This window comes from Phascolarctos cinereus, unplaced genomic scaffold (genome assembly GCF_003287225.1).
Source record: "Phascolarctos cinereus isolate Bilbo 61053 unplaced genomic scaffold, phaCin_HiC Scaffold_9;HRSCAF=440, whole genome shotgun sequence".
Lineage (NCBI taxonomy): Eukaryota > Metazoa > Chordata > Mammalia > Diprotodontia > Phascolarctidae > Phascolarctos > Phascolarctos cinereus.
In genome coordinates this window covers 5,037,694-5,326,051 of record NW_027556402.1, presented here as the reverse complement: position 1 = coordinate 5,326,051, position 288,358 = coordinate 5,037,694, and the positions used below count along the sequence as shown (strand labels likewise).

General features: G+C 42.2%; 2 protein-coding genes and 1 pseudogene across 6 annotated transcripts; all 3 read right to left on the bottom strand.

Annotated features, from left to right (window-relative positions):
- Nucleotides 1–25,911: 25,911 nt before the first annotated feature.
- LOC110223007 (receptor-binding cancer antigen expressed on SiSo cells pseudogene) lies at nt 25,912–32,387 on the bottom strand (annotated as a pseudogene).
- A 20,873-nt stretch (nt 32,388–53,260) lies between these two features.
- NRG1 (neuregulin 1) lies at nt 53,261–277,558 on the bottom strand. 5 transcript variants are annotated; one of them, XM_078148157.1, is made up of 12 exons: nt 276,777–277,558; nt 241,362–241,539; nt 239,383–239,504; nt 227,877–227,927; nt 222,477–222,527; nt 101,444–101,573; nt 82,207–82,274; nt 70,305–70,407; nt 67,170–67,296; nt 64,624–64,754; nt 61,904–62,110; nt 53,261–57,807 (listed from the first exon to the last, which is right to left on the bottom strand). In XM_078148157.1, exons 1-12 carry the CDS (start codon nt 276,862–276,864, stop codon nt 57,141–57,143), a joined length of 1,923 nt encoding a protein of 640 aa, XP_078004283.1. In that variant the 5' UTR covers nt 276,865–277,558; the 3' UTR covers nt 53,261–57,140. The 5 variants fall into 5 exon arrangements, with proteins under 5 accessions (XP_078004283.1, XP_078004284.1, XP_020863980.1 ...); XM_078148158.1 differs by lacking the exon at nt 82,207–82,274 and adding an exon at nt 81,584–81,642; XM_021008321.2 differs by lacking the exons at nt 222,477–222,527; nt 227,877–227,927; nt 239,383–239,504; nt 241,362–241,539; nt 276,777–277,558 and adding an exon at nt 188,090–188,833.
- On the bottom strand, nt 188,971–189,483 carry LOC144455136 (uncharacterized). Its single transcript, XM_078148160.1, has one exon. It carries the CDS (start codon nt 189,340–189,342, stop codon nt 189,121–189,123), a length of 222 nt encoding a protein of 73 aa, XP_078004286.1. The 5' UTR covers nt 189,343–189,483; the 3' UTR covers nt 188,971–189,120.
- Nucleotides 277,559–288,358: the final 10,800 nt, after the last annotated feature.

The window sequence follows — 288,358 nt, the reverse complement described above, 5'->3', positions numbered from 1 at the left end:
GTGTTAAGATAATGTAAAAATGATGAAAAATAGAAGAAAATCTAAGGTACATACTATCAAGAAGGCAAATTATTTGGGGAACAGATCAAGGGAAGACTATTTAAGAATCATAAGACTCTCTGAAAACTATGCATGACCTAAAAAGGCCTGGATACCATGTTTCATGAACTCATAAATGATAATTGCCTGGATATTTTTGTTTTAGAATTAGAATGCAAAGTGAAATAAAAAGGATCCATAGGTCACCTCCTAAAAGAAACCCCAAAACAACTCTCAAATAAATTTCAGAGGGAAATTCCACAGTTTTCAGGTTAAAAATGCTACAAACAACAAGAAAGAAGTATTCAAGAGCCAAAGACAACCCAGTTATAATCACACAAGACTTGGTAGCAATCACTTAAAGAAATGAAAATCTTGGAATGCAATGTTACCAAAGGCAAAGCAAAACAAAATAAAACAAAAAACCTTCTATTCAAGATTAACTTACTTTCAAAGATCGATTATAATTCTACAGAGAAAAAAAAGCAATGGGCTAAAGCATTCTTAAAATAAAGCATTATACATTCATGATACAAAGACTAGAGTTGATTAGAAATTTTGAAATACACTCAGAGGAATCAACAAAATTAGGGAGTTGGACTACATGGTCTCTAAATTTCATTACCTCTCGATCTATGTTCTTATGATCTTTCCAGCAGAGTTAGCCCAGACAGCTGCAATCTCTAGAAAATTATAAAGAAACTCAATTTGATGTGCACTACTAATTGAATAAAGAATTTCTTTGTTACCAAGCTAGATTCCAAGGCTAAGTTCTTGACAATTCAGGAGTGAATAAAAAGGAAGAAGGAGGTGGCAACCATGATTTTTGGATTAAAATGAGGGAGTATACCATTAATAGAATACCTAAATGAAATACTTGGAACTCAGCAGCTGCTTAATGGACATTAGTTGACTTTGATGAAATCAGCTTTGGAGAGTTTGAATGATTTTAGGTCTGGAAGATTCAGTTTTGATGGAGATCTTTAAGAAGAGATTGAACATTCACTCAGCAAGGGTTACAGTAACACAAGATTTTGTAAAGATAACCTACTCTGCAGTGGAATGTAAAGTTAAAGACATTGTGGCGGCAGGGAAGCTTCCAAGCTTTACCAGAAAAGTCATAGAAAAGAAAGGAAGGAGTACAGATGTCCTGAGCTAATTCAATTACACACCAAGAGGGGACATAAGCAACAGGTAGTGGTATTGGCTCCTTTGTTTCTGTTGTGGACAGGTATACTGCCCGGTTCAGCACTACAGCCAGGGCTACTCTGGCACATGGAAGCCAGTATGGAGGCAGTATGAATGAACCCAGAGGAGAATGAGCTGAGAACTCTTATCTAATCTCTCAGCAATCATTAAATGCCTATTGTGTTCCTGTAACTGTCAGTCATTAGGGAAATAAATACTAATAAGGAAGGAGTCTCTCTGGTCAAAGAAGTTACATTTTATTGAGGGAAATAACATTTATATATGTAAGCATATACTACACACACACACACACACACACACACACACACACACTAAATACAAGATTTTTTTTAGTAGAGGACACTAAGAACTGAGAGATGAGGAAAGGCTTCATGTGCAAGGTAATGCTTGAAACTAAAGTTTAAAGTAACCAAGGAATTCTAAGACCAAAAGGTCAGGAAGAAGTGCATTCCAGGCATGAGAGATAGGCTGTACAAATGCTTGGAAGTGAAATATAGAGTGTTGTGTGTGAAAAACAAGAAACCCAGTCTGGCTGGAACACAGAGCGTAACAAGAAACGCAATGCAGAATAATGTTGAAAAGATGGATTGAAGGCAGCTTGTAAAAGACTTTAAGAACCAAGCAGTTTTTTAAAATCAAAGTTTACACTTGATCCTTAAGGTAGTGAAAGCCACTGGAGCAGAGACAATGTAAGGCAAAAAATGACCATCTAAGGTAAGTATTCTTAACCTGAGATTATAAACCTTAAAAAAAATTCAATAACTTTATTTCAATATAATTGGCATATTTTCTAATCATATGTACATTGTTATGCTTTTAAAATATTATTCTGAGAAGGATTCCACAGGCTTCATTAAACTGAAAAAGGGTTCCATGACACAAATGAGTTTAAGCATTCCTGATCTAAGCAGAACATAGACAAAGTAAAGAAGCAAACATGGGGAAACCAGATGCCCCGTCATGCTCATCCTCACAGTAATTAGAGACATAGAGCAATATAGATATAGTTAGAAATAGATATAGGCATATATGTATAGAGTTACACAATAAGCAGACCTATGTTATGTACACACATGCACATATATGTGTATGTAAATATATGTGTACATGTTAGTGCATTTACTTATGTGTGTGAGTGTATAGATCCTTGCTTTTTAGTGGTGTGGTAACCTGGAAGAGAGTATACATGAAGATGCCTTTTCTTGTCATTTTATCTGCCCTGATATTCAATTTCCACTTTGTCCTCTGACTGTATGGCTGGTAAACATACAGACATGGGTGGAAATTATGAGTTGTCTGTTGTTGTTATTGTGTGGGTGTTGATACACAGAACAATTCAAACCTGCAGTATTTTTGACTGCTGTAAGCCCAGATGTAATAAGGGGGATGAGTGGGTCCTAATCTTTGTTTTCTCCCTTCCTCCTTTCCACTCTCCTTACTCCTTTCTTTCCTCCCTGTCTCTCTCTCCCCTCTGTCTCCCTCTCTCTCTCCTTTCTTCCCTTCCTTTCTATTTTCTCTTCTTCTTTCCTCCCTTCCTCCTCATCCTTCCATCCTTCCTTTCCTCCTTCCTTTTTTCCCTTGTTCCTTCCTTCCCCCTTCCCCTCCATCCCTCCCTCTTTTCCCTTCCTCCTCACTTCCTTTCCTCCCACCCACCTTCTTGCTTTCTTCCTCCTTTCCTCTCTCCTTCCTTCTTTCCTTTCTTCTTTCCCTCCCTCCTTCCTTCCTTTCCTCTTCCTTTTCTTGATCCCTCTCTCCCTCTTGTTGAATTAGAAAACTTCCACATTTTTAGTCCCTTTACTCTAATGATGCATTACACTCTAGCATCAAAGAATTATAGAATTCAAGTTATACTAGACCTCATTTTATATGTGCCCAGACTTGCTGAGTAACTTGCCCAAAGTCAAAACAGGTAGCAAATAGCAGAATGAGGATGTGAACCCAAGTCTTCTGACTCCAAATTCAATGTTCTTTCTATTACATGATTGTGTTGATTATTCTTGGAACTCACTGATGTTTCTCTTTGTCCTTCACTGAAGAAAAGGTGATCTTTAAACAAACAAATCTAATTTCCAAGAGTACATCTTATTGGAATGGGAGAGGATAGGCACAGATGTGTCTACAGAATGTTGGCCTCACGATTCATTTCTAAAACAACTTTCCCCAGAACCTGAAGATACCTCTGGGTCTGTGCCTGACTTCTTCTCATTCTATACATCTGTAGATATATTGTATTTAGCCCAACCCTAAGTACCTATAGCTCTTTCTTAATCATCTCCAGAGAAAAATGTAGATGTTTTCCTTGGTAGTTTACTATATTGTAACTGTTGAGATCAGAGTTCTTTCTAATAGCTATCTTAAACCATGCTGACAATTTGGGTTATGTTATGTTTTGTATATATGTGTGTGTGTGTGTGTGTATATATATATATATATATATATGTGGTTATGTTTGGGTTATGTTATATGTGCGTGTGTAAATATGAGTGTGTTTATATAATATATGCACTGTGTATATATGTACTTCTACATAGGTGTTTTCAAGTTGTTTCCTTCATTAGACTGTGAACTCATTGAGAGTTAGGACTTCTCCTCTTCCTCCTCCTCCACCTCCTCCTTTTTTTCTCCTCTTCTTTCTTCTTCTTCTTTCTTCTTCTTCTTCTTCTCCTTCTTCTTCTTTCTTCTTCTTCTTCTTCTTCTCTCCTCCTCCTCCTCCTCCTCCTCTTCTTCTTCTTCTTCTTCTTCTTCTTCTTCTTCTCCTCCTCCTCCTCCTCCTCCTCTCTTCTTCATCCCAGAGCTTACCGTATAGCTTGATAGAAAACCTTAGCACATTATTAAATGTCTGACACATAGCAGGCGTTTAATAATGCTTCTTGACTGATTGGCTGCTCACAGACTAGCTTCTCCTTCCTACTCTAGCATATAATCAGAACCTAGAGGACATCAGGACAATGTAATAGTTCTTGGTGCATTACCTTTCCATAGAACAGCATGAGAATCGAGGGCGCACATTCAAATGACTTTCTCTGGTGGATTTTCTCTCATGCCTCTGTCCAGGTTTCCAGTTCCTTTTAAATGCCACAATCTTAAAGCATTCCCTAAGTAAGGAACAGAAGATTTATTCATTGAGCATTAGACAGCCAATCCCTGCCCTTTCCCAACACCTCACTCCTTTAGGCACAGTACTTCCATTAAGTCTTATCTCAGGCATCCTCAATCATGACCAATCTTCCAATGTGATCACATTGTACAAGGCACTAGCAGCTGCCTCCAAGCCCATTCCAGATGAATATCATGTCCACCTCCAGTCAGGTCAATGACTTGGTGAAGGGAGGAGAGAGGGTAGCAATGAATGCCCTTTCACTCTTTCCCCTTCTTACCCTTTGTCCTCCTTCTTGTCCAGTCCTGTCTATTCTCCCTCTGTGATATCTCTACAATTAGCCTCCTCCTCTCCCGTTCACACTTGCTCTCTCCTAATGCAAATCCTCAGCATCCCTTTCCTAGCAACCTCCCAACTGTTCTCTTTGCCTCCAGTATCTCCTGTCATTTGCCAATTGTATGCACAGTTGGGAAATAAGCCTCTTAATGTGCAGGTTGGCCCGTGTCACTCCCTTGCTCAAAAATCATCAGTGGCTCTGTGTTATCTCTAGGATAAAATAAAACTCCCAACTTTACATTTGAGACCCTCCAGTTCCTCCTCTGTGCATTCAGATAGCGATCCACCTTCCATCCATGCCTGAAAACCACACTCCTCTCAACTGTACCTATTAATATATTTCTCCTCCTTCTGGAATTAACTTGAAGTACCACCTACTCCATGAAGCCTGGATTGATTCCTTTCTATGTTTCTTGTTTTAAAATAAATTTTCATTGACATCTTTTGTTTTGTAGGCCACCAGACTTTCTCCTTGTATCTTACCCTCTTCTCCCCTGTCTCTTCCCAAAGATCTATTCCATATAACAAATAATATTTTAAAAGAAAAAATAAAAGAAAAATATAAAATCAAGTGATATATCAAAAAAATGCATGCAAAGGAATATATAAATATACATGATTATGAAAACAAGAAAAAATCAAATATTTACTCTTCATCGGAAAATATATGCAATGTTGTACACCCGCAGACCTCCACCTCTGCACCTTTTCAGATTTCCTGTATTCCTTTGCTTGCATCTCTCATCTATTCTTCTTATATTATGTAGCTGTGGGATCACTGTCTTCCTTGGAAGACTAGAAACTTCTTGAAGGCAACTGGGTCACTTTTTTACCTTCATCCCATCCAAAAGAAAAAACACAGCATGTAGCCCTTGGAGTACTGGTCGTTTCACTGTCTGTCTGAAATGTTTTCTGTGAATTAAGTTTATTGCCCTGGGGATACTTGGGGATGTTTACATTACAGTGATTAACAGCTGGACCTATAGAAGCTTTTCAAGATTTTTCCCAAACAAAAGCACAGACAACCCCAAAATTTATAAATGTGTTTATTTCTTTAAGGATTGTCTATAGTTTTACAGAAATTTATTTTTTTAAATAAATCCATTATCAGAACTTGCATCGTGTAGGTGCTTCCTAAAGGTCTTCTAGTTATTTAGACTCTTAGCTCTCATGCCCTTAAACTGAAGTAGCATCTCCTTCTTCCTCTCATCCCCTAACATTCACAGTGACATTACTTTTATAGACTCTTTAAAGAAGTGGAAAGTGCTGCTTTTACACCTACTTTATCATGCAGGAAACAACGTGAATCTCAGAACCTTGGGAGATAGATAGCAGAAGGAGGGGGAAGAGGGAAGGAAGCATGGCCCAGCTTCATGGAATGTATGCTATGCTAAATAGCTGAGACTTAATGAAATTTTTCCTGACCACAGGGCAGCTTGCTTCTTTATTATGTTAAATGCATTTAGCAGAAACAGGGTCCAACTGCTTGTGTCTTTTTATGGCAAGGAAATCATTGGGGATTTATTTTCTAAGTCAGGTGAACACTATTTACAATACAACCATCACCATCCAGATATAGCTTTGTGTCACGTAGCCAAGAATATAACTAGTTGGAGTTCCCAAAGTATATTTCTGTTAATGAACCTGAAAGTGAACCAAGGTTGTAGTGGCTTCTCCCATGTGGTTATTAATGTTATTTTTAAGGGCAGAATTAGTGACTTACTTTCTGCTCCACGCGGTTCGCCCTACTAATTGATATCGATACAAACACACACATTAATGCCCTCTGATGTGAAGCTATAACAACATAGAGCCAGTGACTTTGTCAGCAAGGCTTGTTGTCTAAAATAATACAGATAATTAGCAGAACTAATTATGTTAATCTGAACAACAATTGTCCCATGTAAATCTAGCATGCATCTATTTTGAAACTCATGGATTTGCTGGGTGGGCGCACAGTGACCTTTGGAAAATGAAGAGGCTACATTTCTGATGCAAGAGCAGATGAATGCTTCATGCATCACAACAGTTGAGTTTCATTTTCATATAGCAATGAGCTGAATAGGAATGAGTCTGACTAAGAATAATTGTCCTGTTGCTATTGATCTCATAGCAGGAACCTTTCTCCTATTGATTCCCTCCCTGTGTCCTACTTCCCCCCCCCCAATTTCCCTTAGAAGACAATGGAGAAAATGTCTGATTTTTAGGATGTGAAGTAACAGTCTAGATTACCAAATGCAATGGACAGACTCATCAATGTCCTCAAGAATCCAGCACTTTTTCTAAGAAAGGGATTCTCTAACATTTTTCCTAAATATAATCTGATCAGATGAAGAGCAAATACTTGGTTTTTCTTATTTCCTAATTTTATGTGTGTGTATACAGAAATATATATGTATGTATATATTCTTCTGGATGAAGTTTCCTTGTCCACCATTGTCATCTGCAAATAGAGAGTTTTTTTCCTCTTTGCCAATGTTTTAGCTTTGATTTTGATCTTTTCTTATTGTTACAGATTTTTAAATTATGATTTTTGCTTTTACATCTTGATATTTCCCAAGTACCTCTTCCAGATTGAATCTGTCCTTGTGACAGAGGAAAACAATTAAGTGAAGACATCTGATAAAGAGAGTATAAATGCAATTAGGTTTTGCCATAGAGTTTGCATTGATAATATGGTTTGTATCATTTCAATGACTACAATATTCTCTACTGATAGCCCCTCCATCACCACTAGTCCTCCAGCATTTGATCTTTAAAAACCTGCACTCATCCCATCATTTCAGCTACCTATCTTTCCTTTTTTTCACATTTATTTTATTTTTAATTTATGGAATAAAATAATCATTTCCATAACCTAGTATAATAAAAAGATAATTGCACATGAAACTGCAAATCTATTATATACAACTTACTATTCCTTTTAAATATATCATAAAGTTATTGTGTAAATTTCTTTTTTTTCTTCCCTTCTCCTCTCCCCCCCCACCAGAGACAGCTACCATTAGACACAAATAGATATATAATATGTAAAAGTATTCCATACATACTTCTATTTATCAGTTCTTTCTCTGATGCAGATAGTGTCTTTCTTCATATGTCCTTTGTAGTTAATTTGGATATTTATAATAGTCAAAATGACTTAGTCACTCAAAATCATTCTTAAAGTGATATTGTTATTACTGTATACAGTGTTCTCTTGGTTCTGCTCATTTCGCTCTTCATTTTCATGCAAGTCTTTCCATGCCTTTCTAAGATCATTGAGCACCTCATTCCTTCCAGCACAGCAGTATTCCGTCACAATCATACACCACAGCTTGTTCAGCCATTCCCCATTGATGGGCATCCCTGCAATTCCAGTTCTTTGTGGTACCTATATTTCCATAATTCTCTTTCCCTTTCAGGAAGACTCCTTGAGAAGGCCAGCTATGCTGGATGACCTCACTTCTTTGTCTCTCACTCTCCTTGACTACTCTCTGCAATCTGATTTCTAAATAGGCCTGCTAAGATTCGTTCAAAATTCTTCAAAATTAACATTGATTTCTTAAATGCTAATGCAATGGCCTTTTCTACTCCTCATTCTTCTTGACTTCTCTATAGCATTTGGCACCACTGATCATTTTATTGTCTTAGAGTAAACATTCGCCCCTCTCTGAGGCTCACTGTCCTCTCTCAGTTTTCTTGTGTCCCACCATTTCTAAGTTTCCTTCTCTAGATCTTCATCTGTGTCATGCTCACTAATTTGGAATCTCTCCCAAGGCTTTGTCCGGGCTCACTTATCTTTTCATTCATTCTATTTTCAATTCTTTTCCCCATAATTCTAATTTCTTTTCCATTTTTCACTATAGCACTGCAATATCATTTATAAAAAGACACTTGCTTCATCTATTTTGGGAATTCTAGTTGAACTTGTGTCCAAGCTATGTTTTATCTTGAGGCTGTGCTTATAGATATTTTTGAGTCATTCTTTTCTTCCGAGTTTGTATCTTGGGAGTCTTTGCTGCCATGATAGCTGTTTATGGTGGGATTCTTTTCTTTTCTTTTTGCTCATTTTTTCCCAGTCAACTTCCTGACTCTGAGTTAGAAGTGGGCTCTGTGAACTTCTGAGGGAAATGTCAGGTTTGAATTTGTACCAGGCAAGAAGACCTAAGGAGAGTCTCAGAAGATCTCATTTAAGGAAAGGACATTGTACCTCCTAGGTTTCTGTTTCCCTAGACATTTTTATATAAACACAATTCTCCTGTGTGTGGAGTGGTTTAAGCAGGGCAAGAGAAGGGTTGATTTAGCAGTCAGTATTTCAGCAAGTACTTTCAGATCTATAATGTCCCTTCTTTACAACAATCCTAAGAAGTATACAGTAGAAGTATAATTGTTGTTCAGTTGTTTTATTCCTGCTTGACTCTATGCGACCCCCATTTGGGGTTTTCTTGGCCCTCATTGGAATGGCTCACCATTTCCTTCTCCAGCTCATTTTACAGATGAGGAAACTGAGGCAAACAGGGTGAAGTGATTTTTCCAGGGTCACACAGCTAGTAAATGTCTGAAATTGTATCAGAATTCAGGCCTTCCTGACTCCAGGCCCAGCACTTTGCCCACTGCACCACCTGGGTATTCCAGTGTAAGTATACAAATAAATGATTTAAACCTGGAGCCTCAGCTTCCTTATCTATAAATGAAGGGACTGAATTGGATAATAGCTAACATTTATATAGCACATGCATGTGTCAGGCACTGTTCTAAGGGCTTTATAATTATTATCTCATTTGATTCTCACAACTACCCTGGGAGTTAGGTGCTATTATTACCCCCCCCCATTTTACAAATGAGGAAACTAAGGTGAATAGGGGTGAGGTGACTTGCCCAAGGTCACACAACTAGTAAATGTCTGAGGCTAGATACGAATTCAGGTCTTCCTGACCCTAGGCCTAGTTCTCTAATTAAACGACCTTGGAAAGGGGACATGACTCAGCCACTGACATGCAGGTAGTCAGTTCCAGAGCCAAGCTTCAGATCCCAATTATTTCAGTCCAAAACCAAGGCTCATTCTGCATGCCACATGGCTGCATAAGGGCCTTTTCTAATGCTAATATTCCATGGACAGTAAGCAGGAGGGTGTAATGGAGAAGCCTGGATTGGGGGTAGGTGAGCCTTGCCTCCAGTCCTGGCTGTTCTCCTTATTAATTCTGGGACGTAGAGGAAGGTATTTCACTTTTCATGGCGCCAGCTGTCCAATGCCCCAGTTTGATCCACCTGTTGCTCCTACCAGTGATCCCCCTCTTGCCCTCTACTGTCAAGAGAGTTGCCCTGACTTTCAGTGAGACTCATCTTCCTGAGTTCAAATCCAGCCTCAGATACTTACTAGCTGTGTGACTCTGGGCAAGTCACTCACACCTGATCACCTCAGTTCCTCATCTGTGAAAATGACTGGGAGAAGAACATGGCAAACCATTCCAGTATCTTTGCCAAGAAAACCCCAAATGGAGTTCCAAAGAGTTGGACGTGGCTGAGCATCCTTTTTTCTTTCTCTTCAGAGAGCGGAAAGTTGTATCTTTAGTGCATCAGTACAAGCTGTCCCTATGCCTAGAATGCAATCCTTTTGCATTTCTGTACTTTGAATTTCTAATTTTCATTCAATACCCAGCTTCAGGTGCCACTTCCTACAGGCAGTACTTCCTGATTCGCATAGTTCTTAGTGATATGTCCCTCCTAAACCTTCATTAGATCACTTGGTGTAAATGTCCTTTGGTTCTGTCACTCCCTTTCACGGGTTGTATTCACACTCATCTGTCTTCACGACCTCTGCATTCCTCCCCATCCTCACTCCTGCCAGTAGAATGTAAGCTCTTTAAGGGCAGAAACTTTTGCTGTTCTCTTCATACCTCTCAGCACTGAGCTCAGAGCCCATGTGTAGCTACCACTTAATATATGATTATTGACTTTGACCGAATGATAGAGAAATATGACTTGGAGAGCAAAGCCAGGTCAGTTCTCCAATAAGGGAAATCACAGGATTGGGGAGAAAAGCATGGATGCTTTTCTTGGCAGGAGTGCTGAGGAGCCAGAGTGAAATCAGGAAGCTGCTACTGCTGCTACCTCACATCTACCAGTAGTTCACTCTCAATCTCCATTCCCTGCCCCACCCAACAAACACAAAAATTCAATGTCTAGACAGTTACATGGATCCCATGCAGGAACTGGAGTTAGGGGAAGAATAATAAGTTACATTTCACAAAACGCTTTCCTTGCCATATCCTGATTAAGTCTATAATTAAAGTATTATTCTCTCTGTTCCTTGATGGGGAAAGTGAGGCTCAGAAAAGGTAAGTGACTTGCCCATGAGCACACAGCTAGCAAGTGTCCAAACTGGAACTTAAACTCCATTTTTTTTTCTGGCTATGATTTCTATGCTGCTTTCCCCAGTTTCCCACAGCATATGTCTACAGGATCCTAGGAATCCCATGGCATCTCAAGGTTGAAAGGGACCACAGAGACCAATTAGTCCAACCTGTCACTAAACAAGGATCCCCTCTACAATATTCCCAAACTGTGGTGATCCAGCCTTTGCTTGCAGATATCAGGAGATGGGGGATCTAGTGTCTCCAGAGGAAGCCCTTTAGACTTTGGGATAGCTCTAATTCTGTGGAATTGAGCAACCTTAAATTGACTTTCTTCTAACTCCTACACCTAACTCCAAGTGCCGCCATTGTTTCCCAATAGGACAAGTTTGAGCTACTTTTCATACGTTGATCCATTAAATACACATCTCTATAAGTGAATCTTAGCACATTAAACAACAGCACAAGGACCCTAGGATCATACTCCAGTTACGTAATTTTCAAGAATGGGAACTAAAGCCCAGATTGGAGCAGGGCTTGGCTCAATAGGACCTTGCTGGTTAGTGGCAGATTCAGAACTGGGCCCAGTCTGCCCTCTCATGCTGTCTCCCTCATGATTTTAAGAGAAGAGTTGAAAAAATTACTCTAAGAAATATCCAGGTGGCATCAGTGTAATACTTGGACAGGTTGGCACACCCTTGGTTTCAGGATTATTACATAAAGACCACCACAGGCAGGACCTTTGCTCCAAAACAAGCCAAAGGATTGTGCCTTGCATCGTAAACATTGCCCACCTGCTCCTGATTCCAGCCTAGCTCACCCAAGGCTCATCATCCGATATCCAAATACAATTACGAGCTATTCTTTTGTTCACTCAGAACTGTTTTCAGCTAATGTTAAAAAGAACACATCCCATTTGCTTCAATAAAAGAGTTGCAAGTATTCCAAGACCTTGTGTTAATGTCTTCAGATGGGTGTTATGAGAAGCTCAGCACTCCCAGAGCCGTCATAATTTAGTACAAAGAGGAGAAGAACATTCCTGCCTGGAAATGGGCTCTGGCCTGCTGCCCACTCCCCAGAGATGGAGTGGAACCATTCTGCCAATGCACTGCTCTCAGCCATTTGAATACTTTGATACCTGGGTGGCTCCTTAATCTCATCCGTGTAGGTGATCTCACAAATGTTGCAGACGTCAAATCATCCACTTCTTCTCATCCTGTGTGATCCATGCCCATGTAAGCATCTAAGTGGCACAGTGGTCATAACAAGAGGCATGGAGTTGGAAAGATCTGAATTCAAATCCATACTTACTAGCTTACCAACTGCTTGACCCTAAATAACTCATCTACCTGCTGTCTTCCTCAGTTTCTTCATCTCTTAAGTGGGGACAACAATAGCATCTACCTTCCAATGTTGTTGTGACAACAAAACAAGATATTTGTAATGTAATTTGCACACCTTAAAGTGCTACAGAAATTTGGTGATGATGATACTACCAGCACTACCACCACTACTTCTACTACTAGCACTAGCACTAGCACTACTACTACCATTTCTACTACCAGCATTACTCCTACTACCAGTACTACTACTTCTGCTACTAGCATGACTATTCATATTACTAGTACCAGCACTACTCCTACTACTAATTCATATACTGCTTACTATGAGCCAGGCATTGTGCCAAGCACTTCACAACTAGTATCTCATTTGATCCTCACAAGATCCCTGGCATATAGCTGCTATTATTATGTACTGTTAAGCAATGCTGCCAAACCTCCCTTATTGGCTCACTCTCCCACTGTCCACAGTGGCTCTTCCAAACCTTTTCATCCCACCTCAGACCTCCAATGGCTCCCATTCCCCCCACTCTCTCAGCTGAGAAACTTGTCTCATATTTTACAGAAAAATATTGAGGCCATTCACCATGAGTTTCCTCTTCTCCCTTCTTCCTCATCTCCTATCACTCAGAAGCTTCCTATCCCCTCTTCCTTGTTCACCTCCATCTCACATGATGAAATGGACTTGCTCCTTACCAAGTCTAACCCCTCTACTTGTTGGAGCAATCTCATTCCATCCCATCTCCTCCAACAGATTGCCCCCTCTGCCATCCACACTCTTTTGTTTATTTCCTCTCTCCTAGTCTGCTGTCTCCTTCCCTACTGCCTACAAACTTGTCTATGCCTTCCCCACCCTGAAAAAACCCTCACTTGATCCTTCTATCCATGCTTTTATCCTATTGCTCTTCTGTCCTTCATATATAAACAACAGCAACAAAACACAAACCCCGAAGGTCTGCAATAGCTGCCTCCTCTTTGTCTCCTTTCACTCTCTTCCGAACTCCTTATGCTTTGGTTTCTGGCTTTCTCATTCCACCAAAGCTGCTCTCTCCAAAGTGACTAATGATCTCTCGGTTGCTAAACCCAGCGGCCATTTATCTTTATTCTCCTTGATCTCTCCATAGCCTTTGACGTCGTTGATTACTCTCTCCTTGCTATTCTCTCTCTTCTCTCCAGGTTTTCAGGATGCCACTGTCTCCTGGTTCTTCTCTTTTGTGACTACTCCTTCTCCATCTCCTTTACTGGATCCTCATCCAGCTCATGCTCTGTAACAGTAGCTTTCCCTCAGGTTTTGGTTCATTCAGTGATCGCATCAACTCCTATAGATTTAATGACCATCACTATGCTGATGATTTCCACATCTACCTATCCTCTCCCAACTTCTCCACTGACCTCCAATCTCACATCTCCGACTGCCTTTCAGAAATCTCAAACTGGATGTCCAGTAGACATGTCCAACTCCACACATCCAAATCTGAAGTCATCATCTTTCCACCTAAAATCTCTCTACCCTTGTACCTTCCTTTTTACTATTAGGGGCAAGACTATCCTCCCAGCCCCTCAGGCTTATGAACTAGAAGTCATCCTGTACTCCTAATTATCTCTCACTCCCCATATCCAGCCAGTTTCCAAGGCCTGTCAATTTAACCTTTGCAACATCTCTCAAATACACCCCCTTCTCTCCTCGGACACTGCCACTGCCACCTCTAATCCAGGCCCTCATTACCTTACATCTGCCTACTGGCAGTTCTGCCTCCTTCAAGTGTCTCGCCACTCCAATCCACCCTCCATACAGCCACCAAAGTGATTTTTCTAAAGTAAAGGTCCAATCATACGTGACCCTGCTCAATAAACTTGGGTAACTCCCTATTGCCTCCAAGATCAAATATGAAATGCTCTCTTTGGCATTCAAAGTCCTGTGTCACTTAGCCCCCTCCTGCCTGTCCAATCCTCTTACACTTCACTTCCCCAAATGTACACTTTTATCCAGTGAGACTGGCCTTCTGGCTGTTTTGTAAACAAGACACTCTCTATCTGGGCATTTTCACTAGAGACCCCCCTCTGGCATGCTCTCCCTCCTCCACTCCACCTCCTGACCTCCCTGGCTTCATTTAAATTCCAACTAAAATCTCCCCTTCTACCAGAAGTCTTCCCATTCCCCCTTAATTTTAGTGCCTTATCTCTTTTTATCCTTCATAGAACTTGCTTTGTATAATTTTTTTGCATCTTGTCTCCTTCATTAGATTATAAAGCCTGGAGGGCAGGCACTGTCTTTTGTCTCTTTTTGTATCTTCAGTGCTGGGACAATTAACTCTTTTGTCTTATGTAGTTTTCATTCACGATTTCTTGGAATTTAGCTCTGGAAAACCAGGCTTTGATAAAGCTCATTGGGATTCAAATGGAGCAACTTGACTATGCCTTTAAACCCAAATCACTCTGGCTCTCATGGATTGGCCAGTAATAGGTCCCAGCCCAAGCCTCACCTGCTAATTGCTTGGGTTCTGATGGCTCAGAGGCAGTGTAAATAGCAATTATTTCTCTTCTGGCCAGAAACTTGATGGTCTTCCCCTCACAGAATGATCCTTTTGGGAAGGCAAACCAGGCCATCTTTTGCCTCAATTCTTACCTAGTCTTTAACCACTGAATAGATGTTGCTTCCGACAAACTTTGACGTGGGTCAGATCTGAGCTTAAAAAGGCCATGGTCTCCCACTACCTCGGGGGCCATGACCTGTGTCTCAACCTATGTCCTGACCTATGTCTTGCCACTGGACTCTGATGACTCTGGAGGAGACAGTGAGGCTGCTGGCTTTGCACAGCCCTTAAATCCAACCCACATGCAAGTCAAGACATCACTCTTCCAATGTAACAGCAACAACCATCCTCAGTGCTTAGCACAGTGCCTGCCACATAGGTGCTTGATGAATGTTTATTAATTGCGTGATCCTTGTTTTACAGATGAAGAAACTGAAGCAAAAAGAGGCTAAGTGACTTTTCCAGGAGTACACAGCCAGTAAGTGCTTGAAGCTGGATTGGAATTCAGGTCTTCCTGACTCCAGGCCCCATGTGCTATCCACTGTGTCATCTTGCTGCCCCTAAAATTTTCACCTGAAATTTTCAGTCTTCTGTGGCTTAGTTTTTGCTTTCGTTTGTCACGATCCATAGCCATTTAGTAGGCTTAGAAGGTATTGATATCATGTGACCCGCATGAGAATTGTCAGTTGCTTTCTACAAACCTCTTGGACTCCAAGTCTTGAAATAAAGGAATTTTGCCCAGGCAGAGTAATCACACCTGATTTCACTAGAAAAAAAAAGACAGAAACATCTGATTCCTGTCACTTACAATCTGTGTGAATTGTGCAATCCATTATGAATTGAGATGGGAGCACTGTAATTCTTAGAGTTCTCACTTTGCATTCCTCTCCCAATACCACCTAAATCCATGTAGTTATCACAAACCGTCTTAGAGGTTTGTGGCTGGGGGTGCAGCTCCACCAATTCCTCATGACATTGGTTCTGCCTCAAGGGTATGCCAGCTTCTACTTGAGGAATCATGGGTCTCCTGGAAAAAAAAGAAACGTAAGGAAAACAAAACCAAAAAAAACCTGAGTACTATAATGTAGGAAAAATAAGAGAAAATAATTCAGAAATTTTGAGTATAAACACAAAGAAAGTCCACAGATCTCTTTCATAAAAACATTAACATTACCTACACCTCAGTCTCCAAGGTATATGATGTCTAAATATTTTAAATCCCTTTTAATCTCTATTTTTGCTTCACCTATACTGCATAATATACCCTCTCCCAAAGAACAATTCCTTAAAACAAAAATTAAATGGAAGCAGTGAATTGAGAAAAAAAAAGTCAAAAGAAAATTATCTGACAAAGTTCTTCTATCTAGAACATATATGGAATTGATACAAATATATAAGAACAATAGTCATTCCCCAATAGAATTATTGCCTCCATTCTAATTTTAGTCGCATTGCTTTTACTTGTGAAAAAGCTTTTAAAAGCTTATGGAATTAACATTTTCCATGTTATCATTTCTGATGCTCCCTAGACGTGCTTCGTTCAATGACTCTCTCCATCCCTAGTTGTGAAAGCTTTTACTTTCCTTTGTCCTCTACTTTGTTTAGGCTGTGCTCTTTCACATTTAGGTCATCTGTTCAGTTGATGCTTACCGTGATGTATGGTGTGAAATATTGGTTTTAATCTGGTTTCTGCCACACTGCTGACCAGTTAGCTAGAGTTAATAACAGAGGTTTCACCTAGTGCTGCTGTAACACATATAAGTGTTGTAATACCATAATCTCTAAGAACAAAATTCCAGAAAAAGAAATATTTAAGTGCAAAGAAGGTGGGCTGGTTATATAATAAGAGCCAGGGGTAACAGACAGACAATCCTGCTATCCCATAATGTTAAGAGACATAAGGATAGACTTCATCACGTTTGGGAGACAACCTGTGGCATACTGATGAGAGGACGTGGACAAGAGCCACATCGGGAAAGGGAGTGTGAATCGGCTGCAATTCATGCCGCTTCGGGAAGCGCTCACACCATTGACATTATATCCATCGAAGTAATTGAAGTGTCATGAATTCATAATGTAGTATATTTGGGGAGGTGGAGGTTAAGGAAATACTCATTTCAAACGCATCTTCCCTCGTTTTCCAAAACACTTTCCCCAGCTTATCTCCTCTGAAAAGAAATGGCTTTTGAGATATGTGCTGCAGTGATTGAATCACAGCCTCCCTTCTACCTTAGGAAGGCAAAGCAAGCTTTCTTCCCAAACCGGACAACCCAGAGCCAGATAGTAAATCAAGGCCTTCCCAGAAACCTCTGCTGCTGACTGCCATGGTAGTCCGTACAATATCTTCCACAATCCAAGGTCCATCATGGATTTTATAAGGGATGTTATGCCTCAGACATGCAGAAAATAATCCTCTGGGTCTGAGTCAACAACTATAATGATACAGTTCAATGAGTCACAATTAGGGATTGGCTTCCATCCTGGAAATCATGTGCCCCCTGTGGAAATTTCTAAAGGTTAGCAAGAAGCCAAAGCTGCTTCCCTATTTTCTTTAAGTCCCACCTTTGAAAAGAAGCCCTCCCCAGTCCCCTTTATGCTAGTGATAGCCCCAATTGTTATCCCCAATGTGGCTTGTACATAGCTTATTTGTGGATACTATTGTCGTTCAGTCATCTCAGTTGGATCTGCTGTGACACGGTTTGGGATTTTCTTGGCAAAGATTCTGGAGTGGCTTGCCGTTTCCTTCTCCAGCTCATTTTACAGATGAGGAAACTGAGGCAAACAGGATTAGTGATTTGCCCAGGGTCACATGGCTAGCAAGTGTCTGAGGTCAGATTTCAAGTCAGGTCTTCCTGACTCCAGACCTGGAGTTCCACCTGCCGTGCAACCTAGCTGCCCTTTGTTCATACATAGTTATTTGCACATTTTCTCCCCATCGTCCTGTGAACTCTGTGAAAGCAGGGCCTGGTTTTGCCTTTCTTTGTATCCCCAACACTTATTCCCAGCACATGGTAGGTGCTTAACAAATGCTTATTGACTCATTTCTAATTGTCATTTAACCCCTTATCCAAGTTTGGAACATGAATGTGTACAAAAGTGGGTGTGCTATCATTGGAAGAAGGGGGTAGAGTTAGCCAATATGCCTCTCCACAATCACATACAGGAGCTAGGAAAATCAAGCAGCTCCAGGGATATTGGGAGAGTTTGCTTTTAGTACAAGTGGTTTATTCCTTCTCTCCTTCACGATAAAGTCACGAGCTTTTAATAGGCACTTTCTGTGATTGCCATCTTGATCATGTTTGCTGCCAAATGCCCCCAGATGAGCCTGTGGATAGTGGACTCTTGGGGGAGATTTAAGAGAATCCTCATACTCAAATTGTTAAAGCTTTCCCAGGATGATTGGATAATAAATGTCACTCTTCTAAATCATGCCATGTACTCAATTGCCAGCATCCTCCTTCAGGTTTCATCTGTATTTGTTTTTTTGTTTTCTAATACCCTAGCAATAAGGAATGAGAAAGAAAGGTTGTTATCTCTCTAAGGGCTACATACCTGTATTTGGGTACATTGCAGAACTATAGTCTGTAGATAAAACTAAGCAAAAGGCCCAGCTTGGTATGTGGAGTTTAGGTTGCATTAAGAGAGGTGTAACTTCCCAGAATACGGAGGTTGTAGTCCTGCTCTCCTATGCCTGGTAACTCTAAATCTGGCGTATCATTCAAGCAGCAAAGATTAAGAAGGACACTGATATGCTGGAGAGCAGCCAGAAGAGGGGAACAGGAATGGTAAAGGCCTAACATTCCATGTCAGATGGTGGTGCCTTAAAGGAACTCTAGATATGTAACCAGGGAAAGTGATGAGTTAGCCAGCATGTGATTTATATCTTCAAGTATTTGAGGGGCCATCCTCTAGAGGAGGGATCAGATTTGCTCCTATTGGACTTCTGAGGGCAAAACTAGGGGCAAAGGAAAGCAGTTGCAAAAAGACAGATTTATGTTTGATGTCAGGGGAAAAACATTTCAGCAATTAAAGCTGTCCAGAAGAGGAATTTGGAGCTAGTTGGTGACTTTCCCTAACTGGAAACTTCCTAGCAGAGGCTAACTGACCACTTGGCTTGTCAATTACATCATAATGGGTGTTTCTTTTGGCTCCATCCTCTGGGTCCATTCAATGTCTGCAATTCTGTTATTTTGTGATACATGAATAGTTCCAGATTAGAGACGTACTCTGACTCACTCCTCTGAACTTTCATTCTTTCATTTGTTTTCTGAGCACATCAAGATCAGCTCGATGCCTGTTAACTCATGAAACAGCTAGTCTCTTCAAGGAGCAGAGGCTTCTATTGCTGTAAATACCACCTGGGATTAGGGGCCTCCTTTTCCCAAATCATGTGGGTTGTGAATTCAAGGTCTTTCTAAGAATGATACAACTTCTTGAATGTCTTTCTGTTTTATGTAAATAGTATTTTATTTCCCCCCCAATTACATGTAAAGGTAGTTTTCAACATTAATTTTTATAAGATTTTGAGTTTCAATTTTTCTCCTCCCCTCTCTCCCCTCTCCCCTCCCAAAGATGGTAAGCAATCTTATATAGGTTATCATACCTGTGCAATCATGTTAAACATATTTCCACATTAATCATGTTGTGAAAGAAGAAACAGAACAAAAAGGGAAAACTGTGAGAAACAAAACCAAAGAATGTGAAAATAGTATTTTTCAATCTGCATTCAGACTCCATCAGTTCTCTAGATGTGGATAATGTTTTCCAGCATGAGTCTTTTAGAATTGTTTTAGATCATTGCATTGCTGAGAAGAGCCAAGTCTATCAAAGTTTATCACTGCACAATGTTGCTATTACTGTGTATCACATTCTCCTGGTTCTGCTCACTTCACTCAGCATCAGTTCACATAAGCCTTTCCAAGTTTTCTGAAATCCATCTGCTCATCATTTCTTATAGCGCAATAGTACTTCATTACCTCCATATACCACAATGTATTCAGTCATTTCCCATTTGATGGGCATTGAATGTCTTTCTTAAACAGACTGAGGACTTACTGTTTGAAAATCTTTTCACTTGTAATTAACAATGAAATTGGAGTAGCTTTGGTGTTGGCTTTTGAAAGAATAAAGGACATTATCTGGTGGTCTCTTGGCAAGGAGGTTAGTACTGTAGATGGCTTATCCAAGCCTGTTGTCTGGACTCAATCAATCAGTGCCTTTAATTAAACAACTCTTCTTTCCTGACTCCACTTGCTTTCAAACTGTCCAATGACAAAAGGAGCCAATATTAAGAATGTATTTGAAAAGAAATAAGCACAGCCTAAAACTGTTTTCCTTCGACATTAGTGTGTATCTATGTTGAGATTTAAGGATGATGATTCTGAATCAAGTTTCTGCCTCAGTAAAGGGAGTCAATCAACAGCAACTGCTGAAGTGTTTCTTTGTGCTAAATACTGTAAGGTAATGCTACATTCACTGATGCTCATTATATTGGCAGATCGTGATGTTACAGCTGCCAAAGCTGGTAGGGAACTGAGGTACTGTACTGTGATGCGAAATAGTCCAACATATTGATTTAGAATGGGTTTAGAGCTCAGTTTTGATACTTACTAGCTGTGTTGTCTGCGGCTCTCTCTGGACTACAGTTCCCTCATCTGTAAAATGAAAGACTTCAATTAGATGATCTTCATGTCCCTTTCATGTCTATATTCTGACAGTCCTACCTTATCTAGGGTATCACAATACCTAGTCCCTGGTACCCAATAGGTGCTCACTAAATGTTTGTTGAATTAACAAGAAAACTCATCAATATACCAGAAGAATTATCTTCCAGCCTTTCTGTCAGAAGTTCCTAACGTTTCTGTGTGTGTAATGGACCCCTTTGACAATTCTCGGAAACCTATAGACTTCTCAGTCAGCCAATCAACAAACATTTATGAAACACCTTTTATGTGTCAGCTACTCGACTGAGTCCTATGGATACAAAGACAAAAACAAACAAACCCCCCACAAAACACCAAACCTAGTCCATGCCCTCAAGGAGCTTACAGTCAAATGGAGGAGATAACCCGAAAACATGTCTGCACAAACAAGATCTTCGCGGGACACATAGAAGCGACAGATTTATTCTCAGAATAATATTTTAATGTATAAAATAAAGTCCATTAGATTTAAAAAGAAATGAATAATACAGTTATATAAATCCAGCTATATCTCAATATTTACATGTCTCACTTCTCTATCATCTATTTGTTTGCATAGCTCTGTTTCTATGTATCTAATTATATATGTATGTAGACATATGTATCTACCCATCCATCTCTCTCCTTCCCTCTCTTACTCTCCCTATCTATCTACCTATTTATATACTATCACCATCCTCTCTATCCATCCATCCATTTATCTATATACTAACATCTATCCACCTATATTATAATCTGTCATCCATCTTTGTATAGCAAGTTCATGGACCCCCGGTCTATGAAGAAACTGGGCAAACCTCTATGAACTGATAACGAACAATGTGGGCAGAACTAGGTGAACAATTCATATAATGACAAAAATATTATAGGGGAAAAGTAGTGGAAGACTTTGGAATCTAGCCAATGCCATAATAAAGCAGGAGTCCAGAGGACTGAAGATAAAGCATGCAACTCACCTCTTGCCTGACAGGTAAGGAACTGACAATGTTCCAGAGAGACAGATTTTCCAACATGCTCAACGTGGGAATTGGCTTTTTTGGACTATGCAGGTTTATTATAAGTGGCTTGGTGTTTGTTTTTATTTATCTGTCTATCTATGATCTGTTTAATTTTAATGGGGTGTAGTGGAAGGGATAGATTTTTTAAAAATTTTTAAAAAAACAATTCAAAGAACTCCTGCTCTATTGGATAGCTTCCAGTGATAGACAGCTCATTACCTCTCAAGGCAGCATACTACTTTTGGAAGGCTTCAATCAGACGGAAGTTTTTCTTCCAATCAAGCTGAAACCTGCCACTCTCTGATTTCCATCCATTCTTCCAATAAAGCTGAAACCTGCCACTCTCTGATATCCATCCATTGTTCTGAGCTGACTCTGCTTCTCTGGAACTTGCAGACTTTGTTCCAATTTCTTCCTTCTGGGGCCAATCAAAACAGGTTTAATCCTTCATTGACAGGCTAGCCCTTACAATACTTGAATTCTGATATTCTATCTGCCTGTTATGTCTTCTCTTTTCTAGGCTAAACATTCCAGTTTCTTCAAATTTTTGAGTAGTCAGACCATCTTGACCACTCTTCTTTGGGCATGCTCCAGCTTCCTAAAAAATATAGCACCAAGGACTGGATACAATGTGCCAGACGTAGGCAGACCAAGACTGAGGGCAATAAAGATGGTCACTCATGTGATTCTGAACAGTGAACTTGTTAGTGCTAAGATCACATGATATGATTTGGCTGTTGTATAACTTTTCATCCACGAGTCTCTCCCCAATGTCTCATCAAGGCATTGGAGTGACCCTAGGTTCTTGAAGGCCAATGTCAAATGAGCTCCAGCAAATTCTATCATGTAGAGAGGATTCAAGTGGAGTGTTGGTTGTAAAATCACCCTGTTGTATGAGGATGGATAAGTACAAAGAAACTAATGGCCAAAAGGTGGGCCAGTGGATGATGAATTCTTTGGTCCTTGTGGACCTGTATCACTACTTGCGTCATTTTGGTTTCCATAGTCACTGTCTTTAATTGGAAAAAAAGGGAATGGAGGGTACTAAGCATAAATTAATTGGTTAATTTACACCACATCTAATAACTAACTGTTGTCAAATCAACAAGCATTAATTAAGCACCTACTATATTCCAAGCACTGTTAAGCACTAGGGACATAAAAAAGGACAAAAAATCTCCAATATCTGCCATCAAAGATCTCACAATCTAGGAAGGGAGACAACATGAAAACTACTAGGTACAAACTAGATAGGAACAGGATAAATTGAAGATAATCTTAGAGAAGTTGGCATTAGCACAACTGTAGGTGATAAGAGCTCATGGTCCAGTGACCAATAAACTGTTTTACTATTGAAATAACTGAAGGAGTTGCAGCTAAGTGAGTGGATTCTCCTTGGGAAAAAAAAAACAAGGAGAAGACATATTTGCTTTCATTGTGTACCCAAAGGTAAGAAGAAATGTCACTCCATGGGAAAGTTGGTCATCTCATCTTGCAGTACTTCTGATGAATTCAAGGGGACAAAAACATAACATAAAGTTAATTGTGATTAAATCAACTACCCCAATCTCTACCAACCCACACCCCTAATCTCTGATCTTTATAAAATGTTTTACATGTCTATTAACATAATCCTTCATGAAAATGTGAAAAAGGAGGAGGCAAATTGTTATGAACAATTCTCTACAATAATCCTTATTATAATCATACAATTGACTATAGGTTGCAAAGAATGCTACTGTGGAGTATTATGCAACAAATATATTGTTGGGAAAGTAGGAGATTCACTAAAGGTGGGAGAGGTTTAACAGATGAATAGTCTGAATGCTGCCCTAAAACTCTAGAATGAGTATGCCCAGCTTTATGGCAAAGTCTCTTGTACAGGACCACATAAGAAAATGAAGAATCACATAGGAATACATTGTGTGCATGTGTCATAATCTGTACCAAAGGAGGAAATAACCTCCACTGATCAGATTATAGATTAGTTAAAATATTGAAATATATCACTCTGGGAGCCTGCAGTCCGATGAAGTCCTTGATGTATATCAAAGATTGTGTAACCACTCCTATTGATCTTCTCCCAACACTACCTTTGAAACTGATTTTTTGAATCCAAATGTTACTTTTCTCTTCCTTCCTTCCTTCCTTGCCTTTTTTCTCTCCTTTCCTTCCCCTTCCTTTCTTCTTCTTTCTTTCTTTCTTTCTTCCTTCTTTCCTTCCTTCCTTCCTTCCTTTCTTTCTTTCTTTCTTTCTTTCTTTCTTTCTTTCTTTCTTTCTTTCTTTCCTTCCTTTCTTCTTCTTCTTCTTCTTCTTCTTCTTCTTCTTCTTCTTCTTCTTCTCTTCTCTTCTTCTTCTCCTTCTTCTCTTCTCCTCCTCCTTCTCCTCCTCCTTCTCCTCCCTTTCCTCCCCCTCTTCCTCCTCCTCCTCTTCCTCCTCCTCCTCCTCCTCCTTCTTCTTCTCCTTCTTCTCCTCCTCCTTCTTCTCCTCCTCCTCCTCCTCCTCCTCCTCCTCCATTTCCTTCTCTGATATCCTTGATGTGGGTATATCTCAGTAACTCTTTGCAACTTAAAATCTTCAGTAGGGAAGGAAGGAATGAAGGAGGGAGGGAGGGAGAGAGAGAGGAAAGATACAAGCACATTAAAAGTCTATTATGTGACAGGCACTGCAGTGAGTACTTTACCAATATTATTTCATTTGATCCTCACAACAATCTTGAAATATAGATGCTGTCATTATCATCCCCATTTTACATATGAGGAAGTTGAGGCAGACAGGAGTTAAGTGGCTGGCCTAAGGTAACATAGCTAGTAAATATTTTAGGCAGTATTTGCAATCAGGTCTTTTCGGTTACAGAATAAGCATTGTACTTCCGAGAGATTAGTTGACTTGTATCAGAGGCCGGGCTCAATCCAGTCTTTTTGATTCCAAGAATCTACCACACCAGCGCTTCTCAAGTTTTTTCATTCTGAGTACACTTTTGCACTCTTAAAAATTATTGAGTGCTGCCCACCCTGAAGAGATTTCGTTTATGTAGATTATATCTATTGATATAGTTTTTGACTTTGTGGAGCCCCTGAAAGGGTCTCAAAGATCTTGAGAGCTTCCCAAATGATACTTTGAGAACCTGTGCACTACACCATGCTGTGCCCCTCTTCTCTTTTTTCTCCTTCTTCCTTCCTTTCTTCCCTCCCTCCCTCTGCTTCTTTGTCTCTGTCTGTCTCTCTCACTCTGATTTTTGTTGTTCTATCCTGTCAAGAGCTCTTAAAATCCTAACCATCATTCAGTGTATTGGCTGTCCCTCCAAGATTTGTCTTGGTTGAACATTTGATAATTTGAAATGATTTGATTAGTGACCTAATTTCTTGATCATAATTTCTACTTTACTCTAAGATATAAACCAATTTACCACTTCTTGAAAATTCAATTTACATCAACTTAAGTGGCTAAAATATCAGCTAACTATGCCAATTTAGTTCACCCCCAAATATGAGAAGTATAAATTGGATTGATGCAGAGAATGGTTTTTTTTTGCTTCTGATCTAATATATGTATGTGGGAAATTTTCATCAAGAAAAGCAATATTCTTGAGTATATAGAGTGATGTTAAAAGCTGCTCAAGTGTATCTAAGGCTAGGGTAAGTGGCGTCTGAGGATAACTTGGCTCAGATCTAGGTGTGAAGTAAAAGATCTCTTAATGATGTTAATAGCAACCTATTAGTTTTGTTTAATGTAATATTATGGGTGTGTATATGTATGATAAGCATGTGTGTATGTATGAATGTATAAATATATGAAAGCATTGTCCATGGTTTCCAAAAGCATAGAAAGACTTATCAACTGATACCAATTGGATTAAGGAAGTAGACAGAATCAGGAAAAAAAATCATCAACTATGATTACAATGTTTTTCTTTTTTTTCTTTAAAATTATTTGTTTCATTTTTTTGCATACATTAAAGGAAAGCATAATAGACAGCAGAGTAGGTTCTCCCACCAGCAAATTCTTTACACCCAATTTTTTCCAAGCTAGAAATACGAACTTGAAGAGGTACTGGTATATCCCAATTGCAATTATTTCTCTGCAGTGATCAACTTTCTTATATGTTTGGAAGATATTGAAGGAAAATATTGTCTTATAAGTCTTTTCATTTTGTTTAAGTCCCATCTACTAGCAGTTCAAGTGGCGATGAGAGAATCCTGACATCCTGGATGGCCTGATCAAGCAGCTCATCTGTATTCTAAAAATACTCTTGAACCTATATAGATGAGGCTTATGTTGAGGAGCTCAAAATCCTTCAGATGGAAGTGTCAAACATCTGTTATGACAGTTTCACACCAATTTTGTTCTGTTCTTCCTTCATTAGTCATTGTGCTTCCTTTTCCATTTTCTTCCTTTGTTGTTCTGCTGCTCTCTTTTCTCTGTTGGCTATTTTCTGCTGTCTCAGGACTTCCTCTGCCTGCCAGGTTGCATCTTCTTCTTCTTCCCACACATTTGTATTCGCCTGCCAGGTATCCAAATCACCTAATTCAGGAGACTGGTGAATAAAAGGAATATCTTGTATAGCTGCTAATCTACTAGAGAAACCTGTAGTACCATCTGGGATGCCAAAATTTAATGCTTCTCTCTTGTTAATAATAATTTTCTGTGTTTTCCTTATAGTTGGTGCCATGTCTTTAAAATAGTCAGGTTCCAACTGTTCCATTGTATTTTGCTATGCCGTCCCATTTCCATTCCCTCCTTCACCCTTGTAGGTGCACTTGTAGGTGCATCTTCATCCCAGGAGCTCCAGACTTCAACTTCTGACTGCTTAGGAACTGGCAAATAATTTGATCTCCACTTAATCCATACTATTCTTATCCATATAACATCATACTCTTTTATTTTGATTTAAATGTAGGTAGGTGACTGACCAAAGTAATTTTATTACAAGAAAAAAAATGCTAAAAATGGTTAAAGATGAAAAAGCCTGCTTTCCTCTTCCAAAACCAAATAATGAGGAAGAAAATTAAATACCTCATGAATTCTAAGAGCATACAACACAGATAATTCATTCCAGGAGGGGCATCACAGCAAAAAAAAAAGTCATATTTCATTCCAAAAAGTCAGATAATTTTCCCCCCTATTAGGCACATATGAAGCATTGATAATATGAAACTTTCTGCACAAAACCCATTATACACACTGCATATATTGTTGGACTTCAATAAAGCTCAAAATGACAATACTGAGTGTGTATATTCATTTATCTCCCTTGAATTCATTCTGTGCTCTCTTCCCCAAGATGCAGATGCCAGGTCTATGACGTTCCCCTGACTAACCTCTCTATTAGCTGTGACAAGAGAGAAGCAGTGACAGGGGAGCCCACTGTGCCCAATGGGGCACTAAACAGCCAGTGTCAGGGGTAGTTGCTTTTCTTTCCTAGTGCTCATGAAACAACAACTGTCAAGCATTTACAAAGTGCCAGTGATGTTCCAGGCGCTGTGCTAGGCCCTGGAGAAAGGACAAACTGAATCGGCATCTGCTTTCAAGCAAGTGTCCAATGTAAGCCTTGCCTTTAATAATGCCTTTAATGATTTAAAAAAAAAACAATCTCTGCAAAATCTTACTCTGATAGCTCAGTATTTGGAGATGGTCCCAGATTACAGAATGAAGCCAGCAGGGTATAATCTCACTAGTGGCAACAAGCTGGGATGATTAATTCTGGTCCACAGATGGTGCCTGCACTCATCTAGGCTGGGCTCATCTAGGTGGATAAAGAGTTTTGGACCTGTGTCCAGAAGACATGAGTTCACATGCTGCCCAAAATATTTACTAGCTGTTTAACCCTGGGCAATTCACTTACCTGCTATCTGCCTCAGTTTCCTCATCTGTAAACTGGGAAGAAGAAGAAGAATGAGATAATATTTTTAAAGCACTTTGCATACTTGACCACTTTAAAAACCAAATGGGAAATTCCTTGATAATGAGAAGCTATGATGAAAAAAAAGGGTCTTGTCCCTTGTGGCTTTCTTCTTCTTTTTCACTGACTGTGGCAATGTGCCTGAAAAGGGCACAGAGGATGATAGGAATAAGAATAGTATTTATATGTTGTAGCTGCTCAGTTGTTTCAGGCTTGTCTTACTCTTTGTGACCCCATTTGGGGTTGTCTTGGCAAACATAATCCAATTTATTTTACAGATGAGGAAACTGAGGAGAACAGGGGTAAGTGACTTACCTAGGCTCATACAGCCAGTAAGTGTCTGAGGCCAAATTGGAGCTCAGGAAGATGAGTGTTCCTGATTCCAAGGCCAGTATTTATGTACAAAGTGCTTTAAGGTTTACAAAGCACTTCATCAAAGTATATCATTTGATTCTCACAACCCTGGGAGGTAGGCACTATTATTATTCCCATTTTACAGATGAGGAAATTGAGGCAAACAAAGGATAATTGACTTGCCCAGAGTCACAGAGCTAGTAAGTTATCTGAGGCTAGATTTGAACTCAGGTCTTCCTGACTTCAAGTCCAGTGCTCTATATAGGCTGTGCCTCCTAGTTGCCTTATCAAAGCACATGGAATTCAAGATAGCTTCAACCATTCATTAACTGCTGCTCTTTAAAGGTGAGACTTCTGTGCAATGGTGACTGTATTTCTTCCACATGCTATTAGAGGAAATGAACTATGCCAACATTTATGGACAGTCTTACTATAAATGAAACCAGAAAACAAATAAAAGTTAAGTGGCCAATGACTAGAAGATGGCTCATGGCTTGTGTTTCTTTATCAGCACTTATTATGAATACTACAAGGGGGGATGGCCAAGGATCTTACAAATGATGCTTTTACTGCCAGGAAGCCCTCTTCCACGTGACAATGCTCCAATAACTGGGTGACACAATCATGTCTGATGATGAAACACATCTTCCACCTCTAGACAGAGAGGTGTTGGGTTAGAGATGTAGAATGAAACATACATGTTTATGCTCAGACTATATATTGAAATATTTTCCTTGACTATGCATATTTCTTGAAATGGAGAGCTCTGTTTTAAAGAGGAGTGGGTTAGTCAGGGGTGTGTGTGTGGGGGAGAGAGAGAGAGAGAGAGAGAGAGAGAGAGAGAGAGAAGAGGGAGAGAGAGAGAGAGAGAAGAAGAGAAAGAGAAGAAAGAGAAGGAGAAAAGAGAAGAGAAGAGAAGAGAAAGAGAAGAGAAGAAGAGAGAGAAGAGAAGAGAAGAGAAGAGAAGAGAAGAGAAGAAGAGAAAGAAGAAGAGAGGAAGATGAGAAGAGAGAGAAGAGAGAGGAAGGGAGGAAGAGGAGAAGAGGGAGAGACAAGAGAAAAGAGAGGAGGGGAGGGGAGGAGAGAGGAAAAGAGATGAGAGAGAAAGAGAGAGAGGAGAGAGGAGGGGAGGAGAAGGAGATGAATGAGAGAAGAGGAGAGGAGAGAGAGAGAGAGGAGAGAGAGAGAGAGAGAGAGAGAGAGAGAGAGAGAGAGAGAAGAGGGGAGGAGAGGAGAGGAGAGAGGAGAGTGAGAGAGAGAGAAGAGAGAAGAGGGAGAGAGAAGACACAGAGAGAGATGGGGGGGGAGAAAGAGGAGAGAGAGAGAGAGAGAGAGAGAGAGAGAGAGAGAGAGAGAGAGAGAGAGAGAGAGGAGAGAGGAAGGGAGGAGAGAGATGAGAGAGAAAGAGAGAGAAGAGAGAAGAGAGGGGAGAGAAGACAGAGAGAGATGGAGAGAAAGAGAGAGAGAAACAGAGAAGCAGTAGGTAATGAGAGACTGATCATGTCCTCTCTGTCATTCAAAGGGAGTGAAATCAAGGATACAAGTGGAGGATCTTTAATAGGGAGATGAAAAGCAGACAGTGGCTGTCCCCCAAGGCAATGCTCTCCCTCTTCACCTCCCCAGCACTTAGCACAGTGCCTGACACAGAGCAAGTGCTTAATAAATTCATGAGGATGATAATGATATAGGGTATGAGGCCTCTTTTCTCAGGAAAGTAGGAAATGAAATCATTTGTTGACAGAAATGATGGAATGCATCTAGATTTTAGGAGGAAAGAAGAGTTTGGACCATCCCCACTACTTTATTGCTTCTGTTTCTGTTGCTACTACTATTATTCCTAGACATATATACACATAGAACTCAGGTGGAGTGTGTATGAAGCAGTATTCATTATACCCTAAGATAGCTCATTTTTATATAATATATTTCATATAGCTCTATTTTTAGAAGGGTTGTTGTTTTTGTTACCCATGTCTAAATTTCTGTCTTCAACTTCTATTTATCCTAATTATTTCCTGGAACAAGGTATAGAAAATTGAGTCTTTCTTCCATTTGACAGGCTTTGAGATATTTTAAAAGAGCTATCGCATATGTGTACAGGTGCATATATATGTGTGTGTATAATCTCCGATGTAAATCTTCTCTAGCTAAAACATCATCAGTTCCTTCCATCGACCCTCATTTTCTTTGAGCTCATGGCCCTCCCCCTTCTGATCACTTTCCTCTGGCTGACCTCTAGCATGTCAGTGCCCCACCTAAATGATGACCCTCAGAACTGAACACAACTCTCTGAATATGTTCTGGCTTGGAAAGATGGCTGGGGAACTTATCATATTCTTTAGTACTGTGACCGTCAATGTAGCCAAAATCCAAGGTTAGCTTTCCTCATGATCACTTATTAAGCTTGCAGTCCATGAAAATCCCTGAATCTTTTTCTTCTTCTTTTGGACAGATGACTGCCTGATTATGTGCCTCAACTAGCTTGTATTTGTACCATGTTTTTTAAAAACCTAAGTGCAAAGCTTCATACTTACCCTTATCAATTTTCATCCTTACAAGATCTGTTTCCTTCTCCACTGCCATATGAATCTGTAGGAGATCTTAGGGATCTTAGCTTGATTCCACTGTATGATTTCCTCCCTGTTTGCCTTGTTATCCTGAAACAATTGAATATGTTGCTATATGATTTCTGGTTTCTGCCTGGTCTATTGGGAGAATTCCCTGGTTGGGGTTTGAGCTGAGTATTACCCACCGTTGAGCCTAAGACGCGATGTAATTTCAAAGTTGAGTGAGATACCTGTTACACACAGGCAGTCTGCCTAATAGATAAATGGGTTTTAATAAGTCAAAGAAATATAAACAATGATTGAATGACTGGAAAATTGATAGAGTCTCAACCCCAGAGAGGAAATGGCTCATTGCTGTAATTAGAGAAGCCCTGCCAAGACACGAGGACCAGTGAAAGGTACTGGGAGCAATCAGTCTGCCACATCAGCAGTATGCAAGAGTGACTCTCACTGGAGCATTGAAGAAGGAGAAAGGGCTATTACAGGGAAATGTGGTATTTCTTACCCTAGCTAACATCGCTGCGTATCATTGCTTCAGCTTATTCCAAGAGGGTAAAAGAGACTCAGGAGAGCTCCAGGGTTTGGGAATGGTGCACCATAATTGTGTGAGGTTGTTATGAAAGATTCCCATCTCTGTGTCTCTCCTTTACATAATTTGTTAGGGAGGAAGCAATCAGGGGACAGTGTGGGTTCACCTGTGCTCCTTCCCTGGGCATCCTAGACCACAGCATGTGGAGCTCAGAAGAATCTACCGCTTCGACTCTCCGGTCCTCATGTGATAGCCAGTGTTGATATAATGCTTTAAGATTTAGAAAGCTCCTTACATGCACTAATTATCTTATTTGATCCTCCCAACAAACATTCATGGCTGCTGCTTTTCTTATCCCTATATTACTTATGGGGAAACTCATACTGAGAAAGTTTAAATGACTTCATAAAACACACAACTAAAAAGTATCTGAGGCAGCATTTGAACTCATATTCCTGACCCCAGGTCCACTGCGCTGATCACTGAGCCACACCATCATTCTGACGGTATGATCCACCAGTAAGGAACCATTTTAGCGAACCTTAGGCCTTCTGATTCAAGCTCCCCCATTGTTTCCATCACAGCATATTGCCTACTTATGTCCTTTGACAGTGCTTTGAATTTCCCCATTTAATGGGGGTTGGTATTGCTGTAAGATTTAGTGGTAGCCCTGGCTGCATTCCTTAAATGACAATAATCTGAGATACTTGTCTGCCTTCATAAGCTGAAGGGTATGTTTGAGAGCAGATGGAACCAAATAATACCTGTGATCCTTCTTGCATTATACCCTTTAGCAACTTTAAGACTAATACCTCTGCAACATTCCCCACTCCCTGCTCTGAATTTAGTGTCTTTATGGGTAAGTGAAAGGGCGGGCTGCCATCATCTGTCCACTATTGAGGATCTTATTATTAATAAAATCCAAACCGTAAAATTCTTTCACAATCAGTTCTTCCCCCACTAGGCAAATTTTAGGGTTCTTAACAGAAATGTAAACCTATGGTGTATTTCATTCTTTAGTACCCCACATGAGTCATTGGTATCCATTGGCTTCCTCCTGTGCACAACAGGAGTGAATCATAGCTCACTTATAACCAGCCAGAGCTTAAAAGATGAAAAAAAATCAGGAAATACTGAAAACTTTAAGAAAATCACATAGAAAGTATATGTTATAGGGACTGTGGAGGGAGCTACACCTTTATTGTTCTTATGCATTTCCCTAGGGAGAAACCCCTGCAAGCTCCATCTTCCCTTCCAGCCTTCCCTAACCAGTGACCCCCCCACACACACACACACAGAGCATCATTTCCACAGAAGCATAGATGGCCATTGGAGCCAAACCTGTACCACCCAGAATATAATCTATCCCCACTGGCCATTGCTGCTACTTCTTGCTGAAGCATACCTGAACGCCTCTTGGGATGGCCACTGTTCTCACTGTTCATCTTGGAACTGATGCTGTACCTTGTGTGCAGTTCCTAAAGGCATAACAACCTTCCTCTGGAATCATCACAGTGCTTCTTCCTGTGGAGAAGATAGGCCAATAGAAGGTTGTGCTACCCAATAGGAGGAAAAGGTTGTGGGATCAAAATGATTTGCCCTGCCTAATTCCTAAGGTGTTAGAGAGCGAGAAGAGAGAGTGAGGCAACTTTCCACTTCACACTTTCTACTGCAAACCTTTCTAGATAGTGACACCTGCCACTTATACCATCAGCTGCAAGATGGGCTTGTCACATGGCAAGGGCACATGATACTTCCCTGGATCCTCTTATTTCAGTAGGAATTGAGGAAAGACTCCAGTATTTTGGGTATGTTTTTTCTTGTCAAAATTTTATGATTGGTCATGGACAAGATGCCATGGATGGCTAGGCGTGGATGGTTTGTGATTCATAGGAGAAATTTTTAAAATTTTAAATAAATGTTTAAATAACGAATTTTTAAAAATAGATCTAGCATCACTTCCAGGTACATATAAATGTTATTACTCTATAGTTCTTTTTCTTCGATTTATTCTTCCCTTAAGTATTAGAACAATATTTGTCTCATCAAAGGAGTTGGTTAGAATGTTTTTTTAATTAATTCTAGGCCTAATTTGCATAGTTATAACTCGTTCTTTAAATATTTGGTAGCTTTCACCTCTGAGTCTTTTTCCCTCATGATAGTTCAAACCGAGAGCTAGTGAAATTGCATTTTCTAAGACCATAATGCCTCACAGATGACCTGTCTTAATTGATCCTCATGTGAGTCACACTTTCTAAAAACATTTTTTAAAACTCCACTGCTCTTTCTTTTATGAACTGATACTGCTCATAAATGTCCACCGTTGGGCGCAGGTGCGCACTGGATCTTTGCAGGTTCCCAGATTGAAACCAGCCCCACCTGATGCTCTGCTCTTTGGATACTCAAAGAATAGACAGGCTTTATGACCAAGTGCCTCCTTATCAGTTTATAGGTAAGTAAAAGTCCCTTAAAATGGGACTAAGGCAACAGTTAGACAGGGTGAGAGGCAGGAGGGAAGGAAGGGAAAAAAAGACAGTGGTGACTTAGTAATTATAGATCACTTATTTTAATTTTGAGGATTAGGAATTCACTAACACAAAAATTCTGTGACACTCTTTTTCTAGTACAAATAGTATACAGTCTGTGGAAGAATGGGCTGAATCATAGAGATATATGTGGCAAAGGCATATCTCACAGCTCCTGGAAGGCCTTTGGCTGTAATTCTCAATACATCGTCCTTATACATGCGGCATCATCTCCACAGATTCAATTATTATCTCTATGGCTGTTTATAAAGCTGACCTTCAGTGTCTCATCATCAGCTACCATTTGGATGTCTTGAACTGAAGTATGCATAGATTTCTCAGCTTTACCACTAACGGCAACTACATGGCCCAGTGGGTAAAACTTATAGTTGAGAAGACTTGGATTGGAATGTTGCTTCAGATACATTTTTAGTTGTGAGACTCTAGACAAGTGAAAACTTCTCTAAGCCCATTTTTCTTATCTATAAAATGAAGATAGTGATAACACCTGCCTTACAGGGTTGTTATGAGAAGCAAATGAGATAACATGTGTATAACATGTGCAAATCTGAAAGTTACATTTGTACTTACATTTCATATATATATATGTATGTATGTATGCTATTTATTGTTGTTGTTATTGGTGGTAGTGGTAGTAATATTAGTAGCAGTATTTTCAAAACAGAACTTGTTATCTTTCCCCCAAACCATCCCCTCTTCTCAAATCTCCAAATGCCACTGAGGGCACCTGCCTTCTTCCACTTGCCCTGGCTCAAAACCTCAGTGTTATCCTTTACTCATCACACATACTGCCCCCCTAACCTATCCATCACTACGTTTTAGCATTCCCATCTTCTCAAAATCTCTTGTATATGTTCTTTTCTCTCCATGCACAAAGACACTACCCTAGTACATGCCCTCTTGCCTCATGCCTGGACTATTGCAGTATTCTGAAGGTTGATTTCCTGCCACAAGTCTCTCCCCACTCGAGTCCATCCTCCACATAGCTACCAAAGTGATTTCCCTAAAGTGCAGGTCTGCCCATGCTCAATAACTCCTGTGGCTCCACATTATCTTTAGAATCAAGTACAAAATGCTCCATTTGGCTTTTAAAGCTCTTTACAACCTGGCCAATTCCTGCCATTCTCATCTTCTTAAACTTCTTATTCACAATCCCCTCCACCTAAGGTCGGGAACACTGACTTTCTTCCCATTCTTGCACATAACATTCAGTCTCCTGACTCCATCTCTGCACTGTTTTGCTGGCTTTGCCCTGTGCCTTGAAGACTCTTTGCCCTCATCCCACCTTCTGGCTTCCATAGCTTCTTTCCACACTCAGTGCTAATCTCACCTTCTGCAAAAGGTCTTTCCCAGTCTTACTCTCCTGTCTGAGGTTACCTCCCATTTACACATTGTACACTTATATGTACTGGGTTGTTTGCTTGTTTTCTCCCCCATTAAGAGGTGAGCTCCTTGAGATTGGGCTTAAGTTTCTGCCTTCCTTTACATCCTGCTTAGTAGCATCATGCCTGACACAAAGTATGATAGCAGAAGATAGAAGGTGTGCTGGTCAATGGGGTCACAAAGAATCAGACACAGCTGAACCACAAAAGGTTCTTAATACTTTTCAACTGATTAAGAAACCTTCAAGCAATTTCTCATTCAATTGTTTTCCTTGAATTTTTTGACCTCTTAATTATAAGAAAGGCACAAATTTAGGGTTAGAGTTATGAAGACAGCAAAGTAGTAGCATCTGTCTTCAAGAAGGTCATGTTCTCTTGGGGGGGTTATAATACAGGTGCAAATAAACAAACACAAAGGAATCTGAACATTCCAAAACCAGTCACTTCAAAGAGCAGAAGGCACCAATCATCAGCTAACAAGAGGCACCTTATGATGGGAAGAACACAGGACTGGAAATCAGAGCATCTGAGCTAAGTAGCAAAGAGACAGAAGTGAAGAGGAAGTGCATTATAAGTATACAAGACATTCTTGTGGAGGCATGAAAGTGAAAAATAAAAGCTAAGTTTGGGAAACAGCAAATTGACCAATTGGGGTTGAATCCAGAGATTGACAAGGAGTGTAAAATTTGTCAGAAAATGTAGTCCAAATCTATCAAATTGCTTACCATCTCAGGGAGGGGGACGATGTGAGAAGGAAGGAGAAAATTTGGAACTCAAAAAAATTTTTTTAAGTAAATGTTTAAAATTGTCTTTCTATGTAATTGGAAAAAATAAAATAACTTTAAAAAGGTTTAAAAATCTTAAGTGTATACTGTGGTAAGACTGTGGGGGGACTTTAAATGCCATGCTTGAATTTGTATTTTACATGTAGGAAGCCCCAGAACCTTCTTGCAAAGGATGCTGATGGTCAGAACTGGTTTTTACGTAGATTACTTTGGTAGTATCATGAAAGGCAGACAGGGGATAGATAAGAAGCAGAGAGTCCAAATAGAAGGCTATTTTAATAGTGTAAGACAAGAGGACTTGAATGAGAGTGATGGCTGAGTGGAGTGAAGAGCCCACAGGCAAGATATATTGCGAAAGTAGATTGACAAGAGAATCCACTGGGGGGGAGAGAATGACTATCATTCAGCAGCAGAGACATGATTTGAGCACAAGTATTCTAACTGAAAATCCAATGCTTTTTCCATTGCACAATACAGTGTGCTACCTACAGTCTAATCTCAGACTAGCTTTGAAATTCAGTCTTAAAGAGGAACCTTGGAAGAGCCTTCCTTGGGAGATAAGCAGTCACTTAGCCCTTTCTTTCAGACCTCCAGTGAGGAGGAACCCAGCATCATGCGTGTTTCAGGGAGGATCGATATTCAGATACAGGTTTGTCCAGGTATCCTCTGAAAGTCCTTCTAACTTAGAGTCTGTAATTCAATGATACTTCATTTTGCTATTGAGAAAATAGGCTACAGCAAGCATAATGACTTACTCAAGGTCCCACAGCTAGCAGTGTGAGAGCCCAGACTGGAAGCCTGATCTCCCAACTCCTAATTCATGTTTCATGGTCCAACAGTCCCCATGAAGGATCCAAAGTTTAGGAGATAGTCTCCAATTATAAGCCAAATAAACCTGTGCAGAAATAAGGGAGTCCTGTTGACTGAGCTGCCTAACTTCCTCAAAGAGTGAGATGTAGATGGGGGATTGCAAGGATCCCTTCTTTTTTTGCATTCAGTCTTCTTCAGGGACAGCTATCTAAGCTCATCACAAAGCTAGCCATGGATTTCTTGATTACTTAAATCAGATAATCAATCTTTGGTAGATAGAGAATGTCTGATTTTCATCTTCACCCTGAGAACCCATGATTCCATTGGTGAGCTCTGGCTGTATGGAAGGAACTGTTGTTCTAGAGGCCGAGATAAATAAATTTTGGTCCAAATTGTGAGTTTGTTATTGAAGGGAATGTTGCATGAAGAATTACCACTCCAGACTGGTACTCACTTGGCAAGTTAGAGAGTTGCCTGAGGCACTGAGAGATTAAGTGCATTGCTGGTGATTTTACAGCCAATATGTGACTGAGGGGAATCTGAACCCAAGTCTTCCTGACTTCAGAGCTAGCCCTCTAGCTTTCTCACCACATTGCCTCTCAAAATAAATAATAAAATTGTATGTAGAGTAAGTCGTGTGTGAGACTGGGGAAATGAGCCCCCAAATTAGTGATATTATAAAACAAAGCTAATGCTCATCATTTAGCCTAATTGACTGTCCATTGAATACCCAATAGGAGCAGTCAGATTCATTTTCCACTACAGTAGAGAATAACGAATTTCAGTGCTGAAAATATGGGAATAACACACAGGTTTATTGGCTGAATTTATAATCTCAACAAATGGTGCATGACATAAAACAATCCACTGGAGGGATATCTCCTAGGCATGTCATCATTTTGCTATCATTCAGCCTGAGCCATGGTGGCAAATTCCAAACAAGATGAAACTGAAATCGGGAAATATGATCACTAGGATGTAGCACCGATTGCCTTGTTAACAACATAGCGCTCATTTTCCCAGCCAAGCAAGATTCATGCAACAGTTCTTCTGTTTTCATCATCTTTTATAGATTAATGACATGAAAACAGAATGTTATGGCACTTTGGGGGCCCTCATGCTATACCTGGATCTGGAACTAAGAAAAATGTGGAGTGGAAAAGTTTGTTTTTAATGACCTTTCATGGCTCTTGCAATGCACTCCTTCTCTCTTCTTCTTTAGTCTTCCTCGCCTGCTTGCTAAGTGCCCAGAGGCTGCAGGCAAGTGCCCAGTTTCTCCTGTCTTCCTTAGGCGATGCCCTACGCTCCCAATCTTCCTGAACCACCCACTGCTACCAATTGGAAATCTTTCCTCTATTGCATTCTCCTTGGGGGGCATTGTCACCCTTTCTACCTTCCTCCCCCCTGACATAGGTCAGACCCTTCACCCTCTACAGATACATTTCTACATTTTACCTTGAGCTCATTTTGTTCCCTGTTCCACTCTCTTTAGTAAGTCAACAAGTATTTATGAAGCCCCTACTATGTACTAACCACTGGGAACACAAAGAAAGACTAGAAATAAAATTTCAAAAAGAAAACAACCAGTCTCTGCTTTCAAGGAGCTTGCAGTTTAATTGATGAGAACGTGACAACATGTGAACAACTGTACACAAATGAGATACAAGTGGATAAATCAGGAGGCGATCTGCGAATGGAGGTGGGAAGATGAAGGCAAACTTGAAAGGTTTCTTGCCGAAGTCCAAACTTCAGCGGAGACTTGAAGGAAGACAGGGAAGCAAGGCTACGAAGATGAGGAGACAGAGAGTTCCCGGCCCTTTGGGCCAGTGATTCTTAACGTTATTATTGTCATCGATCCTTTTAGCCGTCTGATGAAGTCTTTGGATCGCTTCTCAAAATCGTGTTTTTAAATGAATAGAATAAGATACACAGGAAAAAAGAAACCAGAGGAAACCAAGGATTTGTGCAAATCAAAATGTAATTTTTTTTCAAACTCAAGTTCATGGACTCTCTGACCTCTGTCACCCACGTACCCCGAGTTAAGATGTCCTGCTTAAGGGGAATCAATCACGGTCTCAGACAAGCAAAAATAAAATTAGACCTAATTGAAAGAGACAATCAGGGAAACTACATTTTGCTAAAAGGTACCATAAAATGTTTCTTTCCCTTTTCTTCTTATGTATTTAAGTTTTAGTATTTAAGTCTAAAATTTTAAAAAAGATTAAAAAATAAAATAAAAGGTACCATAGACAGTGAAGTAATATGAAAAATAATCACATCAAGTCTTTCTGATAAAGGCCTTATTTCTCAAATGTACTGGGAACTGTCAAATTTATCAAAATAAGAGTCATTCCCCAATTGATAAATGGGCAAAGGACACGAACAGGCAGTTTTCAGAAGAAATCAAAACTACAGTCAGATGCAAAAAATGCTCTAAATCACTATTGATTAGAGATGCAAATTAAAACAACTCCCAGGGACCACCTCACACCTATCAGAAATGACAAGTGCTGGAAGTGATGAGGGGAAACAGGTACATTAATGAACCGTTGGTAGAGTAGTGAGTTGGGTCAACCTTTCTGGACTTCCAGGAACTGTGAGATCTGTCTTTGCCACATATACTCCCTATGAACGAGCCCATTCTCCCATGGACTCTATACTCTATGTATGAGATGAAGAAGGTCACAGAAGAGTGGCAATACAGATACAAGGCACTCACTAGCTGTGTGACCCTGGGCAAATCACTGAATCTCTCAGCCTCAATTTCCTCATCTCAAAAATGGGGATAATAACAACACCTACCTCTCAGGGTTGTGAGGATAAAATGAGATATTTGTAAATAACTTTGCAAACCTTGATGTGGTAGATAAATGCTAGCTGTTATTATCATTGTTATATTTTTCAATGTTAGGTAGGTGGAGGTACCTAGTATAAAAGAACCATCATTTATATGACACTGTATAGAATGCAAAGTACTTTACAGTCATTATTTCTCTTAAGTATCATGATAACCTTTGTGAGGTAGTACCACGATGCCTGTTTCACAAAAGAAGAAATTGAGGCATGAAGAGGTGAAGCCACATGGCCAGTGTTGCCCAGTGAGCTCAGGTCTTTGTGGCTCCTAGGCCACATCACACTGACTCTTTGGCAGAATCAGCGTTGAACTGGAGCTCTGTGCTTGGAGCCAGTGTCAGAACTTAGAATCCAACCTGGGTCTTCTACTTCTGTGAGCCTAGACAATTCCCTTCTTCTCTCTGAGCCTCAGTTTCCTTGTCTGTGAAATGAAAACAATAGTATTCATACCACCTACAAGACAGTTCTGATGTCAACCAAGTGCTTGGGAAACATGGGAGGGCTGTCACCTTGGCCCTTTCTCTCTGCCACCTCTTCTGTTGCTTCTAGCCTTGTGTTCCAAGGCCTGCTTTGACAAGATGGGATTAGACATTGCAACATTCCACTTCCGTGTGGCTGTGCCTTGACAACCTCTGCAGTCCTCCTGACATTCTGCTCATTCATCTAGCTAACAGGACTGGGTAGACCTCCACAAGACGGCTTCTGTAGCTGCTTCCCTGGGGCTGCTGAGTTGTACTCTAATATGTGACTGTCTCCCATTCTCCATTTTGGAAGTAAACAACGCCTGCCTCCATTTCTTTGAAGGGGTTGCAACAATAATCGCAGCAGCAGTGACAATTAACATCTCTATAGCACATTGAGATTTGCAAAGCAAATTCCAAGCATTAACTCATTGGAACCTCTCAATAACATGGAAGGTAGGTCCTAATATCCCATTTTACAGATCAGGAAATAGTGGTTAAATGACTTGGTCAGGGTCACACTTGAAGTGTCTTAGGCTGGATTGGAACTACAGTCTTCTTGACTCCAAACTCAGTGCTCTAGCCACTGTACCACCCAGCTCTCTACATTCATGTCTCGAGAGCTGACTATGTGCAAAGCCACACGTAGGATGTGTACAAATAGGAAATGCTTTGGGGGCAGGTGCTGTTATTAGCATGAGGTGACTCAACAGCTGTCAAAAAAATTAAAAAAAAGAATTGACGCAAGGTCCCCACGAGTCTTCTCTCTACGCATGGCTCCTTGTGGACCAAGGCCACGCCTCATTGTATATACTGGTGTCGCAAGCTTGAGTTTGGGGCCTCAGTCATGGTCCTCAAGAGTCAGCCGAAGGTGCACCATGACCTATAATGCAGACCACCATTGCTCTTGGGTAAATCCTTAAGGGTTTTTGAAAAAATGTTCATTCTATATTGCACGCATTTATGGGATTATTTTTGTTGGTTGGTGCATAATAAGTTTGTAATAACGAAGGAGCTCGGAGCGCCCCATTTACCCAGATTCCAGCCAGGTGTTTCCTCAGTCATCTTACCGCATCACATTTCCTGTATGTCCCCGCACAGATCCTTTTTTCTTTCTAGCTAATTTTGCCTGGGGTGGCAGAGTCGGAGGGTGAACCCAGCTCCAGTGTCCTATTCAGATCTGGTGATGGAAGGATTCTAATGAAGTAAAGCAGAGAGAAAGGAGAGAAGAGCTGTGCCATCCATGACCTTTGGAATCTGTGAAACCGGGGATTGCCTGCCAGGCAGCAACTTTCTGCAAATGGAGATTACTTCTCCTAGTCCAGAGACAGAAATAAAAATGGAAAAATGGAAACTCTCCTGCGTTTCCAGTGGGAGAAGAGAAGGGCAATCCTTAGCTACAGACTAGAGAGGAAAACAAAGCCAGAGAACAGGAAGAAGGTGAATTTGACAAGTCACAGTGACCCTGAAATCTGAAAGAGTTTGTGCTACATGGATTGAGCTTTTGTTTACATGTTGGATTTTGACTGTTTTTCTCAACTGGAGGAGGGGGGAGAAAACAGTGAGTTGAACTTCATTCCAGTAGCCTTGTGCATTTTGTGAGCAAAAGGGGAGACGGAAGGAACTTGGGCCTGAATCTAGCCTTCCTAGGAAATCATCTCCCCTGTTTGGTTGCCCCACAGGGGCTGTTGGGAGCAGGGCTGGACTGCACCCACCATTTGGCCAAGCTCAGAAGGTTCACTCTTTTCCACTTCATGCACTCTGGGCACTTTGCCACCAAATGAAGAAACACCTATCTATCCTGATTGCAGTGAAATGCTACCTAGAACAGCATGGAATAAAACCAGTATTAAGCACCCATGGCCTAGACATCCATCTGTCCTTTATTGGCAGAGAGATTACAAGAAATTTCAAGTCAGTGTGCTCTCCCTCCTCCAATTCCTTCATGGTTACTTATTTTTATTTACTAAATCCACTCTCTGACTTCATGAAGGAATTTCCCTGAGGATAAATGCATTTGTCCATCTCCTTTCTGTATTTCTACCCCCAGTACCTCACATACATACTAGCGGCACACACACACATTACCTTGAGCTGTATAATATTAAGATTTGAAATAAAATGGGGGAGTCATTTTCTTGGAAGTGGACTCAGCTGTGATAGAATCTGAGTCAGACAGCTGGGGATTCAATCCCAACACATCCACTCAAGGTGGGGGGGGAGGGGAGGTGGACTCTGGCCAATGTACTTCCTCTTTCCGGGGCCTCATTTTCTTCATCTGTCTAATGAAGCGGGTTAATGATATCAGTGGTCTCCAACTCATACGTTGGGTCAAGTCAAGTCAATGGGCCTTTATTAAGTGCTCATTGTGAGTCAGGTGCTGTAGGCAGTTTTCAGGTTCTCAGAATACAAATACAAACAAGAAAGAGGAGGGTGGGGAAGTACCTATGGGAGATAAAAGAAGTCAGGAAATTCTGGAGAAGAATCTGGAGAGGAATGGAGGAATAAACATGGCTAGCTGTGCACTTCCTTACATTGGAGGTGTCAGGAAGAGCTGATCAACCAGAGGAAGGGACTGAAGGGACAGAGGCATCTATCTTCCAGAGAAGGCTGTTTTGGTATGGTGGAGAAAGAAATGTGACTAATCCAGAGTGAGGTGCAGAGAGGAATGCTTATAAATAAAGGAATGATTGGGACTATAGAATTATTGAAAGGGATCTGTGAATCTATGTGCAAATCTGCATCAGCAAACATGCTTTCTCTAGACTGAATAGATGCCTCACACATTGAAAATTATTTTGTTATAATTATTTTCTGAATGTATATGGATACTCATAATTCATAAAAACACAAATGCACTTAATAATGCTATTTAACCCATAGAAGCTGTTAGCCAACGTATTTTTTTCCACCAAGAGATGCTAATTATATAGCTTTTGCCTCTTGGACATGCATGAATGACTTTTGCTTTAAACATGGTCCTCCTACTCGAAATGTTGGGGGTCACTGGACCCAAGATCCCCAAAGTCCCATCTGTCTCTGAATCCAATGGCTTATACTTTACTAATGGCTCCAGAAAGCTGAGCCACAGCCCTTCTAAAATGCAGGGGTCACTTTAGTCTGCCAAAGTGAGCTATAGTTCATTGTATTGACCACTTTCAACAGCCAAGATTGGAGCTGCATATAATTGTGGGTGAGAATGGCATGTGGTGCAGGCCATTCTTTCCTGCCAGGCTACATGGGGCCATCCTCACCCCAGAGAAAGCAGGGACAGCAAGATCTGGCCTTTACCAGCAATGTCACGATGTCATGTGTGACAGGGTGACAATGACATGCCCATGTGGTCAGAGTTTTAGAGGTCAACCACATTCCATTATCTCTGCCTTTGATCTGGGTTTGCAGGCTATACGCAATCTCTTCAACTAGAAATAGATTTTGCAATATTAGCCATTCTTACATCTTACCCAGTGAGGCTTAAACAGCTACATGGTTGCAGTTTTTAAACGTCCAGCTAAGCAAATAACTGGGCCAGCCTTGAATGACTTGGCATAATCACTGGGCTAAAAGAGAGCTTCATCTTGTAAATGGATAATTTGGCAGAGATCTGACGTTCCTGCCTAGCCAACAAGTCTTAGAGCTTGAAATGCTGCTGATGCTCCTTGCGTGCTATTCATCACAGTTCAACCCTCTTTGAAAGGAGACAGCCTAGAAAATCTGAACCTACAGTCCAGATTCAATTCAATTGAATGCAGCTTGTGTTTATTATGGAAGTCCTCTGTGCAAAGCCCTTCTGGTAGGCAATGAGGCTACAAGGATAGAAAGAGGAGACCACACCTGTCCTCAGGGAGGTTCTATTATAGGAAGCATCCAGCCCTAGAAGAGCCACAGAATCATGTTTCACTCAGTACTTCATGCACCTCCTGTATAAGCCACTGACTTCCCCTGGGGACCTTGACAAGAGAGTGAGGGTGCAGAATTTTATTAGTATGCTGGTCAATAATTTTAATCTTTCTTTTCAAATCTGAATTAATGAAAAGTATAGTCCTGAGAGCTCCATTTCCTAGCCTTGCACAAAAGTGAGTCTGAAAGGAGTGTAATCATAATAACTGATTTTTATGTGACATTAGGATCTACAAATGTACTCATTTGGTCCTCACAGGGGCTCTGGGAGGGATGTGCTGCAGCTATCCTTCACACTACTTTACCAAGGACTACTGCTCATATAAAGGCTTATAGAAAGTGTAACTCATTCATAGCCACCTGCCTACTAAACATGGAAGTGAGGGAGATGGAGGGGGTGAGGGATGAGGGGGTGATAATTACACTCCAAATCCATTCAGCTTTACTCTACACCATGTTGCCTCTCCGTGTAGTCTAGGAAATCTAGGTTGAGAAAATAAGAGTGTAACTAAACAATGAGGGATTAATGAAAACTTATCAAATTGGACAGAGAGTTTAAAAATGTATTTAAATCAAGAGTTCTTAACCTAGGGGCCATAGACCTCTCCCCCCACCCAGATTTCAAATAGATGAATAGATTTCAAAGTGTCTTATGGACTTTGAAGAGGAAAAAATGACACCTCTATTTTCAGTAAACTCTAAATAAAATTTAGTAATCACTAAATTTAAACAAATTAACTAATAATTAAATATATGGGTGTATATATCCAATTAAGAATATATAAGGGGTGTGTGTGTGTGTGTGTGTGTGTGTGTGTGTGTGTGTGTGTTGAGAAGAGGTCTGTGTGTTTCACCAGAATGCTAAATGGGTCCATGACAGAAAGAAGATTCAGAGGCCCTGCCTTAGAGATTTGTTCAATGTGAGTCATCTTTAATTTATTATGAGATATGAAGTCACTTTAATAGAGCTTCATTTTTATCCAACTCCCAGCACAGTTTTTAACCCATGGTGGGTGCTTAATTAATGCTTGTTGAATTAAATTCGATTTCTTATAGAACCAAAGGATCTCAAAGGAAGAAGGGCAGTCATGGGGAATCTGGTCCAAATTACACCTGACCAGGTATCCTGTCCCTGGCAAACAGTCAGCTGGTCTCCATTTCCCATATTCCGCCCACTTTCCTTTAAAAAACAAACCTATAACATCTGCACATAACTTCTCCTCTAGGACCTCTCCTATTCCTCACAATGTTTCAAGTCACTGACAGTGGTTCAGTAGTCACATCTGCAACACTACTGCCCATTGTAATTTAAAACATAATGAATAGGTGAGGAAAGCGTCCGATCCTCTCAGCCATGACAGCCTGCTAGCCAATGTATGGTCACTTTAGGTGTGTAATGGAGGCATTCCTGGGCAGAAAGTAAGACACATTGGGTTGGAATTCTGTCACACCACTAATTAGCTAAGAGACCTTGATCAAGTCACTTAACTCTTTCATTGTACTCTTGTTGCTTGGCATATAGTAGGTGCTTAACCAATATCTACTGACTAACAGTCCCTCTAAGCTTCAGTTTTCTTAAAGGAAAAATGGGGAACTTGCTGGCCACCTGCTTAGTGCAGAAGGCTGTTAGCAGGGCATTATGAACATTGTGATACAAATTGGAAAGTCAGACTTCTAAGGGTGAACCTCTCAAAGGCTAAGTTTGAAAACCCAATACTGTATCACACCCAAGATCAGAGAAAACCTTTTCCACTATGGCTTTTTGCCCTGCCTTATTAGCATAATTAGATGGAGCTTGGAATACTGAGTGAATCTGCAGACAGGGAAAAGATTCTGAGAGGGATGGGTCACACTCTGCATTGCAGAATCTGCATGAAGAATGATCGCAGTGGGGAAGAGAGATGGACAAGAGGCAGCTCCGAGGAGAGGTGGGTGAATGGCAGAGAGGAGCAGACAGACCAAGATGAGAAGAAGGACACAGAGAGAAAGAGAGAGGCAGAAAGAGAAAGAGAAATCACTACCAAGCAGGCAGCATGTGATGGGGAGGCCAGCTGAGAGAAATCTCAATGTACTTTTGCCATCAGGTGAGATGTTATTGAAACTAACTTCAGATGTAAAACTAAAAATGAATCATGGTAATTATTACACAAAGGATCCAAAATACTTTCTTTGTTTCTTTGGAGTCAGGCAAGTGAGCTAACCAGGCCCAGCATGAATTTGGCTTATCTAACTTGAACTGAAGTAAGGCAATCCTTTTATTTTTTCCTTAATTGATTCTGTATTTCACCTCCTCCCCATCAGATGTTTTTCTCAAACTCTCTCAAGCCTCTCCTCTGTCCCTGAAGACCTCACTTTATACTTCACTGAGAAAATGGAAGCCGTTGGCTGTCTCTCTTCTCCATTTCTCTATACTTCACAATCTTTTTTAAATTTTATCCCAAATTCCTCTGACTTTTCAAGCCCTTCACCACCTTCCCTATCATTCCAGCCTCATCATACATTACTCTTCATCCTGGACTTGATGGTTCAGATTTGATCTTGCTCCCACATGAAGCTCCACCTCCTGTTTTCTTTTTTTTTGGGGGGGAGGCTAGGCAATGGAGTTAAGTGACCTGCCCAGGGTCACACAGCTAATAAATGTTATGTGTCTGAGGTCAAATTTGAACTCAGGTCTTCCTGAATCCAGGGCCAGTGCTTTATCCACTGCGACATCTAGCTGCCCCTACCTCCTGTTTTCATTCTCTTGCCTTTTCATATTCCTGAAATGAGTGGTATGCTGGAGTCAGCTCATCCTTGTGTTTAAGAGAGTTAATCATTCAATTTTCAGTGTGAGCACTGACACCTTGGAAATCAGCAAACCCTACAAATTAGGGCTTGATTTATTGTTCTGTTGGTTATCTAGACTTAAAGTTATGGAGAAAATGTGAATAATTTAAAATAATTTAAAGAGTGTATTGTGGCTATGCATTCCCCCCCAGAGAACCAGATGTTAAACATTTGCCAGCACACTCCTGCTCATAACAGAATCCCATACATCATCTGAGTCTGAGCCCAAAGGTCATCTTCTTCAGGAAGACCATCTTGACCCCCCCACACACACCAAGTGTGAGTCTCCTCTCTCCCCAAGCTAATTAGCATTTATTTTGTATTTATTCTGTAAATATTATACATGTCTATGTTGTCTTTTCTTTTTGCTGGAATAGAAACTTTATGAGGGCAGGATCTATTTCCTTTTTTTTCCCATCGTATTCCCAGTACCTGGCATATACTAGGCAATTATGCTCAGTTATTGTTTAAGTCATTGTCCACTTTTGGAGAGAGAAATGATTCTATTGAAGCTGATGGGCTGAGAAGAATAGAACCATTATTGAGTATCCAATAAATCAAGATGCCTAACTTACCCATGATACGTTGGAAAGACCTTTGGGATTTGGCCAACTTGAGCTCTCTAGTCGAATCTCTGCCACTTGCCGGCTGGATGACCTTGGGCAGATCACTTCACCTCTCTGCGACTTGCCTTCCTTTCTATAAAATGGGGAGAATATCATCTATATGGGTAGTTACACTTTTAAAAATTAAGGGAAATCCTGGCCATGATTTTATTCCAAAATTTGAGAGATTGAAGAGTGAAAGATTCTTCAGACCAGACTGAAATATGATGGATTAAATTATCAGTCAAGAAGCATTTATTAAGCATCTCCTACGTGTTAAACACTCTGCTAAGTACGAGGGATACAAAAAGAGGCAAAAGGCAGTGTCTCTGTGTCCAAAAGGCAATAAACTATGAAAAACCTTTGATCCAGCAATACCACTGCTAGGTTTATATCCCCATGTAAAAAGAGATAATAAAAAAGGAAAAGGACCTCTCTATACAAAAATATTTATAGCAGTACTTTTTGTGGTGGCAAAGAATTACAAATTGAGGGTATGACCATCAGTTGGGGAACAGCTAAACAAGTTGTGGTATATGAATGTAACGGAATACTATTATACTATAAGAAATGATGAGCAGGCAGATGTCAGAAAAACCTGGAAAGACTTACATGCACTGATTCAGAGTGAAGTAAGCAGAACCAGGAGAACATTGTATACAGTATCAGCAATACTGTGTGATGATTAATTATAATCAGCTAGCTCTTTCCAGCAATACAACGATCCAGGATAATTCCAAAGGACTCATGATAAAAATACTATTTACATCCAAAGAAAAAACTGATGGAGTCTGAATGCAGATCAAAGCATACTATTTTCACTTTATTTTTTATGTTTTTTTCCCTTTTATTCTGTTTCTTCTTTCACAGCATGACTAATATGGAAATGTTTTATGTAATATATAATATATATATATATATATAATAATATATATATATATATATAATATATATATATATATATATATATATATATATATATATATATATACCTATATCAAATTGCTTCCTGTCTTGGAGAGAAGGGAGAGGAAGGAGGGAGAAAAATTGGAACTCAAAGTTTATATTAAAAAATGAATGCTAAAAATTGTCTTTACATGTAATTGGAAAAATACTATTTTTTGAAAAAAGACAATTCATGCCCTCAAGGAGCTCACAGTCTAGTGGTGGAAACTCCAATCAAACAAATATGTATAAACAAGCTATATACAAGATGCACAGGAAGAAAAGGCTCTTTGGGTTCTGCCGTCTAATATATTTAGAAAGTGATAAGCAGGCTTTTGAAACTGTCACTCTGCCTTCAGACAGGGGTTGTTAGACTGAGGTCCGAAGAACCATAAGGTATCTGTGGAGAGATTTGGGGGCGGGGTCCATGGACTTGTATGGGAAAAAGTTAGATCTTTGTTTTTGCTTAACTTTAACTGAAATACAGCATTCCTTTCAATTACTTTAAGGCATCATTCAGAGAAGGAGTCCATAGGCTTCACAACACTGTTGAAGGGGTCTATAACATAAAAAAGATTAAGAACCCCTGATCTAAACTATTAGGTATCTCTATTATTCTTGAGGGCAAAACAATTACAGAGCTGGAGTGAGGGGTCTGACATCTGGAATCTCTCTGGCTTAGCCTGTGGGGCTGGCATCAGAAAGGGCTTCCTTTCTTCTTTAATTCCTGCCCTCCAAGCCTAGCTGTCAGGGCCGCTGTAACTAGGCTGGGAGCCAGAGCCTCTCTACCATTGTTTCTCCTGGCCCTACTGGTATTGGGTGACTGTACTGATAGGAAATGGAGATCTGTGAAGTGATCAAAGGGTCAAGCCATTTCATACACTATCAGTATTCAGGAATCTATGGAGACCCCCTACACTAGGTCTTCATTCTGCTTGTACCCGTATGATAAGTGACTAACCATTTTGGGAGAGGCAGAGGATCTATGGGACTCCACAGGAATTCATGAATCATGGCCTGGAGTCTGAGCTTTCATCCATAAGGACAGGATTAGGCTTCCAATGCTAGCTTGAAAAGATGTGCCATGGGAGAGGAGGGGCTGTTTGCTTCCCATCAAAGGCAGTCTGGCACAGTGAGGAGAGAGCCGGGTGTGCAGGCAGGAGCCACCTGGGTGTGAATCTTGTCTATAACACTTGCTTACCCCAAGCAAGGCAAGGCAATTTGCTCTTCTGTCTCCTCATACACAAAATGAGAATTGTTTTCCCAACCTAGTCTCAAATGATTGTTGTAAGAAAAGCATTCAAGAAATGGGAGTTATTCTTAGGAAAAGCCAGCTTCTCTTAGTGACCATTTAGAGAATCATTAGCCTTGAGACCTATAAGAGACCACTGAGTTCACCTAGGCCAACTGCCTCATATTATTACAGATGAGGAATCATAGCCTAAGAGAGTATAAGGGTCTTAGCAATTAGACAGTGCTACCAAGTGGGTAGAGTGTTGGGCTGTGAGTCAGGAAGGTCTGAATGCCAATCCTACTTCAGACATTTACTACCCTGGTCAAGTCCCTTAAAATCTCAGCCTCATCTGTGGAATGCACATAACTTCCCGGGGTTACTGTGGAGATCAAATGAACCAATCTGTGCAAAGTGCTTTGCAAACCTTTAAGTGTAATAGAAATTCATTATGTAATCCATTTATATTGCATTTATAAAGCCTTTTGTCCAAGTCTGTCTATATCATTCCCAGACTTCTCCAAAACCCCTTCTGTCTCCTGCCAGTTCTACCTCTTGGGAATGAGGAGTTAGATAAGCTAATTACATTATTGGTGACCATAGGAATGAGACGCGTTGAGTGATAGAAGATTGTGGCCTTTTGAGGTTATTTCCCCCAATTATGCCAGTATGTGCCTTTTCAGTCTTGTCCAACTCTTTGTAACTCCATTTGGGGTTAATTGAAAGATACTGGAGTGGTTTGCCATTTCCTTCTCCAGATCATTTTACAGATGAGGAAACTGAGGCAAACAGGGTGAAGTGACTTGCCCAGGGTCAAACAGCTAGTAAGTATCTGAGGCCAGGTTTGAATTCATAAAAATGAGTCTTCCTGATTCCAGGTCTGGCATTCTATCCACTTTGCCATCTAGCTTCCCCTTTAGATATTTAGAACTGTAGTGTATGCATTGGGACCACCCTTCACCAGTCCTCCTTGAAGTCCATCATCAGAATCAAGGAGATTTTAACCTTATCTCATGCTCTCACTGTGCTCCAAACACTTCAATCTCCAGTCCTGCATCCACACCCATCTCCTTTTTGCATTGCACACCTCCCTCCCTACCCTCTGCCCCAACAAAGGGTGTGCCTTTATGCTTTTGGCCAAGCTGTCCCTAGTACTTAGACTGCCTCCATCCTTCCAATCAGTTCCAGTCAATCGTTGTTCAGTCGCGTCCAATTCTGTGAGCCCATTTGGGATTTTCTTGGCAGAGATACTGGAGTGGTTTGTCATTTCCTTCTCCAGCTCATTTGACAGTTGAGGAAACTGAGGCAAACAGAGTTAAGTGACTTGCCCAGGGCCACATGGCTACTAAGTGTCTGAGGCCAGATTTGAACTCAGAAAGACATTCTTCCTGACTACAGGTCTGGACCACCTAGCTGCCTATTCACCAACTTTATTCATTAGAGCTCAGCTCATATATCTCTTTTCCTCAGATACCACCCTTTATCCTCCAGAGATCAGCAATCACCTTGGCCCTTCAGACCTCATGCAATGCTCTGATTTAGTGTGCACATGACCTGAAATGCTAGGTGTGGCAGCTCTTTCTTTGGGGGGGGTGGCACATCTCATCTCCCCACTTTCTGTTAGTTCCATGAGGGCAAGAACTGGCTTTAATATAGTGCTACATCTCCCCAATTACCCAGCCCAGGGCTCTGCACAAAGTATGTAGAGCATACACATGGAGACAGATTTAGGAATCAATGAGTTCCCATTTAAACTTTAGGAAAAACTACAAGGTCAATGGGAATCTACATGTATACCTGTCTACTCCTCCCCACCTCTTCTTATGCAAGTAAGGCCAAATGGCCTTGCCACCAGTGATCAGGGCATCTGGGTAAAAGTACATTGGGGGCCTAAAGTCAGTCCATAATTGGTGCTGTTTTCCATCTCCCTGGATGTCATTGTACCTGTGGGCATAGCCCAGAATGGTGATGCTTCATTTCTCTTGGTGTTTCCACCCACCCTCATCCCTTAAAACAAAATGCTGACAGAGACAACATAGATATGAAATGGTTTGGGAAGTGGGGAAACAAAGGGAGACAAGGCAGCTTTCTCCCAAACCTGCCCTTCAGCTTTTCAGATGGAAGCTCCCAAGCCTATTGGAGCCCAGTTGCACTCAGGTTTGTACAGCTAAATTGAAACTCTGGAAATATTGGTGGGCTCCCTAGTAATTCCCATAGATGTGTATATCTTTGGGGTTTATCGGGAGGAAGAATTCAACCAGGCATCCCTTCCAACTCATGTTCTTAAGGCTCATCTGGTGAGGTCAGAGCCTTAAAGGCCAGAAGATATATACACTATGGAATAGTGAGGAAACCATGTGAATTAGAATCCTACTCTAATTACCACCTGTGTGACCATGGGCAAGCTAGAATTCTTCTCTGGGTCTTGGTTTCACCATCCTCATCCTCATTTTCATCTGTACTCATACAGTGCTTTAAGGTTTGCAAAGTACTTTCTAAATATTGTCTCATTTAATTCTTACTATTATTATCCCCATTTTACAGGTGGGGAAACTAACTTTTTTTTAGTATTAGAAAATTTTCCATTTAAAATTTTCTTGCCCTGTAGGATTTAGCTGGGAAATATTCAATTATTTCTGAGTGACCTCCCTCAAATTTGAATTTTTATTTTGGTTACAAGGGTAGTTTTATATGCATAGAACCCTCCCCTCCCCTTATCCTCTTACCTATCCCCTTTCTCCTGAGCGGTTTAGATGTGCTAACACAATTTCTTGCCCATAGTAGGCTCTAGTCAAGTGGAAATGAATCCAATCTGGTCTCTCTGATCTTAACCTAGATTAAGCATGGATTAGATTTAGCTTCTTATATCTCTTGAATCTTCTGCTACTTTAATGAGTTTCCATTTCTAGGTGACCTTCTGGTTTTACAAAAACATTTGCTATGCAATATCTTGTGAGGGAGACAGGGTGAATGTTTTCATCTCCATTTAATGGATAAATACATGGAAGCTCAGGGAGACCAAGTGACTCACCTATGGTCACACAGCTAGTGTCAAGGGATTCAAGCCAGGCATCCAAGCAGTTGGCCCCATACTCTTTCTCCTATATCACGTGACTTCTAGTAATCTGCATGAGCTTCTTTTAGAGGAAGTCTAATTGGAGGGGATCATGATTTGTGGTCATTTGGGTCCTTTTCTCCTAACAATTGAATTTGGCTTTGGCATGCATGACTCAGTGCCACAGATCCCCACTTCAGTTTCTATGAACCTGATGAAGTGTCCTGCTGGCAGCACAGGACGTGCATCCGCCTTTTCTTTAGACCATTAGGAGCAGTGGCATCATTTCCTGAAGTGATAACCATAGTCTTCTTGGCTGCAAGAAGTTTAAAGATCACTCCATCCAATTCCCTCATTTATAAGGGAAGAGACTGAACCCACCCCCAGGGGATGAGGTACTTGTCTAAGGTCACACAGACAAGTATCAGAGGGTGAGAACCCTCAAAGCCTCAGAAGTTAAATCCAATGCTCTTTCAATCAAACTATTCTCTCTCTCTCTCTCTCTCTCTCTCTCTCTCTCTCTCTCTCTCTCTCTCTCTCTCTCTCTCTCTCTCTCTCTCTCTCTCCCTCCTCCCCTCCTTTTTCTCCTCTCTCACTCTCTCTAATTCAGTAATGCCTGGCTCCCTCTTTGAGGAGGTTCTAGACTTCTAATCATAACTAAACAAAGTTGAGAACTATGAATAATGTAAGGTAGGTGTTAGACAATGAAAAAAACAGGATAAGAAAATCAGGGGAAAAGAAAACATATGTCATCAAAGGGCACTTCCAGATATTTAGATGAGGTTGTCCAAGGTACTGGTCTCCTGGCCTGGTGTTGTAGTGTCTAAATTCAACCCCATATTTGCGATGAGTCTCACTTTATTACAGAAGCTGACTCAGGGACAATGAAATAAATCAACACTTCCTGATGGCCTCGTAATTGGGATAATCACTTCTTTAGTTTATCAGTACCTCTAGGCCTTCAAATGTGCATTCTTCAAACACTTTCCATTACAGATACATTCTTTCTCCTGAACAATAAATTACTCTTTTAAAAAAAGAAAAAAATATATATGGAAATAAAAGGATACATTACAATTTAAAAGAAAAGATAAAACAATGAAACACATTTTTGACATTCATCTCACAAATCATAGGAAAATGACTCTCTCTAGATGCTAGATTATTGAATATAAATATTAAAGGTCAGGATTATTTACAATGTGACAGGAAATTGAGAGAGTACAAACAGACTTTAACTCAGGAGGCTAGTGAATGATTGAAGGAAACGTCTCAGTAATGTACAATATGTATTTACAAAAGAATATAGACTAGGCATTGTGATATGTGCCCATTGTAGTTTGTCTGCATTTTGCCGCAGCATTCCAAAGGTCTTTGCACAAGGGAAATCCATGTGGCTGCTGGAACCCCACTGGTACCCAGGGGCTAAAACCAGATTTTGCTTCTGTCACCTCTTGACCACAGGCCACAAGGGGAAATGATGTCCCTGAGCAGGCCCTCTTGGGCATGCTCCACATAGTAGGGAGGAAGACGAGAAAGAGATGCCATTCCATTTATGGGGAACACATTCACACACAGCCCTGGCAAAGCTGGCCATTAGGTTGAGAAAGCACATAGCAATGCTTTTTAACAAACCACATCTGGGAGCAGGAGCAAGGGACATAAAATGGGAGTCTAACTGAAAGGGGGTTTTGCATATACCACATTCCATTGCATACCCATGTGGTCTACTGTGTGCAGAGCATACAGTAGATGTGTAATAAGTGTTTTTATTGATTGATCAATCCCTGATGGGATTGGTACAGTTACAATAAATTCCCAAGGAGCAAGTTTTATTGAGGTCCCATGCAAATGGCATTGACACAGAGTATGGGGATAGGTGATGCAAGCCAGAGATGCTGGTCCTTTCTCCCCTTGCAGATGGTTGCTGCACTGAGTTTGTCGTAAGAGAAAAGAAAGAGTAAAACAGCAACTGAGCATCACAGGGCCACCCTGATGACCCTGGGGGTGACCTCCATGCTTGCAGCAGGATCAATCACCTTGCCCTTTTCAAGAGATTGTCTGTAATCCTGGTGACAGAAGACATCAATTAGCCATGGACTTAATAGGCCACTTCAGGTTAGGATGCTGATATTTCACTGTCTTCATATTCTAGGCAGTTTGGCAATTTGGGAGCCCTGATGTTATCCTCGGAAGGAGAACTAAATGGACTTTAGCCTGGGTTTACTGGCTGGTATATCCAGGGCACAAGCATTAGTATGATCACAATGATCTAGGGCTCTGATGCAGCCTATTAAGGTCTAAGGTAGTATTAGGAAATCCATCACCGGAATGGGCAGAACGTTTGCCAGATCCTGCCAAGGCATCACTGAAGGAGTTAGGGGTGGTAATCTTTAGGGTTCACCTTTTTTTTTTCTATCAAAATCTTTCATCTTTTCAAGGTCCAATGACCTCAGTGCAGCTGAATCGGTATGTCCAAGAAAACATGATGATGGGCAAACCAACAGAGATGCTGTTGAGCAAAGAGAAAGTGGGATGCAGAAAGCAAAGGAGAGAAGATTCTAGCAGTTGGGGCTGATTTTAAGACCCGGCTGTCTGCCATCTCCTTAGCTTGGCAAAAGCTCCACAATACCTTAATGACATGGTAAGTTGCTACCTGAGCTGCTTTTCTGGGTAATTCTGTGCTCAGCCTTCTTTCCCCACCCAAAATATACAACCAAAGCACTTATATTTTCTTTCTTTCCATCTCAGCCCCTTGTGTCACTCTGTATTTGTTTTATTGGTTTGGGTGAGTACACAAATCTAATTCACCTCCAAATAAAAATCTCATCATGTATATTTCCTGACCATAGCAGTTGACTCTTCTCCTGGGGGTCCTTGCTGGCTTTAGGCTGAAGTTTTCTCCACAATACTCGGAAGCCACTAACAATTTCCCTGATGTGGCCCTACTCTAAGTAAGGCTCCCTTTAAATGCAGAGGGGATCTGTGAGCTTGGATTAGCCCCAAAAGGTGTAGAACAAGGCACATGGATATTTGTGATCCCACTTGTCTCCCTGAAATGAACATTTATTCAGAATAATACCTACAGCCATTCTTTTGTTGACACCCCAGGAGCTCATGCGAAACTGAGCCCCATCTGAGGGTCTGCTTTATGCCAAGGGTATGAGGAATGAAGAAACTAGATGGAGGTGGTAAGAGGAATTCATGGTCTATATGCAAAGGACCTAGGGTCTAGCTGGGGGCTTATATTGAAAGGTGCTGCATTCTCAACACCAGAACAACTTCAGTGATAAGCCACCACCTGTGCAAATGTTACATGCACATTTGCAGATTCTTGACAAAAATCAACATGCATAATTGGGGGCTGGCTCAATCCAATGTTTGTTAGAGAAAATGAGGGGGGGGTAATGACAAGAGAGCTAGCAGCAAAATTGTTTACCATTTCATTCAAATTATGCTTTTTCTTAGCTTAGCATCACTCCTTCTCTTGTATTTTCTATAAATACATCTTAACCTCTTGAGCAAGGGAATATCCTCAAATATGTCGCCACATAGGTCATATTTCATCACTTCATCCTCCATATCACTTAGACATCATGCTAGAACCTATTATTTGTTTAGGACTTTCTATTCTTTAGTGCCTCCCCTTTAAGCTGAGAAGCTATCACCAATCCTCAATTCCAGGTCAAAAATGATTGTACTTTCATTGTTTAGGGTTTGGTTTTGGACTGAGTGCTACTTCATTCCCCCAGAAACTGAGAGCAAGTGTAAGCAAGCATTCTTATCAAGAGTTGAGTTCATTTTAATGACAAGAGCCATTGCTTTCTGTGGGAAGGAAGGAAGATGGCAGGCAGGCAGGAAACAAGGAAGGGAGGAAGGGAGGAAGAAGGAAGGAAGGAAGGAAGGAAGGAAGGAAGGAAGGAAGGAAGGAAGGAAGGAAGGAAGGAAGGAAGGAAGGAAGGAAGGAAAAAAGGAAGGAAGGAAAAAAGGAAGGAAGGGAAGGAAGGAAGGAAGGGAAGGAAGGAAGGAAGGAAGGAAGGAAGGAAGGAAGGAAGGAAGGAAGGAAGGAAGGAAGGAAGGAAGGAAGGAAGGAAGGAAGGAAGGAAAGAAGGGATAGGTCTCAGTAAGAATAACTTTCCTTCTAAATAATAATAACGTTCATTTGTTAATGTTTTAAATTATAAGATTCTTTCCTGCCTTTGAATGTGACTTGATGCAGTTTTCTCCTATAATTCTTAGTAGCATGCTGCTGGACCTACTATTATTTCCATGCTCAATGAAACAAGCCTTTGGTCAACAAAGTAGACATAACTCATTGTAAAGTCTGATAGCAAAGAAAACTTCCTACCAAAGGAGGATGGTACCTAGACTGGTGAACCAACATAAGTCTTACTCACTTGGGCTCTGACTATAAGCCAAGGGAGGAACAGTGATAAGTCTTACGGATCCTACATCCATTCAACATGATGATATAATGTACAAGAAGCCAGGAAAACTGACCATGGGAAATTTTGCAGAAATACTGTGGAACAGCAATCACTGTAACTGGACAAACTTGCTCTCAACATAACAACAGAACATAAAGGCACCATTGATATCTTTCTCATTTTTAAATACTGTAAAAAATTGCTACATATGGCACATAACACATTTTTACATACATAGATTTAATTTATAAAAGTTTTTCCTGTTTTCTATTTGCAGAACTGCTAAAATAAAATAAATTGTTTAATTTAGGGTGGAATACTTCGTTATATAAAATAAAGTTTTATACGTGACTCTATGTGTTTATTTCGGTTTTATACAGCGATAGGGTCTTGATTAGCCATTACACTGGACAGCCTGGCCTGGAATTCCTCCGGAGTGGAATAGCGGCTGGTTGGGTTAGTCCTACTGTCAGCCAGGCGGAAGGCAGGGGCTGACTCTAAGCCAGCGGCCAGCGGCGTCTGTATACTCAGGAAAGGGGTATTTTCGCCTATTCTTTCGTCTTCTGTTTCACTTTCCGAGTTACTGCTCTCAGAGCTTGTGTCGCTGTCCAACCTGTTAGAAATATGGCCATCGGGCTTTGTTCTTTTTGTCCGCCGGCTGTTGACGGGTTTCTTTGTGGGCTCTTGCGCTGGCTCATACTCCTGGGTGGTCTCATACTCCTGGGTAGTCTCATACTCCTCATCCTCCACGATCCTTAAAGGGCTAGGGGGGAGGCTATTGCTCTCATGGACCGGGTTGTGGTGAAAAGAGTTGAATTGTTGGGGGTGGTGATCATATTTCTTCTCGCGAAAGCGCGGAGGTGTCACCAGGAGCAGAGGTCGCTCTTCTTCCACAAAGGGGCTGACTGCCACAGACGGCATGGACACTGTCAAGCTTGATATGGGTGGAGAAATTTCAGAAGGAGGTGTCTTAGGGGAGCTTGGCATGTAGAATTCTACGGGTGACATGCGAGCCGGGGTAGTCATTGCTGATACATATCTGTAAGAGCACACACACACAAAAGTCCAATAAATACACAGGGAATACGTGCAGACAGAAGGGTTTGGGGGAAACTTGGGAAATGGGGCTTTTGAACATTAGCTACTTAGCCTGAGGAGCAATTCTATTGCAGTTTTTCAAACATCAGGATTACAGGTGTGGTGCCCCTGGGGTACGTCATTAGATAGAGTGGAGGCTATTCTCCCCATTTACAAGGAATGAATTCTACACTCAAATCCACTTCTATTTACTTATCTGGATACACAATGTATCCCCCAATGCCTCTGTCTCCCTAGCATTTAGCATAGATTTGTACATAATCCAGTGCTTAATAAATGGTTATCGAGTTCAATTACAGTCAAAGTAAATGGGTCTAAACACTCAGCAAAATCTTTCAAATTTTATATTGAAACAATTTTAAATTGGGAAAGGAGACGTTTTTTCCAATGGGCGTGGTCTCAGTATGCCATTCTGAGAGACAAGCCTTATAAGGAACTAGAGAAGAAGCTATAGGATGAGTTCCTGAGAATTAGGTCTACTGACATTTGGATCAGTGTGTCTCATGTCTACTCATTTCAGCTATGAAGTTCTGCCTTCCGGCAAAGGCTTGTATCAAATGAGACGATTTGTAAAGTGCTTTGCAAAAAACTTAAAGTACCATATAAATGCTAGTTATCATTAGGCATTATTGTTAAATGCCTTGTACAAAAAGAAGGACAACATAGTCCAGCTTCAACAAGGGGAAGTTTGTAGGCCACTCTGATATGATCATAGATTGAAAGTTGGAAAAGACCTTAGAAGCGAGCAGGTCCAAACTACTCCTTTTACAAGTGAGGATATTTGGGTGCATAGAGGTGAACTAGGCTCCCCCAAACAGGAAGCGGCTGAGGTAGGATATCTATTTCAACTCTATTCTGCATTACAGCTCCACATATTTGCACTTGAGGCAAGATGATACAATTGTGCCCTTCCTTGGGAGAGTCTTGGAATAGTAGATGCAAATTTTCTTTTCCTGTCAGTTTTGTGTATTTAAAGAGAACTCCTCTCCTCTCTCACCCTTGTTATAGCTCTGTCCAAGGCAGGGAGAATTCCACTGGTTTTTCCTATTGCATTGATTGAGGTTAAACCTATCCATCATCTATTGCCAAATGGTGACCACATGGTGCAAAGGGAGTTTTTCTTTCATTCCCACATCGAAGAGGATCTTTGTAGCTTGCACTAGAAGACTTGAGCTCAGTCATTAGAAAGGGTAATCAAAGATCATTGGGGAATGTCTTAGCTGTTCACCTGAGCCTTCATACCAATGTCTGTGGGGAAGCCTGCAAAACCAAAAGGTGTGATCACATGTAGACAGAAGAAAGAGTCCTGGTTCCTTCCTACATGGCATATGTTAATTCAGATGGAGGCTGATATGAGACTGAATGGCAGTATCTAAGCTCAGAACATGGGCCATCAAGTGAAGTACTTAAAAACTAAAGCTGCAGATTTCTGACCTTTTAGGATAGTAACATGGAAATCCATTATATGGAAGCTACTCCAAACTCTGCCTGTCTTTAAAACAACTTTAGGTCACTAGCAAAGTTCTGGTTGAAAACACATCCTGATAAATAACATGAGAAGCCATGCTAGTTACGTAACCAGTATAAGGGAAAGACTTCATTTAGACAAGAAGTATGACATCATGTGAGTGGGGGGTGGTAGCAAAAAAGAGGAGCATGTGTTCAATGTAGATCCAAGGACCCTGAGCCCAGGAAATAGGAAGGGCAGTGAGAAGAATGAACATGTTACTGCAACTATTAGCCTCCATGTTGGGAGGGGGGATCATTTGAAGGAATGGCTCAGTGAAAGGTATTTCTGAAACTGCTACCTTGAAAATGAGATCAGAAAGGATAGAGAGTAGATCACTTTGGGGAAAGTTAGAGCCCACAAAAGGGTAGAACATGGAAGCTCTGAGGTCAGTGGCTAGCATTAGATAAAAATTATCCTTTCAGCCATGATAAGCATTTGAGAAAATCTGTAGCTCTGTTGAAGGTAAAAGCTCATCTTGGGGAAAAGACCAGAAACCAATGTAGGAAAAATAAATATCTTGTGGGTTCAATCTGGTCTGAAGACCCAGAACAAGCAAATATATGTAGTAGAGGTAGCTGGGTGTGGTAGATAGAGTGCTAAATGTGGAGGCAGGAAGACCTGAGTTCAAAGCTTGCCTCTGATACTTGATAGCTGTGTAACTCTGGGCAAGTCACTTAACCTCTATCTGCCTCAGTCTCCTCATCTACAAAATGGGGATAATATTGGCCCCTGTCTCCCAGGGTTTTTGTGAGGATAAAATGAGAAATTTGTAAAGTGTTTTGCAAACCTCATAACGTTATATGAATTGTTATTGGCATTATTATTGGACCAAATGCTGAAGCTTCTGTATAGATAAGAGGTAGGCAGTGCCATTGTCTAATAAGGATAAATATGGATGACTTTGGACTAAGTCAACATCCCAGCTTCTCTAATGCTTGGAAAACCTTGGGGATTAGCTTGAGAAGACACAATTGTCTCTGATTACATTAAGTTTTATGGGCAAAAGATGACATTGTAAGCTGGGTATGAAAAGCTCCCCCTGCCCTAGTCATGGAGGAAAAGGGCTAGTGAAAGCTACAAGACTTGGCCAAATTGAGTAACAAACAACAGATGACTTCACATCTTCATGGAGTCTTTCTTCCTTCCATTCTGTCTCCTTTTGTGGCTCACAGTCAACTTCCTAAGCTCTAAGCTGCTGGAACCCAAGTGTTCCCCAGGGGGAGGCTTGGTGGTCATGGTCATGGTGATAGAGATCCACACCTACACCAGTGTCTGTAAAGATAGCTGGGCCCATTGATTGAGCAACTAAGTGAAAATGGCACAGACATTCTTGGGAGATCTTCGTTATATGGTTGTGAGGCAAAGCATCTGCCGATGACCTGAGATCCTCTATGATGAAAGTTGGGGAAGCAAGAACATGCCTGCTCTGCACTTTGAGTCCGCCCCATGTAGAAAATCAGAGATGAGAAGATTCCACATGTTTTGGGGGATGAGTGGGGATGAATAAATTGTCTTGGGAACCATGAGAGAGGAAACAGGGAAGTCTGGGGCCAAAGGAGTAGACGCAGTTTTCAGGATGGAAAGGAACCAATCTGGCTCAGTTCTCAAGGCTCCCTACTTTTAGGTAAGAGCTTGCTTTTGTGGGTTGGTAAAGCAGGAGAGGTTAGGGCCTGAGCACTGTTTCTAGAGGAACTCTCCTCTGAACCAAGAAGTCTCCCAGGGATATGTCTCTGTGCCACAAGGAAGAGCCAAGTGGCTCCAAATGAAGAGTTCCCTCAGCTGACTTGATATTCATGGAAGTCATGAGTATATTGGGACATCATTTGGGAATGGTGGCCTGGGGCATGAATCTTCTTGTTCACTCCTAGAGAGATTAGGAGTAGTTAGTTGGGTCTGGGCCCCTTGAAATGCATCCCCAAACTCTTGAGCTCAGTACAGGTCCATAGATAGGTTGTGAGGTCTAGGCAAAGCTGGAGCCATGCTGCTCTATAGTAGTTGCTGGGATGTTTTTTTTAAATTATTCTCCTCATATTTACTCTGTGAGCAAAGCTGTATGTGATTACTAAACAGAAAGATGAATGAATTCTATGAATGGCCACTGGTCTGGTCCATTGTCAAGGGAACACTTGTTTCAGTATACATTGGGCTAGATGGGCTCTCACATCCCTTCCTACTGAGAGGTTCTTTGATCCTCTGACCTGGCTTTAATTCTAGTTCTGCCAATTCTTAGACCTTGGACAAGTTACTTTTCACTGGACATCACTCTTCCCATCTGTCAAGTGAGACAGTTGGACCAGATAATCTCTAAGGCTCCTCCTCCCCCTATATTCTTTTCCCCTGTGCTCAGACTCCTAAGGTAAGAAGTATATGGAAGCAGAGGAAATAGCCTTATCTAACAGGGGGCCAGCATGCACCTCCTGGCTCATTACTGCTACCCAGGAAGTGCCCTTCAATGAGACAGTGGGTTCTTACTGTGATTCTCTTACGGGGGTTCTCCTTTGCAGGTATCTTTGCCCTTCTGTTTTACCTTTCACTGTGAGGAGAGTCTCGGTAGGAATCAGGGGTCTCTCGGGCATGCCTGAGGAAGCTGTTACAATCTCGGGGACCTCCCATGCCATTAAGACGTCCTCTAGGCCCCCCAGCTGGGCTGGTGTGCCTACTGTTTTCTATGGATGAAATCACGAGCACAGAGTGGCTTTCAGAGACAATGCTTTCTGTGTGCCCATTACTCCAGCTATGGGAAAAAAAAAAAGAACAAATGGTGAGAAAAGGGAAAAAAGACTTTCAAATGATAGACAAAAAAAATGGAGTGAAATTGTATAATACTTCTTTCAAAAGTCCAACACCCTTGATTCTATTGCTCATGTTCTACTCTCAAGTGGAATTCAGAATGAGGTGGGTTTGCCTTCCCTGAACAACACTAGGTGGTAAGACAGGAAGGTGAGTACCTAGATTCCAAAAAGGACTCTGTTCCTCAAATAACTGTATAACAAACAAACAAACAAACAAATAATAAATAATCACATTTATATGATACTTTTGTCACCCAAAACCTCCATTTTACGGATGAGGAAACCAAAGTTCTTAATGGCTAAGTAAGTAGATAGAGTAGGGCACCGGACTTCGATTCAGAAAGACTTGAGTTTGTCTTTCGTTTGTTTCCTTTTTCCCTTCTTCCTCTCTCTGATGCTTAGCATAGAGTGTCAGGGACATAATACTTAAGAAATGCAAGTTGACTGACTAATGACTGCTGTAGGCACTTACTAAGTATTCGACCTTGGGTAAGTAACAACTTCTCTGAGTCTTAGGGGGCTGGACTCCATGTCAAAGTTCCCTTCTAGCTCAAAATCAGTGGTCCTAAAATCTTATGAACTTTCCCCACCATGACACAGCTAATCTATATCTGTTGGAGTATTTGAATTCAATTCAGGCTTTAGGCTCAGCACTCTCTTTAAGATATCCTGCTGCCTCTCCATATCCTTTTAGAGCATGATTTTCCTTATCATACCACACAGTGGAGTGGGCATCCACATGGCACAATGAATGGAGTGCTAGACCTGGCATCAGGTGGGTTTGAGTTCAAATCTTCTCTCAGATACTTTCTATGTGACCTTGGGCAAGTCATTGACCTATTTGAGCCTCATTTTCCTGATCTCCAAAATGGGGATACCTAATACACTGTTGTTGTGAGGATCAAATGAGACAGCATTTTTGAACATGTTTTGCACTTTCATAAAAGCACTACATAAATGCTAGTGATTATTATTATTATTATTATTATTATTATTATTATTATTATTGGAGTATTGGTGGATACTCATAGAGTTTCTACTACTTCACCAGTAAAGTAATTTTGCCAAAATCATCAGCTAGAGGCATCACCAGGGGAATCCATTTGTACCTGGAGCCAGCTTCGAAGAGTAACCCCAAACTTGTAGAAAACTCTTCCCAAATCTCTTGGTGGGACAAAGCAGTAGTGCTTGCCTTTACATCTTCCAAAGCCCAAGGACAGCCTCAGGGGGAATATTCCATCTCTTGAGAGAGATCATATTCCCTTCATGCTTTAGGTGGCAGTTCTTCAGGAGGTCAAGAATTTTATGACCTGGTGTGCAACCTGGGACAATGATGAACTTCAGTGTCCTTTCTTAGTATAGACCTTGAATAATAGTAATGTTGTCTTGGAGTTTGCAGCATTGGACTTGAGGTCAGGTAGATCTGGGTTCAAATTATAGCATAAAACTATACAACTTGTAGGACCCTGAACAAATCACTTATTTGGGCTTCAGTTTCCTTATCTGTAAAATGACAGAATTGGGTTTGATGACTTCTAAGGTCCTTTTCAGCACTAAAATAATGAGCTTTGATCCTGTGAATCATAATCTTACAGCTAGAAAATGGTCTGTGAGAGCTTGGGTACTACTGTTGGTCCAGCCTTGAAGAACACAATGCAGTTGAAAAACCTGAATTAAAAAAAAATACCAAAATACATAACCAAGGCTAAGCAGTTCTCTGGCCCTGGGCCAATAATCAAGACCTCAGTCCTACCTAGTGACTCCATTAGTGCTGCTCTTTGACTCAGGAAGATCTGTATTCAAATCTTGCCTCCAAAACTTATTAGTTGTGTGACTCTAGGCAAGTGACATAAACTCTCTGAGCCTTAGTTTCTTCATCTCTAACATGGACACGATAATAGCACCTACCTTACAGAGTTGTGAAAATCAAATGATATAACATAGGTAAAGCACTTTGAAAACCTTAAAGTGCTATAGAAATGCCAGTAATAAGAACAACATCAATAGCAATAACAACAATGAAAACAACAACCAGAAGTACTCAGGTCTTGGGTCTTTCTGCAAGTTGAATTGTATATTAAAACATTTTTCTTCCAGCCCAGTGTCAAAGTATACAAGATCTTGGTCAGAAGTCTCGGGTCTATATCCAGGCTTTTATTTTCTCTAAAATAAGGAGGCATGACTACATGGTATTTTTCTAAGGTCTCTTTCTAGCTCTAAATCCTATAATTCTATGATTGGAGTAAGGCAACTATGTAAGGAAAAACAGTGTCAAACACCTATGTGGGTTTCAAGACCCTACTGTAAAGGGAGAATATTTTCCCTACAAATAGAAAAGGGTCAGACTCTTGTGGGAGTACATTTTTTCAGAGCCTGTTTATTTATTTATTTTTTTGTGAAGATAACAACCACAAAAAGGCTATCTAAGGCTCGGTCATTTTAGTGAATCTTTTACCTGTGGCTGGGTGTTTGGGTGGCAGCCATGGAGTGATGAGCTGGTGAGGTGCAATGACTAGCGGAGAATGATGTCTCTGTCTCTCGTTCAATGACATGCTCACTAGAGATGATGTTCTTGGATACGTACTGCTACAGAGACAAAGAAGAAACAAGTGGAAGTTTTGGGTATAGCCTTGGATTAGTGAAATTAAAAAAAGAAAAAACATTTTGAGTCTACACATTTCAGGAAACAACTTACAAATGCTGTTAAACTTTCAATTAGGAGATCAAGGTTTGAATCCTGCCTCTGACACTAACTAGTCATATGAAGTCATCCCTTGTTTCCCATTGCCACTGCTGTACTTTCTATCACTACCACTTAACCATCTGTCTTCCTTTGGGGTCACGCTTGCAAATTCACCACTCAGTCCAGATCCCGGTGGCTATTATTTAACAACATTCTCCTTCCTTTCTCAAAGAGTTCAGTGCCTGGCCTACTGCATTTCTCTCTACCTCATCTCATGGCCTAATACTAAGCACTTCAATATACATACCGATATTACCTGAAACCCCTTAATTTTCCAGTTCCTCAATCTACTCAGTTCCTGTGATGTACTCCTTAACTTAACCTCAGTCACAGAGATGGTGAAAATCATGATCTTGCCATCAACCAGAGATGTTCCACTTTCATATTCATGAACTCCAAAATTAATTAATCTTATTATAATCTAGTATCATGCCATATTTTCCCAAAGTGTATGATCCCTATTTCTGTACTTCACTTCACTGTGACTTCTATTTCTACCACCCCTTTGTTCTTTCACAGGACATCATCCCTACATGATTATACTCTCCTTCCTTCCCCATCTCCACCCCTTGGTGAACTGGTTCAACTCTACACTATCCTTCACTCTCAAAGACCTTATCATCTTGTCTCAATCCCAATCCCACCTTGACAACCCCCAACCTTTGATTTCTCTCAACATATACCTCTTTTGCTACTAAATTACTACTAAAATTCATGTGCTGGAGATATTTACTGAACCATGCTGAGTGGGTTGACTACAAATTTATGTTATACAACCTCAGCTGGGCCCTCACTACAACAAGGCAGTTGTTTTAAACCTGCCCAAATCCTACTCATCACAGTAGCTATTCTAAACCTTTTCAACCTTCTGCAGACTACTTGTAGCATAGTATTCTTTATATCATCCCAATCTCACAAATCTAAGAACTGAGGATTAGAGAATTCACATCCAATGTCACATTCTGCTAACATGTTGAGGTTTTGTCCAGTCCCTTAACTCAAATTCTTGGCTATTTCCACTATCTTACTGCTTCTCTACTTCTTTATTCTCCCATGAAATTCAGCTCCTAAGGTCATCATTAGATGAGCTAGGCAGCTGGGTGGCACAGTGGATAAAGTTATTATTATTATTATTAGTAGTAGTAGTTCACATTTTATATAGTGCTTTAAGGTTTGCAAAGCACTTTACAAATATTGCCTCATTTTATCCCTACAACAAGCCTGGGAGACAGGTATTAGATAGGTATTACCTCTATTTTACAGATAAGGGAACTGAGGGAGACAGAGGCTTGACTAGGTTTACATAGTAAGTATCTGTCAGTATTCGAACTCATTTCTTCCTTATTCTAAGTCCAATGCTCTAACCACTCTGCCACCTAGCTTACTAGATTCCAAGTGCTGGATTACAGTCCGTAAGATTTGAGATTTTCCTTTTTGGGTTTTTGTATTGTTACTTTTGAGTAAAACAGTTATATGGTGATTTAAGGCTTATAAAACATTTCATATGCGATCTTATTTGATCCTCACAACAACCCTACGAAGTGTGCCCTATTAGTATGCCCATTTTACAGAGGCTCAGAGAAATTCAACAGCTTTCTTAGGGTCACCCAGCTAGTAAGTGTCTGAGGCAGGAGTCAGACCTAGGTCTTCCTGTCTTCAAGACCAATGCTCTTAGCCACTGTGCCACTCAGCTCATAAGGATTCTGTCAGCATGGGATCTCAAAGTGTGGTTAGTTCTTCCACCACTGCCCTGAAGTCTACAACCTATTAGATTCATATCCTGGGAAGGCTATTGCCGGAAGCACATAGAGATTAAGTAAGGTGCCTAGAACCATACTGTCAGTAAATGTCAGAAGTGGGATCTGAACCCAGGTCTTCCAGATTCCCTAACTCCACAGCATGCTATCCTCATGGCCAAGGGCCACTATGGTCATGGTTCTTTTCCTTTACCATCATTTTCCAGATGAAATAAGAAGGCAAGATGCTCATGCACTCTTTGATAGAGGAACACAAATCTTGACATTATTATCCAACCAGTTAATGAATCAAGCTGGAAGAGGAAATATGTTTGTGTTATCATAAACCAAAAGCACTTGAAAAATGTTCCTGTTATTTCCTCCTGGAGAAATTCCCTATTCCTGGAAGCTCTCATGCATAGTAGTCAGCTGAGAGCATAAACCCTGCACAGAATGAACTCAAGGCTTAGCCCAGTTGGGCAGCATCCCTCACGACTCATTCTCGGAGCTCAGGCGACCTACATTGACCAGCTGCACATTCTCTGGAGGCGGGTTGGGGTGGTGAGGCCCATTGGCCATGTTCACCATATTGTTGCGTTCCGAACGAAGGCTCTGCCGCAGCCGGTCATGAAGCTTTTTTCGCTGCTTCCTGCACATGAAAGACAGAATTGGGTTTTAGTCAAAGGAGGAAGACAGGTCACTTCTCGGCACAGTCAAAACACTCTTCTCCCTGGTAAGTTAGCAGGGTCTTTTGTCTATCAAATGATGGGCCTAGAAGCCTGAGAAGGTGGAAGTCTTCCCAAATCCTTGGAGACTAATGAGCATCCTTGAGTAACTCACATAGCCTTGCTCACTAGGCCCTGATCAATGGTATTGTGTTCATTGGTACTGATAAGAGAGACAAGGCAGAGTGAAATGGAAGGAATATTGGTAAAGGTCATGAGTTTGAATGCTAAGTCTGACACTTAGTACCTGTGTGTCCTAGGTCAAGTTACTTCCCTTCATGATCCCTTAGTTTATGCATCTGTATAATGGGAGGGTTTCTCCAGATGATCTCTAAGGACTCTTCCAGCTGTAAGTCTCATGAGGTTATGCCAAGATGGGAAGATGGGCAGAACTGCCACTGCTCTTACAAGGTATGCTTTATCACAGACAAGGCAAAATTGGCAAAGAATTTCTAAGGACAAATCAATCTAACGAGAATTATTGTTTCACATCACATAATCTCAGAGAATTTCCGAGCAGAAGAGGCCTCAAATGCCATCTACACTAACTTGTACACCAAAAAGAATCCCCTCTGCAACTCATGGGTAGGGATAAGATTGATATCGTATTTGGCAAACTTCAAAGAGAGCTTTCATTTCCTTTACTGTGCCTTATAAGTTACATGAACTCAGGCAAATCATTTAACTTCTGTGAGACTGTTTCCTTATCTGTAAAATGATGGGGGGTTATACCAGATGACCTCTTAGAATCTCTTCCATTTCTAAATCTGATTCTCTGATCCCTCCATAAGGACTCTGTTTTCTACCTCTAATGCAGTGATGGTTTTAATGCTGGTGTCTCTATTAATGTTTTAGCCCTTTGTTAGATTGTGAGTGTCTTGAGGGCAGGATCTTATCTAAAAGGCCTATTCCCCACCCCTCCCCCCTCCCCACCTAGCAAGGTGCTCTGCACATAGGATAGACTTGTTAATTGTCATTTTTTTCCCCATGGCACTATCAAAACCTTCCTTTGAGTGCCACTCATTTGCTCAGTGGCCCTAAGAGGCCTGACTGATATAGGCCTCAGTTTCCTCCTCTATAAAGGAGGAAGCTTGATCATATCTATCTGGGACTGAATCTGTCATGATTCTGAAGTATTCAGGATGCATGTTGCTAAGAAATTATATAATGTCATATCACATACTTAATCCTAGCATCATACAAATGCATTAGGAATGTCGTCCTGAGAACAGAGGGGAGGCTACGCTCTACCCATGACATTATGATGCAAAAAGTGGATTTTTCATTCCTCAAAGTCATCTGTATCTGACTCAAGGATATTTTTCTTTCCAACAGTTGGCTTGACATCACTGAGGAAATCATTGCTGGGATAGAAAAAAGTGCTGTCAAAGAAGAACACTGTTATGTAGCAGAAGGTTCCATTAATCTGAATGTATCTGAGCCTTGGAGTGAGTTGGAGTATGGGGGCCCAGAAGGAAATCTGGGTTTATTAATAATCATGCACAGTTTGGAGGAGGACACAAAACTCAATGAAAATGGTGCCTAGGGCTTCCCAAGTTTGGCAAATGGTGCTTTCCAAGCCCTTCCACATTCTCTTTTCCCCTCAGGGGATGTGCTTTTCCCTAGTGACCAGTCACATTGTAAACAGCTGCTCTGGGGACCTATTGAGTGGAATTGGAAAACTTCAACACAGATTCTAGAAAACTCTATTTTAATGTAAGGTAATCGTTTCTTTTCTCAATCATCAATAGAGATGGGATTGTGGCACTTGAAGAACTGTCAGACACTTATTTAGAGTCCCACATCCATTTCACATAATTCATTAATCCCCAACTTCTTTAGTAAGCAGACAACATTTAGTCACAGGTTTAGGGTTGTTAGGGGTCATAGAGGGCATTGATTCTAATCTTCTCCACATGATAAACTGAGGTTCGTAAAGAGGAAGTGATCTGCCCATGGTCATATAGGTAGCAGAAGCAGGATTTGAACCTATTTCCTCTGACTCTAAATCAAATGCTCTTTCAATTATGCATGCTGTCTTGATGGTGGAGTGAATAGAGTATTGGAGCTGGAGATGGGAAGATCTAAGTTTGAATCCTTCCTCTGTCCATGGCTTCTAGCTGGGTGACACTGGGTGACCATGGGTAGGGTACTTAACTTCTATCGGCCTTACTTCCCTCATACTTCTCATCCTCTAAGATCCTTTCCAGGTCTACCCATGATCTTATGGTCACTCAATCAACACTGCTGTAATCTGGCTGTGTGACCATAGCTAAGTTCCCTCAACTTTCAATTACTCAGGGAAATCTCAAAGATTCTAAGTCACAAAGGAGTTGCTGATGTGCATAAGCCCTGGGCATTTTGACTTGGGGATTTCCTCCCAGTCAATGAAATGTCAGGACCAAAACCAAACAGCCAGAACAGAAAAAGATGGAACGTAGGGAGCCCTTAAAGTCATTTGTTTTCGGTTATACGCTGCCTCCTTCCCTCCTCCCCCATCTCATTGTTGTGGTCAGCACAACAGTATGGAATGAGAATGGCTGATGCCATCTCAGTACTGAATCCCGCTTGTGTTGACAAACTCAATAGTCTGATTTTCTGTGTTTGTGCGTGTGCATGTTCTAAAGTCTTTGTGGCCACCACTTGGGGAGGGCTGGGTCAGAAGCACTGAGCTGGCTATGTCCATGGCTATCAGGAAATACTTCAAGGAGCCATCATTTTGTGGTGCAGGCATGCCTTTCCCCCAAGCTGATCACAGCCCCTTATGAATTTGGAGGGTTCAGAGCCAGGAAAACAAACAGAAATAAAGGCCACCAACCACAATCCCCTTTGCTACTGGGTGAGTGGAGAGGCTTGATTCTCTTCCCAAGGAACTCTCTGCCTTCTTACCCATCTGTGCTAAAGATAGAGAAAGGCAAGGAAGAAGGTTTACTTGGTTTTGCAGTAGGCCACCACACACATGATGCCAACCACCAGGAGGGCAATGCAGATGCCAGTGATGGTCAACACTCTTTTCTGGTAGAGTTCCTCAGCTTCTGGAAAGGGGCAGAAGAAGAACACATTACCAGCTATACTCTGCATTCTGACAAAGCAAACAAACCGAACATTTGGCATGCTACATGGTACCATCTCTACTCAGGAGAAGAGAACAGGGGGGGAAATAAAACAAAATACGGCAACCAGTCACAGAGAATAACTTTAGCAGATTGGTGCCGTTCAAAACCAAAATGCTCAATAATAGAATTCCATTTAGAACAAGCTACAACTACACTTAGGGATTATTTCAAACAAGCCAAATATAGACATTGTCAATATGACGTGTAATAAATGTTAGACTAAGAAAACACAATTGGAGATTTTTGGTTTTGTGGGTTACCCTTGCAAAGACAGCTGGAATAAGCGTTAGGGCAATGAATGGCCAGGGCCCACTGCCTGGACCCCCTTTGACATTTCTTTGTTTCCAATGACCTTCCTTGCATTCCAGCGGGCTTTACAAAAAGCATTTTAATCAATGAAAAGGTGAAAAGAAAACAAAAGACAAACTCAAAAACATTTGCAAACATAAGCTTGGCTTGTAGTTACCAAAGGCAAGGAGGCAACACCCTGTGTCTTCAAGGGTAAGACCGAATGTCAGGAAAACTAAAGCAGCCTCACTTGAAGCCCTGAGGCACTGGATCAGAGAAAATGCAATGAATGATTTAAAACCCCAAAAGGGGGGACTGGGACAAAATGCCAGCTTGTTTTTAAAGGGACTAGTCTTTGGCCTTCCCTCATCCCTGCCATGGAGATCATTAATCATTAGAAAGAAATCATTAACACGAGTCATGTTTGTCCAGGAGTTGACCACACATTCCACTGTTGGTCACACTTGGCAAAAGAACTCCTGAATGTTGAAATATCAAAAGGCAACTCTCACAGCTCAGATGTGGAGACCTTCCAGGGCCTGAAGGGCATCTGATCTCCAGTTCAGCAATGCTGCCCAATAGAAATGGAATGGCGGTAAGACTAGAGGGAATGAGCTGCGTGCTCAGACTCAAGTCCAACCCTTCACAAAGTGGAGTTCACTAAACAGTGGCCTAGATCTCAAAGTAACTGAGTATCCAACCACATTAATTACAGTGATTAGGATATATTCACAAGAACATTCAAAAATAGAACTCCATTGGTGTATGTAATTACTGAGTCAATGCCAGCAACTTGTCTCCCTAATTAAGCTGATGAACAACAAACCAGGGCATGTTACAAAAACAAAATTCTCCAGGCAGCCCTTGACAAACTCCTCCTTACCACCCCCCTCCATTTTTTTCTCTCTTTCTAATGCAAGAGATATTTGCACATTTCTCTGAGAACAAGTGAATTTTAATTTCTCTGATAAAATGCACTTTATCATTACTCAGGGCATCTTTCACAAGCTGAGCTCATGGTCATCAAATTCCAGTTAACAGTCTGGGAACATTGTCAAACCCAATTAATATTAAGTCTGATTATGAATGAGGGAAGAAGACAAGTCCATGGGTAAAAAGGATGAGAGGATGTCACAGATTAAACAACAACGACACCACAAATGAAAACCAGTCTGGGAGTCGGAAGGTGAAAGGCAAATCAAATACAGAGGCTGCCGGACAAGGGATAGACAGATAAAGGGGAGCAAAGGTAGGACAGGAGAGGGTTAAAGGTTAAGGTTCATAAGTCAGCTATAGGCTCTTGCACAACATGCTTCATACTGAGGGGGAAACAATGTGAAGAGATGTTTGAAAAAAGGTGGAAGGAAAGTTGGAAGGGATTGCCCATACAGCATAACTCCTAAACTAGCCTAACGGGACCTGTGAGTGGTAATGGAGAAACCAAGTGACCAGTGAGAAAATGTGCAGTGGGCCCGAGGGCCAGAAGGCATGGTTTGCCATTAGTTCTTTACTAAAGGAGCAAGAGAGATGCCGGCAGAGAATGCTTATGGCCCGTCTTCCTCTGGAGCCAGCCTGCCCTGTCCGATGGGACGGAAGCCCAGGAAGCTTTGGGGGCCTGGTTGGGGCATGCTGTTCTGTGTTTTCTCTCAGCTGTGATTACTTTTAGTCTTGATGTCTGCCTGAGTCAATACACCAGGAGGCATAGATGGGAAGCAATCCAGTTCAACCCTCTTTGTCCTCAATACAAGGCAAATACTCTTGCCCACCACTTTTCTCTTTTCTTTCCAGCTCTTTCAATGGGTTGCAGACTGCTTCCTTGACTGGGATCTCTTGATGGCCCTAAAAACAAGGAGACTTTTCCTGTGAATTTTGTTGCAAACTACCTACCAGGAATGATAAAACCATAAGTCTCTATTTGGGCAATGAGCTGGTGGATCCCTCCCTGATGACATTTCTCCCTCATTTCCATTCTGTTCTTTATACCAGTGGCCCAATGGAATCTGATGTGACTTTGTGTGAGAGAAGCATAAGGAAGATGATAATCCAGGAATAGGGAAGTGAATTGTACTCGGCCCTCATCAGACCACATCTTAATGGGAATTTTGGTGGGGACCAAAGTTCGAACAAGGCACTGAAAAATTGGTGCTTGTCTAATGGAAGAATCAGCAAACTATAGTCTCATGGGGCTGGTATCTGACCCACAAAAAACCAATGTTTGTACATTAAAAGACACCTTTCTTAGCTCTGGTTACACAAAGCAGGCCCTGGGGCAGGATTTGCCTATGGGCTGCAGTTTGCTGATCCCTGTTCTAGAGGAGGGTGAAACTAAGATGGTTTAGTGCCTTGAGATCATTCCATGTAAGGATTGGTTGAAGGAAGTGGACATGATTAGCTTGGAGAACAGAAGCCTCAGTGGGGACAAAGAAAGAGTCTTAAAATATTTCAAAAGCAGCCATGATGATGGAAGAGATATTAGATTTGTTCTGTTAGGTTCCCCCACCCCTCTACAAGGACATGATCAGAAGTTACAAAGAAGCAAATTTAGGCTTGGGGTATGTGGGAGGTGGGGAACAAAAAAATCAAGTTAAAAAAAAAACCTAACTTCCTAACTGGTAGAGCTGTCCCAAAGTGGCACTGGCCACCTCAAGAGGTAGTGGCTTCTCCCTCTTTGGCGGTCTGTAGGCAGAGGCTACATGAGCACTTACCAGGTATATCATATGGTAGATTGTTTTTATTTATGGGTTGGACTAGGCAATTGCCTCTTCCAACTCTCAAATTCCATGCTTCCCTGTGGATAAAGGCCATCCAGACACACTCAGATTAGCCAATGGAAGGGAGGTAGCTGTAAAAGGATGGAGGCATGAGCTTTCTGCAGTCAATCAACTTCAACAGACACACAATGGATCTTGTCTGAAGTCGATTATTTGTGCTGCTTTCAATTTATCCAACCTGCTGAATCACACAGCATTAATTGTGTTTTCTGGGATAGATTTGGCAGTGATTCAAAAACACTAAGGGAAGGATCCTTGGAGAGTGCTACAGCTGTATCTTCTGAAAAGATTTGTTCCTCCCTACAGATGCTGTTACAGGGTCAGCAGGGCAAGAGCGAATCAGAGGCAGAATTGAAAAAAAAATGCTACCCATCTGATAGGCCAGGAGCTGATGGGGACATCCAGGCATCACTGCAGCATCACTGCAGCCTTGGCTCTCTGGTTGAATCTGGTTGGCTCTGGTCTGGCCTGAATTGGCCATCCTTCCATAGAGATGACCTCACTCTTTTCTACTTTTAGATCCTATGCCTTTAAGGCTCGAGCTTTCTGGTGTTGATGGGAGTGGTAGTCTGTTAGAAGGTGGAGCCCTAGATAGAATGAAAACCATTCTCTCCTGGACCTCAGAAGAGCAGCCTCTCTCCATGGTCATTTGCTATAAATGCTTGTTGGATTCGCTTGTATTCAACTGCACTGGACTGCATTGCTCCACAGTCATCAACACCATACTAGGAAGAGGGCCCTCACCATTCTGAGGCTTTAGTCCCCAGTGGATGGGAAGCCTTGATAAAAGGCCTCTTTTCCTTTAGACACAGTACTAGGCATTGTATGCGTGCCCTAATGAGCATGGAGGATTTAGGTGATGGATTCTCTTTGGCTTAGTTTATTATTGTTGTTATTGAATAATAATAACAATGACAACAATAACAAGGCATTTCATGTTTACTTGTGAGAAGCTGTCTAGTCAAGCCTATGATGACATGGCTGGGGAAAAAGGTATGTGAGTGGGGCCACTCAGACATCAGTGCATCATCTCCATATAGTGCTGAAGTGACTGGAGGAAAAGAAAGTAAGTCTAACCTCCATCTGAGTTAGTTGTGCCACCAGCCTGCAACTAGGCTGGATGGATAATCTAGGTATCTGCCCCCCTCACACTATGGAGCAGGGCCTTGATGGTTGTGGGGATGACCAGAATTTGAACTGAGGCCTCTGAATTGTCCTCATCTCCTCTGTCACCCATTTCCCTGAAGGTTTGGGAACTCTGCGTCTAGCCACCAGTTGCACCACCATATCACAACCAAATTGGTATAAGAACAATTCAGGATTTTTTCTTCAAGGCTAGGAGTGGGAGAATCCTCTAGGATCTGTTGTCTGGGGAATCCTTGTGGATTGGCTTCCCTTTCAATGAAAATTTTGGTCAATTTCACATTTACACAGAGCCACAGAGCCCATTTTCTTTATATATTTTCTTTGTCCTCTCTCCAAAGATAAGGAAGGTAAACATAATGAAGCCCGAGGCATTATCTAATCCAAGCACATACTATTGTATTTCCCCACCAGGGTCTGTGCTTCCTGCCCCAGGAGTAGATGGCTTTCCTTTGGCTCCCAACCTGAAGTGGGCATAAGAGTGGGCTTCTGGAATGATTGCACTTGCAGAAGACTCCTTAGGGTCCTGGAGCTCAGGAGGTTTGATTTTCCTGAAGGCCTTATCAGCCTTTTCACAACAAATGGAATCTGCAGGCCAAACGCTATAGTAGAGAAAAGAATTGGCAATGAGTTATGGGGCTAGGAGACCTAAAATGGGGCCTGGGAAATGCAAGTGAGCTGCCCTCACTAACACTCTAGTGTTATGTCTAATCATAGCTAAGAGGCCAGAGAGACCATTGTTATGGCTGTATGATCCCTTCTGAAGCAAAAGGACACTGGTTAGGAATTGAGAGGAAAGGGGAAAAGAAGGGGGGGGGGAAGGCAGTCAAGTTCACAGGTGCTAAAATGTGCTCGAAGGCACTAAAAAAGGAATGATTGGTCCATACCCATAAATTCAATCCCAAGATGCTCTGCCAATGCAGAAAGTTGACAAAAAAAGAAAGAAAAGGGACACAGTTTCAGAAAAGAGCAATACATGATAGTCCAAAACAAAGTTACACGTCTGTTTGTTTGCACATGAAAACGGGACCAGTGGGGAAGGGTTTTTGGAGCAGTGTTCATGCAGGTGGCAAGACTGAGTCCATGAAAAGCACTTATCTCCTGGAAAAGGTTGGCACCCACCCACCAGAGGGTACAGAAGATGCCCCGCTTAACCCCTCAAAGACTTCACTGATGGAGAGGCTGGGAGAAAGGGCTGCCTTTCAAGCCTCTGGTGTAGACAATATGGGCTGGCAGAGCCCTTAGGGCTCAGTCAACATCCTCACTTTACAGAAAGAGAAACTGAGGCCCAGAGAGGTTAAGTCACTTAGCCACACCATACAGGCCAAGAACTAAGGACTCAATTCCTTGTCAAACACTTCCTCCTGAAGTGATATGAATGTGATACGAAGATATCATGTTTTGGCCAGGCTGCAAGCAGTCCTGAGAAGATGAACTTTTTTTTTATGAGGGGAGGGTCGTATTGAATTACATTAATCCATTCTGCAATGTCTCTCCACCCCATTCCTTTATTCCTTAGTCATCAGACTGCTGCTCAGGGTTCCAGACTGGAGTCAAGAACCTGGGTTCTATTTTTGATCTTCCCACAGTGTTTCTAGCTGGCATTGTCCAAATCTCAATGCCCTTAGTTGCTTCCTCTCTAAAATGGGCATGATCCTCTCCATCTGAAAGGATATTAGGAGATCATCTGCGTCAGCTTCCCTCCTTTTACAGAAAAGGAAACAGGCTCAGATAGGTGGCTTGGCTTTCCTGGAGTCATACAGGTAGTAAGACACATCATTGAGATTTAGACTCAGGTCCTCTGATGCCAATCAGAACTGTTCCCACTAAGCTGTGCTTCCTTTTATCTTATCTGTTTGCCTAAACATCTTATCTCCTCATTAGATTGTACACTCCTTGAAGGTTGGTACCATCATTGCTTGTTTTAAAATAAGTAACATATTGTCCAGTTCTACATCCATGGTAGATTCAGCCAATTGGACGATAATCTTTGGTCCCTCCCTGACTTCCTGCCACCACTCCTCCCCCACCCAATCTGCTGCTATGATAAGTAAATGTTTACAAAGTGTTAAACATCTCAGAAAAAATTTTCACTTAAAGAATCTCTTAGGACATTATTTCAGCATAGGGCAACATTGAGACCTAGAGTAGGGACAGTCAGGTGCGAAAAGAGCCCTTCTTTAGGAGAGTGGTCATAATGATGATTCCTTATAGACTCAGGGATGGCCTGAGCCCACTCAATCTCAAAGAAAGAGATGACAATAGGGGCCCTCAAATGGCAAGTATTCCCTTTCTCTCTGGAAGTCATAAAAATTCTATCCTCTCTAAGAGAAATCTTTGAGGTTCGGAAAGAGTAGGGAAGAGGCCCTGGAGAGCAAAGGGCATTGAAGTATGCATCTCTTTTTGTCCCTGATCACTGATTCTAGGTCTTGTCTAGCTGGATGACCCTGCAGAAGCCTCTGTTTTATCATCCATCACAGAAGAACGATAATCCTTGCTCTCTGTGCATAGGGCTGTTCAAGCACTGAGGCCTCATCTGAGTGCCCTCCACCTGAAATTGCTTTGTGTGTAGCTTTGTATGCATTTGTTTGTATTTTGGATATATTTGGTCTTTCCTCATTTGTGTGCATGTTGCTTTTATAAGCAATTAGCTCTTTGAGAGAAAGGACTATACATTTTTATCTATATCGTTCCAGTACTTCAGATAGTACTCAGTGCATCTGATAAACCAGTCTTGATGAATGAATGAATGAATGTATGAATGAATTAGCTACCATGAAAGGAGCTATTGGAGAAGGCCTCTCTTGAACCAGGGTGCACTGCGCTGTAGCCTCATTATCTCTGAACTTGGGATATGACATCGGCCACTGGGCCCAAAGAAAATCCAAATGAAGCCACTTAGAGTAGGACATCCTAAGTCCCAGACTCCAAACATTCCTCTGAACCTTTGTTCTAAATTCATCTAATAATCTGGATTTCCCCAAAGATTCCAAGGAACTTGCCAAATTTAATGATCATGGGGGCAGGGCAGGGCAAAAGCAATTATCTCCCCACGGAGCCCCCTTAAGCCTCAACATTCACTGGTTGACAGACTGAAAACCAGAGCGTTCTGAACTGAATTTCACTACTCTTCTCTCCAGGCCACATTTGATAATTTAGAATAGACCCACTTGTAGCCACCATTTGTTTGCTCATCATATATAAATTTGGAAACACGACAATGAACAAAATCCTGCTAAGGAAACTACAATGCTCACCTTCTCCCCAACCAATCAGGAAGACTTTAAGGGTTAAGCCAAGATAAAACTATATAAGAACACAACACTGCTTGGCAGCTGACGATAACACTTACAAGAGAGAGATTCCCAGAAAGCTGTTCCTGGGAGCCTCCATGAACACTGCTAATGGTATATATTAGTAGCGTAGAAAGCTTGGTTAAGTCTGTAGTAAAATTACTGGCATGCCCATGCATATGTGTAACTGCTTTTACACAATCTTAACAGAAAGTCCATCAGTCATTGCTCCCATTTCATTTCATGGGAAGCCATATTCATATCAGGCAGCTTCCACTGCAAACGAGTCAATAAGAAATTGCTACTTGGCTCTTGAGTGGACTCAGGCCCTCAGTCCTAACAAGGAAACATGCATTACCCTCCAGTACCCTGACTATTGCTTGGATTCCAGGAATATAGCCTATATGCCCACAAACCATTTGCACTCGATACACAGATTATTACCTTCTCTGTTTTACTTAATCTAATGTCTTATGCTCATTATTTCAGAGATGCTTCCTCTAGAACTTTCCCCCCAAATTAAATTAATGATTTAGAAGCATAAGAGTTGCTGTGTTTACAAAACAATTCAGCTTTCTTTCAATAACTGATTCCCTACTGTGCACTTACTTAACAAAACGAATTCAAATCGTGGGGACTTTGGTATCTGTTATGGACAATCTCCTCAGACTGCAATCATTTTCTAAAAATCAATTAACTGGTTAACAATTCCATTCGGTAGCATTTGATGGAACAGACTTCATTCTCCATTGTTTCTGAACAGGGACTGTCAAGCCCACTACATCAGCAAGGTGTGAGTACCATATTTCAAAGCAATAGAAGCAATAATAAGGGAAGTGGTAGGAACCAACTTTGCTCTGCTTATACATTTCAGAATAATTTGGGCTCCTTTATTCCTTATGTTACCTCACTTGTCCATCTTTGTCTTTCCTTCCGATAGAACATAAACTTGAGGGACTGCTGTTTTTGTCATTTTTTGCACCCTAGGGTTTAGTGCAGAACTACACTTCTGTTGTTGTCGTCTAATTGAATGCTGTTCTGTAGCAACTCATCCTTAACTGAAGTGAACCAGCATTTCCCCACCACCACTGACTGTCTTTAAATGCTCAGACAACCTCTGAATCCCCAGATGAGTCATCTCAACATCCTGCCCTAAATGATTGGATTCTATCTCTGTCAATTTTAACTGCAGTCAATTTAATTGTGCCTACGGCTTGATCACTTACCTTGTGGACTGGTAGCCACGAGTCTGAATTGCTTTCACATTAAACCAACTAGACTGCCACTGATTTTGTAAAGTGTGGAAAGAGGTGGGGTCTGTGACGCTTACAAGTAAATGCATCCCTCTTGTTCCCAGGCACATGAAGTATGGATATTTTCCATGATTCAGGCCAGTCTGCTGGCCTGGAATCCTCCTGATGGGAGGAAATAGGCACTTGGGACTATTCAGCAAGAAATGTGGGGAGAGCAAATTAGGATTTTCAGGGAACCTGCTAAGACTACATAAGTGTACACATTTTTCAAGGACTTGAAAAACATGGTGTCATGTATAACCCAATAGCAGATGTGTTTATTAGAAATATCCTTGGTAGATGGTATACCCAAGAGGCTATAATTTAGACTTTGTATTTCTTCACCCTGGTGATCCATTCCCTGGCTCAGACCCTGCTAATGTGGGCCAGCTATTAAAAATGGACACTCGTCTGCTGCTAGGGGCTCTTACAGCTATGAATCTCTCCTCTTACGAGAGACATGGATTCCAGTGCTGTCAGCCTTTCATTTTTGAATACTTGAAACTAAGCTATTCAAATAGGAAACCCATCAAGGGAAGCCACTAGGCTGCCTGAGTGGGGGAATGCCATGTTCTTAGAAAAACATGATGTCATCCAAGAGGCAGTGAGTGAGAAGGCTGAACTGCCTGCCACTCTAGCCTTTCCTTCTAAGTCTTAAGGGGCAAATGATTCCAGAAAGGTAGCCATCCAAGAAAGACCTTCTTTCCTAAATGTTTCAACTTTTCAAATATAGTTCAAGACTTCAATTATGGGGTACTATAGCCCAGGAGTGTATAATACAACAACAGAACATGTGACCTTCATGGTACCAGAACTCAACACTCTTTGGCAGCTGACAATGAAGCTTGCAAGAGAGAGATTCCAAATGGGATCTGTTTTGCAGATTGCCTGATTTCAAGCTTGGGGGTGAGGGTGGGGGGAGTGGAATTTGCTTCATTTCTAACCTAAACGTTACCTTACATTACTCTCTCTAGGACATATGGCCAATTTTTTTTTAATTGTCACATGGGCAAATTTCTTTTTTTTTTTTTGTCCCTGCATCGTCCAAGTGTTCCCCAAACAGAAAACCACTGCCGGTTTAATTCCCCTTGGGTCAGTGGTGGTGGTGGTAGTGGGGATGGTATGAGATGTGAATGAAGGCATGACATTAAAGGGGGCTGAGAGAAGATCCAGCTTTTGAAGAAGCTTTCTGAATGGGTCCCAAAGATTTAAGTCATAAATGTGCTTCTTGCTGGATCCTCCAAATGAACCCTAATTGCCCCCTTTCCCAAAGGCTGTCACTAAAACGAAATAGCCCTTGGGGCTACCCAAATACATAGTGTCTTTTAAACAATTTTTTTAAAAAATGATGGTGCATATAGGGAAAGAGGAAACCCTTTGCCTCAGTTCTAAATGAGTGGAGGAACCTTTCTTTCTAGCAATTTGGGGAACACATTCTGCTCTTTCATGGGCAATGCTTCCTGCATGAAGCAGGAGGAATGGTTCCAAGGTCCCAGTTTCCCATATTCTAGAGGTAAGCTTTTCATAGTTCAAAGAAAAGCCAATTAAAATTCAAAATGTGGTGGGGGTCCTTTCCTCTCCTAAGACAACTTGTAAATCTGTACAACAATGTGTTCTAATTCCTCAGTTATTTAAATTGGCCCCAGATGCCTGGTTTGCTTGGCACCATTGAAGAGTGGGGCAAACCAAGGGATCTACCCTTGAATTGCCCTGGGCTGCTCTTGACATTTCTCTCACTTTTAATCTCTCCCCCACCTTTCCCTCATTCTCTAAAGGCAGACTGGGTAATGATGAGAAACACCTGCACTCTGTTTGTCAGTTTATTTGACATAAATAATACATTCTGTTGCAGACCCAACTTACCAGAGTTTCAAATGCATTATGGGTTACAAGTTAGCAAGATCCCTTTCAGACTGGTGGCATCTTTATAAAGCAGTTAGACTATATAGTGGAATGACTTTATTGTATTTTCTCCATCAAAGTGAACTTTGCAGCTAGGTGTTCTGACTGCGTCCCTCCTAAGGACTGCTTGTGACTGGCTATCCTTAGTCACTATCACCTTGAGATCCCTCATGAGCCTCACATGCCTATTAGTGCCTCAGTTCCAACATGGCATAAACAAAGCAGTTCATACAATGATTTTGGTTAAGATTCTCATGCGACAGGCAGAGGCCATCCATGTTAGACCTGGTAGAAGAAATCTAGCTCTAGGTGTGATCTGGGGAGGGAGATGCAGCAGCAAGAAAGCAGTGCCCTCTGGGCGTGGCATGCTCCTACTCAGGCAGAGACAGAAAGGGAGTGGACGTACTGTAGAAGCTCGCCATTACGTAGTTTTGGCAACGATCACCAGTAAACTCATTTGGGCACCTGAGAGGAAAAACAAAAACAAAAACAACGGTAGAGAAAACAGAGAAAAGAGAAGAAGTGAACATGTGCTGAGAAAGAAGCTTCGTCAGTGTCAACTGCTGGACCTTGGTGAGTTCACCTCCAGGAGCAGTCTCAGCTTTGCCCCAATGTGGCTCGGGGGATGAGCGACACCTCCAAGGAGACCAGTTTGGACCAAATTGTATGAATAGCTATGGGTGGTGGAGACACACACACCACCATTCTGGGTGTTTGTGTCCTCCTAAAGCAGAGGTCACTTATGGAGCAAGTTGAGGAAGCACCAAGCCATCTAAGAATTCTGATTGACATCAGTGGTCAAAGATGTCGGGAAGACAATGGCTGGCCTGTCCCCATGGCTGCTGGTATTTTTGAACACCTTCCCCAATCAAGGTCTCTTGTCTCCAGTGACAGGAGGTGACAACAATGACATGGGCCACCGAGCCATGGGTGCAGAGCCCAGGCACCTGGTTGGTCAAACCACCAAGTGGTAGTGATTGTTGCTGTGGATTGGGGAAGAAAGCAAAGTTCAGATTATTTTTAACATACTTTCTGGGGTTTGGACTTTCATGGGCACATTCTCAGTACATCTTGCTCCAGTGAATCCAGGTTGGCACCTAGAGGGCAGAAATGTGATAAACAACAGAGGCTAAAGACACCCAATGATTAAACTGTCAATGCCCCTCCTATAGATTATGAAGCTGCTCCCAAAGGATGCTTATGGGTGGAGGTGGTAACGAAAAATGACATGGAGGGGGAAGACATGTAGAAAACCAAGTCACTTGAGGACTGCAAAGAGTTTATTGATTTCTTTCTTAATTTGAAAGGTCAATACATTGAAATTCGGTTAGAGGAAAGCTATAAAGCTGAGATGGAGAGGGTGGGTAGGCAGTATGGCCCCAGTTGATGGCACTTACCATTCAGCTTCGCTCCTGCTGATTGTATAGCATTGTGTCAGATAAGAAGCCACTGCCTTTTCCTACCCACCCTCCAAAAACTCCTCCAACTGCTTCACCTTTCACCTCACAGACCATGTGTTTTAGAATAAAGTGTGTGTGTGTGTGTGTGTGTGTGTGTGTGTGTGTGTGTGTGTGTGTGTGTGGTGGCTAAAGCTGATGGTAAAAATGGCAAGAATTCTATATCCTCATATGCTGGTGCTTATTGGTTCAACAAATGACTCCCTCTCACTCCAACTCTGTCCTCACCTCCTATTGGCTTTGTTGGCCAGAAGGAGAGACCTGAGGCTGGAGTGCACACACCAGTGGATGGACACACTACAGGTTCAATACTTTAAGGAGCTGTTTTTTTTTGTTTGCTACATGAAAATGTAATTAAATACTTATAATTAACATAAGTAAAATGTAACTAAGTTGGGAAATACTTAACAAAATAAAAATACAGTAGAACACAGATAATGTTAACATGTGGCTTTCTAAATCAACAGGCAGCCCACAGGGATCCTTTATGTAATTACTGAATTTGACACCATGCCTTAAGAGTCTACTTCTGTGAGTTTCTCTGTACCTTGCACTCAGCACCCAGGTGAGCCAGCCTTCTGGCAATGAGCCCCTATTGAGAGTTTGTGTTCTGATCATTTAGCCCCAAGAGGTTTTCACTCACTATTTATATTTTGTCTGGACCTGGGATTTCATTGATTGTGTGAGAATACTGGTATGGAATCTCCCTCGATGATGGTCAGCAACTTATCTGAAACTTGGACATATGGAGAGCTGTCCACGTCATTTGCCCAGTATCGCACAGAGAATATGAGTCAGAACTCAGTCCCCCAGGCCAGCCACGATACCATAGCATGCTGTTACTGTACACTCAATAGAATGACACCACATTCAAGTGGATTCTATTTCTGAACACAGGCCATTCTCTTGCTATAGTCTTTTTAAAAAAATAATACTTTATTTTTTTCCCCTAGATACATGTGATGTCTTTAAGAGCCTATTTATGGCATAAATAGCAAGACAGAAATCTTAGTGAGATGAGATTTACAGCCTTGACCTGGCATTTCCTCACACACACTGAGATATTGGCATTCCCAGGAGTTTTGCTTGAATGCTTTATTTAGGTGAGGCCTGAAGCCATAGCAATACAAACCTATGAAAGGGGTCCTGTCTTCTATAGAATTAGGACTAAGCCATACCAAGGACTACAGGCACAAGGCAGCAATGTAGATAGAGTGCTGAGCCAGTAGTCAGGAAGATTCATCTTCCTGAGTTCAAATCTTGTCTCAGATACTTACTAACTGTGTGATCTTAGGCAAGTCATTTAACTCTGTTTGCCTCTGTTTCCTCATGTGTAAAATGAGTTGAAGAAGGAAATGGCGAACCCCTCCACATCTTTGTCAAGAAAATCTCAAAGGGGGTCACGAAGGCATGATTGAGCTGAACGACAACAATGCCAAGTAGTATTTGGAGAAAGTATTGATGAATGAGTATGTTTACAGATGACAAAGTGACAGCATTGGGATACAAATCCTTCCCCAGCAGAATGCAAGAATTGTCTGCACATCTTGACACAAATGCTTACGTACCACAGAGGACTCTTGGTCTTCACAGAAAAAGCTGAAAAGTATACATAGACCTGGCTTTCCCCAAAAACAAATACCCACAAACATTTCAGATTAAGAATGGGTGAGTGAGATAATGGGTATGGAATCAGAGGATCTGAATTCAAATTTTAACTATGACATACTGCCTGCGTAACTTTGTAATTTAATGTCTTTGGCCTCGGTTTCCTCATCTGTCAAATGAAGGGATTGTATTATATGATTTGGAAGGTCCTTTCCAGCTCTAGAGGGATGATGCTATGAAGTAAGAATATGTATAAGAATTCATTCTTATATACTTCATATATACTGCACTTCCTTTCAAATACTGCACTAAGAATGTGGTTTGGTGAGGGAGGTAGAAAACGGAATGGAAGAGGCCCGCCATTAGAGGTGGAGCCAGATGACTTGGGCTGAAGTCCCAGCTCTGCCGTTAACTAGCTGGATGACCCTTGACCCCTTCTGCCTAAATCTGTTGCCTCATCTCTGAAATAAAGGAGGTGGGGGAGCTGCATGATCTCTAAGAGTTCCTCTAGTTTTACCAATCTTCATTCTGAAGCCCCTTAGAACAGGAACATTCTATGTCCTATGTTCTAAGATTCCTTTCAGTTTAAAAATGTTCCAAGGTTCTTAACTCAAAGATTCTTTGCTTGAAGGTCTCTCTTAGCTCCAAGGACATTCTATGGTCCATGATCCCTTCCAACTCCAACATTCTGTGCTCTTATATTGTATGTTCTGAAGTCTCTTCTACCTTCAACTATCTATGTTCTAACTTTGCATACTGTGGCATTCTTGGTCCTAAGGTCACCCCAGCTTTAACATTCTATATTCTAAGGATGGGCAATTAGGTGGCAGAGTGGATAGAATACCAAGCCTAAAGTCAGGAAGACATTTTTCTTGAGTTTGAGTCTGCCCTCAGACATTTATTAGTTGTGTGACCCTGGGGCAAGTCACCACCCTGTTTGCCTCAGTTTCCTCTGCTGCAAAATGAGTTGGAGAAGGAAATGGCAAGCCACTCTAGTATTTCTGCCAAGAAACTCCAAATGGGGTCACCAAGAGTTAGACACAACTGAAACAACTGAACGACAACTCGAAGTACCCTTCTAGTTCTGATAGTCGCTGTTCTAAGATCAATTCCAACTCACATATTCAACATCCCAACATTCTTCGTTCTATGACCCCTTCCAACTCCAACATTCTATGTGTTGAGCATTCATATCTCAAGGCCCTCTTAGCTCTAGAATTTTATGTTCTAAGGCCCCTTCCAAATCAGACAAACTAGAAAAACCTTGGAAATGCCTAAAAGGCTTGGTATATTTAAAGCCAAGAGTCCCTTAAAAGTGGTAGAGAGACTTCAATAATCTATCCAACCTATCGGCTCGAGTAGAATAAATGGAACTTGTATTACTAATGTTAAAAGACCTTGAATTTTCATAGGTCCTTTAGGTTTCCAAGAGCCCCATCCCTGTCTTTTTCATTCTCTTTGATTTTGGTACTGATCCAGTAGGAAGGTCCATCAAGAGATGTTTGGAAAATCATTGACTTATGGGAAGTTATATGATTTCTCTCATGTAAGAGGCACCCTAGGCAGCCTGCAAATGACTGCCAGACAAAGAACAAAATGGAGAAGAAATAGATCCACTACATGCTATTGATGTGAACTAATTATTTGCAAAGTAGGTATTTTTGTTTTTGCTTTCAAGATTAGTTTTAAAGGTCCTTGTGAACATGTTGCAGGAGGAATGAAGACTGAGGACAATGGGTAGCACAGTATAATGAGCCCCGAGTGCAAGTCAAGACATCAGGATTCTAAATCTGGCTCTGATAATTACTAATTGTTTGGCCTCAAGTAAGTCACTTCCCTTCACTAAAGCCTTAGTTTTCTCAGACATAAAATGGAGCTCGTGATATTTATAGTATTTATATCACAGGACTGTTGTGAGGAAAATGCTCCATAAATCTGAAAGTGTTGATGGGAATGTGTCCTATCCTCTTCATTCTTCAGTGACGATGTCACTTTGATTGGTTCCTATTGGCTCAAACTGTGTCCTCCATGTTGTTAACAGCTACAATCCACTTTGTTATGACTAAAAATGAAGTACAAGGGTGAAGTATCGTGTGTGTGTGTGTGTGAGACAGAGATAGAGACAGGCAGACAAAGGCAGAGACAGAGAGACACACAAAGGCAGAGACAAAAAGCTGCATAAAAGGGGCAGAAAAGTATATCATTCTGTTTCTAGTCAAGAACTGCCTTTATGGAAAAACCTCGCCATAGTACTTACTGGACAGAGAGGCAGAGGAGCGGCAATTATAAAAAAAAATACTTGGAAAATATTGGTTAACTACCCAGAGCTCTGGGAAGCCAAGGCAGACAGAGCAGGTGGGAAGAGGGGGTGAAAATCTGCCCAATGCTTTCTTATTGTTTTCTCCAGGGGAAACTCTGTTATGATACTGCAGTAACTTTCTAATGAAGGAACCCCTTCTTAGAGGGCCTCTTTGCTTTCTCAATTATGAATATAAGAACTGAGTACAGGATGCTTTACAATTTGCAAAGCAAAGATGGAAATCATCAAGTCATGTCATGATAATGGCTACATAAAAGGAAACTTTCAGAAATCCAGGGCATTTTAACCAGGGGAATCACTTATTCATGCCCCTTTTCAAACTTGGCAGGAACCACATTGACACTATCTATCCAATCTCTCCATGTGCTAAATTCATTTTCCCTCTGCTGGCTGCAGACCTAGCCTGACACGTGGTTTTGGAAAAAGTAGGCTAGCCCCTGATGAATTCTTCTAAGTTGATTGGGCAATTGAGATGAAAAGAGATCTAATGGATTTCTAAGAAACCATTTGTTATTATATTCCCTTGAATGCATGGATGAAACTAAAATCAGTTCCTCTTTCTTGAGAAATCAGAGGCTCAGCATCAGCAGCTGTTTAGCTAACTTTGGAGAACACAGATAGGATTGTTGTCAGACCAAATGGGAAATGCCTGTGATGGTGATTGTTATTTCTTCTGTAAAAGACAACATCATCAATTTTAGGTGGGAAGCATATACAAGGGAAAAATCACTTATCTAAATCTAAGCTCTGATTAAATTCTTTAGATTCACTAACTTGCAGCCATAGTTGGCATTTTTAGTATTCTAGCAAATAAGAGTGGAGAGAGACAGTGAACATCTTTGCTTTATCCCTGGTGTTACTGGTAAAACTTCAAGGTTTTTTTTTTAGTACTAACTTTTGATTGATTGATTGACTGATTCACTCAATAAACATTAATTAAGCACCTACTATGTACTAGATGCTGGAAAAACAAAGACAAAAACTAATCATTTTTATGGTTAAAAAGTTTACATTTTATTTGGGGAGAAGACTGATATTTTTGATGATTTTAAGGAAAGATCACTTTGTTCCTATTCTTTTTCATCTTTTAAAAACAAAAATAAACACTGCATTTTGTTGTAGACTTTTTATATTTATTAACATAATTATGTTCTTTTTTAAAAAAAATTTTGTTATGAACATGCTTATTTTTCCTACTATTAAATTGTTCCTGAATTCCTGGTATAAATTTACCCTAAGTGTGGAGAAAAGTTTTTGAATATGCCATTAAAGTCTATTCTACTCTTTTATATGCCATTTTAGTATGAATATCCATGAGTGATATTTGTCTATAATTTCCCTTCTATAGGTTTGATGCTAGAAATTTTCACTATCTAAGGGATCTCTGTATGAACCATTTAAACCCAAACATTCAGCTTAAATCTCTCTCCATGTTGAAAATGTGGAAGATTAAACATGGGGAAGGGGGCTAAGGGTATGGAACAATGCATGTAATGTCAGACTTTTTCAGGATCTTGATTAGACATATATTACTTCTCTCCCCCCACCCCACTTTTAAATAAGTAATGGCTTGGGGTGGTGGGGGGGCACCTGAAAAACAGGTGATAAAGTGAAGGATATCAATAAAATTACCTTTTGTAGGGGAAAAGAAAGAAAAGACAGTTAAACATGACTTGAGGTTTTGTGGTTGGTAAGCTTCTTTGTGGCAGTATGTTTTGTTTGTTTCCTTGTCTCCTGTTTCAGTGGCACAGTAGATGGAGCACTGGACCTGCAGTCAAATCTGACCTCAGACAATTTAATCAACCTCTCTACGATTCAGTTTTCTTCTTTGTAAAATGAAGATAATAATAGAACCATTCAGCCTCTCAGGGTTGTTGGAATGATCAAATGAGATATTATTTACAAAGCATCTTGCAAATTTAAAAATACTATAAAAGCATCAATCACCTGTGGTGGTGGTGGTGGTGGTGGTGGTGTAGTAGTAGTAGTACTTGTATAACCAGTATGGATACAGGCAGCAAGGTACAGGGGATAGGTGGCCAGATTTGGAGCTGGGAACACTAGGACTTAAGACCTACTTCTGACACATAATAGTTATGTGACCTTGACCAAGTCATCTGACTTCTTAGTGCCCCAAGTCCCTTCTCTAAGATTCTGAGTTGCAGATCTGTCTCAGTTCCTCATACCCATGGATCTGGACCAAGCCCTCTATCTCAAGCAAGTGGACGAAACCCGTCAGTATCCAGCCCAGTGTATTTTGCATAGTTGGCACTTATAAAAGTTCCTACTGGGATGGATAAATAATGAGCTATTTTGTTTAGAATTTAATATTTAGAAGAATCTCATTGTTTCCTAGCATATCAGGTCATATTATTGTTGATCTAGATTAGGAAGTGACCAGAAAGCCAACCCATCAAGACTAAGCATTTTACAGATGAGGAAACAGAGGCCCAGGAATTGGCCACTGTCACAGAGTTAAGAATAAAAGTAGGATTTGAATTCAGATAATCTGACTCTAAGGCTAGTACTTGTTATGGGATTTAGAGCCCAAAGCTTGAGTGCTGTCTCAGGCATTTGATAACTTTGTGATATTGGGCCAATGCCAACTTCTCTAAGCCTCATTTTTCTCACCTGCAAAATGGGGTTAATTATGCTTGGACTGGCTTCCTGGGTTATTGTGAACATCAGATAAGGTAATTCTATAAAGTCATTTGTAACTAGAAACACTGCATAAACACTAGTTACCATTATTATCTGATAGCGTTGGCTTTTTCATGAATCGTATATACATTTCTTTTTTTGTCAGATTCTTCCATGTGGAAACCAGTCTAGGATTGTAAACTGCCTCTTCTACACATCTTCAACATGATCAAAATGGGCAGCAGCAGCAAAGATGAGGGTGTCCTGAATTAAAGGGGGATGGATTGAGGCAGCAGGAAGACTTAGAGGGAGAGGAAATCAAGGAGCAAGGCCATTTGTCTAACAGATCATCGAACTGTGACTTCTTCTCCTCTTCCCTCTTTTCATTTTTCTTCTTATTTTTAATTTTAATCCAGACCTGGAATTTCATTCGTTGTGAGAAGTTCCAGTCTGAAAACTCCTTCTGCTGATGCAAATAGAAATTCTTCTTCAGGTTCTAGTCTGAAAAAGTGGACCGGACTGCCAATACAGGGAACTCTGTAGGTGGAATGCAATGCATATTATCTGACTTGATTGATGGGTCTATCATGTTTAACGAACTGCTGTATTTTTCCTCTTTCTTTTTTATGCTTTGTCATGTGGGATGGCTCTCCAGGTAGGAGGGGCACAGAAAGAAGTATATTAGGAAATGAAGGTGATTTAAAAACAAAATCAATTTTTTTTAATAAAAAAGAAAGTTGTCTAAGGTACTTGTACAGAATTGCACAACTAAGATAGTGAAATTGAGCCTTTCTGACTGAAATGTTGACCCCCGCCCCGTCCACTACAGTATGCTGCCTCTCATCTGGCTACTCTGTCATGGTGACACTGAGGACACATATGATTGGCAGAAGGAGGTGGCCCAATCATATGATAAGGACAAGGGATGACAGCTATACACCCTGCACTGGAGGCCCTGGACAGCACAAAAACATAGAAGATCTGCCTGCTCATTGGGTAGCTCCTCCAGGGGATCCCTGGGAGACCAGGGACAAAGAATTGTACAAGGGTGACAAGGTATGGAGAGCTATGATTGGTCATAATGTAGGAAATACCCAGGCAAATACATTGAGGTGTGGAAGGAAATCTCATGATAGCACGGAAGTCACATGGAAGCAAACCAGGTAGACTCCAGTAAAGGTACTGAATTCCCTAAAGAAATTCATTGAAGGAAATAGATTTTCTCATCTTAAAAAATTGCTTTTTGTGGACACTAAGGTACATGAGAAAGAACAAATCATTCTCACATGAATGTCATTTTGGGTTTTGTGAAGGTTGATAATACCGTTTTTGAATTATTCATTCCCACTGGGCTTTCTTTATGTGTAAAAGAGATAATATATATAAAGCAAAAGCAATTTGCATATTTTAAAGCACTATATAAATGCTAGAAATAATAATGATTATTATTTAATTCTCATTTTTTTTCATTGAGGTTCAGATAGAAATGGTCACGGACAAGTGACTTTGCTGGTATACAGACTATTGCATAGGTGAATGAGATAACTGTTTTTTTTTATTATTGGGTAAAAGGATCAGGGTGGAAGCTCATCTTCTGTACGCTTGTTGAAAGCATCCTTAGGCCAGGTCAGTAGGAGAGAGGTCAAAGAGGATGCCCTGTACCATGATTTTGATTGTCTCACCAGGTCACTATATTTTGAAAGCCTTTCATTCCATGCAGGCAGGAAGTCACGAGCAGTTCTTATGAGAATACCTTTTTGAAAAATGTGGTTCTTAAGTTCTTATGGATCAAGGTTATAGCCAGGCAACTGTGGACGATGATCCTGTCTATGATGACACCATAGCTCCAGTGCGGGTATTTATTGATTCTCAAGGATATTTTGAAGTCTATGCTAAAGATCTCTCATCTCTCTGTGAAAAATGGCAATTGGATTGGAATTCTAGGTATCAGGCCATTTCTTGTGAGGTATTCAGTAGGTGGTAAATTTTTGCAGATGGCAGAGTTTCTACTGATGTCTTGCATAATCTGCCTCAGGCTCAAAGTCCAAACTCCTCAAGAACAATCCTTCAGTAATTTCTGAGATCAATGACCTGGCCCTGAATTGTCATAAAAAAATCTCTCTGTCTTCACAAACGAACCCACAAGATTCAACCATTTATCCAATATTTCTTCATCAACATGTTTTTGTCCTAGTGCATAAAAATGTTGTATGTAGAATTCCTTCTAATTCTACTCCTAGATCGTGGGTTTTTCATGTTCCATGTGGAAGCAAAGCCAAAAAGACACTGTGGGCTATACTATACTATATAAGCATTTACTGTTGCTTAGTGAAGTAATTCTGTGCATTTCACATGTATTGCTTCTGCTTTCTAACCTCTTCATCATGTGATCTGTGTATGTATGTCCATCCATCAATTTCCTCCTTTTTAGTGAGGAATTTTCTTCTTGCTTTAGATGACTGTGGCCTCCTAGAGAGCAGGGATGCATTTTTGCCTTTCTTTGTACCCCCAGTACTTAGCACAAGCAGCTAAATAGAGCAGTGGTTACAGGTGCTGGGCTGGGCACAGGAGGAACTGAGTTCAAGCCCAACCTCAGACATTTACTAGCTCTATGACCTTGGGCAAGTCACTTAACCACTGTTTGCCTCAGTTTCTTCAACTGTAAAATGAAGATAATAATAGCACCTACCTCCTAAGGTTGTTGCAAAGATCAAATGAAATATCATTTGCAAAGCACTTAGCAAAGTGCCTGCACATAGTAGGTGCTATATGACTGCTACCTGTTTATTGCAATCACTATTAACAAATGCTAAGTGACTGCTTTCTGAGTGAGGTAGGGCCTTATGCTTAAAAATATCACACAAGTTTTTTGCTAAAATCCTTCCTAAATTGGGTATGATCCATTTGACAGTTTGGCTAGCGTACGTTAAAATTGGAATTGTCCAGCATTCAATGCTTTAAGTGTATTCTTGCCATTCAGATTTGATTTCAGGATGCCAAGAGGTCTCCTAATGTGTTCAGCCACACTTTTCTCCTTGATACTTTAATGCTTCATGTGTCTTATTTGGAAGGTTTTCAAGGTATTATTTATGAAGTTCATTCATTAGTTCAATCCTTGCATGGAAGCTTGGAGCCTCCACACCAATCTTTTCTTCATATACATTAATAAGTTTATGCTTCTTGAGCCCAAATCACATTTTTATGTCACTGAATAAAGATTTCAAAGTATAATGGATCTGGTGTGTGTGTGTGTGTGTGTGTGTGTGTGTGTGTGTGTGTGTGTGTGTGTGTGTGTGTGTGTGTGTGTGTGTTTTAAATCGCAATTTTTGGTGAAGCCATATAACTTGATGTCATCCATATATATCAAATACTTAATAACTTGTTTTATTCTATTTCCCTTTCCAACCTAAAATCTGTATTTCCTTATTACTACTTAAAAGGAGACGATAGATCATTTAAGGTTAGGCAAAAACCACAGTGGATTTAAACTGCCTCTCTGAAAAAGTGTCATGTTTTCATCCTTGTTATTATTCTCTCTCCCTCTCTCTCTCCCTCCCCCCCCATTTGAGGGAGCTAAGACGACTCACTATCTCATTTTTTTTAAAGTTCAAAGTTCTGTGGGGTGTTGTACAATTAGATAAAACAAGCCCTTCTTGTATTTCAATCAAAGTTTTGAGACTTTGCTTCATTTTCTGTGGGCTCACTGAAAACATCCTTAAGACAACTTTAATGTCAAACAAGACAGCACCATCGGCTCAAATTGCAGTCAGGTTTGCTCTCATTAGACCACGTGAAGAGGTGTGAAGAGAAGGGAGAACTGATGATATGAAGGCGAATCCATTGCAGCTTTAATTGCCGAATGTCCCTGGAATGACATCGCCATATGGAATTGTCTGGGCAGCACCGCTATACAATACAAGGTATCTCTTCTCATTTGTCTCCAACCCTCCACTTTGGTCAGTGTTATTCTTATATTGCTGAGTCTCAGAAACTGTTTGAGACAGTGATGGGACTCTTTGTTTACAAATACATCCAGTTTCAAAAAGGACAATGTGACTGACGATGAGCAGTGATCTTGAACACATGTATTTTGAAGATTCTTCATGGGTTCACAAGGTTGATGTCAAGGTCTTTCTCCATTCCCTTGAGTACACACGTTTGAGTTGGCCAGACAGACATTTCTAATAGTGCTGGTCTGATTTTGTGCAGTCCTGCATTGCAAATTCTGCCTCCTCTCCACCCCACGGTCCAGTCGGCTGTTGGGCCAGATCTCGCCCACTCCCTGACAAAATCACTGTCTGTGTCTTGAATTATTCTTTCCCTGATGCATTGTTACTATTAGTCTGCATATTTCTGAGATGAATCTCATTCTATTATCTATCCATATTCATAGTCTCTTCAGGGTCATAAGTGTTTTTCTAATTTTGGTTTCAGCTTTAGTCTTGATATTATCTGTAAAATCCATTGGTTTTCTCAAGGGAAGTTTTGTTTTGTCCATCATTAAAATACATATCCAATTAGAAAACCTCTAGTAATGACCTCTCTGACTTGGCTTTCTATCCCTACATGCATGTGCGTGCGTGTGCGTGTGCGCACACACACACACACACACACACACACACACAGAGTCCCCTTCATACAGCTTGCACTGAGAATTCCTGCCAAGCAGGGCTGCACTCACTGACCATTAGCACATGTACAAGACACTCTGACCTCATGAGTAAATGGGGAGAAATCTAAATTTTACCAAAATGCTAACACTCATTTTTGAGGCTCAAGTTGTATCAATTCATTCCACCAGGAAACCAAGGCTTGGAAAGGAATCCCTTCAAGCCAGCCCCATCACTTTCTGCCCATACTGTTTACCTTGTGGCTCCCAAAGTGAGCTCTGAAAAGCTGAGTTTGAAGCTCCATCTCTATTTTCAATGGTAAGTACTTCAGCTGGGCTTACGTATTTAATCAGATGTGAATTCCACATAGTGCCCCTCATTTTATCTCCTCATTTTCTAGCCCTGTCATTGCCTTGTATACAAACTTCAATGATCTTCACGGGGAAACTCTTTTGCCCATGTCAGCAACTAAGACAGAAAAAAAAAAACAGAGGAGGAAGGGGATTCCCTGAATCACCTTATCTGATTTTCTGAATTCTGGGAAGACAACACTTTTGAAAAGACCTTGATAAAAGGATTGTCCCTAAGCCTATTCAGGATGTCATCTCCCTGCCTGAAAGTTCTCCCCACTCCAAGCTATGTTCTGCTTGGCCACCAAAGTGATCTTCCTAACATACAGCTGTGAACACATCAGTTCTTCCCCTAGGATACTCCTGTGGCTCCCAACTGCCTCCAGAACCAACTATGAAGTCCTCCATGTGCCATTTGAAGCTCTTTACAATCTGGTCCCTTCCTATCTTCTAATCTTTGTGCACTTCATTCCCCTCCATGATGCAGCTTCATGGGCCTCCTTGCAGATTCTCCATCTACCTTTCTTTCTCTCTCCCACCTTTGGGCAGCCTGGAATACAACCCTTCTTAACATCCACATCTTAGCTCCTTGGCTTCTTTTGAGACTTTGTTCAAATTTCACCTTCTGTAGGAGACTGTTTCTGTCTCCCTCCAACTACTAGCATCTACTACTTCATCTACTCTGCATATATCTTCAACATATATTAGCCTCTCCCATTTGAGTGCAAGCTCCCTGAGGGTAGGGACCATGTTTTTACCTTTCTTTGCACACTCAGCACCTAGAACTGAGCCTAGCACTTAATTATTTCTTACTTTCGGTTTAGCCTGCCTGCCTGCCTGCCTGATGGAGCAAATAGACAGTGATGGAATCCCCACAACATGCTCAGGTGGATAGGGAAGGGGAAAAAAAGGGTGGGGGGGGTAAGTACATAGTCCTTGCTCCTGGCACACAAGAAGTGCTTAATAAATGCTTGATGATGGACTGACTTTTCCTCTAAATAAAGACACTAAAAATGTGGGGGGAGGACAACAGCTCCAATCAGAAAACAACTGGAGAACAAACCTATCCTAACTCCTAAGTTGTGATGCACAGACTTATGTTATACGAAGCTCTAAGGAGAAGAGCTGGGGCAGTGTGGGCTGGACTTGTCAGTCCTATGATTCAGGAAAGTTGGCCCTGACTACAAGGCAATTTCCACCTGGGTGTCCATGAAAATGTCTTCACATCACTTCAGCATTCTCACTCTCATGATTTCATTCTTGCTGCCCTTGACCTTCTCATACCTATTTCTCAGAATCCATAGTTTCCTCCAAGGTTCTTGGAGCTCTCGCCTGATCTTCACTTTCCCTTCCTCTTAGCTGCGTACATGACATGTTCTCCCACACAAGCTGCATGTGCACTTTGAAAGAAGAGACTTGTTTTTGTTGTTGTATCCCTAGCATAGAGAATGGAACTTTACATACAGCAGGTACTTAATAAATGCTACATATTTGGACTTGAGATGTTGGGGCAGTTTCAGTTATATGGCTCTGTTATGTGGCTTTCTGTATGGTCTCTGGCTGCATTAACCCTGAGTATGTCCCCAATTCTCTTTTCCAATTACGGCTACTTCCACTTTCTTTCCAATTTCCAGGTAAGAAATTCTGCAGTCATCTTTAAGGTGTCTCTCCCCTAAGTCCTCCATATGCAACCTGTCACCATATTTAGTCATTTGGTCCTTCAAAATGTCTCTTCATTGCTTTTTGACTCTCCTTTCCCATTGATATCATCCCAGACTAAATCTGGGACATTTTGATTTCTTCAGTATTCCTTCAATTCCACCTTGGTTCCTTCAATAGCTCCCTGCCTTATGCCTTTCCTTCCTATTAGGATTGTTATCTCATGCCTCTCATCTTATTCAATGGAATTCAGATAGAAATAATCCTAGGAAAAGTTATTATATTGTGATTTTTTATACTAAATATTTTATGGACTATTATTAAACAGAATAAAATAACCATCTTTTAGTTATCATCTCATCTTGTCCAATGGGGTTTGGATAGAAAGAGTCCTAAGATGACTCATTGTCCTGATCTTTTTTAATATTTAATGTCCTACAAGCAAATAATTTCTTAGTGGTTGGAAAAAATGTTATTAGGATGTAAACTCATGCTTTGCTGTCTCACTGAAAGCATCTTCAATTCAATTTCAGTAGCAGACAGGACAAAAAGAGTGACCTTGTCCTGTTCCCACATGGCTTTTGACCTTCTCTGCCAGGTCTCAATGCTTTGAAAGCATTTTGTTTCAAGTAGCTTGAGGTGATAATCATTTAAAAAGGGGAGTGGGTAGTCAGGAGCCTGGTGTTTTATTAATGAGCTTGTGAGCAAGGGCAAACCAGAGAAAGGCTTTCCCAACCTGCCCCCTCCTTCCTTTCCTGTCTTCTTGCACCTTCATCCCCACCACTTGCCCTTCGATCCAGTGACTCTGCCTCCCGGCTGTTTCACAAATAGGACTCTCCATCTATCCTCTTCCAGCATCCCATGCCTGGAATGCTCTTCCTCCTTTGCTTTGACTACTGACCTCCTTGGCTTCCTTAAAGTCCCAACTAAAATCCCACCTTCTGTAAGAAGCTTTCCCCAACCCCTGTTTATTATTCCCTATTTATTCCGTATATAGAGGTTGCTTCATATACATTTACCTATCTGTTTTCTCCCCCAGTAGTTTGTAAGCTCCTTGAGGGCAGCAACTGTCGTTTGCTTGTTTTTGTGGCCTCAGTGCCTGGTACCTAGGAAGAGCTTAATTGAGGTTGGTTGCCCGATTGATTGAATCAGCCTCCCTGTACTTCTAAGCCCTCCTCGGTAAAGTGATCGTGTTAGAATAGAAGAAAGGAACATTCACTTATTAAGGCTTCCTATGTGGCAGACACGGTGCTGAGTGTTGCACACATATTACTTCATTGGCTCCTCACAACAATCTTGGGAGTTGGGTACAGTTATTATCCCCATTTTGCAGGTGAGGAGATGAAGATTAAGTGGTTTCTCTTTGTTTTCTTTTTTCTTTCCCCCTTCTCTGTCCATCTCAGCACGGAATGGGGCTTTCATAAGGAGTCTACTCAGTCTGTGAGTCAGGTAAAGAGTCAATAAGAATTGATTAAGGGTTTCCATCTGCTAGGCTTTGTACTAAGATGGGAAGGGTCTGAGGCTGGATTTGAACTCAAGTCTTCTTGACTCTAGGACCAGTGAACCCTATCCTGTGCTGTTCATGGCTTCACTGCTTGCTATTTATGAGATGTATGGCAGTTCCTTCCTCCGGGTCAGGAGCTGGCTCTACTACTTAATGTCCAGAGCCTTGGATAATCTTTTCTAAGCTTCAGTTTTCTTTGGTCAGCTGTACCAAGGGCAGGGTCACCAGGGCTTTAGCCAGGCACTGAGCTTCAGAGGTGCTACATTTAGCACTGAGCTTCCAGGGTGTTAACAACACTTGCAAAATGCAAGTAGCATAGAAATGACAAGTAAGGAGCACTTGGGCAGCCAGAATATTAGTTTAAACACAAAGCTAAGCTGTCAGCAGGTGGGCTGTGGCGCCCCAGGAACACTTTAAGGTTTTCCCCTTGGGCACAAGAAAGCCTAGTTACAAATCTGATGACGGTTCTTGAACTCCCCTGGTCTGGGCTGTAAGGACATCACCCAGAGAACCTTAAAGGAAGTTAGGTGAGGGCTACTGGCTCATGAAAGCCAATGCCTTTTGCTGCCTTTAGATGATCTGGAGAATTCACTCAATTAATACAGAAAAAAAATTGCACCAAAGGGATGAGAATTGTCAGGGTTCTCCTTCAACCCAAAAATCTGTCTCCAGAGTAATTTTCACTGTTGTTTTTTTTAACCTGGTAAATCCCCATGCAACCCTGGATCCGGGCCAACACACCATGGTGGTCTGTCCCAGTGCTGGCCACGCCAGTCGTCCACCTGCCCCCCCCCAGACACCTGAGGCTGAGGGGAACCAGAGAGAAGTCCTGAACAATGACCCAGCTTGGTGTTTCACAGGCCCACCTTCAGTCAGGAGCAAAGCTGCTTTCTACTGATGTGGTCAGTACCTCTGACAGATGGGCCATATGGAAAATATGAATTCACTAACAAAGCAGAAATATGTTCAGCAAGTGCTGAAGTTTATGTTTTCTTTTTTCCCCTCTAAGTGGTCTGGTGAAAAACATATCATTGTAAAATATGGCCTCTGATCTGCATGATGTAGAAGGCAGGGTATTAAGATCACATTTTGAAAAGCCCATAATTAGCACAGGAATTAGAATACAAATGAGAGGCTGTGTTTCTGTAGCCATTCTGAGTTCACAGTCTTATGACAGTCTTGGGAGGAGAGATGCAATTATGATTAGTCACATTTGTAAGTGAGGCAACTGAGGAGACAGAGAGAGAACTGGCATTGGAACCCAGGCATCTCCCAAATATAAGGCCACTGTTTCCCCCAAGAGCCTGCAACACCATCAAAGGCACCCTCTTCTGTTGGAAAAGGAAAGCCGCCCAGCACCACAAGCTAGCTGAGCTCCTAAGGAGGCATTTGTTTTGCATTTCAGGCAAACATGGGAAGGAAGGCCAACAGGCTGGGCAACCTTGGACAGGTTCCTGGCTCCTGTATTCTTATTGTCAAAGGAGGGGATCTGGCCCAGATGACCTCCAAGGTGTTTTGTTTTTGTTTAGTCAAGCCTGAACTCTTCATGACCCCATTGGGGGTCACTGGAGCGGTTTGCCATTTCCTTCTCCAACTCATTTAGAGATGAGGAAATTGAGGCAAGCAGGGTTAAATGATGCAGCCAGAGTCACAAAGCTAATAAGAGTCTGAGGCTGCATTTGAATTCAGGTTCTCCTGACTCCAGGGCCAGGGTTCTATCCTCTGTGCCACCTAGCTGCCCCTTCCCAGGGTTTAAGTAGAGGTCAAAATCCTGTGAGTGTTCTGTCAAGGCAAGACTTTGGAGCATCATTACAGGGCAGGGTCTCTGACTTTGAACTAAATATGGCCCATTGGTAACCATAGGAGATGCCCAGATGTCACAGACTCAGAGAATGCCCCAGAATCTGTTTCTAAGACATGGCTTGACATAGGGCAAGTCACCTGAACTAGCTCTTCCTTCACAGGATCTACCTAGACAGAGGCATGCTGTGAGCAGAGCTGAGCATATCTGTCTTTTGGCCTATTGTTCAATACCACCAGAATGCATGTAAGTTTCTAAACATCTTTCTCTATGCTTCCTTCATTTTAGAGGAGGAGGAGGGGGAGAAGGAGGAGGAGGAGGAGGAGGAGGGGGAGGAGGAGGAGGAGGAGATAGAACAGGATCTGAGGCTGGAACTCAGGTCTTCCTGACTCTGGGCTGTGCCCGTGTTTATGCATATCAGAGCCTGCTAGGATTAGATTGCCTTGTTTTATGGCTGAGAAAACTAAAGCCCACATGGTCTGGAAGAACCCTAGAACCCCCAGAACTCTGGAATGTCTTCTTCTTAGTCTGGTATTCTACTGCCAGGAGGAAGCTAGTGTAGATTTTTCCAAGGTCACACAGCTAAGCAGTGGCTAAGATAAAACCTAATTCTCTTTACTATCAACCCTCTGATTTTCCTACCGTCCATGTCTCTATATCTTTCTATAGCTATAGCAACATCTACTTCTCTCTATGTGTATGTTTGATATGATACTTTAAAGATTACAAAGCACTTTATAGACATTATGACTTTGATTACTGATTTCATTATTTGATGCTCCTTTATGTAAATAGTGTCTCTGCCTTCCTTTCCTTCGCTCGGCTAGCCCCACTCCCATTCAAACAAAATAAGTTTCCTTCTTTGAAAAGGTGCTGAAACAGAATTCTCTCATCACCTAGATGTTGATATTGAGTGATGGAGAAATGAGTTTGTTGACTTTTGTTGATTTTTTTCCCATCTGAAATGACTAATGATACTAGCAGAGAGTTATACCATGTAGAGATGGAAGGGACCTGGGTGATCATGTAATCCCCAGTGCCTCATTTTGCACATGGGGAAACTGAGGCCCATAGACCATTTTGTCCACATGTAATGTAAAGGCTTCAGTGACTGACGTGTGCACATCCAAGGTCCATTTCTAGGGCAATGACCCAGGGTTTCTTTATTTCCCTTCTTTTATTTATTTATTTGTAAGCTAAGATGGGAATTTCTACTTGGAATGGCACCCAGCACATACCTGATGTTAAGCCATTTGGATCAATACCTCTCCCTAAGTTTTAACAAATGATTGTCCTTCAAGTGACACCAGTGAAATATCTAGACATTTTCTTTTGCTTTCCTGAGGCACTGCCTGTCTTGAGCCACATCCTTCTAATTAGCTAATATTTACTGAGGGGAGGAGGGTAGACTCTGTCATCCTGCATTCCAAACAGGAACTGAAGTTTCCAAATGTAGCCCAGAATTATTTCTCAAATGAGTCTACAAGTTTGTGATTCTACATCATACTATAGGCACTGAATTAAATGAAATTAAATGTAAACAGCAGCTAAATGAGCTTAATTGTCTATATTGGTGTTTCATGTTGGCTCTAATCAAGCATTTAATTAAAAAGTGCATGGCCCAATGAAATCTCTGCATTTTCATAGGTGAAGTGTTAAGAGTAAATGATACATGTCCATCCCTTGTGTGAGGATGTTTTTACAAAGGGCATTCATTATCCCTCTTAGATAATTGGAGTGCTAATAAAAAGGGGTTGGTAAATAACCTTTGACAGTACATAAAATGGGCAGTACTCAATGGACTTCTGAAAGGTAGCCACTCAGCATGACCAACCTTTAAATTGATCAACCTTTTCATTTGAATTCTCTACAAAATCATTGTTACCCAATTTGGAAATTTGAAGGCTAATGAGCATGTTATCTTAGTGACATACACCTTGGCAGGAGAGCAGTATTCTAGCCATGTCACAAACATCGCCTGAGATGAAGCATGGTCAGTGGCACTGAGCTTACTTCACACACTGTACAAAAGCATGGCACCATCGGTCTCATGCTTTGGTCCTCTGGGGACTCTTCATCCTCATGTAAACACAAAGTGCCAACCAGAAGGGAAGAAATAAGCACACACAGCTTGGCCAGAAGGACTGGGGAAATGACCACCAGATGCAGGAACATTTACCCAAAGCCTGTCCCTCTAAACCACATGACCAAGCTGGCACAAGCAACTGCCAGACACAATATTCACTGGAAAGAAGGAAGCTCCTTCAGCAGCAGGGGCTGTGAAGGAAATCTTGAAAAGAGGGAAGCAGGATCTTACTTGCACGAGTATCTGGAGGGGTTTGATGGATCCTTCACTATGAAGCACTCTCCCCCATTCACGCAGAAAGTCTTATCCTTCTCAGCGCATTTGACGAGATGGCTCGTTCCAGCTGTGGATGTTGAGGTGGCTGGATGGGAGACAAAAGAGGGGGAAAAACTCACTTTCCTCAACCTCACTACAATCAGTCTTCTTGTTTCAATTCTATGGAATGAAAATTAGTAGCTTAAAAAAAATCTCGTGCCTCCTTGGTCTTCTTGTGTAATGAGAAAGGGAAGCACAAAATTTCTTGGTATAGTTAATGAGAACAGAAGAACTGGGACAAACATTGTCATACCCAACTTGATGACTAACCACACCTCTCCAACATGCCCCCTTTTCTCCTCTGAGACTGCTCCTCATTGGGAGAGATCCACATCATCTCACACCTGGATTATTGCAATAGCTGCTAGTGAGTCTGCCTGTCTCAAGCCTTTCCCCACTCCAATCCAATCATCATTCAGCCACGAAAGTGATTTTTCCTAAAGCATGGGTCCAAAGGTGTTAACCAACTACACAATAAATTCCAGTGGCTCTCTATTGCCTCCAGGATCGAATGCAAAATGCCCCATTTGAGATTCAAATCTCTTCATGACCTAGCCCTTACACCTTACTCCCCATCATGTGTTGGTGACACTGGCTTCCTTGGTGTTCCACAAACAGACATTTTATGACTTGGCTCCAGACACTTTTCTTGGGCTGCTCCCCATGTCTGGAATGCTCTCCCTCTCCTGCCCTGACTACTGACCTCCTTGGTTTCCTTTAAGTCCCCACTAAAATTTCATCTTCTAGAGGAAGCCTTCTCCAACCCCTCTTGATTCCAGCACCTTCCCTCTGTTAATTACTTCCTATTTGTCCTGTGTATAGCTTGCTTCATGTATATTTGCTTACATGTTGTCTCCCCTATTGGACTGTAAGCTCCTTGAGGGCAGGGATTGGCTCTTGCCTCTTTTTGTATCCCTAGTACTTAGCACAGTGCCTGGCACATGGCAGATGTTGAATGAGTGTTTACTGATTGATTGTTATTATTATCTGATGACTTGCCCAAGGTCAGATTGGAAGTATTTGTTAGAAGCAGAACTGGAGCCTAGGATTTGCTAACATCAGAGAGGAAGAGGAAAGGATCTGTTTCTCATGTTGAATGAACAGTGTCTGATTTACAAATAGGATCAAGTTAAAACTTGAAGAATCAGTAAAAAGTTCTGTCAAACAAAAAGCCTGCTCCCAAATGGAAAAACAGTGAAACAGCAAACCTCACGGGAGTCATTTCCTCAAGAACTTTGGAGAGGGCATCCATATCTAGATAGCAGGGGGTTGGGCTGGACACTTACAATGATCCCTTCCAGTTCTGTGATTCCCTAAGCCTATGCGCTAAGCTTCAAGTAATTAATGGTTTTGTTTTATTTAACTAATTAATGTTGGTTTGATTGGCTGGCTAAGGGTTGTCATTGGTCCAACTCCAGAATGCTGGGCCAGCGTGGTGGATTAAGGAGCAGCTGTTGCAGTGACATGCCCAACCCTTCAATGGGAGGGCAGCAGATGGACATATGGAGTCCAGTCCATTCCCAATGTGACCATCCAGCATAGAGAACCAATGGCGACCACGAAGTTAGGAGCAAAAACAATTGTACTATTTATACTGAAGTATAAAACCTACTGTTTACATGACACGTTTACATGATGCCATTTGCAAAGTGCTTCTGCAGATTATCTCATTTGAGCTTCTCAAAGACCCTATGAGGCAGGTAGTATAAGCCTTATCATGATCTCCATTCCAGCTGAGGAAACCAGGGCTCAGAGAGCTTAATTGACTGGGGGCCCATAGTCACACAACTAGCAAGTATCAGAGGAGAAATTTGAACCCAGGACTTCCTAACTCAGGCACAACTAGAACACCACATCTAGAGTCAGGAAGATTTGAGTTCCAATCTGGCTTCAGATACTTACTCACTGTGTCACCCTGGGTGAGTCATTTAATCCTGTTTGCCTCAATTTCCTCATCTGTAAAATCATCTGCAGAAGGAAATAGCAGATCACTCTATTATCATTGCCAAGTAAATGCCAAAAGAGGTCTCAAAGAGTCAGACATGACTGAAATGACTGAACCACAACCACCTGCCTAACACAAAACCTAGCCCTTGATCCGCTCTACCTTAATACCATCCATTAAGGATATTCTTCACTAATCTCAGAAATGTCATACTAAAAGTAAAAGAAAACACCCCTAATTGTCCAGTGTGTACCCACTATTGTAATTGTTAGCTTTCTACTTTCCTGCCTCCTACACCAGTTCTAGGGAGATAACAGAAAGAAAGTTGGCCTAGAAGTGTGGACCCCAAACTCAAAGCTTAACTCAATCATTAATAAATTGCATAATCAGGATTAATCAATTTGACTTCTCTGAAGTTTCCTCCTCAGTTGGTAAATGGGGATGTACCACTACCATGTTGTAAGCCTTATAGTGCTCAGAAAATGCCGTCTATCCCTCTTGTTCTGAGTTCTCAGAGCCTCTGGTCTCTTTCTTTACCTTCAATCTCTCTCCTTGTTTCCTTTTTTAAAATTCTTACTCCATGGTCTACTTATTAATGGATGTGACTTCTAACCTGGCTTCCTTCTCCCACACTGGCCTTGCTAATTGTGCTTGAGTATGGCTTCAGATTTTTCTGTCTGCCTAGGCCACATGATTCACAGGTTGAATAGTCATCCCTGAGATTACCCAAGACTTGAATTCTCTTCATTCAGGTCATTTCTGGGTCCATTTTTACTCCTCTTACCCTTTCTACTCAAACTGAGGAGGAAAGGGAGAAAAATAAACTTTGCTATTGGTTAAAATAGAATAAAGATTTTGATGGAAAAGGAAAAATGGAATGAAAGGTTGAGATGTGGAGGTGGTGGAGTGTGTGGGGGATTATTTGTGGATATCAAAGCAGACCAAGATTCCCATTACAACATTCATTTGGAAATGGTTCCATGGTCTATTTTTTGTGCCTTGTTGCATGTATCTTACAAAAGTAATTCAGTCTCCAAAAATGTCTACAAAACATGAAATAAAAATGGCAAAGGACATGGAGGAAAGAGATAATCCTCACTCTCCTTTTTCTTGTTTATATTGTAATGTATATATCAGAAATGGGGATGGGGTGGGGATGGGATTTGTGCAGCTTGGTCTGTAAACTCCTGGGACAGATAATATTTCTGTAATGATGCACACAGTTATAATCTCCTTGTCTCAAGATTCATCTCTGTAAGTGCTGCAAATTGCATGTTTATTCATTCTTACCAAATATTAGAAAGGGAAAGTATCAGGTTCAATCATCTATTTGATAACAGGCAATGATGGATATTCTTCCATGGGATTAAAAAAAAAAAACCTGCCCCATGCAGTTTGCATTCCATTAGCACTTGCTCCCTTTGATGAAAAATGATTGGGTTATAAGATTATAGATTTGGAACTGGAAGGAACCTTAGACATAGGATGAGTCCTTGTGATTCATTCTTGGTCCAGAAAAAGGCATTTGAATGCCCAGTAACCACGCAGTTTAGCATGCATGGCAGGTTGCTTAGCTATTCTTTTCATAGCTCGGTAGTAAGTGCTGTATGTCTCTTTCTGAACGAACTTTGTTTTAGCAGAGTACAAAAATAAATTCTCCGTATAAATCATACAGACCAGCTGTGTGCAGGAAAGAGACACATTGGGCCTATTTTTCATGTTCTTTCCAACTATTTTAAGAATAGCATCATATTGGCCAAGAAAGAGGAATGTTTTTTTTAATGGGAAGACCATGAAGGGTCCTTTATCTAACCCTTTGAAATAAGACTATCTTTATTTGATTCCTAGTGGAATATAGTTTCTTATGAAGCTCTGATGGGTAACTCCCTTCTTTCAGAGAGAGCTCAGACTATGACTGGGTTCCCAGAACCTCTGACAGTGAACTGAGGAACATTTGGTGAAAACAAAGCCAGAGCTTTCTCCAGCAGCATGTCAGCTAAAGAACCATGGAGGCTGATCCCAGAATCAGAAAGCAGCATTGAACCTCCAACTGAGGCCAGGGATGCACTATATGATGCCAGGAACTCAGAACCAGTTGCTAAGGTCAGAGACATACTGTCACTGTGGGTCACTCCTGGCTAGGGATGGTGACATATGGGCCTTTCAGATTTCCACCATGATTCTTTCTACTCCTTACAGTTTGGCAGTGAAAAACCTAATCAGGCCTATTTTTTTTCAGGTATTATCCCTTCTCTGCCTCCAATATACAAGCTACACAGCGAAATCACCCGGAAATCATAGACCTGGACAACACAATCTTTGTTTCCCTCCTTCTTTTAATTCCATTTGGAAACATTCTCTGTCTTTGAGGGAGAACTATCACTATGGACATGCCAGAGGGAACCCAAGAAGACATTCATTAGTAAACTCTAGGTGACAATTAAGAAAACTGAGCTTATTCAATACATAATGACCGTGCTCTCCATTTTACCTCCACACCCTGAAACTTCATTTCTGTGGCAAGGACACTCACGCTTTGGGAGGTCCTCATTTCCCCCTCTTTGCTTCCCTGGTTCCCTTCAAGTCTCAGCTAAAATCTCAACTTCTCTAAAAAGTTTCTTCCAATCCCCCTTAATGCTCATACCTTCTTTGCTTGGTTATTACCAATCTAGTCTTCATATTATATATATGAACACACACACACACACACACACATATATACATACACACATGCATACATATATATGTACTTGTTTAAATGTCCCCCCTCCAAGACTAAGCTCCTTGACAATAGAGACTGTCTTCAGGTTTTTTGTGTGTCTCCAGGGCCTGGCACATAGGTAGCACTTCATAAATGCTGGTTGATCAACTAACTGTGTTACCTTGAGACAAGTGATAAATATTTTAAGATTAAATGTGTCTTTCCATGACAAGTGTCTAGCACAGTGCCTTGCACACAAAAGAGTCTTCATAAATGCTTATAGGATTGAATAGGAAACTCAGAATATAAAATTATAGGAAGGGATCTTTGAAATATAGTTCAGGGGTTATTAACAAGTCCATGAACTTTTATTTTTAAAAAAATGTCTTTCAAAATACGTTCTTTTTTATTCTATGTATTTTATTTTATACATTTAAAAACATTCTGAGGAGTCCCTAAGCCTGTCAAAGAAGTCCATGACATGAGAACAGATTAAGAACCCCTGATCTAGTTTATGCACCAGCTTTTCAGAATGGGAAACTGAGGCCTAGATGCATGAAGTGATTTATTTGCCCAGGATCACAGGTGTGGCAGGAACAATGTCTCAAATGGCCTTGCCTGATCAGACAGGGCCTGATTTTCCATACCCAACAAAAGGTTAGGTTAGTTTTTTGATTTTTGGGGGGGAGGGGAAGGTACTTAAACCATCCTCAAAATCGAATCGGACCATGGGACTAATGCTCAAACCACAGACAGATTCCTGGAGGACCAAAGACACATGTCCGTGGCTGAGATGTCAGAACCTCTTCCCCTTTGCTCGGGATACTTATATAATCAACACAGAAGCAGGAGAGCCAGGTTCAACTGGATCGATGATATATCCTTATGCAGTATCCTTTCCAGGCTAGGACTCAGTAGACTTTCTTTTGTTAACTGCTCAATGATTTAAGAGTGCCTCACTCCATTTGAGTACTGAATGTTTACCATTTGATCAGCCACCAAATGGCAAACTTGCACTTCTGACCCAGGTCTGCCAATTCCGAACCCAAGGCTCATACCGCCATAGTGCCTTACTTTATTATTTTCATTATGTTTCCTGCCTGTCTAAAAAATGTTAAGACAGCTTTACTTGGTATGTTTGGAGCTTATCGTAAGACTGGGAAAAATTCAGTTGTACATGGGAATGGATTTGACTAACGGCATCTCCCTTGACCTACTGGCTTGCCTCGTTATAGGATATAGGTCTGTATCATGGTGGAATTAGGAGCCTAAGCCCATTCTACATATAAGAAAAAAATAGACAGGAATAGCTGCTCTCAGGTGGTGGGGTGAGGGAGGGGGACAGGCATATAGGTAGGACATCATGGGAAAGGAATACCTGGAATAAACAGGGTCTAGTAAGTGACAGGGAACTGCTTATTTGCCAGGAAGCATTTAAGGAAGACTGATGTATATAATATGGTGCCTGGCACATAGTAAGCGCTTAATAAATGCTTATTTGTCTAATAAATACTTTACCTATCTGTAGCTTATACATCACTGCCATTCAAAATTGGGTGGAGATTCTACTTGAGTTTGGACCCAAAGTATAATGTGAAAATGATTAGATATGGGTGGGGAGTTGGAGGCGGGGGAATAGTGACTGTGGAAGATGGACCAGGGCAGAGGAAGGGAAGAAGGTCACTTGCATGGATATGGGGTGCTACTGAATATCTTAGGTATCTATAAGGATCTGAGTGCACAGTGGGGCTACATTCCTGGAGGTCAAATACAACTGTGGAAAAAACCTATATCACAGGTTACTGTAGAATCCCAGGGACCATCATTACCAGAGTGGGTGAAAACTCATAAACTCTAAGTTTTAGACCAGGATTTGGGTTGACAGTGAGATGACATTGCAATGGCTCTGGGTGGAAATGAACCAAGAAACGCACACTACACTGGGTCCACATGCTTAGAATAAGCTTCTTGGATCCCTCCATACCGTGGACAGCATAAGGTGAGTACAGACAAACAGCGGACATTTACTTCTTTGTAGCACTTCCATTCATTGATTCATTCATTCACTCATTCAATCATGTTTATTGAGAACTGATTAAATCTTGGCTAGGCATTGAACTCATCTGTGCTCTGGGAAGCATCCCACTCTATGGGCCTGCTGCCATTGGACTTACAACTTCAACATTGGACCGTGAGCTACCAAGCCTGTTGTTGCTGTGATATGACTATGACTAAATGTCTTACTCTCTTTTGCTTTTAAGTAAGGAGAGAAATACTTTATCTTGTTCTGCTTTTTGGAAGGAGAACTACTGCACATTTGAGAGGAAATGTGGTATAATGGGGGGCAGCTAGATGGCGCAATAGTGGATAGAGTGCTGGACTGAAGTTCAAATCTGGCCTCAGACACTTACTAGCTGGTGACTCTGGACAAGTCACCATCCCTGTTTACCTCCATTTCCTCATCTGTAAAACGAGCTGGAGAAGGAAATAGCAAACCACTATAGCATCTCTGCCCAGAAAACCCCAAGTGGGGTCCTAAAGAGTCAGAAATGCCTGAAAGATGACAACAACAATGAAAGAGCATAATGAAGAATAGACTAGTGGACTGAGGCAGCCAGACCACAGGTTTATATTTCACCCTTGATACTGACAAGCTCTGTGACTCTGGGCAAGTTACTTAACCTCTGGGAGAAGGAGCTCCCTCATCTGGAAAATGGGGAGAATGGTATCCTTAATACCCACCTCACAGGGTTTCTGTGATGGTCAAATGAGACAATGAGCTTAATATACTTGGGAACCTGTGAGTGATCTTTAAATATCAGCTATGATTATGATGATCATGAATGTCTGAGCCCCTGCTAGAAGACCCACCATGTTAATTCTTTTTTTTTTTTATTAGGCAATTGGGGTTAAGTGACTTGCCTAGAGTCCCACAGTGTCAGGTGTTTGGTCTGAGGCCACATTTGAACTCAGGTCCTCCTGACTGCAGGGCCGGTGCTCTATCCACTGCACCATCTAGCTGCCCCATTTTTTGTTTTTGTTTTATAGGCAATTGGGGTTAAGTGACTTGTCCAGGGTCACACAGCTAATTAAGTATCAAATGTTGGTCTGAGGTCGGATTTGAACTCAGGTCCTCCCGACTTCAGGCTGGTGCTCTATCCACTGCACCACCTAGCTGCCCCTCACCATGTCAATTCCAAACAGAATCATGAATGTATAGAGCCAGCCTGACTGCATCAGCTGCAATGGTGTTAACATTTTCAACTCTCTGCTCTGCTTAAAGGTTAAAGTAGAAAACCTTAAACATACTGGAAACATTAACAAAATCTGAAGTATGCAATGATTGACTCTCTGATTCTTCCAGGTCACTCAAGTGAAAAGACGCTTAAAAGAAATGTTCTGATTTGGGTTAGACTGTGCTTAAAAAGAGAAGGTTGGAGAAAATCAAGGATCTTCTACGTGCAATAAGTTTGCACTTGTCTTTGAGAACAAATCCACTATTTTAAACCTCCCAGCCCAGCCTAATTTGCAGATTAGAGAAATTAAGCTTCTTTCTTTCACAGCCAAAAGCTGTCTCCTACAGTGACTGAAGACCTCCAAAGCTACTCCCAGTTTCTGGACATTTCTACTAAACACAGCTCAAAAAAACAATTCCTGCCAAAGCTCTGGCTTTTGGTGTGTTTGTTTTCAAGAGCCCTTGCCTTATCAGTACAGCAGACAGCTGTGCTGGAGCAGAGCCATTCCCCAGCCGGAGCCCCAGGGAATCAGGCATTGGAACCCTGTGACAATGGGCAGTGGCCACTCTTGCAATGCTTCTGGGTCCCTGGGTCCAAGAACTTGGACTGTCCTGAGGAGCATGGATTCTCATCCACATGGCTCATGATCACTTATCGAATGCAACTGAATGGATGTGAGGAAAAGTTACTGAAATAGTAGCTTATGACACTTTAGTCTGAATTGACTAGTTTTATATTTCTATGCACAAGCTATGCACTGTCCCTACACAATTGCCCCAATCTTTCTTGGTAGCTTACCTTCAAGATCTGTGGTGGCTATGTGTTCCGACACAGGGAAATGCATGTTGTCCTGCTCTCGGGTGTCTCTTAATAGAGAGAGTATTACCCAACTGCTCTGCTTCCTTGGGTTACGGAGTCTCCAGAATCAGTCACCAAGGATGAGGGGGAGGACCACTGGGGAAATTCGTGGAGGATACGGGTGAGCTCCCTTCTCCTGTGGCTCTACAGCAAGAACTTTCCAGCCCAACAGAGGAGCCTCAGCTCTGTCTGCTGCCTGGTTTCTGCAGATGCCAGCAGGACTTCGGGTGCCCAGAATGACAGAAGAATGATCAGGCCTCCAGAGGACAGGAAGTACAGTGCCAGGCTTAAAGCCACAGAAGAAAGAATGCTCTATCTGCTGGCATACAGCTTGGCAGGCAGGAGCATGGAAATGAAAAGAAGAATCCTTGACTTCTTCCCAAAAGGAAGAGCTGATGAGAGGAGAAAAGACAGCTGTGGCAGGCTTGGGGCTCCCTGAGTCCATACTGGTAATTATAGCAGCCGACATGGTCACCAGACCTTAACATCACTAATCTCCAAGGAGGAAGGAGGGGCAGAAGGGACCCTTCCAGTTCAATAGCCCAACCAGAAGCCTTCCCCACATGGAGCATGAAGCGAATGCATTCTCTAAGCAGAATGCTTCTCCCCACAGGTGAAGATGCTCTGGTAGACGACAAGAAGCAAGTCCTCACACCAGGCTGCCAAACGTGCCCACTCTCTGCACAGTCCTGGCTCCTCTCTCTCGACTAGCTGAGGGACTGGAGACAGATCACTCTCTGAGCCTCTCTTCCTGTAGCTGTCAAATGGGCATAGTAAGACCCAGCCTACCTGCCACACGGGACACAGGAGGAGAAAGAGCAATGGGGGTAAAGGTAACAAAAACCCTTTGAAATCAAACTGACAATGTAAACTGTCAGCAGGAATTCTTAACCTGGGAACTAATGACCTTTTAAAAAATACAATTGTTCTAGCCTCAGATTTTTACAATCTAGCCAATAGCTCACAGATGCTTACATTCCTTAAGAGTCTGGCTAACATGGCGGATCTTTAATAAACCTTGTTTTTGGCTGAAAAAAAATTACAATTGTATTTCAATATAATTGGTTTTCTTTGTAATTTATCTTATGCATTTAACATCACGATTCTTAGAAGGAGTTCATAGGCCTCAGCAGGCTACTCCACGGGGTCCATGTAACACAGCAGACAGAGCACAGGGCCTGGAGTCAGGAAGACACATCTGCCTGAGTTCAAATCTGGCCTATCTGTGTGATCCTGGGCAAGTCACTTAACCCTGTTTGCTTCAGTTTTCTCACCTATAAAATGAGCTGGAGAAGGAAATGGCAAACCACTTCAGTATCTTTGCCAAAAAAATCCCAAATGTGGTCACCAAGAATCAGACATGAATGAAATGACTGAACAATGGGGAAGGAACTGGATGAGGTGGTCCCTAGGGCATCTTACAACTCCATACTTATGGCTGATCTTTTCATCCTGAGTTTCCAACTCTCTCAGGTGAAGGCCTAGGTTTTCCTTAATGTCCTTTTCAGATCAAAGAGTTCTAGCCCAATGAGTCCCAATTAATTCTTCTCTTCAGGCTCTGCTTTCTCCTCTATAAAATAAAGGGATTGGAGACAATCTCTGAGGACTCTTCAAACTCTGCATCTCATTGCGGATCTCTGGTTCATATTTTGCCCTTAATCTTCTGTCTCATAGGACCACCAATGGCTCTCCATTGCATCCCCAAACGAAGTCCATCTTTGTTTGTTTGCTTTACAAATGACCACATTCCCAAAGACCAAAGAAAATATGTTGAGACCAATTATTTACACCATTCATGAGACCAACAAATATTTATCAAGTAACTATGCTAGGCACAGTGTGGGATAAGAGGGGCATGGGCCCTAGCCTCAAGCCATTTGTACGTTAGATGGGAAGCTGAATGCCAAAGTTGTCTTTGTAACCCATCCTAGTACCATGCCTGACATATAGTAGGCACCTGAAAAATACTTTCTTAATTAAAATCAATTGGATTGGGTTACAAAGGGGTTCACTGAGGGCCAAACATTAAATCTCAGGACCCATAACATCTGAGGGATCATTTATTAAACATCCATTACTTGATTTCAATTTTTTTCTAATTCTATTTTTAGCTTTTTTAATTGAATTTCTAAATTCTTTCTCTCCAGCTCCTCCCCCTGTCATTGAGAAGGCAAACAATGATATTTATTATATACGTGAAATCAGGCAAAAGATGCATTAGCCATGGCACAAAAAAAGCAAGAAAAATGAAGTGAGGGAAATTATGCTTCAGTTTGCACTCAGAGTTTATCAATTCTCTCTCCAGAGGTGGACCACATCTTTCATCATGGATTCTTTGGAATCGGCATGAATCATTGTATTGATCAGAGTAGCTAAGTCTTTCATAGTTGACCATATTATAATATTGTTGTTACTTTATACAATGCTCTCCTGGTTCTGCTCACTCCATTCTGCATCAGTTCACATAGTCCTTCCCATGTTTTTCCAAAACTATCCTGCTCATCATTTCTTATAGCACAATAGGATTCCATGAAACAGCCTTTTCAGAGAGAAATGGAGCAAAAGATATGTATGGCTCTCTGGGCATTCAAAGAGGGATCACAGATGAAGAGAGAGCCTTTTAGAAGCAGCAGGGCCAATGTATGAAAAGACAGGGAGGGTCATCCAGAAATGTTACTGGTCCTTGTCTCTTCAGGAGCCTACCTCCTCCCTTCCTGCACTTGAGAGACATCTTTAACAGGAGAGAGAGCCAGATACACGATTGCTCCAAAGTCATTGTTGTTATCTATACGAAGGGCAGAGCAAGAGGTTTACTTTTTTCTAAAAGTATTTTCTTTTGGGAAATGTTAGAAATAAGCACCTGATGGAAAATAGAAGGACTTTGGATTTTTTTTTTTATTTTAGGACTTTGGATTTGGAGCTGGAAAGAGGCTTAGAGGTTATCTAGTTTAACATGCCTTAGTATAAAGATGGGGAAACTGAAACACAGAGGTAAAGTTTGTCTCATTTAAGATGTTTCAGTTTGTCTCATGTCTGCCTACCAGAGGGAATGAAGATAATTACATTGGTAAGTTGGAAATTGAACTGCTTTACGTCAACAAGCATTCATTATGTGCTTATCAAGACAATAGCTAAGTCATCTTCTTCATCATCATCATCATTTCAAACATTATATAGCATTTTAAAGTTTACAAAGTATTTCATATATCTTATTTTATCCTCACAACAATCCTGATCTTATTATCCTCATTTTACAGATGAAGCAACTGAGGCAGGCAGAGGGTAACATGTCAAAAGTCTCACAGCTAGAAAGTGTGAGGCAGAATTTGAACTCGGAGCTTCCTGACTCTTAAGTCCAGTTCTCAAGTGGCTGTGCCATATATGCTGATCACCGTGCAAAATGTTGGGGATATGGAGAATAGGGTGGGGTAATGGAAAGGAAGGTCTCTTCCATCTCTCCATCTCCTTCCCTCCCCTCCCGTCTCTTCCTCTTCTTTTCTCTCTGTCTGCCTCTCTCTTCCTCCCCCTTCTCTTTGTCTGTCCCTGCCTCCATCTTTCTCTACTTGCCCTCAGTGTTTCTCTCCTTCCCCTGAATTCCCCCTGCTTTCCACCACAGCTCCTTTCTGCCAACCCTGCAGCCTCACAGATGATCAGCATACCAGGGAAGTACTCTTACTCAGGAGGAAATGAGTTGTGATGTGTGGTTTCTAGATAAAATCCTTTTGGTGCCTTGTTCGGAGAAACCACAATATGCAAAACTGGATCTGAACCTACACAGAGGAAATTAGACATGGGCCCCGGCCTTTCCAAACTGCAGAAATCACTTCATATTACACAAGACTGACGTCAGTCACGTCTTCCCGCTGCCTTTGTGGCTCCCACCCAACCTTCTAAGATGCTGTTGAAGCACTCTCCACTTTGCAGAATGGCCACCTTGGGGCAGAACTAGGTGTGCCCCAGGCCAGCCCAGCCCCCAAATGAAACTGTTAGTAAATGGCAGGGGTGGGGGGAAATAGAGGAAAAGCCAAAAAGAACAATAAGCACTGGCCTGACATGTTGCTCTGTTCAAGGCTCCTATTTTCCTACAGTTCCCAGGGGCTCCTTGCTCCCAAGTCTCTGGCTGCACAGTCCAATCCCCATTCTGAAGCTGGAGAAGGTTTGAATCACTAGAACTTTAAAAGCCTTAATATAAGATTCTATATCACTAAAGAATAGAGGAGAAATCTTATATTTAGGCCCAATTCTCTAATTGGAGTTCCCATGTCACCACTCTGGACATGCCTACAACAAACTGGAGGCATCCAGGCGTACACATTAGTAGTCTTGTAATTTTGACTGTGGCCCAGGTTTTGTTTCCACAAACCAGAACCATAGAAAGGGAGTGCCCTTACTAGCACAGTATAGATGTGTACATTGGCCCTGAACCAAAAGGACGACTTTCCCAGACTCTATGCCCTGGAACTGGCTTCAGTGACAGATCAGCAGCAGTGGACACCCAGGTTGCATTATCATCCTTCTAAAGAGAGGGAAACCATTACCTCCCAAGGTAGCCCATTGCACTCTGGGCCAGCTTTAAGTTTTATTCCGTTTTTCCTGACACGCCTGAACTGGCTTCACTACAACTGCTACCCAAAGCATCTAGGTCTGCCCTCTGGGGCCCTCTTCTCCATGCAGTCCTTCAGTTACTCAAAGACTGTTAGAATTTCCTCACACTTGAGGCCTCTCTTTTTCAAGAAGCCCTTGACTGTTTCACGGCAGGACATTTGTGATAGCCACTCTCCTCCCAAATCTCATTAGAGTGGAGTGGGCAGGAAGGCACGGGCATTGGGCAAAGTGAAAACACAAATGTACTATGAGAGAAGATCACGAAGCAGTCACTAAGCTGCCAAACCTTCATGAAGAAGGGAGGCACTTGACTTTGTCTACAGAACAGCCTGTCACCAACAGCAACTTTCCCTTCAGGAAATTAGAGACCTCTGATAAAATTAATCTGATAATTCTTTTTTCTCTGAAAACCAAGGAGATCCCAAGGAGGGATCCGGTTGTCTCTTGAAAGATCTGTCAAGGTGGGCAACGTTAAAGTTCCCAAGTGGCTTTACAAATACAATCTCATTTTACCGTCATGACAATCCTGGGAGGTAGGTGCTATTATCACCTCCATATTCCAGCTGAGGGATCTGAGAAAGACAGAAGTCAAGTGGCTTGTCCAGGAAGCTAGAAAGCATCAGAGGCCATCAGACCTTCCTCTGTTCACTCACTGTAACTCTTAGATGCCTGAGCAGAAGGATGTGTGCGATTTTTGATAGCTTCATTTTCCACTGGATGCCAATGCCTGACTTTACACATCTTTGTACTCTTATGTAAGGAGCTACTCCAAGGACCTAAAGAATGAAACCAAATGACCAAGTGATTCTTTTTCAACAGTCAGGCAAGGAGTTGGAACTAAGTGGAAAAAGAAGAGACATAATAATTGAACCAATCCACCCCATTAACCAACTTGTTCTTCACGGCTGCTGCACACTGCTCCTCATAGGAAAATATCTCTATTAGTCTGACAGAGCTCAGAGGACCCAGGGACTCAATCTGCCATGTGGCTTCAGCTAGAGGATCGAGCCACCCAGTTACTCGACTTCCATTTGTCTCTTTCTGGAGCAGGTGGATTTCATTCCTGTGCAACGGTACTCAAGGATTCCCTCTCTGAGCTCCTTCCCTTAGTAGAGATGCCTCTTACATCTTCTACTTCCTCAACGAGAAAGCCTAGGAGCTGAAGGAAGCAGGAGTGGGTGCTATGGCTAGTTATTTGGTTGTGAAATGGCCCCCGTCATCCTTCCTGGCTGCCATTCCCCAGACCACAGCACTGTTTAGGACTGGCTACAAGCTTCGGGGAAAACGGTTAAGATGTAGAAATGTGACTTTTCCCATTGGTGCCCTTCAGATTTCTTCTTTCTAACCATTCATCCTCTAAAATATCTTAGAAAGACAATCCCAACTGGAAAAAAGGGCAGGGTGTAATTGATCTACATGGCCAATATTTTAATGGAAAGGGCCAAATAATTTCATTTGTAAAAAAAGCCCAATTATCTCCTATCTCAAACTTCAACTTCCCTATCCAGTATTTCTTTTTCCCAGCATTCCTGAAAGAGAGATGCTACTTGTCAATGGATTTGCCGAATACGGGCATCTCATTTCGCAGTAATATAAGCAAAGGTCCTGAACTTCTTGTATGATGGAGTTCTTTGGCTATCTGGTGTAGTCTATGGACCCTGCTTTCGTATAGGATTACAAAGGAAATCCATTACATTGAACTACAGATGTATTTTTCTCACATCCAGGTTCATATGGATCTCCTGAAATGCCCCTAGACACCCAGATTAAGAACTCCAAGGTATGCTATAGGAGTAAGAAAACAAAAACTCTTAGGGTTGAGACCTGGGCACTTTTAGGAATTCTGAAACTGCTGCTTGCTTTTAGTGTTAACAAGGAACAATAGCACTGAACCCTGAGCCCATCTGCAAGCCTTTTGGCTGTTGCTGACTAGTCCAAAGCCAGAAGCAAGGGAACATTCATTGACCCAGGGCTTTTATTAGGACACTAATAATAGGTACTTATTCTCTGCAGCCTCCACCCTCCACACATCCACACCTGACATCAGATGCCAGAGTTTGCAGAGGCAGCCATTCAGCATAGGTGGCCCATAACTGACCTAAGAGTCACTTTTAGAAAGAAGATTTAAAAAAATAAAAATTGGCTAGGGAGATGGTGGGAAGGGAGAAGTAGAAAGTGAGAGCTTCCTTAACCTGGGGTCTGTGAACTTTTAAATACAGTGTGCTAACTGAATTTCAATGGCCTTGATTTCCTTTGCCCTGCTATGTATTTTATTTTACACATCTAGAAACGTGATTCTTAGAAGGGGACCCTAGTCTTCACTGGACTGCCTGTCAAAGAGGTCCAGGATGCAAGAAAGAGTAAGAAGCCCTGTGTTTGAGAGTCAGCGGTAGGGGATGACTAATTCTCTGAGCCCCTAGTTAGGACCCTTTCATACTTTTTGCAGGAAGAACAAGGCAAGCCTCCAATCTTGGGGGACAGTCAGTCAATGAACCAGGATTTACAAATATATCATCACATATCTCCAACTTGGGGGTCAGGATGTATGTGAGGGGGGAGGCATGAGCATGAAAATAATGTAAATAGCTAGCAAAGTGCTTTATGTATGTTATCTCACTTGATACAACCCTGTGAGGTAGGGGTTATTATTAGCCCAATTTTACAATAAGGAGACTGAGGCAGAAGGAGATTAAGTGACTTGCTTAGGCTCATACAAGTAAGTAAGTGTCAGAGTTAGGATTTGAACTCAGGTCTTATTGACCCCATCCCAATGATCAGTTTGATTACAAACCCAGTGGGGGTCAAGCCCCACCTCCTACTTTAGTGACTACTGCTTTAGATCCTTGGGCTACCAGTTAAAATAACAATAATATTCAGCTACCTGGAAAACTGAGTGAACTGGGGAAAATCCCATTCTGCAAACAAAGCAAAAAGCAGTGTGGACAAGTCTGCTTGGTATTTCATAGTGAGGGGAATGGTAAAGTTTGATTTCCTTTGGTTCACTGTGTATCCTTAAGAAGCATGGTGCTGAGGAAGGAACGCTGGGTTTGAGGGTACTCTGAATACTAGCTACGGACATTATTTTCATACTCATCCTCCCTACACACCCCGAGACCCCCAAGATAGGGATATGTGATGACGTATTTGTTAACCTTGGTACACTGACTCATTATCCCCCAACTATGGTGGGTTTACCTTGTTTTTCCTGCAAAAAGTAGAATCTGAGGATCCCCAACGATGTGATGCCTCACACTGGGTTAGATGGATGCATTTTAACCAGGCTAGAAGGGTGCTGGGTTGATTCCAACTATAAAATTTGTTCCATATTCATAATTATAAGATGAGTTTCCAATGTTGAGGCAAAAGTGAATATAATAAGAAAATGAACTAAGTTCCTGCAGAATTATTAGAAAAGTGAGGAATTTAAATAGCCAATGCCAAATAAAGAGGGTGGCCTTCCATTCTTCATTCTCCCCCCTCCCAAATAAAACAACGGTCAAGACTAGCTACCATTCTCTTTAAAGATAGAGAAAAACCTTGACAGATAAATATCACCCACGCAGTTCAAGGTCATCATCATGCACTTCAATATTTCAAACATATCTACTGTGAAGATTTCAACACACCTTTATATCTATTACCTTTAATGCTTGGCCATCAGTATATAGGTCTGGGACAGATAGTACCAACAGACAACAAGTTAGGCCCAGAACTGGATGATGAGATAAAAGTCAACCAGATTGTCTTTAGTAAACTGCAGAACTCCTTTATAATATCACCCAAATTTGTCATGGAAGCAGAGGTCTATCTTTTTCAAAACCAACATTCTACCACTGTTATTATATCAATACAAAACATAGACACAGTCTCCTGAGAGCAGGAAATAAGCTTGGCACAGAGGGCAATGAATAACTTCAAAGAACAAGAGTGAAAGATGCAATCAAGAAAATGTAGGGTAGCGAGAGAAGATAGCTGGTCATAGAGTGAGAGCGAGAAATGACCTAGACAGCCAGAACACTCCCTGACACTCTCAGATGTTACAGAAAGTAAAGAAGCCCTCTAACACCAGGTAGACACTCTGTGGCAAATAGAGCAAGGGCATAAGTAAAGATGAACAACCACCAATGGGTTCCAGTCTACATCATTGAAGGGAACTTTGAAACTGATGGGTAACAGATCCATCCAGGCACTTGACCATGTTACTCTTAACTTCTACAAAAAAAGACTGCTTATGATGAACTCTTGAGTGCGGATTGTAGAGCATTTTTTTTTCTTTCTTTTCCCCTTCCACAATGTGGTTAATGTGAAGATGTTTTGTATGAGTTTACATGTATAATTATTATTACATTTCTTGCCTTCCCAATGAGGGGTGAGGGAAAAAGGGAATTTGGAATTGAAAACAAAAATAAAAGCTTTTAAAAATCTGTTTCACTTTTGGTCCACATCCTTCTCATCTAAATGCAGCACGGCAACTTGACTCATGTACAGCATGCACAGGTGTTGATCACCACTGACCTTAGCAGATCCCTTTCTTCAAGTCTTCAAGACTTGACAAGGCAAATTCAAAGTTGACCTTGTTTGGACATACAGTATTAAATAAATGTAACACTGCATTCCCAGCCAATTGGAGTGAATTCAACATTAGTCTCGCCTTTACTGACTTTCAGTTGAATTCCCCCACCCTTTGGAAAAAGTAGATGTTATTTATGCGGGACTTCTATTTGAATATCAACTAATTTTGGCCACTGGTTCCTGATCCCCAGAGGGTTTTGCTCTCTTCCCCACATCTGCTCTGAGATCACATCTCATGGTTTGGAGATTTCAATCCACTCCAATCTGTTCATTTTCTATAGGAAGAAACTAAGAGCCGGGCAGAGAAGAGAAGGACCTTGCTCACAGGCCCTGGGCCCTCTGACATCAAATCCGGTGCTCATGCCATTCTATCCCATGCTATTTCCCCAAATTATATATGACTTCAACCCCACCATTTTAGAGAGGAAACTGCTCAAGAAAAATGAAATAATTTGCACAGGGTCACAGAGGTAGTGAGATATTCAGCAAAAGAAATGAAATCCAGCTCCCCTTCAAGACAGCTACTGCATGCTAGAGAACTAGACTCACTTTGACATTGTTCAAAAACTGCATACCAATAAGAAAACTTTCTCCAAGGTAGCATTAGGGTCATAGTGTGCCAATGCAGGGAAACCAATGCCCACAAGAGTCTATCGCAAGGTGAACATAGAAGTCAAGACTGCGGATTTTGTGCTGAGTCTGTTACACTCCAAAAAGACTGACTTGAATCCATCCCCCACCCCCATCCTATCCCTCCAGAAACAAAAAATGCTTTCCTGGGAACTAGAAACCTTGATCAACCCTAGCTATCTCAGGGCTAGACTAGGAAAGTAACTTGAAACTCAATGACATGATTATGCCAAGGCCACATGGACTGATGGGTATTTGCATATTTAATACTTCAAACACTGTTCCTCAGAATTGCCTCCTTCAATCTACTTAATCTCAGGAACATGTTTTATTTTCCATTTGTTAACAGTACCTAAACAAGGACAAACTGGCCACATCTTTAGCTATTTCTTTATGAAGGCAAAGTAAAAGGAAGACGTGTGTAAATACCGTCTGTGCCCACCTTGCACTGAGATAAATGTTTTCACCACATGGAACCTTCTGCAGAATGCTGAGCAACGTCAGGGAACTAACTGCAGAATCGAGACAGAGGCCAAATGAGGCCCTAAATTTAGCTATGGTACCTGTGCAATATTCAGCTTTCCTTAGATCTTTTATTGACCTCGAGGCACAGCTTAGATGTCCCACTGCTTTAAAAGCTCTCTGCTGCAGAGTCAGGGAGATAATGTTACATTTGATGGTGTGGCGGCCACAAAGGACTGTTGCAGGGTAAGAGGGAGAAGGGAGGAGGCAGAGAGGAAAATCTGCAAGAGATGAGTAGAAACCCACTCAAATAACCAATTCTCTCCAGGGACTTAGTCAGCAAAGCTTCCATCCGAGGAGCCCAGCCCATTCTGGAGACTGGTGCTTTGCACCAGCCCCATTTATAGGCTGCAGGCATAAAGGTCCAGGCTGGAGTGGTAAGGTGATCTGCCTTAGTCATGGACTAAGTTGGACAAGCTGAAGGAAAATCTCTTCTGAAAATGCATTTTTGATTCATTTCTAGCAATCATATGTGGCTTCTCCCTTTTGGCGAGTGAGGAGCCAAAGGGGATCTGGATGTTTATTCAGAAGGGGTTGAAATACTTGGTCCTAAAGCACAGGTTCATAACCTTTTTCTACCATGAATGGCCAATGGTCATCTGGCGGAACCTATTGACACTTTCTCAGGATCAGTTTTTAAATGCGTGAACTGAAATATACGAGATTACAAAGAAAAACAATTATGTTTAATTATCATTGTTGAAATAAATAGAACAACAACAAGACAGCTATAAGCACATGGACCCCAGATTAAGACCCCTGGGATGGGGCCAAGGGAGAGAGCCAAAGTACTCCAAACAAATGCGAGAGGAAGATCTGGTGGGATCAAGGGAAGGCTTCCCTATGGCGGCCCCACCTGAGCTGAGAAGTGAAGAAGAATCTGCAAGATGAGGAGTGATTTTCCAAGCACAGGAGGCACCTGGACCAAATGCCCAGCATTATGAGATGGAGCTATGAGAAATGGGAATGGCTCGGCATCAGATTCTGACAGGAGCATAGAGTGGGTGATGGGGGGAGCAGAACTGGGCACAGAGAAACATGTTGGAATGGGGGGGGGTGCATCTTAAGTGCAACCTAAAAAGACTGCACTTGATTCTACAACAGGGGCTCTTGATCCGGGGACCAGGAATTTTAAAAAATATATAGATTTTAATAACTACATCTCAACATGACTGATTTTCTTAGCGATCCTAAATATTTTGTGCATTTAAAAACCATTGCTCTGAAAAGGGGATCCATTGACTTCACCTGCTAGACAGAGACCCATGCACAAAAGACATTAAGAACCCTAGCTCTTAAAGGTAACAAGGAGCAGACGGAAACTTTTAGAGCAGGGGAGTGTCATTGGCTGCCCTGTGCCTCAATCAAGCCTATTGTTTGGTAGCTGTGTGGAGGCTAGATCTGGCAGAGGGGAGACCACTTGGGAAGACAGTGTAACAGCCAAGGGCTAGGATAAGGGTCTGAATCGGGGCACTGCACATGAGCAAAGGAAAGACATAGGTCAAGGAAAGAACCATAGCATAGAACACAGTGAAGATTTCCCCGCTCACGTGGAGCACTTTGCACATTTGGTCAAACTCAAGTGAGTTCTGGAAGCCCCATTGAAATATTGCAAAGCCATTCCACCCACCCCCTTCAAAGCCCCATTTCCTTTTTTAACTTGGCTTCCTTTGTTTGCTAAAAACAAATAGGCTGGGCTGCACAGGAATGCCACGAAATCAATAGAAAGTAATTAGAAAGAGTAGTTAATGCCCTTGAAAAGGGCTTTGAAGGCACACTAAAGAAAAAGGAAGGCTCACCCTGGGTGAAATCCAATGTTCCTTTCTTTACTTCCAAAAGGAAAAAAAAAGAAGAAGAAAAATGACAATAATCAGAGAAGCTAGTTTAAGAAACATATTATAGCCAAGTAAAATCTCAGTCTCAGGTGGAGTCAGTCAGCACAGAGAGACACTTGCTCAGCCTTACCCAACTCTTCAAGAGCCCATTTGGGGTTTTCTTGCCAAAGATACTAGAATAGTTTGCTATTTCCTTCTCCAGCTCATTTTACAGATGGGGAAGCTAAGGCAAACAGGGTTACGTGGCTTGCCCAGGGTCATACAGTCAGGAAGTGTCTGAGGTCAGATTTGAACTCAGAAATAGGAATCTTCCTGACTCCAGGCCCAGCACCACCTAGATGTCCAAGGAGAGGCACACTCCAGAGTTAAAGGTGACTGGGAATATCAGTCGGCTGGAAGTACAACAAGCTTGGTCCCCCGGGAGCTCCTGACATTTTCAACTCAACAATGAGAATCTAGCTGAAGGGGTGTGTTTACTAACAGGGGACACAGGAGTACTCCATCAATTTTCCTCAACCTCCCTGGAGAATGGCTGCACATAGAACCAGTTCCTTTGTTCCCTTAGCAGGCTGAGCATGGTGCCTGGCACACAGCAGAAGCCAAAAAAGCTTTGGGGACTTGCCTTAAAGTTCACAGACAGCAACTGCAGCCATGAAACGAAAAGCCCCTTGCTCCCTGGAAGGAAAGCTATGGCAAACCTGGACAGCAGACAAGGTGGAGACCTCGCCTTGCTGACAAAGGTCTGTCCAGTCGAAGCTATGGTTTTTCCAGCAGCGATTGTGGAATATGTGGATGTTGCTTCTGCGTCTTGCTCAATCAGAGGTTGGGGTCAGTTTAAACTGGGAGGGAATGTGAGAAATAGTTTTGTTTTACTTCCACAAAAGCTAAGTGGAAAGAATGCAGTCTGGGGGCTAGCTGGAAGTTGAACAAAGGGAGTTATATTAGAATAAGAAAATATTCTTGGTGGTGAACAGACTGGGGGTGGCGGACAGACAGTTCTAAGGTTAGGTATAGATTAACAGCAAAAGAGATGCTCCCAAGTAAGAGCTGGGTCAGTGAATTGTAGGGAGTGGGAGATATAATTAGGGGCAGAAACTTATGTGGGGAAATTAGATGCTTCAGAGGGCCTGTAACCTATATAGTACCCAGTGAATGGGGAAACAGGGGGAGGAAATTCAAATGGGGAATAGGGAATAAAAAGGCATGCATCTGTCAAGTAATGCGCTCTCACACATGCAGGACACCTGGCCTTCCCAGGTCATTAATAAAGCTTCTTCCTGATTCAACAATGGCTTCATGGAATTCGTGATATTGATATAGATAACAGCAATGTATGACTTTGAGAGTGGGATTATGAGGAAAGCGGAGCACTGCAGCATCAATGATTTTGAATTGTGGTATTGAAGAAGACTTTTGAGAGTCCCTTGGACAGCAAGGAGATCAAATCAGTCGATACTTAAAAGAAATTAATTCAGGCTATTCACTGGAAGGTGAACTCTAAATACTTTGGCCACATAATGAGAAGACAGGACTCGTTGGAAAATACCCAGATGTTGGGAAAGATGGAAGGCAAAAGGGGAAGGCAGAGGATGAGAAAGATAGATAGGATCATGGAAAGAGTGAACATGAACTTGGACAGACTTTGAGAAATAGTGGAGGATAGAAGGCCCTGGCATGCTATGGTCAATGGGGTCACAAAGAGTCAGACGTGACTGAACAATAACAACAAAAAGATCCTCAAGTGGATGGAAGGAAAGGCATTTATACAGCACCTCCTCTGTGCCAGGCACTGCACTCAGTGCTTCACAAATATCTCATTTGATCTTCACAACAATCTTGGGAGGTAGGGGCTATTATTATCCAAAGTTGAGGAAACTGAGGCAGAGTAAGTGACTTGCCCAGGTTCATACAGCTAGTAAGTGTCTGAGGGCAGATCTGAACTCAGGTCTGCCTGACTGTATCCACTGCACCAGCTAGATGTGCCATGACAAACAAGGACTATAGTTCCTGTGGTAGCTATAACCACAAGCTACCTGTAATGACTCCCAAGCATAGTACTATGCAGAAATCCTCTTGCATACCTTAAAGCCCTAAAGAGGTGTCAGGAGTGACAGTCAGATCAGTGTAGTGAAGAGAGAGCCAGCCTCAAGCTCAGAAAGACCTAGGCTCCAATATTGCCTCTGGTACCCACTAACTGTGTGACCCTGGGAAAGTCCTCAACCTCTCAGATTCCTAGACCGCTCTGTAAGAATATAGGTTTCAGAGCAGCTGCCAATCTGCGTGGACAAGGGGTATTCCTCGCCATCCACCAATAAAGTCGCAGGTCCAACGAAGAAAAAGAAAAGGTATTTACTAATTGATTAATATGTGCAAGATCCAGAAGATTAGCATGATTAGTTCTCAGTGACACATTTGCCAGGCTCTCAGGCTATCGTTGTGACAAGAATTAGGTAACAACCAAGATGACGAGAAGAATGGAGAATGTGCCATAACAGCCCAGTCAAATAAACTGGGGATATTTAACTTGGAGAAGAAAAAGCTTCAGGGGAAGGCCATGATGGACCCATGAGGGCCAGTGTCCTCAAATACTTAAAGAGCTGCTATGTGGAAGAAACACTGGATTTAGTCTGCTTAGCCCCATGGCAAAGAGCAAAGGGTGGGAAGTGAGAGAGAGGCAAATGATGATTTGACGTTAGGAAAAACTTCTCAAAAGTGATATAGGCTAGGGGCAGCTAGATGGCGCCGTGGATAGAGCACAGGCCCTGGATTCAGGAGGACCTGAGTTCAAATTCGGCCTCAGACACATAACACTTACTAGCTGTGTGACCCTGGGCAAGTCACTTAACCCCATTGCTTAGCCAAAAAAAAAAGTGATATAGGCTATTCCTCAAAATAGTGGGATAAAGGCTATCTGACCTCTTCTTGGTAGGGGGGGGATTTAATTAATGGCCTCTGAGAGGCCATCTAACAGTTCCGACAATGTAGGGTAGAAGGTGATAGGGTCAAAGTGGAGATGGGAGAGATAGTAATCACCTTCGGAGTTCTGGGAAGGAGCCGAACCTGGTCCCTAAGCTGGACTGTGAAGAAAAGGAGGGATCATAAGTTTAGAGAGCAGAGCTACATGAAACCATCAAGGCCATTACATCCAACCCTTTCTTCTCTGAAATGTGGGCCTCTCGCTCCCATTTCTGCTCTTTAGAAAAAGTCTCGTTCCTCTTGTGCACCACAGCCCTTCAAATGCATGATATCATCTCTGAGTCTGCTCCTGGCTGATGTTTCCAATCCTGGCAACTCATCCAGACATGGCCCAGACTCCAGATGCTATTTGCCCTCTTCTGGAAGTTTTCTGCTTACCAGACTTCCTAAAGTGTGTGATCAGACCTGGGCACAATACTGCAGAAGCAGCGGAGTACAGAGGGCCTCTCCCTGCCCTTGTCCTGAACACCCTGCCTCAGCTTGCCAGCCGATCCAGCTTGCTATCTATCCAGATTCCACTCTTCACCAAGTATAGGCGGCCACTTGTAGTGCCCCCCACTTGTAGTGAAAGGCTTCCACTAGACTTCAGAAGCTCCATTGTTATCTATCTCTAACCTCCCCAGGTCCAAAGGGCTCTCTCTATAATCTGTGTGAAAGAAGTCTTGGGGTACAGATGATAAGAAATCCACCCAAAGTAACTGGCAAGGAATGAATAAAAGAAAGGAAATTAGCTGAGGCGATTAAATTCAACAAAGATAAGGAAATGAAGCCTAATTAGGATAACTTCCTGCATTATATTGACTAGTAAGAAAAATAAAATCTCTGTGGTTTGATCACAAATAATGCCACTGACTTGAATCTGTGGCAATGCCAATCAGTGGGCAATTCATGGGGCAGTTGATATCTACAAAACTCAGCCCTCCAGTCTAGTGAAGGTTTTGGGTTTGGGCTTTTTGGTATGCCCAGAGAAGAATGCTCACTATGCCTGGATATTCTTTTACTTCAGTAGAGCAAAGCTTAATTTACTGGAGGAAGATGATTTTCTGAAGGCAGTCATGCTCACCAATTTGCCCCCAGAGAGACAATGGTTCTTCCTGAGCTACAAGCTAAAATTACTGTCCTACTGGCTACTTTGCTTGAGAGGCAGCTCCAAAGAACTATGGCCTTCATGTCCTCTTTCATCACAACATCTGGGTGGACAGCCAATCCTGGATTAAATTCTGAGGTCTTGAGAACCTAACCACTTAACTCTTGGTATGCCCAGGAGGTAGCAATGATCTCTCTTCTTCTTCACACTCCTGGGGACTGTCTAGATTGAGACCAAGGGTCAGCTAGCTCTGATAGGTGAACTTCTATCAGATCTTGCTGGGAAGCTGGCCTCTGTGTCATTTTCTAGCCATCTCCCACCATGTTGTCTACACTCACTCATCATCCTCACTTTACCTCTCCTCATCCACAAAGCAACACTGGGCACTGTCCCTGCATCACCCAGCTTTACTAGGGAAGCTTTTGCCTCTATTGATGGGAAGCAGGCATCCAAACCACTTTCCATCCGCCTCAGCCTCACTGCATTCACCACTCACCATCTCCTTTTCTGCTTCCTAGTATGTGTTCTTTCCCCCATTAAAATGTAATCTCCCTGAGGATAGGCAGGTTCTTGATTACTTACATTTATATCCTAACACTTAGAACAATAGCTAGCACTTAATAAGTCATCTCTCCATCCATCTATGTACCTGTTCCTTATGTACCTATCTATGTACCTACCCATCTAGCTAGCTATTTATGTATCTGGGTATTGATGTATCTGCCTATCTATCTATGTATCTACCTGTCTATCTACGTATCTACCTATCTATATATCTACCTATTTATCTACATATCTACCTATCTATGTATCTATCCATGTACACATGGGTCTGCATGGGCAGCTAGGTGGAATAGTAGCCTCTTTGCCCCTCTTCTTTCTCTATAGCATCACCGTAGATCACAGAAAGAGCTTTGTGTAAATGCTACAGAATTCTGTCATGCTAGGTAACTGTTGTCCCTGTTAAGAAATAAATTATTAATATAAATCAATAGAATGGTAATTTCATCAGTTTCAGCTTAATGCAAGGGAGGTAAGATTCTGCTCTGTCTAATAATTGGTATAAATTGCCCAGATTAACTGGGTGAAAGGTACCATTTATCAACTGGTGAATAAACATTGTTTCCAAGCATGCAACATACTTCCTCCTAATGACTATCCTTTCTTCTCTAAATGTGTGTCACCCCATTGCTTTTTTTCAATGTTTAAATAATTCAGGAAGATTTTTTTTAAAGTTGAACATATTTGTAAAAGCCCTAATTGAAACGATATAAGATCTGCTAATTAAACAAAAGTCCAGTTCCAGGTAGCTTGATTTCTGAACCAACTCTTTGCTTGCAATGGCACAAGTACCCAGAAGACATTGCTGGCTCATTGTGGGCTATGAGTCCTTCACAGTCTAACCTCCTCGGAGTTGAGCCAAGGACTGCCGTGTTTTCATGTTCTGTTTTGTTTTTTTCCATTGCAGTGCTAGTAAGCAATAGTAACAGGAGTAAAGGAGGAAGGGAGGAAAACATACAAGATACCAAAGAGCAGAGGGGAAAATATTAATGACAGGCTAGACACAGTTAGTCAGTTAACAACCTTTTATTACATTTTGACTATGGTTAAAGCAGGGTTAGTGTTGGTGCTGGGGTAATAATGTCTCACTATATCAGGCTTTTGCATGGACAGCATCAAACGCAGCATGAATTGCCAGCTATATACAGAGTGCTGTGCATCTGCAAAGGCAAAGAGAGAGTAATCTAATGTAGTTAGGATGCTCTCCCTGAATCTGTGGGGCTCACAGCCTAGGAACAGGACTAGACCCAGACACAGATAACTAGAGAGGGAAAATAAGTATTTCCATGAGGGTGGGGAGGGAAAGCCTACTGCTACTGAAAGGTGCTGGTAGGTATGGATCAAGGAAAGGGTCTGGGAGGGAGCCATAGTGGAGCTGGCCTTCAAATGTGGTAGACATTCATGAAACAGATGGAAGAGGGTCAGTGAGAGCTTTCTTTTCATTTATCATAATTGTTGGCCAGTCATGTGTGACTCTTCATGATCCTATTTGAGGTTTTCTTGGCAAAGATGCTGGAGTGATTTGCCATTTTCTTCTCCAGCTCATTTTATACTTGAGGAAACTGAGGCAAACAGGGTTAAGTGATTTTCCCAGGGTTAAGTGACTAAGCTAGTGAGTACCTGAGGCTGGATTTGAATTCAGGAAGATGACTCTTCCTGACTCCAGATCTTGCATTCTATCTACTGTGGCACCACCTAGCTGCCCTCATCTGCCATGAAACTTCCAGGGAAACAAACAAATGTGGTTGACAGCAGAAATTCAAACAATGCTAGGGATAAGAAATCTGCCATTGTCCAATGCTTCCCCGGATGTTTCCCTGTTTCCTCAGACTCTTTACTCTCATGTTAACATGAGAAAATGAACCAGACTTTTTTTGGGGGAGGAAGGGGGTGTGATGGCTAATGTGTAAATTGTGCTTTACGGTACTTGTTGTAACTTGCTTTCTCAGAATAAGGGAAGGGGAAGGCAGAAAATTAAGAGCTGACAATATTTTAAAGACTAATTTTTTTAAGTAAGAAAATGTGCATGAATCTCACAATTGGAAAAAGGACATTATAAGCTTATCAGTCAGTGCACAGGTTTGAACCAACTCTGCAAGGCAAATTATAAGCTCCTTGAGGGCAGGTGTTGTCTTTTAAAAAATAGTCCTTCCACTGCCCTTAGTACTTACTGTAATGTGTAACCCACAGTAGGTTCTTAGTCAGTAGTCAATAAACCTTTATTAAGCACCTATTATGTACCAGGGAATGTGATCAATAAATGTTTGTCCTAAGGGACTAGACTGGCCTGCCCTCATCTTGCCTTGCCATCTATCAATCTATCATAATGAACTTTTCTAGAGGGGTTGAATGAATGAATGAATGGCCCAAGTTTGGGGTTATTCACAGTGTGACTATAGAAGATTATGGCTAAGGATTGGAATGACTTTCCTATTTGCAGACAATATGTAGTCTACTCCCCATAATAAACACCCACAACCACCCCCCCACACACACACACACAGCTGCAAGTGATGCATTCAGCAACAGACACAATTATTTTTCTCAGTCCTAGTCAAATGTAACAACCTCATGTATAGATATTTTTTTTTATTAAATATGATTTCCATATGGAAATCCATTAAAGGAACCTGAGGAATTCATATTCTGCAAGTCTTAAAAGGAGCAAGGCAGTAAGTGAAAGCAGGAATCCATTCTCTATCCCAAGGACAGCCAGTTCTGCCAATTGGATGAGCATGGAGCCATAGCAGCCACCAGTCAGCACAGCTGGCCTGAAGGACAAGGAAGAGGAGGGGTGCTAAGAGCTAAGAGTTAGCAACCTGAACAGAGGGGCTGGAAATGAAAAGCCTGGGGGCCCTTGGCTCACTCTCTGGGAGACTGGATCCATCCAACTGTAGGAAAGAGGAGGGGGAGGTCTTGAGGAACCTAACTCCACCCATCCTCTAATTACTCTCATAGGACAAAGGACCTCAGAAACACCATAAGTTTGCTGGTGGATTTGTCCACTTTTCTTGTTTTCCCCCTCCCTTTCTGATGGGGTCGAGGTCAAGGGTCCAGAGACAAAAGTAACTGAAGAATCAATAGCAATTGTAAATGGAGAGGCGGACAGCCCCTCCCCCTCCCTGAGCAGGTCAGCTCAGAGGCAGGCAGGCAAAAGGCCCAGGAGGCCAATGTCCAAAAAACATCCCTTTATTGTTGAGATCACCTCTGGGTTGGGGGGAAGAGACAGAGAGACAGAGACAGAGACAGAGAGTGAGAGGGGGAGAGAGAGAGAGAGAGAGAGAGAAGAGAGAGAGAGAGAGAGAGAGAGAGAGAGAGAGAGAGAGAGAGAGAGAGAGAGAACCTTTCCTTGAAATGGTTTCTTCAGCATTTATTGGTCCTTAGCAGAGAAGTGCAGCTGAAGATCCAGCTGGGGGCTGGGTGACAGGAGAACCAGAGGGAGTCATCATGTACAGCCAGTTTCCTGGTCAGAAGGGTCCATAGTGATCCAGCCCAAGCCTCCACAAGAATCCAACTGCTCTAGAAGTAGTGATAGAGATCAGCTAGGCTCTGCTTCAAGATTTCCTGTGATGGGGACTCACCCACCCCAGAGAAGGTTGTCCCACTTAGGGATAGCTCTCATCACTATTTGTAGTTTTCCCATCAGCTTGAAAGCTACAATCAGGACACTGCTGAGTGCCAGCATCAGGAGACCATTCATTCATTGATTCAGCAAGCATTTATGAAGTGGCAGGTATCATGCTAGGTGCCAAGGATGCAATGGCCAAAAACATCCTAGTCCCTGTCTTCAAGCAACTTCATTATTTGGATCTCCAGCACTCAAGTACAGTGACCGGCACATAGTAGGCATTTTAAAAAATGTTTATTGATTTGATTTGAATTCAAGGAGCTTACATTTTAGGGGGAAATGACATAGACACGGCAAAAAAAGTAAGCACAAACTACAACAGCACGGCTGCAAAATAATTTCTGGGACAGAAAGACTGAGAAACTGGCAGGAGACAGGCTAGGTCTGAAAGGTTTGGGATTTCAGCTGATCTCTGAAGGGAGGAAGCTAGGCATTCTGCAAAGCAGCTGTGAGGAGGTCAAATAAGGCATGGGGCACAATGTGGCAGGAGCATGGTGCTGGGAAGACAGAAGATCACTGTGGCAGTGGGTAAAATGTGGAGTCAGGGGGGATGACTACACAATGAGCCTGGCAAAAATTGCTTCCAGTTTTAACTGTTCTTGACAACCAAGTTAGCAATCATGTGTAATCACTCAGCACTCCCAGATTCCCAGCCCTCAAAGGCATACCCTGTTAAAAGCAAGCACAACTGGGAACTTTAGCAACTGTTACAGAAGCATGTCTGGGCTGATCATTTAAATCTATGCATATGTAAACATATTTACATACACACACATACATACATATATGCTGTGTGTGCATATAAATGCATGCACATATGTACGCATGTTATACAGTAACAGACACTGCCTTGTTCCACCTTAAGAAAATAAGCCAATAATTCTATAGCTGTAAAAACAAAAAGTATGGCCCAAAGACCACAGATCTCGAGTGCCAGGCTTTCAGCGCATCTCCTCCGCCATAAACTAGAGATTACTAATTTCACCGATGAAACTTCCTAGGCCTTTATTAGCCATCTGTGGACAAACTAAAGACAAAACAGAGAACAGACCAAAGGTGCTGGGGCCTCCATTCAATCAAGCCTGCTCGTAAATGACAAAGGAGGCAGGATATGCTGGCGCCTGAAAGATACGGACGTCTTATTGCTGTTCAACTTGGTGCTTTAATTTCCCAGCACTGGCAGGAAAGAAGGAGAGAAGGAGAAAGGCAAGAAGAGGAAAAGAAAGGAAAGAAGAGGAAGAAAAGAGAGAATGAAAGAAAGCAAAAGAAAATGGGGGTGTAAGTGAATGGATCAATAATGTAGAGGAGCTGAAATGAAGGTGCTATTTATTAAGCACTGTGTGCCAAGCCCTGTCCTAGGCACTAAGGATATGAATGCAAAAATGTTGCAGTCCCTGCCCTCATTACTCTTACATTCTACTGGTGGGGCGGAGGGAGGAAAGAGAGCTACAGCATGTTGACCAATGAGTAAATTCAATATATATACAAAATAGATGCAAAATGGTAAAGAAGGGATTAAGGAGTGTCAGGATAAGCCTTGAAGGGAGCTGGGGTTCCATGAAGTGGAGGTAAGGAGGGAGATGATTTCACACATAGAGGACAGCCTGTGCCCAAAAGCATGGACATGGGAGATGGGAGTTTCAACCTGGCAGGATCATAGGATGCAAATGTTCATGTAACCTTCCAGTCACTGCATAGTTACTCCTTCATTGACTTTCCTCCATTTCTTTTTATACGATAACGAAATTTTCAAACTTGAATCTCTCCTGCTGTGAAATTCAGTGTTTTAAAATTGCTACCTTTTGGTATTATATGACTTTATTTCTAAATGTGTTCCTCCCTCTCCTTTATCCAGAGAGTTCTCTGCCCTTCAAAATGATCTCACATTGTTCCTTTGTCTATCAAATTATTTAAAAATCTTGTGATAAATACATTTGGTCTTGCCTCTCACTTAAAATAGTTCTAACCATCATTTCTAAGAGGAAACTTTATACATATAAAGTAATTCAGCAGTTTCAATCTAACATTAATAAGAAAATTGGCCCTGAACCAAGCACTTCTAAAGAAAATGGGTAGACTCAAGATGAAATATGTTGAGTCATTTCCCAGTAAAGACATTCAGACTTGCATAGTAATAGGTATCTATTATAATTATGCGTAGGGGTGGGGTGGGGGGAATCATTGAATACCCCGTCCTTGATTCCTAAGGACACAGCATCCACAATTTCCTTTTTTATTCAGCCAGTCCAAGACATAGAATCACTCTTCCCAGCCTCTTCCCTCTATCTCCTACTGACCTCCCCACCCCCCCCCCTTTCAGCTGCTATGTAATTCAGTCTGCAAAACCAGGAAGTAGTAAGGATCTTCACTAACATGATAATTTTTCAGTTGCCTCCTGTTTTCATTGATGGAAGACAGAATCTATTCTTTTCATATTTCTCTCATTGATTTTCTGACTCCCTTCCTCAGTTCCCAATGGAAAGGTTGAGGCATTCGGATCATCATCTTTCTGGACTCCCCTGCAGCTCATAAAGAAGGCCCCACAGTCTAGCAAATAGAAACAAGAACAACAACAAAATCCCCAGACCTCCTTAAAAAAATTTGAAAAAACAGCAGTCTAGATAGGCCTATTGATTCACAGGGAAATCAATGGCATTTCCAAGTCCCTTTGGGACACTAAAGGGATGAGAAGACATTTTTAGGGTTTCCGTAGATACATTACTTAGGATACTGCCTTCTTTCCACTGTGGAGCTGCCTGGGAAAGAGGAAGGTTTGAATCCCAATTCTGGTAAAAAATGACTGACATGTTAGTGTGATCTTATCCATGTGCCATTCAATCTAAGTCAATAAGAATTCATATTCCACACATCAACAAAATGAAGGGCTCACCCCAGGCCAGGGTGCAGGTCAACGATCCCTTTTTCCATCTTTCAATGGCAGAATCTGGAGGGTTTCTTTCTTCATGCTCAGCAGGGTGGATGGAAAAGATTCCACACTTAGAAAGTTGGCTTAGAAATGCAAAGGGCACCTTAGAACAAGCTAATCCAGGCTTAAACATTAACATGGCAATGGCTCTGTTCTCACAGGATTGTCTCATGAAAAACTAGAATGTGTCCTGAGAAAATAAAGCTCTCTCATGGGGTCTTAGAATGTAAGCAAAGAACTACTTTACTTAGGCAGTTCCACAAAGGCACAGAGTGAGCCCAGAGGCCTTGTCTTGTCATGGCTGAGGCCTCCATATTACTTCTCAGCTTTTGGGCCCCTTCGCCCTTACGACCCTTTCCAATGGATGACAGCCAACCACTTTCCTCATTTTCATCCTAGGCCTACAGCTCATTCTCTCAGAACAGGTCTTTGGGGATGTATTTGGTTGGTGTTTCTAGGCTACAGGTCAGTTACAGCTTAGCCCCAAGGCACTATAGCAGAAGCATTTTGGAAGAGCATTATCAAGACCTGGTTATAGACAATAACAGTGAATAAAAGGCTACAATGGGCCTACTCCATGCTACTGTATACCCACAGGCTACAGTGTGCCTTCCTCACCTTTTCTACCTTATTTCCAGGTAGCATTGGGCTATGCTAAGAAATTATTCTTTGTTACACTGAAGAGTTGCTTCCATCAGACTCATGATTCTTACACAGGATAACATTTAAGTGTCTGAAGAGATGACTTACATGGATCTGGATGATTCATCAAGTCTGAGAAGCCCTGGTAGAGAAAGTAGGAAAGCCCCCATATGCCGTTAGGGAACTCCCTCCTCTTCCCTCCAGACGGCATCCCACCAATGGTCTTCATGTACATCCAAGATCATCTACCTGGGAGGCAATTCTCTATCAGCTGTACTGTTTAACTCACTACCAGCCCACAACCATGAAGGAAAGGAGTGGTATATCCAATCTACGGGAACAATCAACATGTGATACATGAGAAATCCTCCAAGCTAACTTCTGAGTTCAAGATCACCGGAAAAATGCTTTCACCTACATTTGGTACCACACAGATGAATCAGGCTTTTTATGCCATTCAGGAGCAGAGCCTAATGAAATGCAAAGTAGAAAAGAGGCCTCAGCTACTACCAAGATGTCTTTGCTCCACCCCAGTTAAAAGCAATTTCTCTCTCTTCAAATTGTCTTTGCACACTCTCTCTTTTTCATTTGTCCCCATCATCTTCCACCTTACATTCTCTGTGCATTCCCTACTCCTGTAATATGAGATTATAAGCTCATTGAGGGAAAGGACCTTGCCATTTTGCATATGTGTATATTCCCAGCATCTATTACAAGACCTTACCCACAGCAAAAGGTTAATTAATTTTTAATTGAATTAAATCATATAAGAATTAGGAGATACCAATTCCAAATGTTTATTGACTTGTTTCACAATGGTTAACAAAGAGATTTCTCTTCAATTTAATTCAGTTCGATGATAATTTATTAAGCTTCTACTATGTGTATGTCATCTTGCTGGGTACTGGGGACAAAAAAGACGGCAAAATCTTTTCATCTCCGCTTCCATTCTATTAACTTTCACAACATGTTCTTTGCCTCAATGTCTCAGGGCACCTCAAAGCACACTCTGGCATTTATACTGATTCACTTTGCATGAGAGCAAACTCAGGAGGTCAAGAAGCAAGAGTGGTCAGCATGGCGTGACCTCCTCCATGGCTAGTCCCATGAAGTATATAGATCAGCTGCTTTTGAACTACTTGTTACATTGAACTGGAAGTGACTATATGAGCTAACTGCTGGTCAGCATGGCATCAGTAGATGGAGCCAGGAAAACAGATTTGCTACCTCTTCTACATGTGCACTGTGTGACCTGAGACAGGTCACTGAACCCCTCAGTGCCTCCAAGCAATGCTCAATTCACGAGAAGAGTTGTTAACCTGAACTGATAGGAGTTTCCTCACTGGAGATGTAACATAGGTTTGGGCCAAAAGCAATTAAAAAAATACTGCCACTCATCAGTGCAAAGCATTGATGCATGCATGGTCCCTCTGCTCTGGCATTTTCCACATGCCCAATCACATGGTGCCTCGAACACTGTGGCTGGCTGTGTGGGGCAGTCAAAGAAATGTACAGGAAATTGTATGATGTTTCAGCAGACTGGATGAGACTTTCCCACCCATCAGAATGAGGATGATTTTCTTCATTCATCCTCAACGTACCCCATGGATGATTTCTGTACTGGCCAGAAACTCTGAGGGTCCTCCCTTCCTTGATTCTTTTCTGAAGGCAAACTAGGCCATTCTTACCTAGCCTTTAAGTACTGAATGGGTGTTGCCTAAGACAAACTGAGACCTGCAAAAGACCTGAGCTTAAAAAGGCCAGAGTCTCTCACTGCCTCCGGGGCCATCACCAGTTATCCTGACCTCTATGTCTGGCCGCTGGACTCCAATGACTCTGGAGGAGAGAGTGAAGCTGGTGATTTTGCACAGCCCTGCCTCACTTAAATCCAATTCACTTGTAAGTCAAGACATCACCCTCCTGGCATCACCAGTCCTCTTTGAGAATGAATGACAAACAACACCCAATGGATCCAACCTCTATTTGCCACTGATGGAAATTAATGAAGCAGGGTAAATACAAACAGAGAAGACCCTTTTCTAATGTGCCATGAATTGAAGAATTCCCAACTGGGTCACTACCCTGAGCCCCAGGTAGCCTGTTTTGTTCTGCCATGTTTGAAGCCACGTCCCTTTACTTACAGGTGTCTAAACATGATTAGAGAGTGGAGAAGTCAAGACAGGCCTACCTACCTGACAGAAATGCTCTGTCTCAGGGGTTCTACTCTGGGATCCATGATCTTGTTCTTCCCCCACCCCCAATGTTTAGATAACTGTGATATAATTGGGTTTGTATGTGTTTAAAGGCATTTTTCTGAGAAAGGGTCCAAAGGCTTCACCAGACTGCCAAAAGGAGCTGACAACACAGAAAAGGTTAAGAAGCCCTGAGTCTATCTGGAAGATGAAAGTCAGGCTGTCTGAAAAGGAAAGAGAGAGCAGACAGTGGGCTACACCAAGGTCACCTTTAACATGCTGACAGTCTCTGATAAATATTCTCAAGAAGACACTCAGGAGAATCTCCCTGAAACAGTCGTATTTTATTGATTTTTGGTACAAATGGGTTTGATTCCCATTACAGGAAGAAGAAGCTAAAGACATTCCATTTTAGAAACTGGGCACCTTGATCAAGACTCATGGGCCGCATGGATTCTTCAGTTTGACAGCTGAATGGTTTAGCTGAAAGATATCTGAATTCTAGGAAAATCAGAAAGGAAATTCCCAGCAAATAGTCTAATTTTACGGAAGAATCTCAAAAGTAGATAATGCGATTTGTTTTATTCCATAGTCTCAGAAATCGTTGGCATGGGATGGCCCCAAATGGGATGGTGCTCCAGGAGTCTGGAAGTGAGGGCTACTGGGAGCAGCTATGGGGGGGTAGGGGGGAGATATAGTACTGGGTCTTCAATATCTACCAAATCTCTTCTTGGGACAAGTTTGGATGAAAAGAGAATATGCTTTGAGCATCATTTGAACTATGGAGATTCTGTACAACTGTATATATGGGAACATTTATTTCACTATAAGGAAATATAGTTTGTTTTTTTCAGAGTCCATACACGCAAACAAGTATTAACAGCAAGGAGATCCCAGAATACCCTTCTCAGGGAAACCCTGAAGAGTGTAGTGTGTCAGAGAAGAAGGGGCCGGCTGCTTGAAGCTGGCAAAAGGCTTGGACCCTCTCCTCCTTTCCCATCTTTCGGCCTGACAAGAACATTGCCACGTAACGGAATTCAAAGACATTCCCTGCGCTTCAACAACAGGCACAAAGCCCAGCTCCATCAAAGCTCTCAGAAACCAAAAACTGCTCTTGCAACTGCATTAATCACCCGGCAAAGCCAAGCTGGTTAGCTCAGCAGTCTTCACTTCTCACAGCTGCTCTAATTGAATGATGCCATTTGGGTGCCATCGCTGTCACCTCCAGCAGGAAGCGAGAGCATCCCCGTCCTCAGGAGGACTCCGTCAGAGGCGGGGCTGCCGTGGGGGTCCGTGCATGTGTAACTGCCTGCTTCAGGTGGTCACCCATCTGGTTACACAGATTAGACAACAGGACTGTGATCAGGCACACACAAATAGTATTGGGATCTGGCTTAGAACCACAAGCTGAGAGTCTGAGAGTGATCTTATCCAAAGTGGAAATATTTCCCTAAGAATATATATTTCCACAGCACTTGACGGTTACTTTCCATATATTATTGATTTGAACCTCACGGCAGGTGTTATTATCCCCATTTTACAGAAGAGAATACTATTGAGGCTGGGCCCAGTTAAGTGACTTATCCATCATCTCATCATCACGCAGCTGACAAGCGTCAGAGGTGGGATTTGAACCCAGGAGCCTCGACTCCAAGTCTCGGCCTCTCTACTAGAATAGTGAATAAACGCCAAGGTACATTCCAGATCCTCTTTCCTTCTTTTTAAGATGTTTCTTACCAAACATAGTTTCTTTACTGCTTTGCTGTGGTCTATGGGAATGAGAGTCAGGGTAGTACGGCGGAAAGAGCCCATGGACAGAAGGCAGGAGAACTGAGCTCTAGTCCAGGCCTCCCCGCACTGGTGAGCTGTGGGCCTTCGAGTAAGTCCCTTTATCTCCCTTGAGATTCTATTCCTCCTTTTATAAAAATGAGACAGCTGGAATGGAGATCTCTTGATTCTTTTCCAGCCCGAACTTTCTGTGTTTCTATATTCTGTGATTTGAACACGAGGGAAAACCCAAGTAGAAATGATGAGAGTGAGAGGTCTGGGGTTAGACACCGCTGAAAATGAGGCCTTAAATAAGGAAAATGGGCCTAGGTCTGCGTTCTTCCTTCTTCTGAACGCCACAAAATAGCCTACTGACTGTGAGTCTTGGGTGGTTTTCTCAATAAGAAATTAGAACAGTGAAGACAATTCCTGGCCTCAAGGTGCTTATATTCTAACAGGGGAAGGAAGCATGCTAGAAAGGGTTAGATGGTAGGTCAGTGGGCTTGGGAACTGGATTGAAGGCAAGTGGCATGAGGGTCTGAGAAGGCAGAAATTCACTTTCACTGCTGGGAGACCCTGGTTAAATGCTCACTTGGGGCCAGCAAAGTGCTAAGCACCAAGCATCCAATGAAAGATAAAATGAATTCTTGCCTTCAAGGACTTCCCATTCCAGCGTGGGTGCAGCGTCAGCTACAACTGAAGTGGGTCAGGTTAGCCTTTGACACCAAGCCCGGGCATGCCTTGCAATCTTGGAAGCATAAGCTTTAGGCTGGGAGACACCTAAGTGACCAATCACCCAGTCTCTCACCTTTCCTTCTTACCACTGAATGTCCCTAAGGAAGGCTCTCATAATTCCCCAACTCGGTCTGCTTGGAGAGGGTAGTGGGGCCAGCTCTTCCCCTAAAATACATTCAGATCCTGCCAGCTTAGGGAAATGCGCTGCACCAGCTCGGCCCCTGTCCTCTGAGAATCTGGCTGCAAAGCTGCAGGGCGAGCACATCTGGGAGCCTGGAGAGGTGCTCCCAAATCCTCCTGTCTTTCTGTTTATACCCTTGGGGTCTATCCTAGAGTGAGCTTTTCCTCCAGTAGAATTACAAACACGTATATTATGCCGTCTCATTCTCTCCCAGTCTTTCTCCTTTTGTGGCTATTCTTAAATGAGGCAGAAAGTAGTTTTACGGGGTTTTCCTCTGGTTGTGTTTAGTCATTTCTAATTACTGTTGTCTGACTACACGACTGGATTTGTTTTTATTGTTTAATGAGTCAGAGGCAGAAGTGCTGAGAGAACGCTTCAAGACTCTCAGATATGTATGTATGGAAACAATATGTGACTGAAGACGTTACTGCATGTGGAAAAAGGCAACTCGCAGCTTCTGCCCTGACAGTAACACCATGCCTGCAAATAGGACACCAGGTGTAGATTCAGGAAAACAGCAAGACACCATGGCAGAGAAGCCAGTGAGTACTGGATTTAAAGGCACAGGACCTGGGTTCAAATCCCTATTCTGCAGCTACCTCACTACTTCGCTAACTTGGAACAAGTAACAGCACCTCACTGGGCCTCAGTTTCCTTAGCTGTAAAATGAGAAGACAGGACCAGAGGGCTTCTGAGCTCTTGCTCGATATCTTGGCTATGATAAAAGTGAAAACCCGTTTGAACTCTGGCAGCGCTTTGGGAGCGAGGGACAAAAGTAGAATTAGTGGGGAGGAGGGAGTTGCCAATGTGTCCTTAGTCTTGCCAAAGGCTGATGAAGTTTATCTTACTCATAGGACAAGAAGCAAAATCATGTCATGATCATTCCCAAAATAAACAAAACTCTTTCTACCCCATTAAGCCAGGAATGGACTGATAACTTTGAGTATGAAGTTGGAAGAAACAAACCCCCAAACCTAGTATTTTGAAGGGACTTTGGAGGTGGTAATGACATTACAGGATCAGAGACTTTGAGCTGAAAGGGGATTCAGAGGTCCAAACTGTCTACCTGTCTGTCTGTCTGTCTGTCTGTCTGTCTCTCTCTCTCTCTCTCTCTCTCTCTCTCTCTCTCTCTCTCTCTCTCCCTCTTTGTCTATCTCTATCTGCCAATCCATCTGTCTGTCCATCTGTATGTATCTATCCATCTGTCTGTCTGTCTATATCTATCTATCTATCTACCTATCTCTTTTACAGATGAGTAGAGGAGAGGTTACAGGGAGTGAGGGAAAATATATGCTCTGTAAAGAAAATGAAATGACTTTCTATAGTAAATATCTCTCTGAAAAACTGTTTTGTAGTAGAAACGAGCAATAGCCACGATTGAGCTTGGGGTGACCCACTTTGCTCTGGAGTTGGGGCAGTCTGCTAGCTGCCAGTCCAAGTCCCACTTAAGTCTGCAGTCTGACTTGGGCTGTGGTCCCAACATTTCCATTTTGAAGAAGTTGCCAGCGTTTTCAACTCTGGACTTTGTCTGCAGTTCATAGCAGGGAGATCAGCCGTCTCACTGCAAAATACAAGGCAGCAATCTGGCCCGAGCTACAGTGGATATTCCTGACATTAACTCAGGGCTGCCATGACTATACTTATGTACATGCTCAGATGGGCTTTATTTAGAAGATTGAGGCAGATGGTTTGAATATATATGTAATATATCAAGAGATCTACATAAATACATAATGATGTAGATGACTCTATTCAAATTCATATACATAAATCTATATCCAGACATATATTTATAGAGCTCTTGTACATAGAGACACATTCACACATGAGAGGCGATGTAGTGCCAGATGTCTCCAAGCATGCCATGCATTGTAGTACAGTGGATAAAGAGCCGGCCTTGGAGCCAGGAAGTCCTGGGTTTTCATGCGGCACCTCGACAGGGGACCCGGCACAAGAATGACCTCCCAGCTTCCTGACATTCTGGTAAGGGAAAGTGGGCTGGGAGCAGCCCTGAGTGGAAGAGCTTTCTCCCCTATTCAGAAGGAAATGAAACCTTGGCTCTCCCGGTGCCCAGGAGGCTGCATTGCAGCCAGACTAACACTTCCATTGTCTTACAATGTGCCTGGCAATGACGCCCTTTTGCTCAAAAGCATCTGCCTATGGGAAAGATGACTTTCTATGCGGCTTTCACAGACATCATAGAACACTTTGCTCCATTTCATGTGGTTGGGAGAAAGCCTAAAACGTGAGAGTGAGGCATCTGCAGAGATTTAGAGATTGCCCTCCTTTATACTAGGGATACAAGGCTTACAACATCACAGCATTAACTAATCTAATTAATAACATTAAACGAACAAACAAATGCCCCGATGAGAAATGCAGATAAAAAACTGCTGGCATGGAACCATTAATGCTAAAGCAATGCAACAAAAGCCAACAACCCTATGATGCAAAGGACAGCATATAAGATATGATTTAAAAAATGGGACAGTGCTACAAGTGTCCTCAGTAAATACACACGTAAAGCAAGGGCGCCCCCTTTCTCCACTACTACTTGACGTAGTTCTAGGAATGCAAAAATAGTCAACAGGTATACAACACTATCCCTGTTTGGTAACATCATAACAGTTTACTCAGAAAACACTAGCTCATTAGCAGAGAAAATGAGACTATTAATAACTTCTGGGGAGTAGCTAAAGACAAAATACATTTTAAGAAATCCATGGTATCAGCACGCAGCAATAACAAAAGCCAGGAGGAAACACTGGAAAAGGAAACCCACTCCATATGATGCCCCAAATGCACAAAATGAGAATGAGGAGGAGGAAGAGAAAGAAGAAGAAGAAGAAGAAGAAGAAAAGGAGGAGGAGGAGGATTGCTAACAGTTACGGAGCTTTATGAAGTTGCCAAATACTTTATATATGAAGTGTCCCCAAAGTCTTAGTGAGATTTTAAGTTATGACCTTTGGGATGCCTAGTATGTTGTCTCACTGGAGCCTCACAGTAACTTGCTTGGGTTGGTCTTAGCATCTGCATTTTACAGGTGTTGAAACTGAAGCTAAGAGAGGGTAAGTGGCTTTCCCAGAGTCACATAGCAGCAGCTGTCTGAGGCAGGATTTAACTTAGGTCTTCCTGTTTCCAAGTCCAACGATCAATCCAGAATAGAGCTGCCTCCGGCACATCTGGGAGTCAATATACCAATATACACTCAATACAAATCTAATTACAATAAGTTCTTTCATTTAAAAAAAACTGAAGGACTTAAATAATTAGAAGGGTATTCATCAGCCATAATACGGGCATAATAATATTGCTACTATTACTGCTACCAGTCCTAGTACTACTATTACCAATAATAATATAACATGTTATATAACATAATAATATAATACAATATGATAATAGTAAAAATAACTTTACTTCCTAAATCAATTCATAGATTTAGTACTATACCAATCAGATCAGTGAGTGGTTAGTTTATAAAGCTAGACAAAATCACAACAACATTTATTTGGAAAGAGAAAAGAGGCTTAAAATCTCGAGGGATAATGACAAGGTATAGGAAAATATAGAGAAAGACACTTCCAAAATTTAGCTTGTATTACAAAGCAGTAAATGCCAAAGCTGTTATTATTTTAAAAACAGGAAAGTAGATCAATGGAATATCTGAAATAAAAGAAGGTGAGAAATAATTAAATACAATAGATAAGACCATCAAACTTAGTGTTTGATAACTCCCAAAGTATAAATTAGCTGGCGAACTCCCTCTTTGAGAGAAGTGTTAGGAAAACTGGAGAACAGGGTGGCAGAAATTAGGTTTATAATAACATCATATACCATACATGATGATAAATTCAATAGGCTTTAGTAACCCCCCCAAAAATCAGGTCACAGTATGAAAAAAAAAATAGAAGAAGACAATCAGGTCACTTCCGAAGTAATGTCTGGGAGGAAAGTTCTCAACAAAGTCAGGAGTTGTAGTCGTCATAAAAATAAAATCGTTAAGTTTAATTTGATGGAAATTTGACACAAACAAATTAAATTCTGCTAGGAAAAGAAGGGAGTTTGCTGACTGGGTGAAAAAATGGCCGCAAGTATCGCTGATAAAGTTCTGATATTCAAAATGTGCTGGGAAATAACATAAGCAAAGACCATGCCCAAATGTCTTCAGTGGTCAAAAGATACATACCAATAATTTTCAGGAGAATATTGGCAAAATAAGAACAACCATATGAAATATTGCCTCAAATCACTAAAAATAAGAGACATGCAAATTAGACTAACTCTGAAGTTTCACCACACAATCAGCAAATTGGCAAAGATGATAAAAGATGAATATAATGTTGAAGAGACTGCAGAAAGAGAGGCAGACTAAATATTCTTTTTCTGAGAAGTAAATTAACCCAAGTATTCTGAGATGCAAATTAGAATTGAGTTTTTAAAAATAATTAAAAATTTATACTCTTTAATTTTTTTTTTAAATTGTACCCACTAAAAAATTTAACCTCAAATGTTTGCTGGTAGGCATTTACCGTACGATAGTCAAGAAAAGAAAGGTCCTATAGATACAAAAGATTCACGGCAAGACTTTTTTCTGTTAAGTGCCCACTGAGAGGGGGGTAACTAAGCCAATTGTGGAAGGCTAATGTAATGGACTGGTATTATAATGTAAGGTGGCCATGGAGAATTCTGCTGAGTATAGGAAGGCTTAGAGGAACAGAGACAATGTGAACTAAGGACAACTAGGAATACAATATTCAGTGGAAAACGAGCAGAACAATGCAAATGTAAATAGGAGGACCAACAGTCCCCCAAAGAAACTGCATCCTATGTATTTAAAATAAAGAAGTCCCAGTGAGAGGTGAGAAAATACATCTCCTTCGGTTCTTTGCAGAGGTGAGGGACTATGGGTATGGAATACTGCATGCACTGTCAGACTTAAAACAAAAAATGATTCTGCACAACTAACTATTCATGCATACAGACACACATATGATACAAGGGATGGCTCACTGTGGGGTGGAGGTAGGGATGAATACATTCAGAAATAAAGGTAATATTAAAATAAGATATTATTAACAATTATTTCGAAAGGAAATAAATAATATAAAAACCATAATCACATTAATGGCAATGTTCCATTTAAGCAATTTTTTTTCCTTCTCCCAATTATTATTTTACAATTTCACTCTCTACTTTCTGGTCAGGTCACATCCAGAGGAAGAATTTATTCAGTTCTGAGGCCCTGACAGTCTAGAGAACATCGGCAGGAGGGAACCAGGGTGATGAAGGGCCTAGAGATCATACCAAATGCAGAACTGATGAAGGAACTGAAGAAACCAGAGGGTGTTGATCCTGGAAACAAGAAAACTTAGGATGGGGTATGCCATCTACCTCCAAGGAACTCAATGGCTACCATGTGGAAGTTTTTTTTCCTTGTGACTTGACCCGATAGGACAGATCTAAGAAGAATAGAGCAGTAGAGAAAGGCAGATTTCAGTCTGAGATAAGGGAATCTTCCTAGTGATTTGAACTCATTCAAATTACAATGACCTACCCTCTCAGGGTCTTTGTTCAGAAGCTGGATGATGGCTTGACAGAGATATGGCAGAGGGGTTTCCTGTTCCAGAAAGGGCTGGATGAGATGACCAGGACTATGAGGTCTCTTCCAACTCTGAAACTTTATAATTCCAATACTTTGGAGCAGAACGAAATTTAAAAAAAAAAACACAGCAACAGGATGCTGGTGAGGGCTGAAGGACTGCAAAGGATAAGCAACAGAGGAAGACCAGGTGCTATGAAAGATGCTCCCCAATAAAGAGATCTGGGGTTTCTGAACCCCAAGTGGAACCAATGTACCTTTTCTACCAATCACATAGTTCACGCTGTCCCCCCAAAAAAATGATTAGTGAACTTCTGGAGAAGAATTAATTCATAACACTGTCTAGGATGATTCAACAGTTGGGAACACACTGTGAGGGTTACACTTTCCAAAACATGAACATACCATAATCAGAGATAGTCAACACATCCTCTGGTTCAGACATGAGAACAGCCCTGTCGGTTTGATCTCCATGATAGAAATCGGTCCTCCACTGAGTGCTGTTTCTCCACTGTGGGGTGGGGGTGGAGGAAAGAGAGATTGGCACATACTCTTGGACCAGAGATTGAAACATTCTTTTCTATCCAAATCATCCCACTCTGTGACCACCTTCCCTGTCAAGCCAAGGCAAGCTTCAACATCCAGACACTGGCTGGGAAGACCAGGACATTCCTTTGGTTAGCCTGTCAGGGCTTTCATATGACTTAACTTGATTATCTCATGATTGGGCTATTTTGCATTAACAATTGAGTGCCAAGTATACCTTCTTCTTCAAGTTCACCTTGGATCAACTTAACATGTATTTTACATATGCCTGTTCATTCATGGCTTGAATTCCCACACTACCCCCATTAGAATGTGAGATTCTAATGGCCAGGGAGCATGTTCCTTTTCATTCTGTGTTCCCTAGGGCCTGGCACGTAGTAGGCATTTAATAAAGTTTGACCATTTGATTCACTACTCTACTTAAAATCTCCTCCTGTTCAACAGCTAGTACTTTCTACTCAATACTAAGTGAGTGGTAATAACAATAATAATAGTAATAATAGAAACAACAACAATAATAATGACTATTATTATAATATATTTTTGATTTGAAAAACACCAGCCCAGCAGACCTTGCTCGATAGAGCAGCCCTATCTGTTACCATGGTAAATACTAAATAATAATGAGAATGTCTACCAAACATATCCCCTGAATATTGGGCCCAGTAATGGGTGTCACCAACTTTAAGAAACCATCTCAACATTCGATGCTTCAGTAAGGCTTTTAAAAATAAGTTTTTCTTGCATCTATTTTTGTCGTGGAAAGATGTGGGCATTGGATGGGGTGATCTCCAAGCTCCCTTTAGATCTCAAGATTTCAATGACTTTATGGTGCCACTGAGTATTGCTGAAGGACTTCTCCTTACTCACTGTCTTCTCTGCTAGATGTGGAGTCAGGAAGAAATGCATCCACATCCTGCCTCAGGTATTCAACCCTGGACATGTCCTTAACTTCCTCTCAGCCTCAGTCTCCTCATCTGTGCCAAGGGGATCATAATAACATCTGGTGATTAGAACAAATTTGTAAAGATCAAAATTGACCTCAGACCAGTTCTGCAATTAATTTTGCACACCTTAAAGTACGTTTTTATATGTAAATGCTTACTAGTCTTTTCCGTTTGGTATCATGATTATCATTATCATCATTTACATTGTATTTGCTTAAAGGCTGGTTTCTTTTCCTCCTCTCCTAATTGCATTAGGGCCTTAGTCAGTATCGATTCCTATGGTTGTATTATACTGACTAGTTTCCTTTCCTCCTGACCTATTAACCTTTGATCTCCAGAAGAGAGTCATAAAGAGGAAATCTGGCACTTGGGTTAAGCATGAGGGTAGGAGGAGGAGACCCTGGGGAGGGCCAAGGAGGTTGCTGCTGGGGAGGCTATAACTGGAGGAGAGGAAGTTGGGGCAGGGCCATGCCAGGCTAGAGCTCATCCAGTAGTACTAGGTCTTACTGTCCATGAGGCCATTTTCTCCAGGAACTCAGTAGGCTAGAAACAAGGCTTCTTGCCACAGCAGCCGACCCTGTGCTCCCTGTCCCAAAAGGTGGACCTGAAAAGCACCTCACAAGTAGACTTGTACCTAAGGCAGGATTCCAGGAGCTTTGTCCTAGTGAGCACCCATGTTTAGGGATGCATTGCTAATGGTCCTCTGGCTGGCTGTCCCTGTGCCATGCCTCACCCCTGTAGTGCTGGGGAAGAACACTGTTGCCTTCCTGTCCCCTCCCCTGCTTCCTTCCAAGAGTTGGAGACTTGGGGGCTGAGGGTTGTTGGCTGCAAAACGTGGGTAACAGGTGGAAAAGCTCCCCAATGAGGACCCTGCCCTGCTCCCCCTCCTCCAGTCAAAGCCTCTTAGCAGCAGCCTCATGGTCTTCCCCCAAGGCTCTCTTCCCTCCCACCCCCGTGCTTAACCCCTGTGCGAGAATTTCTAATAATGGCTCTCTTCTGGAGATCAAAGATTAAATACACCACATGCTCTGATGTGCTGATAGTCACCAAGAAAAGTCATATTCCTAAAGGGAAGAGAGTCCTGAATTGTAAATCTCCTGCAAGGGGGGATGGAACACACATTCAGACAAACATTGGCAAAGCCTAACTCTGAACATCTGCAACCTTGGATTTCAATCCCGAGACAAGAATGACTGATATGAAGAGGCTCTGGACCAACTGGAAAACATCTATTTGGGAAACAAAATTTAACCAAACAAAGACAGGAGAAAAAGGCAGCTTTGAAGAGAAGAATCCGAGACAACTGACTCGTGCTTCAAGGAGGACAGTCGCCCCCACCAGAGACCCCAGTGCTGGGAGCCGCCGAAGCCAAGCCAACAGCCCAGCTCCTGGGACGGGCAGCATGGAAGCAAAGGCCAGAAAGGCTGCCATGCATCAGGCAGGAAACACTGCAGCCAGGTCATGAGCATGAATCCAAGGTGAAGGAAGCCAGTCTCTGTTCCACTTCCATGCTCGAGGGCTGGGGCAGGGCTGCCCAAACAAGCAGGGTGTGTGGTGTCACGCATTTAGAACTGGAACAGTTCTTGTACTTATTTTGCACTGATCCATCTGTGCCTGTGTTGTCTCTCCCCCCTCCCCAGCACACACACACCCCACTCACCAGGAGAATGGAAGTTATCTGTAATCAGGATGATTTCATTTTTTTATCATAGCTCTTTGTACCTAATAGTCACTTCATAAACCCTTGTTGAATTGAGTTCAACAGCAAGGATAGGCAGGAGTAGGGGTGTGATAGAAACACTGTCTACTCCAGAAAGGCAAGGCTAATTTTTCCCTAAAAGGGAACGGGACCATCCTAGAGACCTAACTGGTGTAGAGGACTACGCTTCACCCACTTATGTACTTTCTTCATTGCCAATAGCCAATCACTGAGGAGCGCCTCAAGCACGACATCCCATGGTGCCTAGGGGCAAGCCAATAAAAGATATGGAAGCCATGGAGCTACGCCCAGTGGAATCAATGCTGTATTCTTGACTGCAGAGCCTTTCTATGCTATACTGAAGTGAATTTATTTTGTTACATAGTAGATGATCTATGAATGTCTCATTTTGTTCTAATTTCAATCTTGAGTCACTAGAATGTGTCAGGTTGGGTCCAGGAGAGGGAAAGGTAGTGCTTGCACTATTACTTACACAGATCTTGGTCCCATCTTCCCCTGGGGGAGGGAGTGGTCCCTTTTATTCAAAATAAATTGCCTGGGGCAGGTAGGTGGCACAGTGGATACAGCACCCCCTGGAGTCAGGAGGACTTGAGTTCAAATCCGACCTCAGACGCAGAACACTCACTAGCTGTGTGACTCTGGGCAAGTCACTTAACCCCAATTGCCTCACCAAAAAAAAAACTAAACAAAAAACCAAAAAAAATACAAGCAACAACAACAACAAAATAAATTGCCCTCAGATAAATCGTAAGTGCTGCTGTGAAGACAGATGAAAGCGTGCTTGGCATCCACTTTCTGTCATCTTTAGCCCACTTTTATTTTTCTTTCTCTACATTATCAAAAAGGATGCTGTCCCAGATTGCCCCCATCTACAGACGTCGGCTGCTCCATTCATAGAAGCAGAGGATTCCCCATCAACTACGTTTACATTGGGTATGGATTTTTCTTTCCCTCTCATGGGTGGCCATGACAGTAATCTTGATCCTTCTCATAGGAAACAGTACTTCCTTACTCTACCTCACCCAACCTCAAAATTCACTTGTTTGCACAGAGGCAAATAGCTCAAGTGGGCTCGTGCTGTAATACCAGGCACGTGGGCATCCAATGTGTTTGCCAAGTGTGCACTGCTGGACAAATTGGCTTTGCCAAGAGGCTCCATGAGACATACTCACTCTCACCCCAACAGGCAACTGGCAAGAATCCAACTGCTTAGGAAATCACTGCGCAGAGTCAATCCCCACATCCATTGCCAGGGGCCAGCAGCACCAAAAGCTCTTAGATCCTGTGCTAGCATTCTGACCCCCTCCTGAGGAAGCAGAAAAAATCCTGGGATGTTAATCAGAATGTGCCAAAGCGCTATCTGCAGCCGTCCCGGGTATAGCAAATTATTTAAATAATCCAGGTAGCCTAACAATCAGAGGCTCCTGGTCTTGGTGACAAGAGCTATACATGAAACCAGCAGAGACTCAATGAGCATTCGTCAGCCTCCATGAGTGTGAGGCTGGTCAAGTGGTCAATCTGGCAATGCCCTCTTTGGGGGTGACAAGCATTATCTTAGTGTGTAGGTCTTATGTACTAGAAAGAGAGCTGTAACTAGAATAGGGTAAGAAGAGCTTTCCCTAGCGCATCAACATCCCTCTGGATGAATTCTCTGAACTCCCTGGGAGACAGTCACTCTATTGTATAAGCTTTAAAAGCACTATGGGAAAGATAGCTGTGACTTTTGCTGCAACTGGACTCACAGACTGACTGTTTTCTATGTGATCACTCCTCTCCAAAGACGTCACTTTCCTGATGTTAGGCAACACAGCCAGTATATGTGAGAGGTGGGATTTGAACCCAGGTCCTTTGACTCCAGAGTCAATGTTCTTTCTCCTGGACCTTGCTGACTCCCAGTCAAAGAGCAGTGCTTGTGGGCTAGATATGGCCTGTGTGGACACACTGGGCCACTGAATGAATTCAAACAAAAATCATCTGTCCTGGTTCACCTTGTCATTAGGTGAGGCTGAGAAGAAGACCCCTCACCCACCCAACAAAGGACATAACATTAGATTACCTGTTAAAACCCACCATCAGCCCAGCTCTGCTCAAAGGGGCATCAAGAGAACACTGTCCAGGAAATCACAGGCTCATGAAGAACTCCTTCCCCAAACATCTGTGCTAGAAGCAATCTCCGCTATTCATTGCTATGCTGCTTCTGAGCCTTGGCAAAAGGAGTCGTGTAGAGCATGTCAGGTTTATTTAGTGAATAACACATGGCCTGGGAGCTCTGAAGTCTCTTACTCTTGCCACAAAACTGGCTTTATTTGAAGCTGCCATAGCCCCAGTCCTCCTGGGAGAAGCTGGAGACCTTGGCTGAGAGTGAAGAGCTTTAGTTAGTCCTACCACTGGGCCACAGGGGGATGGGGTCACATTTTCCTAGACTGAAATTGTCTTTTTCATCTCTAGACCCATGGGGAATCAAGATGTTAGATAACATCTTGGCTTTCTTGGCCTCAGCCTCCCCTCTCAGAAAACAGCTGGGCCTCTGGGCACATATTGGGATGTAAATTGGGTGTGATCTTGTCAAGATGATCATGAGGGCCAAGAAAAGAGGAGGAAATGAGTGCAAGGCACTTGTGCATTTTCAGAGGTCCAAAGGATCGTGATGACACCGTGAGTGATGTATCATGTTAAAATTTCAAAGCACTTTACACACATATCTCATTTAAGCCTCACAAAGACCTTGTTGGGGTAGGTAGACCATTTGGGGGGAAAGTCAGAAAACTGAGGTCCAGAGAGACTTTTCCCAAAGTCACTAAGCTGGATGAAGGACCAGACAATTCTGTACCAGATGGCCATAAAAGCCAGAGGTGGAAGTGATGGAGAATTGCCGGTAACCATGGCAATAGAACAGAAGCTCTTCCAGGGCAAGGTCATTTTCATTCCTTATTTTGTTGCCCTAGTGCACAGTATAGCAACTGGAATATAGCAGACCTTTAATAGACCTGCATTGGTTGATGGATTGATGAACTGGGATAATATTTATTTAGCCCTAAGACTAGACTGCTGGAAACGTCATGTGTTTCATTAATGCATATGTAAGAAAAGTTGAGAGTCTTATTCTGCAATGCAACTTGGGCCCCTGGAGCCTGGAAAGGGAGATCATTCTCCTATAAGGGCCATTCTAAACACATGCAGTTGAAATAGTGGCTGTCACACTCACTCACCAGGCTACACATATTTCCTGAGTGCAAAGTCCCGTGTTGAGCCTTTGAGGGTCACAAAGATGAATAAGATACAATGATGAAACCTGAGAGGTAGAAGAGATTGGCTGCAGCCACCCAGCACACCTCGACACAAAAGGGACCTCTACTCTCAGTAATTTTATATTCACACCTCTTACCCTTGAGGGGCTTGCACAAAAATAAGATGTTTGTACCAATAACTGGAACACAAGGGAAGATGCCACCAGAACCCTCAGAGAGGCATGCCCAAGGGGCTGAGAGAGTTGGAACACAAGAGAATTCATGCTGGGGGAAACTGGGAGGGCTTCATGGAGAAGGTAGCATTTAAGCCGGATAAAGAGTATCAGATATAAAGATTTCTTTTTTCTTTTCAGGCTGGGGGGAAGCATTACAGGTGAGGAGAATGACATGCACAAAGATACGCTGGTGGGGAGGGTCGAACAGGAAGATAGCCAAGGCTGTTCTTTCACTGTCTGTCTCTCTGTCCATCTCTTTCTCCCAGTGCCCTCCCTCTGTTGCTCAGCTATTGCAGGCAGCACACTTCTTTCTGTTCTCTCAACCTTCCCTTTCTTAATGTACACCCCATCCATCTTCCCTGAGTTCTTCCGTCCTTTTTTCAGTGCTTGTTGTAGGAAGAAACCAGAATTGAGAGACGGGAAAATACAAACCAATCTCCCTTCCCCCTTCCTGATGAAAACATCACTTCTCTCTCTCTCTGCCACCCACTGCTGGTGCCTGAAGCTGGCTGGGACCTGGACGATGTAGTTGAGTTAGCAAAGAACCCAGCAGACACCTTGGGCCACATAGCACAGGGCAGGGTTGGGGAAGGATGTGTAGGCACCCAGATAGAAGCTGAGCTTTGGGAGTCAGGCCAAGACAAAGTTACCTCCCTCTATCTTCCCCACACCCTGCCCCCTGCTTTATTCCTAGACCTATTCCAGAAACCTGGCTCCCCTAATCATGGCTGCCTCTTGCATTTGGGGTCTCTAAAGAGTCTCTCCAGGGCAGCTAGGTGGTGTAATAGATAGAGTACTGGCCCTGAAGTCAGGAGGACCTGAGTTCAAATCCAGCCTCGACGAAATATTTGACACTAGCTGTGTGACCCTAAGGAAGTCACTTAAGCCCAACTGCCAAAAAAAAAAAGAGTCTCTCCTCTCAGCCCCCACTTGCACACATTGGCCTGCTTCAGGATACAGATGGCCTTCTTCCCTTTTCCTCCACAAATGAGGCCTTTCTTTTGCTCCTTTCAAGTCCATTTTACTGATACATGGCCAGGCCCAGGGTCCTGTACTTACTACCAGCATACTGAGTGCCCTGGAATTTACCTACACAGGCAGGCTATAGCATATGCTCTCCAAAAAGGGCTGTCTCATTTCTTTTCTTTCATAAGAGAGCCAGGGGGCAGAGGCACTCCCAGATGACCAATACCAAGGGTCACCTATGGGGAGCCACCAGCCATCAGGTAAGCCTCTGCCTGGACAGAGCCACTCAGTTAGTGGCCTGGAGCTAATGGAGCCTCTGTCTAGCTTGACATCCTTCTTACTAGCCCTCCCTTCTCACAGTGTGCTCAGAATCGGGTCACAGCTTTGGGAAGCCCATCTGTGGCTAAGACAGGAGCCAGCGGACTGCTGGGCCTTTCTTTGCTGCCCATAGATGCTGTTTAATGCATGAGCCTTCTATGGCAGTCGGGCAAAGCTGAGTTTCTCAGAGCTACAACTCCTTCACTGGCCAAATGGAGAGAACATTTCTTACACTCCTTCCCTCATGGAAGGATCCCTTCATGTTGGGGAGAAATTGCTGCCTAAATCATTAAGCTGGGAAGACACAGGTGCTGTTAGCATCACCACCTGCCCTCAAACCTCCTACAAGATACCACTGTTGTCCTTGGGGTCCCAACCCTACATCAACAGTTTTAGGTCAAATGCTCGTGTGTCTTCCTGCTTCCTCCTCTACTTCGGGCTATGGCTGAAGGAGCACTCCCACCCTGTACCTTCACTTCCATGTGCCCCTCTGAGCTCTGCCAAAAAGCCCTCCATGCATCCCCTGCTCTGCTGGGCATCTGGGCCCCACGCTGCTGCTCCCTGGTCTCTCCCATCTCCTGGCTGCAACCTTGGGAGCTGTCATGCTGTGGGGCTGACAATTAATCTCTCTGGACAACTTCAGTCCCAGGGTTATTTGGCACTGTTTATCCATGCCTGTTTCTCTTGCCACTTGGTTCTCCTAAATGAGAATCAGGTGTGCCAGGGCCAGCCCGGGCTCTAATTAAAGAAGGCCTGCATTCCCAGAGCTGCTTTAGCGAGAACCTGGTGGATGTGCTTGCGGCCTCTGACATATGAGTCAAATCACACTCTTAGTCTGGGTTCGTGACACCCCGTTGAGCTGGAGGTCAGGTGGCATTTATTAGTATTCTCAGGAATGTGCTCTTCTCACTCTGAAAGCAAATAGGAATCCTTTACTTCCTTCTTCTCAACCTCTGATACACGGACTTGGCTCCTTTCAGTCAGTGGGAGGGCAGCTAGGTGGCACCACAGTGGATACAGCACTGGGCCTGGAAGACTCATCTTCCTGAGTTCAAATCTAGCCTCAATCACTTGTTAGCTGGGTGACCCTGGGCAAGTCACTCAGCCCTCTTTACCTCAGCTTCCTCATCTGTAAAATGAGCTGGAGAAGGAAAGGGCAAGCTGCTCCAACAGCTTCACCAAGAAAGCCTCAAAGGGGGTTGACAAAAAGGAGAACACAACTGAAATGACTGAGCAAGAAATCGGGCAGTTAATAAGCATTCATTAAGTACCATGTAGCAAGCACAGTGCAAAGAGGTGTGGTCATTCCAGAAGAAGACTGGCCATTCTGATTGTCCCAGGGTTCTTATTCCTCTCCCACTATCTTCTTGGGGGTTCTGATTCCAAGAAGAAAAGCAGTGCTCCATGTGGCACAGAGTTGATGTTCAGAGATGATGGGACAGACTGGGCTCAGTGATCCCTTTCCCTCTCGTTTTGGGTTCCTTTTCACGAAAACTGATTTAAATGAGAGGATTCTGTTTTAAGCCATGCCTTCTCTTCAAATAAAGATGAAGACAGTACATATTGGCTGTTTGACCTGAGGAAAGTCAATTGACTTCTCAGGGCCCAGACAAATTTTTAAGACTATAAAAGTGCAGAGAAGGTTCCACTTGCAATTTGCATTAAAAGAAGAAGCTTTGAACTGGGTGGTCCTCAGATCATTGGCTTAAAAAAATTGACCTGCAAATTCAGCGAAGCCACACTGGGGCACCAATTCAACTCAACACACACTGATTAAACATTTCTTAAGAATGAACCCCTCAGCTCATTGCTGGAGATACAAATCAATCAATGGATAAATATTTCCTAAGGTCTTATGGGCCAAACACTCTGTTAGAGGCCAAGAATAGGAAGGGAAAAATGAAACAACCTGCTTGCGCTAAGCTTACCTTCTATGAAGGAAGACAAATGGTAGCGGACACACAAAATCCTACATACACATACACACACACACAATAGCCAAAAGGTCACTTCAAGGCAGAAGGTACTTGCAGTGGTTGGGAATCAGGAAAGCCTTCACCAAGAAGGCAGAGTTTGAGTTGAGCTATGAAGGAAACAAGAAGTTTCTGAGACAGGACGGTCCCTCTGTTCGAAGAGTTTACACTCCTCTGGAGGGATTCAACACAGAGACTGATACGTAAAAACAAGGCAGTTGAGGCAGGGGTGCTGTGAATTGGGGGAATCAGATTAGACTTTATGTAGACAAGGCACATGACTATCAGTCTTAAGGTTGGAGATTGTGGTAGAGTGTTATGCCAACTGGGTGGCATTTTACCTTAGAGGCATGTGGGAGCCACAGAAGGTTTTTGAGCAAAGAAGTGATAGGCTCATACTTGAACCTTAAGAAGATTGTTTTGGTTGCTGTGCACTCGATGGGAGAGGAGAAAGTCAAGAAGTAGGTCAACCAAGAGAGCTGGCAGAGTCCAGACAAGAAGTGACAAGGGCTTGTACTCTTGAGAGGACAGAACCATTATGTGACTGGCTAACTAAATAAATGAGTGAGTAAGTGAATGAATGAGGGAATGAATGAACAATAACTTGTTAAATGTATACTGTATGGTAAGTAGTACCATCAAAGGAAAACACGGATGTGAATAAAGAACTGGCCTTGAAGATAGGGGGATCTGGGTTCAAGTCCCACATCTGACAAATAGTGTTTGTGTTACTGAGCAGGTCACTTTCCCTCAGTGGTCCTCTAAGGGCTCTATGGCTCGTAATCTCCGATCCTTTCTGTCTGTATCCAGGGCATTTGCTGGGGTCTGTCGGAACATTCTCAGATTTGGTCCCTTGGCAACATCCCTGGAAGTCAAAGACACAGTGAAGCCTGAGTTCTTGAAAAGACACATCCGCCTACGGGAAGCATCTCCAACAAACCCTCATTTCTCTTTCTGCCTGATCAGCCCAGGTAAGGAAACTCTGTCCCTTTTGCATTTTGTTTTTGGTAAATTTTCAATTGCTCTTCAGAATGTGCAACAGAAATAGGCAGCCACCCCTGCGGTCATGGGTTGTCCTGTGGGAGGCACAGGTAGAAAACCAGAAGGATGCACAGAAAGGGTGCTTTGGACAAAGGGTAGGAAAAGACAGAGCATGCCTCAAGGCAACTCACCTCCCTTTTCTAAAGTCACCACCGGGCCAGTTTGGAGAAGGCCTTCATAAAAGGCTTACTTAAAAACAAATAAACACACAGAGAAGAGGGGGAAATAAAGGGCGAAGCTTTTCTCTTATCACAGTGCCCTCTGACCTGGGGCCTTTGTGTTTCCTCCAAAGCTGGGCAAGAGCACAGCAGCTTTGTAGCTACTAAGTGAGTGCTGAGTAAGCAGCTGGTGAGTGGATGGATAGATGGATGGATGGGTGGGTGGATGGATGGATGGATGGATGGATGGATGGATGGATGGATGGACGGGTGGATGGTGGGGTGGATGGATGGATGGATGGATGGAGGGGTAGAGGGATGGATGGATGGATGTAGGGGTGGGTGGATGGGAATGATGGCAAACACAAAATAAACAGAAGAGGTCCTATCAGGGTCACAAAACAAAAGCTCTGGGGCTCTGGCTTGGGGGAAGGTGCTATGCAGTTATCTTCCCAAAGACTAAGGAAGCACTATGAGAGGCCTGGCAGTCTTCCTGTTGGCAGGAGTCTTGAGATGGCTCACAATGCCTATTGGCCTCCTCTTTTTCTGGAGCAGGCCTGCCTATTATGTAGGAATACACAGAGACTATTCTTGATGCTGCGATATCAGATCTGTGCCTGGCTGAACACATACATGCATTCACCTGACCTCTCTCTCGGCCTTCATTTCTGTCTCTTTTGTTCACTACTACACACCATGAGCGCAGTGAGTCTGTTTCCCCCCCTTTGAAAGCTCTGCCTGTGCTGCCCCTTCACATTCCTGAAACTCTGCCATACTCTCAACCCCCCACCCCAATGTCCACATGCCTCCCAATTCCATCCAATTAACCACACTACAAACTGACTTAAGTGACAGAAAACACCTAGACAGTGAAGGAAATAGGAAAGACATTCTCTCCCAACTAATGGAGCTGGCCTAGAAAGGTGAAACTAATTAAACTAATAGTTATATGCAAGCTACACATGTATGTACATGCACACATATCAACTCACATGTACACACATGTACTTTCACATTAATAGTAGCTAATATGGTATAAAGGTTGGCAAAATGCTTCCCGTAAGTTATTTTATTTGATCCGAAAAGAACCTTAGGATGTCAGTACTATTAGTATCGTCCCCATTTTACAGAGGAGGAAACTAAGTCTGAGAGAGATCAAGTGGCTTATCCAGGGTCATCCAGCTAGCAAGTATGACAGTCAGGGTTTGAATTCAGGTCTTCCTAAAAGCAAGCTCTGTCATTCAGATGTTGGCTTTCCACAGGATAAAGGAAGCCTAAACTTATAACACAAATACTTCAGGTACTAGACAGTTAGGGCAGTTAGCACCCAGCTTACTGGATGTTGTAAGCATGTTTCTATCATGATTACACTTTTTTTTAAAAAAAACAACTCCTTGGGCATTTCTCACTTTTGAAAAAACTCTTGACACAGTCAAATCATATTGAAAGCGTAGACTGGAAATGGAATGAGCCTCACATTCCATTGAAAGGAAAGTGAGGCCCAGAGAGGGCAAGTCACTTGCCTAAAGATTCACAGGTAGTATAGGTGACAAAGATAAATTCAAGCCTGTATCTCTTGAATCTAAATCCAGGACTCTTTCCTCTGGAATTTGAATGTAGAAATTGCAATAAAAGTTTTAATAATGATTTTTATGTTACCTAAGCATGTATTTATATGCATTACCTAACACCTTAATCTGAGTTAAAATTAAGTGTGTTGACATGCCTTCCAGCTGTGAGTATAATGTGGCAAGAATAGGTGCACTCTACCCTCATTTATGGGCGAGGAACCCAGCTGGAGAAGTAGAGTTCAGTTTCAGCATTCTCTACCCACTTTTCCTTCCATGTCTTTTGACCAGGCACCTGCTACCTGTCATCCGGAAGAATTTGTATTTATAGAAGACACATGTTCTGAGGTTGAGATTAACAAGCTAGTTTGTGACTATGTTCCTGTGACAGCTGTTTCAATCATGTAGCAAATGTCACCATCACTAACTAAGGCCTGGGACCCAGGGGAGACCTCCACCAACAGTTCTTTCCCCAGGGGACCAATTCTCATTCTGTCGAGACTCAGTGGGTATGAACGCATGACTTTCCTATTGTATCTAAAGCACTGAAACCCAATGCAAAATCTTGGAGATTTGGGTTGAAGTGCCATGTATGAGTAACAGAAAGAAGGCTAGTTTGACTAGCCAAGAAGGGCAATAAAGTGACCAAGATTGGAAAACTACATTGGAACTAGGCTGGAAAGGGCCTTGAAAGACAAATAAAGGGATTTCTATTTTATCCAGGAGGCAATAAATAGGGAGTCATTGGAGTTCACTGAGTAGGAAAGTGACATGGTTGGGACTGACCTCCACATTTGAGCAATCACTTTAGCAGCTTCATAGAAGAAGGCTCAGAGTGGAAAGAGACTTGGTTCAACTAGTGTGGAAAACAAGTTGGAATTATGCTTCTAAAAGGGGTGTGTGTGTGTGTGTGTGTGTGTGTGTGTGTGTGTGTGTGTGTGTGTGTGTGTGTGTGTGTGTGTAGGGCACTGAAATGCCCATGCCCCTTGGCCCAAAATCCCACCCAGGGAATATGTCCCAAGTGAAGAAAGAAAAGTCCCATCTACACCAAAAGATTCTTGTGTGAAAGCAGAAAATGAGAAACAAAGTACAGGCCAAAGAATTGAGGGATGGATTAAAAAAAGTGGAATTACGAATATGAAGAAAAGAAAAGGTTGGGAAGACCTCTGTCAACTGATGTAGAGTGAAAAGAAACACAATGAGTAAAACAATGCATCTCTCAATAAAATAAAGAGGAACAAAAAATTTAATCTGCACACTATGCAATTAGAATGACCAAGGTAGGTTCCCTGAGTGACAGACCTCCCCATCTTCTTTGCAGAGAAAAGGCTTTGCTGGAGTCAGGGTGATATTTTGGAAATGAATGAGATACAAAAAGAAAAGGTATAAATGAGGAAGAAGTTAACAAAGAAAAAAGAGAATAATGTTGAAGCTGAGTGAAAGATAATCAAGGCATCTAGAAATTTTGTGTGTAAGCATGGTCAAATACCAACACAGTTCATGTGGGCTGAATCATCTCTAAGCACATGACTTCCAGGTCTACAGATCCAGTCCTACATCTCTCCCCTGAGCATCAATCCATATCATCTATTGCTTGCTGGATATTTCAAACAGATCTCTCATAGTCATTTCAAACTCAATGTTTCCAAAAAATACTTCAATGTCGTGTCACCCAAACCCACCTTGCCACCAAACATCCCTAACTTCTGTCAAGGATGATACCACCCTTCCAATCTCCCTGATTCCTAATGTTGGCATTATCCTTAATCCCATCCTCGTCTTCACCCTGCATGGCCAAGAAGTTGTCAAATTTTGCTCTTTTCTCCCTCTACATCTTCTTCATCTGACCCTCTTCTCTCTATTCACACAAATAACACCTTGGCAGGCCCTCAGCTTCTCACCTGGACTATTGCATTAGCCTCCTAATTGTGTCTTACTGCCCCAAATCTTGCCTCTTTCCAATCATCCTCACATAGTTATATATGACCACACCACCCCCAGCTCAATAAATAGTGGCTCACTATTTCCTCTGGAATAAAATATGAATTGTTGGTTTTTAAAGTCCTTCTCAACTTGGCCCCAACTTTTCTTTTCAGTTTCATTCTATTTTACTTGCCCTCTGGCACTGTGTCATGCAGCCAAACTGGCCTGCTGTCAGCTCGGACACTTCATTTCCCATCCTCATATTTTTGCCCTGGTTGTCCTGCAATGCCTGGAATTTACTCCCTCCTCACCTCCACTTCATAAAATCCCTCTCTTCCTACAAAACTCTGCATAAGCCCCACCTTCTACCTGAAGCTTTTCTTGTTCCCCTCAATTGCCAAGTGCCCTTCTTTCCAAACTCTCTTGTATTTAAATACTTTTTAAAAGTTTATTACCTTTATTTTTCTTCCTCATATTCTTACATATGTCAGTGAATAAACATCTATGATGCATCAGCTATATGCCAGGCACATATGTTGCTGTCTCTTCCATTGGAAAGTAAGCTGCTCCAGAGTAGGAATTAACTCATTCTTTGCCTTCATATCACCAGCACCCAGCATAATGCTGGACACATAGCAAGTATTTCATAAATGGTTGCTGATTGATTTCCTATTTGAATCACTCATTTTATTCCAGTGGTGTTCTGTTCAAGTGGGAGGGTTTCTTGATAGAATAGCCACAGCGGCATGCTCTGGGAGAGTCTAATTCCCCTTTATCACATATAAAAGGGATTTAATTTCTTTTGATTATTTCAAAGGCAAATGCCCTCTAAGGATTCTGGCTGTCTGACCATCCCTCAAAGCTAAGCACAATCCTTGGGCCACTCTAAAGAAATAAACACTGGCACCTGAGAATGGCAAACACAAGGTGAGAAAAGACTTTTCTTCAAGTGTACTTTTAAAAATCTGTCGTGAACACAAGCCTGCAAAATAGTTCATCTCAGATTGTGAACCCCAAACCCCACTAAGTTTGAGGACTTATGGATGAAGAGGATTGCAAATGCAGGAACCCAGTGGAACCCAACCCCATAAACAGGGTGCCCTGTACTTCCATGCTATGAGAACTGGCAAAATCATGCCCACATTCCCTTGAGTCTCAGACACAAATAAACATTTCGATTTTACACAGATGAAAACATTGGGATGGGTGACACTGTGCTCCAAGTTCATGATTACGACACGTTGTTCACAGATGCTCTCCCCAGAAGCTGGAAGTGGTGTGATGGAGTTCTCCTCATTACCTCCCCAGTGTATAAAAGAACAACAGCTAATAGAAACATGTCTATTGGCACATGTAGGTGCTGTTTTACTATTCTGGAAATATCTACAGGCTAGCCTATCAGCAGAGCTAACTCTGAAGTCTGAGGTGACATGCTGGGCAAAGCTAAATACATGAAGGGAAGATGCAGAGCTTAGGCCAGGTGGCAAGGCTAGCTGATTCAAGGTAGCACCAGCTCAGCATTGTTTGTTGGTTTGTTTCTAGACTCTTGACATGCATAAAGAGATAGATGCCCCTGTCCCCATCTCTGGGCCATGCACCATCTTCTGACTCACCCACCATGTTCTATGACATCTTCCAAAGGAATGTGGAGCCTCCTAGCTCTCTGCGTTGGGGACCAGGAGATTCACTTGGACAAGGATACAGTGACAAACTTGGCCCTTCCTTCTCTAGTGTCCTGTACAGGACTCTTCACACACCTCAAGCGTGCGCGCGCACACACACACACACACACACACACACACACGCACACACACACACTGAAGGTGCTTAATGATTGGTTTTATTCCTGGTTGCAAACCCCCTATAAAAAGGAGGGAAAGCTCACTCTAGGCAAAGTCAAACTCAAGAAGCAACAGACCCAACGAACATGCAGTTTGCCATCGGTGCTAGCCATGACGATCAGAAAATGGAGACTCAGCTCGAGCAAGCACAACCCTCAGGGAGTGGGCTCTGCCTGTGTTTGCATCAGTGTCAAGTTACAGCTGTGTGGGCACAAAGTGTCTCCTTACCAGGGAAGGCGAAAGAACTGGAGGACAGCCTCTCTGCTGTCTAGGTTATCAGGGAGAATCGAATATTTTTTTTAAAAAAGGAAAATGCTTTGAGCTAAAACAAAGAAAAACAATCTGAAGAGATAGAGAGAAATTTTAACCTAACTGAGGAGAATGGGACAAAGAGAAAATGAAACAAACAAAACAAAAACAAAATGCCCATTGGAGTTTAGATCTGTGACAGGCATAGCCTTTCCCAATGCCTAGAATGCCCAGTTCACCCCAGTCTTTTAGAACTATTTGCTCCCTTCAGGACTCATTTAAATAGCTCCCTTCTATACAAGGTCTTTCCTGATCCCCATAGCTGCCGGCATCCTTCCTCCCTTAATTATGATGCATTTGTTTTATACATCTTCTGCACACAAAGACACACAGTGCCCAGCACACAGTAGGTCCTTGATAAATGCATGTTAATTAATGGATAGATGAGACTCTTTCCATTGGGGATGGAACACATACCAGGGGAACCTCAGTTTCTTGGGCTCCAAACCGACTCAAGTCAAGTCAAGGAGCATATATTGGTGGAGAGGCAGAGCCAAGATGGAAGGGCAGTAGAAAACCATGCAGTAAGCTCCCCTTTCACCAAACTTCTCCAAATAGATGGAGAAAACAAGGCTGGGGTTGGAGGTCTGGTAATAGCTAAAACTTCAACCTTGCTCTTATATGAACTGATCAAAAGAAGGAAGAATGCATACACACACACACATATACACATACATACACATACATACACACACACACATACACACACATACACACACAGCTGGGTACAGAAATACGTTTCACTGAACAGGGAAATAGGAGGGTAAGGGGAGAAGTGAGGAGAGGGAATTCAAAGAGGGCAGGCTGAAGAAAGGATCAATTCTAAGGAAAACCAACTCTAAGGATGTACAAAAATATTTGTAGCTCTTTTTTAGGTGGCAAAGAATGAGAAGCTAAGGAGATGCCCTTAAATCGGGAATTAGATGGAGTGCATTATAGGATAGAAATGTAACGGGACACTATTGTGCTGTAATGGCTTATGGTTCCAGAAACTAATGATGAAACATCTTACCCAGCTCCTGAGAGTGAGGTGAAGGACTCACACTGCAGAATAAAAGATACATTCCTGGCCACATCCACATGCATCTATACACATGTACGCATATATTATATTTCTGATATATAATAACATATCATATAGATGCATACGCACACACACATAGTACATGGCTAATGTGGACCTTTGTTCTGTTTGACTACCTGCTTTTTTAAAAACTTATTTTATTTTTTATATTTAACATGACTGTACATGTATAACCTATATCAAATTGCTCACTGTCTTGGGGAAGAGGGAAGGAGAAAATTTTGGAACTCAAAATCTTATAAAAAATGAATGTCAAAAACTATCTGTAGATGTAATTGGAAAAAATACAATTAAGAAAAAAATTATTGTATTTCTCATTTATGGACTTTATTTTTCATTTATGGACTTAAACAAGCATTTCCATAACATAATATAGTAAAAGAAGATGATTGCACAAGAAACTGTATCTCTAGTACATACAACTTGGCTGTTGCTTTGAAACATATAACAAAGTAGATTTCTTTTTCTCTTTCTTTTGACTGTCTGCTTTTAATAGGCTTGGTTTTTCTTGTGTTCTACGTGAGGAGGGGGGAGGGGCGGGGCATGGTAAAGACATTTCCACTGATTCAACTTTTTAAAAAGCATTTGTCAAGCAGGCAGCACTATACACCTGGTGGTACTGTGCTATGGAAGCATCATGGGAAGGGCACACAGCAGTCAGTGGCCAAGGGAAGGACAGTCCAGTCCCGAGTCACAGAAAAGCCGTTGGTGACCCACTGCTGAAAGCTCACCAGAGAGCCAGTGCAAACAACTACAAGGGTTCTTAATGGACCAAGAACAATTACAGAATGAAATGGGGGGAAAGGCCACAGGAACTAGAAGTCAGTGGCTTTCTTGAAAGGGTCTCTACAAGACACAAGCTGCTGAAGCCCATCCCGTTCCAGGTCAGAGAGGCTTAGGAGAGAGCGGGAAGCCAGCATTCTGCATTTCTGCTTCTCTAAAGGAGTTCTAGTCACCTTCCTGCGTGGATTTGGGGTTTTGAATGATCACTCCCTCAGCCCCACTAAAATAAAAGATGATGCTTTTTGTAGCCCAGTTATAGCCTCAAAACCCCTACTTTTTTCTACATCAATTAAAAATGCAATTTCATGGAGTTATTAAAGCACGGGTAAGCACATACATGCACATGTGTGCACACACACATCGGGTTGTAGGTAGTGTCTCCAAAGGATGTAAATAAGAGATATATATAGTGCCCTGACATATTTTTCTCCTGGTGCCTATTTCTTAGGTGAAATAAAGGAAGAGCAAAATGCATTTTTACAAGTGAGGAACTTGTGTGTAGTAATGCTGATGGTGACCAAGTGATTTCAGCTCTCTAAAAGGCTCATTTATGGTTCCTTTGGGCCCTGTGAAGGAGCTTCGATTTTAAGTGACAAGGTTTCTCCTCCATCCTCTCCAGTGTGGACAAAGAGCCTCTAGCTTCAGGCTCAGATAACCAGAGCCAGCTATCAGGCCTCTCAAGTAGGAGCCAAAGCCCTTGCAAGGCACTGCAGGGCTCCTGGGAGAACACTCAGTAGCCCTCTCCTTTGTGTGGTTCAGCATCCCTGCAGCTGCCAATTAGGATGCCGAAGGCAGAGAAGTCTGACCATGTCACTGCTTTAGTCAAGAAGCCTCAGTGGCTCCCTGTAGCTTCTGGAATGAATCACAATGGCTCCCATTTGGCCTTCAGAGCCCTTCACCATCTGGCTCAAAGCTATCTTTCCAGACTCATTTCACACCATTCATTCCCACTCATGCACTCTGTGCTCCTGTCAGTTTAACTTATTTGCCATTCTCTGTGTACGATGTTCCATTTTCTGCCTTCCTACCTTTGCCCAGGTTGGCCCTCATGCCTGCAATGGTCTCCTTTCTGAAATCCCTAACTTGATTGAGATGAGTTCAAGCAGCATTGCTCACATAAGACCTTTATCTTTCCAGTTATTAATGCTCTCCCATCTCCATCTCATCCCCAGAAAATTCAAATCAGTTGTATTTATATGATCTATGTGAGCTGTTCTCAAGATATGGTTTCTAGCCCTTCAAGATTAAAACTATTTCATAACACCCATACACTTAAATTTCTAATATGGTTAATATCAGTAAGTATAACCCATATAAACAAAAGCTTGGTTTTTGGAGGGAGGAGGGAGGATAAATTATTTTTAAGAGTGTAAAGGGATCATGAGACCAAAAAGTTTGGGGAGTGCTGGGGGTGTGTGTGTGTGTGTGTGTGTGTGTGTGTGTGTGTGTGTGTGTAATTTATTTTATTTTCCATTCATGGAACAAAACAATCATTTCCATAACACAGTACAGTAAAAACAACATTCTGATTCATCAGTGCATATTCCCTTTCTCTCCCTCCCCCCATCCTGTTGAATGTGAGCTCTTCTGAAGGAAGGGATGATTTTATTTTCTACTTTATATCTGAAGCAATTAGCAGAGTTTCTAGCCCATAGTATGCTCTGATTAAATGATGGATGAATTGAATCAAAGTCAGTGGGACCTGACAGGCTGGACACTCCTTGGTTGCTCTTTCTTGGACCCAAGATAAGCGCAGATCATTTTGAGTTAGTGGAAAGCTCTGAGTTTCCTTTGTGAAAAAAGAAACTCTCTCTCTGGCTCCCAGTCATCTGTAAGTGATTCAAGCTGGTGACATGCTGCTCTCACAGTCCCAAGAATGGGACCCAGTCATGGCCAACAGCAGAGCCAGCTCCAATATAACTGCTTTCCTAAACACCCCAGCTGCTTTGGTGAGTGTTCTGTGCCTCATCACAGAGCAAACAATGAATCCATTTGGAAGACAACGCAAATCCAGACAAACAAACCTCACCCCCCCTTCCCCACTCTCTTTGATCCACTCCTTGGGAGACTATTCCAGCCAAAAGCAATTTAGCTCATGATTTGGGCTGGAAAGCTAATGGAAGCTTGGAATCAGCTTTAATCTGCTCGAAACTGAGACTCATTGAAACCCATGGGAGAATGGCGGCGGAGTGATTTAGTCGGCAGGCTTTCCAGGTTGCTAAATGCTTTGCTTTAGGGGTTGACACACTAGACTATTTTAAAGGCACAAGTTGTATTTCCTTCTTCAGCTTAATGTTCCTGAATGCACTGAGGGCTGACTGTAAAAGACTAATAAAAGGTTTATCTTTCTTTCACAGAGAATGATTTGCACAGTTCTCCACTACGAACTGAAGGAACTTGCTGTAGTCAGAAAAAAAAAACACAACCCTGGCTGTAGACTCGGGAGACCTGGTTCTGTCACTTGCTACCAGTGTGACCTTGGGTCAGTCACTTAACTCTTATAGCCCTCGATTTCCTCTTCTGCATATTAAGGGAGTTGCACTAGATAACCTCTAAGATCACATCCAACTTCAACTCTATAAAATAGGGTCTAATTTTACCTACTCCTGCCATAACTCATATGGGTCTGTCTGATCGGCCACAGTTGGAGACACTGTACCTCAACTATACCACAGGAATGTCATTTTGGTCCTTTTCCAGAATGAAGGACAACAGCCAAGCAAATCCTAACCAAAAACTGAGACAGTAGACAGCCGTGGGCTTCTGAGGTGTTTGGGAATCTGGTTTGTTACCTCAGAGGACTTTGTTTATACGAGAACATTCCTTGTTCCTAAAGGAACAGCTCAGAAGTGTTACAGTGGAGGGGCAGCTAGGTGGTGCAGTGGATAGAGCACCGGCCCTGGATTCAGGAGGACCTGAGTTCAAATCCGACCTCAGACACATAACACTTACTAGCTGTGTGACCCTGAACAAGTCATTTAACCCCATTGCGTAGCAAAAAAAAAAATAGAACTGTTACAGTGGCCTCCAGGCCTATCAACCAAGAAACAAACTGGTTGTGTTATAAATTCAAATGAACATCATAATCTGGACAAGAGATTCTTTATCCACTTGGTCTTTCTTGTGTGGATGTCAAGTCAAATTTCTTTGAGTGATCTCCTGTAGGGAGCTCTCCTGTGCTTCAGGACCTGATGCAGCCCACCCAATGTTATTGCAAGCAGTAATTTTTGATGATCTCATTATCTATAGGGCATCCCTCCTTGATCTGAATTCTGTGGCCTGGATCTCCATCACACTGGCAAATATTTGTGGTGAGCACACATCAACCTGTTTTATAACTAGCATGATACTGACGATGAGAGTGTCCTTGAACTCTCTTTTCTAACATTAAATATTTCCAAGAATCCTGAATGATTTTGCTATAGGAATGGAAGACATCTTATTGTAAAAGAGCCCTTGTGGTATAATTTTGCTTTATTGAATCAAATGTTGGTATTTTTTCTCCTCTCAAAAAAAAATGAGAGCTATGGAAACCTAGAGTTGATTTCTAAGTTTCATTCCATTGCTAACTTTATAGGAACCTAAGCTCAATGGAAGATCATGAGTAAGAGAGAAACAATGGATGGTAAAGCCAGTCATTTTAGTCATATCCAACTCTTTGTGACCCCATTTTGGGATTTTCTTGGCAAAGACACTGGAGTGGTTTGCCATTTCCTTCTACAGATGAGGAACTGAGGTAAATAGAGTTAAGGGACTTGCCCAGGGTCACACAGCTAACAAGTGATTGAGGCCAGATTTGAATTCAGGAAGCTGAGTCTACCTGATTCCGAGCCCAGTGCTGTATCCACTGTGCCACCTAGACACCACAAAGCTAGTCCAAAGCTACTTTGACAAGACATCCAACCAAGTAAAGTCATACCAAAGGGAATAAGAATGAAAATGAAAAGAAAACAAAAGAAAAATGGAAAAGATTTGCAGAGATTTTATAACATACCTCTTGAACTATCAAGGACATCAGAGTCACCACACTTTGATTGTAACATCACAGTCCCAGGCATACTTACTGAGAAGGGAGGGAAGGAGAGAGAGAGAGAAAGAGAAGGAAAGAAGGGAGGGAGGGAGGAAGAGAGAGAAAGAAAGGGAGAGACAGAGAGAGAGAGAATAAAGAAAGAAGGTGGTAAGCAGGGAAGGAACTATGGACAGGCTTTCCAGAGTAGTTGTCATCTGTTTGGAAGTCAAATGACATTAAATTCCTTAAGAGAATAAGGTAGTATGGACATACTTTTTCTACTCAAAGTCTGCAGTGGGAGGAGGAGGACAGGGAATGTGGCAGAACAGGTCTAGGAAATTTAGTAGAGGAAGCAGATTTTGAGATATTAAAGTCCTGGTTAACATCAAGAGGAACACAACCTTTAAAGGGCATTCTGAGGACAGGTCCTTACCACACATCATACTACATCAGTGCTGGACAAAAATGAATCTTTACCCTAAGGTCAGGTGATTAGGAAATATCATTCTCAAGAAAAATGTTAGCAAACAATCTCTCCCACTCCAGGGATTCATCTATGATAGAACACCCTGGCATGTGCCTGGTATTCCACACACTGACCCTTTCACGCTAACCTTATCCAAATTTGGAATCAGAAACAAGTACAACATCATCACAGACCAACGGTTCCTAGATAGTGCCACGTTGCAGCACAAGTGTTCAGCAGCTTTGGGAATTTGAACAAATACCTCCTCAAGAAGACTTTGCCTTGGCATGCAAACCAGTCAACTAGCCAATGCTTGCAGGCTCATTGCAGAGTGGGATTGCTGTCTTTTCTTTACTTGATCAGAAAAGGTAGAAAAAAACAAGCCATGAATGTTCTAGGAAAGCCAAAGACCGATCAAACTCATTATTACAGAAAGAAAAGAAATCCTTTAGCTAGAAGCCCAAAGGATTGTGACGCTAATGCCCAGGCCCAGGGCAAGCAGGTGAGAAGTCCCAATCACTGGTAGCCTTGGAAGTTCCTCTGACCATTTGCTGCTCATCAGGAGTGGTAGCCCTGTTTGGGAGCTGTTTGCCTTGCTTCTGTATCTTCACACAAGGGGAATGCAATAAGCATTTATACAGCACCCACTATGGTCCAGGCAGGGCGCTAAGCATTTCACAAATGTTTCATTTAATCCTGACAACAGCCCTGTGAGGCAAGTGATATTATTATACTTATTTCATAGTTGAGGAAATTGAGGGAAACAGAAGTCAGGTGACTTTCCCAGAGTTACACAGTTAGTGAGTGTCTGAGGTCACATTTGAACTCAGGGCTTCCTGACTTGGGGCCCAGCACTCTACCCACTGTGCCACTAGCTGCCTCTTTAACAGGCAGGCATGAGAGCTCATGTTCCTGGGGAGCTTTAAGATTTGAAAAGCACTATCCTTACCACTTCCACGTGAGGCCAGGAATGTAAGCATGACTTCTTCCCTCTGGATTATCAAGGGAAATGAGGTAAGAGTAGTAAATGCATTTGCCTGGTCATCACATAGCCATTAAATGTCAGAGGTGGGACTGAACACAGGTCTTCTTGTATTCCTGAATCCTGAATACATAGTCAGCAGTGGTATTTCTCCCATGCCACGGTGCCTTTTTTTTTTCCCTTCAGTGCAGCAGATTCTTAATTTTCAGTTACTAAAAATCTTTTGGGGGAGAGGACACGATGGAGAAGGAAATCTCACTTACCCTGGAAGATTGCTTTAAAAGTGTCTGATGAAAAGGAAGATGTTTGGGACTTTCCGGCATCTCTGACAGATAAGGTGAGCCAGCTTTCCTTTCTACCTCCACCCCACCCTAGGCTCTAGCCTCCACTACTGTACTACCTCAGAGAACACACAGACTTGTCACTGAAGACCTTCCATAGTAGGTGCAATCTCTCCAGGATCTCAAAGGCAGTTAAGACCCAGCCCAAAGGGCCAACAAATCCTTGGAATTTCCATCACCATTATTAGTGTTCAGACTCTGGTTGATTCCCTGTGCATGGATAAAAGACATCCTATCAATCTTATCCCCCAGCTTGAGCTCTATCAAGTGATTAAAGAGTCCAGTGGGGAGGGGCAGAAGATTGTGTGCAATGACACAATTCAAGGCTTGCTTTTAACCTAGCCAGCAGATGAAAAAAATGAACACTGGCAGGATATTTATGACTTGCTATTTCCTTCCTCCCTCCCCATCATCACTACTCAGGACCTAGGAGAAGCTATTCCCATCTTATGGCTACATGAATAATTCAGCAAGCCCAACTGCATGGAAGAGTCAATCACCCATTCTGCAGCTACATCTGTGTATGCTCCAAAAGGCAGCCCAGCATGCCAAGCAGGCAGTGGGGAGAGTGCTGAGGCTGAGGGCATCTTAGAGGCAGACAGCAGAATAGAAACAAGGTTTAAGCACCCTGCCCTAATCACATAAAGCCTCTCTAATACCCACTTACTTCATTTTTACTCTGGGAAAACAGGGATAGCTGGAGCTGAGAAGGAAGGGGCAAAGATGCCATGATCCATGAGGGACCAGCAATGGATTCTGCAAGGACAAGCCCAGCCAGCCCAAGACTTCACAAACCTGGCATAACCTCATGATCTTGGCTGGGTATTCATGGCAAACACAGAGGTCTCAGGAATGGGGGAAACATGAGTCAAAGATGGCTGTGGACTTCACACAGGAGGGATGAAGGGAGGGAACTGAGGTTTGATCAGAGAAAGCCATTCAGGGTTACAAGGTTGGAGGATTATAGGCAACAAGGCCCCACAGGGCCAAAACTTTCCAAGACAGATGTGACCTCCCAGGTGTAGCAAGGAAAAGAGCCAAGAATATTCATGAGCTGAGGATCACAGGATCACAGATCAAGAACTATAAAGTCCAACCCTCTCATTTTACAAAGGAGGAAACTGAGGCTCAGAGAAAGAAAATGACTTGCCCAATGTCACACAGGGAGTAAACGGAAGACCTGGGATTTGCTTCTTCTTCATCTGACTCTATCCTCATTATTCTTTGGCCAACACTATACTGCTTTAAGTTCCACTTGTCCCCTTTGATGTCTCCTTGTGCGTTAATGTTACTGACTAAGATCCCCTTGGAATGGGTCAATAAACCTTCCCTCTTCCTCAGTAGTTGATGAAAGATTCACCTTCCCCCACAAGTATCTTTAGACTGCACACCATTTGGTTTTCTCCTCTGTCCCCATCCCCTTATACACATAACCCATATGTATTTCTCAGAGTTGCTCAGTTGTCTTTTTGCTTCTCATTTCTCAGTGAAGGAGAATCATCTCTGTAGCAGAAATGACATCAATGCCTAACAAGGACTCACCACCCAATATAAGGCTAGATAGAAAACAAGAGAACACTCATTCATTTTGTCTTGATATATTCAAGTCACCTGGCCCAGATGAGGTCTATCTCTGGGCATGGCAAGCACTTGCAAACCAGACTGCTGAGTCACCATCAGTGACATATGAATGACCATGGGAAATAAGAAAGTTTCTACAGGGCTGGAGAAGGGCAAATGCTATTTCATCATCCCTTCCCGCCCCCCAAAAAATAGGACAGAAAGAGTCCACAAATCAAATGGCAATGGGACTTTCTTTGATTTCTAGGAAAACATATGGGCTGTGAGAACAGATCATCAGAGAGATGGCAAATGATGTAATGGGTTCAAAAGCCCTCATGGCTTCCTTAAGAACAAGTCATGCTGGAAGAGTGATTTCCTCTTTTAAGGCAGTCATGATACCAGTAGGTCAGGGCAATATCATAAATAGAATTTACCAGATTTTGGTAAAACATTTGACAAAATATCTCATGGCATTCTTGTGAAGAAGATAAACACATATACATGATAACTTATTTTTGGTGGTTTTTTTAGGCAATTGGGGTTAAGTGACTTTCCCAGGGTCACACAGCTAGTAAGTGCCTGAGGCTAGGTTTGAACTCAGGTCCTCCCGACTTCAGGGCCGGTGCTCTATCTGCTGTGCCACCTAGCTGCCCCACATAATAACTAAGATAGATATGGGAGTGACAGAATGACTGGGCTCACATAGTAATTACTGGTTCAATAGTAAATTGAAGCATATGTCCTGCAGGATGCAGCAGGAGCTCTGTTTGCTCCATGTTGCTTTTTTTTTTTTTTAATCAAAGGCTTAGGTAAAGACAAGGATTGGTCATCAGATGGGCAGATGACCCAGAGCAGGGAGGAAGAGTTTATGGGCTAGGTGGCAGGGCCAGGAGCCAGGAAGGTCTTGACAGGTTAGAACGCAGGGCTGAAATGGAGAAACTTGAAATTCAATAGGCATAAATGGCAAATCTTACACTTGGGTTCAGAACAATATTTTAGCAAGTACAGGATGGGGATGGCAGGACTCCAAGCATTTGAAAATGATCTGAAGGTTTTAGGGGGCTGCAAGCTCAAGCAATGTCAGCACAGTCATGTTGCAACTACGCCAGCTAGTGGGGTCTAGTGGGGCTATATTAAGAAAGATGATGGCTTCTAAGAATAAGAAAGGGACAGTCTTGCTGAACTCAGTCCTGCTCAGACCAGAGGGGGGATATTGCATTCATTTCTTGGCATCACAGTTTAAACAAATAGAACTGATAAGCTGCTGGAAAGTTCATCAGAAGGTCACCAGGATGGTCAGTCAGTCAACAAGCATTTATGATATGCTTACTATATGCCAGACATTGTGCTAAGAGCAGGAGATGGGAAAAAAAAGAAAAAAATGTAACCTCTGCCTTTAAGGAACTCACATTCTAATGGATGCAAATGATGAAGGGTTTTGAGTCCATGCTGAACAAGGATGAGTTGAGAGAATGTTCTATTTAAAGAGGGGCCTCAGAGGAACATGGTTGATGTGATCACATATTTGAAGGGCTTTCTTGTAAAGGTGGGATTAGACCTGTTCTTTTAACCCCAGAGGCCAATTCCAGGGGCAAGTGATGCAAGACACAAAGGTACAGATTTAAGCTTGATGCTGGGGAAAATGTTAATAATCAGAGCTGTCCAAAAGGGGAATGGACTGCCTTGGGAGGTGGTCAGTTTCTCCTGACTGGATGCTTTCAAAAAGAGAGTTAGATTACCAAGGGCCAGTTTTGTGATAGTGAGGGTCATTTCCATAGATGGGTTGGACTAGATAGCAATTCAAGTTTCTTCCAACCCCAGAATTCTCCAAGTCTGTGAGTTTGTCTTAATGCCATCTCACTGCCCTCTGCAGAATTAATTTGCAAATTCCATGGGCCAAAGACCTTGTGACTTTTTTACATCTTTGTCTTTTTAACCCCTAGCAAATTGACTTGTTTATTTTGGTATTTAGGAGATGTTTGTTGCATTGAGCTAAATTGAATTCCTTTTAAAATTGGGACTTTTGCAAACAAAAAATAATATATGACCTCTCTCAGGATCAGTCTCCTTCTCACCCACCGAAATGCCACTGTGAGAAACATCCACCTTATGGCTGTCATCTCCTCATTGGTGACTTCCTTCATGGGATCACCATTTTAGAAAAGACCCTAGCCATGCATCGCCTTGCTACCACCAGAACTGTTTCTGGAATCTTCCTTTTAACCTACCATATTACCATCCATCTCTTTCTAGTTCCCCTTTATGCATTTCATTTTAGCAATTTAGACATCAGAAATCAGCAAATGCTACAATCAGGGCTTAGTTTACTGTTTTGATTGAATAGATTTCAGAAAGTGGTAGAGAAAATGTTCATTATGCAGGTTAAAATGGAAAGTGTTCCCCCAGGTGATACCCAGGGTCAGTTGTTATGCATTTGCCTACACACCACTGCCTTTTGGTGTTGTCTTCCATCCCTAGCATGTATGTTTGATAAGAGTCTTGTTTGCTTGGATATGTATCCCTACCACTTAGCACAATAGCTGACACATAGTAAATCCTTAATAATAACCAAATGCAATAACATGTTTACTACACTTTGGAAACCTTGAGGCAACATATTGAAGCTGGCTATGATTATAAATGTCCTTCCTTCCTTCCTTCCTTCCTTCCTTCCTTCCTTCCTTCCTTCCTTCCTTCCTTCCTTCCTTCCTTCCTTCTTTCCTTCCTTCCTTCCTCCCTCTTCCTTCCTATCTAGAAAAGTCTGTCTGAGCAAGAGCTCAATTGTGTCTTGGTAAATAAGTGAAAATAGAATGAATTGGTATGGATACAACAAAAATAGCTGATAGGGATCTGGAACAAAAGATAAGTAAGAAGATGGCAAGGGAATACCTGGCTGTTGTCCATACACCATGCAATAGCAGTCCAGAAAGATGAGCCCCACATACCCTTAAAGTTGGTCCTGGGAATATGGAAACTGCCCATGGAACAGACCTAGCCTAGTCTCTCATTTTGTATTTCTTTCGCTGACCAATGGCTCTAATTCTACCATCATAGGGATGCATAGAGTAGATGTCCTGGATGTGCCTGGGGGTCAGGTAACTGGTGTTTCCTTTGCTTAGATTGAAGCATGTACCAAAGGCTCCTTTTATTTAAACTCACTTTAAAACCACACAGCCCCTAACAGTCATAGGCCATGTAGGGGCTGTGAAATTGTCTGCATAGAGCTGACCTTCTGGAAGTAAATGCATTTGTTTCTTCATTTACTTAGCAAATTAAAGCAAGGAACTTAGTGGGAGGAACAATGGTGGATGAGACCATGTATTTCTCCTTGTATGAATGAATATATCTATAAGGTTTATATATTTTTCAAGCAGCTAAGCATAAGACCTTGTCTTGTTCCTTGAAAATTAGAAACAGCCTAGCATGATGGAACAGCTCTAACTTTGGACTCAGATGACCTGGATCAAAGTCCAGGTCTGCACCTGATTACCTGTATGGTAAGCCAGCAAGTCCCTTAATGTCTCTGCTCTCAGTTACCTCATTTCCCATACCTATAAAATGAGGGAATTTCACTGAATGATCAGTGAGATCTCTTCCAATTCCTAATCTACTATTCTAGGTGAAGAAAATGAGGATCAGAGATAAAAAGTGACTGCCCAGGTTGAAATGGCTAATAAATGTCAGAGCTGGGATTTGAACCCAGATTTACAGATTCAAATATCAATGTTATTTCACTGTCACAAAGCCTCTTTACCATTGAAGGCATTTCCATGCCTTTGTTAAGCTTTTGTACTGACTAATTCTCAGATTCCTAATTGCTTGCCAGAATCAACTTAAAAATCAATAATTTAAATACTTTTTTTTAAAAAAGAAGACATTATGCAAAGTGGTGCTAACTGGAATGTCTATTCTTCTAAGGTCACTTTGCATCTAGCGCTACAACAAAGTGATTGAATGAGTTTTAAACAGTGCAAAGAGATTTAATATATTATCTTTTCATTTACCAAAAGTAGACTGTATGCACTGATCTATCGATTTCCTTTTTAATCATGAAAAATTGCTTTCCTTAACACATAGCACATATGTCACCCAAAGTGCACATGGGTGAAAAGACTGGATGTTGAAAATACAATCATGGGAAGCATTCTCCAAACTCTACGGTTACACTCTATTTCAAAATTGGTATTTTCAAGGAATGAAACTCACTCTGGAAAAATGTATTAAGGTGTAGCCACCCACATAGCAATACCATTTCAAAGAAGCCAAAAATAATCAATTTGTAATGCTGTCCTAGGGTCAAAACCTTTCATGGAAGATGAACTGGGAATTCCAGAGACTATCAGACAGACACCATTTTTGACAATGATCCTGTAGTCCTGCACTGTGGCTGAGTACTAGGACAAACACAACAGTTAATCAGAGGAATGGATATATAATTTACAATTGGAAATTTGGAGCAAATCCATTACTATTGACTAACCCTCAGGCAGGGAACATTTATTAGCTTCCTTTTCTACAAAGAGATTAGCAAGTTCTAATCAACAAATCACCAAGAATGACAATGAGAAGAAATAGGCCAACCTCCATTTTCATGATCTTCCAAAACATTATAGTGATATCCAATTATGGAGAAATGTAAGTTTCAGTAAACCTGATCATTTAGTGGGTTATCAAGCCACACACACACACACACTCACTCACTCACTCACTAATCAACAAACAATAAGGAGAATTAGTTCCTTGAAAACATGAGCACAATCCTCTTGCTATCCTAACTCTCTATTTGGTGCATTGAAGAAAATGCAAAGAGATACCGGGCCCTGTGTAAATGCTGGTTGAATGAATGAATGTGCTGGATAATTCAATTGCTTATTCACACACCAAGTATATGAGCCTGTACTTTGTGGATAGCAGTTTCCCTCCTCCCCCATACTTCTGTCCTACTGAGTCATTCTTCATAATCATTCATACTCCTTTCCCTTTGTTTCCCTTTCCATTCAATTTTAGTCCCAACCTCCTAGACAGATGAGACTATTCTTAAACAGTTCGATGAACTCCCCGCACCAAAAGCCTCAATAACCTTTTGCAATAAGAGATTCCTGCTACACACCAAACACCACTTGAGTGGTTACCAAGGGGCAGGAGAATGGGCATCTCAGTTAGGAACTTTGTAAACTAGAGAGGACGTCCCCCAGGAAAACTCAAGGGAATGAACCACCTCTAAGGAAAAAAATGACTGTGCAAGTAGGTGTGCAATGCCCTCCTCTTCAATGGCAGAAGAGGGTAGGTGTTAATCTACTCTTCTAGCTTTATCTAACATTATTCCTCTTCACAAACTCTGTGTTTCAGACAAAGTGAATGACCTTTTGCACAGATGGGAAGCAGTGAAATATGTTCTATGTTCCTCAAAGGGTTGTGTTAGGCTTCTAGGAGACGTCAGATGTAAAATCATTTCACAAAAGTTTTTGAGATACTATCAAGTGCTAACGATCAGGAGAACCGTGTTATTATTCTTGGGGTACATTTCCAGAGGACTCTTTGGTTTACAAAGTACTTTTTGCACAATGTTCCTGTGAAATGAGTTATACAGTTATTATTAGTAATGATATCCAAGAATTATGATCATCATCACTAAAGTGTTCTTCCCTTTCACCTGGTGATTGTTCTGATTATACTTTATATTTTCCTTATTTTCCATAAAAACCAAGATTCCCACTCCCCACAATCAGGGGCTAATGTGGCTTTACTCTTCTTCATTTTCCATAATTCTTCCTATAGGGAGTGTTCAGTTGAACACAAAAGGGAGAAACGGCAAAGAATATTGTCCCAAAGCTAACAAGAGAAGTCTTTCAAAACTGTCAATATCCATTAGGAAATAGTATTAGCACCTTCTAAAGGCTGAAAGGCATGCAACAGGGCAGCCTGAATTGGGCCGAGGATCCTAGATTTGCACTTGGGCAATGGAAGCCATAGAGGAAAGGGAGAATTCTGTGGATTCACTTTGGGACCCCTGATTCCATAAGAATGATCCTCAGATTTTTCTGAGTCCTGGCTCCCAGGACACATACCCAGGAACATATACATGTGCAGAAGCCACACAAAGTGAGATGTTTGGACTAACCAAGTTGGACTTGGAAACTAGAGTGACTGGGCATGAAATCCATGACAGGCAGAATCCACCCAAAGTTAGGGGGAGACCCCAAGCTTAACTCCAGAGATTCAAATAAAGCTATGATCCAGACTTCGTTCTCAAGGACCTTATCATTTCATGGAAGATAGACAGATGGTACAACAATTACAATGTAAGAGAAAGTATGCTGAAGAAAAGAAAAAATCAAACCAAAGTGGTTTGAAGAATTTGAGGGACAAATGATTACATCCATTGGTAAGTGAAATGTGGGAGTATCATGGGGCCTTGCAAATAGATGTTAAGCCATTAAACTTTGGTGGGCTGTTCCTTAGCTGAAAATTACAAAATCCATTACTGGGCCCACATTACAAATATGTCCAGGTCCTTAGGACCTTCTAACATGTCTACTTCAGTTTCCTCATCTGTAAAATGAGGGGATTGGGCTTGGCCCCTGAAGCCCTTGCCAGCTCTAAATTAATCATCCTGTCTTCACATCATGATATTACTTTGGTAAAAGGATGTTTAAAAAATGCTTCATATTTTAGATGAATTTAATTTCCAATTTAACAATACCACAACTGACTTATTCAGTGAGAAATACAATTGCCAGATAGTTTATGATTGGGACAAGTATTGTGATCTGAATAGATATGTAACCTAATGAGATTTTTTTTTTAAATCCAAAAAAAGGTCCTATAAATATATACGCACAAAATTCATAGTTACATTTTTTTTGTAGCAAAACACTAGAAATAAAGTGAGTGTTCATTAAATGGGTAACAATTAAATAAACTGCATATGCATAAATAACAGAATTTCATTGTACCGTAAGAATCAACAAACAAGGAATTCAGAAAAAAAGAGAGATCTTAATTGATGCAAAGTACAATATGCAGAATTAGGACAAGTGCACAATGACTATGTTGTCTAATGGCAATGATTAATCTTTGTGCTAGAGAAAAGATGAGAACAGATACTTTCCTCCTTCACTGGAAGATATAGGGGCCTATGGCTACAGAATGTTACATACACTGTAAAGACTGCTATGTCTTACTTAATTGTTGGGTTTTTCTTTTTCCATCACAGAAGAAGGCTTACTGGGTGGGTATCTGGGGTGTGGCTGGAAATAATGGTGTGTGAAAGTAAAGAGTACCAAGAAAAGTGAATTGATAAAATGAGATGAAATGGTTGGGCAAAAATAAATATTGATTTGGATGGCTTTGTAAAATGCAAAATGTATTATTTAACTGTTTATTTTTTTTGAAACTTTATTCATTATGTTTCTGCTATAAAAATTCAAATGCATCATTTTTTAATCCATGATGTTTTGTTTTTAAATGGTTTTGTCATTTTGCCAGAAGCATGGGACTTTTTTTTTAATTTGGCAACCCAGCACTCACTAGAAGTGAATCCAAGATGCATTGGAAACAGATGCCATTCAATGTGTGTGTCCCTCCTATCCTTGTGATGGCTAATCAAATCACAATTGTTTCCCTGTTGGAGCCGGAGCTGTTAACGTATTGGCTTTATCACTATTCAAGCTTCTTAATTTTATCTAATTTGTCTGGTTTTTAAAAAATAGTTCTTTTTTTAAAAAATCAATTAAGTATACAAATGGACACCTGTTTTTTAGAAGCACTTGTTGGAACCAAATGATGTTGCATATCAGGTCCTCCTGGGCATATTATTCAATGACTTATTCCAGGCTAATGAGAAACTATATTTTTAATCATTTCAAACCAACGTGATTCTCTGCATTGACTAAAGAAACACTTCCCGCATGCTATAATTTCCATCACAAGTTTTGCCCCTGTAGAACTGCACAGACTATTTCAGAAAGCATGGAAAATACATGCAGACTATATTCACAGGGGCCATGACCCTGAGCCACCCCCTAAGCCAACCACAGCAACTCAGTGAAGAAGATTTTAGACTGATCATTCTTGTACTATGAATGAATTAATCTCTTTTCCTCTGGTCACTGACATGAAAAACTAAAGAACCATGAGCAATTCCTTTTATTCAAGGATGCTCCTTTCTGTATAAATGTATGAGGTATGGCATTACATGTTATCCTATTTCTTCTCCCTTTAAGGATCTAATCCTCAGAGTAATTTGATGGGCAAAGCTATAAAATTCCAATCTCATTGAGTAGTTCCAATAAGGACCATTGAGAACAGCAGGGTTGAACTCTGATAAACCATCCTGAAGATTCATTTTCTAGGGAATCCCGAACACCATGGGCTTTGAGATTTCCTAGACTTTCAGAGCCAAATGGAGTTTTGACCCAGGAAGCTCCACCGGGAACTGACAATCAAGGCATGTCTCAGTCTACTGCTCTTGCAGCAGGCCATTTTAAAAAATCATATTTATTTTTGAGATCCCAAACTCCTTAGAGCATTAACTCATTTTGTTACTTAAGGAAACAAGTTATAAAGCTATAGAATCACCTTATTCAGAGTTGCAGTCCAACCCTGAACCAAGAGTCACCCCTCTAACAGGCCTGACATGCCATCATCCAGCCTGTGTTTGAAGACCCCTGAAAAGTACAAGGCACGACCTCTCAAGGTAGCCAATTCCACTTCTGGATAGCTCAAAAATTTAGGAAGTAGTTGGCATTTCCCTACACACACTTTGACATTAAGCCTGTGTTTTCTTCCTTGCATTTTCCATTCCTTTGCTCTTCATTCTGCTCTCTTGGGCTATAGAGAACAAGTCTAATGCCTCTTTTATAAGATGGCTTTTCAAATGCTAAAACAAATCTATTCCTTACCTCCTAGCTTCCACTTCTCAAGGCTGAACACTTCCTGTAACTCAAACAAATCCTCATATGAAATGGACTCCAATCCCTTTACCATACTAATGGCCCTCTTAAACTCTGGCAACCTGAATTGATGCCAACACCTGACCAGGGCAGGAAACAACAGACCCATCGTTACTCTATTCCCGGATGCTCAGCTTCGCTTCCTGCAGCCCAAGATCACAGGAGACTTTTGGTTATCCCATTCCACTACTGACTCATATGTGCACTGCATGCCTCAGGTCTTTTTCAGACAAGTTGCTATCTAACCATGCCTCTCCCACCCTACACTTAAGGAACTGATTTTTTGTACCTAAGTATGAGACCTTACATTTATATCCATTGAATTTCATCTTATTTGCTTAGATCCAATGCTTTAGCTGCTTGGGTTCTTTTTGGATTCTGCCTCTGTCCTTTAGGGTGCTAGGCATCCATCTCTACTTTGTGCTATCTGCACACATGATGAGCAACATAGATGTGTCCCTTTATCCAATTCAATGGTAAAAATGTTAAACAAGGAGAAAAGGACCCTACATACATACCTGCTATATTCCACTATAGAACTCCTTTTATTTTGATGTTGAACTATTAACATCTCATCTTGGAGTGTGGCCATTCAAAGCAATTCCAAACCCATCTCAATTATTATCATCCAATCCCTTTCTCTCATTCCTGCCCCCCCCACCTTGAGATTAGAAAGAAACCTTATCAAATGTATTGCTAAATTCTGGGTATGCGCTGCATAGTAGAATAGTTCCCTTGATGGACCAGTTGAGTAAGCCTGTGTGAAAAGGCAACATTCTAAACATGGACTGCAAAGGGCCAAATACAAAGTGAAAGGTGCCAGGTTGGCATTGGTCTAATCTGTGGCCAAGGTCTCCCCTTTTACCTTCCCCCCTTCCCTCCACTATCCAGGGGACATCTAGAATGTCTGGTACCTTGGCACAAGAGCCAAGCATCCAAGCCTCAACTTCTTCATCTGTACAACAGGAGTAGGGGCAGCAATTAGATTTGACATTTAAGGTATGATACAGTTCTTATACTCTTAAGAATCTGTCAGAGGAGTAAGAACTGGGATAAAATGAGAAGAAAGGGGAGCATAAATGCTTGGAATCAGTAAGAGAAATGGAATGATACCTGGGAAGACAGTAAGCAAGATAGAAGAAAGGAGGAAATGGAGAAATTTGAATAGTGAAATAAGATGTTGTCCATATCCCACATGGCCATGGACCATATGCCATGAGGGAAGGTGGCAGCTGAAAGGCCTCTGGCACCTGGATGCCTGCCTCCACAAACATATGAACCACACTGCCCACCATCACCACCAGAGGCACCCTGTTTAGTGCCTCTCTGAAGGTCCAGAGAAAATCATGGCCCACTAGCGGATACAAGATTAGGTTTCAGTTATAGAATGTTTCAAATGAAATTGATGTAAAAACATTTTTTTTCTTACTGGACCATTACATAATGCCAACAGTAATAATTCTACTTCTGTAATGCTTTAAAGTTTAAAAAAAAAGCACTTGGAGTTAGGGTAGAAGAATAAGAGAAATGTGAAGAAAATGGTATATAGCTTATCATTCCCATTGTATAGAGGAGGAAAAGTGATGGGCTAACTGACTTGGCTAAGTCCCTCATGAGGAGTAGAGGCGGTGAAGTACATGAAGTCGAGTCCTCCACGGCTGGACATTTGTAGGCCCAGTACCCAATTAGGAGAACTCTAACAATGTCCTAAAGGAAGAGCACTAAGTAAGACACTGATTTACCCAGAGCCCATCTAGATGTCTATTCCACTGGCTTTTTGAAGGAAGATGAAAAATATTTTTTGAAAGAAGCCTTTCATTTTCATTTATCCAATACTATAACGTCCAACAGCATCTCTCCACCTTAGCCAAAAAAGTTCAAGAGACATAGTTTCTGGCTAATTTAATCATTTTATTAATAAGGCCAGCAGGTTATTAACAAAAGCATGGTCATTTGGCCATCTTTCTTAGACCAAAGACCCCTAATTTTAGTGGGGTCACAGTTTAGATGCCTTTTGAAGAGGAGGTGTTCCTGAGGGAAGGCAGTCAGCTGATTGGTTAACACTATGGGAGGTGGGCTATCTTGGGGTACATGAGTTAGGTCACTCAAATCTTGGTAAAAGAGATATCGATTTCCATATCACCTGTCTTGATAATAGGTCTTTCCCTAGGTCTGTCTGGGCAAACACAGTGAGCAGGAATACACCCATTAACCCATACTTAGAATTGATTTTACTATCTTATTAGATCTTGGCCTGGGTAGATCTCTAAGAGAGATTTCCCACACTGGTGAGTTTCTGGATGAGAAAGTAGAAAACGGAAAAATCTTGGTCCTAATACAATAATTAGTTATTAAATACGAGAGAAACATTCATTTTTCATAAAAGCCTCTGAATCCACTCCATCCTAAAGCACATACTTCTCAGGCCATCTGAGCAATGAGGCGGACCTAAGTGCCTACAGCAAATCTACCATATTTTTATTAAAGTAGAGATGATTTCCACCTAGAAGGCTTCTCGCTTCATTCCCTTTGGTAAGTTCATCCTTTTGTGGTATTCCAACCACTGGCCTTATTATAACAGGAATACTTTGACAGAAAACACTCCCATTGTTGTAGAACTGAAATTGATTAATAAAATCCACTCATATCCAGTGAAAGAAGGTCTTTGAGTCCATAACTCTGGAATAACAAAAGCAGGACTCTTGAGGATATGTTTATGGATAGAATGAAAACAATTATTCCTACTCTCTTTTGCAGTAAAAAAATTTAGAGTTCTTTCACTTTTTAAATACTCTCTTAAGTACCTTTCCAAAACAATTAGGCAGCTGCCTGTACTAAGAGGTGACAGTCAAGATGGACAGTCATAGTCTTTCTTTGAAGCAGGGACTGGGGCCCCTTTCGGAGAGTCAGTGTGATTTCCTGGAAAAAGCACAGGGCTGGTCCAAGTCTGGAGACCTGATTCCAAGCACTGCCTCTATCACTCATTAGCTATATGACTTCTGCACATGGTATAAAATTCCCTCAAGAGAATTAAAGCTACATAAAGGCAGAAAGTGTGGGCCTTTTGAACTTAGCTTTCTCCTCCAAGCACCTAGCACAGGATCTTGCAAGTAGCAGGCTCCTGATAAATGTGTGTTGATTTGGCTTGGATTCGACATGAAGAAGTGAATGTTCACTGGACATAAATTTCCTCATTTGTAAAACTGGGATAATAATCACAGCCCTATGAACCATAGGATGGTTGTAAGGGGAGAAAATGGAATAGTAGAGCCCTTTGCAAGCTGCAACTGGTTATACAAGACAGTATCTGCAGAAGCACCTTAGCGTGCAAGCATGCTTAGCATGAATTTCAGAGGCACAGAAAAACATTTGTGATAAATGACCCTTTTAGAGGAAAGTAGCTCTTTCTCAAAACTCAGAACAGGGAATTGTAAAAATGCTCTGATTATCATTTAAAAAAATGACCATAATAATTCATGCCATGCTGCTAGGGCAAATGAGCAAAGGCATGTGAGATTCAGGTCACGGATTCCCCTTACAGAAGCTGTGCCCCCACGTCCACTGCTTTACGTGAGTGCAGCCTGCTGCATGAACGGAGTCTGAGGGACCCACTCTACATCTAATCACACATCCTCCATGTCAGAGTCCAAAGAGGGAACAAAGCCAGAATCAGGGAATGAATCAAACCAGCTCCCATTTCTGGAACTTTTAAGTTTCACAAAGAAATTGTATCATGACCATCCCTTGAAGGAGAGAATGCAATGAACACGGTCCTTTTTCCGCAGATGAGCAATCAGAAACACTGGCAGGCTAGGAGCTACCTACAGTTGCATAGCCAGGAAAAATGAGACGTAGCATGGAAATCTGGGACCTTTGTCTCTCATCCCAGGGCCTTTTCCAGTGTCAAAGTTGGAGTCAGTTGGGCAGAAACATTTACTCAGCCCAGGTTGAGTACCAAAATACACCTGCACCAAAAATGTTATTATCAAGAGAAACCCAGAGGCCTATAGGAAACAAGTGGAAGGGGGAATGAACATTTATTAAGCCCATACTGTATGCCAGGTGCTGTGCTAAGCATTTTACAAATATGATCTCATTAGATCCCCACCACAACCCTGGGAGGTAGGTGCTATTATTATCACCATTTTACAATGAAGGAAACTAAGGCAGGCAAAGATTAAGTGATTTACCCAGGGTCACAGAGCTGGTAAAAGTCTGAGGCCAGATTTGAATTCAGATCTTCCTGACTGTAAGCTCAGTGCTCTGTGTGCCATGCTAGGTTCCACCTAGATGCCTCTAAAAGAAGACCAAGATTCCCAAAAGATCTCATTCATTTATTCATTCATTTGACAATTTCTAATAACTTAGTATGCTCAGGGGTAAAGGCCCCTCATCCCAAGGAATTTTTCATTTATGGGAGAAAGAGAAGTAGAAAGGATCATGATGTATGGGTGACATAAACATAAAGAAGTGGCAGAAGGGGAGATCCCTTTCATGGGAGTGGCAAGGAGGGCCATCAGGGAAGGATCCAAGGGGAAGATGAAAATTGAAGGAGGTCTTGAAGGAAGAGCAGAATGTGCAGAGAAAGATATGGTGCAAAGGTATGGGAGCTGAGGCCTGGTAGGAATGTAGAGAGCAGGGTATGTACAGGGACCAGGGAGCAATCCACAGTCCATGGGAAAGAGACACTTCTCTTAGGGTGGCATCGTAATTTCTTCACTACAACTCTGCTTATTACCCTGATTTATCTCCACCCCACTCCCCAAGCTCCAAAGCTCCAAGAGGTTTCAATATTTTCCATTCCAAAGGCAAGAAGGAAAGGTGTCAAGGTCCTGACAGAGGAAGAGATGAAGGAGTCAAATGTTTCCTGACGGTTAGCAGAAGGAAAGGTCCACAATTATCCTGGCTATGTGGCCATCAGTGCAGGGTAGAAACATAGCCATTAGGGGACTGACCTCATGTGGAGAAATTGTCCCTGAAGGTGAAAAAAGGCCTAGCTCTATTCTAGCACTGTATTAGTATTCATGAGCTCTGTGTGTCTACACAGTCTAATATGATGAAAGCATGACATTATAGGAGCTTGTGAAAGGGAACCATCTACCTTAGGGAGGTTGGCAAGCCTACCACACATGAGGGTAAATTGAAAAGCTCTATTTTGCCTTCTGCTGCAAGAAAGCTGAGAGAAGCTTGTAATTTAGAGTGGGAAGCCGAGTCAAGCAGGAAAGGAGTAATTCCAATATTGATATAATACAAGCCATCATCAGAGAAGGTAAATCAGTCTGGGGGCTAACACAGCAGACACATTTACTAGGATTGTCTCTCTTCTCTTCTCTCTGTCTCCAGGATAAGGATGAATCAATTAGCCCCCGACATACAGTGACCTTGACAGCAATAGCTCTGAACAGAATATGCTGAGGCAGAGAGAAAAAAGAACGGCAGGGAGAGGAGTGTTCAGAAATCCACTGCCAGCTGCTTTTCTGAGCAATCCTTCACTCTGAACCATGATGCCTGTGACTCACTTCTAGCCAAAAATAGCTCAGTTGAAAGGATATACACCTCTCCTTGATGTAAATAAACAAAGCTTTCTCAGATGCAAAGAGAGGAGGCAAGGAAATGCAGAAAGAGCGACTTTGCTTTTGAGGATGTTCTCAACAGTGAGTAAACAAACATTAACAAGAGCAAGGATTGACTAGCACCTCCTTCCTGAAAAGAAAGCTGGCCCAGCACTGCATCACCCCCCCAAAAAAAAGTGGGATGGTTTTTAAGACCAGCTAACTTTTAGAGACACAATAAAAAGGCAGCAAAGCAACTGTCCACACTGAGAGTGCCGTATCTAGGAGGGCAACTGTCATCAAATCCTTCACCTGGGGAATCTAAGCAACTATTCTGTGGTGCTTGGATTTTTTTAAATAAAGTTTCAGATCAAGTGCCACTTTCCACATTAAGCTTTTTCTGACCCTCCCCCACCCCTAAGCTGTCGGTAAATTCTCCCATAGGGTTGTATGTATTTACTTTGGGGATATAAATGCAAATGTGTGTGTGTGTGTATATGTATACACACACACACACACACACACACACACACACACACACACACACATATATGCATATGTGTGTATACATTCATGAGTGTAAGTTGTTCCCCCAGGCAAATGGGAGCTCCTTGGGGGCAAGGACTCTTCCATTTCCTTCTCTTTGCATCACCACCACTTATCAGAGCATCTAACACATAGTAGGCACATGACTGATGAATAAAATGAATAAATTCTTTCACAGCCATCACTTTCAGCCTCTTGCCCAAACCTAAAATGGGATGATATAACCTCACAGTAGCCCAGCTCTGGACCCAAGGATTATTCTCAGGAGCTAGAAATCTTCTCAATGAATGAGAATGTGATCAAAATCCATCTCCATCCCTTGGAGAAAGGCATAAAACCTGTATGGGAAGTATAATAACTTATGACACTCCATTGGAGGAGATTTGCCTTCAAGAAAAATGTCTTTATCCTTTATTATGTACTTTTTCCATGGTCTTAATCAATAAACCATGTATTTTTTAAAATACCCCAAACTCAACTCAGTACATTTCAGAGGGTCCTTCCAGGGAGCACATGTTTGCCTCCTGGCCTCTAAGCCAGCCTACTCTAGGCAGAAAGGTGCCCTATCTTTTCACTGAAGCATCATATTTCACATGAGACAAAGGAGTAACCTTGCCGCCCATGCGGAACTGTGCCTGCCTTGGGATCTGCACACTCTGCACTGCACGGCTTGTTCCAGGCAAGCCTGTCGCATCTGGTGGCCAGGTGGGAGAGGCTGAGGATGTCGTGATGTCTGTCAGCCCTTTAATGGTGCTCTGGGGATCTGAGGGAGATACAAAGTGGTGTCTGCACAAAAGGACTTGCTTTTCTGATGGTACCTGGAAAACAAGCCTTTCAGTAGGTTTGTCTCTGACCAGAATGGGTGTTGGTGAAGCGAACGTGAGGGAGACTTCACAACAGCCAAACTAAGTTCTCTGTGCTGGTGCCGCTCTGTCTCACACTGAACAAAATCCTCAGGGTATGTGTGTGGGGAGGGGCAGAGTTATTTTATTTTTCTCCCTGATGTTTGGGGTGGGGGAAAGAAGGGTTTCATAGTAACATTTCCCTTTCTTCCTGAAAGGGAAAAAAACAACTCTGAGGGAATATATAAGTACTAGATTTAGGAGATTTTTTTTGTTCTCATTTTTCTCTACTAAATACCTATCCATCCCAAAGAAGGGTGGAGCTCAGAGACAGAAATAAAAGACAAGAGATACATTCAGAAAACTGTTGGAAACTTCTTTTCATGCAAAAGTTTAGGACCAAGTGACTTCACAGGATTTCATCCTTGTCTACCTTTCCTCTGCTGCCAGTGGGCCTACTCAGCAGCTGGACAGCGGCTTTCTGCCTACGTCCAGAGGCTCAGCGCCTTTCAGAGCCTGTTACACTGAACTGGGGCAATCAAGGTACAGACTAAAAGGACACATCTCCAAAAAAACCTAGGTATCCTGCAGGAGGATGGGGCCCAAATGTCTGTCAAGGCAGCTTCTTAAACACTTGATCGCATAAGACTGGCCTAACTGGAGAAAGCACAGACAGAACTATGCAGTACCCTGAATATTCAACAAAAGCACTTCCTAAGCAAAAGCTGCCAAAGTACAGGTGGAGACAGCAAGGAGCCTTAGGCACTGGCTAAGGAACTTGATGAAGTTAACAAGAGGAATTAGCAACAGAACCAAAAGGGCAACAGAGTCAATCCTTGCTAAGATGGGGGGGAAGGGCACATGCTGAATGAAAAAGACAATGAGGGCAGAGGTGATGTTGGCCAGGAATGGGTACCAGGAAGGTGAACAGAAGGTAGAGAGAGGAAATCAGCACCAGGGAAAAAGAAATCAAAAAGCTGCCTGCTCACTGAGCATTCAAGTCCAACTCGGGAATATGGAGCATCTTCTCTGGGATGTAAAAGGAACCCAGTTATCCCACATAACTCAGGAAGTAGTCTTGCCCTCTACTATTCAGTATGTTTCATACCCCACAAAAGGTGCTTAGAGAGCCTCTCCTGGCAAGGTAGGATCTCTGGCCACAGAGGGCTGCTGCTGCTGCTTCATGAAGCCCTCCCAGCATTGTTTCACACAATGTTCTTCATTTTTTTTCCCCAAGAGTTTACAAAATGCTCCCACTAACTCTTTAGCAACAGCCCAGGCATCTTTGTCAACATGAAATGCAATTTAAAATGTAGAGAAAAGGGGAGGGAAAACTATTTGCTTTGAAAATATAATTTCTGTTCCCCTCCCTTCAGCATGCTCTCTCTCTCTCTCTCTCTCTCTCTCTCTCTCTCTCTCTCTCTCTCTCTCTCTCCTCTTCCCCTTCATTTTCATTTCTTACTTACAAACTTTTGTAGCACTTTGGAGATTCGTTTCAGTGGTTGGTGGCTGTGATGCTGTCATAGGTGCTTTTCCCTCAGAGTCCTGGGTGGGTAGAGGAAAGGAGGGTGCAGCAGAAGGCAGCAGAGAGAAGGCTAATGAAGGGTTCTGTGGGGATGGTGGTGCCAAAGGGTCAGAGGGCACTCGGGAACTGCCGCCCTGCACTGTAACACCCTGTACTTGGCCCTTGGCTTCCCGGTGGTCCCCAGGGAAAGAAGGTGAGGGGTAAGCCTCTGAGGAGTCCCAGATGGTAGAGGCAGCAGTAGGATCCACAGCAGTAATAGGGTCCTGGCCTATCCTTCCTGGATCGAGGTGAGTAGGGGTGTCATACTCAAATATTTTGTCCACAAACACCCACTTGAGACCAGCGATGCAGAGGCAAAGGCTGACCAGGCAGGCCAAGATGGGCACAATGCAGATCTTCTCAGAGTTGAGGCAGCCCCGCAGTCGTTCAGCCTCCAGACAGACACAGCAGGGGATGGCCAGGCCCACAATGGCCCCTTCTCCCCCATCCTCAGCCTGGGCCCCTGGCATTGCCTCAGCTGAGGGGAGCCCATCCAGAGATGGATCTGGACTCAGCTCAGAGGAGGGGCTGGGACAACTCTCTGCAGCTCCCTCCGACATGTCTGAAGCTCCCGGCTCTACAGGCTCACTTCCAAGAGGCCTGGACTCTCACCACCAGGCAGGGCCCCCCCCAACAAAATGAGACAGCATCTTAGAGGGGAAAATCAATAGGTTGTCTTTGGCCAAGACCATGATCCAAATCAGGACGAGTTGAGGAGAAAATGACCGGGGGAAAAGAAGAAAAGCAAAAACTCTTCCTGACAACTGGGAAAGGAAAGTGATTAAGCAATTATCCAGTGTCTGCTCCTGGGCCACTTTTCTAGTTTCCGTAAATACCTCTGAGCATCCTGGCTCTGCTCTGAAACAGGGCGAAGAGGAAATCAAGGGGAAAAAAAGAGAAAGCAAAGCAAAACACCAGCCAGGCGCTGGTCAATTAAGTAAACCAGTAGCCCAGTGCAAAAGACAGGGCTCTCACCTGGACCATCTGAGGCTGGGGTCTGCTGAGCGGAGGAAAACAACTGGCATTCAGGAAGAGCAAAAGGCAAAACCCTGAGAGCAGGAGCAGCCGCAGGGGCAGGAGAGGCGGCAGCGGCAGAGGCAGAGGCAGCGGCGGCGGCAGCGAGGGGAGCGGCAGCTCAGGCAGTGGTAACAGCATCCTGGTCTGTTTCAGCAGCGGCGGCAGCGGACAGCGGCTGCAAGGGGCTGAATCATTAGCGAGCAGCAGGTGCCTGCTCTACGCGCATCCCTGCAAACAGCGGCATCGTAGAGCTAGGCTAAAGGAGGAGGGCTGGGGCCAGGAGGGCTGGGTGCCTCCCTGCCCCGCCCCCCACCCGCCGCGCGCACACACTCCTCTTTGTCCTTCTGGAGGGAGGCAGGAGTACATAGGCACTTTCCGTCTCTCCAGCTCCTTCCTTCTTCACAGTCCCTTTCTCCTGGTCATCTACACTCTCAGTGCCCTTCTATCTGCTCCCTCCTCTCCTCTCTTCCATCCACCACTCCTTCTCTCTCTCTTTCTCTGTCTCTTTCTCTGTCTCTCTCTCTTCTCTCTCTCTCGTTCTCTCTCTCTCTCTCTCTCTCTCTCTCTCTCTCTCTCTCTCTCTCTCTCTCTCTCTCGTTCTCTCTCTCTCTCTCCTCTCCTGAGTTCAGTTAAATCAGTATACCCAGCAACACAGGACTACCAGTGCCAGTGACTTCCTATTTTATCCAATTAGAAGGAATCAAGGCCATGGAATCAAAGACGAGCAGGCAGGCAGTAGTTCTGCTCAGTCTCCATCCCTCCCCCACTCCCTTTCTCCTTTTTACTCTCCTCCTTTCCCTCTAGTACCCCTTTCCAAGCTCCCACCACAACCTTGCTTCCCCTCAGGCATATTAGTTCTTTTCCTTTGAGCCAAGGTTAGGTCAGGAAAAGGCAGCAATCAATGTCCTCCATCTAACAAAGCTGGGTTGGGAGGGGATGTAGGTGGGACCTCATGGGCTGAAGCAAAGGCTTAGCAAAGTCTGATATTTGATCCATCCCTAGAGAGGGAAGCTTTGCAGTAGCAACTTCTTCCTGCCTGCTGCCTGCAGATTCTGCTCCTTCTTAGCACTCTAATAAGGTTCATTCAGGGAGAACTCTAGGTGTTACTTGACTTTCTTCTGGCCATTAGAAAAATGCTACCATGGACAGTCCCACAATCATACTATTAAGAATACGAATAGTTTAGAAAACACCTTTAATTTGTTTTGCATGGATTTCGAAATAAAATGCTTTTATGGAGTAAAAGTAGTCTACCCAGAGGACCTCAGTCTAGTTCCCTGAAATGGCCCCATCTCTTTGAGCCCTCACTATGAACCTCCTCCTCCAGAATGCCCTCACTTTAATAATAGTCAGACAGTAAGTCAGTGAGTTAGGGAGCTAACACTACCAATTCTTGACCTGTAATATTCCAAAGGGGCCTGATTTCTCAGGCTTATATACCATCCATTCCTATCACCAACAGAATGTTCAAGTACCTACAATAAGAAACATATTCCATATGTATATGAATAAACTCTATGGAGCTCCCTTTCTTCTCTTTTGTTTTATTTATCTACATTTACTTTTTTTTATTAGGCAATTGGGGTTAAGTGACTTGCCCAGGGTCACACAGCTAGTATGTGTCAAATGTTTGGTCTGAGGCTGGATTTGAACTCAGGTACTCCTGACTTCAGGGCTGGTGCTCTATCCTCGGTGCCACCTAGCTGCCCCCATGTACTTTTTTTCCAAAGTAGCAGCTGTTCCAGCACTCAAAGAGATAAAAAGTCTGTGATAGAGATCCCAGACAAGAGTGGCAAAACTGCCACTTAATCTACTGACTTCTTCACCAGGACGCTTCAGTGGATTCCTAGGAACTCTTTAATCTACCTCTGCTAATAGGAGACTAAAAAACACACTTCCTGAGCTCATGCTATTTTATCATTGAGCACATCCTGGGAGCACCAGTTTTTCCTTTGAAAACTGACATTGATGCAGTGAATTACAACTGTTTCTGTGCTCTGTACATCTTGAGAACTCCTAAATATTTAAAAAATTCTAAACAGGCACAAAATCATTCTGATGCCATTTTTTCAAGATGTATTTATTCCACAATTATAAATGATTCAAAGTATGCTAATCACCAAGTGATGGTGGCAGTCCTGTAACTTCCAACATGTCAGAGCCAATTGGCCTGACTGAGTCAAAGCTCCAAAAAAGAGAATTATGCCTAGATCCCCCTCAACAAATCCTGAAGCAGTAAGATGAGAGCTGCAAGCATCCTAAAGTCATTTGTTTCCATTATTATATTTTGATTTAGAACACCTCCTGATAAATGCATATTCCGAGGATCTGTGCTTTTTGGTAAGTAAGCTAAACCCCTCCACTGATGTAGAGCATAACCTGCCTGTGGGTCAGTGCATAAAGCCTAAAGAGTTGCCCCACACTCATAAAAGTTGAATAACTTACCCAGGGGTTAAACAGCTAGGGTACTTCAGGGGTAGAATTTGAACTCAAGTGATTCTAGCTCCAAACTAGACAATCTCTCAACTAAACTAAGTTGAGGCCAATTAGATAGCACAGTGGATGCAGCTCTGAGCCTGGAGTCAAGATGACAAGTTCAAATCTTGCCACAAACATTTACTAGCTGTGTGACCCCAGGCAAGTCATTTAACCTCTATCTGCCTCAGTTTCTTTAACAGTAAGATGGGTAATAGCACCTCCCAAGGTTGCTGTGATGATCAAAAGGAGATAATATTTGTAAAGTGCTTAGCATAGTTAAGTACCCAGAGCATAGTAAGTGCCATATAAATGCTGCCTATTACGATGATTATTAAACAGCTTGGTCTCCCTCTCCATAAATCTTGTATTCAAGGATATAAGTGAGTACATATGTTGCCAATATATTTAATAAAGAATATGAAAATCCATGTTCATCAAAACCTGTCAGTTCCTTTAGAGGTTTTGAACTCAGTGTTGAAGGCTTAGAATCACTGAAGAGTTAGGGAAATAATCAGGCTTTCAAATAATTATAATAGTAATCACAACTTGTCCTTGACTATCGTTGACACTGTTCAGTCATGTCCAACTCTCTGTGACCATATCTGGGGTTTTCTTGGCAAAGGTACTGGAGTGGTTTGCCATGTTATTCTACAGTTAATTTTGCAGGTGAGAAAACTGAGGCAAACAGGTTAAGTGATTTTCCCAGGGTCATACAGCTATTAAGTGTTTGGGGCTGGATTTGAACTCAGATCTTCCTTTCTCCAGGCCCAGAGCTCTATCCACTAGGCCACTTAGATAATCTCTAGATTATCCATTTTACATAGAATACTCCCTTCTCTTCCCCTTACTTTCAGATCCAACAATAGGAATGTTTGAAACACGTTTTGTTCATTTCCTCCATTGTTAAAATCTCAGGATCTTGCTCTCCTCCTTGGTGAAATGATGGAAATATACTAAAAGTCTTCCAAAGGGCCTTCCAGTTTTATGTTCTATGAGCCAACAATATGACTGGAGTAAGTTTTAGATAGACTTCTGCTATTATAAATGATAATAAATGACATTCTGTGTTGCTTTATGTTTTTCAGAACATTTTGTATACACTAACTCATTTCCTTCTTTTACAGACCCAATGAGAGAGTCACTGCTGGCATTTCCATCTGCCACTCATGTCCAGTTTATCATCTACACAACTTGCCTGTACATGGTCATGTGAATCTTCCCTCCTCCATGACTGTGGCCTCCTCAAGAGCTGGCCCAGTCTTTCCCCTTTCTTTGTTGCCCCATCATTTAGCACCACCAGGCATAAAATAGGCACTTAAGGAATGCTTGTTGACTGACCAGCCCCTGGCCATACAATGAGCACACCTCACGGGCAGGACTAGAACCTCTCTCTTTTGACATCAAGCCCAGAAATCTTTGTGCTAGGCCAACTACGTATGCACAAGAAACCAGCAGTAATGAACCGAATTTGAAAGAATGTTAAGCATGTGCTACTTCTCCATGAGCAGCTAGCATCCACCCTCAAGATATTCACTAGTACTTACAGTACTGAGTATATTCTAGAGATAAGAAGCTGTACTGGGTCTATTTCTGATCTCATATTAAAAATTCTCTGCTCTTATCAAGGAAATTGAGACAGTGTCCAAAGACATCTCAGAGGAGGCTCTTTTGAGGAAAAGCAAGGCAAGATTTGAACTCAGGGCTTCTTGACTAAAAGTCTAAGAAGATATTTACTGTGCCTCTCTACAAGCTATGTGTGTGTTTTTCTAAAATAAATCAAATGATGAGAACAAGGAACTATTTGTTCTTGCCATCTGTTTAACTAACCTCAGAGTTAAGTAAAAATGTTGGGCGATTGGATCTTTTTTGTCATAGCACCATAATAGAAGAGGGAGACAGAGGTGAGCCTTCTCTAATGTAGTTTGTAAGTAGCCCTAAATGTTCCTTGGCTTTCAAAAGAAGAGCGTTAAAAGATTGAGCTAATAATTCTCAAAAGTTACGGATATTGATCAGAAGGCACTCACTTTTAGCCTCTCAACACGTGGCTCAAATTGTCATCTCCAAATCTAAGTACCAGAAAGGACTTTCTTCAAATCCAATCCAACCCAAGGAATACTAATTAAACACCTGCTGTAGGCGTGTAACTGTGCTGCGATCACTGGGAAGTCAAAGGGAAAATGAAAACAGTCCCTACCTTCCACCAATTACAAAGGAGGTTATGGGGAGCAGAAAGGGCACTAGGCCTTGTTTCAGAGCATGTGGATTCAAATCCTGATTCTAATCACTGTGACTCCAGGCATGTCCCTTCTCTTCCAAAAGGAAGGGATAGGTCTGGATGACTTTAGAGGCCCTAGCCAGATAGAAAGTGAAAAGCACATAAGCACACAGACCTCTAGGTAGTAAGGAGACAAAGAACTGCTGCTTGGGATACACATGGTTGGAATCTACCTAGGATGTAACATGTGGGAGATCTCAACAGGGAGTTTGTTTGTTTGTTTTTAAATGTCATTTTTGAGAAATGAACATTCTTTTCCTTTCTTGATGTCTTTGTTTTTGCAAAACATTCATCTGCCACCAGCTGCACTGTTTGGATTCAATCTTCCCCCTCTTCCCCTCCTCAGGAAAAGTTCACCACTAAGAGACACCGCCACGCAGATTGGCTCAGCCTTGGTACTCACCTCTCGTCAGCAGCCCTCAATAGGTTTAGCCCCTCTAATTGAAGGGATGGAGGAAGGGGGGAGCAAAAACTCCCTCCCAAAGCCCTCAGTTAAAGAGGGCTCTGAAGTCCAAGCAACTCTTCCTTTTCCTCCAGCTGCACTTGTTCAGATATGGCTCTGCCAGCATTATGCTCTTCAATGGCTACTTTCTTTTGTTGTTTTTTGTGTGGTCTTCTCTCATAAGATCAAAAGCCCCCAGACAGCAGACTGCCTTTCTTTTTCTTATTTGTGTCCCCTGCACTTAGTGTGGTGTTTGGCACACAGTAGAGGCTTAATACAAGTTTACTGTTTTCATTTACATCCATTTTTGCACCTAGAGCTGAGTCTTTGCCTACTCATCAAGTGACTGCAGGTAACAAACTTTTTTTTTTTAAGAAATAGAAAAGGAAGGGGCAGCTAGGTAGCACAGAGGATAGAGCACTGGCCCTGAAGTCAGGAGGACCTGAGTTTAAATCCAGCCTCAGACCACACACTTGACACTTACTAGCTGTGTGACCCTCGGCAAGTCACTTAACCCCAACTGCCTAAAAAAAAAATAGAAAAGGAGTTTAGAAAAACCAAATGATACCTCAACGATGTCTGACAGCGAAGATAGTATTTCACACAGGGAGTCGCCTTGCGGTAGTGCTGTGCCACAGGGGGTAGGACCTTGGGCCTGAAGTCATAAAGTTGTGGTTGTTGTGGTTGTTCAGTCCTTCAGGCTCGTCCATGACCCCGTGGACCACAGCACATCAGGCCCTTCTATGCCCCACTGTCTTTGGAAATCTATCCAATTTCATGTTCATTGTTTCCATGACATCATCCATCTATCTCATCCTCTGCCATCTCCTTTTCCTTTTGCCTTCAACCCTTCCCAACATCAGGATCTTTTTCCAATGAGTCCCATCTTCTCATTATGTGGCCAAAACCAGCCTCAGATATTTATTTGCTTTGTGACCTTGGGGAAGTCACTTATCCTCTGTCTGCCTCAGTTCCCACAACTCTAAAATGGGTATAATAGAACACCTACCTCCCAGGATTATTGTAATGTAATAATATTTGTAAAGTACTTAGCACAGTACCTGGCATATAGCAGGCACTATATAAATGCTGGCTATTGCTGTTGTGATCACCACCATCATCATCATCACCAGGGAGAGAGGAAACGTGCATATTCTCAGCGTCAGGAAATTCTACTATCCATGGTATGGAGCTACGTATTTCCTAATAAATCAAGTCACATCAACGAGAAAATAAATGACGTGAAAGGAGAGGGGCCGTTCATGCACCAGAAGGGAGGAATACAGGGCGGACAGCCTTAGTGCAGCCCCGGTATTCATGAAATATTAAAGGAACCACAGGAAAATCACCAATGGACCAGAGATGCTCCATAGAGTATTCAGGGAAACCCATGAACAAAAAGTGGAGAGGCCACTGGGATATGGATGAGCTAAGATCTACACTAGAGGAGAGAGAGCCCCATTCTAGAAGGTCACAGAGTCATCCAAGCCATCTAAGGTCATGTCACAGTGGGTTTCAGGAAAGACTCAAACCCTAGGAAGGAAGTCAAGTAAGCACCTCCCAGGCACTGTGCTAGATGCTAGGGAAATGAGGCTGAAAGTGAACAGTACCTGGACCCCAAGAGCTCCCAGTATATCTGGGCAGGCCACATATACATGTATCAATAAATCTAAAATAAGTCAATTCAAACATATCTTCAATAGAGTATTTTTTCTGGGTAGGAGGAGGGGAATACACAAGTGAAGGGTTGGGGAAGGGGCGGAGTAGGAGCCACATGATTGATCCATACATTAGTTTTGTCATCTAAATGGACTGACTGCTCCTTGAAGGCAGATGCTACATGTTACATAAGTCCATTGATCTTAGTATCTCCCATCACGCTTAGAACATCGTTGGCCACATGGTGCTAGTCAGTTTTTTATTCATTCTTGGCTCTAGAAGACAATGTCCTCTTGAGCAAAAAAGTAAGGGAAAAAAAAAACAGGAAAGAAGAAGGGACAAGACAGGACAGGACTTGGGGCTTCTGAAGGACCAGAAGCTCAATGTTAGCAAATGGAAAAAAGCAAATTCAGTCTTAGGCTGCCCCAGTAGCACTGAAGCAGAGACAGGGATGGTCCTGTTGCGCTCCCCCCAGATCAGACCACACCTGTAGAAGGGTGATCAGTTTTCAGTCCCATTTTAAAGAAGGGATGAGTTGGAGCACTTTCAGGAGTCAGCCAGAATGGGGAGAGGATTGCAAACGTTGCCATCACACTATGGATTGGACAAGTTTGAGGTTTTCAGACTAGAGAAGGAAACTCTGGAAGAAGAGGCATGAAGGGGACTGCAAGTAACTGAAGGGTTCTTGAGGGGGAGAGGGACTGGGTTTCTTTAGCTTTTCTCTAGGTTAGAACCAGGGACAATAAGTGGATAGTTTAGGAAATTAGATTACAGCTCATTACTGAGGGGAATCATTGTTCAGTCCTTTCAGTGGTGTCCGATTCTGCGTGACCCCATTTGGGGTTTTCTTGGCAAAGATAGTGGAGTGGTTTGCCATTTCTTTCTCCAGCTCATTCTGCAGATGAGGAGCTGAGGCAAACAGGATTAAGTGACTCACCCAGAGTCACATAGCTAGTAAGTGACTAAGGCCAGATTTGAACTCAGGAGGATGAGTCTTCCTGACTCCAGGCCTGATACTCTATCCACAGTGCCACCTAGCTGCCCCCACAGAGGAGAAGAGGGGAATCAAAAACAAAAAGCAACAATTGCCTAACAATTACAAGTGTCCAAAATGGAATAAGCCTTCTTGGGAACTCCCATCCTTGGATGTCTTGAGGCAGAGGCATGTTGTCTGTGATGCCATCCCTAGGACTGATGCTGCAGGCAGGTATTAGCAAAGACCTCTGAGGCCCCTTCCATTTCAGGAAGGCTATCATTCTTGCTGATTTCCTAATTGATCAATTCAAGGAACACTGTGCTTTGAGATCTTTTCATTCAAACCTGTGTACCATGTGAGTTCCCTTATGAGTGAGAACTGATGACTAGGATTAAAATGTACCTCAGGGAAATCTTGGCATGACTTTGCTGGGCCCCTCGTTCTTCCCCTAAAAGTAGTACTGGATATTAAGTGGCAGAGAAGCAGAGGCAGAGGTATAGTGGAAAGAGAATTGGCTCTGGGGTCCCAGGGCCTGGGCTTTCATCCTGCTTCTGACACTTAGTACCTATGTGACCCTGGACAAGTCAACTGACTTCCTTGGACCTCAGTTTGCTCATCTGTAAAATGGAGAAGCTGACCCAAACAGCCTCCAATTCTCTGATCACTTTCCCTTCTTGGCCATGTCTCAATTTGGGCAGTTTCCATTTTGTTTAATTCTCTGTGAGAGTCTGTATCTAATGCTGAGTGAGTGGATGTCTTTGACTCTCCTCCTGCAACATGGTGATCAATGCTGTCTGGAACACTGTATTCTTCATGAGGCCTCTGCTCGTTTATGCACAAGATCCCGGAAGGGGTGGGAGAGCAGTAGATGTGCTGGGGCTCTATGTAAATGTCTCCAGTTTGGGGCTTCCAATGTTGAGGAGTTGGCAGAAGGGGGCAGAGGGATATATTTTATCAGGGACCTCTCCATCCTTCTTTTAGCCTGTGTATTATCAAGAAAGACAAGGAAACTTGCCAGACCCACAGGATTTTAGTGCAGGAGGGGACTTCAGAGATCATAAATTACATTTTTAACGTGAGTGGTCCTTGTTTTTTTACATAGAGAAACTGAGGCACAAATGTGACTTGCCCAAAGTTACATGAACGATCATAGGAGTCTGAGCTGGAAGACCATTTATTCCAATCCCCTCATTTTACAAAAGGTACTGAAGCCCCAAGAGGGAAATGAATTGTCCAGTGTCACAAACAGAATTGAACCCCATACTCATCTCCTCCAGTCCAGTCCATCCACAGGGAAGAGAGGGGAGGGGAAGGGAGATCTGATTTTTGTCATCAGGAACTTGAAAAATAACATGCTCATCTTCATCTCCTGCTCCCTGGATGGCAAGATTGTGTGTATGCATGCATGTGTGTATGTGTGTACGTGCATTATGTACGTGCATATTTCTATGTATTGTGTGTACACATGTGCAATGAATGTGGCTGTGTGCTCATTTACGTTTATTTATAAATTGCTCGCTTATACATGCTCAATAGTGTGTTTGCTTCGTGTTCATGCATGTGGCCATGTATGTATATAGATGTGTGTGTGTGTGTGTGTGTGTGTGTGTGTGTGTGTGTGACTGTGCTAGGTCTCACCACTCCATGTCTTTAGTTTAAAGGGCAGATGCCAGCCACTGTATTCATTTGCGCTCCTGTCTGATCACTGGCAAAGAAATCAAAGCTTAGTTACAAAAGTCAAGAATCTTGATGAACATGGAAGGCTCTTGGAGAGAAGGGGGCACATTTCAAATGGGTAAAGCGCCTTGAACATTTCAAAGCAGCATGTAACTGTTAGGCATGACTCTGATTACGATTACTACCGCCATATTGCCAAACAGTCCTCTCCGCACTCACACAGCTGTGCCAGCACAGGAGATGTCCCAGCAGGTCAGAGACTGAGGACAGTCACAAAGGAGGCAGGGAACTTTGGGGTCAGGATTGCAGAACCCAAGGGTTGCAAAGTGCAAATACTTTTGAATCTTCTTATGGCATCAGTGCAAGGGTTAGAACACTACCATGTTCCAGTAGGCTTCCTCTCTAAGAAGCGACGGCATTTCTGTAGCAAACATTTATTACAGCATGTATTAAGTGCCTCCTGTATACAGCCCCCTATACTAAGTGCTAGCGGAGATTGAAGGCTCAGCCTTGTCTCCAATGGAGATCAGGCTGGTAGGGGGAATGACACTGATCTAGATAACTACTGAATACAACTTTCATAATAAGAAAACTAAAGGGGATGCAAATCAAAATGCCTGAGAAAAGCTGCTGGGGGCTGTGAGAGGAAGGACAATCTAGGAAGGCTTCCTGGAGGAAGGGGCATTGAATTTTGTATTTACTTGGCAATTCCTCTGGTACATCCAAAGTTGAACACAAATGAGAAACTAGAACAGGGTTCTATTTGATAACTATTTGTGAACAAAAGAATAGGATCTACATTTGTCTACTTCCCAAGTTAGGGTTTCATGGACTACCACTTACATCTATTAGATAATTCTTAATCTTGAAAATGAATTGGGAAAGTAGCTTGATGAAAAGCAAAACAATAGATGTGTGTGTGTGTGTGTGTGTTGTTAAGCACAGAATTGGTATGTAAATTGCTCAGGTCCAATGTCTTGTAGAAGGTTTTCTTGAATTGTGGGTGTGGGTGTGTTTCCTCCTTGTGGTTTCTTGGTCCTATTCCCAATAACGAGAACACTCTGCAGGTCTCTCTGGACTTAGAACAATTACCTTGTCTTTGCTAGAGTGAAGGGTGACACAGCAATCTGTCTTTGGCAGTATCATAATTAATTAAGAGAATTCTGAAGCTGCAATGAGGCAGCCATCCATTAATGTCTGAAAACTGTGGAACAAAGACGAAGATCCCAAAGCTGGGTTTCAACAAACATTTTCGTTTCACGATTTTTGTTCAAAAACCAAAAAGGAACAAGCACAGAGCAACTCTGCCTCATTGTACATACTCTGAAATTCAATAGCCTCATTGCACAACCCCTCAGCACAAGGTCCCCAAGAAGCAGCCCCAATGGAAAGGGCTCTGGAGAGCTTGGCACCTGGCAAGCACTGCCCCAGGGAGGAAGCAGATCCACTTTCTGGAACCTGACGCTAGCACTCAGCGGCACACGCTCCAGCAAGATCATTTCCTTGTGTGGCCTCCAGTCTCCTCTTCGGTCTTCTCCAAATGGGTGAAATTGTAGCACATACAACTTCCAAAAAGTCCTCTCCTCCTCCCCCCACATTTGCATTTGAAACCAGAGCACCCAGATTCAAATCCAGGGCCCTACTGCTTACTAGTGGTGCGATCCTGGGCAAGTCACTTAGCCCTGTTTGCCTCAGTTTCATCATTTGTAAGATGAGCTGGCAAAGAAATTGGCAAAGCACTCCAGTATCTCTGCCAAGAAAAAGCCAAGTGAGATCACGAAGATCTGGACATGACTGAAATGAAACAACAGGATCAACTCTTACTGCATCATCCTTCCTCTCTCTGCATCTTCCTTTCCTTCTCCACTCAAAATGGGCACTTTGGGTTAGATGGTCTCCAAAGCTCATTCTCACTAGTTCAGATATTCTTGAACGCCCCTCCCCAGAGAGCCTTCCTCTTTGGGGTATGCCCTTAGTAGTCACAGTATAACCTGTGAATCACACTGAGGTGTGATTAGTGCAAATGAATTCCCTGAAGTGATAGTATTATTTGAATTTGCACTATTTCCACTGGGCTGGAGCCAATGACTATGTTTTATGTAACTATAATTTCAAATAGTGTGGATTCAAATACATGGAACTACTTCAGGGGACTCAGCATTCATGTAGACAGGATCTGGCCATGCCTGAAAATGCAGACTAAAGAATGGGTGAAGGACAGAGGCATCTCATAAAGTCAAGGCTGGGCACAATTGGACTGTGCCAGTTAAATGAGAACAAAGCTTAACTGCAGATCATGTTAAAACAGAGGCACTATCTCCTGCCTTTACAATCACAGATGAAAGAAACAACTGAAGAGGAAAAACCACTTGATAGTAGTAGAGGGGGATGGGTGCAAGAAATGTGGAGGTAGAATCACAAAGATTTAGATAGGCTGTGGGAGGAAGTGAGACTTAAGGATGAATCTGGATGCCCAGAAGGAGGAAACATAAGCAATTTGTTCTGGAGACATGGAATGCTTTTTTGAACCTTTGACTTCTGGTGTTACTGAGGAGTCAAGTGTTTGGGGGTATTTCTATACATTGCATCAAAAATAAAGATTCCACAATGGAAATTCATTACTCGATGATAGTGGGAATTGGGCACCTGAAAGAAACTCAGCCATTATAGAACAGTCTTACAGATCTTTTGTCCAGGGCCTCTGCATGAGACATTTTGTTTCCCAGGCCAGCTTTCAAAACCTGATACCCTGCCATGACTGGCCAACTGGTTGGGTTTCTAAATAGTGTGAATGAGAAAAAATGTGGAAGTCTCTTTGAATGACGAATTCATTGGTGCATAAAACCGAAAACCATTCTTCAATGGATTAGAGGTCCAAGGACTTGAACAAAAAATTCTCAAATGAGAATCACAAATTATTAACAACCATATGAATGGTCATTCTAAATTATTCATAAGAGAAATGTGAATCAAAACCTCAATGTTTCACCTTAACGCCAACATATAGGCAAAGATGGACAAAAGATGGAAATAGCAATGTCAGGGGGGCTGTGGAAAACTAAACACAATGTGGGTAGAGCCATGAAATGATCCAATGATTGTGGAAAACAACATGTAAATCTTAGAAAGTAACTAAAATGTCTTCCATTGATAGAAATATAACCAAGAAGTTCAAAGAATGAAAGGAAGGTCCCATGAAGAGGAAAATAGCCAGCATAGCATTTTGTGGTAACAATGAACTGGAAACAGAGTCGAGCCTATTGCCTGAACAATGGCTCAGCCAATCATGATAACTGAGTAGAATGCAATAATACTCTACACTATTAAGAAATGATGACTGTGAAGACTTCAGAGAAGCATAGGAAGGTTTATGCGAACTGTTACAAAATTAGGGAAGCAACAGAAAGAATATGATATACTTACTTCATCTGTAACTACAGCAATGTGAACAAACAAACCGCAACCACACCAAAACGCGAATCCTGAGCATTTACAAGGGCAGAATTGGAAAAGGGACCTGGCAACCTTCATTTCAGGGGCAGAGTCTGTGGGGAGAGAATATTACCTATGCTGTCGGGCATGGCACTTACATTGGTTATTACCTGAACTGTGTTTTGTCTCTTTCTTTTAAAATCTTTATATCAAACAGTGGCTGGATGGGTTAGAGAGAATGAAGGGATTCATTCAGAAATGAGTGTTATAAAAGCAAAGACATTAACAGCAAGATAATCTATGATAAAGAGGATATTAAATTATGTTTCTATTTAGAGCTATTGCACTTACCTAGCCGATCTATCTGTCTATCTACTCGGTCTGTCATCTATCTCTACCTATCTGTCATCTCTATCTGTCTATCTCTTCCAGGTCAGGATACCAGCCTCATTCTTCTGGACTAAATGGAAATGAAGCTTGGATTGCTTCTGACCTCCTGATCCTGGGAACACTCTGCAAACAGACACAAATCCCCGGAAGTCAAGCCTGTAATTTGATGAGTGAGCTTTTTTTTCCTGCTGTATTTCTCAAACATTGACCAGCCATCCAGTCATACACCCACAGACATTTTATAAAGGTATTACATATTTATGATCCAGCACAAAGACCCTCTAAAAGCATCTGTGTTTAACTAAATCATGTCACTGACAGCGAGAAGCCTGCAGGGTAATTTAGCCTCCTAGGGAAAGTGTGTTTACACATCACTTGTGATACAGTGGCTTTCAAACAGTCACAGCCCATTCATTCTCTCTTCCACCTCAGCCTCACCCCCTTCCCCATCCCCCCAGGATGGGCAAGGAAGGGCAAATATTAAATGCTTTGAGTGTCTTTTAGGGTTCTGTCACGAAATATCAACATTTGGGAGTCACAAAGATTTCCCACAAGGCCCTGTATTATTGTCATTCCTGGCATATGAACTGAATTGGTGTGATTCCCATCATAGGGTCACAGATTTAAAACCAGAAGGGACCTAAGGAGTCATCTAGTCCAGACCTTATATTTTACAGATGAGGAAACTGAGGCAGAGAGATGAAATGACTTGTCTAAAGTCACAAAGGTGGCAGAATCAGTCTTCCAGGCCAGGTCCTCTGATACCAAATCCGCTATCCCACAGTTTTTGAGTTTATGAGGTTTTTCACTGTGTTCATCCATAACCTCCCTGTAAAGCAGGAACATTCAACCTTTTGTCTCTGGCTGTGAGCATGTCATACACTCCTTTGGCAAGCTGATGAGGCCCATGGATTCTTTAAAATATGCTGATGGATATAGCTTGCAAAGGAAACCAATTCTATTGCAATAAACACATACTTTTTCCCTCACGTTCAAATCCACAGACCCCTGGGAAGTCTGCATATCATATTGATCACCTCCGTTCTAAAGGCAGAGTTAACAGTGTACGAACCATAACACCCAAATGCCTTCTTCAAACCCTGAAAAGAGAACAAAAAGGAAGTGGAGAAGGAGGCAGGGAGAAGAGAGGTCCTTAGGGCCAAACTGTTCTCCATTCCTATCGGTAACAGACAATGAAATGCAGAAAAAAAAAAGCGATAGAAAAAAGGTTTGCAAGGACAGAGAGAGCTGCCCCGTTCTGAGGCGGGCTTCTGTGGTTTTCTTGAGAAGAGCTCAAAAGTTCTGAGACTTCTCATTTACATGGCAATGAGAAGATAGAGCTTTTCCAAGAGAAATAGACACGCCTGGACAAAGGCTATTCAAGTATTCAGATATGTCCTTGTGTCCCTCCAGAAGCTGAAGTTTTTAAAAAGCAATAATACATTTTAAGTCCAGCAACAGATAGCGTGAGACTGCAAAGGGACCCAGAGCCAGCAGGCTGTTACTGGGATGCTGTTTGCTTGGGGTTCTTTCCCCTTTCATCAAAGTGTAAATAGTTTGGGTTACCGGATGGATGTGGGATGAGTGTACTTATCTATTTGTTTGTGTTTGCTAGGATTATTATGAGGATGACCAAAAATCATTTTGATACTTCCAGGATCTGTGATTCTCTCAGTGATGGCACTGTGTCCATTGACGCAGATTGTGGCCCAGCCACACCCTAGTGAGTCTCATGTTGTTGGGTCACTACAGCCAGAAAACATCAAGGGGTCAGGCCTCGGAACCTAGACAGTGTTTTGATCAGTTATGAGAGAAAGAGAAAGAGAGAGAGAGGCAGGGAGAGAGGAATGGAGAAAGGGAATGAAAGAAAGAGAAAGAGAAAAAAGAGAGAGGGAGGGAGAAAAGGAGGGAAGGAAAGAGGAAAGGAAAAAAGAGAAAGAAAAGAAAAGAAAAGAAAAGAAAAGAAAAGAAAAGAAAAGAAAAGAAAAGAAAAGAAAAGAAAAGAAAAGAAAAGAAAAGAAAGGAAAAGAAAAGAAAAAGACCCAACTACCCTCTATCCAATCTTTCATTGTCCAACTCTAAATGAAAGAAGCTATGTGGCACAATGGATAGAGCCGGGCCTGGAGTCAGGAAGACTCCTCTTCCTGAGTTCAAATCTGATCTCAGAAACCCATAGCTGTGTGACCCAGAGCAAGTCACTTAACACTATTTGCCTCAGTTTCCTCATTTGTAAAATGAGCTGGAGAAGGAAATGGAAAACCACTCCAGGATCTCTGCCAAGAACATACCAAAAGGAGTCATGAAAAGTCAGCCATGGCTGAAATGACTGAACAGAAAATGTAAAGTGCTGCTCAATTCAACCCCATTCTTTGTAGTTGAAACCAATAGTCCCCTTCTGCTCGCCATACGCTTTTAACTCACCAATGACACTCGTTGGTGAGAAGGTCCCAAGAATTAATGGAGCTGCTGAACCAAAGCAATGCTCTTCAAATTTAAGAAACTGTTAAATAAATGAATAGCTCATGTATTAGAGGTTGAACTTGACGACTTCCAAGGCCTTGCCAGAATTAGATGCTGGGATCTTAGGAAATCCTATCTTTCAGCTGTAGAAGGCAATATCTTCACTTTATGCCCATTCTCCCACACTGAAAGTCAATCTGCAATGTTCTAAATTCAATTAAAAACAAAACCAAAAACACCCAAGCATTGATTAAGTCTGTATGCCACTCAGTGGGCTAGGTGTTTGGGATACCAAGAGAACAACATAGTCGCTGTCCTCAAGGAGCTTACTTTAATGCTATGTGGCCTCACCCTGTCCATGTAGAAACCAAGCCATCTTCATACTTCAGTCCCTAGAGATGACACCCCAAGGTCTCTTGTTTTTGTTTTTCTTCAGTGTTTTCACTCGTTGTGCACAGCATAGAGGTGATGAGATGACTAGCATTGGACTCTGGGTTCAATTCTAAACTCTGCCACTGGCTGGCTGACTCTGGACAAGCACCTTCCACTACCGACCAACCCCTTAGGATTTAACTATCAGAATACTAGGGGAAGAAATCTGGCTTTGCAGTCAGAGGAACTGGTCTGAATCCTGGCTCTCTTCTTTCCTCCCTGTGGGACACTTATTCTCTCTAGGCCTTGATATCCTTTCTCACTGACAATTATAAAATATGAAGATTGGATTAGATGATTCTCTGACCTACTAAGTCACAGACAGATGTGATGTCCCTTAGTGGTGGAAGTTCACACAGTCACCTTTTCCAGTTCCCCACACTGAAAAAATCACAGATTCTTGGAGTATTCGAATAAAAACAGCATAAAATAGATCTGTTGCTTAACTGAGGGTGGCAAGGAGAGCAAGCAGGGCCTACCAAAAACACAAGCACAGCAAGGTAATTTCTTATTTCTTTCTTTAATTTCTCATCCAAAGCTAAATGAAGGATAGTGTCGTCCTAGCACTTGGAAATTCTGCACATTTCCAGCAAATTAAAAAGATTTGACTGCAAGGAATTGAACGGGTCCCGAAATGAAGCCAATACTGCAATGCTCATTGGTTTTCTTCCCAATTGGCTTTTTAATTTAAAATCTGCAATGGAAGCCTCTTCCAGAACTTTCTTGCTCTGGGCCTTACCTCCAAGGCCCCACCAAGGCTTGGGAGTGGTGAGATGGCTAATGCAGGGTGCCACAGGAGCTTCCCGGAGTCAAACGGATATGAGGCAATGTGAAGGCACATGCTGTTTGTGACTGACAACATTTCTACCAGGGTGACAATGAGGGGCAAATAGGATTAGCTCTGCCCAGCAGGAAATGCTGCTGGCTGAGGGTCATGAAATGAATGTTGCAGTATCTGAGATCTATACCTCTTCTTCCCCTAACCCTCCTATAGACACTGGAGGAGCCAGTTGTAAAAATGTTTTCTTCTGATAAGGCTTTGTTTTGACTAGTGATAGAAGAAGAATACCAAGATTCTAGGGCCGGCTAGGGCCGTGTTGAGGCAAAAGTCCTTTGGGGGCTTTGGACAATCAGAGGCAGAAAAACATGGAGCATCTATTTTTCATCTTGGTTACAATTCATTCCTAGCTCTGCAACAGGAAAAGTAGGACACAGCAGCTTTGACTATTGACTTCAATTAGACAAATGTACCTACTATGTGCCAGGCACTAGTAATACAACACAGCTCTTGTTGGGGAGGAGATATACCACATCACAAAACTATTTAGCAAGATACTTAACAATGGGGTGATTAGAACAGGCTTTCTAAAGGTGGTGGTCCCAGGGCTGAGCTCCGAAGCTATAGATTTTGAGAGATAGGTCCAAGGAGAAAAGGCATTCCAGACATGGGAAAAACCTCATGGCAACATAGGAGAGATGGTCTTGGCCAGGAAATGGCTAGCAGGACACTTTGGCAAGGCATTTGACCTCTTGACACGCCATTTCTTCCTTTGTAAAATATGAGTGTGAGAATTAAAGCTTAACTCTGGCTTTTATAAAACGCCTTTAAAGTTTGCAAAGTGCTCCTACATCCAACATCTGATTTGATCCTCCCAACAACCCTGGGAAGTAGGTGCTATTATTATCTCCATTTTACAGGTGAGTAAACTGAGGCAGACAGAGGTTGCCCAGGGTTCCACAGCTAGTAAATGTCTAAGGCAGGATTTTAACTCAGCTTTTCCTGACTCAAGTCTAGTGCTGAGTCACCTAATTCAGCTCTAAATTCCATGTCTTATGTAGGGATTTTGGTTTGTCAAAATTCACCCCCAAGGCTTCCTCCCTCTTGCCCCACCCGTGACTGCAGCCCCACCACCTTAAAGAGCTGCAGACAAATGTTCATGTGCTCCTGGGGACAGCTGCTCCCAAACTGCTCTGGAGTTGTGTGGCCCTCAGCTTGGACTCGATCTGTACCCACCTGTGGGCACACGCCTGCTCCATACACACACGGAGTTGAACCAGCATGTCCCAGCTCTATTATTTAGTACCTATGTGACTTTTGGCACATCACTCTTATTACATACAAAACCCTAAATTCACAACTGCTAAGTCTTGTTATATAAAATTCAGATCTTATTTTAATGCTTTTAAAGCTCAGTTGTGGTTCCTAATGTGTTATAACACTCTCTTGGGGCTTTGTGTCTTCGGTACATCTGCCATCAACGAATGTCTTTAAGTCGCTGAGAAGAGGACTGAGCACAAGTTGCCAAGAGTGAGTAGTGGAAAGAAAGGTGAGGATGAATTGGAAGGCCTGGGATCAGATCATCTGTAAGTAGCCCTGCTACTTAAAGCCTGTGTGATACTGAGCACCTTGACTGGGCAGATTTGACATCATTGGGCCTCTGTAAAAAAAAGGGTGGATTGGACGGCCCCCAAGGTCCCTTCCCTCTGTGGAGCTATGATTGCATGATTTAGTCTACTGGAATTTGGATGACAACAAAAAGCAAGCTCACAAGCCTAGAGGATGAAAAAGTCCGGTGACTTCTTGCTGGATAATTCAGATCTTTTGCTTTTCGCCATTCTTCTTTTCTATCCAATGTTTCTGTACTCCCTCACAGTGGCTCTATAGTCTCATCTAGCCACTGGCATACAGTTCATCAAAGCCTGGAGACCTGAACTCCTAGAAAAAGCTGTCCTCTCTCATTATCACCACAAGCCCTCCTTGAACCTACTTCTCAGTCTTTGAGAATATGATTTGGCATTACTCAACCGGTGCGGTTTTCTTACTCCCCTAATCGCCTTATCTTCTCAGATTTTATCCTTTTTACCCTCTCTGGAGCATCTGACATTGGCCACCCTCTTCTAGACACTCTTTCCTCTGGGTTTCTGTGAGTCTGCTCATTCCTGGGGCTCTTTCTCCCTGTCTGGCCCTCATTTACAATCTCCATTTCTATATCACCATGCATATACTGCCACATAATTGACTGTATCCTGGAGATCTGTCCTGGGTCCCTCTTCTCCCTGGGGGCAGGATATGTTTCATTTTGTCTTTTTTTATTTGTAATACCCTGTGACCAACCCACTACAGGTGATTAATAAATGTTTATCAATAGATTGATTAAGATATGCTGGGTGTTTGGTATAGTGGATAGAGTGCTGGCCCTGAAGTCCAGAAGACCTGGGGTCACATCCTGCTTCCTCTACTTAACTGTGTTTTTTTTTTAACCTTGGGCAAGTTACTTTATTTCTGTGTGCCTCAGTTTTTTCATCTATAAAATGGTGAGGATCATAGTATTATTACAAGGCTCAAGTGCTTTGTAAATCACATGGGCTAAAGAAATTTCCATTATGCGTACTATTACTCTTGTTACTGATTTCTAGGAGTGCCCAGTTGTATTGCTACAATCTTCTGGCTAAGCTTAGAATGCAAGTCCCAGGGAACCCATCTTATACTAGCCCTGCCACTCAATGAAGTCATCCAACTTTGTGGTGAAAAGAAAGCCTGGGTGCCCTTGTCTTGCTTCCAAAATGGCAGCTACAAAAAAGGAGAGCATTTCACCGAGGAAGGTCTAGTATTCCTATGTCAGTTCTCATCCTCAGAATCAAAATTCTGCTCCAAGAGAAAAGCAACTGATGGCAATCAGTCAAATCAATAATCAATTAATCACAACTAACCTCACTTTTCTGTCTTGGAACACAGCTTTCCTTCTGTCAGCTAGTTCTGATGAAAATGCCAAATGTTATGGACAAACATATTTCTCAGTTTATAACGTCTAAAACCACCTGAAGTCTCGATTTGCCAAATGCATTTTAAGGCTGTCATTTTCAGATACCTAGGGATGAAGAGATCTTTGACTCAGATGAAACCCTGCCCATCCCTTTCTCTTTCTGTCTAATGGATTTCTTTCTTACATAATGAATCAATAAGCCCAGAAGCTTTGTATCACTATGACAGAATTGAACTTCAAAGGATATTGCTAAATTATTTCTAACTGGTGGCATGGTGGATATAATGTTGGACTTAGGGTTAGGAAGGCCTAAGCTTAAATCCGGCTTTAGACACTTCCCAGTTGTATGACATCAAGCAAGTCACTTAACCTCTATCCACCTCAGTTTCCTCAACTGTAAAATGGGAGCAAAAATAGCACCTATCTTATAGAGCTGTCATGCAGATTAAATAACATATGTAAAACATTCTACATTTCTATTATATTACAATAATATTTGCCATAATAATAATAGGGATTATTATTAGAATTACCAATTTGGAGCTGAAAGAGAGTTTAGAAATCATACAGCCCAATTCTTATTTTACAAAACAGTGAGGCAAGATGTGGTGCTCAAAGCCACAGAGCTCGGATTTCAACATGATGAACTCCAAATTCAGCCTTCTTCCCACTGTGTCCCTAAGCCTTATTTGAATTGCTTGCCCAAGTACTGTTGCTTCATTATTACCTTCTCCAGTGCTCAAAAATCAAACTCTGCCTCCATCAGGAATGCTCAGCATGCCCTTGGACATTGAGAGGCTCTAGGAGGTACCAGGGCTTATGTCTGTTAGCAACACACACTTATCCTTATAGGCAGAAACTGGTTTTGCATGACAGAACTGCCTGGAGGGCTTGCTCCTTCAAGAATCATTCTAGATATGTTTTGTTTTTCTGTGTGGACAAATGTGGAGGGAGAATATGTACATGGATCATGTGAACTCCAGAGGGACACAGAGCTGGAGAAATGGTAGGCATGATGGAGTGAGATTTTCCATGTTGGAGCTTTCCAAGAACTCCCTGTTAAGGTCACCAGTAATGTTCAGATTGAATGAAGTGGAGATTTTAAGGCAAAAGCACAGTTTTTGGACAGTTCTCTGTCTACACAGTAATCTCAGGGTTGCTACCAACACTAAGATGCTTCTAGATAGATAGATAGATAGATAGATAGATAGATAGATAGATAGATAGATAGAGGAGGCAATCAGGGTTAAGTGACTTCCCCAGGGTCACACTCCTAGTAAGTATCTGAGGCCAGATTTGAACTCAGGTCCTCCTGACTCCAGAGCCAGTGCTCTATCCACTGCACCATCTAGCTGTCCTAAGATGTTTCTGAAAAAAAAAACACTCCATTCACTTAAACAAATACTTATTAAGCAAGATGTAAAGCCAGGCACTAAAATTTCATTTCATTCAAATGCAAAATGCCAACCTTTCCTCCACCATCAAAAGGATCCTCATGAAGTTTGTGTATTTTTTCATGTGAAACCCCCAAATCAGGGATGCACAGGGGATGAAACTACTTACAGAGTGTCCCATCCCTGCCCACGCCCTTCAATAAGAAGAAATGCCTTCTGAAGTCTCAGGGCTCCTGTGGTTTTGCAAAGCCAGATCCATCCACGGTTGATGTGGACACAGTGGCCATACCGCTCACCTTGTCCATCTCTGGCATTCACTATTAGCAATCAAAAACATGCCAATGCATTACAAGATGAGACAGAATTGAACCTTGCCAAACAGAGGATCTAAATGAAGAGCTCCATACCAGACTTGGCCTCTCACCCACTCTTCAATCTTCTGATGCTCATGGACACCTGGCTCCATCAGGAAGACCCTGCTTCTCTGGCCACTTGGCAATGTTAGATGCTTCTTTTTCTGTGCCCCTAATACGCTAAGCCAGGAGGAAGAGCGGGCATACTTTTTTTTTAATTTCCCACAAATACTTGCAGATCTCCTGTTTACTGCCTACACTAAGCTATCTAGGTCACCTAGCCTCAAACTCAACCCTTTTTCCATGGTCTCTTATTTGTTAGTCCAAATAGCTGTGAAGGTTTAGCCTGGAGACGAGGAATCTTGGAAGGGAAGAGAGAACTGCATTTAAGTGTCTCAATGACTAATAAATAGAAAAGGGATTGAACTTTTTTGCTTGGCCCCAGAGGGAAGATCCAGGAGCAAAGGGCACAGGAGGCAGAGTCTAACTTGGTCTTGATATCAGAGACAAAAACAAACAAACAAAACCCTTCCTAACAACTAAAGTTGTTCAAAAGTAGAGTGGGCTGAATTGAGAGGTTGTGGGTTTCTTCCAAGGGGCAACTAGGTGGAGCAGTGGATAGAATACCCCAGCCTTCAGTCAGGAAGACCTGAGTTCAAATCTGGCCTCAGATGTTTACCAGCTCTGTAACCCTGGGCAAGTCACTTCACTCTGCCTCAATTTCCTCATCCGTAAAATGAGCCAGAGAAGGAGATGGCAAACCACTCGAGTATCTTTGCCAAGAAAACTTCAAATGGGATCAAGAACAGTCAGGCAGGAATGAAAAATGACTAACTGGGTTCCTTCTCATTGGAAGTCTTCAAGTCTAGAATGAACAACCATTATTACCTGGTTTCACTATAGTGGGGAATCCTTCCACAGGTGAGCTGATGGCTGATAGTGAAACAGTTGCTGGTGTCTCCTCAAATTCTAAGATTTGTGCACACTTTTTTCAGACACTGCATACTATCTAAGTTTGTGTACTCTCTTCTAGCTATTTCCTCGCTTTCAGGCTGTCTCCTGAGCCTGGAATGCACTCCTTCTTCACCTCTACCTCTCAGAATCTCTATCTTCATTCAAAGCTCAGATCAAGTATAGGAACATGTATGAAGGCAGTGTGGGTTAGTGAATAGCATTCTGGATTTGGAATCAGGAACGTCCAGATCTAATATATGCTTCTGACACATATCTGATGTCTAACTAGGGGCAAGTCACACAAACCTTTCTAAACCTGGTTTCTCATCTGTAAAATGCGGTACCAACTTCACAGACCCAATCCACATTATGTACAGTGATTCACAAACTTTGGACAACTATACAAATGCCAATTTCAATGAGAAAACTCTCTGGAATGCCCTTCTCAAATGATGGTTTATTTATACAACCATACATGGCCACAGAATGGAAGCTCCTAAAGGTCGGACACTATCATCCTTGTCTTGCTAGTGTCTATAACAAAGCCTTGTACAAAGTAGGTGGTTAATATGTGTTTGTTTGAGTGAAAGGAAATATTTACAAAGAAACAGCTTGGTATTGGCCACAGTCCTACTACCACTGTGGCTACAGAAGACTTAAGTGGGAAGAAAGAGGGATCCTAGTGCTATGGAAAAATTACAGGAAGTGGAAGCAGAGACCCTGGCTGTGAATCTTAGTTCTGTGTGTGTGTGTGTGTGTGTGTGTGTGTGTGTGTGTGTGTGTAAAAACCTTAAACAAGGCCTCAGTTGCCTCTTCTGTAAAATGGCAGGATTGGATGAGATGATCTCTACATTCATACATCTCTAACAGAATAACCCTAGGGTCTCACACCAGTGTTGTGAAACTTTCCTTTGAATCTGTGCCTTGTTTTCATCATCATAGAAAAATCATGTTGTGATATGACTTCCCAAAGCCCAAGAATTCGGTCAACAGAATAGATAGCAGGATGAAATACCAAGCCCAGGGTATCAGTAACAGGGGATAATGCTAGCCTACTATACCCTGCCATCATCTGCCCTTCACAATATATGCCAAGCTGATTTCTGTGGTGACTCAGTAAAAAATCATTATGCTCGCCCTTGGGTTTCTGGGGTGGGGAGGGGGGAAGGAAGCCTTCAGACACGAACAGCAGATAACCATTTGCTCTTATGCCCACCATTGTTATAACACCCCGATCAATGGCTGGCATGCCAACAGCCTCAAGCAGGACTGGAAGTCATGCCAGAAGGGTTCTACTTTCTATTCAAGCCCTGCCAGTTCCTCTTGACTTACTGAGCCTCAGGCAGAAGCAAGGACAGCAGGAGACAGAGATGTGGTTTTCCTTCTTATGAACAAAATGAAAACAGACCAAGTAGGTCAATGGAGAGAACAATGAGAATATTCAAGGCAGGAATCATGTGCACTTCTCCAAATAGCTAATCTCTCACCAAAGGAGACTTCAGCCAAAAGTCGGAGGACTTAGCACTGAGGACGAACCATTGAGATCAGCTGGACCAACCCCCTCATTTCATAGAGGACAACATCAAAGCCTAGGGAGGGGAAGGGAAAGGACTTTGCAAGATCACACAAGTGGCCAAGTAGCACAGCTGGAGACTGAATCCAGATCTCCAGACTTGGTACTCCTTCCATTACCAAATCATACAAGCTGCATTTAGTGCTAGAAAAACAAATGTCGCATATTTCAAAGAAGAGATGGTGTGTTCAAGCCTGCCTGTTCTTCAGTCCACTGGGTTTTCCTTTTTTCTTTTTTCAGCTGAAACACTCAGGAGACCTTCAGACACCTAAGGTACACTCATGCCGCCCCACCCCTCACACACTGCCAAAGCCATTCCTGCTAGTCCAAAGAGCCGTAGGTGCCTGACAAGCATGACTCTGGCATTGAAGCTTTTCATACTAAAGGAATTGCAAACAATGGCATTTGTTTCTATCTTTCTCTACTCAGCTCATTAAGTTTTAAAAAATCCCCACATGAAGATCAAAGAGCAGTCTCCTTCTGTGAGGCAGGCCACATCTAAAAGATGGAAGTAATCATCTCCAATACTTTTCTTCATGAAGCAATAATACATATTACATCCATGTATTTCAGAGCAATTCCAACTGCCTCCCACACTCACCAATTAATGCAACCTCATTGGCAATGCAGTGTCAACAAACAGGACCCTGCCCTAGAGAGACCTTTCAGCACCACAGGTCAGGACAGCACCCATCAGGACAGATCTCTCAGAATATTTTGCAATAATTATATCAAGAGTGTGAAAATCTCACAATGCAACCTTTCTATCAAGATCTCAAGTAACTTCCTTCTTCCCTTGCACAATAAGTCCATTGGCTTTCCAAAATGAACATTAACTTTCCTTTTGCATCCTCAGTTCTCCCATGGGAGCATACAGAGAGAGTAGCAGCTGTGTTGATTTTTTTAAAGGTATTTTACTGCAAGGGAGATGAACAGTTTTTAGACCTTAATGTTCTTTACCTGCACAGTAAACACATTTTTAAAAGGTCTCCATATGCCCTTATGTGACCCAAATCCTTCTCCTGGCTTATCTCACTGTCACACAGGTTCTCATTTGTACATATAGTCATTCTCCTGCACACATAACCAATTCATACTAAATTACACACAGCATGCTCATTTTGAAGCTTATTTTTTAAAAATTTCTTACAGATGACTTTAGGAAGATCTAAACAAAACAATATTTGTCTTTTGTAGTATTAGTGAGGCCATTACGAGGAATTATAAGGATATAACACAATAATACTCTAGTGTGAACCTAAGGAAAATATGAAGAACTTATCAAAAAAAGCGCAAGTCTACTGGGGTAATTTTTTTTAAAATGAATTTCCTTGGGAGAGTCATGTAAGTTTCATTTGACTCTACATCTTCCTCAATCATAAAAAAAAATACTGACAGCATTGACTTTTCCCCCTTTGTTGAGATCCATAGCCACGGCAGATGGGAGTATGTAGAAAAGAGCTGACCAAAATGAGTATATAGCTATGTTGAAGCCAGGAAGGACCTGAATGGGAAAAAAAATCCCTCATCCACTGAACTACTGAGGAATTCATAGGTTTATTCACAATAATTTGCTCATCATCCATTTGGCTGAATACAGATCAATCATTTTAGGAATGTGCTTTATATATGAGAGTGGTCTTTTTTTTTTAGACTCACTATATAAAATGTCTTTATTTTAAGTTTTCATGGCAATGATCACCCAATGTGCCATTATATAGCATGTTAGATGTTGGCTCTTGGTTATGTTTTCCTTAGTATACTCCCACTATCTTATAGGTAAGCAGTCATTGAATCCTTGATTAAATACAACAGAAATGTATTCACAATTAATCTGCTTCCCTTGGTAGCTGAATTTCAAGAGAATAGAACCAAAATCCAATAAATCAGAGTATTCTACATTTTAATAATTAATATTTCCTTAACTGTGTTAACCTCCTAGATGATTTAGGAGTATACATTGCAGTATCTAATTATGATGGGACTACTTTGCTCTAAGTACTCAGATGCCTGGAACCCAAGAGTTAGAAGGAATTTCAGAGTTTGTGTGGTCCAACACACACTGGAAAAGGGATGCCTGTCCGCCGTGACATAATTCACAGCAAAGACATTCAGGAAGGTCTCCAAGAAAGGGAAGCTCAACACTTCTTCAGGTGGTTCAACACGTCCAGTTGTTAGGAAGTTGTTACTTTTTGCTGACACAAAGCCTACATTTATTTCTTGCAGCTTCTGCCCACTACTCCTGACACTGCGTCTGGGGCAAAGCAGAGCAAGACTAAATCCTCTTCCCCCTGCCAGAGTTCCAAATACTTGAATAAAACTGTTGATATCCCTTATGGTCTTCCCTTCTCTAGGTGAATGTCCCAGTTCCTTCAACAGATCATTATAACACAACAGGGTAACATTCCAGTGACCGAGGCCCTTCAGTATCCTGGTGACCCTTCTCTTGAATCTCTTCAGCTTATCAATATCCTTCCCAAACTGAGCCACCCGAAAGTGAATACAATACTCCAGTGACTACTGGCCAAGTATATGACAAAGGTGGAGTGCAGAGGAACTGTCACCTCTCTATTCCTAGACTCTCTACCTTCTTAGTGAAGTCCAAGCTTGCATTTTTTTTCATGGCAGCTATATCACACTGATGCTTCATGTTGAGGTTACAGGCCACTAAACCTGCCAGATATTTTTAAAGGCAAACAAGTGTCTAATTGTGCCATTTCTATCCTATACCTGTGATATTGATTTTTGCAACCCAAGTGTGAGAATTTACAATTAGCCCAATTGAATTTAGTGCCTTTGATTTTTCTTTTGGGATACTGATGCTGTTAGCTAGTACATTAGCTCTTCCTTCCAAGTGGAGTGGTGTCATCTGTCAATTTCATTAGCATATCACATTTAAGAAGAATGAAACTATCAAAGTGGTTTCCCAGGTGATATTAAATATGTGTAAAGATTAACAATAGATTTGAAAACAACTCTTTCCATTAGCTTGATTTTCTTCAAAGAAGATAATGCCAATGATTTTGAAATTAATAAAGCCAACAGTTCAAGTCTGATGTACTAACTGGATCTGCATCCTTACTCCCCAAGGGATATAATACTGTGCCAGAAGTTCTTAAATTTTAGAGATGAAATGAAGACTTAGAGTGAGTTGGTGACTTGGGAACACAGGGTTTAAAGCTAAGTAGGATCTTAGAGATTGTCTAGTGCCATTTAATTCTTCACATGAGGAAGTCAATGCCCAATTGGTCTTTGGACTCCAACTCCGGGGACATTATATCAACCTGTCCCTGACTTTTTTGTGATGACCCTGCAAAGTTGAGAGTGAAACTATTATTATTCACATTTTACAAAAGAGAAAACTGAGGTTCAGAAGGCTTACATGAGTTGCCCATGATTACATAGCTAAGAAAGTAAACAAGGCAGCATTTGGAGTCAGGTCTCTGGACTAGAAGTGGAGTGCTCTTTCAATTACATGAGACCAACCCAAACATTTGGAAGTGGCTCATCTGGGAATGTAAGGAACATGAGGGACAGAAGGCCCATGAAGATGGATATAGAACCTTAGCATGCAGCTAAGTATGTAGCTCTTTCTGAAAAATAAAAATAAATTATATACATCCTTCATAGATGCCTATGCAGATAAAGAGAAAAGAGAGGAGCTCCAAGACAGCCACTGGACTGTTAATATTTATAGTGAATGGATTGGTGCTGTCTACCAATGGTGCCTTGATGACACTGAGCACCAATCACACAGACAGCACCCATGGTCTAGAAATAACCATTCTGCCATCTAGTCTGTAGCTGTCTTCCCAAGGAATCAGAAAGACAAGGTTACCTATGTTGGGTGATTTTCTTTTTAAGTGGCTCTCATTGCTATAGGACTGCTGGTGATTTCTTTGCCTTTCTATATGCAAGTTAAGAGTCCTCTGACCCTCCTTCTCCATAAGATGTTCATAGAAATCTTCAAAACCAACTTGCATCCAATTAGAATAGGAGCAGCTCCCCAAAGGGAGCTATTTGCTCACTATTTGCCACTGACAAAAAATGAAATAGAAATCTCTTTCTGGCTCAGAATTGTTTAGGAAAATTCCCAGGAGTCTTGCCCATCAGTAATATGGGAAAGAGAGGCTGCAGCCATCAATGTAATAAAGCAGTTGGGGATCCAAGCCTTGCCAATGATCCAGCAAGCCCTGATCTGGAAGGTACCAACATCGTTAATCAACGTCCCACTGGTTTGCTTTTCCTGAGTGACATCCCAACAATGGCTTCCCAGAGAAGCCTGATGTCCCTTTAGGTTGCTTTTTGCTGGGTATCAAGTCCAAGAGGAGACTGTCAGTTGTGGTTAGAAAGTTACCCAGAGGGAGCAGCTAGTGGAGCAGTGTGTAGAGCACCGGCCCTGAAGTCAGGAGGACCTGAGTTCAAATCCGGCCCAGACCAAACACTCAACACTTACTAGCTGTGTGACCTTGGGCAGCTCATTTAACCCCAATTGCCTAAAAAAAAAATGAAAGTTACCCACACCACATTGTGCGATGACTAACGTTGATAGACTTAGCCTTCTCAGCAATGCAAGGACCTAAGACATCTCCAAAGGTCTCATGATGGAAAATGCCATCGACATCCAGAGGAAGAACCATGGAGCCTGAATGCAGATTGAAGCGCTGTTTGCTCTCTCTTTTTTCTTTTTGGTTTTTTTTCTTTTTTCATGGTTTCTCCCATTGGTTCTAATTCTTCTTTACAACATGACTAATATGAAAATGTGTAATATGAGTGCATATGTACAGCCTATATCACATTGCACACTGTGTTGGGGTGGGGGGAGGGGAGAGATGGGGAGAAAATTTGGAACTCAAAATCTAATGGAAGTGAATATTGAAATCTAAAAATAAATAAATAAATTTTGAAAAAAGAAAGCTACCTAGATCAGTCCTTTTATAATGCATCTTCAATAAGATGCAGAACCAGTTGCAGAAGCAATAAAGTGTTCAGTAAGCTCAAGGACAACAACCACTGTACTACAGACTGCCTATTTGAAAAATAATAATAATAAATTAAACCTGTTCAAAAATCCAGGACAATGGTCTTGCAGAAAATAGACTGAAACCAGCATTTTACACAATATACACCATAATAAGCTGCAAAAGGATAATTCTTTATCTAAATCTAAAATCAAAAGAAGTTTTTTTAAACATATATCTACATATCTATATATTTATATCTATATCTATATCTTTATCTGTATAGGTCATGTCACTTTTTAAAATTAAGGAGACTGGAAGTAGGCATTTTGCACATCTATGCTGAAGGGAAATATTCTGACTCGGAGTCTAGAAATGTTTCCACTCAACTACTTTGCCTCTCTAATCAAAGGGTTGATTTGATCACATCAATTTTAAATAAAGTTTGATGAGATAAGGTTGGCAAAATCAGAGCAAATTTCCATAAGTAACTGGAATTTTAAGGGGAAGAAATAGGTTAGCTATCTTTTTTCCAGGTTAACAGCTCTGCTAAAAATGAAACAAATCAGCTCATTTTGGTAAATGTTTTCAGGTTTTAATATTAGGAAATACAAAATCTAGCCTACAGGTTTATTCCATACCACCATAGTCAACAAGCAAATAGAGGACACTGATGGAAATTTCAGTACTCAAAATTCAATTCAGTTCAGCAACATTAAATAACTACTATTAAAAAAAGAAATCTATGTTAAACACTAATTTTTTTTAAATGTCTTTCCTTGGGGAGCTTATATTCTGTGGGAGTGATAAACCATGTAAATATGAAGGGTATATTAAGTTTTATAGACACATGGAAAGAGACTGGGGGTGGGGCTGGGGGCACTAACACACGGGAAAATTCAGAAAGGCCTTGTATAGGAGATGGAGAGAATTGGAACTTCTCAAAAGCAGAGGTCAAAAGAAATTAAAGCTTCTGATTTCAGATTAAAGATATAAACTTTTAAATCAACAATATTAAAAATTCTGAGAGTTAGTTTCACTTTAAATTTTCCTTAATTCTAGGACTTTTCTCCTTCACCACACACACACACACACACACACACACACACACACACACACACACCCCAAGAAGTTACAAGGATTGGTGTATAAATGCAGTACAGAAAATATATATATATATATATATATATATTTTATCATAATCCCCAGAGGAAATCACCCTCCCTTGTTTTAAATAACTAAATGTAGACATTTCAGGCATATCCATGCTACTGGGGTGAGAGAGGGGAGTCAGATTTCACACAATGAATAGAGCTGTGGAGTAAGAAATCCATTTGGAGTTTCTGCAGCTAAGACAAAACAGGAAAAATGTGATTTTCCCTCCATAACTGCTCAGATGTGCTTAAGGACAATGCCCATCATTCCTGCTAACAAAGAAAGAAAGAGTCCCAGTTTCAGGAGACTAAATCACTTTATTCACTAAATATTGCAGGGGAAATTCACATCAGACAAGGTGCCAAGGAGAAACCCTATGATTTGGTTTCAAATATTAAGCACTTTGTAAAACCAAACAAAAACACCCAGTGAATGGCTATCGAGATCCAAATGGACTATAATTCACAGACACCAATTAAGAAATCTGTACAAAACCACTGCGCGAAACATAAGCTACCACCAAGACCCAAATAACAGAGCAAAGAAGGATAGATAGTCCCTCTGATTCTAGTAAATTCAGCCAACTATGCCGGGTAACCTGCATCTATGTAAATGACCCACGCAGCCAAATGGATCATATCAGTAGGGAGTCAATACAGGTAAGAGATGGGATCTATCACAAGAATGGTCAAAAATACTAGATAATCCTATGGCCTGAACACTGTACTCATATCACATATCCACAACTACCATCCTGCTACCTTGGAAGAAGGAGGACTACGGTCAGATGATTCTCAAATAGGAAGAAAATTGGATTAATCAATATATGCTATAACAAGTTCTAAATGGCATTTAAATAATCCTGGATAGATCAGCAGATATACGCACACACACACACACCACGCACACACACACACACAAGCATGCGTGTTTGTTGTTGTTTAGCTGTTTTCAGTTATGTCTGAGTCTTTATGACCCCATTTGGACCCCACCTTTAAAGATGTTGGAGTGGCTTGCCATTTCCTTCTCCAGCTCATTTTAGAGATGAAGGAACTGAGGCAAACAGGGTTTAAGTGACTTGCCCAGGGTCATACAGCTAGTAAATGTCTGAGGCCAGATTTGAACTTAGGTCTTCCTGACTCTAGCCCAGCACTCTATCCATTGTGCCACCTAGCTGCCCCATAGACATATTTAACCATGCTTGCCTCAGTTTCCTCAGCTCTAGAATGGGAATAATTGTAACACCTATTTTGAGGGTTGTTGTAGGGATCAGAGAGATGATAATTCTAGAGCACTTAGCATGGTGCCTAGCACATCCTACACTATAGAAATGTTAGCTGTTGCTGTTAACTATCCCATGGTGGTCAAAGAGATGGAAAAATATTTTTAAAAAATGTGAAAGAGGCTTCAAATCATTCACAAGTACAAATTAAAAGAACTGAGATTTCACTTCAATACCCATTAAATTGACAAAGAGGATAAAAGCCAATAGGCAGCATTGGACTGCTGAGGGAAGACAAGGCCCTAATTCACTAATGGTGGAGCTGTAAATCAGTACAACCAGAATAGAAAACAATTGGGAATTACATGAGAAAAGTCACTAAACCACTCACATCCTTCAACCAAATAACCCCCTGCTCCTGGGTAGACAATCTAAGCAGGTGAAAAGCAGAGAAATACTGTACTGAAGTGTTCATGGTTTTATAATAGTTTAAAAAAGTGGAAGGTAAGACCTGTAGCCAAGTTTCCCTGGAGCTAAGGCCTGGTCTCTGCCTGTTATATCACACCGTTTCGCCACTCCTTAATGGAGTTTTCAGCAAGTGCGTTTCTTGTCATATGCATAATGCATGTGTGTATACATATCCACACATGTAGGAAAATACCCATGTGTGTACACATATATGTATCCATAAAAAGGTATATTAATTTGTTGTGTTTCTCTCATATTTTGATGATTGTGAAAAAGGACTATTTCTATCTAATTATGCAAAGTTTCTCAAACTGAGCAAAGTTCCCACCGTTAAATAACCTTCTGAAAGTTGATGGAGGCTGTTTAAGTACAGAACTCTGTCCCAGAGGTCTGGTAGGCTACTCCTACACTTACTTTTACTCAATACCATGTCAGCCCTACATTGTTTGTACTCATCTTCCTCATAAGTATCTAGGAGTTTTTGCTAGCCTTTCCTAATTTCCTCAGCTCCCCTGGTACCTAGATAAGAGCAATAATTCATCTCACAGGAACAGTACCCTTACAAGACACATTCCACATGAAAAGGGTAAAAAATAATCAGCAACTGTGGCCAGGAACTTGCCTTTAACACATTTCCCAACTAGTTGCTAGCCACCACATTTAAAGTATGAGCATCTATATATCATTTGTCCATCCCATATATACCATATTGTAGAAAAATGGCAGAGCTACCAAATCATGGAGATATCTGCATAGCACATCTCAGGCAATGAAAGAAAGAAGCTGAAATCCCAGTCACTCAAGTCAAATCAAGTCAATTAATATTTATTAGATGTCTACTATGTGCCTGGAACTGAGTCAAGTATTGGTCCTGACATGGCATTTGATTATTCACACAAGGACATTTTTCAGAGGCTAAGCAATGAGCTCCCAGCCCTGAAGGCCACTGGTCTAGTCTATCAACCGTATATAGGAGGTCTCCATTCAATTATATTCACACATACTTGGTAGAAGACAGTGCAGAAGGAAATATAATTCTAGAACAGTCCATCTCCACCATTTCCAAAATCCTTCAAGCTCTACAATGAAATATGGCATTAGAACTGGCATTAGCACCAGGCTGAAGATGTAGATGAACTTTAAAAGTCCTTGAAAGTCATCACAAAACTGTGGTAAAGGCCAGTTAATGGAATGGTTGAGTACTTACATGAAGAAGTATGGATCCCTTCTGTTGACATTGATATTCTAGTGGGGTACTCTATAAAACAGAAAAAGGCAATGAGGAATTATGGCATCAGGCCAAGCAAAGGTCTCCATTGCAAATGTGCCATGCTCAGACAGATCCCAGGAAAAGAAACCAAGAAAACAAAAAGTGGAACAAAAGCATCCATGATTTAATGATTCCACGGTCAATAACAATGGTGCTTAGTTGAAGGCCATAAGGGACAATATATGCAGCATAGACACAAAAGAGGCTTCAGCAGAGACGGAGAGGCAGGCCCCTAACTCCCAAATGGACTCAGCATCTATGAGAGCTGCAGTTTCCATCACAGAGAAGCTCTGTACTCCCCACTGAACAGGATGCTTATGAGTAGGGTCAATCCACATTAACAAGCAGACACAACCAATTCCTTTGACTGCTAAGATCGTCAGGATTGATAAAGATCTAGGAATATTGGGAGAACTGAGCAAAAATGCTTACTTTACTCTGCCATCTTGGATCCACCTACTGGGATGGATAAAGACCTGATGAGATCTGGTGACACGGGCCTCCTTGCTGTTTCTTGTACAAGGCAAGGTTTTTTCCCTTGACTATGCATATTTCTTACAAAGATTTTGTTTCTTTTGTTTTTAAATTAAGGAGGAGGAGAATGGTGAGGGAATTTTTTTTTTGAGAAAAATAAACAAATCTAAGAAAAAAATAAAGTCAAAGAGTCATACCCGTCTAGATAATCTGTAAGGTCACTTCTAGCCCTAAGCATTTCATCCTAAATTTAGAATAACAATAATATTGAGGAAAGCGGAAAGAGTTGAAGGACTGAGAAGGGAAGGGGATAGCTAGAATACAATGACTTCTGGTAGGGAGTGTAAGAGAAGTGAAAACAATTCCCAGACATAATATATAATCTGTGGGAAATGGCTACATGTACAGATTTGTTGGCTACCAGGGCTGCATGAAAAGCTGGTGGAAGATCTTCCTTTTCCCTTTGTCCCTTAACTCCCCATCATTGAGTCATTCATATTAACAAGCAGGAGAATGGGAAAAAAAATCAACAAAGACACCCTGTCAGACTCTTTTTTTTAAAAGTTTATTGGTATATTTTATTTTTATAACACATTTATTTTCATATTTTTGCCTCCCCCAGCCCTATCCTGAAGAACAACTTTTTTTTTGATCAAACAAGACAAAGAGGTCAGGGAAGCAGTCCAGAAAAAATAGCCAACATATGATCCAGACTGATGGCATAACCAATGTTCCACATGAATTGTCACTCCCACTACAAAGGAAAGGAGCTGCCTGCATTCTCTCATTTCTCCTCTGGAGGCAAAGATGTCTTTATCATAATGCAGAGGAATTTCTAGTTTTTGTTGCTTTTTATTCTTTCCATTAGTATTTTTCAAGTCCACATGTATATCGTTTTCCTGGTTCTTATTTCAATCTAAACCATTTTATAGAAGTCATCCCACTATTCTCGCAATTTTTCATATTCATTGTTTCTTGCAGCCCACTAATATTCCATCACTTTCACGAAATGAATTTGTTTAGCCTAAATGATGGGCAACTGCTCCAGTTCTTTCTGCTATCATAAAAAGGTGTATATGGGACCTTATTATTTTTTCATCATTGACCTTCCTGGGGTATATGCCTAGTAGGGGAATCTCTGGATCAAAGAATAGGTATATTGTACTCATTTTCATTGTATTATCTATTATATTCTACTGATCTACTTTTTATTTTTCTTTTCCCAAACTAATAGCAAATACTTTTGAGAACTGCTGCTTCACAATATAATTTGAAAGTTTGGAAATGCTATCTGTCCACACTTCATTCTTACTTTTTTTTTCAGTATTATCCTTGAGATTCTAAAGCTTTTCGTTGTCCAAATACATTTTTGAAATTATTTTCTCTAACTCTAAAAAGTAGTTTGATAGTTCAACTGGTATAGCACCATTTGTAAATTAATTTTAGTCTGGTTACCAGTTTCATTATATTGCTGTAATCCAGATGTGAGCAATGAGTATCCTTTCAATTATTTAAGTTCTTATTAAATTTCTTTAGTGTTTTGTAATTGTATTCATGAGTCAAGTGTTCATTTGAACGCTGATTTTCAGATAGCTTATTAATGTAACTCTTTTGATGGGACTTCCCTTTATTAATTCTGTATACATTTTGGTATTACAATAAATAAACATTGATGGTTCTATGCATTTATTTTATATTTGGATACTTTACCGAAGCTATTAATTGTCCGATTTAATTTCTTTGCTGATTCTCTGGGGTTTTTCTAACTAAATCATCTTATCATTAGTTAAAAGAAATCTCCTCTTTGTCTATGATTATGTATTTAATTTCTTTCTCTTGTCTTATTGTTATCTCTGGCATTTCTAGAATTAAGTCCTATATTTATGGTAAAAGCTTCCAGTTTACTACAAACAAAGTTAGCTTTGGTTTAAGATAAGTAACTTCAACATATTAAAAATGACCCTTTTGGCCTATGATTGGTAGCTTGTTTTTGGTTTTATTTCAGTTTTTAGCATAAATGAATGTTGCATTTTCTTAGAAGCTTTTTATCTGAATTTACTCATATAATTGCTTAGGTTGGGGTTTCACTTTAATATGATCATCAATATGATCAGCTTTAATACGTTACTTGTTTTCCTGTTACAGAATCATCCTTGTATCTCATATAATTCCAACTTGCACATGCTAATTTTTACAAAAACATTATTCCTCTAATCTTTGGTTAATATTTTATTTCAACTTTTGCAACAATATTCCATATTGATGTCAGTTTTTTGTTCTCTTTCTCTGCTTTATCCTTCCCTGGTTTAGGTATTAGAACTTATTTGTCTCATAGAGGGAGTTAAATAAGGTTATTTTTCCAAATTTATCAGATGATAAAACAGATCAAATAAAATCTGGTATTTGTTTTATCTGATATTTAATTGATCTTATTTCTGTTAATTTGGGGGATATTTTGGATAACCGGCATCACTTAAACATCTGATATATATAACTATAAATTCCCATACAAAATTGATTATTTTTTTTTAGTAGGACATGTATCCTTTTCTCCTTTCTCTCCCCCTCCTCTCCACATTTACACAATTCCCCATTTTGTTATACCCTAAAGAAAATATTAATTTACTTGTCAAAGGTTAGTGGTTTAAGTTCAAATAAAGTGTTCAACTTTGATTATCTTTTCATAAAATTTCTCTTAAAGCTTTAACCTTTTAGGTCTTTTTAAAAAATCACTTGATAATCTCTAACATGGTCTTTCATTTAACCTTTATGTGAATCTTCATTATTAAAAAACAAACTAGACATGAGAATTGATTTTATTAGTCTTTTATGTATAAATGTATTTAACTCCTTGTGCTTCAGATGATTGAAGGTGTTTTAAATCTGAATAACCAATGCACTTGTCTCCTTTTTTCCAGGAATGCTCAAATGCCATTCTTTTACCAAACACCCATTTTTTGGTCATTGGTCAGATTTGTAGGATATATTGTTTTAAATTGTAGCTTGAGCTTTTTTGCTTTTTAAAATATACTTATTATTCTCTCCTGAGACTTTCCTCAGAATGAAAAACAATCTTAAGTGATTTGAATTGTCTTTCCTTCATATTTAAATATATGGCTGATTAAAAACATATTTATCAATTATATTACTAAAAGCAAATACTCCATGCCTGGAAGTTGATAGCATATTCTCTTTGGCTGGTGAATATCTGTAGATTTTCTCTATCATTGCTTTTCTGTGTTTATTCAGAAGTACTAGATAGAAGTTTGAGTTGGGAGGGAGGGTTGTTATTTTGGGGTTTGGGGGACATTATTTCCTGAATTATATAATTCAGATTTTCAAAATAATTTATTGTATTCTCCTGGATAACATATGATTCTTAAGTTATCTCCATATACCCTGTCTCCAAGATTGACAATTTTGGCAGACAGAATTTATGTGTCTCCTTAATGCTGTAGCTGTTCATTTCATAGGTCCACAACATTCTCATATTCACTAAGTAATATTGGTTATTTTATTCCGTGTTATAATAGCTGCACAATATACTTTTATGTCTTTTGGAGGCTTTAGGGATTTGGTTATATTTTTTGATCCCATATCATTTTATCTGCTTATAGACTACATTTTAATTCAGGATTTTTTTTTCTTGACCTGTGATCTTGCAGCTTTTCTCCTGAATTTGGGAATTTTCCTCATCCTCTCATCTCTAGACTTTCCACAGCTGCACAGACTTCCTGAGGCTGAAATACCAAGTCATGTCAGCCTCCTTGCAGTAGGGGAGATGGAGGGGAAATAGATGGAATCCACTTCCCTGAGGAATTTCAAGAGAGAGAGGAATGAACCCAGCTGTGTTTCCAGGCCCCCTTCTTTAGACCTGAAGCTTTGTGACTTGTAACCTATGACTTCAACCTATGACACCATACATCCTTCCAAGTGTCTTTCTGGTTCTTCTTCTTCTAGTCTCAGTCCATTCCATCTTTCCTTACTGTGGCTGTATAGAATCGGTGTTCATGACTTCTTAGAGCTGAGTATTTCAGATGGAGTTACTGACATGAGGGACCCTTATAATCAAATTCCAAGTCCTAAGCCTATGAGCTTGCTTTGCTCACTCTTTGGGGTGGGCAAGAATCAACTGGCATTGGGACACTGAATAAGAACTCTACGAACAAGTTCTCAAACCGTAATTCATGAGGATCTTCCTTGTACATGACTTCAGTCTTCTTAACTTGTGGAATCAGCTATAATTACTATATCTGGCCCACAATTCCTTGCTTTTGAAGTTTTCAAGATGGAGATGTTTACTGACAGCAACCATATTGCTGATCGTATGTTCTCAAATGTGTAGTTCAGATCCTGGCCAACAGGTCAGAAGTTGTCCTATGAATCATGTCCTAGAAGAGACCCTAATAGTAATTACCAAATTTGTTATTCAAAAGTTTGGCCAGATCATAGTATCCTGGCTTCTAGTGCTAAAGGCACCAGTGTTGTGGATTCCAATACCATCTACAAAAATCCTGTTATTCGAGTATGTCTGAACAGAAAGTACTGGCGTATCAGGGAGACAGAGGGGCCAATGGCCACAACTTTAAAACTATCTATGGAAATCCTCCTCCTCCTCAGACTGGTTTCAGAGTTCAGGTTTTGATCACAAACATCAGCAATTGTGGGCAATCTTCCCCAAACTGAAGCCGGAATGGGAGCCAGAAGGCAGACCATGCTTGATGAAGTTGTTAGTAGACAAGGAAAAGGAAAAGGAGGGGGGAAGTTGTGAAGGCAGAAAGGCTTCTGTTTAGTAGAGGTATAGACAGCAGGCAGGTTGGTGAATCCAGGGAATAAAGCTGGATGATGGCTAACTTTACTTACCTGAGGGCATGCTTGCTCTTTCAGTAGATGCTGGCATGCTAGTTACAGTCTCTGCAAAACACAAAGGTCAACAAAATGTTATGCCACACCATCAAATGCCAGCCATAGCCAGACTGGTGCATAACAGCAACGTGAGAGGAAGGAAAGAAATGCCCCTGGGAAGGGGGAACCCAACACTTGGACTTCATGGAGTGAGAAATACAAATGGGAACATGATTCGAGCTGGTTTCTTCTTTCTTGGACAGCAAGCATGAGCTGAGTTAAGTCAAGATTGCTAGGAAGAATAAATCATTTCCATCTGGTTCAATGAGAGCACACAAGTAGCCCAGATGTGGCCTGCTCCTTGAGAAGGCATGTGGCAATGTCCCCTTTGGAATAGTCAAGAGAGGTGGCAAGAATACTACCAGCAGGATTTCTTATTGCAGGTCGTGGGAGAATTGCAGCTTCTCAAGGGAGAAAGCCATTTCCAAGTTGGGATCATTGGAAAGTAAGTCAATTTCTAGCAGTATAGACTCATAGACATTTTCTCCCTTATCCATAGCATCAGCTTCCACTGACGGTAAAATAAAACCTTTCTTCAGAGGATCATGAGTCCATGTGTGCAATATTGAGTTAAGTGCTCTTGGGAGCCACATCAGTCTAAAAAAACCTGACTAAAAAAAACTTGCCTTCTTGCCTCCATCATGATGCTGGTGGGAACATCACTAGTAGTCTAACTGGCACTACATTCTGATATCCTGGAAAGAGTTTATCTGGATCTCTGAACCAAATCTCTGTCCATTTATATAGATTTATCTGAAGGTCCAGGAAACCACCTGGTAGAGTCAGGAAAATGGGCCAAATTGCAGTAACTGGAGGCATCGGTGGTCAGAAGACCAAACAGTTGTGTCTGGGAAAGCAGAGACGTGCCACTAACAAATATTCCTACATCAACAAAATCAAAAGAGTTAGTACCCAAGGTACCTTCTAGCTGTATGCTTTCTAATACTACAAAGATTTTCACTGGCAAATCATAGTCTAACAGAATAAGGATGCCATCTAGCCAAGAATGCCTTCTGCTGTGGATTTTTTCTAACCATCTAGAAATTTTCTGTAGTGGTAATTAAGTTAAATACACACATTCACCAAATTATGTCTTCTTTAGTTTTTTTTTATCATAATAAGCCACAAGACAGCATTGTATAAATTAGTGATGGGGGGGTAACTTAAAGATAATCCTGTCCAGCCCCCTTTTTGTGAGGAAACTATAGCCCAGAAGGTGCAAGTAACCTGCTAAGGCCATATCTGCTAATTAATAGCAGAGCTGAAATGTCAATATTAGCATTCCAGAGCCACCACCCTCTCTGTTACACTCTGATGCATACAGCAGGCTGGATGGCTCAACCCCGAGTAAGATGCATATAGGCTTACTACAGTCTTTTAGTGGATAGCTCCCCTATTCATCCAGTAGCTGAAAAGAGCTAGAATGGGCCATTTTTGCTTATACCATGACAGTAGAAATGGTATCATGTGCCTCATTCCAAATAGAATAGGGCCACAATACTCCAAATTCAGAATTAAGAGCTCGTGAATATAACAGAGACTAGAAATATCTTTTTGGCAAGACAACGCTGGTTCCTTGGGCTCAGAAGTCGATGTAGATACACATTCCTCAGGTGTCAAGGTCAAACAACCATGAATGTGTTGGGAAGCACATTTTTCTTCAAGATTTCAATGAACCCACCAAAGTAGGCCTAAGATGTCCAGGACACAATCAATGAAAACCAGAACAAGAGAATGGAAGTTCACTGCTATACAAGTCTTTGGGGCTCCCTCAGGTAGCAAGGACTAAGAGATTTTCTACTTTCAAAGCTGTGGCAATCTAAGGTGGCATTTCTGAAAAAATATTCAAATAATTTTCTTTCTTCTCTTAGAATTTAAAGAACAAAGCATAGACAATCAGCAGCCATCAAGAGAGAATGGAGTCTTTTTTGGTCTAAAAAAAAAAAAGCAGCTTTCCAAGCCAAGTGTCCTTTTGGAAGAGAAGGCACTCCCATGGTCCATCCTTCAGAGACACAGCAGACATTTACCTGAGGCTAATGTAGTAAGCTCTGAGAATATAACATGGCACTCTTACTCATGAAGACAATAAATGTTCTGTTGGTTGTTTCTTCTTGTTCAATGAATGGATAAAAGAATATAACAACTATGTCAAAAGTACTAGGGAAGGGAACAAGCATTCATTAAGTGCCTACTATGTGCCAGGCACTGTGTTAAATACTTTACAAATGTTAACTCATTTGGTTCTCACAACAGCCTTGGGAGGTAGATGCTACTTAATCCCCATTTTACAGTTGAGGAAACTGAGGCAGACAGCGGTTGTGTGACTTGCCTAGTGTTGCTCAGCTATGATGTCTCTGAGGCTGGATTTGAACTCAAGTTTTCCTGATGCCAGGCCCAGCACTCTATTCATTGCACCACCTAGCTCTCAACACATTGAGACAAAAAGACAAAATGTTTTTCAAGCCTATTAACATCCTCCTTCCAAGATCATCATTGGCCCTGTGTCTCTCAGAGAAAATAGTTTTAAAATAAAGAGGAGGTAATCACAGAGAAATTGGGAGCAAAGAATGTCTTTAAACCTACCTCTCCCCCAAGAGAGACCTAAATAGCATATCTGATCTCAGGAATGTATGTATTCCCTGCAATAATGTAAATTACAACTCACCAAGCCTATCCATCCTGCAACTTTCATCCAAGTTATTTTCCTAAGTCCACCAAAGGAAGTCCGCCAACACACGTGTGAACCTCCTTGCTTCCCCTTGGCATCATGAAGCTAGCAATGGAATACATAGGTTGGGCATCCCTCAGCCCTCCTTCTTGGTGTGCAACTGTTCTTTCTCCCCACCCCCAACCCCTCGATAATACATATCTCGGATGTGTCCTTCACATGACTTTTCCAATATAAATCCTATTTTACAGCATGTTGCCATCTGTGCACACCCTTTATGCATATTCTCTATTGTCCTTTAGGAGATCCTCACCTTTGTTTCTTAGGATACCATAGCATTTCATAACTCATAGGCAGAGTATCACCAGAAGGACGGATTTCTTAATACCTCAAAGATACTCAGCCAAAAGAAAAAAAAGCTCTTCCTAATTCCCCTAAAGCCCAAATGCACACCCAATTCTAATCATCTCTGTAAAAAGGAGATTTCTAGCCTGCAGTCAGGAGAGTTACATTTCAAGCTCATAGTTCAAAAGCAAGGCCTTCAGGCAAATTCTGTCCATAAAACTTCTTGGGAAAATGCAAACTCAGAAATGATCATCACCAGCCATGACTTGCAACTTCTTTGGTTCCAAAACAATTTTACTAATGAGAAACTCTCATTTTGCTCATAAAGATCCTGCTGCAGAAAGTCTGTTTGAATATTATACCGATTGTCATTCCTTTTAGAAAATAGATCTATCCTGCCAAAAGCAAAATTGTAAATCACTAAATCTAAGTCCCACTTACAAGAATAAGCAAAATGTATTTATGAACCCAGGCTTCTTGATCTTTTTTTTTTCTGCCAGCCACACACTGTTCCCTGAGGAATTTGGAAAATGAAATGTGTTCATATGTGCTGGGTGGCCCTTTCATTAAGCTGAATTAATGGGAACCGCCATCAGCAGCTGCCTGCCGCCAAGTGACTTGTGCTGAAAAAACCAAGGAAGGGGAAGGGAAGGGACCTGTGTCTGTTTATAGCATTTCAATAACATTATCCAAATGAGCCTGGATTCAGGAAAAATGACCCAGTTTGGGCACAAATCCTTTATAAGAAAGGCATTTCTAATGATCACAGTCAAGCAGCTTGTTTCTGAAGATTCTATCATGAGTGTTGCATGCTGAAATTGACAAATTTTACACGATGTGTGTACACCCAAGTCACTAAAATTGTTCTTAAAACATGCAAAAGTGATTGGGGCTCTCTGTAGTTTCTGAAAACAAAGTATGCCATCATTCTGGGGCCAACAACTTATGACAATCATCTTTTTTTTTTAATTAATAGCCCCTTTCTTAAAAATTAACAAGCACTAAATCCAACATCAATTTCCATAAAGTTGATGAGAAAAAGTCAATTGAACATAAAACCCCAAAGCTCTTTGACATACAGCTTGCCTTTCCCTTTAAGCAGGTAATCAATTCCACATGTTATTTTCAAAGCCAGCCTGCTTGTCTCTGTTTCCCACTCTTCCCCTTCGTGTAATTTTTTATATGCTTTGAGGATCCCATTTTCTTATTTCTCTTCCTTTTTTTGATTATTTTTGGTAGCCCCATCATTATCTCTCCCTTTCACCTCACTTCTTCACCACACCCAGTGGCAAAAGAGACAATCCCCACTTTGGACACATCCACACTTTGAGTCTATCAGCTCTCTGCAGAAGGTGGAGAGCAGATTTCATCCCAGTCTTCTGGAGATGTGGTTGGGCAATGCAAGCTTTTCTCCAGGTTCTGCTCATTTCACTCTATCAATTCATACAAGTCATCCCAGGTTTCTCTGAAACCAATTAGGATAAGCATTTTCAAAGGGGTGCAGGTACACAGCTCCATACAGCTTTTAGCCATTTGAACCTCTGAAATCCACTTCTAGTTTCAGAATGAAGACTCCCAGCTACACAACTGAGGGGTTTTAGAAAACCTGTCAACAAACAAGCCTGCAAATATGCCAGAGATAAGGATCTGAAAGGACATCAACTCTTCTTATTACAGTCTTGTTTCTCTGTCTTTTGGCCATGCCCCCTATAGAGCATAAGACCATTTGTTTTCCATGATTAATGGCAGACCCATGACCGACACACCCAAACCACAGCAGTTATAATTACATTCCCAATTCAGCTGATATTAGGAAACTCAGTCTGTTATCAAGATGAACTGAATCCATAGCTCTGATACAGAGAGTAATCTGATCTTATGCAGATTGAATTCCAGGGCATGATACAATAAATCAATCATTCACTAGCTATTATTAAATGTCTACTAAATGTCAAATAACATGATAAGTTCTGGGGATAAAAAGATTATGTGCATATATATACATATACATAAAACATATAATATATTTATATAATATTATATGTTATATATATTATATAATATGTTATATATATAATCTCTGCCTTCTAGGAGCTTACACTCTATCAGGAGAAATGGGATGCATACACACAAGCAATCAGAAATATATGTGTGTGTGTGTGTGTGTGTGTATGTGTGTGTGTGTGTTATATGTATAATATATAATGTATATGTGTGTGTATATGTGTAACACACACATATACACATACACAATACAAAGAAGGGAAGTTCAGGAAGTACTAGTGCTTGGAGGAAGAGCAAGGAGAGGATGAAGATAGGCCTCATGTAAGAGGTGGTCCTTGAGTTGAGTACAGGAGGAAGACTGGAAATCTAAAATGCACAAGTGAGTAGGGAGTCCATTCCAGACATGGTGGACTGTCTGTGCAAAGGCATGGAGAGGAGAAAAAGAAATTAGGATGGTATGGTTACACCTGCAGTTCATGAAGGGGACTAACGTGAAATAAGTCTGGAAAAGTTGGCTAAAGAGGAATTTGTATTTTCTCCAAGTAGTGAGAGGAACTGCTGGGACATTCTGAGCAGGGAACCAATGTAAACCTCTTCTTTAGGCCCCCTAACTTGGCATCTTTGTGAAGGACAGACTGGAGTGAGGAGAGATGTGACCAAAAAAAGACTATTTGGGAGTCTACTGAAATAGTCTAGGTGAGAGGCAATGAGAATGTGAGCTAGGACTGAGGTCATGTGAGTGGAGACCAGAAGAGGAATGGTGAGATGCTGTAGATGAAGAATTGCCAAGACTTGACGATAGATCACATATGTGGGGAAGGAGGCATGAGGAAGAATGAGGAGTCAAGGATGACACCTAGGTTGTGAACCCAGAAGGTTGGAAAAGGAAGACTAGTTATTAGCTCATTCACTTGTATATATAGTTCCATCAACAAAAACTGAAGGAGCCAACGAGAGGAAATTCTATGATGAAATTGAATCTCACTAATAGGGAGAAACTGGATGTTGAGGTGGAAAATGGGAACCCTGGGCAGAAGGAACCATTCCCTCCTGAAGTTGCAAGAAAGAAGAAAATCAGTCATAGTCTGATGTGTATTGGAAATTTGAAAAGAGGGGATCTCAACACTCTCCAGAGAAGGATATGGAAAACATCATGGACTAAAATCCTAAAGCTGTCAGGGGTGGAAAGAGTAGACCCTTCAAGATTAAGATTCTGAAGACAAAAAGGGAAGCAATTCCAATTAGCAGGGAAAATGATAGTTTTCTAAAGAAATTGCTATTGGTATTCAAGGAATTCTTTAGCTAATAAATTTTCTGTTTGTTTGTTTGTGGTGAGGCAATTGGGGTTAAGTGGCTTGCCCAGAGTCACACAGCTAGTGAGTGTTATGTGTCTGAGGCTGGATTTGAAGTCAGGTCATCCTGACTCCAGGGCCAGTGCTCTCTATCCACTGCGCCACCTAGCTGCCCCCTAATTTAGTTTTTTGTTTAAGAAATGTAAGCAAGGTCACTTAATGAAGGATGAATATAAGCACATTGGACAGTCTCATAAAAATTTCAGGATTTTGAAAAAATTCTAATTTAGAATTAAAAAATAAACAATGTCAGGCTTACTAAATCTCAGAATGACCTGTGGCTGACAAAGGAAGCTAAAGATAAGCCCAAAATTGAGTTGTTGCAGATTTTTAATCTATATTGAGGGAGAAAGATGAATCCTAAAAGGTCTAAGATTTCTATGTGGGTGAACGAGGCAAGAACTGAAAATAGAGAGAAGGTAGACCTGCCCAAATCTCATTTTGGTTGTTTTCTGCACTAGGGCAAATGGCCTTTGGACAAGATAGGAGTGAACCAAAATGGCCAATGAGGAGATGCTGCCCTATTGTAGGAAAGAGATAAGAGAGCCCTGAGCTATCTGTAATGAATTCAACTGATCTGGTCCAGAGGAACTATATCTTTGTGTCCTCAAAGAATTGAAAAATGTGAATGCTGAAAAATGTGAAAAAAGTACCAGTTAAAATGGAAAGATCATGGACAAAAATGGAAGGGACCAAAAAAAAAAGAGAAGGGAAACTATTGTTTCCCACCTCCCCTCCACCCCATGTGCCCCTCTCCCTGAACATATTTCTTTAAAAAAAAAAAAAGAGACAGAAGAGTACAATTAAAGTCTGGAAACTATAGGCCATTGACTTGGATTCCTGGAGAAGTTTTAGAATTGATCATTAAATGGGTGGTTGGTAAATATTTAGAAATGGGCCTACAAAAAGCTAGCATGGCTTCAGTGAGAATGGGTCATGCCAGACTAACCTTGTTTTCTTTTTGTATAGGGTTACTATCCTGGTAGATTAGGGAAGTGTTTTTAGATCTAGTTTACCTAGAATTTGGGGAAGGTTTTGAAAAAATAGCTCATTCTATTTTTATGGAGAAGATGGAGCAATGTGGAATAGACAATAAGGCAACTAGAGAAACCCTGGACTGTTCAAATGGCAAGTCTCAAAGAGAAGTCATTAAAGGTTCAATTATCAATTTGGCAGGAGGTCTCCAGGAAAGTGCTCAAGGGAGTCTGTGATTGGCTCTGTTCTGTTTCACATTGTTTGTCAATAACTTGGATAATGACATGTAGAATGTGCTCAGCAAATTTGCAGATGACACACCATTAAGAGAGATAGCTAACACAGGGGATGACAGAGCCAGGATTGAAACCATCTCAACAGCCTAGAGTATTGGGCTGAATCTAAGAGAATGAAATTTTGTGGAGATAAATGCAAAGTATTACGTAGGTCCAAGAATTCAACTTTACAAGGATAAGAGAGGGACATGGTTAGACAGTAGCTTGTCTGAAAAAAAAAAAAAAGATCTGGGGGTTTTAATGGACTGCAAGCTCCATAAGTTCCCAGCAAGATGAGGCAGATTAAATTGATGCCATGCAATCTTAAAATGCCCTAAGAGAATTCAAGTTTCTGGCAATAAGGAGGTTATCATCCCTCTATAGTCTGCTCTCCCTGACTACATCTGGTGGACCATGCCCAGTTGTGAGTGCCATTGTTTAAGGATGCTTATAAGCAGGTAAGTGATCAGAGCAGGGCATTCTGAATAATGAAGGGACTTGAATCCATGTCAATAAATATGGGTTGAAGGAATGGAGGGTGTTTAGCATAGAGAAGACTCACGGTGGGTATGACAGCTGGATTCAAGCATTTGAAGGATTACCAGGTGGAAAAGTTGCTAGGCTTGTTCTGTTTCTTGTGGCATCCTTGAAATTTGCTGTGGCTTACATAGCTGAACCTAGACACCCTCCTTAGAAGGCAGGATCAGGAATGATGGTTGGGAGCTATAAGGAGGCAAGCTTCCATGAGAAGTCAGGAAAAATTCCCTGACCATTATAGCCACCCCAAAGTAGAATGGGCACCCTCAACATTCGGCTCCCTCTCCTTAGGCGTCTTCAAGAAGGGGCTTGGTAGCTATATTATAGTGGAGATTTTTCAGGCAAGAGTTTGACAAGATGACCATTGAGATCCTATTAAAATCTTAAATTCTGTCCCTCTGGGCTTCTCTCCTATCATAATCCTCAACAGCAAGAGACATACACAAATCCAACAGCTGCTGTATTATGAGCTGTAGAGCTGTTCAGTCAATGGATTCTTCCTCTGGCAAAACATAAACTCCTTGAGGGTAGGCATTGTTTTAGTGTTGTCTTCATGTCCTCAGATTCTAGCACAGTCTTAGACATCTAGTCTTCGAGCGAGATGCACACATGTAGAGAATCCAGCCCAAATGTTCACATGGACTATTTGTGCCCAACTCATGGTAGAGTCTTCGGAGCTCGTGTTGGTCTGATCAGCCCCAGTCTAGCACACTGAAACTTGACTCTAGCATTTTGGTCCTCTGAGGACAAAGGACAATAACCAAAGACATCTAGGAGGGGGTTAACAAGTGCTTGTTAAACTATATTAACCAGTAAAACCCTAGAAGACACTGAACAGAAGATGGGGAAATAGTTGCATATGTCTACTTTTAGAATCTTTCAAAAAGCCAGAATTTCTAGACTTGTTTGAAAGTCTTTTTATTGTGCCTCTTTTGCCAGTGCCAAAGCTTTGGAAATGCCCTTATGTATTTATCAAAGGGTAAATGAAGAGCTTCTTAAAGAAGACCCTGACCTCAAGGAGCTTATAGGCAATAGCACAGTAGAGAGGAAAGTGCTGATCCTGCATTCCTTATACCTGAGGGCAAATCTCATTCCTGGTTCTTTTGGTCTGTGTGACCTTGAGCAGGTCACATATCCGCCTTTCTCTAACTTCTCATCTCTAAAATTGATCTAAATGGATATGCTGGGGTCCTTCCCAGCTCTAGATATACAATCCTGTGAAGTTACCAGTAGCCCCACAATGGGGATAAATGACTCATCTAGTGTTTTAGGCTTGCAAAGTACTTTGCAAATGTCATCATATTTGTTCCTCACAACAACTTTGTGAAGCAGGAGCTATAATTGTCCCTAATTTACAGGTGAGGAATTTGAGGTTCAAATCAGTAAAGTGACTTGCCCCGGGTCACACAGCTAGGAAGCATCTGAGGCAGCACTTGAACTGGGGTGAGCACTCTCTCACCTGTAACACACAGCCTGCATGCTCCCCAGACTTGTAGATCATTTGTAATGAGAGCACAAAATACACAGATCAGAGCCATTAATAAGTTGTATGCGTAAGGACGGATGTGCTGAGCTACAGAGAATGTTGGAGCAGGGCCACCTTTTTTTTTTTTAATGTGAGGCAATTGGGGTTAAGGGACTTGCCTGGAGTCACACAACTAGTGAGTGTTATATGTCTGAGGCCAGATTTGAACTCAAGTCCTCCTGACTCCAGGGCTGGTGCTCTATCCACTGTGCCACCTCGCTGCCCCATGGCCAACTCTTTTCATCCAAAATCTTGGTCCTTCCAGATGCGGGAATGAGAGAAGGAGTGAGGATCAGGATGATGAGATCTAGCATGAAACATTAAATGCGTGGTGGGCAAAGATTTGGAAATGTGCCTTCAAAGAGCCAGCCTGGCTTCAGTGAGAACTGGTCATAAAAGACTAACTGGATTTTCTTTTGTTGTCAATGTTAATGACATCCATTATGGAAAAGAAAGCCCCCGTTCATGTTTATTGGTCAGTTTTGACTCCAAGCACTGCCAGCATCACATTGCCAGAGTCCTACCCACATCATGCATTCTTAATCAGCTGCCCAATTTTAATGACTCCGTGTCCTCTACATCTCCCATTCAACTCTTTTCCTAGAAACTCTGTAGCCAGGAACAAGCAAGAGCATAAGGGAATTTGGGGCCTCAAAACAAAGGTTTGGGGAGGGTTCATTTCCCGACAACATTCACACCCAGTGACCAGCCAGCTCCTGCTTGCAGGCTTCTGGTGCTGGAGAGCCTAGCCTTTCTAAGGCAACTCATTTCATTTTTCAAAATTGACAGTTTTTAAGTTTTTCATTAGATTGCATTTAATTTGTGCCTCTTTGCAAGTTTTTCTTCCAACTTCAATTATTCCCAGCTCCATCTTTATTCCATCACTTATTGCCAAAAGGAGACCAAAGAAATGTATCATCAATGGGACTTGGGGCACATTTGCCTCAGTGGTGTCAAATGTGAAGCTTAAGTAACCTGGCTTCCCTTCCTAGTCATCTGGCCAATGAATCAATCAACCCCCAAGCATTTCTTTAGCACCTATTGTGAGTCAGGCTTTGTGCAAGGTGCCGGGCATAGGAAAATACAAAAGAAACTGCTCCTGGCTCCTGCCCTCAAGGAACTCACATTCCTATGTAAGTAATAACAAAGAGGGCAAACAGCAGCTGGGGGGGGGGGGCGTTCAGAAAACACCTCGGGTAGAAATGGGTACTTAAGTTGAGTTTGCGGATGGGGCTTAATCAGGCCACCCACCTCCTGAGGGAGGGGACGGGCTAAGGCTGTAAAATCAGGCGCAGGCTTTGGGATGTAGCCAATGTCCTTAGAAGGATATTGTGCTTGGCTCCTCTCCTGGGTGCAAAGCTTTTGTTTTTCTTCTTCTTTTCAATTGAGAGTAAGGTGGGCGGAAGGGCGAGAAGAAATGCTTGTGAATTTTTAGAAATAAAATAAATGAAGGAAATGTAAAGTATAGTTATTCCTGAAGTTATCCAGACCATGTCTGTGTGTCTTACCTGTGGCACATCTCAGAAACGGGGCCGTGCAGTCCAACCTTACTATAAATGTAAAGCCCACGTGCACATATGCGCACACACACACGCACACACATGCACACACTCAGCTTCTGGCTCTCTGTTGTCTCACGATTCTCAAGGAGTAGGAGCACAGCCATGTCAGTGCCCCACCAGCCAACGGATTTGAAAAGCTTATCTGTGCACCTCCATTACATGCAGAGGAGAAAGAGAACACCGCCGCCGCCGCCGCCGCCGCCGCCGCCGCCGCTGCTTACCGTTTGACTCCACAATGGTGATGTTGGCATGCACACTGTCGTTGCCTAGTTTACTGATCACTTTGCACACATACTCCCCGGAGTCGGCGAGCGTAGCTTTACTGATGCGCAGTTCTGATTTCCTGTGGGACGAGGACCGAAGTGCATGTAAGTGTGATGGATTGCACGGAGACCTTATTCATTAGCTTGCATCTTGTTAGCTGGGATACATGGGAGATTACTCCTTCTGTCCCTTCCTCCTTTTCTTTCCTTTCATACCTTCCTCTCTTTGTTTCTCTTTCTGTTACCTATCTCTCTCTTCCTATTTCTTTCTCTCTCTCTCTCTCTCTCTCTCTCTCTCTCTCTCTCTCTCTCTCTCTCTCTCTCTCTCTCTCTCTCTCTCTCTCTCTCTCTCTCATCTATCTATCTCCCTTCCTCAAAGACTACATTCTACTAACATTTGAGAAGATCTAAAGCTTTTTTTTTTACTTCTCACAAAATGAAAAAGAATAGCACTAAAGGTAATCAGAAGGAGAGTTTTTTAGAGCTAGAAGTGCCTTTGAAAATGATCTAGTCAGACCCTATCTAGTCAGACAGATGAAGAAACTAAGGGAAAGTGACTTATCCAAGGTCGCAGGTAGAGGAGTTGGGATTCTTCCAACTCCAAGCCCCACCATAAAATACTAGGAATAGTTGTTTGCATAGAGTGAACTTAATCCAATCATGTGACCATCTAAAGAAATACTTATCTCTCTTTAAAAGTCTTATGGCTAAGAATGGAGAATGACATAAAACATTCCAAGGAATGAAATAAATTTTCAACATAAAAAAAAGTCAGTTATTATTACTATTATTATCGTATAATAACACCTCACATTTCTATAGCATTTTAATGTTAGCATAGCGTTTGACATCTCATTAGAGTCCTAAAACAATTTTCCCATTTTACAGAGGAGGAAACTAAGGATGAGGAAGATTAAGTGTCTTGCCCAGAGTCCCAGAATACATAAGTGTTAGAGGATTCAAAGCCAGGTCTTCCTAATTCTAGGTTCACTGTACCAGGCTGCAGCCTTCCCACTTAACCCCAAAGTGTCCATGATGCCCCACCCAGTGGGTGGGAGCTCAGCATGCATGCATTTCTCTCTCAGAAGACATTTCCCCGACATTTTAGTTGAGCAGACTTTCATTTCCAGTGCTGCCAGTCACTGGAGAGCTCAGAGAGAATATACTCCCAGACACCACTAAAAAGCCTTTCTATTCATTTTTCTTAAAAAAAAAAAAAAGATTTGAGTTGTAGGGACCAACAGAAGAAATTCCTCCTGAATTTTCTCACTGAGCAGAATAATACTAATAATAGCTAGTGTTTCTATAGTGCACTAAAGTTTACAACATGTTTTACAAATATAATCTGATTTTATTCTCACGACAATCTGGGGAGGCTGGTACTTTAATTATCTCCAGCTGGCACTTTAATTATCTCCGTTTTACAGATGATGAATTGAAGTAGACTTGCCCAAGGTCATACAGCTAGTAAGTGTTTGAGGTTGCACTGGAATTCAGGTCTTCCTGCCTCCAGGCCCAGTGCTCCTTCTACTGCACCAACAGCTGTCCAAGTACAGTATTTACTATGAATGATGATGTGTCAGTGACAAGACAAGGAAAGAGTCTATCTTCTATTCTGTGGTTTGTGTGCAAAGGATATGTGTGTATATATATATATATGTATGTAAGTTATATAGGATCATAGATCAAGAAGGCAAAGGGACCACTAAGGCTGGCTATCTTGCTTTACTGATGAGAAAACTGAGACCCAAGTGGCAAAGTTACTGGCCAATGGTCCTAGGGCTAGTGAATAGCTAAGAATGGCTTGAACTCAAGACTCCCTATCTCTCCGTCCTGGGCACTACTCACTGTGCCATGACTAAAGCCATTTTGCATAGTGGCTTGGGACCCACCCCCTTTCTGAGCACATCTTCTTATGACGCATGCAGCATACTCACCCAGGCTTTTTTTGTATCTTGATATTTTGTGGTTTGTTTTTACGACTTAATTCACTCCCATTCTTGAACCACTTGAACTTGAGAGAGGAGTACTCTGAGCTGGTCTCACACCGAAGCACCAGCTTCGAGCCAGCAGCTGACTCCTGATTCCTCATTTCTTTCAATCGGGGAGGGGCAGCTAAAAAAGAAGACACAGATGGAAAACCTTCTCATTATCCACACCATCACCACCATCACCACCACCATCATCATCATCATCATCACCAGCAACATCATCATCATCATCATCACCATCATCATCACCATCATCATCTTCATCATCTCTAGACACATTGAAAGGGAAAATGCTTTGGTGAGCTGATTTACTTACACATAGCTTTTCAATTATCTAGAAATGGAAGTCAAATTAGGGCCTGAGATCTGAGCCTGGAAAATACAAGGAGAACTCCTCTGTGATTTAGGTTCCTGTACTAACATGTCCTTATTTTTACCAGCAATCAAGCAACTCCAAGGTCAATTTCTGATGTGACAAGAGACTGAATCCCGTATAGCTTGCTAGGTGGCACAGTGGTTAGAGCGCCATGCCTGGAGTCAGGAGGACCTGAATTCAAAGCCAGCGTTAGACACTTACTAGCTGTGTGACCCTGGGCCAGTCACTTAACCCTGCTTTCCTCAGTTTCCTTATCAGTAAAAATGAGCTAGAGAAGGAAATGGCAAACCACTCATAGTGTCTTTGCCAAGAAAACTCCAAATGGGGTCACAAAGAGCCAGTCACAACTGAAACAACTTAATAACAACAATTCATATTCAAGCAAATTAGAAATGATGTGGTTATGCAAAGGTCAATGGAGTGATATGGGGAGAGAGTAAGGAAGATGTGGACCATTGTTAGTAAAAAAAAAAAATCAGGCAGTGAAGTCATGTCATCAGAGAGATGGATGCCAAGGAAAAGAGGTGAGCCAGTCACATAGGAAGAGCAAGGGATAGCTAGCTGGTGGCCTGCTGGTGTTCTCTAGTCATTCATGAGATCTAGAGGAAAACAGACAGCACACAAAGAGGAGCCCATTGACAAGAGTTGGACAGGAAGGGGGCAGAGAGGTAGACAACAATCTATACCAAAGGCTGGGGATGCTGTGCTTTCCCCATACACCTATGCATTTTTCCTAATTAAATGTTTCCTTAGGTTTCTGTCGGATCCTGGCCCCATCCAAGTATTCAAATACACACTTATTTTCAAAAGCAATTCCCTATCTGTAATCACACTGTAGTCACCTCACAAAAACCCTCCAATGGGGCCTGGACTGTTTTCTCCATTTTTCTGAAGAAGCTTTTGAAGTTCAAAGACTTTAAGCGACTTATGCTGAGTCACACACCTAGAGACTAGATAGTAAGAGCTGGAAAACCAGAACTCCTAACCCTGCCAAGACCCATCACCCCGAAGCCATCCTTATCTAAACACTAGAGGGCAATATTGGGCTCAAAGAGAATTCACAAATGTTAACATCATTATTCTTATGAAGACAATGATTCAACATAGAATAACCACCACATACTGGCAAAGCTGCATTCTGATACAAGCCTGGCCTGCCCTGCTTCTTCCAAAGGGGGCGTGCACACACATGCACACACATGTACGCACACACACACACACACACACACACACACGTGCTCATTATCAACAGATGACTTCTACCTCATTGATGACCTCCACGCTCTTGCTCAAACTCTAGCTCTGCTTTGGCTGAAAATGCTTCCATCTTCACCAGCAAAGAGCTGTGGTTTTGCTTGCATTGCAAGTGCTCAGCACACAGTAAGCACTTCCTCAATGCTTATGGATTGACTGTGAAACTTGACTTGAACTTGGCAGCTCCTTTCAAATAGCTCTTAGGAGCCATCTCATGTCAAAGGAGATCTGACAAGGGTTTAGCTAGAAACAGCCAGCAATGAACTCATCGTGGAGGCATGCATGTGGCCAATACAACTTTTCGTGTGCATTTTCACTTCATGATCTATAGCAAAGGATGTGTAGGCACTCCCCTCACCCAGTTTCTCACCAAACGATCAAAACTGTCAGGGCATCTTAAAAGGAAAAAAAAAGGCTACAATGACTACATCTTGTGTGTCTGATGTCATTTCAAAAATGAAAAGATAGCTCAAGCCTCGGTGGGAGATGACCAGAGACCCCAGGGCTATGTGTGGTATGGCTACAGCAGGAAAGCAAATAACATCTCAGTCATCCGAGGGTGTTTTAGGGATTTGTTTTTGTGTATGACTGTTTAGCAGAAGAGACTGAAGATACTAATGAATAACAGTGGAAACCCATTGAAGCATGGGATTTCTATCTTCAGATATTCTAGCATGCTAGCAATGCTAGCATTCTCTCTCATTCTCTTGTAATCTCTCACTGTCTCATTTTATTGGGTTACAACATGAAGATAAGATATATGCTCAGTGGGATTTTTAAAATATTGACAAATTAAGAAATCTCTCCCAACTAGCATCCTCCCTGACTTGAAGTCACTTAAAATCCAATAGAGGGGGAAAATATGGGGAAAGAAGCATGCCAAGAGACAGAAGGCACAGAGGCCTACAGGTGAATCTGACATAGGACAGACCACTTGCTGCAGGGGGAAAACAGCAGTCAACAGCAAGCCTTGATTAAGCATCTACTATTATGTTAAGCATAGGAGATCCCAAAGGGAAAGATAACCCCTGCCTTGTAGAGCTCACAGTCTAATGGAACAATCCAGTATTAGGGTGATATAGGCAGGAAAATGTGTGTCCCATTTGTCATGATCCCATGAGCTGCTTCTGGCTACCCTCCACAGATGGGCAGGTATATATTTTTAATTATTTTTCCTACAACCAAATTTTTTCCCCTTCCTTACCTCCTCCCCCATATGGGAAGAAAGAGGAAAAAGAACTTATTCTTTTAAACACATGATCAGGGGCAGCTAGGTGGAGTGGATGGAGCACCAGCGCTGGATTCAGGAGGACCTGAGTTCAAATCTGACCTCAGACACATAACACTTACTAGCTGTGTGACCCTGAGCAAGTCACTTAACTCCATTGCCTACCCCAAAAAATAAAAATTTAAAAAAAATCCCACAAATGATCAGTAAAGGAAAACAAATTTCCACCTTGGCCATGTCCAAATATATGTGTTGATTGTACATATTAATATATTTAGAACACATATTCCCACATTAGACCATTAAAGAGAATAAACACACACACTTGTTAACATGGTATTTTGAGGAACCTACAAATCAAAAGTTGAATGGCTGCCTTGGAACACCAAAGGTTATAGCCAGAAAGAATTTCTGAGGCCAGGGAGTCCAACACCCTTGTTTAACAGATAAGAAACTGAGGCCCTGACAGTGTAAGTGATTTGCCCAGGGTCACCTGGGTAAGAAGTAGCAGAGCCAGGATTCAAACCTGGAATCTTTGGCTCCTCCCCTCAGGAGGTAGATACCTCAAACTGGAAGTCTGGGAGTAAAGAATGGATTGGTATATCATAATCAGGATTCCTTTCACATATTGGACTAAATAGATGGTACTGAAGTCTCTTCCAACTCTCTAATTCTGTGATTCTGTCCCTCTGGGGGCCCATCTCTTCACTTATATTTGGTGGTCACAGAAGCAGGAAATTTGGCCACTCATATTTACGTGATAATTTCCAATATTTCTGTTTAAAAAGAATGTTGAAGAGGTGAGGGAAAGAGCCTTGGGTTTGGAATTTGAAGCCTTTGGCTCAAATTTCAACTTTGTGCCATCTTGGACACTTAATGTCTCTAGGTATCAATTTGCCAAACTGTAAAATATGACAGCTAGACTAAATGGCCTTGAAGATTCCTTTCCCTTCCAGAGCTATGATTATGAGGCCAAGAATGATCAAAAATAAGCACCCCAATCCTCAGCTGCTCCAAATCTCCACGATTACTTGAGGTTTTCCAAAACTGAATTGACTAATACTTCATTTGCTGACCTTTCAATTTAAAATAATTCAAAAACCAGCTCTACATCATGCTAAGCATAAGAAACACAAGAAGGTACAGATGCAGGCTGGACTCTGAAAATGGGGATGGGGAAGGGAAGAAACATTTATTATGCTCTACCTATATGCTGGGCACTATGCTGGGTGCTTAACAAATATCATATTTGGTCTTCATTATTGTCATCCTCATTTTACACTTGAGGAAACCGAGGCAGAAAAAGATTGAATGGCTTAAAGATCAGTGGCCCTTGCACTGACTGGGACATCTCCCTTGGTGGTCCACAGTGATCAGAAATCCCTCAGAAGCAAGGATATTCAGACGAAGAGAATGCCACCCAAACTCCTGAGTTAAAGAAACACATTCACACTCTGTTTTTTTTTTCTCTATATAATAATAATCACAGGGTCCTAAACAGTAATATAATTACTATATTATAAATCATTGTATATTGTATCATTACATAGAATTTGTATATTATAATCATATTAATATAATATAATCTATTTGAGACTGTATATTAATTATATATGATATGCATTATATAATATATAGTATATATGGGGCAGCTAGGTGGCACAGCGGATGGAATGCCTGGCCTGCAGTCAGGAAGACTCATGTTCCTGAGTTCAAATATGGCCTCAGGCATTTACTATCTGTGTGACCCATTTGCTTCAGTTTCCTCATCTATAAAATGAGGTGGAGAGAAGGAAACAACAAACCACTCCAGAGTCTTTGCCAAGAGCATCCCAAATGAGGTCACAGAAGAGTCAGACATGACTGACATAGTGATAACATATACCTTATTTATACAGATTAAAGTTCATGAGTTGCTTTGCATATATTTGATTGCCATATTTTTGCCTTTTTTTTTTTTAGGAAGAAATGTCCAAGTGCTCATATGTTCACAGTGGGTGATTTGGGAAGAGAAGGAATTTCTGCCTTCCTGGAAGACTGAAGCTAAAGGCCTAATCCTCTATTTGCATTCAGCACAGAGGAATTCATAATAGAATCACAATAAGGGGGGGGGCACTTTTAAATTGGCCGAGGCTTATCAAATATTATCTCATTTGATAATGGATGTAAGTGCCATTACCATCTTTCTTTTACAGATGAGGACAATGAGGCAGGCAAAGATTTAGATGACTTGTCAGATTCACTCAGCTGTATTTAGCCACCTAAGTGTTGGTAGCTGGATTTGAACTCAGGTCCTCCTGACTCCAAGTCCAGTATTCTCTCCACTTGTTAAACTTCCTTGTCTGCAGACCCGGAAGGACATTGAGAAGTCCATTCATACTGATAGGCTATTGGGGCAGGAAAGGTTTTAGAGGCCATCTAGGGAAACCTAGAGGCCCAGTGAGAAGACAGTGGCCTAGTACCTTGGCATAATCTGTGGGAAGGGAGCTGTCCGCCCCACACCCCATGGATTCATAAGTGGAGGTGCTCAGCCACCCAGGGCTGATTTCCTAGAAGTTCTGACAGCAGGCTGGTGCTGAGGAAGGAAGGGTATAGTGAAGAGAAAGTTAGCCTGGGGGTCAGGAGGCCACCAAATGCAGCCCTCTCCCCCGGGGCACCTGCCTCCCTCCCAGAGTCACCCACTAAAGTATATGCATTTTCCAAGAACAAAGAGACAAAGGTAGGTATTTCTCAGAGCTCCCTCGAATCAGGAGAGGTGGAAATCCAGAGACTGAGGTTATAAACCAACTCTTGACAACAACTCACTGAGGGAGGCTGCCCAAATCAGCCCAAATCTTTGAAATTTTCAATTTCAACATTGAAAAAGAGGGGATTAAATTCTATCTGCTATGGGCTGACTCTCTGGGAGTGGAAGAAACACAGAAGGAAATTTAGATGGCAGGAAAACAAAAAGATAATAATACAAATGTATGTTTAATTATATTTTTAAATGAGAGTGTTGGAGAATGATCTCTGGGGCATAATCCAACCCTTACACAAAAGAAACCAAGCCTTCTCTGCATTTTTTCACTGCCCCAGTGTCCCCAGCGCCACATGGCATCTGTCCAACATTTTGCCTGCTGGTCAGTGATTATCAGAGTTAAAAATAGAATTCAACTTTTCAATCAATCTATGTAAAATCATTTACTAAGTGCCCAGTAGATGGAAGACACAATGCTAATCTGGAGAGACAGCCTTTCCCCCAAGGAATGAGAAGGTTCCCAGGTTCCAAGAGAGCCAGAAAGGATTAAGAGAGCACCGAGCCTAAGTGTATTAGTCTCCATCAGAATTGCGTTCTTATAAAGGAACTAGGCTGGTTCCACCTCAGGCTAAATCAATCACACTAAACACAAGAAGGTGGGGGCGGAGGCGCAGGGCAGCGGCTGGAGGCCCTTCTCCTCCCTCTGTGGGCGGGGCAAAGGGCGGTTCCTGGGTAGCCCATTCATAAACCTGTTTATACCAGCTCCCTCAGATGACAGAAATCTAATCTGCAAAGTGAAACAAGCTTTCAATTTGGAGTCAGAGAACCTGGATTCCAACACTGTCTCTGTTATTGGCCCATCACCTAATTTCTCTGGGGCTCAGTGCCTGTATTTGTAAAGTGAGGAGGCCGGGGCCTGATGACAAGCATTTCTAAAGCACCTACGCTATGCACCAGGCACAGTGCTCAACCGTGGGGGCACACATACAAGTCAACAAGGCAGGCGAAGAGCTGTTTGGATCTGAAACACCATCCTTAGAGTAGCCAGGCACCAGGGAAGTTAGCCTGGGGAAGGACTGACTTGAAGATGGGGGTGGTGAGGAGAGGAGGTGGTAACCGAACTCCGGTATTTTCAGGTATTTTCAGGTTGTCGTGTGCAAAGAGGATCATTTTGCCCCCTGCTTAGCCACAGGAACCAGAACCGGTAGCAACCGAGTGGAAGTTTCAGTGAGACAAAATTTACAGGAAGCTAGATGGTACTTTAGGGTCAAGAGGACTGCTTCCAAATGTGGGCCCTGGGCAAGCCCACCTGTACAAATGGGGATCAAAATGTCATCTACTCACCAGAACTGGGGTGATCTCATCCTTTTTTAGGAGGATTACCATTACAGATTAAAGCCTGGGAGTAACTATGGAGGAAGTTGAGAGGTTCAGATGAGGCCCCCAAAACACCACATATCAATGTCCTTTCTCACGGTGACTCATCTAACCCTAATTCCATTTTATGTGGAATGAGCCTCAGCCCCTTAGCTCAAGCACTGGAGGTATCAGAGTAAATACATCCCTGAGGTCAAAGGCCCAGTATCCAATCATCTCTTGACAGATCCTATCAACGACTCCTCATCTCTGTGGTCCCACATTTGTTGAGTGTACCCCTCCCAACCCAATCTCATGATGCTCCAAGAGCTATTCTGGGGTGGAGGTGGGGATTTCCATAACACATTCCCTTTCCCCTAATACATAGCTGCACTGGGGCTTATAAAGTTAACCAGAGTGAGCTTTTCTTCACCTTCGACAACCTGGTCATTTGGAAATGAGCAGAAGCAGGATCTGAAAGCCAGCAGCACAAAGTATATGGGCTCAGCTGGGTTCCACGAAGTTTACAATTTCTTGAAAATGATTGCGATAACAACTGACCCGAAGGAAGCCTTCCTATCAAAACCAGTCCGGGAAGGTTTGGGCTACTTGAAACAGACAGGAGCGATAGCCCAGAGCGCCTGGGCTCTGTAAGAAATCCTGAATTCCCAATCAGTCAGTGACCAAGCACCCAGCCCAGCACACATGATTTTTATGTTGAATGTAACTTATGCGCTGAGGAGAACGGAAACATCTGGACAGGATTAGAAGCGCTCTGCTCGCCCGGGGCATTGGACAAATCCCTTCAGGCTAAGTCTCACCCTTGACCTGCCAAACATGATTATGGCAGGCCAGTCACTTCCCCAGGCTCCACAGCTGCTCTCCTCCCCCTCTCGCCTAATAAACATCCCATCCCATCCCATCCCAACCATGATCCTGCCCAGAGTCAGAAAGAGCACATGTGGCCACAGCTCTGGGGGGAGGGGGATGAGGGGAGAGGAGAAAGAAAAGGATAATAAATAGACAGCTAAAAGCACAGGGGTGCGGTCCACCAGCTTCCCCAGAGGGCCCCAGAGATTGTGGAAGGGTTGTTCAAGGCTTCCCTTCCAGCCCCAGCAAACTGGCACCTCTGGAGGGCAGTAAGGAAGGTGGCATTCTGTAACGGCAGGAGGAGCCCCGGGGTTGGGATCAAATCTTGGCTCTGCTTCTTTCTATTTAGATGTGGGACCTGTGGCAAGTCACTGTTTATCTGTGCCTCAATGTCCTCTTCTGCAAAATGAAGGGCTGCAGTATAGCAGGAGGGAGGCCAGATTTGGAGATGTCCATTAAAATGAGAAGATGGGATGGGGACAAGGTGGATCTGAAGGTTCCCCCGTAGCTGGCTTTCAGGCTTTGCTCCCAGTCTGACTCTACAAACCCATGGAGGCCTAGCAGCATGCCGCGAACATCACACAGTGGGTATTAGAATACCCCAGGAGAAGCATGCCAGGGCACTCGATACGGAAGGAAAGGTGCCAGTTCTGGGGATAATGGGCCTGGAGAGAACAACAACTCAGAAAGGCAGAGGAGGGAGGAACAGGACCTTGCTTCTGGCCCCAGAAGGCTCTCTAGAACTTTCCATCCCTTCCCCAAATGCTCTGCAACCAGCCCTCTCTTCTAGGGCTAGAATCAAGAAACTCACAGTGAAATCCAACTCTTCTACACCATAGATGTGATACCTTAGGCAAGCCTCATAAGGTCAGTGAAAGAAGAGGCTCTTCATCATGATGGTTTTCTGCTAGGGTTCCTCCATCTCCTTATCTTATATTTAATGGATTTTGGATGGATATGGTTCTGGGTCAAGTTCCTCTTCTACTATTTGTAGAGTATACACACATACATATACTTACATGAATAAGCTCCCAATTTAAGACTCATTATTATATTATAATCATTCTATCACTTTTGTCATTGACTTGTTTCAGTCACGTCCAATTCTCCATGACCCCATTTTGGGGTGTTCTTGGCAAAGATCCTGGAGTGGTTTGCCATTTCCTTCTCCAGCTCATTTTACAGGTGAGGAAAATGAGGCAAGCAGGGTTAAGTGACTTGTCCAGAGTTACACAGCTAGTAAGCATCTGTGGCCAGATTTGAACTCAGGATATCTTCCTGATTCCAAGGCCCCTGCTCTATCCACTGTGCAACCTAGCTGCCCTCATTATATTATTACTATTGTTATAGGCAGACATGTATGTGTGTGTGTGTATACACTCTAATATCTATGTGTGTGTGTGTGTGTGTGTGTATAGACACCCCCCCCCAAATATACCTATATATGTATATGGAAGTCTATTCACACATAGTTTTGCTTTCTTCTTCTAAGTCTCTATGTTTTACAAGCTCTTCATTCTATGTAGTTTGGAGGTTGAATATTCAGAATGGCGACATCTATTGAAAACATAGTTCTAAAATATTTATGATTTAATGGTATTTCTGGATGTCTGTAAGTAACATTTCTGACAATGGCAGCGTACCAGTTTCACTACAATTTATTTGTTCTGTGCCCCACATTATCAGGGGTTGGCCTTTGTCATGTAGGGATTTGATGACTCCGTTTATGAAGGATAGACAGCTTCTGGTTTAAAACTGTGGCCATTTAATCAGATTATGAAGCAGGTGTTAAGATTGAAATCTCCAGCGATATGCTACAGAGTATCCATTGTTTCCTTGAACACTCTCTATCAGTCAATGAGTTTGTATTGCTTAGGTGCTCCTTCTGCACTTCCTGGGGCGGGTGACCTGATCTTACAGCCACATCGTGGAGCCCTCATTTCTGTAACCAAGTCTCTATGACTCAGCCATTTGTTTAAGGGGCTGCTGTCAGGATTTTGTTGGCTGAGTCCATGTGGTTTCTGCCCATTCCCCTCTTGGCCCTTAGCCATTTCATAGGCTACCTCTGAAGGTAAACCAGTGTGAGTGGCATTAAGAAATCCTGGGGTGTGTACTTATGGCTCTCTGAAATTGTGTCCATTTTGTTCAAAAACCATTTCTTTTTCATATAATCAAAGTTATTTTATCTTTTCCAATTGCCTCTGTCCTTTGGTTGATAAAGAACCAATTATCCCTTACTTATAGCTATGAGAGGTATATGATCTGCTCCTCTTCTAATCTTTTTGTATATTATGATCATTAATATTAAGGTCATATATTTCTTCAAGTGTTTGATGTGTTTAAAATGTTCCCTGCTATTATCAATCATCTTCTGATTTTTTGTCAAAAAACTGTTCATCTTTCCATAGCTGTCTTGAGATAATGGACCCTATACTTTACTAATATTGGGTTTTTTTGTTCTGTTTTGCTTGAGGGGCTACGATTGTTCTTATAGTAACCATCGTTGTCTATTTTATTGTTCCACACATTGAGGTTAAAAAGGGTATTGAGGAGCTATGAATAACACTGAAAGTGTTCTTTCCATGGGGCTTTGCCTCCAGGATGCCATTAGGTCAACATACACAGCTTCAGTTTTCTCTCTGACAGACTTATGATTGATATGTATGCCTGGAAAAGACCAAAATATTTCCAAATATCACCTTTATCCATTGGTCCAATGTGACCTCTGGATTTAAGCCCAAAGCATTCAATCTTTGGTTTTTATTTGTGTTCATTTTATATTGGTTGAGTTCCAAAATCTTTTTTTTTATTGGAAAAGGCTTCTTCTGTGAGATGAAATGATTGGACTTGTTTCTCAGTGAAGCCATATCATTTACTGTCATCCTGAGGCATTGAGCAATCAGTACAATATTTTAGGGCGAGTCCCACTTGTTTACTTGGAAGCCACACTCATTTCTACTGAGGAAGGATGACAATGGGCTTTGAGCTGAGCACAATAATAATGGGCTTAAAGGGGATTCATGGGAAATGCAGTATTCTATGTCAATTGGTCTTGACTTTATTGTGTTCATGGAAATATACTAAATGTGGACACGAAATAGTCTCCTTTTCTTCTTATACTTGGGTCTTTCCTAGATTTGGAATACATGAATAAGCCCTCAGATAAAAGCTTGTTATCATATTATCATTGGTGGTGGTGTGACCTCTATTATCTAATTCTCATCCTTTTCCACAGAATTCAGATAGAAACGATCTGGGGATGACCCTCTCCTGGAATCCCTGTATATTTAATGCTCTGCATGGAAAAAAAGTGAATGTTTTTTGTCATTGAATAGAGGAATGAAATATACATAGACATACACATAATACACATGTATGTACACATACATGTATACACACCATTGTCATCATCGTCATCATCCCAGCTGAAGAGAGTCTAGTCTGTCCAGTAAAATATAAGGCCCTCAAGGGAAGGGCTGTTTTAGAGTGCTGTCTTTCCACCACTTGGGGTGGTACTTTGCACGTAGTAGGTGCTGAATGATTCCTGGATTAGATTGTGTCTGTGAACTTGACAAAACACAGCCAGAAACCAAAGGGGAGGGCCAACTCTGCCCAAGACACATTTAAATAAGAAAACAACCACATGTTAGCTGGTTCAACCCTTGAAATTGGAATGATAAGATTAATCTGACTCCAGATTTGTGTTGTTTCCCTGAGTTATCTGGTGTTTCAAGATCGTTCCCTGCTTCAAAGAAGCATGGGAATTCGAATGACTGAGTGTTTAGGGACTACTGTTCTTCTGGCAAGCCATTGCCAGCCACACTGCCAAGTCGCATCATCATCGCCTCCCAACGCTGAAACATGGGGAGCTGACTCGGGAAAAGGCCTGTCTTGTCTGTGCCAAAACAGTGCCCTCTAACTCACTTACATTCCCTGAAGGTCTCCTCATAAGAGAATTAGGCCAAGACCAGCTCACTTCACTTATAGAGGCTTGCTAACCAAGATCTATGCAGGTCTAAATCTGCCATTTCGCATGACTCCCAGAAGTGGGCAGATCATTTAATTGCCATTTAGCCTTTTTATGTCTGGTTAGTTATCACCCCTAAGGTTTGAGGGCAAACTTCCTCCACCAGCTCCTCCACTTTGTACCACTCCAATGCGGTATGGCTGCTTGGGTTAGACCAGTCCCCATCCTGATCTTCCCTGCTGGCCTTGTGTATGGGTGGATGAAGCTCTTTTCTCCAAATTTTTGCAGAGGCTAATAAGGGATGAAGAGGAAGCCAGCTGTTAAAGCAAGGATACTGACCCATGCAGCCACTTTTAAGTCTGATGCCCCAATAACTTGCTACTCTCACAGTTCCAGAAATGATGGATCTTGGTTTCAGCATTTTCTGTCTGTGTGAAATCCATCCTGCCAATCAATTAAAACATTTGTCTTCTTGGCTCCATGCCATGGTCTTTGCTAGCATTAGGTGTACCTCTGCATGCTGTGTTTAAAAACAGCTGTTTGGACTTCCGCTTCCCGGAGCCAAGATGGCAGAGTGAAAAGATAGTTGCTCTCACCCTCCCCTATCAACCTCTGCAAACCCAGAAAATATCAGCCCAGGAAAAAAAAAAAAAACCCTGGAACACCTGAACTAGAAGAAAGACAAGGAGCAGCAGTGCAGTAGCCCAGCAAACGGATCTCTCAGTGCCTCAGCAAAAACAAGGGGCCCCAGATGGATAAGTACCCTGTGGCATTCATCTGAAAGGAGGTGAAGAAAACAACCTAAAGGCTTCCTAAAGCCCCAACCTTGCTGATTCCAACCCAACACCAGGTGAGCTGCAGAAGCCCTGAAGCCTCCAATTGTGAAGAAATCCTGAAGCCCAGGTGGTGGAGCAGGCAAACACTAACACCTGGACCTCTGAGTACCTCACTGAGGGCCGGGGAACCAGTGGAAACCAGCTCAGAAAACCACCAGGAGCCTCGGCACTCCACTGCAAAGGAATCTCCTGGTGCATTAGCAGAACCGAGGGAGACAACACTGCAGGGGGCCCCAGGCAGATAAACATCCTGCAGCAGCCATCTAAAAGGAGCAGAAGAAAGCTAAAGGAAAGGAAAAGCAGGCGACCTAGAATTGCCTGAAAGTTCCAGCCTTGGTGATTCCAGCCCAACACAAGGTAAGCTGCCAGAAACCTACAGCCTCCAATTCCCAGCATAAGAGGCCCCAGCACACAAAGCCAGTGACCAAGACCTAGGCTCCCAACACAAGAAGCTTGGGTCAGTACCCTCTGTTCCCCAGCAGGAGAGCTCAATCTCTTTAAAGGCCAGGGAATAAAGAAACACCATGAGTAAAAAGAAACGTACCATAGATTCATATTATGAGAAGAGTGAAGATCAAGACAGAAATTCTGAAGAGGACAACATTGTCAACAAACCCACATCTGCAACAACAAAAGGGAATATGAACTGGTCTGAAGCCCAAAAAGCCTTCTTAGAAGAGCTTAATAGTCAAATGAGAGAGGTAAAGAGTCCTTCAAAAATACAATTGGCCATTGGAAAAAAAATACACTGAAGAAAACAAGTCCCTAAAAAACACAATTGGCCAATTGAAGAAGGAAGGACAAAAACTAACAGAAGAGTATACTGAAGGAAACAAGTCCCTAAAAAACACAATTGGCCAGTTGAAGAAGGAAGTACAAAAACTAACAGAAGAAAACAATCTGTTAAAAACTAGAATTGGACAAATGGAAACTAATGTCTCTATGAGAGAGCAAGAATCAGTCAAACAGAAACAAAAAAATGAAAAAATAGATGAAAATGTAAAATACCTCATCAGTAAAACAACCGACCTGGAAAATCGACTCAGGAGAGACAATTTAAAAATTATTGGACTACCTGAAAATCATGATGAAAAAAAGAGCCTGGACAGTATCTTTCAGGAAATCATAAAGGAAAACTGCCCAGAAGTCCTAGAACCAGAAGGGAAAATAACCATAGAAAGAATCCACCGATCACCACCTGAAAGAGATCCCAAATTGACAATGCCAAGAAATATAATAGCAAAATTCCAAAATTACCAGATGAAAGAGAAGGTGCTGCAAGCAGCCAGAAAGAAAGAATTTAAATATCATGGAACCACAGTCAGGATTACACAGGACCTTGCAGCTTCTACATTAAAAGACCGCAGGGCATGGAACATGATATTCCGTAAGGCAAAGGAGCTTGGAATGCAGCCAAGGATCAATTACCCAGCAAAAATGAGCATCATTTTTCAAGGGAGGAGGTGGATATTCAATGAAATAGGAGACTTCCAAACTTTCCTGATAAAAAGACCAGAGCTCAACAAAAAATTTGATCTTCAAGTACAGGACTCAAGAAGGACTTAAAAAGGTAAATGGGACAGAAGGATACAATATGTTGTTAATAAGGGGGGGCTGTTTAAACCCCTACAAGGGAATATGAGACTTGCAACCCTTGAGAACTGTATTGTTATTACACCTTGTTAAAGGAGTATACATAAAGAGGGTGGATATTAGTTGACTTTGATGTAATGATAAAAAAAAATCTAATCAAGTGGGTTAAATGGATCCAAATAAGTGGATCAATCTGATCTTAGAAAATGTACTGAGAAAGGAGGAGGCAGACAAGGGTAAATTACATTACAGGAAAAGACACAAAATCCTATTACAGCAGAGAGAAAGGTGGGGAGCATTGTTTGAACCTTACTCTCATCAGATTAGGCTCAAGAAGGGCATAATATAATCAGTTAGGTATAGAAATCTAACTTGCCCTATAGGCAGTAGGAGGGAAAAGGGGAAAGAAAAGGGAGGGGGAAAGAAGGGAGGGAAGAAGCAGTAAGACTAAAGGGGAAGAAAAGGGAAAGGGATAATAAAAGGGGGAAGGGACTGAAGGAGGTGGTGGTCAAAAGCAAAACACTAGTGAAGGGGAGAAAGGAAAAAGGAGAAAGAAAAGCAAAAATGGGGGGGGGAAAGGATGGAGAAAAAGACACAGATAGTAATCATAACTGTGAATGTGAATGGGATGAACTCCCATAAAACGGAAACGGATTGCAGAATGGATTAAAAACCATAATCCTACAATATGTTGTTTACAGGAAACACATTTGAAAAAGAGTGACACATACAGGGTAAAGGTAAAAGGCTGGAGCAGAATATATTATGTCAGCTGAAGAAAAAAGCAGGGGTAGCAATCCTGATCTCAGACAAAGCAAAAGCAAAAATAGATCTAATCAAAAGAGATAAGGAAGGAAACTACATCCTGCTAAAAGGCACCATAGACAATGAAGTAATATCATTACTAAATATATATGCACCAAATGGTATAGCATCCAAATTCTTACAGGAGAAGTTCAGGGAGTTACAGGAAGAAATAGACAGCAAAACTATACTAGTGGGGACCTGAACCTCCCCCTCTCGGCACTAGATAAGTCTAACCACAAAATAAACAAGAAAGAAGTTAAGGAGGTGAATAGAACATTAGAAAAGTTAGGTATGATAGACCTCTGGAGAAAACTGAATGGGGATAGAAAGGAATATACTTTTTTCTCGGCAGTACATGGCACGTACACAAAAATTGACCATGTACTAGGGCATAAAAACCTCACAATCCAGTGCAGAAAGGCAGAAATATTAAATGCATCCTTTTCAGATCATGATGCAATAAAAATGATATGTAATAAAGGGCCATGGAAAGATAGACTAAAAAATAATTGGAAACTAAATAATCTAATCCTAAAAAATGATTGGGTCAAACAACAAATCATAGAAACAATCAATAATTTCATTCAAGAGAATGACAATAATGAGACAACATACCAAAACCTATGGGATGCAGGAAAGCAGTTCTTAGGGGAAGTTTTATATCTCTAAATGCTTACATAAATAAAATAGAAAAAGAGGAGATTAATGAATTGGGCATACAACAAAAAAACTAGAAAAAGAACAAATTAAAAATCCTCAACTAAACACCAAATTAGAAATATTGAAAACCAAAGGAAAAATTAATAAAATTGAAATTAAGAAAACTATTGAACTAATAAATACAACTAAGAGCTGGTTTTATGAAAAAACCAATAAAATAGATAACCTTTGGTTAATTTAATTAAAAAAAGAAAAAGAAAAACAAGGAAGAGGAAATTAAAATAATAATTAGGAATTATTTTGCCCAACTATATGCCAACAAATTTGACAATCTTAGTGAAATGGATACATATTTACAAAATATAAATTGCCCAGATTAACCAAGAGGAAGTAAAATACTTAAATAACCCCATCTCAGAAAAAGAAATCGAACAAGCCACTGATGAACTCCCTAGAAAAAATCTCCAGTGCCAGATGGATTTACATGCGAATTCTATCAAACATTTAAAGAACAATTAATTCCAATACTATATAGACTATTTGGGAAAATAGTGAAAAGGAGTCTTACCAAATTCTTTTTATGATACAAATATGGTGTTGATACCTAAACCAGGAAGAGTCAAAATAGAGAAAGAAAATTATAGACCAATTTCTCTAATGAATATAGATGCAAATTTAAACAAAATATAGCAATAGATTACAGCAACTTATCACAAGAATAATACACTATGACCAGGTAGGATTTATACCAGGAATGCAGGGTTGGTTCAATATTAGGAAAACTATCAGCATCATTGAGCATATCAACAACAAAACCAACAGAAACCACATGATCATCTCAATAGATGCAGAAAAAGCTTTTGATAAAATACAACACCCATTCCTATTAAAAACACTAGAAAGCATAGGTATAAATGGAGTCTTCCTTAAAATAATAAATAGCATCTATCTAAAACCTTCAGCAAGCATTATATGTAATGGGGACAGGCTAGAAGCATTTCCAATAAGATCGGGGGTGAAACAAGGATGTCCATTATCACCACTGTTATTCAATATTGTACTGGAAACCTTAGCTTTAGCAATAAGAGAAGAAAAAGAAATTGAAGGCATTAGAATAGGCAAAGAAGAAACAAAGCTATCACTCTTTGCAGATGACATGATGATATACTTAGAGAATCCTAGAGAATCAAGTAAAAAACTACTTGAAATAATAAACAACTTTAGCAAAGTTGCAGGCTATAAAAAACCCACAAATCATCAGCATTTCTATATATTACCAACAAAGCCCAACAGCAAGAGATAGAAAGAGAAATCCCATTTAAACTTACTGTAGACATTATAAAATATTTAGGAGTCTACCTCCCAAACAAACCCAGGAACTCTATGAACACAATTACAAAACACTTTTCACACAAATAAAATCAGATCTAAATAATTGGAAAAACATCAGTTGCTCATGGGTAGGCCGAGCTAATATAATAAAAATGACAATCCTACCTAAGCTAATTTACTTATTCAGTGCCATACCAATCAAACTACCAAAAAATTATTTTATAGAGTTAGAAAAAATAATAACAAGATTCATTTGGAAAAACAAAAGGTCCAGAATATCAAAGGAACTAATGAAAAGAAATGCAGGGGAAGGTGGCCTAGCAATTCCAGATCTTAAATTGTATTATAAAGCAGCAATCATCAAAACTGCTTGGTACTGGCTAAGAAATAGGGAGGTGGATCAGTGGAATAGGTTAAATATGCAAGACACAGTAGTCAATGACTATAGTAATCTATTATTTGATAAACCCAAAGACCCAGCTTCTGGGATAAGAACCCACTCTTTGAAAAAAACTGCTGGGAAAACTGGAAAAGAGTATGGCAGAAACTAGGCATAGACCCAAATCTCACACCATATACCAAAATAAAGTCAAAATGGGTTCAGGACTTAGATATAAAGGCTGATACCATAAGTAAACTGGGAGAACAAGGAATAGTTTACCTATCAGATCTATGGAGAACAGAAGAATTCATGACCAAACAGGAGATAGAGAACATTATGAAAAGCAAAATGGATAATTTTGATTACATTAAATTGAAAAGTTTTTGCACAAAAAAGCCAATGCAACTAAGATTAGAAGGAAGGTAGAAAATTGGGAAAGAATTTTTACAACCAGTCTTCTGATAAAGGCCTCATTTCTAAAATATATAGAGAATTAAGACAAATTTATAAGAACACAAGCCATTCCCCAATTGATAAATGGTCGAAGGATATGAACAGACAGTTCTCAGATGAAGAAATTAAAGCCATCTATAGTCATATGAAAAAATGCTCTAAATCATTATTGATTAGAGAAATGCAAATCAAAACAACTCTGAGGTACCACATCACACCTATCAGACTGGCCAACATGACAAAACAGGAAAATGATAAATGTTGGAGAAATGTGGGAAAATTGGAACACTAATACATTGTTGGTGGAGTTGTGAAATGATCCAACCATTTTGGAGAACAATTTGGAACTATGCCCAAAAGGCTACAAAAATGTGCATACCCTTTGATCCAGCAATAGCACTTCTAGGGCTATATCCCAAAGAGATCAAACAAATGGGAAAAGGACCCACATGTGCAAAAATATTCATAGCAGCTCTTTTTGTGGTGGCAAAGAATTGGAAACTGAGAGGATGCCCATCCATTGGGGAATGGCTGAGCAAGTTGTGGTATATGAATGTCATGGAATACTATTGTGCTATAAGAAATGATGAACAGGCTGACTTCAGAAAAACCTGGGAAGACTTATATGGTCTGATGCTGAGTGAGGTGAGCAGAACCAAGAGGACTTTGTACACAATAGCAGCCACATTATACGATGACTAAGAATGTTAAACTGAACCCTTCTCAGCATTACGAGGATCTAAGACATCTCCAGAGGCCTTGGGATGGAAAATGCTGTCCACATCCAAAGAAAGAACTATGGAAGTCAAATCGCTCTCACTTATTTTTAACTTCTGTTGAGTTTTGTTTCATCTTTCTGATGGCTTCTCCTATTGGTTTTAATTTTTACTTACAACTTCACTAATGTGAAAATATGTTTAATGGGTATGTAAATGTAAAGCCTATGTCAGATTTTGCGCCATCTTGGGGAGGGTGGGAGGGAGACAAAGGGAGAAAAAATTTTCAACTCAAAAGCATATGGAAAAAAAATTTTTTAAATAAAAATTAAAAAATAAAAATAAAAAGAGCTGCTTGCCTCCCTCTGGGAAGAAGCCTGAGGTGCCATTTATATGAATTTGGAGAATGGTTAGGGCAGCAGGATTTTTATAGGAGTGCACATTTTCCTTCTGCTCACTTCTCAATATGCAATATTGCATAGACTCCCTATAATGAAACAGTCACACAAAGGTTGTCCATCTCTGTACTTGGAAGAACTGGACACACGGAGCCAGCCAGCCATCTTCCTGGGGAGACTGTTGGCAAAGTAACACGGCTCAGTTCAGCACACTTCCAAATGATCTGAAAGGGGATCATCCTCTTGCTTTAGAAAAATGGAAATGCCCGAGATGCTCAGGAATGGTAAGAAGTATTAGAAGGGGTCCTCTGAGGGCAAGTGAGAGTCTCTTCAGAAAATGTAGAATTAGGACAACTAGGAGGAGGAGGAGGAAGAGGAGCTAGAGGATGATAACCTTATCAACATTATTCTATGTAAGCCTTACTGTAACTCCATAGTTTAGGTCCAAGTGTTTATTATCCCCATTTTACAGATGAGTAGCCTGACGCTGTGAAAAGTGAAGTGGCTTCTCCTGACTTCTTAGTTACAGTGGAATTGGGGGGGAAAGTTTTTAAAAAGTAGAGAGTTTGGGAGAGTTCTGTGTGTTCATTTTTCTCCTGAAAAAAAAGAAACTAAAAAGATGATCCAGGTTAGAGGCACAAATCAATGCGTTCAAGGGGTGAGAGGATGAAGGGAAACCAAGGCAGGTGAGAAAGCCTCACTTCCAACATTGCTGCCAATACCAAGAGAGCAGTGCAGAGAACTGGACCTCAGTGTCCACACTGGCCCCTTCAAAGGAAAGAGAAAGAGAGGAAAGGCCTCGTCTTGGGTCACAGACAAAGTGAGTGGCAGAGCTGGGGTTCATATCCAGGGTCCCCAAGTCCAGAGGGAAGGTTCTTGCTGTGAGCTGGGTGACCTTGGGCACCTCACCTAAGCTCTGCTGGCCTCATTTCCTCAAATATAAAAATGGGGATAGTCACAGCACCTAACTCCCAGGGTGGTGCAGGGATAAAATGAAATGTCTGGACAGAACTTTGCAAAGCTGAAAGCACCATATAAATGCTAGTTATTGTTCTTGTCAGTATTTGTTATGGGAGCTAGGTGGCACAGTGGATAGAGCGCCAGGCCCGGAGTCAGGAAGACTCCTCTTCATGAGTTCACATCTGACCTCAGATGCATACTAGCTGTATGACCCTGGGCAAGTTACTTAATACTGCTTGCCTCGGTTTCTCATTTGTAAAACTGAGCTCAGGAAGGAAATGGCAAACCCTTCCAGTATCTCAAATGGAGTCACAAGTGAAAGAACTGAACGCCACCTCGTGATGGTTCTGCAAAGACCCACTTACCAGATCTACTTATTAGAATAACACGACTACTAAGGTTCAGTCTACGACTTACTGGGCATGTGTCGGTTTGTCTGTAACTTTGCACGCACATGTGCGTGCATGCGTGTGTGCATGCATGCACTGGGTGCCTTGTGCATGCACATGTGTGCATGCATGCACTGGGTGCCTTGTGCATGCACATGTGTGCGCATGTGTACAGGCATGTGTGCACATGCATGCACATGTGTGTGTGTGTGTATGTGTGCGTGCGTGTGTGTGTGGTGTGTGTGTGTGTGTGTGTGTGTGTGTGTGTGTGTACTTCCTTTCTCAAGGCAGCTAAGCTAACACAGCCTGGACCAGACTACCATTACACATGGGTAGTGAAACAAAGGAAAGTAGTCTCCTTCCTTCAGAATTCCAAACCTTGGGATTAAAAGGAGACCTTGCTCTTCTGGATACCACCTTACGATTGACTAGATGGTCCTTGGCAAAATGTCAGTGCAGCAGAAGGCTGCTCAGGGAGCCAGCGTGAGGGTGACTTGGTGGTCTCAGACCATCTGTGGAGGTCAAGGCATGCTCACTTCTCCCATATATATTATATATATCTCCCCACTCCATCACACCTAGACTTAGCACTGAGAAGGCACTGATGCCATCCATCTTCCTAAGGCTTGGGAAGGGTAGAACTGCTGCATTTTTGAAAGCTGATTCATGGGGTCCTGGGCACTTAAGACATCATCCATCAGTGCTGCTGTGACTAGGGATGGATGAATAGTAAAGCTAAGCATCAGGGCCACGGATGGAATAGGAAGTGCATTGGAAGGCTGATCGAACACCTCATGCACATACTCTCAGGTAAGCCTTGGGCCCACCCCGGCAGGTGGGTGTCCCTATGATCCCTATTTGACAGATGAAGAAACGAGTCTGAGCCCAGTCCCAAGCACCACTGCCTCAGATGCCAGTGTGATGGCTGGGTTGCCTTCCGACATCACGTGGCTGCTGTCTTTCCTCCTGAGGGGCCTGCCAGTGCCACTGAGAAAGATCTCAAAGTTACTATAGAAAACACCAGCAAAAGCACTGAGGGGTGAAGGACAGGATAGCTGTCCACATTTAGGACAGCAAATCCTACCAGAAAGCCGGTGTCCTGGAAAGGAACCTTGAGTGGCAGGCCCAGGCTTGCCACAAACCAGCTCTGTGACCCTGGCACACCTCTTCCCCTCAATGTCCTTATCCCCAGAATGAAAACCCCGGAACAGAACTCTGAAAATCTGGGCAATCTCTTGTTTCCATTATTTCCCCAGAGCTGACTGTGAAATGTGTGAGATTCCTAAGCTAAACATACTTTACTTACACTAAGCATTTACTGAAGATTGTCAGCTTTGCTTCTGTTGAGTGAGAAGCCTTTCACCTCTCTGTGCCTCAGTTTCCTCCTCTGTAAAATAACGGGGGTTGAACTAGATGTCTTGTGCATGGAATTGGCCAGAAATGGACATCTTCTTCTCTGAAACCATTAGTCAGTGCTTGGACCAAGAGCCTGGAGCCACCAACGTATACCATGAACATGGCAGTCCAGAAGAGGGCCAGTGTTTGCTGCGCTTGTCAAGGGACAAGCCAAGGCTCAGATCAGCCTCCCCCCAAGAAACAATTCCCTGGTCTATATTTGAATGTCTACACTTGTCTGTACTCCCCTATGTACATGCTGTCTCTCTGAGGGACTGTTTCATCTTTGTCTAGATCCCCAACACTTGGCATGCAGTGTGGGCACATGGCAGGCACGTTACAAATGTTTGTTGACTGGCTGATGCTTGTTTCTGTGGCCCTGACACCTAGCACACGAATTGGCACAGAAGGGAGATCAAGACCTCCTTCCACAACCCCCACCCCAGTCCTTTTAACTGAACTGACAATGTGGAAGAAAGAAAGCTGCAGGTTTTCTTCATTGCTATTGCTAGGCAACAAACCAAAACATTTCAGAAGGTCCTACTGGACCGTATAGCTGTGTGACCTTGTGCAAGTCACTTAATCTTTGTGCGTCTTGGATTTCTGCTGTGCAAACAGTGGAGAAGAACGCTGCTTCCTCCCTCCCTCCCTCAGCAACTGGCTAATAATGTAATGACTCATGTCAGCTCCTAGAGGGCTGACCAAGTTCCATCCTCCCAACACCCAAGTTAAGTCAGCATGAAAGCATTACTATCCCATTGTACAGATGAAGAAGCTTGAGACTCACAGAAGGCCCCCAAGCAGAGACGTCAGGATACAAGGAGCTCTAGAAAGGTTGCTGGTGCCACTGACGGTCTCCGGTGAGGACACTGAGGCCTGGGCAGAGGAAGCGCTTACCCAAGGTCACACTGGTAAGGGAGCACTCAGGAACTACACTAAGCACGTGACAGTTATTATCTTATTTTATCCTCACAACAATGCTGGGAAGCAGCTGCTGTTGTCATTCTCATTTTATAGTCGAGGAAACTCAGGCTGACCAGGTAAGGGACTTGCCCAGGGTCACACAAGTACCACATCTCAAAGGCCTGCATTTGAACTCTGGTCTTCCTGACCCTAGGAAATGTGTCAACACACTCCTCACTGTATCACCTGGTGGCATCATTCATAGTATATCCATGGCATAATGAAGAGAGTGCTGAAATGCCAGTGAAAAAGACCTGAGTTCAAATCCTTCCTTAGGTCACTTGCTAGCTCTGTGCCTGTGGATCACTTACCTTTTCTGGGTCTCAGTTTCCTTATCTGTAAAATGGGGTTAATACTAGCATTCCCCTCACAGGGTAGTTGTGAGGATCAACGGAGACACTGCAGAGTGCCCTGTAACCCTTCAAGCCCTAGACAGGGGGGTCCTGCAGAATCAGGGCCACCATTCTCACCCATGGGCTCATTTGAGAAACTGCTCCTCGTTCACAACACCGAGTTGTTAGCAAGTTAATTACGCAAGTCATTTGTAGACCATAAAACATTATAAACTTGAGGCATTTGAATATCATGTTAATTACACCTGTAATCATTTTGATTATGATTATAATCATATTAATTATAATTATTTTCTCTGTCACCTCTCTCTGTCTCTGTCTCTCTCTCTCAGATCAAAAATCGTCAGCACAACAGGCCATCATTCCGTTATTATTATCTGCTGTTGAATGCTCTAAGGACTTTTGCCAGAATGGATCAAGCGATTGCCTTCTGCAGCCTAGTGATCATGAGAGGTAAACTCATCTGCTATGGACTCTCTGAGAGCGCTGTCAGGACGCTTCAGGAGCAGACTGGAGGAGGGGGATGGCCAGCACCCCCTTCTGCTTCCAAATGAGTCACTCTTCTTTCTATTACTGTTGCTGTGGCTGTTGTGATTTTAATGCCTGTGACCCAGATCAGACACCCTCTGGCTCAAAGGCCTCTCCTGTAGATCTGACTGATCAGCACAACGCACCCACAAAGGCCTAGGATTTCAATTCTCAGAACTTACTGCCTTTGCAAGGACAAAGCCATCGGGGGGGCATTTTTCATCCTCTGCCTGTCAGTTGATCTTCCTGCTGTCCTCAGGCAGGCTTTCTCAAGGGGGATACTCCCCTTTCCCACATCCTGTACAGCTTTATTGTTCAATAACACCCATTTATTGATTACTGGGCACCGAGGTGGTGCAGTGGATACAGCACTGAGCCTGGAGTCAAGAAGACTCATCTTCCTGAGTTCAGATCAGGCCTCTGACGAGGAAACGGAGTCTTAAAGAGGCTAATTGAATTCACAAGGATCAGAGGCTGGAGGGGACCTTAAAGGGTATCTGGTAGAACTCCTCCATTTTACAAATGAGGAAACTGAGGCCCAGAGAGAAGTGATCTACCCAAGGCCACACAGTCTGGCGAAGGACTTGAGCCTAGCCAAATCCATGGCACCATCCCATCCTCAGCTGTTAACGCTACAACCAGCATCTGAAGCTATATTTTCTAGACTCAAAGACCAGCCTCCTATTCATTCTGTGATCCTGCCTTTACAAAGCTCTCAGATACTTTTTGTAAAGGTCTTTCATCCAGCACAAATAATGTCAAGTCTAAAAAAAAAATCCAACCTAGTCTAACTTTCTCATGTCTCTGATCACTGAAGGTCTTTGGGAGGGAGTTCCCAGCCTGCTGGGACTGTGGAACTAAAGGGTGGGTACAGGCTGACAAAGCCCCCAGGATTCACTTTTATCGAATCCGTGCAGAGACCTTCCCGTTATTGAAGCAGCTGTCAGAAGGGCCAGGTCACAGTTCCCCACGGCTCACAATGACACTTTTAAAATGCCAAGGAGAACAGCTAGTGAGTTTCACTCTCAATGGTGGTAACAAAGCCCAGAGGGGATCAAAGGACATGCAGGAAAACTCTAAGCAGATGGTGCTGCCTGTCACTGGATTAGAGCGGTCTGAGAGATAGAACGTGACCCTAAGAGGTCCAGCCCAGCCTTCAGAACGCCCCATTTATTCCTTGTGGGGGCCACTCTTCAGAGGATGGAGAAAGCAGAGTACCCAGTGGAAATCACAGCCAGAAATAACCAAGAATCTAATTTTTCCTTCTATTTTTGGACCTGTCACTGATTTCTTTCAAGCTTCTCAAAAGAGACTTCTCCGCCATCTCTGCCTAAGTTTGCACAGAATGCCCAACATGGCACTACTTCTATATACCTTAAGAGGAAACAGTCTGAGAGGGTGGAAAGAGCTTCTGTTGCTGACACTTACCTAGCAATGTGACCCTGAGCCAAGTCACTTAATCTGTGCCTCAGTTTCCTCATCTGTTAAATAGGGATGATCATCTCCGGACTATCTGTATCACAGGACTATTTTCGAGGAAAGTGCTTTGTAACCTTCAAAACAATAGAAATGGCCTCATGGTGGTAATAGTGATGGGGATGGTCACTGGAGAGCCCCAGTAAAGTAAGGCAGTTAAAAGGCAATGGGCAGAAGCCAGCCTAAGGACTTAAGAGAACTCACCTGAACAAACATTGTTAAATGCCTACTATGATTAAGGTTGCAATACGTGGTAACCCATTCACTGGGCACTTGAGGTGAGGGAGTCGGGCACCTGGGAGTGACTGACTCAGGATAAAATCCTGTGTGGCTGGGAGGATGCTGGGACCCTCAACAAAAATGGGGAAGTCTGGAGGTTGGGTAGGTTTGTGTCCCACTTCCAACATGGAAGATAATGAAGCCTTAGAATCGCCTGCTTTGAAATCCCTATTCAGCTTTTTAGCTGTGTGATCCTTCAGTCCCCCGTCTCTAGGTGGAATGTAGCTCCCTGAGGTCTTCAGATGCAGGGCTCTGCAGGACTTTGCACGAATCATGTCCCCTCCCAGGGCCCTGGGCTGGATGACCTGCCCGGCCTTGGCAAGTTCCAATCTGAGATCCCAGGGCCTTTCAACATCAAAGACACCAACGTTCATTGAGTGTGAAGCGAGGTGCTCCTTGAGCGCCCTCTGCAGGACAGAGAAAGGTGACAGAGGCAAGAGTCAGATGAAGGAGAGAAATAAACACACAGAGACTCAAAGGATTGACCTGGAGGGAGCCTTAGACATTCTCAAACCTGGAATTTTCAAAGGAAAGTGAGGAACTCCAGGAGGGTGGGGATGAGTGGAGTGTCTGCCCAAGGTCACTCATCAGTTACTGAGTGATGCCAAGGATCTCTTGAGCCATATCTCTTTTCCAGGGCTGATCAGTACAGCAGAAAACCCCAGAGCTAGCTAACAGCAATCTGGATAAGAGAAGAAATGCTACCAAAGGCTTCCTATGGCTACTTTGTTCAGAGAGCAGTGGACTGAGGACAGTCTCGGATACAACCACAGGATTAGAGGGTCAGTCCACAAGGATCTACTAAATGCCTCCCATCAAGCAGGAGCTATGCTGGGCTCTGGAGCTACCAAGGAAGACAAAAGGCAATCCCTGCTCTCAGGGATCTCACAGTCAAATGGGAAGGAAGCACGGAAACAAGCAATTGCTATTGTTAGCCCCGTTCTGCCGATGAAGAAAGTGAAGCAGACTGAGATTAAGCCTCTTGCCCAGGGTCACGGAGCTGGGAAGTTTGTGAGGCTTGATTTGAACCCAGACCTTCCTGACTCCAGGCCCACTGAGTTACCTCGCTGGGTCTTAGAGTTGCAGTGGGAAGGGACCTTAGAGCAACAATGATTTTTGGTTTTGTCCCCATAACATGGAACTATATATGATAGACGCGTGTATGCACATATGTGTATATACACATGTATGTAGATCACAGGTAATGATGTTCAGATACATATATGCATATATAATCTACAAACATACTTCTCTACCCATGTTCTGAGTACATATTCTGCTGGGGCAGAAGGAGAGAGAACACGGATTTTTCAAGACTTCCAGTGGGGAAGCATTCATTCACATAGGTTTCAAGATTCCAAAATTAATCCCTGATGAAGCTGGGTTTTGCTTTGTTTTAAAATGCTCCCAAAGAAAATGTGGGAAAATTGGAACACTAATGCATTGTTGGTGGGGTTGTGAAATGATCCAACCATTCTGGAGAACAATTTGGAACTATGCCTAAAGGGCTATAAAACTGTGCATACCCTTCGACCCAGCAATAGCACTTCTAGGGCTGTATCCCAAAGAGATCATACAAATGGGAAAAGGACCCACATGTACAAAAATATTCATAGCAGCTCTTTTTGTGGTGGCAAAGAATTGGAAATTGAGAGGATGCCCATCCATTGGAGAATGGCTGAGCAAGTTGTGGTATATGAATGTAATAGAATATTATTGTGCTATAAGAAATGATGAACAGGCAGACCTCAGAAAAACCTGGAAAGACTTGTATGGTCTGATGCTGAGTGAAACGAGCAGAACCAGGACAACGTTATACATAATAAGAGCCACGTTGTGTGATGACTAATGTTTAAAGATTTAGCCCTTCACAGTAATACAAGATCTAAGACATCTCCAAAGGCCTCATGATAGAAAATGCTATCCACAACCAAAGAAAGAACTATGGAGTTTGAATGCAGATCAAAGCAGACTATTTGCTCTTTTTTTTTCTTCTGTTGTGTTTTGTTTCCTCTTTCTGGTGGTTCCTCCTATTGGTTCTAATTCTTCCTTACAACATGACTAATGTGAAAATATGTTTAATAGGAATGTGTATGCAGAGCCTATATCAGATTGTGTGCCGTCTTGGAGAGGGTGGTGGGGAAAGAGGGGGAGAAAAATTTTAAACTTAAAAGCATATGGAGGTGATTGTTGATAAATCAAAATAAATTAATTTAAAAAAATAAAATAAAATGTTCCCAAGCTCTTAGGCAGCATCATGGATAGAGCTGGACTTGGAATCAGGAAGATGTGAGCTCAATCCTGCCTAAGTCACTGACCAGCTGTCACCTTGGGTAAGTCATTTAATGTCTCCCAGCCTCAGTTTCCTTATTTGCCAAATGGGGATAATTATAGCACTTACCTCACAAGATTGTTGGGAGAATGAATATATATATATACATTATATTATATATGTATATGTGTATATAAACATATATATTATATGTGTATATGTGTGTATATATTATGTACGTATATGTGTAAGTACGTACATGTATATGTAATTGTATTATACCCAGTACTTTGCAAACGTTAAATCACTATATAAATGCTCAGCATCATCATTATTATTATTATTACTACTATTACTATCATTACTTCCATCTGGTTAGAGAATTCCATTCTGCGTGTGATGGCTCTGGGCAGCCCCATTTTCCATTCCAGTACAGCACCTGGGGGATTACCTTCTACCACACCCTAGCTTCTCCAGCCAGCCAGGGCCTCATTCTCAATGGACTTCTTTCTAGCCAAAATAGGTCCCCATCCTCCTTTTCCCACATGGGAAAAGAGAGCCATGCTCTAGGGTTAAGGGGAGAATAAAGAAGATATACTGGTCCTCAGTTTGGTTTCTTGTCATAACAGAACATAACTGACTTAACTTGCTCTGTGGTTAAAACCACACCCAGGATGGTTTCATTTGGAATGCTAGGCAGAGCTGTAACTACGGTGGGTGGGCTTTGTTCCTTAAGTGATAAAATACAGAGGGTGCCAATGGCACCATACTGAGATGTCCTTCTTTCTTTCCTAGTCTATGGTTCCTGGCCCAGCTCCACCTCTGTACCCCACCATCCCCCAGATATGCAGTTCTTTAGCATGACAGCACCTCATGGCTTCTCCAGCATTCTCCCTTGATAGTCACATCCCAGCAGAGCCCCCACACATCCCTTCTTTGAACCTTTTCCCCCAGTTATAGCTCTGATGTTAATAAAACACTGATTTCCCTTCCAGAAACTCAGCCCCTCCCCATCCTGGGTTGGATCGCATGGGAGATGCAAGGGGATGAGAGGGAAAGACAGAGAAGGATAATTTACATTCCTGCACCTGTGCCTTATTGCACAAAGCCAAGAAGGCAGGAGACTATCCCATTACATCAGACAAGAGGACAGCAACTATCCTCCCCTTCGGAAATCTCCCTAATAGCTACTTTTGCTAACACAGTCTCTCAAGAGGAGTACAATGAAGTCCATGTGATAAAACTCAGTTGAAGCATTAACTCAAGTGTTACTAGGAGCTCGGGTTTCAAAACCTTCTCATAACTTATAAACCTCAAGAGGTTTCTGTCAAAGATAAAGTTATGCCGAGCTTTGCTTGACTTTCTTTATTTGCACAAAGTTCAACACAGATTTTCATAAGTATGTTACTGACTGTCATTGTGGAAGTAGGCAGAGAATTGTTAATAAGGGAAAGTCTGACTGCAGTCTCCATGACGCAGGAGCACAAAGAGTAATTAGGTCTCAAGGGGAAGACTCTGATTGGAAGATACAGTTGGCCATGCCCCTATTATACATATTCCAATGGGTCTGAGTTCTCACCAGTTCCAGAGGACCCTCCAATCATGACCCAGCCATCTAGGTATTAACATCTAGTGCAGATCTTGCCCACATCATTCTACAGTATGTCACATGGAATCCACATGCTGGAGACCTTCTTCACCATCTACAGACATTGCTATGGTCCCTGCCAATAGAGCATTCTGGCTGTCCACCTATCAGCCCTCACTCCTGCCATGTGACCAGTTTTCTCTTCCTAGCCTCAATTCCTCGACAATATCTAGCCAATATATGACTGACATTTATAGTAATGGCTAGATATGCTTATTCATTGTATTTCTAAGGATAATAAATTTGGTATTTCAAAGGGGTAATATTTCAAAATTGTGTCTAATCATTTTGTGCATACACACAAAGATCAAATAAATTTCATGTCATGTTTTCTTAGTCAGTTTTATGCTGGAAAGCATTATGGCTGGCTTCTGAAAGGTTTGTTTCTGACCATTGACACTCAGTATGATCCAGGAACGTTATTTTGGGATTATAGATTGAAAACTGGAAAGGACCTTGGAGGACAACCACCTTATTTTGCAGATGAGAAAACTGAGGCCCAGAGAGGTTAAACAAATTGGTAATAAGAGGGTCACACAGCTAATAAGGGCCTGAGACAGAATTTGAATGCAGATTTCCCTAACTCCCCATCTAGCACTATACCTACTACTCCATTCTGTCTGAGTTGTGGCCCATGCCCTGTCATCAATCCACTGTATATCACTGAATAACCCATTTAGAGAAATCCCTCTCTCATCTTCATTTTCCTCATCTGTAAGCTGAGGGTCCAAAGTCTTAAAAGCCTCTTCCAATTCTGAAATGCTGATGCTATTTTGCCTTGGAAATAATAGCAGAATTCCTACAGTTTGGTGTAATAATGATACTTTCTTAAACAAAAAAAAACCTAGCACACCTAGAGTTAGAAATCACTTCTAGGTAGATCCACTCATTTTACAGATGAGGAAACTGAGGCCCTGAGAGGGAAAGCGACTTACTCAAGATCCCACAGGCACTAAGTGAGAGCACTGAGATCCCAATCTCACTCACCTACTCCAAGCCTCACTTCTGGGCCAGCCACCTAGGTAAGTCACTTGAATCCTCAGGGTCTCAGTCTGCTCATCTGTAAAATGGACAGGCTATATTTGAATGACCTGTGTTGTTATGTTGTTGAAAGTGTTCAGTAAACTGGGTGATGTGCTCTCCTTACTCTCATAGACCTCCTGGCATTTTCCTCTGCAAAATGGTTCATATTTTATTCTATCAATAAGGCCATTACAGTGAGCTCTTATTTCTTTTTCTTTACTAAGCAGAGAGAAAAACAAAGAGGGTGTAGCTTTTTGTATTTAGATTGAAGCAGAGTGCCCCCCACCTTGACCAATACTTCTTTCCCCTTAGTCTCTGCCATGCTGTTCTGCTTTATCTGCCCCATAATGCCTGGTTCTTGCTATTTACCCTAAGGAGTGATGTCATGGGGAGAGCATGCTGTCAGTTTCTACCCACTTGGAAGCCTAAATTTCTCATTTTTCCGCCCCCTGTACTTACAAGTGGTTGGAAAGGTTACAGGCAAATGTAGACACAATTGTTCTAGAGTTTGGCTTGATAAAGTTAACCCAGTTTAAACTGTTGACAAAGCCAAGCAAATAGTGCTGAGGGAAACCACAGCCACCGAGCATCCAAGCATCACAGGAATTGTGTCTCTAGTGGAGATTTCATCCTCACCATAGTCTTGGCTGGGGGGTTGGCCCATTCACTAACAGAGAATGGAGCTGCCCAAATTATACAAGAAACTGAGACATCTGAAGAGGGGCCCAGCATGCGGGAGGTCCCGGATGTTACAGAGCCCTAAGCACATGTAGAAGAATGCACCAAGGGTGCTTATTTGGCTAAGAGTCAAAGCATCAGTGATTATTGGGCTTGGGATCTATTAGAACCCTGAGCAGAGAAGTGGTAATGGTCCCAAATATCTGCAGACCAATCGGGACTTAGATGCTGGTACAGAAATGCATCGGTCTAAGAATTGGCCACCAGTGGCTCCCTTAGCCAACACAGAGGTCCAATTGAAACTTCCTGCTTTTCAACAGATGTGTGTGTATGGTCATGCCTATGTCTGACCTAATGCACATCGGGGCTCACGTTTACTCTCCTGGCAATTCTAAAGTAGCACAGTCACATACAAGGGCCATAGCTGCCTGGATGTCTTTCTGTTGGCCCATTTTCAGGGGCTGTTATGAGGCATGGGGGTAGGGGGGCTTGGAGGGAGTGCTTCAGTGTTAGGGATCCGATTACATCAGCAATTCAGCCATAAGAGGTGGGCAAACATTCCTAGTCTTGCAAGGTCATAGGATTGGAGGCAGATGGGATCTCAGAGACCCCTTAAATCTTATAGATGAAGCAACAGATTCCGAGATGAAATTTTTTGTTCAGCTTGGAAGAGTGAGTAGAGGGCTGGGCCTGGAGTTAGAAAGAACTGGGTTTCAGGTCCTGCCTCTGAGACATACCAGCTGGTGACCCTAGGCAAGTCATTTAATTCATCCAGGACTCAGTTACCTTATCTGTAAAACTAGGAAAAAGTGCTATGATCTAAAATGAAAAAATTTAAATTTTTGATCCCCAAATCACCTGAGTAACAAGTAGAATAGTGAAGATTCTATCACAGACCCTCTGATTCCAAAACTCCTACACCCTGCAGCTTCCAACCTCAATGCATTAGTTATTAAACACCTGTTGTGTGAGGGGCCATTTGCTTGGAATTTAAAGATAAAAAAAGTATTCAGACATTTCATTAGTAGCTTACAAGCCACCAAAAGAGCTAAGGTGGATGGGAATCAATATAACAAGGTCCAAAGAATTCCCATTTCCACAGTGCCTTCCTCATAGCAAACCCGCAAATGAGATGTCAGACTGGGGTGGGGAAGGTGGGGAGCTGCCTACATAATCCAAGAAGAGCAGATGAGTCAGCTAAGAGGAGGAACAGAAGACAGCCCTGGGCAGAGCCCTGAGGCATATCCATACTTAAGGGACAGGAGAACAATGAACGAGGGAAGGACAAAAGTACTTGAATGAAATAGGAACATCATTCTGACCAGTAGGTAGGTCTTGCCTTTAGGAGTGATAGGTGTTTACTGACAGATTGCTAGGAGCCAGGGTATAGGAGAAAGAGTCCTAGGCCAGGATCCAGCAGACTTGAATGAGTCTCAGCCCTGCATTTAATTCACATATGAGCCTGGATACACTGCTTCACTTCATTGGGCCTCAGTTTCCTCATATGTAAAATGGAAATGGTCTCAGCTCTACCACAGGATGGCTGTGAAAGGAGCAAGAGAAAGTGCTCTCCCAGGCAACCAAGCTAGGAACAGGGTAATAGGCATATACATAGCAATTTCTGTTTATGGGTCTAAGGATACTGACTGTTGGGATAGGGTGGGCGCTTCCAAAGCAGTCTTCTCTGATGCATCAAGCTCTATGCCAGCACAAGCTATCCCCACATAGCAGTATTTATACACCCTAACCAGGGGGAGGCCAGTGCCTATTACCAGCAGAGAGGATATAGACAGGCCACGAAGACACCATGTTCAGCCCTCTTCCTGCACTTCGTGATGTGATGAGAGAAGACACACTGACTTTGCATTCAAATTCCATCTCTTTGGAGCACCATGACTTTGGACAAGGAACAACTCTCTTTGGGCCTCAATTTCCACTTTCATAAATGGGGTGCCCGGCACACAGTAGGTGGCTAATAAATGCCTCTTCATCTGTATACATGCTCTGTAACATCCTTTGCTCCTTTAATTCCCATGAACATAAAATAGTCCTACCTCCCATGGGATAGGAGAAAGGTCATTATTCTTCACATATAGGATGTGGAATACCAGCTGTCTTAACTACTCAACGAGGACTTATCATCCCCACTTTCACCTCCCTCCCATCTAGCCCTCATGCCCTTGCCAAAGTAATTTCACATGCCCACAGATCCAGGGACATCATTGGCTGCTCTCAAAATCTGTAGGTGCACCTTACTTTCTATAGAGTAAAATTTCAAAGTCTTTTCTTGGCCTTCAAGGTCCTCTACTATCTGGCCCCACCTAACTTTTTCAGGTTTTTGGAAAGGCAGAGAGCTTTCTCTCTACTCCACACCTCACCCAGCACTAGGTTTTAAATTTCTTGGATGTGCAGAAGCAGTCTAGGAGGGTAGCTGATAGAATTCTGGACTGGAATTCACATGAAGCCTCAGACAATTACTAGCTGTGTGACCCTGAACAAGTCACAAAAGCCTCAGTTCTCACATCTCGAAAATAGAAATGAATCAAAACTCTTTCCCATGGTTATGGTCAGGCTCAGTTGGGAAACCTTTGTAATGCAGTTTGCAAACATTGCAAATGTTAGCTATTATCTGTAGCCCAGATCAAATGATATGGTACATTAACATGAAAGGTGGTTGAGCCTAATGGATGGAATGACACCACTATCAATGCCCACTTGCCCTGGGAGTCAGGCAGACCTGGTTTCAAGACAGTTGAACAGATACTAGCTGTGTGATCCTAAGCAAGTCGTTGAATCTCAAAGGGCCCAGGCAACCAAGACTGTAGTCACAGAGGAGTTGCTGGTCTTAATTAGTAGAGGGAGTTTCCAAATCGTGAATCCCCCCCATTCTAATGAAATAAATCCCAGGTCCAACCGTCCCTCACTCCCCACCTATACTATGGTTCTCTACCTCAGAGTCTGTCCTCTACTATTAAACTATGAGTTGAAGGATGCTAGGTACAAGTCTTCATTTCCCTCAGAACCTAGCTTGGTAAGTCTTTAAGAAATGCTACCATTTGGCCCTGTTTGCCTCAGTTCCTCATCTGTAAAATGAGCTGGATGTAAAGCCACCCCAGTATCTTTGACAAGACAACCCCAAAAGGGGTCACAAAGAATCAGACAACAGTCTAGAGAGAACAGCACCCATTCAAAAAGATTTGTTTAAGCACACGTTCATTCTTCCAAAGTTTATTGGCGATGTGTTCTAGGGAGGACATCCAACAATGCAATTTGAAATAGGAGCTGGCTAACACAAGGGCAGCTACCCTCTCTAGAAGCGAAGACCAACACAGGGGTAGCGACAGGGTGTCAAAAAAACGCCCGAGGCCAAACGCTTCCATTTCTAATCACTCCACCAGCGGGAGGACCAGCCTTAATGAAAAGAGGCAGCTGGGCACCTGAAAAGGGGACAGCAGAGTTCTTCTCCCTTGTGGGGCTTAAGGGAGCGCATATGGATGGATTTCGGAAGGAAACTCAACCAGGATTTGGGGGGATCTGGAAGTCTTTATATGAGAGCTTTGATGGGACCAGAGATTTGATCTGCTAGGCTGACTTGAAAGAATTCTGGGCTGCTGATCAGAAGTGTGGGATGGTTAGAATGAATCGAAGCGAACCGATGCATCTCCAGGAGACCCTCCGTGCCCCAGAGCCGGCACCAAGACACAGCTGTCCTTTCCTTTCCTCTCTATCCCTGACACATCCATACACCTCGCTGGGAGGAAGGTCCCCTTCCATTCATTACCAAGCTTCCTCTCAGACTTTGGGCAACCTCTTCCGGCTGGCTCCACTAGGTGGCAGCCGGCGCCCGTCCAATGAGCTTCAACCTTCTCACTATTCCCTCAGTATCCCCGAAGGCCTGATTCCAGGACTCGGGTTCCACTATGAATTGCTCAGGAGAAAATGCTGCATCCGAGTAGGGGCCGCTGTAGGGCTACAGCCCAGAAGAGAGCAGCCCGGAGCCCGAACCTAAGCTTTTGGTTCTTTCTATCTGCCTTCCTTCCCTGGGCCTCAGTTTCCAAACCCGGAAAATGGACTCGGATTGAGGTCGGTCCTTTCCAGCTCTTGGTGCTCGGATCTTGAGCTGGAGAGACAGAGGGCAGCCAGGTAAGGAAGACGTCGGACCAGGGACCCCTAGGTGAGCCCTCGCCCTTTTCCCTGCCCCACGCCCACCCCAGTCGCGGGATGAAGAGATAGAGACAGCTCCAGGTTTCAGGATGCGCCGCTGCAGCCGCTGCTTCTGCAACCTGCCCGCTGCCGGCTCGCCTAGATTGGGCTGGGCTCTCTGGGGAAGGCAGAGTGGGACCCAATGAGAGCAAAGCGAAGAGAGGAGAGAAGAGAAGGGAGGAAAGGAGAAAGGCGAAGAGGGGGCGTCTCTGGGGTCGTCACTCACCGCCCTCCGGGGGCACAGTCTTCTGGCCCGAGCCTCGTTCCTTCTTTTTGCCTCTCCCCCTGGCCTTGCCGTCCTTATTCTCGGACATCTTGGCGGCGGGCGCTTGGAGATCTTGGATGTACTGGCGTTAGTCGGTGTCGGCTGTCCAAAGGCTCTCGGCGTCTCTTTCCGGCAGGAGCGCCGCAACTTTCTGGCCCCGCAAACGCCCTGGCCGAAGTTGGCGGCTGGAGATGCGCAGCGAGCCCCGAGGGTCCCCTGCTAGCCGGAGCTGCCGGGGAGTTCGGAAGGTCTCGAAGGGGATGGTCTCGGGGGAAGAAAGTCAGACAGACAGAGAGACCACCAGCGTGCCGGAGGAGGCGGAGGGTTCGTGTGGATCACCTGGCCAGTGCGGCGCGCTGATCCTCTCCAGCGCGCTCGGGTTCGAACTCGGGCTCGCCCTTGCAACACGCTCTGAGCCCCCCGCTCGTCGGCACTGAACGCGGAGCTCGCGAGGAGGAAGGTGGACTGCGCCAAGGACGAGGACGAGGAGACTGCACGAAGGGAGAGCGACCAGGCAGAAGGACCGGCAGGCAGGCAGGCAGGCAGATCGGAGACGCTCAGCTCACTCTCTGCCCAGGCCCATGATCGTGGCTGCGCTGCCGCTGCTGGGGCTGCTCCTGCTTTCGCCGCCGGCCCGAGAGCGGAGACCAAAGGAGTTGCTCAAAGTTTGGGGGGAACTCCTCGCCTGCCCTTTTCATTGCCCCGCCAACCACCCACCTCCTCGCCAGCAGGTTGGACGACACGCCGCGCCTCCCCTCCCCTCCCCTCCCCTTCCCCTGGCCCTGCCCCTCCCCCTCCCGCGCCCCTCCCCCTCCACACCACACCTCCCCGGCCCAGGCCTGGAACCGCCGAGGCGGCGCTGCTAGGCTCTCCTGCCCTAGGGAGCCGCCAGGGCTCGGTGCTCGCGGCTAGTGGCTAAGGACCACGCTGCCGAGGGAAGGTGGGAGGGCAGCAGCCGAGCAGGCCGTTTCGACGAGGCCCCTCTGGGCTTCTGCCCCGGACAGCGCCCTCGCCGCGCCGGGAAGGGAGGCTGGCTCTAGGGGGCTGCGATTGGCCGCCGCAGCTGTAATCCGAAACTTTACAGCTGCTGGGGACCTTGGAGGCCACCTAGCCCAAGGATCCCCCTCATTCGACAGAGGGGAAGACTGAGGCCCGCAGAGGGGAAGGCACTTGTTCGTAGCGTGTGGCAGAGCCCAAGTCCTGGGACTCCGGGAAGGTCACGGGAGCTGCCCACCTCCTACAGCCCCCCAGGGAGCTCGGAAGGGAGAAGGCGCTGCCCAGCGGCTCCCCGGCAGTGGGAAGGCTAGAGTCCCAGGGCTCGGGCTCTGCCACGGCCTCTCGTCTCTTCTCACTCTTCCTTTCTATCCCTCTGTCTCTACCGCCGTTTATGTGTCTCCCTGTGTCTGTGTATGTCTCTCAGTCTCTGACCCTCCCTGTATCTCTCTGGGTCACGGCTCGCTCCCCGGCCCCGGGGCTGCTCTGCTGGCGCCCCCCTGTGGGGCCTATGTGGCTCGGGGAGCTCCTGCGGGGCCCTTGTGGAGGAGGATTGGAAGTTCTTCCACTGGCGCTAGGTAAGAACCAGGTAGGAGGATTTTTCTGGAGCCCGAATGGGAAAGTCCCTTTACTTCCTGTCCTGGGCTCCGCCTGGGCGGACACTCCCTCCCTCCTTTCTCACCTGAGGCCCACAGCGAAAGTGCCTGGTCCAGGGAATTCAGGGGAAAGGTGAGCGCCTCCCCACTAGGAGCTTTGACGGGGCTAGCCCTACGGGACGGGGCGGGGGCTCAGGAACTGCTCCCTGCGCAGTTGCTAAACCAATTTACAACTTAGCGCGCCAGTGGGCTAGCAACGATCCCACCCTGCACTGTTCACCCGCTGGGCTGCAAACTAGAGATAGTCCTAGGGAATACTGCTGGGATCTGTCCCCTGGGACCCCGCAACTGCCTGCCGCCGGTCTGCTCCCTGAATGCCTGCCTGAAGGAACAACCTTGAAAGTTTCTGAGACTGCGAGTCAACCCTTTGACTGGTAGCGTGGGTGCTCGTTTCTTCCTTCCGAGTGAATTCGGTAGGTGAGACGGCCGAGGTGCTGCAGGCAGTGCTGAGAACCCCTACACTATTCCCATGGCCTCTCTGAGCTGCCGAGAACCTAGGATCCTGGCTCCGAATGCAGTTCGGTTTGCACGTTCTTTTCTTACTCTTGCCTCTTCCCTGGTGGGGACGTCTGATGAGCAGTGAGGTGGGCGACATGCAGGAACCAGGCCTAGAGAAGGAGGGCTTGATAAACCCACCAGGCCCCTAGTCAGCCGGCCGCTGCCTGATCTGTAGTTGGCTGGGGAAGAAGACATACCCACAAGCAGCATCCATGTCTGGGATGGGCTAATATGGGGAGGAGAGAGTAATTATGGGAAATTACTAGAAGGAACTAGAGAATAAAAATCCACGCTTGATTGTATAGGAACACAAACTTATATACCTTACCCAGTGTTGGGGGGAGGGGGAGGCGGCCTTCTGCCACATTCACACTTGGAGAGCTTGTAGACAGCAAACAAGATCCACTCATATTAAAGAATACAAAAGAACCGATTCATATTTGAGTCGACTTCCTCTCCTTTGCAAATTAGGTGTTCCTCGTTTCCTAGCCTCTGCTGTCAACACTAATTGAATCATCACCTATGCATGCAAAGAAAGAGCAATTTTGTAGTAAGATTTTTTTTTTGGAGGATCATAAATATTTTGTAGGGTCTCCTGGCTACGTGAAAAAAAAAAGAGGTGACAGTCCGAATTAAGTCCCATCATGTAAGATTAAATGTTTTTTTTAAGTTAAATTTGGATACTTAATAAAGATAAAGCCCCCGTGGGTAAGTTTCCCCTGGTTAAGCCCTCTCTGCAGTATTGCCTTTATTTGGCAGTATTAAATTAAAAAGATTTGACAGCCAAATTTCCTCTGACATCCTTCCAGCAGACACTGAATATGAATTTCACTGGGTCATAAAGACAGCAAAAGCAGAGAAAGGAAAACGTCTATTTTATGAATTTGACTGGAGAGTGAGCATTTGAATATTCCGCAGAGACATGAATGTTAAACTAAATCCTGGATGTTGGCTGAAATACTTTAGCTCTCCCAGAAGGGGCCACTGCTTCGCAAGCAGGAAACAGCCTGCAAGAGGGAGGGGCCCCCTGCCAGCCTCACTGTACCTTGTTCAGGTCTGAGACAATGGAGCTAAACTTTGGGGCTTATGCCCTGCACGTGTTACCCAGAGTCCAATTCCCTCCAAGCTGGGTAGGGGGTGGGCTTCTGCCACATTCACAGTGCAAGGATTATAAGAAGGAAAAATGGCATATCCAAGAAGCACTATAGAAAAAAAAATCAATTTATATTTAAGTACTCAACTATACATGGTTTTGTTCTGGGTCCAGGATATTACCTAAAGAGTTATTTTAGCCTTCCAAACATGGTTATTAACTCTTAACGATACCCGTTTGGGTTAGAGGGCACATCCCTGAATTACGTGCTACTTTTATTTGGAAAGTAATGGAGAGAAATTGCAATGGTGCAATTTTAGGCTTGGTTGAAGGAAGCAAACACTTCCAAAGAACTTCTAAATACTCCAAAGTGGAATGGGCTGCTGTGGAAGGTAGCAAGCTCCCCATAACTGGAGGCTTCTGAGAAAAGGCCAGACGGCCATTTGGCAGAGATGTTGTAGGGAAGATTCCCCATCTAGGACTAGGACAGATGAGGTGACCTTGAAGGGCCATTCCAGGGCTGAGATTCTTGGCTGTACTCTTTGCAGGGAATTTAATGAGGTCTTTAACTAATGAGGGAGAACCTTCGAAGAGAGATGGCCAACCAAAACCTATAACAACACCTTAACAAAATCAAAATCTGGACCTCAAATGAAAAAAACTTTGTGAAGTCTACCAAAACTCCCACTCTGGGAAAAAGGGAAGGTTGACGAGCTTGCCCAAAGTGACAATCCACACTTATATGTTAAGCACCTACTATGTGCCAGATATTCAAGGGTACTAGGATACAATGATGTAATAATCCCTTCAGGGAGCTGTGAAGACAATATGTCCTCCTACAAGCACATACAAAATAGATATATAAAATGCATTTTTGAGGGGGGAGAACATTAGCATCTGGGGAGAAACAAATGGCCTTATGTAGGAGAAGGGACTTGGCTTGAGCTTTTAAGGAAACCAGAGATTCCAAAAGGCAGAGTGATGAGGGGGTATATTCCTGGGGAGAAGCTACGTAAAGACACCGAGATGAGGTGGGAAATGGAATGCCACATGAGAAAGAGCAGAAAGGCCAGTTTAGCTGGACCAAAGTACATGAAAGTACAGAATGAGTATTGAGGAAGACAAGGGAGGTTGGAGCAATGTTTTAAAGTCTTTAAATGACAAGGGAAGAGGGATCAATCTTAAAGGCATTAGGGAGCCATTGGAGTTTTTTGAGCAAGGGTAGGACATAGTCAGAATTGTGCTTTAAAGAAATCACTCTGTGTAGATGTTGAACTGTGAAGAAGAGAGGCTTGAGTCAGGGCCACCAGTTAGGAGGCTGTTGCAAGAATTTAGGTGACGGGATGAGATCCTGAACATTGGTTCTGACCATTGAGTAAAAAGATAAGGGGATAAATGGGAAAGATATAGTAGAAATAGGATGGGCAATACAGCTGATTGGCTGTGGGTATGAGAGCAAAGACAGAAGACTGACACCAAGGTGGAGAACCTGGGTGACTGCCCTCAACGGAAGTAAGAAACTTTAGGGGAAAGAGTGGGTTTGGCCGTGAATGGAGCCTAAAGAATATTCACTTTGAAACACCTAATATATAGTTGGTGGGACAGAATTGGCTCTCTGGAGAGATTCTAGGATTGGATGTTTAGGTCTAAACATCATGCTCTCATTACAGATGATAACTGAGCCCATGAGAGCCAATAAGGTCAGCAACTAATGGTCAAACCAAGCCTTGAACCCTGCTGGCCTGACTCCAAGTCCAATGTGCTATCCTCTAGAGAAATGTGACATGGTGGGTTGGTCACTGGCCTTCATTCTGGAAGATGACCCAAATGACATCACTATGCTAGAGTCAAGTTACAGTGTGTCCAGCTGCGGCTGATCAGGCCGATACAATCTCAGAACGCTTTACCACAGGCCGGACACAAATAGTCCATATGAACAGTTTGGGGAGATTCTCTAAATGTGTATATGTCATTTTTCTTGAGCTGCTTCAATTCTGCTTTGCTCATAGAGCACAGCACCTCTAATGAGGGCATGCTGAGTGGTCCTGTGCCACTGCCTCCTATGTCGCACGATTAAGTCCAAAATTCTTAAGAGAGATCTTGAAAATGTCCTTGTATCTCTTTTTCTGACCACTGTGTGAGTTCTTGCTCTGTGTGAGTTCTCCAGAAAAGCGTCTTTTTGGCAAGGATACATTTTACATTCAAACAATGTGGCCAGAGCATATGGGCTGAGCTCTCTGCGGTAGAGTTTGAATGCTTGGCCATTTAGTTTGAGAAAGGACCTCAGTGTCTGGCATCTTATCCTGCCAGGTGATCAGAATCTTCCTAAGACAACTCAAATGAAAGCAATTCAGTTTCCTGGCATGGTGCTGGTGTACTGTCCAGGTTTCACAGGCATACAACAATGAGGTCAGCCCCAACAGCTCAGTAGACTTCAGTTTGGTAGTCAGTCTAATACTTCTTCTCTCCCACACTTTCCTTCATAGCCTCCCAAACACCAAGCTGGCTCTGGCAATGCATGCATCAACCTCATTATCAATGTGTACATCTCTGGAAAGTACACCACCAAGATAAGTGAACTTATCCACAGCATTAAAAACTTCTCCAGGGGCAGCTAGGTGGCACAGTGGATAGAGCACTGCCTTGGAGTCAGGAGGACCTGAGTTCAAATCTGGCCTCAGACACATAACACTTACTAGCTGTGTGACCCTGGGCATGTCACTTAACCCCATTGCCTAGTGAAAACAAACAAACAAACAAATGAAAGAAAGAAAGAAAGAAAGAAAGAAAGAAAGAAAGAAAGAAAGAAAGAAAGAAAGAAAGAAAGAAAGAAAGAAAATTTCTCCATTTGCCATAACCCATGGTTCCATACATGGATGGTGTGATGGTGCCTGATGGAGCACTTGTGTTTTCTTGGTGTTAATTGTTAGGCCCAAATTAGCACAAGCAGCAGAGAATCAATCCACACTTTGTTTCATATCAGCTTCAGAGGCTGCACTGAGTGCCCAATCATCTACAAACAGAAAATCACGCACCAACACTCCCTCTACTTTGGTCTTGGCTTGTAGCCTTTTGAAGTTGAAATGTAAAATAGTAGAAAGACAAAAGAATAGTCCAGAATTAAACCCAAAGAGGGAAGATCCTTTTGATCTGGAGATGAAAGTGATGAGGTGATTTGGAGAAGAAAGTGATAAGAGGTGATCTAATCTTATCCCCTTATTTTACACATGAAGAAACTGAGGCCTGGCCAAGAGAAGTGATTTGCTTAGGGCCTCAGTTCCTGATTCCAAATCAAGCATGCTGTCCACTGTACCCTGTGGTTTCAAAAGGAAAGGGAGAATGGGAAGGCAATCATAATCTTTGTCTACCAAGATAAAACTAAGGGTCTTTTAAGAAGTTTTCAAGGAGGCTTCTATTTTGGATGAACCAAAGCTCTTCCAGACACAAAAATCCAGATTGTGAGTACCATCACTCTCCCAGGATGCTCTGTGGATACAAATCATGGAATACCATAATCTTAAAAGAATCCAAGCAATGGGTGACCCAAAGGCAGGGTCAGGAGGGAGTCATAGGGTGAGTAATATGGTTTGACTCATGCACAGTGATGACACCTAAGGTTAGCAAAAGAGGGCATCATTATGTTGGGAGATAGAAGATGAAGAGATGGATAGACAAACCCCATGGTACCTTGGGATCTTGATCAGTTGGCTTACCCAGAGTTCACATTCATGGCTTCACTTTAGTTTTGGGGATTTCATTTTCAGTTATATTCAACAAATATTTGTTAAGCACTGACTGTGTATTTACAAGGCATGATGGATACACAGACAAGGTCCCTTCAAGCAGCTTTCCTTCTATTGTGGGGTAGGGAAAGGAAGGATAGCACCTTTATACCAATAAATTAATATAAATTAACTGGAAGGGGGGAAAAAACACACTTGATTATGGCAGTTGTCCTCAAAAGATATGCCCACATAGTTGCTGTGAATTTCTGCTGAGTACAATGAGTAATATGATAATTAAATGCATGGTTTCAGGTCTTGCATAGCATGCTGGTATTTCTCAAGCAAAGAATAATCATCAGGGCAGCTAAGTGGTTGGTGCAGCTCAGCCAGACCTGGAGTCCACAAGCCCTGAATTCGAATCTGGCCTCAGACCCACTTACGAGCTGTGTGACTCTAGGCAAACCTCTGTTTGCCTCAATTTCATCATCTCTAAAATGGGAATGATAACCACACTTACTTCAACAGAGTTGTTGTGAGGAGCAAATGAAGTAAAAACTGAAAGTTGCTTAGCACATTTCCTGGCATGTAGTAAGGGCTATATACACATTAGCTATCATTATTTTATTAATGATACTATGCTATGAGAAAAAGAAAATATGAAAACCCCTGGACTAGAGAACTCAGTAGTGGCTTCATGTAGGAGCTGGACCAAGTTCAATCTTGAAGGAAGTTCAGAAATCAAAAAGACTAAAATGAGAAGCAGAGTGCATTCTAGTCATTGGGAACAGCCTATGCAAAGAACTGGAGGTGGGAGGTTTTGCTTAACTATTAATGGTGAACCAGCCCTTTGCAAAGATTGCAAGAATGAAAGTCATTGTAGACATTTGTTTTCTGTCAGTCATAACTCCAATATGGATTGATGGAGAATCTGATCTGGATTTAAAGTTGGAATTATGTATTTTGGTGTTCATGGAATAACTTTTTTTAAATCTTAAAAAAAAAAAAGTTGATGGCGTGACCTAAATTATTCTTGCACTCTGTGAAAGAAACTCCTCTTAGAAGGACAACTTCCAAAGAATGTTTTTGTTTTGCTTAACTTACAGAATATGTCATGGGCTCATAGACTGAGTTGCCCTAAAGACAATTCTTCATATTTTGAATGCTTTACTTTTTTTTTAACCTCTAAAAAAGCAGGATGATATAATGGAGAAAACCCTATTCTTGAAGCTAGAAAGGCCTGGGTACAAGCCACATCTATGATAAGCTCTGAGTTCTCCAGGCAGCTCTACCACCATAAGTTGTAGAGAAGGTGCCAAGCTGCATTGGTAGAAGGTTTTTCCTCATCTGGGAGGACCTTATAATGATGGCCTCATAAGCCCAGACCCTGTACCCTATTTTCATTTAAGGTATGAAGGTCACAACCTGTCTATAGTAAGAAGCATAACCAAAGGTCAAAGGGTGGAGAACCTTTGAACAGGAGTGATAAATTCATGTCTGTATTGCAAATTATTTTATGAAATGCCATGCCTATTATCCCCCAATTTGGATTCAGAAGGCTTATCCTGGAGAACTTAGATGGTCAATATAGAACTTCTGATCAGACTCAATGGCTGAGCTGGGACATGGTCAAGAGTGGGCACACGTAAAAATCAAATGTTTTAAAAATGTGGAAATATGTTTCGCATGACTTCATATGTATAATGAGTATCATATTTCTTGCCTTCTCAATGGGTGGGGAAGGGAGAGGAAGGAAGGCAAGAATTCAGAACTGCAAATGAAAATTTTAAAAAGAATGAAGTTAATTTTTTTAAAAAAGTGAGCCCACATGCATACCCTTTGACCCAGCAATACCACTCCTAGATCTGTATCCCAAAGAGATTTAAAAAAAAAAAGGGAAAGGACCCATATGTATAAAAATGGTTATAGCAGTTCTTTTTGTGGTGTCAAAGAATTGGAACTGAGGGAATGTCTATCAACTGGGGAATGGCTGAACAAGTAGTGGTATACGATTGTGATGGAATACTATTGTGCTATAAGAAATGATGAACAAGGTACTCTCAGAAAAACGTTAACAGATTTACATGAAGTGATGCAAAGTGAAATGAGCAGAACCAGGAGAACAGTGTATACAGTGACAGCAATATTGTATTATGATCTACTGTGAATAACTTAACTATTCTCAGCAATGCAATGATCCAAGACAGTTCTGAGGGACATGTGATAAAAGGTGCTGTCCATCTCCAGAAAAAGAACTAGTGAGGCCTGAATGCACATCAAAGAGATTTTTTCTTTACTTTATTTTTCTGGAGGATTTATTTTTGTCTGTGTCTTTTTCCACAGCATGACTTACATAGAAATATGTTCTGCATGACTACACATGTATAAGTTATGTCAAACTGCTTGCCTTCTCAATAATGGTGGGGAGGGGAGGGAGAGAATTTGGAACTCCAAATCTGAAACAAAGAATGTTAAAATTGTTTTTATATGCAATTGGGAACAAATAAAATACTAAATTTTAAAAGTGGACTCCTAAAACTATGCCTCATCCTTTCAGCGATTATGAACTATCACAGTGATTGAGCATTTATTTCAGGAATTCACCCATATTCCATAGATGCTCCCCCCAGAAGAGTTAAGCTGTATTGTGACTAGTGCCATGGCCAAGGCAGTGGGGGCACGGCAAAAAGTGTTGGACCCAGGGTCAGAGGACCTGCCTCTGCCTTTACTCCTTTACTCCTTGTGTGACCTGGGGCAGTTTTTTCTTCTTTGGGGACCTTGAATCCTCTCATTTCTATCAGAAACCCCCAAGAAAGTTAAAAAGAGAAGGAAAGACCCCATGTGTGCCAAAATATTCATAGCAAATACTTGTGAGAAGATAATATAGATGATCTATGATTGAGGCATGACTAAACATACTGCTAGATGAAGCAGCCAATCACTGGGCCGGCAGAGGCAGCATGGAGTAGAGAAAAGTAAATCAGGAGGGCCTGTCTTCAAGTTTGGCCTCTGACACACACTGGCTGGAAGGCCCTAGGCAAGTTAAATGCCCTCTCAGTACCCCCAGTCACCTCTCTAAGGCTTCCCCGTTGGGGAACAGCTAAAAGTTCATCACCAGAAAGGTCAGGATTCCTGTTTCCTACATTGATGGACATTCAGACGTGTGGGTGAAATTATTACATCATCACAAATGACCAATATGAGGATTTCAGAGAAAATGAGCAGTCTTGTATCAACTCGGGCAGAGAAAAATAAACAGAATCTGGGGAATAATATACACAATGTCTATAATAATTTAAACAGAAAGATTTGAAAAGGAAGCCTGACTCAGAATAATGACCGATCTTATTTCTAGAGAATGGATAATCTATGGCCCATTCTCCACTTCAAAAAAAAAAAGATATTTTAGTGGTAATAACAACAACTTGAGATTTCTTTTTAGGGTCAACTGGACTTTCTATAAAGGTGACACACTTCCTGAAGCAGGAGGTCATAGGTTCAAATGCTGGCCTGGATACATACTAGTCATGTGATCTTGGAGAAGCCATCTGTGTCTCAGTTCCCTTATAAGTAAAATGGGAGTGGGGGTGGAGGGTTGACTAGATGACCACTGTGCCCCTTCCAGATCTAGGTCTATTATCTTGCTATACAAAGTACGTATCAAGATTGAATTGGCCAATATGGAACATTCCATGGAGCATTGCTCAGAGCTGCCATTCCTGCTTCTGAGTGATAACGTGGCAGTTTTAGGGTCTGCCTCTATCCAAGTGAATGGATTTTGTTTTCTTGTAGGGTGTATCAGATCCGAAGGACTCTCTTGGCCATCTTGCACTCTGTGACAGCAGCAGGGGGGTTAGGGTTCTGTTTCAGTTCAGAGAAAAGACATCTTTAAGCCCTATCTCCATTCAATTTTTCAGGTGGCACCATGTAATGCTAAGACTTTAAATAATGGGAGAAAAGAGTTGCTTCCACCCCATCATCATAGCAACTATATCCACACTGCAGCTACTATGAGGCAGTGGTGGGAGGGGCTCAACTGGACAAGCTTGCACTTGGGTCAGCCCCTGGATGTCCTATTTTGTGTTTATTCTTTTGTGATCCCAGATGAACAGATGTTCTGAAATGTGTATGTCCAGGCTTGGAAGATTGGAGAAGTCCAGAGGTCCCATCAAGTCAAAGCTATATATGAGCAGGGAAGCATCCCTGGGAACTAGTCCAGCATTCTTGGAGAGGATACCCATGGAGAAGAAAATGGACTCTAGCCTGTAGCTTGTCTCTTTTTTGTTGTTTAGTTTTCTTTTAATAATTGTGTACTTGTGGGTCTTTTATATTTAGTGTTTCCTTTGTGTGTAGGAATAAATTACCTATCCCATACTGATTCATATTTTACACCTACAGATCAGTTGCTTTTCCTGGGATCAGGGTCCTTGCCTGAATTAGCAATTTCATTTATCCTTCCAGAGCACAAATATAACTCCAAACCAGTTTCTTAAACACAAAGTGGGAACCACCCCCCCTCTCCCATTTCACTTTCACTCATACTAACCCTATCTCATAGGTTATTGTGGCACAGAGAATATT

Bases quoted from the DNA above. Each gene is read 5' to 3' on its own strand.
- NRG1 (XM_021008321.2), bottom strand. From the start codon at position 188,747: ATGTCGGAGGGAGCTGCAGAGAGTTGTCCCAGCCCCTCCTCTGAGCTG. The intron at 70,408-82,206 runs GTATGTTAAAAA...GCCCCTTTCCAG, and splicing joins GAAAGTCCAAACCCCAGAAA to AAGCTGAGGAACTCTACCAG. The intron at 62,111-64,623 runs GTAAAAGATTCA...TTTTTCCCATAG, and splicing joins ACCCAAACACCCAGCCACAG to CTGGAGTAATGGGCACACAG.
- LOC144455136 (XM_078148160.1), bottom strand. From the start codon at position 189,342: ATGCTGTTACCACTGCCTGAGCTGCCGCTCCCCTCGCTGCCGCCGCCG.